The sequence below is a fragment of the Asterias rubens genome, chromosome 9 (genome assembly GCF_902459465.1).
Source record: "Asterias rubens chromosome 9, eAstRub1.3, whole genome shotgun sequence".
Classification (NCBI taxonomy): domain Eukaryota; kingdom Metazoa; phylum Echinodermata; class Asteroidea; order Forcipulatida; family Asteriidae; genus Asterias; species Asterias rubens.
Window position 1 is genome coordinate 13,524,180 of NC_047070.1, and position 244,476 is coordinate 13,768,655.

At 38.9% G+C, this 244,476-nt stretch overlaps 6 protein-coding genes and 1 long non-coding RNA gene across 10 annotated transcripts; 6 read left to right on the forward strand and 1 right to left on the reverse strand.

Annotated features, from left to right (window-relative positions):
• The first annotated feature begins 21,852 nt into the window (after nt 1-21,852).
• Nucleotides 21,853-124,419, forward strand: LOC117294412. 3 transcript variants are annotated; one of them, XM_033776795.1, is made up of 40 exons: nt 21,853-23,349; nt 25,366-25,556; nt 29,897-30,802; nt 34,616-34,871; nt 37,715-37,953; nt 42,300-42,554; nt 44,848-45,342; nt 51,604-52,329; nt 75,352-75,652; nt 82,870-83,138; nt 85,172-85,314; nt 89,152-89,407; nt 92,236-92,375; nt 93,174-93,876; nt 94,830-94,985; nt 95,683-95,908; nt 97,155-97,376; nt 97,857-98,015; nt 98,899-99,110; nt 100,320-100,442; nt 101,343-101,447; nt 101,955-102,062; nt 102,608-102,724; nt 103,263-103,421; nt 105,007-105,142; nt 105,656-105,812; nt 106,753-106,901; nt 107,742-107,879; nt 108,338-108,491; nt 109,406-109,530; nt 111,201-111,364; nt 112,142-112,400; nt 113,406-113,608; nt 115,673-115,798; nt 116,897-117,103; nt 117,806-117,913; nt 120,440-120,586; nt 121,650-121,856; nt 122,493-122,652; nt 123,977-124,419. In XM_033776795.1, the coding sequence occupies exons 1-40, from the start codon at nt 21,855-21,857 to the stop codon at nt 124,153-124,155; spliced, it is 10,581 nt and encodes a 3,526-aa protein (XP_033632686.1). In that variant the 5' UTR covers nt 21,853-21,854; the 3' UTR covers nt 124,156-124,419. The 3 variants fall into 3 exon arrangements, with proteins under 3 accessions (XP_033632686.1, XP_033632688.1, XP_033632689.1); XM_033776797.1 differs by having other exon boundaries at nt 89,173-89,407; nt 123,977-124,155; XM_033776798.1 differs by lacking the exon at nt 117,806-117,913.
• A 4,391-nt stretch (nt 124,420-128,810) lies between these two features.
• Nucleotides 128,811-136,153, forward strand: LOC117294936. 2 transcript variants are annotated; one of them, XR_004519593.1, is made up of 7 exons: nt 128,811-128,893; nt 129,922-130,031; nt 130,991-131,103; nt 132,260-132,357; nt 133,208-133,317; nt 134,543-134,667; nt 135,550-136,153. It is a non-coding gene; the product is annotated as an uncharacterized LOC117294936 (long non-coding RNA). The 2 variants fall into 2 exon arrangements; XR_004519594.1 differs by having other exon boundaries at nt 130,996-131,103.
• A 34,731-nt stretch (nt 136,154-170,884) lies between these two features.
• Nucleotides 170,885-183,934, reverse strand: LOC117294914 (solute carrier family 49 member A3-like). Its single transcript, XM_033777464.1, has 9 exons — nt 183,469-183,934; nt 179,218-179,376; nt 177,985-178,278; nt 177,444-177,578; nt 176,423-176,539; nt 174,501-174,653; nt 173,255-173,412; nt 172,622-172,857; nt 170,885-171,588 (listed from the first exon to the last, which is right to left on the reverse strand). The coding sequence occupies exons 1-9, from the start codon at nt 183,646-183,648 to the stop codon at nt 171,479-171,481; spliced, it is 1,542 nt and encodes a 513-aa protein (XP_033633355.1). The 5' UTR covers nt 183,649-183,934; the 3' UTR covers nt 170,885-171,478.
• An 8,095-nt stretch (nt 183,935-192,029) lies between these two features.
• On the forward strand, nt 192,030-197,515 carry LOC117294877 (aqualysin-1-like). The gene is made up of 7 exons (XM_033777422.1): nt 192,030-192,053; nt 192,799-192,925; nt 193,546-193,655; nt 194,163-194,310; nt 195,183-195,367; nt 196,245-196,416; nt 197,321-197,515. The coding sequence occupies exons 1-7, from the start codon at nt 192,030-192,032 to the stop codon at nt 197,455-197,457; spliced, it is 903 nt and encodes a 300-aa protein (XP_033633313.1). The 3' UTR covers nt 197,458-197,515.
• A 4,181-nt stretch (nt 197,516-201,696) lies between these two features.
• On the forward strand, nt 201,697-212,661 carry LOC117294279 (extracellular serine proteinase-like). Its single transcript, XM_033776640.1, has 11 exons — nt 201,697-201,813; nt 202,258-202,398; nt 203,077-203,206; nt 204,241-204,347; nt 205,245-205,386; nt 206,183-206,367; nt 206,969-207,140; nt 207,851-207,989; nt 209,100-209,103; nt 210,198-210,464; nt 212,551-212,661. The coding sequence occupies exons 1-11, from the start codon at nt 201,697-201,699 to the stop codon at nt 212,659-212,661; spliced, it is 1,515 nt and encodes a 504-aa protein (XP_033632531.1).
• A 568-nt stretch (nt 212,662-213,229) lies between these two features.
• On the forward strand, nt 213,230-220,248 carry LOC117294280 (fibrinogen-like protein 1). Its single transcript, XM_033776641.1, has 8 exons — nt 213,230-213,265; nt 216,058-216,245; nt 216,362-216,441; nt 217,084-217,338; nt 217,449-217,597; nt 218,475-218,662; nt 218,814-218,893; nt 219,580-220,248. Exons 1-8 carry the CDS (start codon nt 213,230-213,232, stop codon nt 219,840-219,842), a joined length of 1,239 nt encoding a protein of 412 aa, XP_033632532.1. The 3' UTR covers nt 219,843-220,248.
• An 11,448-nt stretch (nt 220,249-231,696) lies between these two features.
• Nucleotides 231,697-242,870, forward strand: LOC117294281 (techylectin-5A-like). The gene is made up of 5 exons (XM_033776642.1): nt 231,697-232,009; nt 238,775-238,914; nt 240,827-241,094; nt 242,131-242,382; nt 242,665-242,870. The coding sequence occupies exons 1-5, from the start codon at nt 231,697-231,699 to the stop codon at nt 242,868-242,870; spliced, it is 1,179 nt and encodes a 392-aa protein (XP_033632533.1).
• Nucleotides 242,871-244,476: the final 1,606 nt, after the last annotated feature.

The following is a 244,476-nucleotide window of genomic DNA, read 5'->3' on the forward strand; positions in this document are numbered from 1 at the left end:
CGCGGAAAGTTAATTCTTTCTCGAAGACTACGTCATCAGAGGGAACCGTTTCTCACAATGTTTTATACTTTCAACCTCTCCCCATTTCTCCTTACCGAGTAAGGTTTTATGCAAATAATTATTTTGAGTAATTACCAATAGTGTCCACTGCTTAAAAGTGGTGTCAAAGAGAAGGGCTTTTATCATACGGCTATAGATAGCTTTTGACCCACGTAAGGCTTAAAGTTCTAACCAATGGCCATATTCGCAACCGAGGTTTTTAAACTTAGCCGCGTTGTGTAAGGATATACGCAAGTAGTTTGGTTTTCGATGACCTATTGTTCCATTGCCAGACATTGATATCATGAACGTCTCCCTTTACAATTGAAATGGGTGTTTTCCCGGGTGTTTTCCCGGTTATTTATTGGCAAAGAAACGATTTGGCGGGAGAAGCAAACAGTTTATGAAACGCGCGTGCTTATGTGGCTTTGTTAGGATTCCATTCCAAATGGCTAGAGCCGGCCTCGCACGGCATGAAACATGGATTGAAATATGGGATGAAGTGATGCCTGCAATTACAAATCGAGAAAATGATTGGCTGGATTGGTGTTCAAGATCCTACAGACCAAGTACTTGGGCCTTATGCAATGCATAATGTAAAAAGGTAATAAGCCGGCAAAACACGGCGCTTTCGCCAACTACATCGAGTATACCTCACTTCATTCGAAGAAAAGGATTAACTACGGAGGCCCTGAGGTGCAATTGAATTCATTTCCAGATTGCTACCGAGACGGTTTGAGTAGTAATTCGAGGAGAAAATGTGCTTGATAAATATAAGTGGTTCACGTTGGCATGAGTTCAGGGATGGGATTTATTATACGATAGAAAAGACGATTCGAGGTTTTTTTTTTGTCAGCCAGGGTACCTTATTGTGTATGTCCTAAAATGTCCATGAATAGAAACTAACCTCAAACTATAACCTGTGAACATTTCAACAAAGAGTTGCTCTTATGTATATATTGGGATGTTTTTATTTTTTAGAAAAAGCGTTAGCCTCTAAGATTTGCTGAACAAACATTGTTCGATTTTTTCAATTAATATTTTGACAACAGTTTTAATATACGTTTTTAATAATACTAAACTTTCTTTATGAAGTAACTGACTGTATAGTGATCAGCGAGCTCGGCTCGCGCACACCGACGAGACGTATAGCCCCGTGGTCAGATTTCCCGTCGTCGCCGCAATCATTTTAAGTGTTGTTAATTTAAAAGAGCCTGACTTATTTAGACGCGCTGATTTTGCCTTTGGAGAAAACGAAAGTAAACGAGATCGCGGCATGTTGATAAAGGTCATTACCCTGAGCATAGAGCACCGACTCCTCATATCATACTCTAAGAGTTTCCCCAAACTGCGAAGTCCAAATCATATCAAAGACGAATCAAATCCAATCTGCTTGCTTCCTTTTCCCCCTTGGTGACTTAGTTCTGCGAAGCCAGTCCTTTCTAGATACACTAAATACAAGATACCTAATCAAGATGAATACCAGTCAATGCAAGAACTACGAGTAGCAAACTTTTGTTTCATGACTGCAATCGTTCCTGGTTTGGGTGCATCATCTGTGTGAGGCCGCTAAGCATAGATGCAAACTAAGCGGGCAGAAGCATAATGGACGACTGCAGAGAGTTTTACTTTACTCCTTTCATTTCAAAGTTGGAAACAAACGCAAAGATTGTTAGTATAATATGGTGTGAGAATTGGCTCCCTCTGAAATGACGTAGTTTACGATAAAGAAGTAATTTTCCACGAATTTGATTTCGAGACCTCAGATTTAGAATTTGAGGTCTTGAAAGGGTGTTTTTTCTTTCATTATTATCTCGCAACTTCGACGACCAATTGAGCTAAAGTTTTCACAGGTTTGTTATTTTATGCATATGTTGAGATACACCAAGTGAGGAGACTGGTCTTTGAAAATTACCAACAGTGTCCAGTGTCTTTAACGCGACAGTCCTCTTTACATGAGGAAAAGAGGGCACATGATTATTAATTTTTAGTTTAAGCACCATGTATATAAAAACATAGCCAAATTTTGAGCTGCCTATGCTCAAAGAGCAACTATCGCATCAAACAGAGTAAAGTGACAACTTGGAATGTCTTACGACCCCGTACAGTTTCTGATTTCCTGCATTTTTTTGTTAGACAGAAATTGTTAATCGTTTTTGTCTGCTTCAGAAGCTTAATAAATAGGTCATGTTATGAAATTGGAAGGCTATTTAAAAGTACCTGTTATTCTGTTAATAGGTTTGGTTGTGAAGCCCAAATCTGACAAACAATTCCATGATTCAATGCTTGCGAGGTTCTAGCTTTATGATAAAGTTCAAGTTCAAAATTTTGCATATTGTCCACTTCGTCCGCTGTTTCGTCTGTTACAAGTGGGGATTTTGTCCCTGGATTTTCCCATTAGAAGCTCAAGTTATGCTCAGACAGCGTCGAGTGCTCGATTCTTACTAAAGAAGTGAGCTCGACACGCTGCCGTGGCAATGGGGATGGGGCGAACTCGACTCTACCGCAACGCGAAGCCTATTGATCGTGAAGCAATCAATACCGATAGTCAAATATGTATTAATCAATCAATCCAACTAGCATAGATCATGGTTAGAATCGATCGCTCTTCATATAATCTCACATCCTCGTGTAACACCCCACTCCCTACAATTCACCACTTCGTATAATGAAGCTCTCACATGACAGGTATATGATTTACATCCTGGTATTTTTGTCGATACCCTCTGACGTCATTATCTAGTACAAAACACTTGAGACGCCTTCTTCATGGATGACGTGCGAAGATGTACATCCTCCATTTCAGGCAGGTGATCTTAGCTCGCACACATGCTTCACAATATTCTATGAAGAGAAGCTGAATAAATGATTTGCGATATGTCATAATTTAGTTGTTTTATTTATTGAATGAAGCATTATTAGCCAAAATGATACATTAAAATGATCAATTAAACTTTGACACCTTTATTCCCAGCCTCAAAACTGTTTGACACCATTGATACTGAATATCTGTACATGCCTATCTGACACATTACTGTCAACCCCTAATCTACCAAATCTGTTTGCGAAATAAACATTGAAGTATGAGAACAAATCACAAAACATATTCAACAAACAATTCCTTATTCAAAATAAATGGTTTCAAACTGTCAGCAAGTTTCAAAAAGTGAACATTATCATCAGAACATGTGTTTAAAAATTAACCGCTGTAAAATGTTCACATTGACCAGCTTTCCAATCGTCATCGTTTCAATAACTATATGCTTTCTGCCTTCTGTACCAATACGCCCTTACACACAATAATAAACACTCTTTGCGTTCATACATGTTGCCTTGGTAACCCAAAAGTGCTACATATAGACGAACTTTGCAAAATGTGTAGCTGAATTTGTACGAGTTGTTCTGCCTTGGCCAGAAGGGCATTGGAACTTGGAGTAGTTACATTCTCACTTCGGCTCCATACTTGTTCCCTATTTGCCAGAATGACAACTATGCTGTGATGTATCTTTACACGAGGCGTCTTGTACTTTGTAGCGTAGCAAACCCAGGCGTCTTCTGTCTATTGATTCCGAGGCAGGTGGTTTAAAGTAGCCGGAAATCTATCCCTTCGGACTCCTGCCACGGGGAATAGACGCATCTTTTTTTCATTCACAGGCTCGTGTATCAATCAGCTTTAGTTCAAGACCTACGAACACGGAGTTCAAACTAACACATTAATATCACCCTGGTGTCTTCATATATCTTGTTGGGGTCGAAACATAATGTACAATTGTTTCTCACTATATACCTTTCTTTTGCAACGTCACAACCCAAGTTTTTGCCAACCCAGATTGGAAAGCTATGGAAAGCCGTAAATACAAATTAAAAAAAGATCGCTAATGTTTCTAACAATGTTACAAAATTATTCAAAAAAATGTGTGGTTCTATTTATGAGAGGTGTTTTATTTAACTGAAACTGCTGAATTTGGTTAAAACATCTTTCAATACGATTGAGTGTTTTACTAACATTCGGCCGACCATGCCAACCAAGGCGGTTTGTTTATCAACAAAAGAAAGGTCTATGCTTTCTGTCCACAATTCAGCTGTTTGACTGACATGGTCGGTTGATAGTTCACAGTATCAAATCAAATCAAATCAAACGAAAACAAAGTACATATTTATCAAGTGAAAAGCAGATAACGGATCAGTATGTTCGGAACTCTTTCTGTATTTTGCTATCATTGCAAACGTGATGCATTGATGACGTTTTGGCTCTATATTCTCTTCACCCAGGGGTATAAATGGGTACCTGCGAGGGTAGAGGTTGACATTGTGTATGAAAAAACCTTTGGAGCGCTACGGTTGCCCAAGTTGTACTCCCAAGGGAGCTGAGAAAGATTAAAGTCGCCTCGAATAAGAGAACAATGAGTTGTAAAAAACATGTAGTTATTGTTCTGATTTGTATTGATTTATATGATGTGTTTGTAACTATAGAATTATAACGCTTTTGGTTTCCCTCTCTCTAAAAACAAAAGTCAATTATATATAAACCTATATAGCTATATGCCTCTGATAGGCAGGCCTATACATGAAATTGTTTGCAGACGGATTCCTCCATAGAGCAAATTGCCCGTAGCTTGCGTGTGCAGATTTTACGCACATTATGCTTGACGAGGTAGTCGCCTAGGCAGGAAGAGCGGGAATGTTTATCTTGAAATATTGATGATTTCTGGAATTAAATTTTGTTGCCGTGAACGAAACAACCTTTAGCATGGTCTTCTCGCACGTTGTACACAGGAAATTGCCCCTGAGTACTGAAATGAGTTCCATTCATCGTTATCAGAACAAAGTCATGAGCGTGCATCGACGTCCCGTTGTCGCGTCAACGTAGGCGAATCATTCCTTAACGGTTGCACGTTTGTTCACTGGTTGAAACAGACAGGAAATTGGCTTACGGCCGGGCTACTCTTCTAGCTTGCAACTTTGTCCTGGTCGGTCACGCTTGCGCTGTTATGGAGAGAAGACAAATAGCGTCTCGTTTCTAATATTAGAACGGCATGGAAACTCTAACTGATCATTCCATTTACAGTAAACCTACAACATAACAAATGCTGCCAATATATTTGTTTTTAAGTACCTGGAGTGACGTAAACTATTAATGAATGACCCGATTCACCTAGGGCGCCCTCTGTTCTATATACATTGCCAAGTCACGTATGCTCTATACAGAAACACGTTTTAGCTAAATCAGAACACTACATCTTGTAAACTACTTGTGACTGGTTCCTGTTTTTAGTTTTTGTAAGGCAGATCATTGTAACTTCATGGGCTTGTTAAGCTTATACTTGGGCACGTTATCAGTATGGTCACGTGACAGAATTGGTATATGCGGCTCAAGAACAATGCCTTTCAAACTAAAACCTCATCCATAATCCTATTGAACTTTAACGTATAAATATAATTCAGTATACATGATACAAACGCTGAATGTTTATGAGTGCAATGGTGAGGTTATTTCCATATGGAACGAGATCAGACCATCTTTCAACGAATGAAAATAATGCCCCATTAGGCGAAATTAAAAGCTCTCCATAAAATGCAAGTTCAGATCTTTGACATTTTGGAAGGCTGATCAATTAATAATTGCATCATGGCCTGCTCTGCGAGGGCGTTATTAATGCTTTGTATAACTTGTGGCGTGGTGTGCAATAAATCGAAATGGGATTGGATGTCAATATGGGCTGAATAGAACCAAAGTGCATGGTTTATGACGTACGCAACGTAATAGTTTGAAACCCTAAATGAATGAGGCGTGACCTAGTCCTCAAATCAAACGACAATGATCGGTCTACTTTGATCGGGTGTTCTTGTTATATGTTGTTGAAATCGGTTCACAAAATTGTATCATGCAAATGCTATTAACATATTTGCATAAATGTATCTTTTATAAATATTATCTTTAAAAAACTATGTTTTTTTCAGATGGAAAATCGTCAACTCGTTTTTTTTAACAGACTACAGGTACCACACTCGATATCAATTTTACATTAAACTATTCCTTGTAACGTTAATTTATGCAGGCTTTCTAGAAAAATTAGTCATAAATCAGGACTGGAGCAGTAGTTATAGCCGCTGACAGATCAGATGCGACTTCACTAACGTTTCCCAACCTCCTAACAGCCCACACTAAACATGCCTCGTTTGTATCTCGTCAACTAACCTTTACTGAAAATAATGTGAATGTTCAACCCAATGGGACATCGAATAACAACCCAGCTTTGAACTGAAAGTCACCTTTTTATTTTAAACAAAATCAGCAGCAGCTTTATTGACACTTACTTCAAAAACAACGCCAAGAAACACGACGTCTCTTTCCTCCTTGCGAAAATCTGGCGCGGAAATCTTAACCGATTGGCATTAAACGGACGAAGGAGAGGGATATCAATATAACATAGGAAACGTATCCCACGGCACATGAAGTGACTAGGGAACGACAATGGTGTAGTCAAAGGCGATATATGCGGATTTTATGAATCGTCAGTGGTCAAGGAGAACGGATATCTTGTCAAATATCTTATTTTGGCTTCTCAGTTTATTTAAACATTCCATACAAATAGTAGGACTGCAACGACGCGTCGCGACGACAGAAAATCAATTTTTCAATGTCATCCTTTAGTCGAAATTATTAGAAAGTAACTAATTTCTGAATCATTGACAAGAATGTTACTTTAAGTTACAAAATCACACAATGAATGAAGCAAAGAACACAAACAGGAGCGTTGTTTTACAAAAGCTACACTCAATGTTTTGTGGTTTTGTTTGTTCGTATTTTATTTCTTTTTCTTGTTTTGCTTTTTACACCCACGGGCCCATCCCTACAATAATGTAGCATTAAGTGAACGATACACTGTATCAATATCAGATAAATTTCTATTTGGAAACCAATAATCCGCAAAAGACGAGTTGGCCCCTCAAGGCATCCATGAATATTCATAATGGAGGGCCAATTATCCTAGTTGAGAACACTTGATTCCTCAGGCAAACAGGATAGAATGGCTTCATTTTCAGAAACTTATTCTATTGTGGAGTCTTTCAAACACACAAATAGGGCAGACAAATCTTGTTTAACCAAAAATAATAGGATCCCAAAACAAAATGCCATGCTTTTGCTGCATGGGCCCCGTATAAACTATGTTAAATGGTCAGTCATTGATGGTGGAAGTGGGGCATGTGCACCAAGAACGAGTCCTTCGGGTTGGAAGTAAAGTTGTAAGTGCATCGGTGCAGAACATAAACATTCCACTTTACCATTGCAAGAAAACAATTAATAAGATTAATGGTAATTATTGTTAAAGAGAAACTTTATGGTTTAGAACCTTTCATTTTACATCTTGTATAACTTACCTATTCCTGTCTAGGGCAGCTACCCTTTTTGAAATTCTACAACCGATTATTGGCTTTTAAGATAAACTGGTAACTTTAACGTCTCTTTGGGGAAATATCTGCCATCGTTCTCTTGATTGTGGCCATAATTACTAGTTTGACAATATCCTCATTTAATGGGTTTCGAAAGAGTGCATGGTACTCTCCAAAGGGCTGTATCCAAACTTCCTTTATTGCCTACAATTTTCTGGATGGTCTACGTGATCTTTATGATGGTTCCGTTGAGCGGGGTACAACCAAGAGTCATCAATCTTCATTTGTAATAAATGATTTGTTACTTTTAGAGTCAGCCATGGTTTAAACAATCTGTCGTCAGCGTAGTCGGGAGAGCGAGTCGGTGGTTTTTTATTAATCTTGTATGTGCATTACTAAAGCCCAATGGTGTCACAATTTGTTCTTTCCCTGATGTTTTTTCTTATTAGTTTTGAATTTTATCCATACACCGATGTGTGTTAGCACTGTTTACTCAGTACTTTCCCAAGTCTTGTGAAAAAAATATCACAGGCATGAAACTCGGGTGGGATTCGAACCCTCGACCCTGCAATTCTATAGAGCAGTGTCTTACCAACTAGACTACCGAGGTTGCCCGGTAGCTAGAGGCAGTTCGAATCCTATGTTTTGGCATCGGTGTCGCAACGATATAAGAGATGTTAAATTTGCATTGTTGTTTTTTTATTCTGCATTTATTTATGCATTTGTAAACCCATATACTTGTAAAAACATTGATAGTTTTAATCCTGCTGGGCACAAACGAAGCATCTCCTTAAAACCAAAATTAATCCGCGATGAAAAAAATTCAGTAGCCTCAAAAAATGTGCATGCCCATGATCTGCGCATGCACCGCGTAGCCCACGGACAATCGCCCGAGGGGTTTAAGTTGTCATCACGATGCGGACATGGGAGGTTTGAGTTACCAGGGAGCCCCGATTGCACCACTGTCATCCGTCACGTAAAGCCCCCCAATTATTCGGCGTCACGAACCGCCCACTCGGTGTTTTATGTCCCGTCTCATCCCGGAGGTCGCCTTGGTATCACGAGGCACGTTATAGATGAACACGAGACGGTAAACTACTACCCCCTTGGATGGTTAGATGACCAGTTCGAGCGTTAAGGAGGAATATGTTTACCGGTGTGAATACCGGCTTGCTTCTTATTATTATGCGTGCAATGCACAGAGAGATGTTCCTAGTATTCCGAATTTAGATCAGCAAAGATACTTTGGTAAATAATGCTGTGGATGAGGCCAATTTAAAGAAGCTGTTTGGCTCAAAATGCAGGAATGGTTTGTCAACAAGAGTGTCACATACACACTACTCTATGTGAAATATGTCATGCCAAATCATGTTTGAGAAATCACCTCGCATGCCAGCCTCCTTAATGTGAGGAAGAAAACCAGACCTAATATTTATTAGCAGATATTCTTCTCTCAAATTAATTTAAATCAACGAGGAAATATTTGTTTACATTATCTTTTTAGAGCCTTATGTGGGACAAAGAAAATTAAATGTTTCAAACTTTTATAAAACACGAAGAGATGATGCAAAATTAATTGATTTGTATTTATAAGACGCAGTTATGATAACGTCATTTTATTTTATTTTAAGAATACAGTAGAGCATTTAGCGACCACAATCTTTTTTTGATTACGTTCCCCTTATTTTAGCATAGTAATGTTTGTATCTTTCTCTTTAAAACGATACACGGCAAGAACAACTGAGGTAATGAATTGTATAACTGATTTGCTTTCACCGGCTTTTGAACGTCGAGTTTGACTTCGATTTGGACCCCCCCCGTTTAAAATGAATACAAAATGTAATACAGCGTTTACCAATGCTCCCCCTTCTCCGCATTTGAAGCGCTTCGTACCTCATTTTATGAAATTTCACAACTTAATTAAATTTCGCGCTTATTGAAAACTCGAGGGTTGAAATTACTCTTAAAAAAACCAATGTACCTACCTTTAATGTTATCTTTTCTATGATATGAGGTTCTGGGAGTCTATGGAGCAGCCAGGCAGGTAAGATAGTTTGCGTGGGTGAGGCAGTGTATCCACTTAATAATGCTTCACAACCATAAGCTACCTGCAACTCAATCAAAACTGAAAACCGTCAAAGTGCAGAAGGCACGAATCGCAGTCGATTAAAACATCAACCCTTCAAACAATATTATCACAGTATACTTTTCCACATCCAATATTACTTTTTTCATTTTGTTGTAATAGTCTTGACTTTATACGTGCGGTTGGAATGGGCTACCATTGCAGCCTGATCGTTTGATCTCGGATGCGCTCACAGCCGTGAGTTCCGTTCCCTAAGGCTATTGACTATGGGAGTGCATAAGGCATACATCTCTGTGCAATTTTTTGAAGATATGCGTAAGCTGTAAAACATAAGCAAAGCAACCATCGACTTGTGTTTTTATTTTGAAAAAGTAGTTTCAGTGTTTGAACACGGATGTTCATTTCATCAGAGTGAGTTTAGCTTGTTGAACTTTACAATCCATATTCTGTCGGGGAACTCCACTGATGAGTCCAAAGGGAAACCTAGTCAACACCTGAGACCCAATTGGACCAAGTAGCTGTCCCAGTGACGACAGCTTAGTATCAGGGAGGGACCTTATGGTGAAGTCGGTGACGCAATTTGACGGTGAAACTGTTGTGTGTTTTGTGTTGCCATTTGCAGACAGACATATAATTGTTAGCAAAAAGTCAACACAAATATTTTGTTTAGTGGCGAAATGCAGATCTTTGCGATCCATAGGCACCGTTTTTGTACATTTGTTAGATGCACAAATATTTACGACCAGTTGAGCAGAGTAACTTGGCTATATAGCGTAGGATTACATGGCATTTGGGTAGTCAACAGAGCGATATGTTTTTTAAAGCACATTTCTGAGCTTCACCATTTGTTGAAAAATTCTGGGTCATCTCGGATAAACCACTTATTTTGTGCACAATCCTCTACTTTCATTTCACGGGAACACAAATTTGCCCTTTTTGATTTAAACATTTTAAGTGTAAAATGTTAAGTGTTGTTAGTAAGTATATAAAATAGTACCGCAGGGGACAATATCAGCTAAGATTGGCATTGGAGGATAGTGTATATTCACACCCAGGTTTGTATCACTGTCATTTATAATACAACAATGAATTGTTCAATTTGTGGTCAATAATTGGAAAAGAACTAAACCTCACCTAATGGTTTGATATATATTTTTTCAAAAATCGTCTGAAATTCCCCACCCAGTTCTCATTCAGTTCCTCCTTATTTTAGGGAGAATAAATTGCCATCCAAGAAGTTATAGAATAATAGGTTGTCAAGTAGTTAACAACGAGGAAATTAAGATTGCATGAGCAGTGAGTTCACTGTAGTTGATGATGGTTAAAGCCATTATACACTTTCGGCACAGAAAAGAAGAAAAAAAGTTCACAGATTTACAAATAACTTACAGGGTTTACAGAAGGAAATGGTGAAAGACTTCTCTTTAAATTTTATTCCATGAAATGCTTTACTTTTCGAGAAAACATTAAAACAATTACCAATTCTCGTTGTCGAGAACTACGGATTTAGTTTAAACACACATGACACGGCGAGACGTGCGGAAACAAGGGTGGATTTTCCCTGTTGTTTTCTCCCGACTCCGATGACCAATTGTGCCTAAATGTTCACAGGTTTGTTATTTTATACATAAGTTGTGATACACGAAGTGTGGGCCTTTGGACAATACTGTTTACCGAAAGTGTCCAATGGCTTTAAGTATGGAACTGCGAGTAAACCATGACAACTTGTCAAATTGTGTTGACATTGTCAGTTTATCAGGTTTTAAATTGCTTTTCAATGACAGAGTCAATTCGTTGGGAACATCCATCATGTACAGGGGGAAGCTAAAAAACGATTAAGGCTGTAAAATAACTAGAACATATTTAACTATTTACGTCATCAGAAACGGCCTGCGTAAATCTAAAACTAAGTGACTACTTTGCACTTGAAACTAAACGAACGTATGCGGCAGAGAAAATGCTTCATCTTGTTTCGCTGAGGGATGCGAAATTGCATTACCAAAGTCACACAAATCTTGAAAAAAAAGCCGGCAAGGTTAAACATTAAAGTTTATAGCATCTGCAATCACATTTGATTATGGTAACAATAATTATGGTCATCAGAGCATTAGTTGTTTGCTTACAAATGAGGCCACCATCCTCATTGAACAGGACGAACAATTTGTAACCCATTTTCAATGTTTTCCCTCATACAGTGAAAGTATATAAAAATCACAACTAACCTGTGTCAATTTTACGTTGCACTGTTAACACATCATTTTTTTTTTGGAGGACACTCATGGGGGCAGGAATAGATTAAGGGTGTACAAAGTGATACCTGTGTAAACATAGGCCTACATCGCAAGATTCATTTACGTTTTTGCGATTTTGATATACTGCTCGCCATTAAAAAATCATAATTTCAAAAAGACTTAGTTAGATCTTACAATAGTTTATTTGCATCAAAGAACAAGTTATTAGTCTAGTCACGTCTGGAATTTTGCCCATCGTTTTGGATTGCTCATCCGCGAACGTATAATTTAAGTCGAACATTGTTTTTTTTTCTTTCTTTCTGAAAGATAGTGTCACTCCCTTAATCGCCATATTATAACTTATATCATCAACAGCATTCTCCGATTCAATGCTTTTACGAGCTTCGGTCTATTGGTCTACTTACTAAGTGTTTTTCGGAGCACTGGCTGCTCCCTTAAAGCATAATTGCAGATGTTCCTTAAACACCGCATGTTCTTACCGACCGAGACTTCATGTCCATTTACTCGAGTAAACCACATCTCACATGAGAACACTCTTCCCATTTTACCCGCCCTTGTAAAGCAACATCAAACATAACCAGACAGCAAAAAGAGCACGAGGAAAGAGGAAAAGAGAAAAGGCGGGAAATATTGACATTTTCTGAACCTCTCGTCCGCTACAAGCTCCTGGGATGAGATACGCGGAGGTTTCTGGCCGAGTAATGGGCGCTTGACTAAAGAGCACGTGTGGAAGTCCCTGGGCGGTTTGTCCCTTTCCCCCTATTCTATTCCCTCTGCCCTTCTCTACTCTTCTTAACAAATTCGTCTTCTTATAAAATACCTTCAACCGCTGGAATGATTACGGCCGTCGAATATTTTGGAATAAGAACTGATCACACAATTACTGATACAGTGTGGGGACTTGTGGCGAGTCAAATGGGTTTAAGTTTAATCTAATCTCAAGTGATTTTAGCCGAGTAGATTCGTTGGGGGCAGATTAAATTTGGATTGATTGTTGTGAATGATTAGATTCTGCGTGAGTTACTGGATTTGTGCATTTCCAAATCGCGCTGTACAATTCTGCATATTATACTAGTACCGTGGTGAATACATACGCGAATAGCGACAATACATCTAGCTGTTATCTGTATCATACAAAAACAAACAACAACAACAACAATTGCAAAAACATCAACAATAGCAGAAACAACAACAACAAACCAACAAAACAGCTACTTATAATGGAACACGTACAACTTGACATTATTCTGTGCATCTATATTTATTTATTTATTTATTTATTTTAAATCTTGAGACATATACAATAGTTACAAGTTGTACAGGGGCTGTCAAGGTTAAAACAAATAAAACTGTCATCAAAAGATGTGTAAAACCAGACTCCTGCCAACGATAAAAATATAATTATACAATATAAAAAGGTGATTGCACTGAAACATTTTAAAATCACACAAAATAAATCATTAAAACTCAAGCAAAACCAGACTTTTGAAAACAAAAAACTACACCCACAACAAAACACCGCAGCGATAAGAGGAAGGGACAACAATTAAAAATAAAAAACCCATAGAATGGACTAAAAACCCTAAAAAAAAATTTTTTTTAAATGGCACAGAATGCACCCTCACAGATTCATGCCAAACCCACATTTTAAAACACACAAGCTTAACATTTCGCATATTATTTAGACAAACAAGCCAAACAGTGGATTGTTAACTCCCTGAATGTTTTTTTCAAAAAGGGAGCACAACAAATCAGCTTATTATTTTAAAACAAAACAATCGGGATCCGTAAACTGACATTTTGGGGGACAGTCCTCGGTTTGTTTCGGTATAAAACCAGTGGGGACGTCGCTAAAAAAGGTCATGGTATGTCCTCGGTTTAAACCATTTTCTGACAGTGTGTGTACGGTAGAGGCGGGGAGGGGGGGGGGTTGCCCATGTATAAACCACTCACGTAAATTAACCAGCCGTCTCTTCGCGCTGCACAGTTTGTTTACAAGAATCTTGTGTAAGACTTTTGACTAAAACGCCGTGTCCATGTTTATCTGGCGCTTTGTGCTGATTACACAATCAATGACGTCAGAGCAGGGTGTTGCTATGGCGGCGTAATATTTTGTTCCAATTTGCAGTGTCGTTATTAATTATTGGTGAGCGATTTACTGCCGTGCTGGAAATCTTGCACAAAGATTTGTTGACAATGAGGGATTCGAGGAAGGTTGAACCTGGGAGAAAATTTCAATACATAGTTAGTTGACGACGGGCATGCACGCCTCATTAAATAAAATGAGATTTCATTTTTCAAATGGAGTTTTAGTTCCATTGCTGTTGTCATATTTTCAGTGCAGGGAAATATGTAGAGGTCTATTTGAGCGTAGCCAAGCAATCGGTTTGGGACTGTATTTATAAGTTGGGAAGATATTTTGAAAGATAATATCTGAAATGTCAGTCATTTTGTAACTGCTGAATGTGCTGAGCGTTTGATTTATACCGTGGAAATAATAAGCATCACTGCATCTGACATTGCAATGTATGCGATATCAATCTGTTTATTATTCATAATTCAATATGTTAAGCCCATAGCCAAAGAACAAACAATTTATATAATCAGAGATTAACTAGAGAAACACGAAAACGGATCTTATCTGAAATGTCACTAGAGGGCGCTTTTGGTTTTATAGATACGCAAAAGTCCCGTATTCTGTGTTGAGAAGGCTCGACAGTGTTGTCCACACACTTAGCAATGGGTCTGGGGAGTTGGGCTTACCAGGTGGTATTGACTGACTTTAAATAGCCACTTCCGTTGCTGTGGTATCCTGTTATAATGTGTATGGTGGTGCTTTCGACCACCAAGAAAGGATAAATCAACTTTAAAAAATGCAACAATTAAATATTTTGTCTCATTTTTTTTTCTTGAAAAGCAGCATTGTTGGGATAGAAAAATCGCATTCTGCCCAGCCTGAAACCCTACTGCCATGTACAATGTATTCACTTGATTTTTTTGTCGAAATGACATGCATTTTGAATCGATGGAACTTTTCGTTTTCAAATTAACCAACAACATATGGGCCATTTCCGAATTGGTTGGTTCACGGTCGTTCATGCCATCGCCTAGAGCAACAGATGTAGCCAAAGCCGTCAATTCGGTTACGGCCTATAAGCAAAGTTCTTGCTCGAATAAAAAGGTGTGGGACCCTGCTAAATGTGTCCCCCCATAAACCCATAAAGTTTCTCAAGGAAACTTAAAACGTATAAACATGTATTCACAAGGCCAATAGTGATGACATTTTAAAAATGAATGTAATCATCTTGTTTCACTTAAAGCGGTGGACACTATATTTGGTAATTACTCAAAATAATTATTAGCATAAAAACCTTACTTGGTAACGAGTATGGGGAGAGGTTGGTAGTATAAAACATTGTGGGAAACGGCTCCCTCTAAAGTAAAGTAGTTTTCGAGAAAAAGTAATTTTCCACGAATTTTATTTCGAGAATCTGAGGTCTCGAAATCAAGCATCTGAAAGCACACAGCTTCGTGTGACAAGGTCGTTTTTTCTTTCATTATTATCTCGCAACTTCGATGACTGAGTGAGCTCAAATTGTCACAGGTTTGTTAATTTATGCATATGTTGAGATACAATAAGTGAGAAGACTGGTCTTTGACAATTACCAATAGTGTCCAGTGTTTTTAAAACAATGTACCTCTTATCTGGCTGGTCTCGTCCGTCAGTCTGTCATTGTCTAGTCCTAGTCTTGTCTGTCCCAGGGTAAATTTTAAAAAGCAATATGCTTCAAATGTTCCCTGCATGTTGGTAGTAACTGAACGGAGTATCTTTTGCCATGTTATAATATTGTGTTTCAATTGATGCTTGTATTGCATTTTATGCTTTTGTTTGTTGATACCAAAAAAAGGAAAAAAAGAAAAAGAAATAGTCTACATACAACAAATAATATTATCAAGAAACTAAATAATTCTCAGCTGTCCGCTGCAAAATACCTTCTTCATTCAACACAGAGGGCGCTTTTTCCTTATGCCATAATCTGTCGGCAAACCACGTTTATCATTGTGGAAATATTTAAACTCGTTAATACCGTTTAATAATAAACATTCATCATATAAGTGTGAATGTTAATTATATTCATGGATAAGTTAGTTGATAGAGTGATGCTCTTCTTATTGAGGTACCGCGTGTTTGTTGTGTCACGTTAACCACACCAACAAGAATTTCACGAATGGCGAGAATCTAGAATTAATCGTCTGCTCTGAGGCAGGGGATGACCCCAGTGCAATCTTTACCAATGGCTTAATTGGTAATTTACACACAAGTGTAAAGGAAAATGACAAGTATGTCTTATACCTAATATTTATTTTGCCACTGCCTTAGTTTGCTACGGAATTAAAGACGTTTTATTATTTTATGCAGAGGCGTTTGAGGGATGCAATTCATTTTTTTTGTGGATGATTTGTATGACACTTTCGTAAAACCCATTCATGAAAGCTACAACAGAGACACATTCTCAACTATTTGTTTTTCTCATAATGGCTTGTTGATTGTTCCTGTGTATTACGTCATCACATTGACTTCGTTGCTTTTGAGTACTTTTATTGTGATGTCACTGCGAGGACGTAACTAACCTTCACTTTGTGATATGAAGTGAGATTCTAGTGTCCCGTTTGTAACCATGGCTTGAATGTCTCTCAGTGGGGCACGCGTGCATTCTGAGTTAGACGTGTGGATGAGGTGGATTGGCTCAAGCCGGTCACGTTATAGGAACCATAAATCAAATACCTCTATAACCGCACACACCCGGGCTAGATATAGACTAGGAACATATATAGGCATACTATTATGCTGCAATTATAACGGTCATTATACTAAATACCATTATGTAGTACAGGGTCAATAGCGAAACGGTTTTCCTTAAAAAAGCAAAATAATTGATTCATTCACGTTAGCGATGAGTTTCATATTGGAGGGAAAAAATTACAATACATTCAATAAAGATGGTATGAAATTAAAATTAAAATATGTCGCTTTTAGAAAAAAAACTGGAAGTTGATTGATAAATTCTTGGTGGGTATAAGCTTCGAAACTGTGAGCAGTAGGACCATACGTTTACTTTTAAGGCCTATTGTCTCCTTACTTATAATTTTATAAGCAAAGGTGCATTTTTAGAGACATGGTTGGTACCCTTAGTCCTTTTCACCCACCAGATGTAACCCAATTCAACCCAATATCTAACCCATCACCCAAATTTAACCCACGTTAACCCGAATCCAACATTACACTGTGTACTATATGCACCCAGCCCCTCTGATCAGCAACCCATTGTAACCTAAACTATACCGAGGGGCTGTTTCTCAGACAAACCCTAATGTATTACGACACATATAAGACGAAGTCAGAATTGATATAAACTGCTGAACAGATTGATTACATTCAATCTGAAAGCTCTCTGTAACAGAACCAAGCTTCTTAAAAGAACTAGGCCTACCTGAAATGCTTATAGCACATGAAAAAAACAAAAACGCAAACCCCGTAGTTTATTTTTTAACTGCAATACTAATTAAACCTAAAATGATCAAAGGCAAAAAATCCCCAAAGCATTTTATTATTATTCTCTAACATTAGGCCTAACAAAGTTTGTGATGTAAACAGTGAGGCTGGTTGTCTTTATTGCAAACTAGAGAATGGAAAATAATTATATTTTATTCTCTAACAACTTAGCTTTTCCTTTTAGAAAGGTAAACGTCAAGACCAAATCTATTCTGATGTCAAAACAGATTATTGAAGATTAACATGAAAGTTCACCACCCCAGCAAAATAACATGCCATCCGCTTGACATTACATATACCCACACTATTATAAAAAGTCTGTTGCCAGGAAATCCGATCGTCAAACGTTACAGCAAAAACAAAATTACTTCTATTTAGGAAATTATTTTTGTCGCAAGATCGGTTTCGACTCGGATGCCACGAGACCAAACACAAAAATAAGAAGCAATAATTGAATGGTCTCGATTTATACAGAAAGTAACTACTCCATACTGACTGTATTAAAACAAAAAATCAAATTTTACATAATAATACGTAAAGGTTTTAACATTATTATTGATTCAAAAGCCTGCCAAGTGTTTCACAGTCCCTTTAATTCTATTTTTATACATGAATGAAATTTATTTTCATATTTCCCCACACAATAATAACCTAGCCACGATGACATCATCTTTCCCCCAGCTGTCAACTCCAATCTGTTCTGAAATCTCCCTGAAGTCCCACCGACTGTTCCCGTCTCGGGAATTTCGGTGACAAATAAGCCGCCCAGCGAGAGAGCAAACATTTTTTTTCCTGCCCACTGTATGTACCATAAGACCCAAAATTCCTGCACTCCCCACATCATGTGCGAGCCAATTTGTTGTGTGCATACGTGTATTCTTATGCCCGTGGTTTTCTCTCTGTTGTGTATATGCAATGCCGCTGGTGTTTGGTCAGATAATTAGTTGAGGGCGCTCGTTATTTGACCAAATAGATCGATAGTAGAAGTGGACACGGGTGCGATACTTCATAACCTGGACGAATTATTTACCTTTTGGTTTCTGCGAGGTGATAGTTTCCTTCCGGGGATGGATTGATTGTACAATTTCTACGATGGCCTAGAGACACTACCACCCATTACGTATGTCTTTCACTGGTGCCTTAATCTGGCCGGCCGGTATGTATACTGTGTCTACTACACCCTCATAGCTTTAAGCCCTCTGCCTCCATTGACAAACTTCAGTAGGCACTAGACGTACGGAAAAGTTCTGGTTCGTTCAGGATCAATATTACTCTACGCCATGGGCTCTACATACAACGAAAATGGCAGCACGGTAGTCAGATATCTGGGTTACTGGTCGATCGAACTTTCCTCTTTGACTGACAAGCAGAATGTATCCTTATTTCGGGGTTTTGTCTTATTTCACATTGTCCTGAAGCTACTAACTCTCAGTATATACGTCAAAAACACTCCTTTAAAACACTTCGAAAAGTAGGGTATTAAGAATAAAGTGTTTATCTTCGTCAAAAGTATCTTTACTGATTGTAGAGCCGTGCGATTCCTTCTTTAACTTCCTACTACAGAAGGTAACATTTCAATTAAGATGTGTTGCAGACTAAACCAAAAAATTAATACGCGCATGAAGTAAATCCCGCTACCTTTAAACCTAACAACATGTTGTCGTATGGCTCATGTCGTCTAAACTATACTGCCACCGGTACTGTCTTTGAATCAAGAAAATGTGCAGCATTGGTCATGTTGACAAAACGCTGCTATTGGCAATGAACCGGATAATAAACCTAAACTTTAACAATAAATTGACTAAAATGCCACTATTAATGATAATACTTAATCCCAATGTCATGAGGTAAGGCCTACAACTTTTGTAGTGTTGGACCAAGCTTATAATATGTGAGCCAAGATGAAGTTCAGCATTGGTAAAGTTAACAAAACTATTGCTTTTTTGATTGGCGTATGTTGAATGAAGATAGTGCACGGTTTGACATTTGGAAAACTGTCACTGCTAGTTAACTTTGACTCTGTAAATCAAAACAACATGAGTATAAGCAATTTCTTTAGGAAGGTTGTGTATTTTCCTTCATTCATACATACTGTTTCTGTATTTATAACATTCATTATCAATTTAATGCTCTTGAAAGTAGCAATCCTAGCTTATCTATACGGTGTACAAACACTCTTAATACAACAGTATGATATATCTGCATTGTGTATACATTTGATTACCAAAATCATCCCATCCATCTAAACTTGAAGAGACAGGTCTAAAGGTCCATCTCAATGCATTATTGATGCGGCTAAGGAAACGCTGTTCAAATCAAACACTTTTTTTTGTCTTTTTGTTGTGCGTACACGGCAAATACTTGAGCTATTTGACTGATAAATGAAACCCATGCCCACTCTCTGCCACTTGAAATGCTATCAGTCAAGCCACCGACCCCTCAAGACACAGAGACGGGGTCTCCGTCCATGTATCTACGAAGGGTTGCCCGGAAGATCGTCTCTTGTTGTTGCTCACTGTCCATTATTAAAGGCACTGGACACTTATGCTAATTACTCAAAACAATTGTTAGCATTTGAGAAAGAGGTTTTAATTCCTCACTTAAATTATAAAAGATTCCAGCTGAAGCCATTTCTTGAATGTGCATCTGAAAGCATACAAAGTAATATAACAGGGGTGTTTTTTCTTTCATTATTCTCTTGGAAATTCGAAGACACATTAGTCCCATTAATTTTCACAAAATTGTTATTTATGCACCTGTTGGGATACACCAGTTGAGAATATACTGGTCTTTGACAATTTGCCAAACGTGTCCAGTGCCTTTAAAGACAACTTTTCTTTGATTCGTGATGTACTTCTTGTATATGGAACTAAGGTGTCTACAGAGTGGCCCTATCCTCATCATTATCATCATGTAGGCTGTGTTCATCCAGTGTAAGATGTAGCCCTCCTCATGTTGACTCCATTCGTTTCTATTTCTTGCAAATTATTGTCCATGTTGCTCCTTCGTAAACCCTGATGTCATCTCTCCTTCTTCTTCTCTGTCTACCTCTTTTCCTTATCCCTGGCCTTGTTGCCAATCCATTATTCTGTATGTCCATCTATTGTCATTTATTCGGGCAGTGTTTGCAGCCCATCTCCATTTAGCTAGTCTTAATGTCTTTATGATGTCTCTTACTCCATTCACCTTATAGTGGAAGTCAAATTATTAGTTCCCTTTTCACATGTGAATAAGTAACTCTGCTCTCAATTTTTTTACACAACCTCATAAAGGTCATCTTTGAAGCGAAACTATCACGTGTTTATCGTAAATAGTTGCGACATAAGGCCTTGATTGCAAGAAGACTTCTACGTCTACTGCCCTAATAGTAGGCCTCACACCGTCTTCATGAACCTATAAGGTCATTAGTTAACTTGTATGGGTATCATCAATTGCTTATGTACACTGTGGAGTTCTTAAGTGGGGTTATCAATAATGAGTGGCGAAGAGAAATATTCATCCTCTATTTTAATTTAATTCGACATTTTGGTAGCTACGAACATGAAATTGCAAATAATGACCTTTATAGCAAAAAACAGACGACAGTTATCTCTGATTGGATGGTTGAACTCATACATTAGTCCTCGTTTCCTTTGTAGTTGTGTTTCAGTAGGTCCCGTTATTTATAGTACATGCAATTCAATTACTAGTTCAACATTATGAGTGACAAAAGTCATGCTCAAAATACCCAATACACGATGAAGTCAAGTCGACTTGATCCGTTTGATTACTATGTGCCTATAAATGCCATTGTGTTGTTAGCCATTAGTGCTATCATGTAGCCACCATTCTTGTTTGGCAAAACTACAAATCTGGATCAATTTTGTACACCATGGAATGTTCGATGCATTTTATTGTGACGTCATCATGAAACCGTGCAAATACATGAGGCATTATGGGTAGATCTCTCTCTCGCTCTTTACTATACAACTGTCTATTAAAGGCACTGTACACGTTTGGTAATTGTCAAAGACCAGTGTTCTCACTTGGTGTATCCCATCATAAGCATAAAATAACGAGTCTGTGAAAAGTTGGGCTCAATTGTTCATCGAAGTTGCGAGAAAATGATGACAAAAAAACCACCCTTGTTGGATGAAAGACTTCTAGCTAGAAGTCTTGTATTTTTTTATAGTGAGAAATTATTATTTCTCAAAAACTACGTTACTTCAGAGGGAGTCGTTTCCCACAACGTTTTATACGATCAACAGCTCTTCAATGCTCGTTACAAAGTCAGTTTTCAAATTAATATTTGTTTTGAGTAATTACCAAACGTATACCTTCCCTTTAATAGTGTAGATTCGAGTTTATATAAGAGCCTAAGTTTTCGCAAGGCGCTTTACAAAGTATATTCAATAAACTTCAACTATTATTATTATTATTTAGTTGGCGTTCCATTAACACATGTGTTTCAACTTTTATTTGTCCTTCTGTTGACGTTGTCCTTGTTTCATTTTCTGACCAGGCCAGGCGGATGGTGGATGTCATTACCATGAGAATGGACGGAGTTGACCCACATGCTAAGGATCTACCATGTCGACGTGCCTCCTTACAACCAACCCTACTCAGTCATCGACGCTCAACAACCCTTGCACCAAAAGCTCTGCTCTCGGCAGACGGCAATAGTAGAGTTGAACTCCGAAGCCCACTCCTTAGTTCCAGACATCTCCCTTCTCGACTCCGGAAAGCTTCCTTGTCCAACCTTAGAACTATACCGTGTATCACGGCACTGTCCATTAATATGTCGCTGCTGGTCAGACAGTTTCAGTCTGTGACGGGTAACCCTGAATTTGATGCAGACGTGTTGCGATTGGCAATCCTCTTTAACGATGTGGGTACCGTCTCACGTATACTACACACCCACTTCAGCTTATTCAATGTTAATTATGATGTTGTAGCCGGTCCAAGTACGAAGAATGTCCGACCTCGAAGCGATAGCCTTACTGTTCAGGTGTTGCTCAACCAGAGTACGGCACTCATCAGCAATTGGGAGAGGAGTCTTGAGGATTCACCTGATCACGATAAACCCAAACCCTCTGTGTTTACCAATGCATTACATCTGGCCATTGCCTGTGGCTCTACGGAGGTTGTGCGTCTGCTAGTTAAGTGCGGAGTGGATCCCAACTGCGAAGGAGTGGATCCACCAACGGACCTAGAGCTGTCAGCTAATCAACAGAACAACGGCACTGATCACGACGGCTTCCAGTACTTCGCAAATCAGATCAACCAGGTCCGGGAGTGGTTTTTAAAACCAGCAATTCATCTCGCGACACGGATGGCCAACTGCCTGATTGTCAAGACCTTACTCCGATACGGTGCAGACCCTGAGGCCGAGGACAGTCAAGGATCAACGCCTCTCCACGTTGCCGCCCAAGCACCTCTGGAGAGGTGGGAATGTGCTTCTATTTTCATTGAACACGGTGCAAGGATATTCAAAGAAGATCAGAATGGAGAACGACCTGTTGACATTGCTCCTGGGTTAGAAGTCCTTCAACAGAAAGTTCTACACGAGACTCTGGAAGTGTTTTACCCCGACAAGGGTCCAAATGACCCAGAAGAGGATGTACTGCAGCAGAGAATCAATTCAGTACGTGACAGTCGGAAGGTCTCACTTGGCTTGCTAGCTCTACCGCGCTTTGTAGCCAAAGTAGCCCGTTCCCGTTCTCCAAACTCTAGAGATCGCTGCGCCACAGTGTGCATCCCACAGGAGACCAACTCGGAGAGAGAGTCACCAGATCAGATATCCGTAGATAAACGGAACCGTAAGATGAGTCTTGGTCTGTGGCACTGGTTGGATAGACGCCGTAGATCAAGGGAAGATCCTGTCAAGATCGACACGGAACATTCTGACTCAACCCCGGCTCAAGTCACTCAGCAAGAGAAAGCATCTGAGCCTGCTCCCTTGAGTCTACCGAGCGTATTGCCAGGAAGTGCAGAACCCAGACCCAGTCGATCGAGAACGCACACCATGGAGAATATAGATGAAGGTAAGTCTAGTTTCCTTGTCTATGAAAAAAACTCCTTCAGTTCAAATTGTTGATATACCTATTTTAGATAATTAATAATAATATAATAATAATAAGAAGAAATCAACAAATACAATCCTGTCAGATACGGAACGGTTCACAAACAGAGAATTGTTTTGTACAAGTGCCCTTAATCCTAAACAGGCTAATATTGAATTTCTCGAACTCGCATTTAAATGTTGTATCCCGAGTGTATAGCTATCAGATCTACATATAAACGTGTCAAAGCCTTTTCAGGATCTAGACAAGGTGAGAAGACAATGAAGAAGTTTTCAGTTTAGAACTGGGAGGAAAACTCCAGAGATGTGTTCCTGCGAAAACCCACGAAGTCAAGTAGGGACTGAAAAACCCAATCCACATAGTGCCCCCGGTATAATTCGAACCGGGGTCCCCAGAGTTGGAAGGCGAGGCAAAACACCACTGCGCCAACCTGCGCGCAACCATGAATATGCAGACGTTTACATACGCCAACGCATTCACCATGTAATAATCTTGCATAATGATGAAAACCAACCTGCGCTGATAATTGATTTTTGCTGAGCTGAGAACATTTGAATAATTATTAAATCAAGTTGACCCAAAATAAAGAACCGAAAGAGTACAACCAGCCCTTGCTCTTTCATGTCAGTGAAGATTAATTATTTGTTATGTTTTCTCTATGGAAATGCTACACTTCAAGTGAAAATCTTATAAATAAATTACAAAGTATAAACAATTTTTTTTTTTTTTTTAATATTATTTTTACAAAAAACTGTGATCAGGACTACTGCTCATTCAAATTAAAGGGAAGGTACATGTTTGGTAGTTACTCAAAACAAAAATTAACTTAAAAACTGACTTGGTAACAAGCATTGGAGAGCTGTTGATAGTATAAAACATTGTGGAAAACGACTCCCTCTGAAGTAATGTAGTTAAAAAAAAAAAGAAGTAATTTCTCACCAAAATATTAAAAGACTTCTTGTTAGAAGTCTTGCTAGAAGTCTTTTATTCCTATCTTAAAGCAAACAAATTCGTCCAACAATGGTGTTTTTTCTTTCATCATTTTCTCCCAACTCCGATGACCAATTTTGCAACTTCGATGACCAACTGAGCTCAAATTTTCACAGGTTTGTTATTTTATGCATATGTTGAGATACGCCAAGTGAGACCACTGGTCTTTGACAATTACCAATAGTGTACCTTCCCTTTAAAAGACCCGAAGCTGGTTCCAATGTACCCCAGCACCAAATCCAACACGGCTGATAAAAGCTAAACTCTTTCGCGACTGATGGAGTCCGTATTTGTCAAAATAATTTACCTGTACCATGCATTTATAAATTATCTTGCAGGTGTGGAAGTCTTCATGAATGAAGTCATTGTATCTATTGTAAATTCAAATTACAGCCCGAAATGTAATCGTTATTGTTCAGTTGCTTAGAGTAAAACTGTTTTATGGTTTGCCTCATTTTACTATAATATTTGACCCTGTCCAAAGTGACGTAAGTACGGGTCGAGGCACGTGCCGCACCGGATGGTCACGTCACTTGAAACATTGGAAATCTGTGGACATGTGGCATTTTGAAAATTCCCGGGGAATATAATGCTTATCAGCTGTCATTCGGTGTTACTCAATGTTTAAAGAGTTAATATATTTGTGTTTACATCTACGTCAGATGATCGTCTAAAAACAGTAAACTGCTGCTTTAGGAGTGCGCCATAAAAGTGCATAACATTCTTGTATACCTAAATAAAGATACTTCAAATGTATACTTAATCTTCAGTGTTAATGCTCAGAGTGATCCCCTTTACAAACTGGAACAGCCTCTTGGTCCACTAAATATCTATAAACAAAAATCTCCCCCAAAAATAAACCTTTTTTTTCGTCGCTGCTTGTGTGCATATAGAGTGCTTACATAGCCCCAGCCCAAGTCTAACAAAAGCACCCCTATCATGTTCTACTCGAACCATCCCATGATTTGTCATCTTCCTTGTCTCCAGATATCTGCAGCGAGACGTTTGCAGCGGAGAGGAGCATCCAGGTCCTACAGCGTCTTTCTTCCAACACGGAATGTCTTCCATTACTTCTTGAGCGCCTACCATCGTGCCTTCCTAAACTCCAGCCCCTCACTGCAAGCCTCGGTGGTCAAATAGGCATGGGTGTCGGTAAATTGCTACGAAATATCCTCCAGGTAAGACTCATATCACAAAATATTTGCACTGTCATGTTTTAAGGTATGAAGAGTGACGTAAACTTGACATTCGTCCAAAGTTTCCTTGAATGACGAAAAACCTTGCTTCAAGACTTCTGATAATGACAAACTGCTCAATAGGGTCACTGACCTTGAGTACATTCCCGCCATTTTCAGGGTCCAGGTTAGATACTTAACAAGACATCTTACTTGAAAAATTGTTTTTCTTCTGAATCCGACTCGATCAATTTCCCACAGGGGCTTACTCCCCAAAATCAGCAATAAATTTACTCCTTTATTGTTATGCATGCTATACACCAACCAGGAAAATGTAACAGATATATGAGTAAGGACGTATTATATAGAAAGGTTTCCGGTAACACCATGTAATGACTATCTCTAATGAGTTGGGGTGGTTCTGAAAAGAACCGTTGGTTTCAACTCGACGTTTCGATCAGTATGCTCTGATCGTCTTTTCTCCAGAAGACGATCAGAGCATACTGATCGAAACGTTGAGTTGAAACCAACGGTTCTTTTCAGAAGACGATCAGAGCATACTGATCGAAACGTCGAGTTGAAACCAACGGTTCTTTTCAGAACCCCCCAACTCATTAGAGATAGTCATTACATGGTGTTACCGCAAACCTTTCTATATCGTATTTCCACCATGCAAAGTTTCAAATCCTACTTAAGGACGTATTGTTCTTTATTATAATAACACTTTTTATACTAACCGAGTACGTAACAGAATACGTCATGTGCTTGATTAAAACATGCAGATAAACCACATTAAGCAATTAATCAACTTCTTCTATTAATCAACTTTGGATCTGACTTGAAGTGAGATGTTTTGTTCTTCTATGTGATATAAAACGATGACCCTTTGTTATCGCCATTTGTTGTTTTGGTCTTAACCGAGGTCTTCCTATTTTATTAAAGACAGTGGACACTATTGGTAAATGTCAAAGACCAGCCTTCTTACTTGGTGTATCTCAACATAGGCATAAAATAACTAACCTGTGAAAATTTGAGCTCGATTGGTCGTCGGAGTTGCGAGATAAATATGAAAGAAAAACACCTTTGTCACACGAAGTTGTGTGCTTTCAGATGCTTGATTTCGAGACCTCGAATTCTCAACTTGAGGTCTCGAAATCAAATTCGTGGAAAAATACTTCTCTCTCAAAAAACTACGTCACTTCAGAGGGAGCCGTTTCTCACGATGTTTTATACTATCAACCTCTCCCCATTTTTTGCTAATAATTATTTTGAGTAATTACCAATAGTGTCCACTGCCTTTAAGAGATTCGATTTTAATCGGAAGCTAACTATAAACATCTTCAATGCTCAGATTATTTTCAGGCCACTTAAACCTTCACAAATTTCAAATAAGATTAGACAATAAGACCATAATAGGGACAGTTATGGTTTGGGCTCAACACAACTAGAACCTACTTCCCTTCTATGCCAGACATCTATCTGTAAAAGGTCAGCTATAGAATAGAATAGAAATGCCTTGATCATTTATGTGGGGCTGAGACCTCATTAGTAAAAACAAGGTAATAGCTCTAACGTCATAACCCCCCACTAATTCAATTTCTGCACGGGGTCATGCAATTGAGAACAGTAGCTTATATCGTGTGCATTAAGTTGTGCAAAATGAGCATATGTTACATGTTATTTTAATAATAATGTCCGTATTATGTTTGTAAACAAGTTTTGATGAAAGAATTTGCTTGCCGTCCCAATTTCTTCCTCCCCTCTTTAAACACAAGGTGACAAAGGGAAACACACCGAGTTTGTTTGTTGTCCGCTTCCGTTATGTGCTTTTTATAGAAACTGCAGGTCTTCCTCCATTAACCTTTTCAAATAACAAAATGTATCTGAAAATAAGATAACAATCATTCTAGCAGACCTAATTGATGGAATGTCCTTGGCTGTATTCAAGTTATGGCCAACATTCCCTCAGATAATTACTTCTTATGTTTTCCCAAACCTAGTCAAATTGTTTCTCCAAAGCCTGCCTTCACCACACACTGCAACTTCCACTAACGAGAAGGATGTTTTCCTATTGTCCAAATAAATTTCTTTCAGTCAAAGTGTTTTCCCTTTTGTTTACATCTCTTTGGTCATCGCAATTGCGCAAACACTTTGTTATTAAAATGATTCAGATAAAAATATATAACGTAATAACGTCTTTGGATTGCTTGGACCCTTTAAAGCCGATATAATTAGTCTTATATCCTATCCCTGATGATTTGTTAGATATTATATTCCACAATACATCTCTCGAATGGCGACTGTTCAAATATAGGTTGGTCACCGTGATCTCTCCCAGCCAGTGAAAGTAGTTCTCAAGGACACGATTGCACGCATCAACTATCCCCTAAACTGCTCATGTAATGATAGTGGTTGGAGTGCTGGAATATTAGTACGGTTGCTTGGTGATGGAGCAGTGTAATGGAGGTAATGAAGCGGGTAAAATAGCTGGAGTGGACCATAGGTTAAGTTATATATCACGGCGATTTATTATCCCACAGTGATTTGTAGTTTGATGTTCTTTGATAATGCTAAAGGGCTGAGAAGAGTGGTTACCAACATTTATTGATATTGGAGCGCAGAAATGTTGTATTTATTGGTAACAAAATGTATAATAATATGTTAACAAGAATTGTAATTTGTAATTCAGTTTGTTTACATGACTTCCTTGCGGGTAGATTACCTTGTGAATCACTGTTACAAACATAATTTCTCCTTCTAAACCGAGATGCTAATTGCATGCACCGCACTCGGTTGTTTCCATCTTGCATTTTAAAGGCAGTGGACACTATTGGTAATTACTCAAAATAATTATCAGCATAAAACCTCACTTGGTAACAAGTTATGGGGAGAGGTTGATAGTATAAAACATTGTGAGAAACGGCTCCCTCTGAAGTGGAATGGTTTTTCAAGAAAGAAGTAATTTTCCACGAATTTGATTTCGAGACCTCAAGTTTAGAATTTGAGGTCTCGAAATCAAGCATCTGAAAGCACATAACTTCGTGTGACAAGTGTGTTTTTTCTTTCATTATTATCTCGCAACTTTGACGACCAATTGAGCTCAAATTTGCACATGTTTGTTATTGTATGCATATGATGAGATACACCAAGTGAGAATTACTGGTCTTTGACAATTACCAATAGTGTCCAGTGTATTTAAATCTACCATTACCGCTGATACATTTTGTATTTTATATAAAAACATTGGCTCCAATACGCTAAGATTTCCCGGTATTTAAAAACAATTGAACTTAAATTGTCAATTTAAGGTCGACTCGAGATACAATAAGCAATGTTCAGCCATTAGTATTATTTCAGTCGCAAAACCAGCCATCCAAAATAACTGTTATTGGAGTTAACCGTATTCAATTGCATGGTCGACAATTTGATTCCGTTTTATATCAGAGTCGAGTATTGGAAGTAATGTGATCTTATTACGTCTTGTACGGGACCGTACATTTTGTAGTTTATGTTTTTCAAAAATAAATATATACTGGAAGGACTGACTCTTCGACCCATAAACCCGTTCCTTAAATAAAACATTAAAAATGTAGAACATTTGAGTGAATACTGCCCTAAAAGTAGAAAACTGCAGAATGTAAGCCTTTTCTCTTAATATATGGTCTAACCAAGGGTGAATCAGCCCTTCATAAAAAAACGGAATCAGCTTGTCAGCCCATTTAATATTGTGGCGAGCCTTGTACATGAGAGTCTCGCCTTTAATCATTAAGCAGGTGATGGCGTGTGGTTTCTCATAGTGAAAATCAAACATTGTAGACGTCGGTTGCTCTCTTCCGTTTGACGGAACAAATACCCTTAAATTAAAAGTCACTGCTACGGGAGTTTTTCTTTTTAATAACGCAGAAGATCGACTGAGTTTAGCCATAGTCGGTGCAATGTTTATTTTAGGGGTTATTTATGTGGACGGATATCTTTAACATTGGTGTTTAAACACAATGATTTCTGCACGCGCGCAGTTTGAGCTACCTTTGAGATTGGCAAGGGCAGGCACCTATTCGGTCTGGACGCTATTGTTTAATACGTGTGTGGTGTTGAATGATGATGTGCTTTACTGTGTTATAACAATTGGATCACGCAGTTGCTAAGATATGAACATTGAATGTCTTCATAATTATGCGTACATGGAGTGCGATCAAAACAATGTGTGTCAAATCTTTGTATGGTTCCAAGCAACGATCGATCGATTTTCTTTACAAACTCAATGCTTGATATCTTAGAATTTCTAATTGGAAGAGCTGTTTTTAATAACCAAAACCTCTCCCTATACCCCCTTTGACCGTTAGGCGTGCACGGCGCCATCTGGAACTGACGGGACCATCGAGGGAACGGAGACGGGTGGAAATCACCATGGTGCCGGCGATTTGGAGGGCATCCGAGGCGAGAGGCTCGGCAAACTGTTCCGTATTGCCCTTCATTTCGTCAGGTGTGGGGAGTGCGTCCGTGATGCGGCTCTGGGCGTTGTTAACACGGTGCTAAAGCTTCACTTGAAGATGGAGAATCGGACTTCGTATTGCGCTTGCAGCCCCAAGAAGGTCCGTCCAGGATCAGATATGAACACCTCCCCAAGACGTGCCTTAAGGCAACAAACTGAAAGTACATGCAACAAGACGGGAGCAACACTGGGAGTGGTTTGCAACCATCACCCCAACTCAAAAGGGGGCGAATCTCTTTCGGTCCCCTCAAGTCCAAATATGGAAAACTTTAGGCTTAAGATGGATGCAATTCAACCCAAGACATCTTCTCCTGGATTGTCCAGAAAGCATAGCTTCCGATACAGTTCAAACTCATTCTATGCTAAGAGATTGGTCCTTCGTAAAAGTGTCCATTCCAAGTTGGGTAAGTTTGCCCGGAGTATTGGCCGGGGTGCCAAGACGAAGCAGACCGCCCAGCAGACGGCAACTCCGAGTGCGGTCCGGCTTCTCACTACGGTGGACGTAGAGATGCTTTTAGATTGCCTCCATAGTGTCTCCAAACCAGATTCTTCAAGTGAGGATTCTTCCAGTGATAACGCACCTTCTTCGACCGGATCGAGATCCGAGGAGTCCGGCCCTACACAGGTCAAGCAGGCCCAGCGGCTCGCCGCTAGGGCCCTGTTGACAATCGCTAGCTTACCGTCCACCCGGAGAGCTCTTATGCGACCGGAATACCTGTGGAAACTCTTATCTGTGCTTGAGCCTTCATGTGATCAGGTAAGGATGGGTTTAATTCTAATCTTGAAAAGTTAACAAAATAATAATTGGCTAAGAAATATGTGAATTTACATCTTTGTTCCTAACAAAGATATATTGAAACAAACGCCCAGTCAGCCAGGCCAATCATACATTCAGAACAACCGTATCATTATACGTTTTGCTCGCATTTTATTATAATTTGAAATAATGTTTTCTTTTTTTAATTATGTTACATACCGAAAACCAACAGAGAACAGGCAAACTGGTATCTTTTTTTCATTTTGTAAGTTACGTAATGGAGCAACACGACACAGGCAGTCCAACAGTCCATTGTTTGAAGAACAATGATTAATAATAATAGGAAACAATGGTCGATGTTTAATTTACACCATGTACAAACACACACGGTCTTACCCCGTGTAGATTGTTGGGCCGTTATTGATATTGCTCAGAATTGAAAATAGTAGTTGCTGAAGGAACTGGTATTCCCAATAATGTCCCTTTTACTTAGCAAATCTGTAAGTTTCAATGAAAACAAATTCTGTATTTGTGTGTGTACTGAATTGAATTGCAATGACTAGAGCTTTATTTATGAACTGTCCTCAAAAACTCCTCCTCACAAACCCCAAATCTCCCATGAGATTTCCAGCTCAAGATTCCCGCGATTCAATGTTGTTTCTCTGGACCTTTTCTCTACAAAGGAATTTGAAGCTTGACGTAAACCCCGAATGCGACAGGATAACGAATTGAGCCCTGTGTGTTATGCAAGCATAACATTACTCCGGGGCTGGGTAGGGATAACTTATAACGCGATTACGAGATATCCGAATAATGCCCGTCTCGTGGCTTCGTGTCCGTCAGTAACGTCTCATAGTCCAGGCCTAAGGGTGCGCGCTATTTTTATCAATTGCCTCATGTGTTTGTCTAGCAAGGTTTGTTCGGCCCATGTTGGTACACAAGATTTAGCTTACAGGCACAAGTAAACATTATTTTGCTCAGACTTTGTGAAAACATACCTCGCTATATAGTACTCACTCACCCGGTCGCCCACAGTAGAAGCTTGCAAATCGTTTATCAGTAAGCATTTAATCAAGTTAACTTCCTATCTATCTCCGTCGTAATTTTGATCAAGGGAAATATAGGCTTATTGGAAAATAATTCGCGATCAGGAACATGGATTGATTAATGGGGGAAATGTAGCCTATATCAACACACGGAGTTGAAGGATATGAATTATTTTCAATATGTCTAGGCCCGAAATAAAAATGTCGTGTAATATTCAATTTGTCAGATTGAGAAATATTTATCGCTGATCAGACTTGTGCAATATCAGTTAAAATGAATACTCCTAAATGACATTTTATCGTCAGGTTATAGCAAAATCAAATTGAACGAAAATTGTTGATCCAGTGCAGAATTTAATATGATCACCGGAGCCAAAACGTGATCTATTGAAATGTTGACTGGCTCATAATGGACATCGTAGATTGATTGATTCAAGTCATAAACCATAAATCACAGATGTACAATATTCAGGTGTTTTAGTTGTGTTTGGGGGGTGTAAAATATGCTCCGAGTGTCGAGTTGCAATCCCTGATGTTGAAAATGAAATCAAAATGTAAGAAAAGGCTTTGTTGACAAAAGATACATAAAACAACTCTGTGTAGTCAACATTGTTTAGAGGGTTTCCAATAATGGCAGAGGCGCGGCGAAAACGGCAGGAATTACAGATCAAAGGTCGATCAAATTGACGGGAAGATGTTGTTTGAACTGAGTGTCAAATTGGTGTTTTTAATAGAAGATGCAATCGTGCAAATGTTACACTGCTCCCGGTGAAAGATGCTGTGTTCTTGTGACGTATAAACTCAGCCTAAGAGCCACTTGAAATCTGACAATAAAGGTCATTCATATTGCACATATTTAGCAACATGAAGCAGAAATCTTTAATATTTTGTATGTAAAGTCAAATCCAATAAAGGTTTGAAGTCAAACAAATCTCCCTCCCTCTCAACAGTAGTTCGGGCAAATTGTAGCTTGGACAAGTAAATTTCTTTGAGTCAAACTTGTAACTCCGTATAGTTTGGTGTACACTAAAAAAATTATGTTAGACCAACTTTTTGTTATTAAGGTTTGATAAATATAGCGTGCGGCATATCAACAATTTCACCTAAATGTCTTGCAACATTGGATATTGCGCTTTCATTGCAAGAATGTGAATACGTTATTCCAGGAAAGTTTTAAAGGCAGTGGACACTATTGGTAATTACTCAAAAATAATTATTAGCATGAAAACTAACTTGGTAACGAACAATGGGAGAGGTTGACGGTATAAAACATTGTGAGAAACGGCTCCCTCTGAAGTGACATAGTTTTCGGAAAGAAGTAATTTTCCGCGAATTTGATTTCAAGACCTCAGGTTTAGAATTTGAGATCTCGAAATCAAGCATCTGAAAACACACAACTTCGTGCGACATGGGTGTTTTTTCCTTTTATCATCTCGCAACTTCGACGACCAATTGAGCTCAAATTTTCACAGGTGTGTTATTTTATGCGTATTAAGATACACCAAGTGAGAAGACTGGTATTTGACAATATTACAAATAGTGTCCATGGTCTTTAAGAGGACGATGAGGCCCCTATCCACGGAGACTTCATCCCTCCGCGAGTCTTACAAGAAAGAGGGCACTTTGATCTGTCATCAAAATGCACGTTCTATTATCGGACCCTGTCAGTTCCAAGTGAAAGTTATAAATTCATGTCCCAGTTCTGTCTATTGATTTCTTGACCCAAGTTCCGATTTCAATTCCTCTCCATGCTTTGAACCAAAGTAATCGATTCAATGTGCGCTGCTCATCGAGTTAAAAATCACTTGTCTGCAGTGATACTTCGTCATAATTACCAAAATATTTCGTTTGTGAGGTTGAAATTATTTAGCGATACTTTCGGTTAAACATTTTATGCTAAAGCCATATTAAGAAACGACGCTGACTGAAAACAAACGATACCTGAGTAATAAATAATTAAGTAAGTTAAATAAAACCCCAAATTATGCCTAAACTTAATTGTACCATTACAAATTAATATTCAAAATTGACCCATAAAAAGTTATGCAAGTTTCTCAGACAGCTTAACGAAACGAAATGAACATCACCGCCTCAAAACACAACCATGATTATGATAGCTTGATGGCTTTTATATTTCCTTCCATTTTCACACTGGTATCGTGAGAGAAGTCTTTCCACTAATGCTGTTTCCCAGTTCTACTTTCAAGAGCCATTTATGATATGATCATGCGCATAACGTGTTGATATCCAAAATGGGTTACTTTAACTTAACTCATGTATAATTTCTATTCACTTATCTTGTTTTTGTATTAGATAGCAAATTTTCTTAAAGATGTTTTCAAAATATTAAAAATCACTGTTTTTCTTCACTGAAATTGCTGAAAGAATGAAGAAAAAACAGAGGTATAAACCCAGCCAGCAAAGAGGAGAAAACAGTCCGTTATTATGCGTACGCCTCACAAACCAAGCCGAATAGAAGAGGGGATATAATGTATTTGTTATCAAGTCCTAAAATGACTCGTCTCCTTCTGAAATGTTGCTTGTGCTATTGCTAGAAAAATAACTTCTTATAATTTATTCATACATTTAAACTATCAGCCTTGCAAAATGAGACGTATTTTTGAAATTTGCCGCATTGTTTCCCAACTTGGGGAGAAAATAGTACACGATAAAAAATAATGTGTTGCTTTAAAGTCCTGTTTCTGTAGCAAAATTGGGACTATAATGATAATTTTAATATCGTGTGTTTCTCTTATTTTTGTTAAAGGAGTTTTTGTGCCTCGTCCTGCAAGTCGTTCAAGTGCTCGTGCTCGATCCGACCAATCACGTGGCCTTAGTCGCGGCAGGTCTCGCTCAAAGAATCGACAAGATTTCCCGCCAGTATTTCGATCGACCATGCACAGAGGAGCGATCTACTCAGACGGGATCCCCTCTGGCTCTCCATGTCACAAGAATTCAGGTGTACTTGGGGCTTCTAGACCACAACGACCAAAGGATGTCTCAAAGCCTTCTGAGCAGTGAAGGTGTTTGCCCATTAAAAGTAGTTCATTTCAATTTAGTGTGAATATTTACCTGGGAAATTCAACAGTATATGCACAATTCCTATTTGTCTTGATGAAGATGTCCTCTCTCATAATGCTTTTGACTTTGAACCCAACTTTTTTCATCCGCTTATTTGGGACCGTAATTCAATAAGGCACAACATGCAAACAAACGTCAACGAAACAACAACCATGCATTGTCGCTGTTTAATGACAACGACAATAACAAAAACAACATCAACAACAACAACAACAACAACAACAACAACAACAACAACAACAACAACAACAACAACAACAACAACAACAACAACAACAAATATTTAGCAAACAGCATCAGCAGCAGTAGCAGTAGCATATTTGTTGTTGAATGACAACGACAAGAACAAAAATAACAATTCAAGAGCAAACAGCATATACGCATCAGCAACAGCTGCAGCAGCAGCAACAACAACAACAACACAAATCAAAAACAACATTAACACAAACAACAACAAAGGCATCAACAACAAAAGCTACAAAATGTATAATCCCTAAAACACCCCTAACTATTGAAAATAAATGAAACATCCGCGGGTTGTCTCTGTGTATTGAATCTTGATCCCTTTAAAACTGATGTGCGATGTAGTATTGTTGGGATGAAGCACCATTCTGAAAAGCCATGCCTCCAAGATAACAACAGTCATAATATTACATTCTGTTTTGTTTCTGCTGATTGGATTACTAAGGCTTTCCCATTGTTACTGATATTGATTCTGTCTGTGGTAATTTTAATTATTCCTTACCCTCTCAGCCAAGGCCTTTTCTTGACTTGAGTTTTTTCTATCCACACACCAATTATGTTTCAACAATTACATTGAATGTATAACACGTTGATGTGTTATCGCCATACATGAAGTTATTGGCGTTGACTTTCTAGTTCAATCAATAAAGTTTCTGTATTTTTACAGGGAATGGCAAAAGTCCTATGTCCATAGTGACTGTGTATTCAGGCACATATTTGAGCAATGAGACCCGCAACTAACAATGTATTCGTAACTTACACATAAGATAAATTACCCTGTACGTTCCTAGCGTGTACCTTGACAACCAAATCTCTCATCACGGGAAATGTAATATCGCCTGCAGCACTCTGGTACTTATCGAATTTAAAAATGTTAAAGTGGAATTACTTACAAGCTTGCTGACTCGCTGAAATTTACGTTGGAAGTACCAATCGTCTTGCAAAAAGTATACTTACGGCCTAGATCGGATGGATCTTTTGGAATACTATGTAATCAAATTAGTGTGGATTGTTTTGAACAAAAATTTACCGGGAAATTCCATGGAAACATAAACATTTAAGCCTGCATACTTATCAAACAATTGCTTTTGTCATTTCCTGTCCTAATTTAAGTCTGTCGTTTCAAGCTATCTAAACCTGAGGTCCTTTACCACTATGTTCATTTAACAAATTTATTTTAAAGTTATCTTGACGACAAAACTTATTGTTTAATTTGAGACGGGTTGTGTTTTGTCTGCCCATACTTTTACAGTTTCCTATTAAGAATGGGCTAATCGTCTCTGTTTCGTGTTTACCTGTTCATTTATTATTATTTTTTCCCTGGGGTGGGGGACTTACCAACCAAAAGGACCTGCCTGTGGTATATAGTGCAAAAAAAGTTAACGCCCTAACGTTTCGACCCATAGCCTTCGAGAAAGACTTTGCTAGGGTCGAACCGTCAAGCCCGGAACTATTTTTGTTTTAAATTAATACTAATGTAGAATACCAAATAATGATTCCTATATAGGCCATTCCTGAAACGATAAATAATAATAATTGTGGCTTCTTATAAAGCGCACATGTCCGTCACCCAGTGACACTCCTGGCGCTGTACATTCAGTATTTCCTGCCAGATTGTGGGACTACGTTTGAATTATGAGACCTAATTCTGATGCACCATGTAATGCTTTACAAGATGCTGTGACGCAATTTGCTGCCGATCGGACCAGGAACACCGGGGCGAACCCCTTCTCTTTTCGATAAGTGCACTGGGTTATTTTACATGCGTTACATAACACATGGGACCAATGGCTTAACGTCCCATCCGAAGGACGAAGCAATGGTTAAGTGTCTTGCTTAATGACACAAGTGTCACGGCTGGGGATTCGAACCCACACTCTGCTAATCAGAAACACCAGAGTTTGAACGATGTTATACAGTGGGTGAGGCTTCACGGGTAACCCGAGTTTGAAACTCGTCTTGTGAAAAATTGTGACTGTGAGCACTTCCTCAATCTCCCGACGAAGCAATAAGCAAGACACTTCACCATTGCTTCGTCCTTCGGATGGGACGTAAAGCCATTGGTACCATGTGTTGTGTAACGCATGTAAAATAACCCCGTTCACTTATCGGAAAGAGAAGGGGTTCGCCCTGGTGTTCCTAGTTGTGGCTGCTATATGCGCCGCAGCACCTTGTAAACCCTTAAAATATGGTAAATAATTGGGTCTCAGAATTCATCACTGCAATAACCTGTCTTACTGAAGTTTGTATATATTCAGCGCCTTGAGTACCTTGTTTGGTAGAAACGCGCGCTATTAGACTTCGATGTTATCATATATTACTACGGATGAACTGGGATGAAAGCAATTTACATCGATGGTAAATCCAAACAATGTGTAACAAGTCGGACGGGTCCAGACGTAGGCTAAGTTCAGAACCAATAATGGACTCCTGCTTTCTTTGCTCATATTTTCAACTCCTGCATCACCTGCAAGCTCCAATGCTATCAGCGTTAATCATTAGTTTGTCTAATGGAGTGGTATCTATGTTTTTTATGTCACAGTAGCCGACGCTCATGCTGCTGATCAGGCTTCCGATCAGGCTTCCGATCAGACCACTGAAGACCATTCTTCCAACCCGGGACTGACTACCAGTCGCAGTCGGTATGACGACAGGGATTCACAGATCCATGACGGCTTACTACTCAAGATATCACACGCCACTCTTGAGATGCTTGTCTCTATGGCAATCGGTCATCCAGGGACAGAGGGAGCTAATGGTGCAGCTTGCCAATGCAGTCCGGTGAGTATAATTACACGGACGATTACCACATACAGCCAACAGGCCGTATCATGAAACCAGACTAAAAGGGAACATTGTCTCAAGTAGGGTAGGTTGACCGCTCTCTCACCCTGGTATTGGATCGTATGCAAATTCAAATAGTCTTGCTACTTTTCGAAATTCACATCTTCGTCATAAACTTGTAGTACGGTACCAGATTGAATAGCTTGTTTGTACATTGCTGGTTGCCGGCGGCTGGCTGTACCTTCAACTATGAATATGGAACATATTCTAATAATTGTAAAGTCATTGTCCAATCAGGGTCCAAGTAAGGAGTTTCCATCACAGGGTTTACTATTGTAAACATGGTTAAAAATAAAGTAAACCATGGGGACGAGGTTGGGTCCTTCATGTCAGAAAGAAGAAACGGTCCGTAGCTACGCTGGTACACCCCTTTCATCATCTTACCTGATTAGCTTGTGTTTATTTTTTATATAATTGAGAAAATGTGGAAAATATCAAGTTTTTTGGAAGTGCGGGTTGTCCTAACTACATGTGCGTGCGCAGTGGAATTTAATCCGCGTACAAATTATTGTGCATCGATCCGCCCCAGTTCCCCCATTATTTGGAATGTTACAGCTTGTAGTACCAAAGCAACATACTATGGGCACCAATAGGTATATATTCGGTGCACTGTAAAATGGGGTGTTCAAATTTACACCAGGGTGAACAACGCAAATGTCTACCAACAAAAAAATACATTTGCGGTATTTTAATAGCCTTTGATGTTAATTGATTATTTCCTCTACGATTGTGGGGGCAACACCCAGTTTTTTGCAGTGTTGGAAAGGGCATTAAGATAAGATGAGGACAGTGTATTGCTCATATACGGAGGCCCTCCACCCCATTTTTCGTAAATTTGCAAAGACATTTTGTAACTTTGAGGCACTGTGCACATTATTTGGTAATTAGGCTACTCGAAATTTAAATTAGCATAAAACTATTACTTATTTGGTAGCAACGGAGAGCTGTTGATAGTATAAAACTGTGTGAGAAACGGCTCCCTCTGAGGTGAAGGTAGTTTTCGATAAAGAAGTAATTTTCCACGAATTTGATTTCTAGACCTCAGATTTAGAATTTGAGGTCTCGAAATCAAGCATCTGAAAGCACACAACTTTGGGTGACAAGGGTGTTTTTTCTTTCATTATTATCTCGCAACTTCGTTGACCGAGTGTGCTCAAATTTTCACAGGTTTGTTATTGTATGCCTATGTTGAGATACACCAAGTGAGAAGACATGGTCTTTGACAATTACCAATAGTGTCCAGTGTCCAGTGTCTTTAAAACAATGTACCTATTTACTTATCTGGCTGGTCTCGTCCGTCTGTATGTCCTTGTCTAGTCCTAGTCTTGTTTGTCCCAGTGTAATTTTTTTTTTAAAGTTCTATGCTTCAACATTTCCCTTCATGTTGGTAGTTACTTAACGGAGTATCTTTAGCCATGTTATAATTGTGTTTCAATTGATGCATGGTTGGGATACAACAAGTGAGAATAGTTTGAGCCGCTAGAAGCCTTCTATGCGATAAGTTAATGCCACACCCCACATTTAGGCCCTACATGTCGTTGCAAGCTACTGTGTAAACCATTATCAAATTGTTTCGGGCTATCCCATTTTTCTAAATATCCGGGGATAACAGGAAAAGAAAAGAAACCCCGAAAACAAATCATATTCAGGCATTCCAACCTAGGTAGCTGCATCGATACCAAAACAGTTTGCTTATTTGATGTAATCAGCAGGTACCGACTGATTTATTTTTATCTAAGCAAAGGCAATAGGGGGCGGGCCATAACTTCTTAAAGCCCAAGCACCCCCCCCCTCCCCCCCCCCCACAAATGACACTAGACTGGTGACCAGTGAGGAAGTTCTATCGAAATGCCCCTATACGTTAACGACTGTAAGTACGTACGACGTCAGGGGAACATGCCAGCACATCAAGCCAAGTTTTTGTTGTAAACAAATCCAGTTGGCGCTTCGGTTGAATGTGTTCTCTCTTACTCTTCGCAAACCCGTGAGTTTATTAAAAATGACAAAACATTATGAAATTACAGTTTGCTTATTTGATGTAATCAGCAGGTACCGACTGATTTATTTTTATCTAAGCAAAGGCAATAGGGGGCGGGCCATAACTTCTTAAAGCCCAAGCACCCCCCCCCCCCCCCCCCCCCCACAAATGACACTAGACTGGTGACCAGTGAGGAAGTTCTATCGAAATGCCCCTATACGTTAACGACTGTAAGTACGTACGACGTCAGGGGAACATGCCAGCACATCAAGCCAAGTTTTTGTTGTAAACAAATCCAGTTGGCGCTTCGGTTGAATGTGTTCTCTCTTACTCTTCGCAAACCCGTGAGTTTATTAAAAATGACAAAACATTATGAAATTACAGCTTGGCCCAAGGCTTTTGCAGCGTTCTTTTTTGTTCTCTGTACTTCGGCTTGGGCTGGTCACTGCACAGCGAACTGAATCACTGACACTGTGGGCCACACACTGACTGTGTTGTTTTTGATACCGTTACTGTACACCGGGTATGGATGGTCAAACACACGTGGACTCGCGGCACCTATTCATGTGTGTACAGTCGATGCGAAATGGCACTCAGCATTCTCAGGGAAAAGTTTCCGTATGGCGCCACCATTTTTTCACTCGATATGAAATAATATACTAATTTACCTCAATGACATATCCCTTTTTATAAAAATGAGTGAAAAAGTGGTGGCGCCATACGGAAAGTTATCCAAACTGCCGAATTAAACCTTGACTTTTCAACTTTGCTCACTCACTCACATCACAAAAAATGTTATAATGGTTTATATTGAATGGTAGGATATCTCTCCGTATGGTGCCACCACTTTGTCACTAATTTTTACAAAAAAGGATATCTCATTGAGGTAAATAAGATACTATATTATTATTATTTCATAATCAAATGAAAAAGTGGTGGCGCCATACGGAAACTTTTCCTTTGTTTATTTGCATTCAGCGAGGTAGATATTTGTGATGATGCTGATGCTGCTTACAAAAAAATTTGATTATTTTTCATGGTTTTGATACTTTATATAACAATTATTATTATCATAGGCCTTTTTCGTCAGTTTGAGCGGTAATCTTATTCTTAAGCCTCCCTGTTGATGATAATTGGTTTGAAAGCAAACTTGCCGGTGGCTTGCTTTTACTTCTAGAAACTATATAAGGCTCTCTCATGAACCTTATAAAGGGGTCGAACATTTCGGGCTGCCTTAAAGCCATTGGATACTTTCGGAACAGAAACCAACAAAAGTTCACAGATTTACAAATAACCCACATGGTTTACAGAAGGTATTGGTGAAAGACTTCTCTTAAAATATTATTCCATGAAATGCTTTACTTTTTGAGAAAACATTAAAGCAGATCAATTCTCAATATCAAGAATTACGGATTTATTTTGAACACATGTCATGACATGGCCAAACGTACGGAACCAAGGGTGGGTTTTCCCGTTATTTTCTCCCGACTCCGATGACAGATTGAGCCTAAATTTTCACAGGTTTGTTATTTTACATATAAGTTGTGGTACACGAAGTGTGGGCCTTTGGACAATACTGTTTACCAAAAGTGTCCAATGGCTTTAACGCTATGTTTTCAAAATCATCGTTGATAGGTGAACATGTGTTGATCGTTTTCCATCAATAACTTCAGTTCCTTTCAACCAAAACTTCCAGCACACTCAATATACATGAGATACATTTAGGAGAAGAATGCTCGGAAAAGTTTCCGTATGGCGCCACCACTTTTTCATTCGAAATAAAATAATATAGTATCTAATTTACCTGGTTGATATATCCTTTTTTGTAAAAATGAGTGAAAAAGTGGTGGCGCCATACGGAAAGTTATCCGAATGCTCTATTACCTTTAACTATTTAAGCTGCTGAGTTTGGCAATGTTTAATCTATGTTAAATTTGCATCGGGGATAGAATATTTATTTTAGATTTACCCATATACACCGATGTGTGCTAGCACTGTACACTCTTACTTTCCCGAATTCTGTTCAAAAAAATCACAGGCATATTACTCGGGTGGGATTCGCACCCATGACCTTTGCAATTCCAGAGCAGTGTCATACACTAGAACTAGACTAGACTTTAAAATGTTATTTTAAAAATAAAGCTGAAAATTCGAATTTTACACTTCAATCTCATCACATTTATATCACTCAACATTAACTGCCTTGATATTCTTGCCATGCAGTGGAGATTGCTTTGGTATGTTTATTGAGTTATATCGTTACGAACTTAATGATCTAATTACTGAGGTATGATTCCATCCTTAGATTACTGAGTCTCATCCTCCACACTCAAGACGCTCATTGAAGACGCCAAAATGCAAGCTGACGGACCGTTGTCGATTTTGTTGCTTCCAAGACACACTCCTGGAGACGCTACCAGTAAGCGTACACCCTATCATCCTGCTGAGGTTGTTGGAGCACACACTACTCACCACGCTGCGATGTGTTCAGAATTTGACACGGGCTGATGAAGCAGACTCCAAGGCTGAGTGGGAATCTAACACAAGACTACAGACAAAGGTTTGATCTTCAATCTTCACAATTTTGAAAGCTTAAAGGAAACAATGTCAAACCTGTACAAAATCTACATCTATGATATTTCTTGTCAAAGCCTTTTCAGCATCTAGACAAGATGAGAAGGATGAAGAAATTTCAGTTTTATAAGTGGGAGGAAAACCCCAGAGAATTGTTCCAGGGAAACCCCACACAGTCAAGTAGGGACTGTAAAACCCAATCCACATAGTGCCCCCTGTAGGATTCGAACCGGAGTCCCCAGAGGTGGAAGGCAAGGCTAGACATGACTGCGCCAACCTGACTTTCCTGTATTGAGCCTGTTTCACTCAAGACTGCGCCAACCTGACTTTCCTGTATTGAGCCTGTTTCACTCAAGGTCTCTAAATGGTGGTCGTTGGCAATAAAATTGCATCGGTGTAAAAAAATCACAAATTTGCGCTGAATGAATCCGTGATCGTTTGTGATTCTAGGGTTACTAAAACAATTAGGCCTTAAAGGAACACGTTGCCTTGGATTGTTAAAAAATGCATCGGTTAGAAATATGCTTCTCCAAAGCAGAATACAATGATCCGCACACATTTGCCTCGAAAATGCGTGGTTTTCCTTTTACTTTTCTTTCCTTTTAACTAACATGGTCGGCCATTTATGATTTGTCTCCCATAAATGGCCGACAGTGTTTGTCGAAGAGGTAAAAGGAAAACCACGCGATTTTGAGTGATACTTGTGTGGATCATTATATTCTACTTTAGAGTATCTTTCTAACCATGGATGCATTTTATAAAAAACGGTTACAAACGCTTATCAAAGATCAACTCAACCAATCAAAGGCAGCGTGTTCCTGTAATAATTATAATTAAATGTATATTTGCATCTTTGTGGTTCAATAGTGACACTGTTTCATTTGGAAAAGTGATGAGAAATAGTATTCAGTTTTAGTTTGCAGGGTGTAACGAGCAAGCAGTTCATAACATCCTATAGTTAATGACCTGACTTTTTGACCCTAGCAGAGTGGGTTTTAAGGAACACTACATACTTGGTTTATGTAATCCACATCATTTATAAACTGACACACCTGTAGAAGTTTGGAAACGATCGGCCATCGAGGTCACAAGAGAATAGTGAAAAACCAATTACAAATTTTGCATTGCATCGATGCCTAAACAACAATTAATAAATTGCTCAAAGAGCGATAAACTCCAAATCCGAAATTAGATCATTTATTTCTCATAGGGAAGTTTTCTACTATCATCATCACTGGACCGTGTAAGTTTTATGTAAATCTGTGATCTCCACGATTTTTGTTTCTGACCAATTCTGTAACGTTCCTTTAACAAAGAGATCTGTGGTAAAGCCATTACCTGTCTTTTTCATTTAATTTAATTTCATTTCATTTAAGTGGTCGGGTTTGCGTAGTGATATCTTTCCTTACCTTCCCCCTCTTGAACACTGGTTTAAATTATGCCAAGGGCACAAAGGCGGATTGGGTTTTCAGTCCCTACTTGATTGCGTGGGTTTTTCATGGAATAATTCTCAAGGGTTTTCCTCCAACATCAAAAGCTGAAACTTCCTTCAATTTCTTTTCCTCATTGGGTTCTTGGTGCAGTGATTAATTTTGCTTTTCAAAGAACCCTTGGCTTCTTAACCCCAATAAATAAACTGAAATGAAACATCCATCTTTACAACCCTGACATTCGGAGAATGGGTATCTTGGGTTGAGTATTCACTCGTGATTTCATGGTCCTGGAAGCAATTTATGTGGTCTTAAATTAGTTCTGTGAGGCTTGCTTCATCACTGGGTACAGATAAAAAAAGATGTCATGAATGGATACATTACAATGTAGCACCACCAGACCCAGAAATGGCAAGGGACAGATACCTGATGCCAACATGTACGCTGTTCAAGTTTGCTCATGATTAGGCAACCATTCATAATGATGCCATACATTTACCATTTTAGTGTAATGTATCCTACATGTCCTGCATGTACATGTGTCCTAGTAGAAATATTTTACCCACGAACGAAAAATTAGTTTTAGTTTTCCGACCTCTTTTGGTCGACCCAGCCCCTGCCCTCTAACCCCCTTGCGTTTTCTGTGCGCTTTTAGCCTTTCTCTCACTCTACGGACTGCTTATGTTACACCAGTATACCTGTTTATGTTTTCATTGTGTCATGTGGCATTTGAGAAACACTCGAAATGTCAGTCCTTTTTTGCATTTATACTTTTACACTAAAGGTCCATTTGGTTGGTAAGCAGTTTGCAAAAGCTAATTTAATTTTTTCTTTTATAAACTCCTTTAGATTTGTTTGATGCTGATGAGATGGTTGGATACAATTCCAGAGGATTTCTACTACAATGCCTTCCTACGCCAGGAAGCATCCCTTCTCATCAGACGCCTACCACCCCTCAATGAAAACTTCCAACCTTTGATTAAGAAGATCCAGAATGTCTTGACGACCCCATCAGAGACGACCCTCCTGCAGAAGAAGACACCAGACAGACCCTACCCTCTCCAACACAACCCAAGTATCTCCTCCACAGGGAGCCTTCGCTTTGCATCACCTGACCTGGAGGATGTGGCCTCGGTTGGCTCGTGCTCTTCTAGAACTGGGAGTCGTTCTGCTGCAGTGCCGTCAGGACCCATGAATAAGTTCAAGAGGAATGCCTCATTGATATCACAGGTGTCCAGTAACTCATCCATTAGTGCGTTGCAGAGTATTGCGTGCCTACCGGCGATGATTGTTAAGAAGTCTTGTGTTCTGTACGGAGAGGATCTAGATCAACTGTATCAAAAGGTAAGATAAACATTAACTAAATAATAATAACCAATGATTATCTGTTAAAAATTAACATCCATAACACCACAAAACACAACAATTAGTGATGAAAATTTATAAGAAAAAGAAAAAAGTTTGAAGCAAGTCCTGTATCTTTTTAAGAAACTTTTGAATTCACTGATTGTTGACAATAATACAATGACATCACGATTTATCTGCGGCCATGTCATAATTGGTGTTTTTAAAAACTTGTGTGAGCAATGCAATTTCTTCTTTTGAAGATCAATAAAGTTTTCTTATGTCTTATGTCTTATGTCTAATAATACAAATTGTGAGCTATTGTTGTCGGCTGTGTAATGTTTACAATGTATGGTTGATAACAAGTGCTATGGTACATTTAAGATGTCATATTTATTTGTCTTTTTCAAAACAAATTTGACAGTTGTGCTGTATCGTCTCACACACCATGTATACTTTGTACATATAGCTGACTTGCAGCTTGCAAACAAAACTAAGAGGATTCCATGTAGCTCAATGACTATGAACCAATGTATAATCACATTGAAAATGGAAAATGCAAACCTGGGAATGTGTAGTGAGCATGCATGCGATTCACAACAAGTACCAGGGAGGGGGATTACTCTAACATGGCCAACTCGTGAATAAGTAAAACAGACAACATAAAATACCCTGTTAAAATAGAATCGCATGAAAATTGAGCCTTGTCAACTCGTTGATGAGTTGAAGATGTTGTTGTCTGGATGCTTCATGGATCCACTCAGATCCAGTAATAGTAGTAATTGTACAGTGGCTCCAGCTAACTGTACTTGATACTCAATGAGCCATGGCTCAAGCGTTTACAGTCAACCCATTCATTTGCATAGGTTATATCATGCGTTAAACTTCACTTTGTAATGGAACTCTATGGAGACTGCTCAACAAATCCACCAGCAGCCGATTTCACGAAACTTTACGCAACTGCGTAAGTCCACTTGCGCAACGTTTATGGCGCAAATTAAAGATGGCAGAAGCAACGTATGTGGCGATTATAACCTCGTGCAACGTTTATGGCGCAAATTTCACCATAAATGTTGCCCAAGTGGACTTGCGTAAAAGTTTGTGATGGAGTTTTTGAGCATTTTTGTAAAGGTCTGTTATCTATAGTAACGCTAACCTTTCCATTCCTGTTTTCTTAGCTTTATTCATTAACAATGTCAGACATAAATGATTTTAACATTTTGCTTTGTAAAAGCTGATCGTTCTGTAGGCATTTGGGATAGTCATACAGCCGGGTTATAATCAGTTGAAGAAATAAACAATTTGAAATGATAACAAAACATATTTTTGAAAGATAAATACACAGACAGTTTAATGAATTAGAACATTGGCAAGATAATGTTCATCAATTTGATCATGTTTTGGCTATTTGTCCTAATGATCCATCAAATTTGAGATTAAAGGAACATGTTGCCTTGGATCGGTCGAGCTGGTCTTTTGAAAAGCGTTTGTAACCGGTTTTTTTGTAAAATGCATGGGCAGAAAGATGTTGTAAAAGTAGAATACAATGATCCACACAAACATGCCTCGAAATTTCGTGGTTTTTGTTTTACCTCGTCGACTAACACGGTCGGCCATTTATGGGAGTCAAATTTTTGACTCCCATAAATGGCCGACCGTGTTAGTTCGCAAAGTGAAAGGAAAACCACGCAATTTCGAGGCAAACTTGTGTGGATCATTGTATTATACTTTTAAAACATCTTTCCAACCATATACATTTTGTAAAAAACGGTTACAAACACTTTTTATAGACCAACTCGTCCGATCCAACTCATTACTGTTTGCTCTGATTATTACTTGCAAAGGAGTGAATTATTATTATTTTTTTCATTTATTTTTTATTTATTTTTTTAGGGGGGGGGATATTACAAGTAAGACAGTTTTTTTGGGACCATTGCAATGGGGGCAATGGCTTCAGTTTCCTATGCCAATCCCAGATTTAATTCTTGATGCAAGCCAGTCACAAGAGGGCAGTATTCAGATTTAATGTACTTCAAGTTCAACTCTGTTTCCTACAACCAATAAGATTAGAATGGTACCAGTGCAAGCTGTATTTTTTTCATATTCCTTGTCTTCCATGATGATGGGGGCAACTGTTGGACTAGGTGTATGTCTTTATAATGAGTTGTGTCAAAGTGGTTTACATTATGTGGTTTAAGGCATTCAGAGACTCAAGTTTAGATATTGCCAGAGATGGGCTCAGGTCCTTGAGCAAGACTTTTAAACTATAATTGCTTTGTCCTTTCAAATTTGGGGGAGGGGGATGGGGGTGGGAGCGATGGTGAGGGCATGATCATTGGCAGAATTAAAGGGACCCATGCAGAGGGTAGCATGTTCGTACACTACATACGTAGTAAAGACCTCTGTCACCTGTGTCACAATTTATGTCAACTGTCAAATGCCCCTCTTCTGTGGAAGCAATAATCAAATCATGCAAACAAATAAAAAAATAAAAAATAAACCAAGTTATTTCCCCTTAAGCCTCAGTTTGAACACATTTAAATAAGAAAGACAAAGATGGTTGCACAATGGAAATGATGCAGTAAAGTTGCTGTCAACTGAGACTGCTAGTTGTTTGAGACAAGGCACTCCGGGGTTACTAGAGATATCACGCTCAGCTGGCTGGTCAGGAATCTGGGTCACCTTCCAGTAAGTTAATGAGGTAGGGTATAATAATAATTCCTGGAGTATAAGCCAGAGGGCTGTGGGACTAGGGGCATCTTGTGGACACCATGTTTTTAATTCGGTTGTGCTGCTTTGATTTATTCTAGAAATTAACAAATTTGACAACTTTCATTGGATAGGCCTAAGAAAACAGAAATGACTTGTTTTTATGGGTCCCAAATAAAAATGCATTTTTATGGGATTAAAATGCTAGCTCGTAGTGTGGCTTTTGTTTTGGTTCAGTCTATCATTTGTCTACATGCAGGTGAAAACCCCAGTGACACTCATTGTCTATTATTTAAGTCCATTGCCATCCATCATCACTTACATGTAGTATAATTCCCTTAAGTTGTTAATTCCCAGACGAAATGGTCGGAAGAAAATGTCCATTTGAGAATGTACTCAAATATACATGATAAATGAATTTGTGTAACATGATAAGATGACCTAATTTCGGAACCCAGTCATCTGAGGAAAACGCTATGAATTGGGGGGGGGGGGGGGGGGGGGAGTGAAGGGGAATTACCCCCAGCAACTTGTGGCATTTAAATCAAAGCTGTTTAGTTAGAAGCCATACTCAGATTTCAACAGAAAAGAAAATACATTTTTGATTTAATGGTTTTGGAAATGCTGGCTTGGCAATGTAAGCAGGCGTTGGAAAGGTTACGACGCTTCCTGCGTCAGAAACAACTCTCTAGTAATTCTCTCATTAACCCAAGTGGTGTTGGGTTGCAAAGTGAAGTCAACAGTTTGGCTAGGGGAAATTGTGCGATAGAATGCTGGCTATGAAGTTCACTAATCATTGAAGTTACGCTGAAAGTGATTGCGGGAATATGCGTGTTGTCAGCCAGGCTAGTTTTACAGAGCCTGTTTCACGGGAAGCAGTCGTGTTTAGATAGTATGCTGGATTTGCTCATCGTTGAATGGTGGTTCTTTGTTTTGTGGTGGCCAAGTGAAGAAACAAGTATGTCATATTTTGTTTGATTTAACATTTAAATTGATTGTTTTATTTTATTTTGGTATCCTAATGCAGTTTTAAAACAAACCAAGTTTGAAAAGTCATGATTATTTTTGCGGGAAAACAAATCTCACCCTGTAAAAGTTTGTGACCCTTTAGATGTGATTAATTTTTTTGCAAGTTTTTTGTTTTAGGCAAATGATGTCTGTAATCTTATTTGAATGAAAGATAGTGAGATTCAGTTTTAAAAATGTTGGTCCATGTCTATGTCATGATGAAGGGCCTATAAAAATATATATATTTTTTTTCACAGGAATCAGGAAAGTACTGAGTATACAGTGCTAACACATTGGTGTATGGGTAAAAACCAGAGTTAATAATCTTTATCCGTGATCCAATATTAACATCTATTATATCATTGCGGTACCCGCTGCCAAAACATAGAATTCAAACTGCCTCTAGCCATCGGGCAATCTCGGTAGTCTAGTTGGTAAGACACTGCTCTAGAGTTGCAAGGGTCGTGGGTTCGAATCCCAGCCGAGTTATATGCCTGTGATATTTTTTCACAGGACTCGGGAAAGTACTGAGTATACAGTGCTCACACACATCGGTGTATATTGGTAAAACCAAAATTAATATCATATGGCATATATGATCAATTTAGGAAAGTAAACATTTTATAGATCACAATGGTACAATTAACTTGAACTTAAAAACATGACTTTTGTTGTTTTGGGGGTTCCCACTCATTCATTGACGTTGTTGACACAGGAATCAAAAATAGGTTTTTATTTCTTGATATGTTAATGCTTTGTTCTTGTAGCAAATATTAACATGATCCAGATCAACATCTTTCAGACAATGATAGTTCCAGTTCCTGTAGACTTGACTCAAGTCCCAATCCCGTGCCATGCATCCCCAGGAAACTACTGTTTAGTAATGCTCTGCATTCCAAAACCTGTTAATAATAACAAATTCTTATATAGCGCATTTCACAATAACCGTATCAATGCTCTTTACATTAGTGCCCTGGTCATGGGGCCAATAACATCCCTGTAATGTTTCTCAGCTCCCTAGGGAGTATACAGCCCTGAGCTGCCTGTAAGGCGCTTTTGGCTTTTTCATACACAATAACAATCTCTACCCTCGCAGGTACCCATTTATACCCCTGGGTGAAGAGAAGCAATTATAGTAAAGTGTCTTGCTCAAGGACACAAGTGTCACGACCGGGATTCGAACCCACACTCCGGTGAATCAGCACCAGAACTTGAATTCGATGCTCTTAACCACTCGGCCATGACACTATGCGGGACAGGGACTTGACGATGTCGCAGTTGCCTGATATGTAAATGTATTCACTTATGAATATGTAGAATTGCTGCGTGATACGTGTTTACCAATCAAATGCACTCAAAAAGAAGACTAAAAATATATTTTATAATAATTTTAAATAACCAATTAATTATAAAAAGAAAGCACTAGAATTAATGTTCATTTGAATTTGAGTTGATTCGTTGTAACATACATGTACGTTGGGTCGGTTTTGTTTGAAAAATTTGAATTTTGGGAAGTGCAATTCAACTACTTATAATACCGCCACCCCCTTGCCTGCTGATGAGTTTGCCCGCCCCACGCGCGCGCCATGTCTAGACGCATGCCTTACAATGTCTTGCACTGTGATGTAACAGAGTGTGAATATTTTACCTGCTTCCACGCTCCCATTGGTTTTGTACATCTCCCCATTTGGGGAGATTTTCAAATAACAGCGTGCAGAGTAAGAAACGACTTCATCAAGTCCCATTCTCAGGACCACATTTTGACGGCGAGCGCGCACTGTACTGTATGCTATGGTTTGTTTGATAGTAAGTTGCCGTGTTATGCTTAGAGACCTCTCACACGAGAATGGGACTTGAATCAAGTCTACAGTTCCTGTGGTCAGTGTCTCCATGAGTAATCATGGAATTGCTTTTTTTGACAGAATGAGACTGAAAGTTATGTAATTTGCAGTAGCACCTTAGTTGTCTGTTAGGAGTTGTTGTGGTTAGGGTTTTAAAAAACTCAGTGGTGCCAAAACACTGATCAGTAAGTGGGAACATACGTAAGCATACTGATTAAAATACTTATAGAAAACACAGTGTAAGATTATATTTCATACTACTATCATGACATGACTGTTTCACGAATTATAGTCCGTGGTTAAGTTTCATCTTCAAGCTTCAAACAAACATACAGGGGTTTTGTCAGAGATTGGAAATAGGGTGTCAAACTTGCTATGTGTAAATTGAAGAATACATTGTAGGGCATCCAATTTTTGACTGACAATACTTTGACTGACAATTATGAACTATTTTGAAGGGTGTTCAGACATGTCAGAAGATACACAGAAAAGACACTGGGACATCCTTGCAACAAACATTATTAATCAAAGATCAACTGATGCAACCTGTCTGAAAATGACACGTATGTTGCCCAATTTAACAAATTTTGTCTTCCAACAGCTGTTCAGTGGTGACTAAACCTGTCAAAAGTATTGTGTGGGTTGGTTTTGAAAGCTGTAAACACTCTTTCAAAATTTTGTTTTGTTTTGTTTCTAATCTCAGTTGAACAGAGAGATTATTGAGGAGCATCTCCCATGCAGTCAGGAGGATGCAGTGAAACTAGCTGCTCTGCAGCTGCTCTCTGACTCACCAGGCCAAGCCTCGTCTAGCCAAACCCATCATCAACACCACCAGCAACAGATGATGGCTCTGACTACCCAGCAGACTGTCATGGGTCTCCCGACCGTTACATTGGATCTCCCTGCTGAGGACGTTGAAACACCCATTATTGATGATTTTCTTGAGGATGCAACATTTAGCCGTCAGGGTTCCTCCACCACAGATGGCACGCTTCACCTTGGTCATCATCATCCTCATCCGGGCCTTAGCTCAGATGACAGATATGGAATCTTGAAGACCTCTGGGCCATGTAAAGTCCCCAATACTGAGGACAGTCCATTACGGACCGGAGTTGTCTTATCTGGAGGTGGCCCAACTGCTATCTCCTCACACTCCACAGCCGGCATTCCTGAGGAGACAGCGGAGAAACTCTGCCTGGATAGGGTGAAGAGATGCCTTCCCCGCGGGTATACTAACATCCGGGCTGTACAGAAGTCTGCTAAGAGGTGTTTTCAGTGTTACTCCAGCGCTCTGGTGGATGTACATGATCCCTCGGAGCGGAGTTCAAGGGCAAAGCAGATGTACGTTGAGTTTTGCAAACAGTTGCCTCTCTATGGGAGTGGGATGTTTCATGTGAAGGAACTGGCCGGGAGTCGCCTTCGAAAAAAGGTAATTAATCTTTTATCAGATTTCATTTCCCCATCTCCCTTTACTTCCCCCTCCTGTGACCCATCACAAAAGTTCATTTACTTTAGACACAATAAATTCACAAGTTTTCAAAATGTGTTTCTGGAATCAGAATCAAAGAATTTAGTATATAGGCCTTTATTAGGTCTTTCCTATTTGATTGTAAAGCAGTCACCGCAGATCAGTGTAAAATATTCTGTGAGTGTGTGAGGTTATCGCAAAAATCTACAATTTAACAGTTTTAAAAGGTGCTTATGATGTGGCCAAGGTAAAAATAAATTAAGTTTATGTATGTTTAATTTGACGATTTGGAAGGTAAGATATGTTATACTTTTGATTTACATTTCTGTTTACTCTAATACTGAATCTTACTACTCCACCCCGGATGATACACGCCAATTTTTTTCTGGACTGGCCTGTAGCGGAACATTTTCTACACCTGGAACAACATCAGAGCACCCTAATTGTTTGTATTTACGTCCTTTGGACGACTGTCGTAGGTTCCTCTTTAGCATTCTCCTTAAATGCTATGCTTCGTTCCACTTGCACAAAGAGGCATACATGGTTCTGGAAACTATGCTCTTACTATCCCTTTTTCCTGAGAGTTATTGCATGTACCCAAATGTTAGACCTTTTGTATTAAATGCGGCATACAAGAAGAACAGGCGTACCAGAAAGGACAGGCATCCACCATTGGTATCATTGTATTCAGCTCAATGGGAGGTAAGTCTGAGCATTCCAAGATTCCAGCTTACCATGGAAGATTATCGGCCCATGGCTCATGGCCGAGGTTCTGCGATGCATAGTGATGAGTGCCTACTTATTCTTTATATTTCCTCACAAGACAATAACAAATCTCAGTGTTAATTATGAGACCCTCTGTTGTCTTTCCTTCGGGGTTTTAATGTGGCAACGATATTTTCAGTGGAAAACAAGTATTTCATAAGCTCCAAATCTTACATCAACAAAAATCGATGCAGGGCACTGAAATTTGTCCAGAATACCAACATGAAGTGGTTAGGTATGTAAAAGAGAGCTTGGCTTTAGGATTTAGTGACAACATTAAAACATACTCTCACAGGAAATTCCATTCTGGGCACACTTAACAGAGTTTTATTGTCAGTTTCTTAACTTGGGTTATAAATTTAGCAGTCTTGATATAGACCAGACCATCTGGTTAAACCTGTCAATTTTCCAAGATGAGACTTCCTGCAGTAATTTAACATACATTATGTATTGTGGTGATTAAAGCCATTATACACTTTCGGAACAGAAAAAAAAAAGTTCACAGATTTACAAATAGGGTTTACAGAAGGTAATGGTGAAAGACTTCTCTTGAAATATTATTCCATGAAATGCTTTACTTTTTGAGAAAACATTAAAACAATTATCAATACTCATTGTCGAGAATTTCGAATTTATTTTGAACACATGTCATTACACGGTGAAACGTGCAGAAACAAGGGTGGGTTTTCCCGTTATTTTCTCCTGACTCCGATGACCGATTAAGCCTAAATTTTCACAGGTTTGTTATTTTATATAAGTTGTGATACACGAAGTGTGGGACTTGGACAATACTGTTTACCGAAAGTGTATAATGGCTTTAAACGGTTGATAAAGACACAGCTGAAGCTGTTTAAGACTGGCTGGCTTCGCATGTTGGGCACGCAAGCTAATGTACGCCAATTTAAATTACCCGGAACGCAATTCATAGCTATTAGTAACAGCACGTAATATGTGTGTATAGCGCGTATACACACAGACTGACGCGCACAAAACATTTTTCAAAAGTTTTTTAAAATTCGCAAACTTAAAAAAATTCGCAAAAGAAACAGTGTAACATTGTCTATAACGTGAGATTATTTTGCTTTTAACAAGGGCATTTATGAATGGGAATAAAAGAGTAGAGACTCGTTCTTAAACGGCCGTTTAAAACCTTGCAGGTTAAATGGCCGTTAAATAACTTGTCCCCTTCTCTTTTATTCCCTTAATAGTTAACTTGCTGGTACACCCAAGTGTAAAATTTCTTTTTGGGAGGAGTGTTGGCTCTGATTGAGCTGCTTTTGGTTTACCTGAAATAGTTTACTGCTCGTCTTCCGGAGAATACGTTTTAATCTTTTAATGGAATATCAATGTAAAAGTTGATGAAGTTAACCTACTTTGATGATACATTTGTAGACCAATAACTATACCAAATCATGTAAAACTAAACTGAAAAGTAAATCCTTGTAGAAGTGAGTTTTATGTTTTGGTGGGATTTCTGTTAACAGAACTGTTTAAAGGGGCACCAAGGCTAATAAAGCACATCTGCCATGATCTTGGTCAATGCTTATTTCTAAGCCTGTCTCTGACTATCCTAAATTTGTTTGTAAATGTTTCGTCAAGAACATACATGACAGATGTGAAGACAAACTTTGGGTTGAAATCTTCAACACAAACAAAACGCAGGCGAGACCTGTAAAACTAAACTATTGATGGCACCTGATTCAAAGGCCAATTGGTACTTGCAAGAAATATCTGTCGCCACCAGCAACTAATAATTCCAATAGAGTGTGAATTTGCACACAGATAATGAATAGTAAGTCAGTCAAGCAAGCTTGATGTTAAACCTAATGACAGTTTACAAGAATTACCTGTCGCCTCAAGCAGCACAATATTTGTACAACAGCAACAAACAGTTTGTGGGGAAAGACCACAGCCCTGTGGTCTTGTTGCGGTTAGATTTCCATTTTTGAGTGGGAGATTGTTGAAGGTGACCACAGTGTATTTGATTTGATTATTTTGATTTCATATCCGCCTTTGTCTATCTGGTCTGTGCCTACTTGGTATAACTTGCTGCGAGGTGTGAAGGAAACTGATGACAGAGATGGTCTGATTTGGGTCAACATGTTAATTCATCCTAATTGTCTAGTTTAAACAATGCAATACATGTTAATAATTGTCACACTTGCCATTGGATAAAAGTGCACAATTTAAAACAAATTTTCTAGGCTACTTGGCCCTTAATTATGCCCACTTAATGAATTTAATGAAATGGTGAAAGGAAATAATTTAATCAAAACAGGAAACAATGCAAGTTGCCATATGCTTGCATTACCACCTGATAAATATACACAGACACAAGGATTTGTTGTTGTAGTGAACTCTGCCAAGAGTTAATTTATTCCGTACTCTGAATTCAGTGGTAAAACGCCAATTAATAAAAAGGGATTTCCCTTTATTTAATTCCATCCAGTGATATCCACTCATAAAGAAGTATACCAATTCCAATTATAAATACACTTTGCGGCCAATCCGCAAAGGTTCCCAATTCCTCACTTTGCGAACGGTAAATTTCCAATCCGCAAAGGTTCCCACTTCTCAGCGATTTGCCAAAGAAGGTACCAGACCATTTACAATTATTATAATTATAAATGCACTCATTGACTGGAGAAAACTCCGGGTCAATGAGGTTCCCACTTCCAGCGAGTTGCCAAGAAGGTACCCATTTTAATTTACTTCTTTATATACAATCACATCATTTCATTACCATCATATTTATCCATATCAATTCGCATAAATTAATTTACCACTTTCCTCACAGGCTTCCATACCTATTAGCTTGTTTATAGGAAAAACTTAAACTCACCGCTTTAATTTAGTTAAGTTTAAGTTGTAAGATTATTAGTAAACTCAATCTGTATCACGTATGCCGTCATACCCTGACCCTTCCATTAATCCCACGGGAGGGAGGGAGGGAATTTTGCGAAACTATACAATCTATCTTAACTCCTTGGTGGCAGAATATTCAATGACGGTTCCCAGAAAGACAAGCACCCTTCCCCCGAAATGCCTTGCTTTGGTTGTTTGAAAAGAACAATGGAAACACATCTGAATGCACCCTGACAATCACACTTGCTTAGCTAGGACTGTAACATGACTCTGTATATTTCCCGGTGTTAAATCAGTTTACTGCGTTATGCCATTAAACCCTATTAAGCCCCTTTTCAAGCTTGTTTTATCTTTTGCCAGTGAACACAAATTTCTCAACAACAGATTTTAACATAAACTAAAAGCAGCGAGAGGGTTGATTGGCAGAGTTGCCTAAATCTATAAAATGAAAAAGAAACTAGAGAATAAGTTGAGAAATGAAAACAAATACTTACTGTTTGAATGCATTCTGACAGGAATATTTCCATCCTAAACATTCACCCCATCTAATAAACCTCTTGAGTAGGTCCTGTTTTTATATTTGCAAATTTTGAATTTTGGTTTTACCCATAATACACCGATGTGTGTTAGCACTGTATACTCGGTACTTTCCATAGTTCTGCGAAAAAAAGTCACATGCGTATATTCGGATGGGATTCGAACCCATGACCTTGCAATCTAGAGCAGTGTCATACCAACTAGGTATTAAACATCTATTAAACAATCAGTGAGATTAACCCATGGATGCTTTTTGATATACCAAATTACCAACTGAAGGACGAAATCAAAACAAACAAACAAACCTCAAAACAAACAAACAAACAAACCCCAAAACAAACGAACAAACCCCAAAACAAACAATAATACAGAGTATCATGTATACTTTAACAATGGGTCGTAAAAGTGTTGTTTGATTTTGATGAAAATCTTTCTGATAGATGTTGATTGATCAATGATATACAATGTTGTACATGCTATAACCAATGGTCTAGTCAGGTTTCCTAGCACATAGTATCTCTCAGCAGGGGTTCCACAACTCTCAATCTCAGATCACGTTTTCTGACACAAGGCAGCTCCCTCCACTTTACAGAAGGAATTTGTTTTTCTTCAAGTGGTACCACTATCACTGCTGCATGCTTGTGTCTCCAGAACACAGGTTCACCCCAGGTGAATGCCATGGGATTGGATTAAATAGGTGGCCTTGGCAAGGTCTTCAGCAAGAACCTTCTTGGAAAACAAAAATTACTGTGGAATTCTGAGTGACAAACATGGAGGACTAATAACTTGAAAACTCTTCTGAGTATGGAAGAAGACCTTGAACTTTTAGTGGTTGCATTCCTTAAAGATAGATTGGCAATTCATAAAGTTTTATGGTAGAATTGGAATTTTGAAAATGGCTTCTTAAAATACCTCATGAAGAAGGGTGTTAAATACAAGAGACACCCATATCTCTAGAGTCAAGTTTACTATAAGTAATACGATTGTTTATTTTTTTTTTAGAGTATTGGTAATGAATGACTTGAAGGAGAAGTCAAGACGGATGTTAATGTGACAGGCGCTGTATTTTACCACATATACACTGAAAACATAACTTGGTTCATTGACTGAAAAAAATAGTTTGATTTTACTAATCTTGGTTTGTCATATATACATTATTCTAACGATTAACCAATGCACTGACAATCGAGTGATGTAATTTTCAAACACTTAAAAGTGTTTGAAAATGGTTTATTTTTAATAAGCAAATAACAAGATTAGGAATGCACAAACTAAACTAGTCAATATATAAATAAATTAATTAGTGCTACAGAAGATTAATGAGTCTTAAGTCGTGTTCTTAAGTAATTAATTACTAATTAGGCTTGTTCTTTTCTTCATTAGTCACTCAGACTCATTCAATAAGGAGGAGGCGTTTTTTTTTCTTTTTTTCTTGTGATAGTTCAGTTCAACTTCAGGAAAGATGTCTAAAATAAATTAAATCCCCATAAGATTTTAACAAAAATTTGTGTAATAAGTTTTCAAGAATAGCAATCTAACAGTTTCTTAATGACTCCCAGTTAGAATTTCAGACGTCAATTTTCTCTGAGGCAAAACAGGAACCCCAGGACAGCAACACATGAATTAAACTATTGTAAACTTTGAAACTGTTGAAGCTCTCAATTCTCTTCGAACATTGAGTGAGTCAAAATGTGGTTAAACAGTAAGTTTTTTTTTCTAGAAGTACATGTACAACAACTGTGTTCACTTTCAGAAGTGTGAACCCCAACACCTCTTTCTTGTTGTTTAAAGCTAATACGGTCTACCCCTAACTCTGCTAGCTTGATATACTTCAAGTAGCTTTTAGATTGGCAACTTTAACATCTTGTCAACTTTAACATCTTGTCAACGTTGCATGTTGCTAATAGACCCTTCCCATGAAATATGTAAATTGCACGTAGCGCGTGCGCACTAACATTTTGGTTGGCAAAATGAGGGAACATCGCGCTGTTTTGTACACGGCTAATGGGTGCGTGACGCAGACGCGATTGCGCGTCTGCTTAGTGCACAACTCTATGGCGTTTGCCAACCAACAGGGTCTGTACGCATGCGTGAATGTAATTAGCATATTTGATGGGAAGGGTCCATTGTTCTACCTGTCCATCAATGTTTGTAAAAACTCAACAATTACACATCAGATTGGCTTAGTTGTGACTTCCCTGCCTTTCACTGTGCATAGACCCTGGTTCAAATCCCAGAGCACAGCCTTTGTGTGTATATTAGCTTGCGAGTCCCTACGTGTTTAGTGATTCACCATTTATGTTTTCCTCCCATCATCTAACCATGATCTAACATGTCTAAAGCTAACATGTTTAGAGCTGCAGTTTTTCATCATATTCTCTACTTCAGTACAGGCCTTGGGGTCCCTTTGTTTCATTTCCAGAAAGATAGAATAATATATTAATAAAAAAGCAACATTCATTTGTTTTGTTTTATTAATTGATTATAGGCAGTGGACACTATTGGTAATTACTCAAAATAATTATCAGCATAAAACCTTACTTGGTAACGAGTAATGGGGAGAGGTTGATAGTATAAAACATTGTGAGAAACAGCTCCATCTGAAGTGACATAGTTTTCGGGAAAGGAGTAATTTTCCACGAATTTGATTTTGAGACCTCAAGTTTAGAATTTGAGGTCTCGAAATCAAGCATCTGAAAGCACACAACGTCGTGTGACAAGGTTTTTTTTTCTTTTTTTCATTCATATCTCGCAACTTCGACGACCAATTGGGCTCAAATTTTCACAGGTTTGTTATTTTATGCATATGTTAAGATACACCAAGTGAGAAGATTGGTCTTTGACAATTACCAATAGTGTCCACTGCCTTTAAGCCAGACAGTTAGGTAGTGTAGATTGAATTGGAAATGTATACACTCTTCAAAACCCCACTGATGAATCGTACTAGTTTCTTACATTACAATTGGATGAGTCATTATGAATCCAAGTAACTTTCAACTTGGAAACCCAAGCCACTTTGAAACAAAGCCTCCCCCACAAGGCACAAACTTCTTAAAGTTACCCCAAAACAATGTATGGGATTTTCAACTCAAAAAGCGCTGGTTATAATCTTAACACCCTTACCAATCCACCGTAGAAATACTTCCATCTAAAAGTAAATATGGAAAGGTTTGTGGTAACACCATGTAATGACTTTTTCTAAATGAGTTGGGGTGTAATGGGGTGGTTCTGAAAAGTGAATAGTTTAATTTGTAGATCGCCCTAATGACCATTCGATGTCAGTCAATCAAAGGGTGTAAGGGGGGGGGGGAAAGAAAAGTGAGAATCTTCTTGACAAATGAACTTGTTATTTCATTATAAACAACACTTGGTTCAACCCCCCCCCTCCCCCGTACAAAGATATGGACAAAATAAGGAGACCACCAACATAAGGCTGTATAGTAGATGCTCGGTTGGTAGAGCACCAACATGTGTAGGTTGTTGCTTCAAGTCCTGCTCTAGTCAATATTTCTTTGTTCCATCCCAAATTTTTCATTATTTAGATGAAATGTTCACAGGTTGATTGATTGGTGTGTAAAAACCAGAGGGTTTGGATGAATTTACTCTTCCATAGATAATTGTGAGCTATATCCCTTTAAAGTCCATCATCTTAAAATGCATTTTCTCTAATGATGTGGTAGTATTACAAGTCTCCATCATGACTCAGTTGTTGTAGGAAGCACCCCCTATTGTGTTATCCTAGGGCAAGTTTCTCCAACCTTGGGTTAGTTAACAATTATATTGACACCTGAGGATGTGAGCAGATTCTTAGAGAAACTTTAACCACAGTAGGTTTCCAACCTAGTCCGATGGGATCAGATTGCAAATATTGCGTCTACCCCCTGTTGGTTGGCTTCTGACTGGCTGCTGACTGTAGCCCAGTCTCTCTATAGCGTCCCCAAGTTCATTTGCCTGTACTGATTTCCTTCCCTCGACCATAAACTTGTTCTAGTTGTAGCACTGTTTCTGACACAGTTTTTTGCTCTTTTGATTATTTAGAACCTTAGATACGTTTTAGGTTTGCTAATTAAGTTTTGTTTACCAGAAGATAGATTTCAGAGCACCAAAAAAAGGAATGAAATCACCAAATTCACACAATAATCAAACAATAAATTTACTTTAAGAAATCACCAAGTTCACAACTTTATTTTAACTTATCAATTCTTTTTAACTTTCAAAGAGTGTTGTTTGGTCAGCTACATGTAGTTGTTGTAAGCTTTGATTTAGAAAAGGAAATTTGTAATGAATATTTGCAGCCAGTCTTTTGTTTTCATCAATTTGAAGAACAATTTGTAACATGAGCTGTAAATCAATTATCAGTTATTAGCATCGGTTACATACATTTAACCAGTGAGTCATTTTGTATGCATGCAACCTTTTGGCCTTTGGTAATTCATTGCTGATAGTTTAAATTGTTCACTTCATTCGAGTCATAACCCTTGCCATAACGATATTTTCACTTGTTCACTTTTAAAAAGAATTGTTCCATTAAGTGAACTTGCTTTGGAATGCGGGTCACATTACAAATCCCGCATTATATATACTATTCTTGATAGCAGAAATCTTTCCTTTACTTATTAACTTAACATTTTTTATGAGATGCTGAATCCAATCTTTCATTGAAACGTAGGATAGGCCGGACTTTAGTCCTGTCCTTGAAGTGTTTTTGTTTGATTACAAAAGCCCCTTGACAAGTCTATGATACCAGAATCATATAACACCACTCAGCAATACCTGGTGCCAACCATCACAGCAACCAAGTATCACACACATCATACAATACAAGAGCAACTTTTTTCTATAAAGATTTGAGTTTTGCGTTTGAACAAGCGGGCGTCTATGAATATTAGATAGGATTTGATGTGTACACACTGGGAGGCTACTGGCGGGGGCAATATAACACACTCCTGTTGTTAGGTTGGGGTTTGATTGACTCAAGATGACGGCCGATGATAAACCCACAAAGGTCAGTTAGCCCTGACTGTATTCACCCTGTCCGATAGATAAACACCACCAAGTACATTCCCTACTGCAGTCAAGCTCTTGATCCCTGCACTTGGTACTGAAGACGACACACACCCATTTTGGTATTGTGAAACTTTTGAGCAGTGAAGACATCGCAACCAATGCCATGGAATCATTGAACTAGAGCATCTTTGGAGTGAACTTGGATTGATTTTAACATTCCTGAATGGATAACAACCACCAACTGTATTGATTGAAGGATTTAATATTAGTAATGATCAACAGGTAAGAAAGTTTTCTTTCCACTCAAACACCAAAGCTAGATTTGTGTGTTTGGTAAATTTCTAGTTGATGAGTTTGGCGTGTACAGTGAGTAGGTTAATACAATTGTTAGACTAGGGCCCGCAATATGTACCTCAAGTTGTTGAAGTTACATGTGTGTTGGGGAGTTGTGAACTTGTCCAGGTTTCTTTAAATCTCATCTTATGTGCATGGGGTGGTTTGATATCTTCAACATACATGCTTTGGGTAGAGGAAGAAAACACAAAATTGCAAAGTGTGGACTTTATCCCTGGCTGGTACAGATTGTAAACGTATGAGCCCCCCACTATTGTTTGAACGTAATTCATTTGAGAAGTTGTGTACATTCCCACTCTGATGAGTGTTTGATCTAGTGCTCCAGGCATGCTCCAGGGAAGGATAGTAGTACACATTATCATACTTGTGCAGGTCATAGTCATCCGTAGCGTTTCATGTTAGATATTAAACTAAATTTCATTTTTTAAAGGCAAACCACATGATATAAAATACAGTTTTATAAACAAAGTTTGGGAAAGTATTGCAATATTATTTATTATTTTTACATCAGGGATAAAGAATACATTAGATATATAGTTTTGGATATTGGTGGGCTAAGACAGTGTACATGAATAAACAAGAATACCTTTTTATTTTCATTTTTATTTTTCCTGTGCATCACTTTTGATGCTTGCAAATATTTGACTCAATCTTTAGATTTTTTTGTTTATTGACACTGCAAACATTTTATGTTGATATTTTGTCCTGATTGTAAGGTATTCTTTTGTAACTTTTTTTCCCATTATCATCAAATACTGACATGAAAGTGATTGATTACCGTATTTTTACCCCCTTCAAAAGATAATGGTCTAGTGCACTCACAGTCGATTGATAAAGGCACGCTTTATTGGGTGAAACCTTTTCTTTTCTTGTTGAGATGAGAGTGGTACAGCAGTATTATGTATACCCAAACTTGTAAACCAGTGAGCCTGTATGTATGGCATGTGTTTATACATGTATGATTCTAGAACTTGTATAACATGCCTCTTTTTATCTGAGTATCAATCGCAGAGTTAAGGAAGAGTTCATTCTAATTCTGTGATAGATATAGGATTTGAGGCATTGCATGGTGAGGTATCAATGTATATTTGGTTTGTGGTAACACCATGTGTGTATCTACTTGCCAGGTAGAGTTGTTCTTAGGGAACTGTCTTGCTTTATTCTACTGCCGTGGAGTAGATAATCGGAGGTTCGGGAGACTTCTCAGTTCTGAAAAGAACTGTCCTGTTTTTTAACTATTACCAGGGCGGATGGTATAGAAATTAGACTGGACTACTACTTTAGCTTATAGGATCGTAATTAACTGTACTGCCGCGGAGTCAGTTCTGAAATTGGTCTCAATGTTTCGACTAGCTTGCTCTAGTCATCTTCAGGAGACTGAAGAGGTAAGAGAAGAGTGGGCTTATAGATCTTTGCAAATATTTTGGAAGCTGGACGCATCAAACCAAAAGATGTTTGTTGTCAAAAGCTACATCACGTTTGAGATGGCCGTTTTATGTTGATTATTCTGTGCACATGAAACAGCTGTTGGGAGATTAGCATTCAACATGATTTAAATTGGCTGATTGGTGAGTTGACTTTGTGTAAAAAGTTTGTCTCTAAATATTTTGAGAAATGTTGTGTGCTAGCTGAATTAATCGGTACTGACTAATGGTGTCGCTACATAGAAAACAAATCACTATGCTTGCGGGCGGTATAATACTTTATGAAAATAACAACATTTACCCAGCCTTGGTTTATTATAATGTTAAAATACCTTTGTTTCATATTGTAGTCCTGTTTAGCACCTATCATGTCTTTAACAGAACTAAATTATCCCTTGCTATGTGAATCAGTTATTTGAATTAACTTAAGATACTTTCTTTGGTAAGACTACATACGTATCTAATGGATTTTTTTTCTTCTAAAAGTCAAAAGCTGCTAAGCACTATTATTGGGAATGGATGACCAAATGGTGAAAGTAATTCACATGTGAAGATGGCCCCACAACTTTGCACATGGTAGTTAAAACTCAATAAACCATACCAATTTATTTAATTTGTTTTTTAAAGTGCATATAGGATGAGTCTCCGGGACGGTTTATTCGGCTTATTTTAGCAAATTTCCTGCCTTCTGAGAAATAATATTGTGTGCAAGAAAGTGGACCACCAACCCAATGCTCCTTTCCGATTTCAAACAAATCCTCTTCCGTAGAATATCCACTTCACACTTCAGTAGTTTTCAAATTACAAATCATAACAAAGTCCTAATGAATCTAAATGATGTGGTTAGTAAAGTGGTTTCCACCAGAATTGACTATCAGGAAGGACATATTCCATATGGGCTTCTACATGTACCTCAAGCCTTGAACTCAAAAAGGAACTGGCACCTTACTGCTATGAACTGAATTCATGTACTGCCAGGCAATACGTTTCCTGTTTCCAATCTGATAAGATGTTAACTGGCAAGTGGTACTTAAAACTGTGAAACTTTTCAATATTACAACCCAGCAGGAGGATAATGGAAGACACAATCGATGGGGTATGTCTGATATGTGTAAGTACAGTATAACAATATTAATTCCTACTTAGCAAAATCAAGAAATAGTTGCTTCTTAAAGGCAGTGGACACTATTTGGTAATTACTAAAAATAATTATTAGCATAAAACCTCACTTGGTAACGAGTAATGGGAAGAGGTTGATAGTATTAAACAGTGTGAGAAACGCTCCTTCTGAAGTAACGTAGTTTTCGAGACGGAAGTAATATTCCACAAATTTGATTTCGAGACCTCAGAATTGGATTTTGAGGTCTCAAAATCAAACATCTGAAAGCACACAACTTCGTGTGACAAGGGTGTTTTTTCTTTCATTATTATCTCGCAACTTCGACGACCAATTGAGCTCAAATTATCCCAAGTTTGTTATTTTATGCATATGTTGAGATACGCCGAGTGAGAAGACTGGTCTTTGACAATTACCAATAGTGTCTAGTGTCTTTAAAAAGTGAGCGGGGAGATATCTGAATTGAAAAAATCAGTAGATGATTTTTTTTGCAGTTACTGCTTTGGCATCTTAGGAAACAATATTGTGTATATTGCACTACAGAGAAAATTAGTTGTAAGGTAATTTGGTAAAAACATGATTTCACTCAATACACATGCCTCATGAAGGAAGGCATGTTTAGGCAGATTTGAGTACTTTACAAACTTTGTTTTTTACTATTTGTACACAGCTTGATTGCCATTGGTTTTGTGCTTAAGGAGGTCAAAGGCCATATTCAATCTTTCAAATAAGTTTTTCGAAAGATAAACAAAGTTACACTAAGTGTACTGATCAAGTCTAAGTATGCTGACCAATGTTTTTTTATTCCAATACCAAATATGCCTTTAAAGAGAAGGTACACGTTTAGGAATTGTCAAAGACCAGTCTTCTCACTTGGTGTATCCCATCATAAGCATAAAATAACAAGCCTGTGAAATTTTGGGCTCAATCGGTGATCAAAGTTGCGAGAAAATGATGAAAGAAAAAACACCCTTGTTGGACGAATTTGTGTGCTTTCAGATAGGAATAAAAGACTTCTAGCTGGAATTTTTTATTTTATTTTAGTGAGAAATTACCTCTTTCTCAAAAACTACGTTACTTCAGATGGAGTTGTTTCCCACAATGTGTTATACTACCAACAGCTCTCCAATGCTTGTTACCAAGTCAGTTTTTAAGTTAATATTTGTTTTGAGTAACTACCAACATGTACCTTCCCTTTAAAATGCATCTTTTAGAAGTGTTTTTTTCTCACTGTAGAATTTATCAAATTCTATATTGACAAGTTTCTGTGAATGAGAGGTCCTTACCTACCCAGCTTTAGTTTCATACTCTTTAAAGCCTAAAGTAGGTAAGGTTAATAACCTTCGGGTGCAAATGGAAATAAAAGTATATATCAGGAAAGTACCAAGGAGACAATGATTTAGGAAATAACAGCTTCAAGGAAACTAATTCATTATATGGTAATGTGTCATTGTTAAACAGCCAATAAAGGATGATCTCAAATATATAGATATTACAGTTGTTTAACAGCTGCAGTCTATCCAGGAAACATCAAAATTATAACGAGTCTCTTACCTCACATTAAACATGGTAAAAATGGGTTTTTCTCCAGAACGCTCTAAGCCAAATTTCTGAAAAACGTGGGGTCAAACAAGCTTGCGTGACAAAGGAATTGTGACGTCAGTGGCGGCTATTTGGTGTGGAAATGCCAAAGCTGGAGAACTGTGTTCAAAACCAATAGGGGAAAATCGTCACTGGCGTCCAAAATCATTATAATAGATAAGCCATTTTTGACTCTCGGCTGAAAAAGCCACGCGGCCGGGTGCATTTTTGACTCGAGTTATTTATTACTAAATGCAAATTTTGAGAGTAAAATGGTTATTAACCGGTATGTGCGATGTCTATTTGGCCATAAAAAGGTAATAGTTGACATGTTGAGATCATCCTTTATTGGCTCTTTAATCTGGACATGGAAATACTCAAATTGGTTTACGAACCTCTAACAAAACATAAATGTTACAAACACTCATTCCTGTTTGTTTCCTCTCTGTTTGGATTTGTCTTCAAACCCTCAATCCTACTACATTTATCAGGCTTAGTGTATGGAGACAAATTCTGAACGTGTCACACTCTGTGAAGCCGCCTTCACTGTCACTCTTACCTGAGGAGTAGTCCAGTTAAATGAGGGCAGGGGGACGGGGGCAGCGGAGAAGTGTTGAGGGGGTGGCGGCTGAGAATCAAAAGAGATTGTCATCAGGTAGCTACAAGTGCATGATGAGCCAGATTTGATATGAGGTAACCTTGCCAGCAGTGTTTGTATGTAGGCAATTTGAAACACTCAGCGCACTTGCTTTCCCCATAGCCTGTCATTTTAGCATTAAGGTGTTAAAGACAATCACAAAGAAGGGTATGTCAAAACCGGATATTTGAGAAGGTTGGGGGTAGGGGAGGGATTGACCGGATGTAAAGCGTGCTGGATTGCTTAGTCTGTGTATAATCCTCGGTCATCTCAGCCTGTAGCTGTAATAAGAATGGATGATGAAGAAAATTTGTTTATCACAACTCCTTTGGCTGTTTTAGATTGCATTTATTACTGACTGATGTAGAAATGATTGTTCCTATGCTTTGACAGGTTATGGGGGCCAAAAGCTGTGAATATAGGTCATTCTAAACTAGGTTAGGCCTCTAAAAAGTAGTCGTTACTTTTCAAACTAGTTTAGACCTGGCGACTTAATTAAAAGACCTGCTAAACACAGCTACAATATTGTTTTTATTACATTTTAATAACAACTGATTGAATCCTGCTGAGAAGTCATCTACGGTTAATTTGCCATGCTTTGCGAAGACCTGAGGTGCCTCTTGCTACCTTCTTAAATCCACAAAACCAACTGAATCCTTTCGATAGGGTAGAAGGGCGACCTTAACGCCATCGACCTAAAACACGTTCAGGCTGTTTGAGCTGCCCAGGGTGCCTAGACTAGATGGCACAGACGAAATCCTCACAATGAAAAAACCTGTGGTCAAACGTCTTGCCCCGAGTAGCGCAACTTTATATTACTTACACATGTACATGTAACAAGCCCTTCTTACACTTCCTACCTTTGATCATTGGCAACCCATTCAAAAAGTATTCTACACTGCAGTATCTTACTTAGAGAAAAGTTACCCCGGTGCCATACTAAAAATGAGACTGGTGGGTTGGTTAAATTTTACCCAGATTAAACTGGTTTTGGGTTTGTTAATCCGGATAATTTTTATTCCCAAAAATTGTAGTGTGAACGCTCCCCTTAATCCAGAGAATCCCTTGTTCGGATTAAAGGGTATTGTTAGTTTTTGTCACATAGCATCTGTGAACCTCTATCATAGCAAATGTTAACATTAAATCATCTTTAACACTAAGGATCCTATTAATCATTAAAGTGGATCTGACAAATAAATTTCACTGTCACAATTTATTACATGCATATTTACACTGTAAGCATTATGGAGAAGTGGTTGCAAGTTTATGCATTGTAAATAAAATCACATTGTTAACACAGGTGTGTTGTTGAAGCAGGTAAGATTAGAGCCAACAAACTTTCTGTATCTGGCTGACTCCCTCATACACGTACATACATGCATACAGTTTATACACCATCTCTACTCATCTACATACATAGTCTGAACTCTTGACTTTTTTTTAATCTACATGTACATTTACTTTAATTAAAGCCATTGGACACTTGCGGTAAACAGTATTGTCCAAAGGCCCATACTGTGTATCACAACTGATACCTGTGAAAATTTAGGCTCAATCGGTCATCAGAGTCGGGAGAAAATAACGGGAAAACCCACCCTTGTTTCCGCACGTTTCGCCGTGTCATGACATGTGTTTAAAATAAATCCGTAATTCTCGACAACGAGAATTGATAATTGTTTTAATGTTTTCTCGAAAAGTAAAGCATTTCATGGAATAGTATTTCAAGAGAAGTCTTTCACCATTACCTTCTGTAAACCCTGTAAGTTATTCGTAAATCTGTGAACTTTTATTTTTGTTTCTGTGCCGAAAGTGTATAATGGCTTTAAAAACTTTCACTGCCAAGGTCGTATGTGTTCAATCTTTTTTTTCAATTTTTTTTTTCAATCTATAATAAACTTTGATTAATCGAACCGTGTTAAAACATCCTGAAGTCTAAAAAAATAAGTTTTGGTTACAAAAAAATTAAACAAACTTGGAAGTATAATTTCATAGATAATCAGTTGCAGAAATGAGATCAAGCCTACATGTACATGTACGTTGTGACTGAATATAGTTCATAAATACAAGTAGAAATCAGGCAATGTAGCTTTAATTTTGACTTGGAGATTGCAATTTGTTTTTACCAGGCTGCCCATCACAGTTGACCAGCAGTATGGTGAACCAAAACTAAAATGTTTAGGCTTGGATGAAGAAATTCTTGATAGATTATGAAAGATTTGGGATGGTAATAAATACAAATGAATAAATAACAAACCAACAGCAATCATTGATACCTGGTTTTGTCATCCAGCTTAGAGGATTAAAACACAAGCAATCCCTAAGGCAAACAAAATAATAAAAAATCATGTTGGCGTAATGGGCCCCCAAAAATAGGGTAGGTAGGTAGGGATTTATTATTATTATTATTTTTTGTTTCCCCTCCCAGCAACGAATATGACATATTTTCTAATTGTTTAAGCCGGTAGTATACACAATAACAAAAGAAAACAAATAGTATAATATTTTGAAACTCTTGATGACATTTATTTTATTTTTATGTCTTTAGGAGATTTTAATCAGTAAATTTCTACCCTTGAACAAAATAAAAATATCCAGGGTCAGCCGTATTTTTAGGGTAGGTCAGGTTATGCCAACATAACATTTATTTGTTTATGCCTAATAGTACAAATATTCTCTGCCTAAAAACAAATGGTCATGTCTAGAACTAACTGATGAAAGTCTGTACATCACCCTTGAGTCTGAAGGACTTGGACTTCAGTCAACACCACAGGGGAATGTACAAAATCTACACGGTACACCCATTTTCAACATTAATGCATATACCATAATGAAATATTCCATCAACAATTCAGATTTATTAAAGTCAGGTTTCTTTGTTAAAGGAACACGTTGCCTTGGATCGGACGAGTTGGTCTATAAAAAGCGTTTGTAACCGTTTTTTGTTAAAATGCATATGGTTGGAAAGATGTTTTAAAAGTAGAAAACAATAATCCACACAAGTTTGCTTCGAAATTGCCTGGTTTTCCTTTTACTGTGCGAACTAACACGGTCGGCCATTTATGGGAGTCAAAAATTTGACTCCCATAAATGGCTGACCGTGTTAGTCTACGAGGTAAAAGGAAAACCGTGCAATTTCGAGGCATGTTTGTGTGGATCATTGTATTCTACTTTTACAACATCTTTCTACCCATATGCATTTTATAAAAAACGGTTACAAACGCTTTTTATAGACCAACTCGTCCGATCCAAGGCAACGTGTTCCTTTAATGAAGTACTAAAACAATATCTAGTTGTGGCATTGCCCAGAAATAATTGCATATGCCCAGTTCAGTGTCATTTCGATAGCATATGTGTTGCCAATTCATCATTTGCCATTCTAAAGATAAGGGCACAAACATTAGAAATATTGTTGAAGTGTTATCTGTATTTATAAAAAGTTGATGTTGGAGCTTTTAATTGAATGATAACTTATTATTTTGGTGTTTTCCTCATCAGTACCACCGATTCGTTGGGAATGATATTAATTAAACCCAACTAAATCTGGAGCAGCTATTTCAAAAACTAGGCCAGTATTTTGCAATTGGATCAGAATAAGAGGATGTGATAGCGTGGGAGCTTGCGTGGTAACGATGGATGTTCCCTGAATAGACACAGTGTCTGTCAGTGTTAACTTGACCTCTGGGTCAAGGTCAGGCAGATGACTTGTCAGGCTAAGATGAAAAATAAAAAGCCAATCCATTTTTTGTCAGTGGTTGGCGTGAATACTTTGTCATTTCATAATGGATCTGGGGTACATTCATCCTTCGGATGGGACCTAAAGCCATTGGCCCCATGTGTTGTGTGAATGCGTGTAAAAGAACCCAGTGCACTTATCGTAAAGATAAGGGGTTCGCCCTGGTGTTCCTGGCTAGATTGGCAGCATATTGCGCAACAGCACCTTGTAAACCATTACATGGTGCTAAGGATTAGGTCTTATATCTCAAACTTCGTCCCACTCCTTGCAGTAATAATACCTGGCGCTTTGTATCCTTTGGCAAAAGGCGTGTTATAAATACGGTTCTTATTCTTATTATTTAGCTGAAGTCTAGACCTAGAATGAGTCATCCTCTCTGAGAACCATTCAAATTGAAAATGCCTAGATTAGCTGTGATGGTTTTGTACACACCGGGAAGAGTCGGCTTGCGGTCATCAAACGACACTACCACAGATAAACCACAGATATCTTGCTTCAGCTGCTGACAAATCCTTCTCTTTTGCTGCTCCTAAACTTTGGAATAGTCTCCCCCCCCCCCCATCTCTGCGCTCTGCTGATTCACTTCATATTTTCAAGAAGCATCTGAAATCACACCTGTTCCCACAATGATTGTTTTACTTTTCGGTTTAACTTGCATTTTGTCTCATCGTTTATTTGTTTCTCTGTTTCATCACAAACCGCTGTGGTCTTGATGAAATGGCGGTATATAAAACATTTTTGTATGTATGTACCATGTATGTGTGTGTATGTGAACGACTGGATCATGTTCATGTAGTTAGCTCTGCCCTGGTGGTGAATCTCTTTATATGTGTTACATGTTATCAGAGTTACTTTCAATAGAAGCCGTAGTCATCTACTGTCAGTTTTAGACAACTGTTTCTAAAAAGATGCAATAAGGGCCTGTGTCAATATTTCCCTTCCTCTAGTGAGATGCTACTGACAGAGTACGTTTACATGGTCCTTGCTCTACGGTTTCCATACAAGGAAACTTAAATTGTATCCCCTCATTCCTAAAAGTGAGAAACCAACAATGTTTGCATAACTATAGTGTGGCATTTACTATAGTACCGCATTGCATTTGGCTTTTTTGTTTTTGATGATGCTGTTGTTGTTAGTGTGGTTGGGTTGTGGTTGTTGTTTGTAATATGAGATGTTCCAGTTTGAGTAAAAATCAAGTTGTGATCTCCTAGAGTTGGTGCCTTTTGGCTTGTACAACTGTATATGCCCTATAGTAAAATTACGCTGCAGCCTATTGTCACTGGGATTTGTACATGCTAACATGTGTACCTTCTGTCCTATTTTATGCCGTGAACAATCCAATTTGAGCATGGATAGAAATGACACGTAAGCCAGAACAATCTGGTTTCCCCTGACAGACAGACAGTGATCTCTCTGACCCGGCTTTTACATTTCTCTTCATTTTTGTCCCTTGGTATGTTCACACAACAACACTTTTGTCGGAATGGAAGAGACGATTCTGTGACCACATTGCTGCATTTTGACTGGTACATTAGTTCTATCGTTGTAAAAGGAAAACATCTTTTTGAGTTGATTTCACACTGTTCTGATTTGTCAGCTGGCTTGACTTAACATTCTTCAGAAGATGACGTAAATTGCTGCTTGAAGTTTAAACTGTTATGTGTTATTTTTGTCATATGGTACTGCCACGTCTGAGTTTACATTATAAAAGATGTAGGTGAGTAGTTTAAGGTTTTCTTGCTCTTTCAAAAGGTAAGTTTTGAAGACAACTTAAAACATGTCAGCATGTGCTTTTTTCTTGATGTCACAAGTGCTCATGACCTGCTTTTGACTTTCTTGATGGATTGATATACATGTATGTACAATGTAAGTTAAATAAGAGCTAGAGGAGTGGAACTAGTGTTTAGTTTTTCTGAAACTATACCTTTAATAAGGGAATCAATGTGTGGTGAAGAGGTTTTCAACTAGTGGTTTAATCCCAATGAAGCCTGGTTCTTGATAGTTTTACTAAGACGAAGTCGACATAAATTATCAAGAACCAGGCCTCGGTGGGTTTAAACCACTAGTTGAAAACCGATTCAACACACTTTGATTCCCATTCATAAATACCTTTTTGGTTAAAAAGCGTAATAAAGTAATAAACTCTGTAAAACTTATCCGTTTCCGAGCTGTGTATGTTTCCACCTCCATGGTATGTTCAGTATACATGTACATGCACATGTATGACGTCCTTACGCGTGTGTTTTCTGGTTCCGTTCGTGCCCATGCGCGTATAGTCTTGGTGCATATTCACTGGTTTTCCTTTCACACACAGCGCGGCCAACTAGCCGACAGCGCCTGCATCTCCCGTAACAAGAAACGTCTTGCATCAAGACTAGCGCGGAGTCGCCGCTCACAATCGGTTATTAACACTGGTCATTATCAACGGTTTAAACACCCCCCACGTGACGCGCTCTCCACCAATAGGAATAGCGAAACTGTCTGAGGTATTTATGAATATCTCTTTCAACTAAGTAAAAAGTAACCCTGTGTTCAACAGCATTTGTAATATTTGCTTCTTATAAACCAAAAGGACTAGTTTGCCCATTAAGCCTCACATGTACATTGAAAACAAAAGTGAATTTAGTGGGAAGACATAACAAATATTGGTTGTATCACCTAGTACTAGTAGATACAAATTACACATGACTCACCCACAGACCAACTTTGTAAAGTACTTGTATTTGACAGAGGCATTCAGTGGTGCGGCACAACTCAGCAAAGTCCCCTGCAATTTACTAGCACAAGACCCTCCAATCTGATTATGCACAAAGCGTGGCTTTTAACAAAGATCCAAACAAAACAAGACTAAGTCAAGAACTTGGATCAGATGTCATATTGAATGAGTGTGTGGGATGGAGGGGTCTCCCCCTCTCTCTCGCCAGTGAATAGAACTGTCTGGATGCGATATTGTTTAAACAAATCCAGACACTGCAAAGTACTTTGACAAATTGAGTTGTATTTTGATGGATGGTACTTCTAGGCCATGTCAATGTTTAGTGAGGCTCTGTTGAAAAAAAAGAAGTGGAAAATAACATCAGAATCAGGAATTGCATTTTAGTGGATGTCATGGTGAATGCATGGTTTGAGCAGATTGCTGGCTATAGCAGATCACTTCAAAATGTTGTGAATGATTGGTTATGGGACACTCATTCAGAATAGTCAATGTAAAAAAAAACAAATAGAATTCATTTTTAGATTTCATATATAACATTTATAAACAAAAAAGAAGAAGACAAGCATTTCTTGCTGACCAAGCTGGGAAGATAATTCTCATTGACTAAACTACAACGTCGTTTGTTTTTAAGCCAGGAAAAGCTATTGAAAACAACTGATGTTGGAGACTTTTGATCTAAAATATAATGGATAATGGTTGATTTGAGGCATTACTTTGTTCTTCAGTTTATATATTATATTATGAAGCCATTCAATATTTGGTTTGGGTGGGGTGGGTCCATTTTGTGTTTGTTTTTAGTTGTTGTAAATATTGACTATTCCGAATGGCCCCATACACTCTTAACAATTACATCCTGCAAAATATTTGTGTCTAAAACAATGCCATGTTATAAAAAGTATTTGTTTCCAACCCAAAAACAATATATTTCTGATTATCATAAGCTGTTAATGACCTCTAGTTAAAGGAACATTACAGAATTGGTTTTGCTTGCAAAAAAGTTGCTGGCAGTGTAAGCACTTTATGTAATCCACCCTATACATAAACTGACAAACCTGTAGAAGTTCTAGATCGATCGGCCATCTGGGTCATGAGAGAATAGTGAAAAACCGATTACAAATTTTGCATTGCATCGATGCCAAAACAAAAATGAATAAAACGCTCACTGAGCGATAAACTCAAAATGCGACATTAGATTATTTATTTCTCATCAAATATGCAATTTCAGACAGAAATATTTCAAGGGATGTTTTCTACTATCATCATTATTAGACCGTGTAAGTTTTATGTAAATCTGTGATCTTCACGATTTTTGTTTCTTACCAATTCTGTAACGTTCGTTTAAGATGAAGAATTACTGTTAATGCATTCCCCGGGCCTTAAAAAATTCACTATATAATTTGCTAGAGCTTTAAGAGCTCATTGAAGGTGTAAATTCTGGTTTCTGAAATGGATAACTTGTGTTTAAAAGCCTGATTGAATTATGACAGAATTATATTCACTTTAGACGTAATGGACAGACCTTTTGAAGTAGGACAAAACCTTTCTTTAGGGCATGTAGACAGTTTCTGTATCAGTCAACATTTCATGGTTGAATAGGGCATGATAATCAGTGGTTGGACCTGGGGCCTGCACGGAATGAAATCTTGCCATTACTCGCTGCTTGGTGCAACCTCAAGCGGTTACACCCATTAAACAGCCAATAAAGGATGATCTCAATATGTCAACTATTACCTTTTTAAGGCCATAGACCTCGTAGATACCGGTTAATAACCATTTTACTCTCAAAATTTGCATTTAATAATAATTAACTTGAGTCAAAAACTGCATACCCAACCCCTGAAAAGACTGAAAGAGTGTCTCTGAAAAATACTGGTTAACTAGTATTAAACTGCATACCCAACCCCTGAAAAGACTGAAAGAGTGTCTATGAATTTTTTTTTTTATTACCAGAGCACTTTTGGTATGGTTCCCCTGCTTATCCTGAAACATATGGAGGTGTATTCATTCAAATGATGGAGCTAGACTCCTTCATTTTGTCACTTTGGTCGTGTGCTGTATGGAAGAAAAACATAATGGTTTCAGCGTGGTCGATCTGTAATACTTCAAATGAAATGGAACATTGCAGATGTAATGTAGCACTAGGGAGTAACCATTTTTTTCTCATCATTCAAGCTCTGTTTCGATAGTCATTAAAATAGTCATTTATTTAGAGTGATATTTATCTAAGGGTTTCTTATCCTCCAACAGGCGCCCCGCATCCTGAGCATCGGACCTAAAGAAATCGCTCTTCTCCACCCGTCGTCCAAGTCGGTCCTTCGCTCTCACCGGACAGCTTTCCTTCAGAACTGGCACATTGGGGCTTACAAGCACGGCATCAGCCAACTCGTCTTAGAGTTCCAGGGAAATAATAAGTGGGCAGTTCAGCCGCTGACGTTCCCTGAGCTTAAGGCAATCTGCGCCAACCTGACGTCTGTCATGCAGAAGACACAAGAAAATGGGGATATAGCAGGGGAGGTGAACATGGCAGACGGTTCTGCCTCCACTCTAAGTAAGTCAACTTCTGTTTAATAGATGTTAAATTTGCAACGGGATAAAGAATATTTATTTTGGTTTTACCCATAAACACCAATGTGTGTCAGCACTGTATACTCGGTACTTTCCCCGAGTTCTGTGAACAAATGACAGGCGTATTACTCTGGTGGGATTTGAATGCAAGACCTTTGCAATTCTAGAGCAGTGTCATACCAACTATAAGACTACCGAGATTGCCCAGTAGCTAGAGGCAGTTCGAATCCTATGTTTTAGCAGCGGGTTCTGCATTGTTTTAATAGATTTGCATCGGGATACAGAACGATCATTTTGGTTTTACATATATATACTTCTAGTATGGTGTAATTTCACTTATCACTCAGAACCTCTGATCCTCCATGGTTCCTCTCTTCTGAGGGATAAATCTGGAAAAGCTTCTGACGGGAATCAAACCCCAACTCTCTAAACCATTGTACTTTAATACCCAGTGGCAATGACCAAGCTTCCCTAGTATATAGTGGTAAAGGGAAAGTTCACCCCTTTGGTCATTGGCAAGCTCGCCCATTGGGCAGGGGCAAGTTCACCCAATAGGGAGGGGCAAGTTCACCCAATAGGGAGGGGCAAGCCGTGGGCAAGCTTGCTTAGTGGAGAGGGGCGGCAAGTTAGCCCAGTGACTAGTGGTGAGCTTGAATCCTATGAAGAACTGTCAGACCAACAGTCATTGTAAATGGTATATTCCCGTGCAAATCTTCAACATTTTGAAAGCCCTTGTGAATGCCTCTTACTCTAGTCAAAAGAAAGTTTGTATCTTGTTTGAGTTGTCTAAAATGCAGTATGTAAATTTACAGGCAAGTATGACACAATCCTTATTCCCTCAAAAGCATGCACGAACACGAAGGCATGCAGTAAATGTACGTGCTCATCCCCTCAAATGATCCAATATCACACTGTGCTTGAAATGACATGAATGTTTCATTGCCAAAGAACATAAGGTCTGTCACTTTGCATAAAAGTATGAGGATCAGAAAAATGTTTTCAGACATTCATTTTTAATCAGATTGCAGGTCTTTGCTTATTGGCTAGAATTTTGGATGCCAGTGCTTCTGCCGACAAAAAGTTCCCCTATGAGCTATGGGTGTGGTCTTTAAATTAAAGGGGCATTTCACTATTTAAAGGTCCATTTTTGTCTTTATCATTATCTGTTTCGGACAATGAAATTTCACCATAATAACTTGTTAATCTACATGTACATGTATTTTACCCGTGTCACTAAGGCCTGGGTGGTCAGTGAATTTTATTACTCTACTAGTTGCGCCTCAAATAGTCGCGACTTCGACACTAGTCTTGAGATTTTTTTTATTTCTGAGATGCATTGCGGCATAATGTTTGCCACAGGCGTAATGTAGTACAATTCACACTGAAAGGTTTTAAGGAATGTATCACTGATGTCCATTTGTGTATCGTAAGTAAATAATAACGTCTTGAATAGTCATGAGCGACCACAAAACAAGCTGCAACTGTTTTTAATAGTAGTCCCAACTGTAGCTTAAAAACATTAGACGCGACTCGACTAAAGCAATCAATAGTCGTCACTTTGACACTAGTCGCACTACAGGCTTGTCACTTGAGAGAAATTGATGTTCCAATGTTTTTAGTTTTAATTTCAAAATTAACATGATTAGCTAGAAAGGAAAATTGTTTTTAATAATAGCAGTTGCTGACTGTCTGTGAGAAATGTTTGTGTCGTATTTGATCAGCCCAAGTTGTTACAATTGAAAAAGCGAGCATCTTGTGTTAAGCTACATAATCCATGTCATGCTGGGTTTAATATGACAAACACGTCTCAAGGAAACTTTAGTGTTAAAGGTACTTGACAATTACTCAAAATAATTGTTAGCATAAAAACTTTGTAGGTAATGAGCAGTGGAGAGCTGTAGATACTAGTATAAAACTTTGTGAGAAACGGTCCCCTCTGAAGTAACATAGTTTTTGAAAAAGAGGTAACTTCTCACTCAAATATTAAAAGACGTCAGGCCTGAAGCCTTTTAAACACAACAGATTTGTTATTAGTGGACTTCGGATTTCAAACTTGTTTTCTTTATTTTGTTGTTTGTTTGGGTAATTTAAAGGAAAATGTTGATTTTTGAAAGTGAAGACCAGGGAAAATGTTGTAATTTTGTCTTTAATATAATCACATCTTTGTCAAGTAAAACCAATTAAATTTACAAAACTTTAAGGAGTTAATTGATACATTTTAAGGTTGGTAATTTTTGTAAAACATAAAGATTCTTTAAAGCCATTATATACTTTCGGAACAGAAGAAAAAATAAAAGTTCACAGATTTACAAATAACTTAAAGGGTTTACAGACGGTAATGGTGAAAGACTTCTCTTGAAATATTATTCCATGAAATGCTTTACTTTTTGAGCAAACAGGAAAAAAATTAAAATTCTTGATATCGAGAATTACGGATTTATTTTAAACACATGTCATGACACGGCGAAACGTGCAGAAACAAGGGTGGGTTTTCCCGTTATTTTCTCCCGACTCTGATGACCGATTGAGCCTAAATTTTCACAGGTTTGTTATTTTATTTTTTTATATAGAAGTTGTGATAACGAAGCGTGGGCCTTTGGACTATACTGTTAACCGAAAGTGTCCAATGGCATTAAACAGCTTCTTTGGAAGTTAAAGTACATGTTCCTATACAGTCGTCGGGCATTTCAAGTAGAAGTTCAAGAAATTGTGTTCCCATTGTTGCTAATCTGTCAATACAGGGCATCAGGGGATGTCAAGGTTAACAACTCGGCATGATCTCTAAACCCAGCATAATTTGTCATTATACTGAGCAGACTGTTCACCCAAGATTTGTTTCTCAGTCAAGGTTTTGAGTTTTCAGACACATTAGGCCCACACTCCAATTATGCTTATTAGAGGAAGATTTATAGCAGCATCATCAGATTGTGAAAGTGCGCTTATATCACCTTGTTTTCAAGAACAGTGAATACTTTATTAGGAAGGAGTTCTAAGTAAACTTGAAACATTTATCAGAAAGATTTAGGATTAATTTAGAATTACTTTAGAACTAATTTAGAATATCTTAAGAAGATTTATAGCAGCATCATCAGATTGTGGAAGTGCGCTTATATCCCCTTGTTTTCAAAAACAGTGGATACTCTATTAAGAAGGAGTTCTAAGTGAAACATTTATCAATTTGATTTAGAATGAACCAATAACAAGTTTTTTATTCCCGAGTCTGCCTTTATGCAGTATGAATCGAAAAAGTTGTTAAAATTGCCCCTTTTCAGTTTTTAAAACGGGTTAGATGATGACAGTAGGGTGTACACCATGAGTGCACAGACATTGGTCCAAGATGCCTGTTTGGCTTACACATCATTACAACAGTTTTGTTGTTACTTAATTTTGAATTTTGAAATGAGGTCAACAATTAAACATAATCTCTTTGATGCACCCACATTTCTCACATCAATCCACATGATTTTGTTTCACTCATTGAGGACCCTCATAATTGAATTTCCATCTTTCGCAGAATTCACTTGAAGCCAAAGTTACTGTTGGAATTGTGTGGTGCTGTTGAACATTCTAGGCAGTGGGGTATCTCTGTGTTGAATACCTTTAGAGTATTGCAATCGTTCCATGGTCCTATCCAGAGTGATATGGTCTGACCCCGCCGTGGAGCTCCCTGCGGGGCTGGCATTATAGTTAATGTAGTAGTGTCTTAGGTCTAGGTCAAATAATGGCTACAGTATGGCTTCAGGTATGCAACTTCTTATGCCGTTAACTTCTCTACATCAAACCAAACATTTTTAAATTTATTCATTCATTTTTTACATGTTGGGATGAGGCATCATAACCAATGTTTTGAGACAGTCATCATTAAATATTATATTGCATTGTGATTTCATTTGAATTTTTTTTTATTAGTTGAACTTTTTCTTTTTACTTGTTTACCTTTATTACAGAAAGATTGACCTTGACGATTTCAGGTCGAGTTTTGTTTTCCATTTGGACAAATTTACATTTTGTTCCGTAATTTCCACAGGGAATTCAAACATGTTAAAGTGCAATGATTTTGCTCAACATGTTTGTAGATCAGCCCCATTTCTTTATACTAAAAGCTGATAATGAATCATACATTGAGTGTCATCTGCATCAAAAGTTTCACTTTTTTTTTTATCTACCAAAAAATGTCCAGGCTTTGGGTCTCTTGGTAAAATATAGTGTCAAAAAAGTCATGTGAGCCCAAGTTCATAAAGCTGTTAGATTATAATTCTTGACAAAATTTGAGTGGGGTACCAGCCACAACGATGATAACGAACATGTAATGTAATTTTCACTGATTTGTGGGGTTGAACAAAGAATTGAGTGGAGTGGGATTTGAACCAACGACCTCCGGATTAACGTGCCGGCGCTCTACCAACTGAGCTATCTAGCCCTATATTGGCGGTGTCCCTATTTTGTCAATATCTTTGTGCACTAGTAACCTGTTTCTCCCCAAGCAATACTATTCTGTGCCTAGCAAGTTTTTGTGCTTCGAGGCTTTATAAAATTGGCCCACAGTCTATAAACTGCCCTAAGTACGAAGGTAACAATATGTATTTTAGCTTGTCAGGTTGATCATCGTGGTACTACCTGTGTACTTGATTTGATTTCAATTGCAATCCCTATGGCTGAATGCCTCATGTATGTTTGCCCTCAGGCTTCACTAGTTAAATAACCTTTATCATCCCATTGAACCGTAGGGGTTATTTGTGTTGCATACTCCCTTTTTGTCCAGTTCCTTTTTTTTGTAAGTTAGTTCTTTTTAGCTCTTGTATGCCAACTTAATGCAGCTTGATCTGAAACTCACAAAAACATGTACTGGTAATGTCAAGTTGTAGGATTGAATCAGTGTATTTTTGGTACATCATGTCTTCGGTTCGTGTGAGTTTCTTGAAGCAGGTAAACACACTCAGGAGAAGGCAAACTATAGGTAAAGAGATTTAAGTGTATTTTTTTTCTGGTCATAAAACTAAGAAGGCCTCAAAAGTGAACTTAATTACTGTAGCGCACGCAAGCCTGTTGAAACCTGTCAACTAGGGTGCTTGCTGTACTGTTTGTGAACCAGAAACACCAGGGTTAACCCATACACTTCTGTGATACGTTTTGGGGGTTTCTTTTACATTATGAAAAAAAACGTGACAAAAAAATTGTCTTGCCTCTTTAGTAGACCCTATTATGAATCTCCCCCATGGTCTTGGCATGTCACAATGACAAAATCAAAATAATTTAATGAGGTTTGATGCATGAATGGTACTGATTAAAGAAAATTACAAAATAAACATTTTCATTATCTGAACATTTCCTCTGATAAATGTGAGCCCAATTGTTGTGAGAATGTCTGAAATACTGCAAAGTGAGAGAAGTTGTCTCCCAGCACTACAGTTTATATTTGATGGTCAAACCTAATTTGAAAACCTAATCTTTATACAAACTTCATGACGACTAAGCAATTATCCTTAGCCGCCCCTTAAGGATGTTGCAGGTCTTGATGAAAGGGCACTGCAGTTTTCCTCTGGTAAGAGGCACTTCTATTCGCAAAAGGCATCACAACAAAAAACAGGGCACCACGGCCATTGCTATGGGTGCTGTGGGTTAGTTCAAGGCCTGAACTAATTAAGTTACTTGAAAAAAAACTTTACAAAAACCATAATGTATTGTACCTTTAAGTGAATGATGTATAGGCACAGCTGACCACTGACAGGTATAGGAATCTGTTTGCCTTTCCTATCGTCAAACATATGCATTAAGAAATTATGTACAGATGTGCAATATAGGAATTTATAACACATAATAAATATGTATATTTGGTTTGCGGTAACACCATGTGTGTATCTACTTGCCAGGTAGAGTTGTTCTTAGCGAACTGTCTTGCTTTATTCTACTGCCGTGGAGTAGATAATCGGAGGTTCGGGAGACTTCTCAGTTCTGAAAAGAACTGTCCTGCTTTTTAACTAGTGTTACCGCAAACCAAATATACATTGTTATATAACACCCAAGCAGATCCTTGCCATTTGATTGGAGGATTGTCCGTCACGTGATAGCAAATAAAAGTACCATTGCACGCTGAGTCACTCGCCGTGCTTTTTCGTTCCATCCGAAAAGTACCATTGCACGCTGGCACGCTGCCAGCGTGCAATGGTACTTTTCGGATGGAACGAAAAAGCTGAGTAAAAACATCACTGCGTGCGCGTGTCTTTGGTAACGCAGCAGGTGTTACTGCAAGAAGGCATAGTAAAATTACTAGCATTCGGCTTCTACAGTTGAAATTGTTTGTTTTGAAAGTTGTTTCTTTCAATCAAAATGACAAAGTTCTACTTGGATGTTATATAAAACAAATAATGAATGTTTTTCATTCGTGCAATGGTGCGAATATGTTCATTCGTTGAAAGCTGGAATGTTCCATTCAACTCGGCTCCGCCTCGCTGAATAGAACATTCCATCTTTCAACTCATGAACATATTCGCACCATTGCACTCATAAACATTCATTATGTTTAAATACCTCACCATGCAATGCCTCAAATCCTATATACATAATAAATAGTTGACATGAAATTCTTCAAGTATGACTGTCGACAGTCTGAAAAAATAGTTGCTGGTGTGAGAAATGCTAAAGTACAGGAGCGTTAAAGGCAGTGGACACTATCGGCAATTACCCAAAATAATTATTAGCATAAAACCTTACTTGGGAAAGAGTAGTGGGGAGAGGTTGGTAATATAAAACATTGTGAGAAACGGCTCCCTCTGAAGTGAAGTAGTTTTCGAAAAAGAAGTAATTTTCCACGATTTTGATTGCGAGACCTCAGATTTAGAATTTGAGGTCTCAAAATCAAGCATCTAACGCACACAACTTCGTGTGACAAGGGTGTTATTTTCTTTCATTATCTCGCAACTTCGCCGACTGATTGAGCCCAAATTTTCACAGGCTTGTAATATTTTATGCACATGTTGAGATACAGCAAGTGAGAAGACTGGTCTTTGACAATTACCAATAGTGTCCACTGTCTTTAATGGTTCATAAATGACTGTGCTGCAAATAGACTGTCCATTGAAAAAGTACTATTATGATGATCAACAACATCTTGAACTTAGATGAAGATTTAACAACTGTGCCCATTGGACAAACTTTGTATTTGTTATGAAGTGGATTCCTTTTTGTCTTTATTGCCCACAGATAAAGCCAGTAGTCCAGATGTACCCCATCTTCTCCAAATGCAGACTTCCCTCTATCAGGAGGAATTTGACCGATGTCGAAGACTCCTTCACTTCCCGGAAGAGGTTGCACTAATTCTAACAGAAACAGAGCATGCTCTCTTTATTGAGGTACCCCCAGCGAGTTACGTCAGACAGGTTACCAATAACCGCAGCCAGGGGCCTGAGTTTATAACAGGGGATGAGACGGGGAGCAAGACAGTCAAAGATCTGCATCTCAGGTTTAGAGAGGTGATTGTACTAAATTTGTTTCCCCTTTCTGTAACTTTCTTTAGCAGTTGGGTTCATGTGTTGGTTTCTCTGTAGTTTTGAAAATGGTTCAAGAAACTGTTTATATTTTTATTATATCTTCCTGGAATGAAACCGAGAAATCTTCAAAAGTTACTTACACTGTACATTAACCTTTAGGTTTGAAAATAGCTGTGAAAAGAGGATGTTGTAGAAATATAAGTTTTAGATTTGGGAGGAAAATCCCAAACAGGGAAGACCTACGTAATCAAGAACTGAAAATCCAATTCACATGAGAGGCTCCCGTCTGGAGATTCTGACCATTCAGATTGTTTCTGCAATTTTTTTACTCATTCACCATAGGGTGTATACAAACCAATTAACAAGATTCTCATGTCTCTGAAGGTTTATGTCAAGAGTCAATCCACAAGAGGGCGCTAATTCATGTAATACTGTGTATTGACATCATTCAATTCCGGAAGATAAAAAATCATGATCACTGACAATGAACCAAGTCTTGAAAGAAACCACAATATGCACAAAGGCAACCTGAATGCTCAAAATGATGTAAGGCCGGATTTGAATTGGCGGCTATGGCTACGGCTACGGCCGGATCGCCGCATCATCATGCATTGAAGTATAGGACGCCCTTAGCAACACCCCTGGCAACTGTCGTAGCCGCAGCCGTAGCCATCAATTCGGACGCGGCCTAACACAGCTGCGGCCAGAGATGCGGTTGTCACCTCAGTTAATTTGGATAGATTGAACATTTCTATGAAAATACAGTGTACAGATTTTGTTAAAAAATAATAATAATAGTGGCCCAGGAGAGATGCCGAAGCCAGATTGCAAAGAGTATATAAGCACAAAAATAAGTTTTCAAATGGGTTTTGAAGCTGGAATAGGTAGTGAATTGTCAGAGTTATGTTGCTGTTATCTCAGCAAGTAGACACTGAAATCATTTATATCAATAGTCATTGCCTTCTTTAAAACCATTCTTAACTGAGGGAATCAATGTGTGGTGAAGAGGTTTTCAACTAGTGGTTTAATCCCAACGAGGCCTGGTTCTTGATAATTTTACCGAGACGAAGTCGAGGTAAATTATCAAGACCCAGGCCTTGGCGGGTTTAAACCACTAGTTGAAAACCGATTCAACACACTTTGATTCCCATTCATAAATACCTTTTCGGTAAAAAAACATAAACACTTTTGGTCAAAAAGTAAAATAAATGCAAAATTATAATTGTTCAATGATTTCTTTCAACACAACACCCCTCCAGCTAAGAAATGGTACGGCCCTCCGCCGCCATCGGGTAAACAACTCCTTATAAGGAAATGCTGTACGCGTCACGCGTATTGCGTGATGTGGCACAACTGTCCCGGCCGTGGCTCTCAACCAATAGGAATGAAGAAACTGTCCTATAATCACAGGTGCAAGCTCGCATGTCACGCCCATGTTTTAACACTTTTTACTGGTCATAAACAAAGGTTTATACACACCGACGTGACGTGCTCTCCGCCAATAGGAATAGCGAAACTGTCCGAGGTATTTATGAATGAGGGTCTATTTCACCAGGGAATCTGTGATCGTTTGAAAGCTTTGTTGTCTGCATGGTTTTGCTGTGAGGCAAGTTTATATGTGTAGCCTTTCAGACTCCGTGGCAAATTTCATTTTCCCTATTTGTTGAAACTGGTTCATTACGTCATTCAATCATACATCAGGTGTTGTCATTTTGCAATTGTACTTCTTTTCACATATATCATGTTGTGAATAATATACCTTATGCACATGATGTCGTATCAGTAGAGCACCCTCACCTAGAGGTAAAAAAAGCAACCGTTTATTGGCCAAACTTGTGCGCCACGCGTACAAATCTATGCGTTTTGATTGTTTCTTCATGGTTTACCTTTTAAGATGGTGGCTGGATGACATCAATGTATAAGGTCTTTAGGTACACCGCATCTATGATGGACACAAAAACAGATAGAAGTGTGTTTTTCCCATCTGAATTTCTCATTTTGGTTTTATTATCCAGGTGAGTGACTGGGTGACTGAACTGATCGTTACCGAAGGTGAAGAGAACAAGACCACATTACTCACTAGTCTGGTGCAAGTAGCCAATGCTTGCTGGAATATGGGTAATTTCAATGCAGTGATGGAGATACTAGACGGGCTAAGGTAAATAATAAACAACAACATCATTCTGTACTCACGATCACAATGCTCTGTGAACAATGTGAAGCCTGATTCATACTTCCTGCGAATGCGAATGCGATACGAATGTTGACATCACAAATTTGCACCAAATAATTCGCATCAGTTGACTGTTGTTCACTCCTGCCAAACATTCGCTGCGAAGACAGCTCTGTGCTGTCAAAATTCGTACCGCATTCGCATTCGCAGGAAGCATGAACTGGGCTTCAGTCTTTACTCAATAATTTAGTACCAGTACTCACCGTCCTTGCATCTTGGTCAAAACTCATTTCTGTTGTTTTAATGTGGGTTGTTAATTTTTCATTACTTTTCATTGGTTTGAGAGTTAACATACATCATCAAAATCATCTTTCAAACAACTTGCCTTCTAAAACTCTCTATAAATAAAACATTCTTATAAATAAAACATTATCAGCTGGTGTTGGGTTTCGAAGTGACATTTACATGTGTATGTATTCAACAAGTTCTGATTAATTGTTCGAAAACTTGGTTGTAGCATTTTTAAGATTGCCATCAGTTGATTTCTTGTTAAAATGACTTGTGAAAAGTACTTTTTGAAAGAACAAAACTTTTTAAGTCAGGCTGACTTGAGTTTATAAAAATCAGGAAAGTCACCAAACACCATTTAAATGTGCTCAATGGCCCAATTTCGTAGAGCTGCTTTTAAAAGCAAAACAATTTTACTTACTACAAAATGGTTAGCAGCGGAAACACTATTGTTTCTGTTAGTTACTGGTTTTCCGTTTATTTTAACAGAACAGACATTTATGCAGCAGTATTTTTATCTGCTTCATGAAATTGGACCATGATTTGACCTACTTGGCATTTTCTAGCTTTGTTTATCAGGGGGCCGTCAACACCCATGTGAAGATGTCTATCAGTAGTGGTTATAGAATGCAACATTTTTATTGCAACTGCACTTTTCAATTACTTTCTGCATGCACCACACTACACTGTAACGATCAACATTGCTGTGAGGTTGGTTTGCTGTGTACAAGTAGAGGTACCATTTGAAATTAATTAAAGTCGTCCATGTTTTCATGTGTGTAGTTATAGAGAGGATAACATTTAAAGACAGTGGACACCTTTGGTAATTGTCAAAGATCAGTCTTCTCACTTGGTGTATCTCAACATGTACAATTAACAAACTTGAACTCAATTAGTCGTCGAAGTTGCGAGATAATAATGGAAGAAAAAACACCCTTGTTTACACAAAATTGTGTGCTTTCGGGATTTCGGGACCTCAATTTCTAATTCTGAGGTTTCAAAAACAAATTCAAATACTTTAGTGGAAAGTTACTTCTTTCTCAAAAATGCTGTTACTTCAGAGGGAGCTGTTTCTCACAATGTTTTATACTATCAGCCGCTCTCCATTGCTCGCAACCAAATAGGTTTTTATGCTGACAGTTATTTTGAGTAATTACCGATAGTGTCCATTGCCTTTAAGTGGGTGTAGTGAGACTGCATACAGTTATCTATTATACAAATATCTATTGGGGCTTTGCCTGACATTGATGAGATGCCCAATCACAACGATAATTCTGCAACATAAAGTGCAGCCATATTCCCTCATGGTAGGATTCATGATCTGAGTGATATTTTTTTAAATCGTTCCCAGCCTGCGATTCTTTGTCAATGTTTTAATCTTTTCGGATCAAAGCAGCTGCAACCAGATTGTACTAAAACATGAAAGTGATTATGCCCATAGAAACTGCAAATTGCCTGTGCAGTTAATCCTACAAAATGATTCCATTTCAGCTAAAAAGGACATCATATGTTGGTCAAGTAATAGAAGTGACATTTTGCTTAGTCTTGAAGGTAAAACACCAAGTAATGGTCTGAATAAAAATGTGAAGGAATGTTAACAGTGGTGCGGCATTATTTATCACATCTACATGTAGCAATCTATATCATACATGTAGGTGATGATTGTGCTCAAAAGCAACATTGTTGCAGGGCAATAACAAACCTTAAATCATGTGTCCTAATAGTAAATTATTAGAAGCATTTTGCTGCAAAGTAAAAACAAACAAGGTTGCATGTTTTTTGCCATCATAAATCATGCCATATATACAAACCTGTAGATATAGAGTACATCTCAATCTATGCAGCTTTGGTTTTAAGATGCGGTTTTCTTTCCACTTGAACCTTGGACCTTTATCTTAACATGACTATTTTATTTTAGACATGTGCCTCTCTTGGAAGCTCTTCTTTTTGTCCTATTGATACTAATTTCAAAAAACAGTGAGAGTTTTTTATTTTTTTGGTAATTGGCAATAATAAATACGTAAACATTGTGCCAGCGCATCATTATTAACAAAAGTAACTGTTTTGTAGCGGTCTGCTTGCACTTTACCTCACTCCATAGGAGGAAATTGTTAATAAGGAAATTGTTAATAGAAAGCCTAATGGAATTTAAAGTAGGCCTAGCACTAGGGTTGTCTGGGGTGTCTGCAAATGATAAGAATCAGTGTTTGACAAACACTGGTTTTCCAATTAAGATGATTTTGCATACGTATTAACAATAGTGTGTTGTATTGTTATAGCACGTTTATCTCATAATTGGTTTCTGGGCTAATGGTGAAAGTCAAGGCTTCTTGGTGTGTTTGCGCTTCTTGTTTATACAGCTTCATGTTTAGCTTACCTTCGTAAAGAATAGCCCACTAATTAAATCATCTCCATGATTAGATCAGATCTACAAGACCCGATTTAGCTCTACCTTGTCAATGAACAAAATCTTCATTGTATTTCATGTAGAGTCAGAAGCCCTTTATCTTTGTACAGCCATCTTGTTATACTTCCGTTCTAATCCGATTTGAAGGCAGTGGACACTATTGGTAATTACTCAAAATAATTATTAGCATAAAACCTTACTTGGTGAAGAGTAATGGGGAGAGGTTGATGGTACAAAAGATTGTGAGAAACGGCTCCCTCTGAACTGACATAGTTTTTGAGAAAGAAGTAATTTTCCTCCAATTTGATTTCGAGACCTCAGACTTAGAACTTGAGGTCTCGAAATTAACCATCTAAACACACACAACTTCGTGTGACAAGGGTTTTTTCTTCTTTCATTATTATCTCGCAACTTTGACGACCAATTGAGCTCAAATTTCCACAGGTTTGTTATTGTATGCATATGTTGAGATTGACCAAATGAGAAGACTGGTCTTTGACAATTACCAGTCGTGTCCAGAGTCTTTAAGGCTATGTCTGCATTGGTGACTACTACAGCTATGGCTTGATTTCCACTTCATCATGCATTGAAGTAATAGTACATCTTAGCAGCACCCTTAGCAACAATTGTAGCCGTAGCTGTAGCCACCAATTCTTATACAGCCTTACCAAAACCGAGGCTGAAAGAACAGTCTGATCCCTTTATATAAAACGAAATTAAAGCTAACACTGTCATTATGTATACAAGGAACCTGACCACACAAATGATAAAGTGCTGTCTCATGAGCCGTTTTATTGATCACCAGGGATGAGATTGTTCAGTCTTTTGGCTGAATTCAGACTTTTTATGCCAGCCTGGTGAAGAAAATCAGACAATATTTTTTTCCATAAATAAAGAAATCCTGCTCATTGGTCTATTTCTCTAGTGCTTTGGATACTGTTTTCAAAAGCTCCTTGGAATCTATAACCCCAGGGGTTACCAAACGGTAGAAATTGCATCAGTTCAAAAAACCTTTGAATTTGCATCCAAGTTTCAGACTTTTTCGTTTGTAATGACTCTCACCTCTGGATCAGTCACACTTGAAATAAACTTTCCCCATCTTGGTACCATCTTCGCTGCCCATGCAGGAACTTTTTCGATTGCTCCAGGTCTCTCCTAGTACGTCCACTGTTCCAGGGCTCCGATGAGGGTGATGTCGAGGCCATGATGGCGTTGTATGAGTCCATCAATAGTAACAACATGGAGTACCGAGATGCTGTAGACAGGGCAATCTGCATCCCTGGATGTAAAGTGGTTCCTTACTTTGGAGCATTCCTGAGAGAGCTTCAATTTATCTTTGAAGAGAACTCACCCATCATTGCTGTCCCAGAACCAACAGATAAAGTAAGTAAAGAATGGCTGCTTATTGGATTCATTCTCACAAAATGTAGAATATGTTGCTTAGTAAGAACATTCTCCTGACAATGACAATGACAAGCACAAGCTAGTCAGAACATTTAGACCAATGAAGAACTCACTCAGCAGTAGTCTATACAAATATTGACTGCTTCGAGTGCTATGGTTAAAACTATGACTCCCGAGGTGATCCCCGGAGCGTTCTATTTTCCCGAGGCGAAATAGAACGCTCCGGGGATCACCAAGGGAGTCATAGTTTTTAACCATTGCACGAGTAAAAGCAGTCAATATTTGTTTTATAACACCCCAAACATTTCTAAATACTGTACTATTATTATTAAGTTACAGACCTGAATGCTACAATCCACGGACGACGCGAATACAGATTGCAAACACTTTTACTGTGCTGCATGTAGTGTCGTGCAATCCGAAATGGTTACAGACTATTAATTTATCATCCTCGTACACGCAACGGACGTCTGGGTACTGCACGCCGTGTGCTAGTCTGTCGGACTAGCGCACGGCGCCGTGTGCTAGTCTTCAGACTAGCGCATGGCAAACCGACGCACTATCACACGGCCGTCGTCTAGCGAAACTAAGACATGTCATGTGACGCGCTCTAAACCAATGAGCAGGCAGAATACTTGCAAGGGGTGTTATAAAAGTAAATAACGATCCACTACAAAAGTAGTAGTCTCAGCCGATTTTCCCACCCAGTTAGCAGTTAGAAAGCAGGATAGTTCTTGTCAACTGAGAAGTCTCCTGAATTCTGAAAATCTACTCTGTGGAAGTAGAATATAAAGCACGACAGTTCTCTAAAAAACAAAATCTACTTTGCAAGTAGACACACACATGTTACCCCAAACCAAATATGTAAGAACAGGTTACCTGCCCAAACCCCAATTTGTTTGTTGTATACACTTTTGAGACTGATGCCCTATAGGAAAATGTAGTTTCATTATTAGGCAAAGAAATTTGCTAAGCAGTATTTTTTTTTTTTCAACATGTCCATTATGTAATTTGGCCCTGATGAGCTTTAAAAATGAAATACATGTTTATTACAAGCCCAAATGCAGCGAAAGTTCAATGTGTCTGGTTCCCAACTAATTTTGCTCCAAGCAGTTTTTGTCTAGCAGCTCTATTTACGTTGGCACGCTTCCAAATCTGACACAAAAATATGAGAAAGAGGTTGATGAAAATAAGTGCTTCAAAAGTGAAAGGCAAATCCCCTTTTTCACATATCGCCTCCTATAACAAGTAAATAAATAAATATAGACATAATCCATCCATGATATACCTTTCATTTGATGGATTCTCTTCTAATCTTTACAGGCCTCACACCCTGAGCAAAAATACGAAGTAAAAATTGAACAAAATAATAATATTTACCTAAAGTAATTATTGAAAAAGCAAATTAAAAATGTTCTTGATGTATGAGGAACAGGTTGGAGTGATATTGTCTATTGGTCTAGATGGATTACCTTCAAAACATTACACATGTCGGAATTGTAATTTTAGCTGCACGGAATCATTTCTGCAAACACTGGTGGAGAGAAAAACTAATTAGAGTAGCTCTATCCACTTCTACCTACGTATCTTTTCCAACGGTGTCATGTCTTGATTAATGAAATGTGGGCGCGGGGAAAGATGTTTGTGTTTTAGAAAGAAGCCGCTGTGGATGTTACAAATCAGATTAAGTTTTGTAATTTACCAAACAGTGACATGATTAGAAAGGTGTTTTGATCCAGAGAAGACAGAAACCGGTGTTGTTTTGGTTTGATTGTTTGCTCATGTGTACTGGACATACATGTGAAAACAAGAGATATATGTTAATGTTTAACTTTTATTTGTTTTTGCGCCAAGAAAAAATGGCATAGAAGGGTTTTAAAGGAGCATGGATTTATTTGTGTTCCTTGTTTGAAATAGATTATTGCCACATTCAGTGGTTTTTCTTTTTTTCTGTTAATTTCTTCATAAATTGTTTTCAATGGTTTATGAAGAAAAAAAGTGTAAAAAGAAATTCAAATCTAAACTCAATTGCTTTTAATAAAATACAAATACCATAATGACACTCTCTGAAGAAATGGCAACTTTTGCTGATGGTTTAGTGTGATCAAAGGCACTGGCCACCTTTGGTAATTGTCAAAGGCCAGAGTATTCTTGACTTGGTGTATCCCAACATATGCATACAATAACAAACCTGTGAAAATGTTGGCATAGTTGATCATTGAAGTTCCAAGAAAGTACACCTTTAAGATGCCTAAGAAAAGCTTCAGTCAATTTGTTTCAGATTCAAACATTTGAGTTAGAAATCACCTCTTTCTCAAAAACTATGTTACTTCAGAGCTCTGCATGCTTATTACTAAGTATATCTTAAAGGAACATTACAGAATTGGTTTTTGCTAACAAATCAGTTGCTGGCAGTGTAACCATTTTATGTAATCCACCATATACATAAACTGACAAACCTCTAGAAGTTTGAGATCAATCAGCTATCTGGGTCACGAGAAAAGAGTGAAAAACATATTACACATTTTGCATGACATCGATGCAAAAACTAAAACGAATAAAACGCTCAGTGAGCAATAAACTCCAAACAGGGAATTAGTTTTATTTATTTGTCATCAAGTTTGACATTTCAGACAGAAATATTTCAAGGGATGTTTTCAACTATCATAATCATTAGACCGTGTAAGTTTTAAGTAAGTCTGTGAATTTCACGATTTTTGTTCTTACCAATTCTGTAACGTTCCTTTAAGTTACTGAATGTTTCCAGTTACTTTAACCAGTGTTATTACTATGTGAATCTAATATAGGACTTGGAGAGTGATACACAAACGTCTATGGATTATTCAGGAATTCTACTCAACACTGATAAGATGATGAGGACTAACTGGGTACTGAATGATATCAGGCTGTGCCGGCAATCTGCAGACAGAAACAGAGAAAATGAAAGGTATGAATGACTTACACACACCCAGACAGACAGGGGGAGGATACACAGTTATACTTAAAGGCACTGTACACGTTTGGTAATTGCCAAAGACCAGTCTTCTCACTTTGTGTATCCCATCATAAGCATAAAATAACAAGCCTGTGAAAATTTGGTCTCAATTGGTCATCAAAGTTGCGAGAAAATGAGGAAAGAAAAACACCCTTGGTGGACGAATTTGTGTGCTTTCAGATACAAATAAAAGACTTCTAGCTAGAAGTCTTTATTTATTTTAGAGAGAAATAACCTCTCTCTCAAAAACTGTCACTTCAGAGGGAGTCGTTTCTCACAATGTTTTATACTATCCACAGCTCTCCAATGCTTGTTACAAGTCAGTTTTTAAGTTAATAATTGTTAATAAACGTGTACCTTCCCTTTAAAGTACTTAATGATACTAGGCTGTGCTGCAATCTATAGAGAAATACATTCGTATAGTGGAAATAATTAAAGGTAAGGGTGGCACACAGACACATTGACAAACATGATAATGCTCTGAATGCATTGACAGCAAGCATGCAGTCCTTTTCATGACCTGTGAAGTATCAGATTGTTATTTAAATCCAATATTCACAAATGTCACTATTCACATGTTTTGTCTTTGTGTGATGAGGACAAACCTGTGTTCTCCTTCTAAGCACTGTTAGGTATAAACCAATGTGGTCAGTAAGTAAAGAAAACAAAGTAAACATTGATAACCTGTCAAATAATGTACATAGCGTAAAATGTTGTATAACTTTTTTCTTTTTTTTTACTATTTTTCAGTGAAAACAAGGAGGAGGATACTAAGTCAACAGGTAAAACTTCGTACATTACCTGTGATGATCAGGAATACCCATACGACCCTGTCCACCCAGTACCCAACCCTCATCATATTGAGATTATCCTACACCATCTCCTAGAGAGGGACCTCCACCTTCTACAGTGCATGCACCACGGCACCACGGCCGTCCACTGGGATGAGGATAAGTCCACCATGTGCCAGCTGCGTCTGGACCCCACCAACAGTCTCCTGGTCTGGTCTAAGGTCTCATTCAATGGGGATGATTCAGATAGCTCATTGGAGTCTGTGCTGTGCAATAAGTACAATTCAAACATCATGATTTCTAATGGATTCGAAGAGGGATACCTAGACCTGATGAGTGCTAAGGATGTGTTTCTTGGGGACCAGGAAGTGGATTGTAGCTCCATTGCTAAACGGCATAACCTATCTGGGATCACCCAGGGAGAGAATTCCTTCGCTGTGCTGTATGGTGGCGGGATAGTCGACAATAGACTACTTCATTTTGTCGGACCTAGTAGAACGGTGTCCCTGTGGGCTTATGGTCTTCGTGCTTTGATCAGGGCTATTAGGAAACAACGGTTACTTACAACGGATCGAAGGATTATGTGGTTGCAGCGGGAGTACCTCAACTCATTTTTTGAATTTGGGAAATGTGTGGGACCAACACCTTTGGAAGCAATAAAAGTAAGTACAATTCAAAACCTTGTTATACTGTACAGGGCTTGAGTTTGGAGGAAAATCCACAAAACTGCATGGCTAGTTGCTCAAATGATCTTACAACAGGACCAGATAGAAAATGAGAACAAACTTCCCGACACCTAGACACTATTGTATTTAACGTGTTTAACTGTTTTATATTTTAACAAGCACTTAGGCATGTTTGGAAAGTTTGATCTCATTTGTGTCTTTAATGGTATTTAGTATATACTTCAATTCTCAATATGGAACTGAAAGACATTCATGGGACTCAGAGTCATTTGGACATAATTTGCTTTTATTATCACACAGTAAAGTATTATTACTCATTTGAAAACCACAAGCGAGCCAGACTTTTTAAGTTGCAAGTTTTCTGGCACGACATTACAATCACTTGCCTCAGGCCTACATCCTGTGTAAAATTTGAGCCTTGCTGTATTTGCATTTGCCCTAAACTTTTGCAGTGTCTAGCAAGCAGGACCAGTTAGCTTGTCAAACTTCCCTGGTCAGTCAGCTTTTGCACTTGTCGATAATTTATTGGGAAGGTTTTCAACACTAAACTATCCAGACTGACCATTTGGAGTGTATTCAGATGTTTTAAATGGCATTTGGCCAGCGGACCACTGTTAAGGCCCGGTCCCACTGCAGCGATAACGAGAACATTAACGATAACAACGCAAAGAGAACGCATTCTTTTGGTTGAATTACTCTGCGCAGAAAATGCGCACACTTATTCAATCAATAGAGAGCATTCTCTTTGCGTCGTGATCGTTATTGTTCTCTTTATCGCTGCAGTGGGACCGGGCCTTTATGGTTGAATGCTGCTTGACACTATCCTTGAGAAAAAAAATTGGAAATCAAGTAATCAATCTTGCACAATGACATTGTTGAGTTTTTATTTCGTCTCGGTGTCTGGATAATGTTATCTTGTCTTTGCTCAGGTTTTTGGAGGAAAGAATTTAGCAATGAAGAAGCTGCCAAATGAAAAGAGTCAGAGTGTCGACTCGTTGTCTTCACATAGTAAACCGCTTACTGGATACAGCTCACCGGCCAAGAAGATAGTCATCAAGCAGAAATCACTTATATCAGCTCAGAAGGTCAGAATATAGAACATTCATGGAACCAGCGATAGTTTCATTTCAAAAGGTGGTTGTGTTTTTGAGATATTGCCAAAAATCTGGAGCGGTGTTTTTTGGGTGTATACACACATGTAGCTTTGCACGGCAGGATAATATCTAGTAAGTTGTGGTAATACAGGGGTCATGTACCTCTGTCAAGTTTAGTGGTGGTTCTGAAAGAAACAGGTGTACTGTAAATTGTTGTTTACACATGTACTTCAACATCAATCCCATAAATTCTAATTACAATACCGACTCTTACATGTATATTGCAAAATTCAAAAGAGTGATCATTGCGCTTCAAACATTACCCCTGGTCACTGGGCCATATTTTTCACTCCTTAACCGTTTCACCTCTCTAGGGAGTATACAGCCTGTGCTGCCAAGTATGTAGCGCACTAAGCTACATCAATCACAAGAACCATCTCTGCTCTAACAGGTACCCATTTATACCTTTGGGTGATGAGAAGCAAATATAGTCACGAGTCTTGCTCAAGGACTGTGTCATAACCAGGATTCGAACCCACACCCTGTATGACTCAGAAACCAGAACTTGAGCTTGATGCACAAAACTGTCCAGCTACAACAAGCTACAAAGAGGGAAAGGAAAATGCAAAATATTATTTATATAATAAGAATATCATGATTGACTGTACCCTCCTTGGCCTCCCCGCAGGTTTCTGACGACAGCAAGCTGAAGAACAGAGGTCGAAAGTCTCAGAGTTTCAAGAAGAAAGCTATGAGGAAGATGTACACAAGGTCAATCGCAAGCGACACGTTCCAAGGGTCTGCAGAGGGTGATGATTCTCCATCATCCAGCATGGATATACCTGATGGATCTAGAACTGTTAATGATGACAGTGGGGTTTCAGAACTCAATGGATCAATGACGGAAGGAAAAGGTTATTATAATAAAGGCTTCTTAGATAGCACGCATATCCGTCACTCAGTGACGCTAAAGGCGCTTTAACATGCAGTATTTTCCTGCTAGGTATAGGGGACTACGTTTGAGTTATGAGAACTACTCCTTTCCCATGTACAATGGTTTACAAGTTGCTATGGCACAGCATGCAGCCAATCAAACCAGGAACGTCGGGGCGAACCTCTTCTCTTTTCGATAAGTGCACTGGGTTTTTTTTGCGTACATGTACCTCACACAACACATTATCCTTCAAAGAATTCCATTAAAAAAGTATCATACTAAATGCATTTTTAAATTGACAATTATTAAGTACATGTAATACAGCTCAAAATGTTAAATAAACACTTCAAACCTGTCCTATTTAACAGGAGTTTTCCTAATTTCAAGGTTTTATTTGAAGTTTTCCCTTTTCCTTGGAAGTGGAAGTCATACCATCAAGGCAAGAAAGCCATAGTACTGAAAATGCACAAGCCTCATAGGCTGCCCATTTGTGCTGATCTTGAAAGTGTTTAAACCCTGTGTTTAAACCCTGTGTAGTCATTGTGTTGAGTTCCCCTGTATACACAATGACAAAATTGCTCTTATTAAGATCAATTCAATTCAAGAATACATTTATTTCCATACTCTCATAAAAGAATAACAACAGTTACATGTATTACGGAGTAAAGCAAAACAAGATTGTTTTATTTTTAAAACAGATTATTCTTGTTTAAAGACACTGGACACTATTGGTAAGTGTCAAAGAATAGTGTTCTCATTTGGTGTATCTCAACATGTACATAAAATAACAAACCTGTGAAAGTTTGAGCTCAATTTGTCGTCGAAGTTGCGAGATAATAATGAAAGAAAAACACCCTTCGTCACACGAAGTTGTCTGGTTGTGTGCATTTAGATGGTTGATTTCGAGACCTCAAATTCTAAATCTGAGGTCTAGAAATCAAATTCACGGAAATTACTTCTTTCTCGAAAACTACCTCACTTCAGAGGGAGCCGTTTCTCACAATGTTTTATACCATCAATCTCTCCCCATTACTCATCACCAAGTAAAGTTTTATGCTAATAATTGTTTTGAGTAATTTCCAATAGTGTCCACTGCCTTTAATATGTAAGAGCCAAACTACTTGTTCACCTTTCAGCCTCAGTTTGGTTACATTGGGTTTATAATGGTAGAGAAAGTCAAGATCGTTGCATTTTTAAAATCTATTTTTATTTTCTTCGCCTGACAGATTACGACACAACATCAGTTTCAGCATCCATTCTGACTGATCGAAGTCAAACTGATTCTACCCGAAGTAGGACAGACTCAGCCCGTAGCCATACAGACTCAAGCTATAGTGAAGTAGGGCAGGAATACCCACTCTCCCATCACCCACGAAGGAAGTCACCCAGTTTGGGTAGTGTGGGAAGTCAATCACTGCTTACTATGAACTCACAGCTTTCATTCACAGGTACGCATACATTTATGCAATACTTCTACGATTTTGTAATTTTTTTCTCTCTCCAGATTTTTCATCTCTTTCTTGACTCTCTTTTGACTTCAAATTTATTTAAAGACACGAAGTTACCACTAAGCCCTAGTTGAGACCAAACCATAAGCTTTTTATTTGAGATGATCTAGAGAGCATGTTAACCTCTAGTAACATCCAGTAACCCAGGAAGCTTCATCTTCAGACTTTAGAGAAAACTAATTTCCATTTTTGAGGTTTAAAAAAAAAAAAATTCCACATTTGCGTACATCATGCCATTGAGGTATGATCTAAAACTTTGCATGTTGGCCTTTGTGTAGAGTATCCTGACAATACCAAGCCAGTTGGCAGTTGGAATGGTTGTGGTGTTTTTGTTTACACCATCTGTTTGTGGGTGCAATTTTATCAGGAAACATATAAAAAATGTTTGTACTATACATTCAGTTTGATTTTCTTTCACAGAATTTGTGGAATTATTCAAGTCTTTCAGTCTGCGCTGTAGGAAGGATCTGAAGGATATATTTGACTCTTACTCCAAGCCTTATTCATCCAGCAAAGACTCTCTAGCCGCTGGGTCCAGCAAAGGTGTAGATGGTGACACAGGATACATACAGGGAACAAGTATGTACTCAATTATTATCAATTGTTTAATGGATGTTAAAGGGTCTATGGTGTACATACTTTTTGTAAGACAAAAAACACAATGTCCACAGATTTACACTAAACTTACACCGTTTAAAGGTAATGATGGTAGAAAGCTAACCTGAAAATATTACTTGCTGAGGTGCTGTAGTTTTTGAGAAATGAGTAAAACAATGTCATGAAAGTAATTTTTGTGTCAGTGATCATGGGATGAAAATTATTTTAGCACGTAAAAAATGATTTTCATGATACTGTTTTACTCATTTCTCAAAAACTACAGCACCTCAGCAACTAATTTTTGAAGGTACACTTTCTACTATCATTATCTTCAAACGGTGTAAGTTTAATGTAAATCTGTAGACATTGTGTTTTGTGTTACAAAAAGTACCAAATCCTTTAATTTTGTTTTATTTTGCATCAGGGATCAAAATAATTTGTTTTTACCCTTAACACTATGTGTAAAACCCGAGAGTTCAGGTTTAACGTGCCAGCGCTTTAACATCTGAACTATATAGCCCTTTATTGGCGGTCTCCCCTAATTTTGTTCCAGGGTGCCAGTCACTAGCCATTCAACCTGTAACTGCTGTGTAACCATGGATCACACCAAAGTTTTATGACACAATCTTTTGTTCAGTTCTAAGGTTGGGTAACATTTGCTACATCTCCTGCGGGTCGTTTTGCTGTTTTCCGTGAATGTTCCAAGATTATTTTGTGCACAACACACCCTGGTTTAAAAAATCACTTGTAAAATAACCAATGGGCTGTGGAACGCAGACCAGGGCCAACTCTTGCATAGGTACCTCATTTTGGATTCCTAAATTTGTGTCCAACTTAATTCATTCATTATCTATATTTCCAACAGTGTTCAGCCTTACGAGGAATATGTTTATAGAGCCCCTGAATGATAGCAATCGCCGGGTTGCTGATGCCATCGCAGCCTCCAGTGTGCAAGCCAATAGCACTGGTGTTCAGACAGTGACTACTCATGTAATGGGGGTGGAAGAATTGAAGCAGTTCTTGGGAAGGGAACAAGCGGAGGAAATGGAGGAGAAGGAAGCACTGAGCGTTATCCAGGTTAGTTTGTTATTAATAAGGGAATCAATGTGTGGTGAAGAGGTTTTCAACTAGTGGTTTAATCGCAACGAGGCCTGGTTCTTGATAATTTTACCGAGAAGAAGTTGAGGTAAATTATCAAGAACCAGGCCTCGGCTGGGTTAAACCACTAGTTGAAAACCAATTCAACACACTTTGATTCCCATTCATAAATACCTTTTCGGTCAAAACATCAACACTTTTTGGTCAAAAAGTTAAATGCAAAAATTATAATTGTTCAATGATTTCTTTCAACACAACACCCTCCAGCTATGAAAACTGGAGGGGTAAACTGTTTCAACCTTTGCTCTCGACCAATAGGAATGAAGAAACTGTCTTATAAGAACAGGTGCAATCTCGCGTATCACGCCCATGTTTCAACACTTTTCACTGGTCATAAACAAAGGTTTATACACACCCACGCGACACGCTCTCCACCAATAGGGATAGCGAAACTGTCTGAGGTATTTATGAATACAAAATTAAATAATTTGACTGGGTCTGATTGGTCTGAAGAAATGATTTTAGTCTATGGTGCTGAATGTTGGCTGTTTTTTTAGGGCCACACTCACGGTGAGGTGAGGGCTACACTTAAATGAATTGGGCTGTTGACCCAAATCAAGTGCCACCAGGGGCATGTTGGCACCTAGTGTACGTCTCCTGGGGCTGAAACACTGGTTACCCTCCTTTACAGTCTGTAAGGATGTAGGCATGGGTATCATCCACTAGGAGCCTTCCTGGTAGAGCAGAATGCATTTTTTTTACGAAGCAATGATGGTTAAGAGCCTTAGTCAAGGGCACAAGTGTCATGACATGGATTCAAACCCACACTCTGCTTCTGACAAAACCAGAGCTGGGGTCCCATAAACTAGATCACTCAGCACCTTTGCAGTGCATTTTCCATACCTACTAACAAAGTCACCAACATCAGACGTGGTGTTTGCCTACACTATGCCACTTACTATTTTTTAAGTGTTCACTTCTGAACATAAGTATTAGGCTACTACTGACTCTTGCTAAACCAGTTAGGGGTCCGGCTATTTTGCCAATGGCCCAAATCCTATAGTTTTATTAGAGATTTGAATTGCAGAAAATGAACGAGGCTGCGGCACAAAAAAGAAGTCCTGGCTAACTTTGGCAGACAAAATGGGTTTTCTGACTTTTACAATTCCTTGCTTTTTCATTTCCCAGCGCCATGAGCCTTCATCCTCTGTAAGAGACCAACAGTGTCTTTCATTTGAAGGGTTTGCTCGTTTTATGATGGACAGAGATACATATGCCTTCAATAATGAGGAACAGGTCTATAAACGAGAGGTAAGTGCACACCAGCTTGTATAGATGTACAGTGTATGTAGCATTTATGTTATATCTTTAAGAAATTCTCTGAACAATTGAATGTAGTATAGTTAGAAGGTTTATGAAGAAGATGCTTATATTTTAGTATGTCTGTAGCAACTGGATGTAAAGAACAGTTAAGAAACAAATGGCTATGCATAGAGCAAACACCAGCCATCTGAAAGCTGATTGTGCAACACACAAAATGTGTCACTTCCCAAAATGCGGGAGGATCATCTAAAAAAGTAAACAAATGCACAACACGTCAACTTCAAATAGCAGGGCTCGATTTCACAAAGCGCTAAGATTCATCTTAATATGAGTTGTCAATATCACCCTAGTGATTTGTATTGTGACATCACACTTTGCTTAGCAAATAAGATGGATTCACAGTAAAGATCAATCTTAACTCTTTGTGAAATCGGCCCCTGCATGTTTTATGGTGGAAATGAAACATTTCAGACCTTTGTCAGATTCCTAGGTACTGAATGTGTGTATGAATGGACAATGCTATGAATGGAAAGATGACTATGAAAGAAAAAACACCCTGGTCACGCGAAGTTGTGTGCTTTCAGATGCTTGATTTCGAGACCTAAAATTCTAAATCTGAGGTCTCGAAATCAAATTTGTGGAAAATTCCTTCTTTCTCGAAAACTATGTCACTTCAGAGGGAGCCGTTTCTCAGATTTGTTTTTTCTATCAACCTCTTCCCATTACTTGTTACCAAGTGAGGATTTATGCTAATAATTATTTTGAGTAATTACCAATAGTGTCCACTGCCTTTAAAATATGTTATTTTTGCATCGGGATAAAGCTCTTATCATGGTTTATGATTGTGAATGAAGTATTGAATAACTGTTTTGTTATCGTTGTCTGCAGGAGCTAAACCATCCATTGAGTCATTACTACATAGATTCATCCCATAATACTTACTTGACTGGTCATCAACTACGAGGAGAATCATCCGTTGAAATTTATGCTCAGGTAAATTCTTGATATACCACTGCGCCTTCCAACTGGCCCCTCCCACACCAACCCTCTTATCAATGGTTTTGGCCAGAGGTGAGATCTAATGTATATTTTGGACTGTCTAAATTTTCTGTTCATTTCACTATTTGGTGAGTCTTGTATGACAATCAACTTTGGAGTCATTTGTGCTTTGTTAATCAATAACTTTGTAGTTTCTTGAGTAAATTATAAAAGAAAAAGTCAATAATCCTTAGGTCTTCTGATAACAGTTAGAAACTATGGGAAATGATGAATTTTAGGTTTTCTGATAACAGTTAGAAACCATGGGAAATGATGAATTTTAGGTCTTCTGATAACAGTTAGAAACTATGGGAAATGATGAATTTATCTTAGACCTGCCAATAGGATGAATGTATAGGTCAGTTGTTGCCCTTCACCAATTTCTGAATGATCATGGTAATCGTCATCTTTATGTTAGACCACAGAGCCCACTGTTATAACTTCTTCTTTCTTTCCATGTAGATATTACTGACTGGCTGTAGATGTGTGGAGTTAGATTGCTGGGATGGTGATGATGGTTATCCTTTGATATATCACGGTCATACTCTGACGTCTAAGATCAGCTTTAAGGTCAGTAACTTGTTAATTAAAATTTATAAAAGTCATAATAATAATACTAACTAGTTCTTTTATGGCCTTTTACTTGTAAATGTACTTTTTCGGCCTGCTTGGCTGCCAGTGCAATGAATAAATAAACCAGAATATATACAATAACTTATCAATGTGCTTTACATAAGTGCTCTGGTCAAGGCATTCATTTAATCTTTCTCAGCTTCCTAGAGAGAGCAGCCCTGAGCTTCTGTGTGGTGCTCTAAAGGTTTTTTCCCAGCACAGTATCAACCTCTAGCCTCGCAGTTACCCATTTATTCCCCTGGGTGAAAAGAAGCAATTATAGAAAAGTATCTTGCTCAAGGACACAAGTGTCATGACCGGGATTCAAACCCACACTCTGATGACTAACAAAAACTTGAATTCAATGCTCAAAAGTGCGTGGTCCTGACAACCTATGTCTCGTATTTCCAGTTCTTGGTCTTAATTTTGGACTTGGTATTTTAGATCTAAGCTTCAACATGTAGATGTAGATACTGATCGGTTCTTCTTTTCATTCATTACAGGAAGTGGTAGAGGCAATTAATAGAGCAGCCTTTGTAACATCGGACTATCCCATCATTCTATCTATTGAGAATCACTGCTCTCTACCCCAGCAAGCCAGGATGGCACAAATATTCATCGTAAGCTCATTAAGCATTTATTTCTTAATTCCTTCTGTTTTTAAAAAAGGCAATAGCTCTGACAGTATATACATGTACTACTAGTTTTAGCCTGTGTTATAGTTATGATGTACGCTGATTCAAAGTATACACATCTTCATTTCAAAGTATTACCAAGAAAGCCAATAGTTCTGACAGCGTAGACCTTTTCACAAATACCCATTGTGCAGGCGCAACCAGTTGAATGAATTGCATGCTGGTCTAGCTAGAGACCAAACTTGATCGCTAGCTAGACCAGCATGCACCTCATTCCATGCCTAATATGCGAGTACCGAGTATTGCGGTAAGGTCTATGCAACTATCTTTACCGTGTTTATATAGTTATGATGAACACTGATTCACAGAATATGAATCTTAATTGCAAATGTTCTCAGGAAAGATCGCTTTGACAGCATGCATCTATGTTAAATAATTATCATGAATAATGATTCAAAGTCTATGATAAACGGTTCAGAACTATTGTATAACTGAGCCTGTTTTGCATTTGTTTATTTTCTAGGATGTTTTGGGTGATAAGTTAGTAACCCGCTTTATGTGTGAGTCTGATTTCTCTGATGACCCACATCTACCCAGCCCTGAGCAACTCCGTGGGAAGATTCTAGTCAAGAATAAGAAGATCAAAGCCAACCAGCTTCCACCTGAACTACTGAAACACAGGGTTAGTCTACTCAGGGTTGATTATTATTAACAGCGGTTTAAAGCCATTGGACACTTTCCAAACATAATTTTTTTTTTAAGTTCACAAATTTACAAATAACTTACAGGGTTTACAGAAGGTAATGGTGAAAGACTTCTCTTAAAATATTATTTCATGAAATGCTTTACTTTTTGAGAAAACATTAAAACAATTTCAATATCAATTTTTACAGGTTTGTTATTTTATATAGAAGTTGTAATACGCGAAGTGTGGGCCTTGGACATTACTGATTACCGAAAGTGTCCAATGGCTTTAAGGAGACTTTTTCTAGCAGTTACAAAGTGCCACAAGAAAAGAAATGAAAACCACAGAAGAAACATTTATAGGTGAATTTTATATGCCTTTTGAATTTGGAAGTGGGAAGTCACATTAGCCAATGAACGGGGTATTGAGTTCCAGAGAGTAGGAGCAGGGCATTAGAAAGAACAGTCTCCAGCCTTCTTGTTTGACTTTGGTGAATCTAGGTTAGTCCAGCGTGGTGAGTGCAGGGCTCAATTTCATAGCGCTGCTTAGCGGCCGATTTTGTGCTTACTGTGCAATTTCTATTTCATAGAGCTGCTAACCGTAAGCAAACGAAAAGGCATGCTAACCTTTCAGTGCTTACCGCACAAAAATAAATGACGGTAAACACGCAATATGGCCGCCCAATTTTTCTGCCAACCTGTGAAATAGGCTGAGGCTTAAGCAAATTTTTCTGATACAGTAAGCACGCAAATTTGCTTACCGTTAAGCAGCGCTATGAAATTGGGCCCAGATTTAGGCAGGTTTAGGCAATATGGTGGATATGGAGTGACTCAGTTATTATGGAGCCTCATTGCGAAGAGATTTTAAAATAAGTGTCAGGATTTTGAAAATTTGTATCTTATGTGGGATTTGAGCCAGGGAAGGGGCAGCAATAAGGGGAGAAGTTGGTTTGTGCTTTTAGGTGCCATGTGGATCAGTCTTGCAACCTAATATTGAAGGGATTGTAGGCAATCCAGGTTCTTCTTTGTGAAGCCATTGAGTAAACAGTAGCCCAGGCGAGATGTTATCAAAGCCCTAACTGCTGCATGACACGTATCTTTGTCAATGTACATGTAGCGTCCGATTCTACTTAAATTCAAGTTGTGGTAGATAGATTTACACATATTTGTCACATGAGCATCTATATTATTGAATTTGTCAATATGACGCCAAGATTTCTTACAGATGATATAGTTAGTACCTTGTAAACCCTTATAAGGTGCTACATAATTGGGTCTCAGAATTCATCACTGTAATCCTATCTTTCTGAAAGTTTGTATATAAAAACGTTGAGTACCTTGTTTGGTAGATACATGTACGTGCACTATATAAGACTTTGATATTAATATATTATGTTGGTTTTATTGAAGTGTTGTGATCAATGACAAGTCTAATATCTTTAAGAAGTTGATGTGGAGAAGCAATTAACAAGAAGTTTACTCTGTCTTGGGATGGTGGTATGCTGGATGTTAAGGTGTTGTTGAGGCTGATCCATTCATGAGAAAGACATTAAATAATAAGTTTTGTATTTTTGACCCTGTAGATGATGCAGATGGCAGGAGAACAGAAGAGTCAATGGGGAGCAGAGATAGCAGCAGCCACTGCCTCTATGGGAGACATCTCAGAGGAAGAAGATGATGAATTTGAAGATGCATATGAAGATGTCATACCACCAGAAGGCGAGTAGTTTTATAAATTTGTATAGTTTTTTTTCTGAGTTGCCTGGCTTGGCTTGTTGGTGGGTAATGCATATCCCTCCTGGCTCCTGGCGGAGGGTTCGTTTGGTCCTTTTAGAACCAAACGAAACAAATGATCAGCCCCTTTGAATTTGACTTTCTGTCACTATTGGCTTTCCCTGCCATTGGTAATTTGTTGTTGTTGCTTCTAACCGTTTTAGTGTACCACCCTAATATGAACCTTCCTGCCAAGCCGGGTTCCTCAGTACTTTGCCGTGTGTTTTACATTTCTGTATTCTTCTTAATACTATTGTATTGTTTGTTCTTGTAGATACTTTGATTGGCAAGTTTTTGTTGTTTATAATGTTTGATGGCAAATAAAATGAAATAAAATGGGTTCTATATGTGTGTTATTACATCTCTCTTTCTAAATTTCCAATTTCATTTGTTAATATATGTGATAATAAGTATTGTAGTTAATTGTTCAAATTGTCCATTGGTTTGATCACAATTTAGAACCTAGTAGTGATGTATCAGAAGCAAAACCTCCAACGTTGTCCAGGATGGAGTCTACTACAACGGACATCACTGAAGTATCCGAAGAACCATCAAAAGTCATTTCTGTCAATAACAACAATGTGACAAACATCAAACAGTCCTCCAGCGCACAAAAGTAAGTTGTTTGAACAATAAAATATGGAATCAGTACTGTAGTAGTTTCTATCTCTTTTCTCCTTGTTTTGTGGTTCTCCTTTGTTGGTTTTACTACATACATGTACTTGATCGGATATTCAACCTCATACTCCAGTCATTAATGATTTAATAGAGGAAAAGTTTGAGGTTGGGCCATTTTCTATACAGAATATAAGTTACAAGATCTTGTGGGTTCAGAGGGAGTTTTACAACAAAGGGAGTTTTATAGGCAGTGGCTATATTGGTAAATACTCAAAATAATTATTAGCATAAAACCTTTCTTGGTAATGAGTAATGGGAAGAGATTGATAGTATAAACATTGAGAGAATTGGCTCCCTCTGAAGTAATGTAGTTTTCGTGAAAGAAGTAATTTTCCACAAATTTGATTTTGAGACCTCAGATTTAGAATTTGAGGTCTCAAAACCAAGCATCTGAAAGCACACAACTTCGTGTGACAAGGGTGTTTTTTTCTTTCATTTTTATCTCACAACTTCGACGACTAATAGAGCTCAAATTTTCACAGGTTTGTTATTTTATTCATTGGTTGAGATACACCAACTGTGAAGACAATTCTTTGACAATTACCAATAGTGGCCAGTGTCTTTAAGAGCTTCCACAACTCTTAGTCTGCGTGTAAATAAAGACCTCAGAAGAAATGTGGCACCTCTGTAAACAGCCAGAATGTTAAATCTAGGACAGCAGACTTAGCACTGCTTTCGGAAATGCTTTGCAAAAGGCTTCCTCAAAAGTATCAATCCACTGTATGTAATACTGACAAAGTTGTTTAACGAAAAGTGCAGTGCTTCTATTCTTTTGGCAGCTTAATTTCCAGTCTTAGTCTACATTCAAATGAAATTTTAATTATTCCATACACCATGCATGCTTAGTTACACTGATACCATCTTACTTGTCTTCAAAGGAGGAATGGTAGTCTTGCCTCATCACCAGGCACAGGTGATGATGTTTATAAGATGACTCAGGTTAAACACAAGAAGAAGAAAGAGGGACATCAGATTGCAGCTCAACTCTCTAATATTGTCATCTACACCCAAGCTGTCAAATTTCCAGGTGAGTAGAGACAACAAACAAATTGTTCTTGTTGTTCTGTAATGATGTGAAGGCAGCATAAAATCAATGCTTTCCAAAATCTGCACAGGGTAAAAGTCCTTGGGCAATCTGGATGGGACTTGAACACATGACTTTTCAATATTTTAGAGTAGATCTGCTAGACCACCAAGTTCATACGATGACAAGGGTTGATTTAGTTACCAACAATTTGTGGCGTGTCGTGGCACCAGACCCAAGCTCTGGTGTTGTCAGCAGCAGAGTGCGTGTTTTACAGATACTTGTGCCCTTGAGCAAGGCACTTGACCATTATTGCTTTGAAAAAGTTGGGAAGGTAGTGCATTCTGCTCTACCTGCCAGGCTCCTAGTGGATGATACCCATGCCTACATCCTTAAGGACTGTTGAGGGGGAAACCTTGTTTCAGCCCCAGGAGAAGATAGCAACGTGCGCTTGGTGACAGTTGGTCTGGGTCGACAGCCTCTTCAAAAGATATAAAACAAAACCAATACACTAATGCCATCTTTTAATAGTTAAGATTCTCTATTGGTTAAAGATGAAGGTTTTGTTTGAATCAAAGTTTCAGACAGTGGTTAATAAAAAGTCAAAGTTTTCTGGTTCTGAGGTGTTGATTGGATTAGATGGTTGTCATGTTTCTCTTTTGTTATTTAATTCATTTCCAATATGATGTTTAGGTCGAGTCTTAGATTTTCTAGTCTAGTTTCGGATGGACTAGATTTAATTTTGGCAGATTTCACAGGTAACCATGGTAACTGGGTCTGAATTTGAAAAGTAATGGTTTCATTACATCAATTCTTGTTTTAATTGTATGATTTGTTGCTCAGGTTTTGCCGATTCATCTGTTTCGAGTAAAGACAAGATGAGTAAAAATCGAGATAAGGAGCGTAAGGCCAGCACAAACTCCACTAGTTCTATTCCTGGCAGTCCTGCTTCATCTATTAAGGAACTTAGCCTTAGCAGGAGTAAGTACAAGATAATAAACTGCTGTTGTGTATTTTGGACTATTTTCAGAAGATAAATTGGTTATTTTAAATCAAATTACTGGAATGTAAGTATTTACATGTCCTGAAAAACAAATTATTTAAAACTATCTTGTCTTGCAATACAATAGAACAAAAACAACCTTAATGTTCAGTTGATGATACATTTTATCTTCCTACGAATATGCTCACTGATTTGGATGAAACAATGTTGTTGTTGAAAACAAGTAAGTGAGGGCATTTTTTGGCCTCGGTAAGAGTGCTTTTTGCAAGAGGTCTATTGGCTTTCCTCCATCTTCACTTTTTATAATTCTTTTGTTTTAACCTGTACAATGAGTGAGAGCTTTTAATCCTTGGCCCTAAACAAAAAATAAACAATCAAAATTTATGAATATATCTATATATTAAAATGTGTTTTTTTGACTACACTCCTCCTTCAGGTGAGTCAATTGATACTGATCGTGGACCATCAGATAGTCTACCAATGGACCAGCTAACCAGCCTCACACAAACACCAAAGTGCTACCATTGTTCATCAGTCAATGAAACTAACCTCAAGAGAATGTTCCGCAAGTTTCCATCACATTTCATCAAATATCCTTTTGTATTACCAATTTAATCTTCATCCACCACAACCTTTTAACCATTTTGCTTCGGCCCATTTAAAAAAAAAAATTAAGCTTCCGGATTAAACATTTTTCCTTTTAAATTATTGCCGTCAAAGTGGAACCCTGTCTTGACAAACAAAAGACAACAAAGGTTTTCGTAATAAGCACCAGTATTTGTTGTTCTATTTTGAGAAAAATTGCTGAAACTCTGCCATGGTGTGCTGGAATTTCAGAACACTTGAACTCACCTCCTCTTGAGCCAAATACAATGATAAACAATGGCCGGAGGCGCTCGATTCTTGTAAGCCACATTTGTATAACAAAAGTCTGGAATCGGGATATTACACAACAATGCATGGAAAAAGAGACATTACAAGCATGAATTCCAGTACCTTTTGTCCCTCTTTGTATCATGGGGAAAGGATAGCAGGTTCTGTTGAAGATGGTGTTTTAATAACAGACTGCAAGTCTTGATGAGCGCATTTAAACTTAGGCCCCTGTTTAAATGCATGCTGTTGCTTCCTTTACATGTTAAAGTATTATACACATGGGCAAATTAGAGACTTGCCCAATACATCGATCGATTACGTTTAGCCCACGGTGCACATGTGAGCAAGAACACATGAGCCTCTCCAATGCGATTCTGCACAACTCTGCCACATGCGCCAAGCATACGTGCACGCATGTCGGACTTATAGTGTCAGACTTTTGGTTGTGCAAATGGTTGTGAGCTTAATGGATCGGTCTATTGGTAGAACAGTACCAGACAAGCAGCTTCAGCTGTAAAGTCCACATGTCAAGACTTAACATCTATTATAAGAGAGATGACATCTATACTGTACATGGATATATATATATTTTGGTAGATGTTTAAACTGAATGATCCTTAACACTGGTTACGCATACTGAGTACCAGTTGATGAGGACTTACCCAGCTGGTATGAGGATTGATTCCTCCAACTACAATCCAGTCATATACTGGGCATTTGGAATACAAATGGTAGCTCTCAACTACCAAACAGAAGGTTTGTATTCAATTTGGATTAGAGCTTATTTCAAGGTTTTCAAGAGCAAATGCAAAGGGTAGCCAAAACATCTGACGTCTCATTTCCAGGCTCGTGAATAATGCCACAGACGGGCCTCCAAACCGGCATGTACATTTACCTTTGACCTACATTCATTTCGCGTAGAGATACTTTAGAGACACGCACTCAAATCCTTTACCAACTTTACATGCGAGTACATCCACATGCATGTACTGTAGTACCACCACACATGTGGAAGCAGCATGCAGCAGACGACCGAAAGTAAGCTTTCCATATCTGTGTTTTGATTGGTCATCCTAGGTGACTTCAGACCAATCAAAACAAACTTAACTACGGTAGCTTTCATTCATTACATTTATCAAATGGTATCATTGTATCCAATGGAATCACCGGATCTCAGTAGCAGGTACCTGTCTTGGGGACCAGTCTATGCAAAAGGGAGATATTTGGCACACTAGGTGGCAGCAGACATACCTGGGCCCAATTTCATAGAGCTGCTAAGCACAAACATTTGTTTAGCATGAAATTTCTTCCTTGATAAAAACAGGATTACTAACCGAATTTCCATTTGTTGCATTTTGTTTGTTACTGGTATTCAGCTGTTGTTTGCTTATCCTGAAAATCACGTGGACATTTGGTTGGTAATCCTGTTTTTATCGAGGCAAAAATTTCATGCTAAGCAAATTTTTGTGCTAAATAAGCAGCTCTATGAAATTGGGCCCAGGTGATACAATTTTTTGGGTGAAATAAGCACATGCTCAGAACTAGGTAAACAATCAAAATTAACCTGGTGTGTCTGCTAACCAAGGCTTCCAATGATCTTCCTTGTATTTCTGGTGGCATTTTCGCGTCTGTGTTGCCATGACTTTACAACGTTGGTTCCTTAATCAATTTTGTTGTGGATAACAAATTTGTCTTTTCGCTGATGTGTAAGACACAGATTGTTGTCACTAAGAAAATGTAGGTATTGTTGCTATTTATTACTGTCAAAACAACTACTGGAATAACTGATAATTTAAGTTTTTATATGAAGCATGAAGGCTTTCCTTCCTTTGTTTTTTACTTTGGAAACTGATGGACAACCTTGACTTGAATTCACTTTATACCATAGAAATAGAAACGGGAGAACGCTGAGTGTGTCACTGTGCGTGCGGTTTCGTTGTGAGACCATTTGTAGGGACACGCGTACAACATTTTTGTATGTGTGTATGGCAAAATATTATGCCATACATTGACCAATGAAAACAGTAGAAATGGTCTATGTGGGATGCCATATTGCCATTTTGCCATATAAGCGTGTCACGTGATGCTCGATTACTATCTACCGTATCCCGCAGTATCAATACGCTGCGTCCTGACGACACAGTGGGCAACACGAGCTCAGCGTTCTCCGGGTTCTTTTTCTATGCTGACTGGACAACATTGACTTGAATTCACTTTATAGACTTTTATCATGGTGCGGCCTACTTAAATTTTCTCCCATTCAAATCAATGTAACCAAACTGAGGCTGGAAGGAAAATGAGTCTGGTTCCTTTTTGTACAAAGAATATTAGCATCAATTACTGTTGTTGGATACAGGGAACATGACCAAGATGGTGGCAGCATGATAAAGGTCTATACACATTGTTTATCCCATCTTTGTTTGCAGATACCAATCAGATCACCAATAAGACAATGTTTGAACAGTCGGGAAACTGTGGCTACTTACTCAAACCTTCAAATCTCTTTGACAAGACCAATCCATTATTCCAGCGATTCGATGCATATGATAAAGTCTTTGATGGCCTCAAGGCTAAAGAGCTTACAATATCCGTAAGTAAAACTTTCATTAAAAAGTCAAACTTGTTTGGCAATAGAACTATCATTATTCAACAATTAAAGCTGGAAGCCGGTCTGAGAACTATTTTGAATTTTCGGCTAATCTTAAAAACCCTATTTTATGCGGTCACTTGTTTGGAGCACCTCTATTGGTTTGAGCAGGTTGGAGTTTTATTTTTTATTTTTTTAGAGTCTGCTGTTTGTGTACAAGCTGCATCTGTTAGTATTGCTGGGGTTGATTGAGTAGTTTGGTTCCCTGCTTTAAGGAGACAGGGTACACGGTATTACTAAAGATGAGCACTGTTTATAGGCAGTTTTGTGGGTGTGGTCTGAATGTTTCCACCTTTCCTGTCTGCCTGTCTGTGCGTCTTCATCTACATCAATGTTCAGTAGATTGGCTTCATGGGCTTTCCTCAGGTGTTGTCTATGATCCCTTTTCTTCAAGTCTTTTCTGTTAAGACAATGTTGGGTGCACCACTCAATGTCAAAACCTTAAAGTTTGATGACAATCAGTATTGTACACACGGTACCAAACTGTTATTATTGCTTCATTCTGTTCTATCACTTTTTTTATTTTATTTTATTTTGTCATGGCAACATGTTTATGCTAGACCTAAAAAACAGTTTTCAATAACTGAGCACAGCTTAAATGGGAATATAAGCAACTAACCAATTTTCTTTAACGCTCCCAAAGAAAATAATATACTGCCGAATGTTTCTGTCGCATAGGGGTAGTTTTGGATCTGACCCCTTTCTATCTTTACCTGACAGATTGTATCTGGGCAGTTCCTCTCCACTACCAACCCAACCTCCTCCTACAGCATTGAGATAGAACTACTTGGCATCCCAGCAGACTGCGCTAAGTGGAAGACTAAACCAGTATCTAGGAATTCCATCAATCCCATCTGGGATGAAACCTTTACATTCCAGATCAACTATGAGGAGATTGCATTCCTTCGTCTCAATGTGCTTGACAGCAGTGGAAACTCAGCGGCTCAGAGACAGATCCCTCTAAAATGTCTCAAGTCAGGTGAGTTGGAAGCTGAAAGGAGTGGACAATCCGCATACACACAGCTGTGGGGACTTTTGCACAATAGAACAAAGGCCCCCACAACAATGTTCTTTGTTAAATTTGGTCCCCACAAGGGGATTCTTTAGAAAAGGAATAATAATAATAATGATGGATTCTTTTATAGCGCTGAGGTCTGTCACGCAGGGGCGTTCATGGTTATTATTACCCCTGGTCACTGGGCTTTAAATCGTTCCTTAAATCATCTCAGCTCCCTGGTGGGGAGTATACAGCCTTGTGCCACAAATGCTCTACTCGGCTAAATCAATCACCAGAACCATCTCTGTCCTCACACCCTCTTACCCCTGGTTGGAGAGAAGTAATTATAGTTAAGTGTCTTGCTCAAGGACACAAGTGTCACGACCGGGATTCGAACCCACACTCTGTTGAACAGAATCATCAGAGCTTGAATTCAGTGCTCTTATCAGCTTTGCCACGACACCCCATACAAGCCCCCACAACTCTGCGTACAATAGTATGTGTGGACACTCAACCACTCGGACACTCAGATTGCTACCAACCTCTTATGATCAGACATGTGAGACTTCCTCTTTTTAGCTGATTTCCTCTTTTGGGGTTTTGATTGTCCTTTTTTTCCCCCTTAACTTACTGTGTACAAAAGTAGGGATATTGTCTTTTCCTCTTTTTTGCTTGCCCGGTTTTCTCTTTTCCTCTTTTTCCATGCCTGTATGATTTTTCAGTTTTACACAATCAAATTATTGTCTCCTACATGATAACTTCTTATGGGGCTACTGTCAAAAACACTCTCAAGTTTAAGTGTTCACTCATGTGTCTGTCAGACACAAATTAATTTGCAGTATTATTGCTACTAGAAAAGCAATAAGAAACACACAATGAGTGCGTTAATGATGAAAATGACACAGAAATAGAAGCTTAGTAAGGTCGGCCGCATTTCCCTAAATTTGTGATAGTTTGTGATAATATGCCATATGTTTGCCCCTTTAGGCTTTCGTCACATCAGACTCCGATCACCTCAGAACGTCCCCTTGGAGCTAGCCTCCTTGTTTGTCTTCACTCGTCTTGAAGAGATGAAAGATACATCAGACAAGACCAAACTGCTTGAAGCTCAGAGGAAACGGCAGATGCTCTCTAACATGGTGTACTATCACATCGGCAGAGAACGCAGTACCAAGATGGAGTTCATAGAGGTATGTTATAATAGTAACAGTCATGATACATGTACCATTGAAAAAGTAGAATGTTTTTGTTGTTTCAAAATCTTTAGATGATGCAACAAATCATTGTGTCAAAGCACAGCGTCGTATCTCGCTTAAAAAAGCCCGGATAAACAAACAAAACAAGTATGTCACAGAGGTAGAACTTTTTGCAAGGACCATTTTCGTGTGAGATACATTTTGATATTATAAGATACAATTTTTTCACATACAGGACGAAGTAAAAGTCTAAGCCTACTCAGTCTTGAGCTACTCAGTCGGCTTTACCAAAGATAACCTATAAAAAAACCAAGGAGGCACCCATTTCTACTCATGTCCCTCCTATTGACCCCTTGCGCACGCGTCACACGCGGCGACTGATACCACGCTCACCATTTTTGTAGTCAATAGGTTGTTGTGTAAACGCCGCGTTGCCTAAAATGTGCACTTCTCTGAATAACACACGTTGACATTGACCACCAAAATGGCGCATCCAAGATTATTCTGAGGATGACGTCAGGTGAATTGGGTCAATAATCTTGGCCTAGGGGGTTCTAATCTAGTCTACAATTATTTTTGACTACAGCATGACCAAAGGCAAAGGCACTCTGGCTTAATGTGCCATAACAAAGGTACCGTAAAAATCAGCCACGCTGCCATGTACAGCACGGCTGTATATATCTCGTCACTTACCCCTTGAAGAGAAGTGCTATAAAGCATCGCTGATTGGCAAACCAAAAGTGACCGCTCTGCGCATTTTTGGGGAGTCAATGTCCCAGTGTGTTATATAAATGTGTAGTGCCCATTTAGCTAGGCCATGCAGGGGTTACTCACTCACCATATTTTTAAAGGAAGTTTGACTCCTGTGGCAGACAGTGGCAAGGGTTCATTATATGCTTTGGAGTACTGGTATGGCTTGAAAGTCAACTTATAAGTGCCTGCTAATATTCCAAACTTACACTTTACACTCTGAATGTCAGTGGTGTTTTCATTCAGTTTTCTTTTTAGCTGTACTCCTGAAATGGCTAGCGCGGCAGACAATTGCAAGGGGTCAGTAATCTGCCCCGAATGAAGTACTTTATTGACTTAAAATCATTTTTTTTTGTTAGCACTGGCAAACATTCCAAACTTTCACTTTACACTCTGAATGCCATACACATGTATGCTGGTCTTCCATTTATCTCTGACCACACAGTTGCCGGAACATGTTCACTGGCACTGCTCATTGTGTCACTGGTACCCAGGCTACCTCAACCATCTAAAGGGACTAAGCCCAAGATCATCAAGAAGAAGCAGCAGGGTACCCACGTGTGAATATAACGTGTGGAATTAAGCTAACCCTAAGCATGACTTGCCTTGTTATGGCAAGATTGACCCCATATGTATGACCTCAAATTACTCATTATTGAGTGCATGACAATTTGTTTGTTTAATTTTACTTTGCTTTAAATTTTGTTGGAATATAAATCAAGTTTAACTTTTGTAGTTATGGAACATAAACTCAAAACTGGTTTACCAATTTCTTTTTCTTTTGCCCCCGCCTCCCCACACTTTTGTTTTATTTTGCTGTGCTTACTTAAGCTGATATGGCATGTCTTGGTGTAACAAAACAATCCAGTCAAATATTGTAATCTGAATGAAGTCATATTCTGCTTTTCAAATCCTACTCCCTTTCCCCTTGTCAATTCTTAAACAAAACAAAAGTTTCTGTTTTGATATTTGTTTCCCTTAAATACAAATCAGACAATGTCAGCTAAAAAAGCCCTTTCTTGACACCTGTTGATGACGCAGATTTGCATTGTCTCTAAATGGATGCCAATGTTAGGACATTTTAAACACTCATTGAAGGCAGCAATAGGATTAAAAATAAAAAAAGCTCCTGTGCTTATCATTATAGGATTCTAATATTATGATATATCTATAACGAGGAATTTGCGAGAGCCTTTTCCCGAGGATATAAAACACATACGAGAAAGAAGAAACTTCATTGATTTAGAGTGATTGTATCTCCATGATATTAATTGATTGATTTGTTTGTAATCTTTGTCTTGCTTCTAGGTGGTAGACGGGACGCAGATGAAACGAGTGGCCCACCCTCTGGTTGTTTATGGCATTGTTACTCAGGAGCAGGGCACAACGCTTAAAGTAACTCAAGATACCAAAGTCCATGAAGTTATAGCACAGGTACAACGCACAGCTAGTTATCGGAAGAGGGAGAGGAAATATAAAATAAACAGACATTGATAATAATACTATTAATAAAACCTACTCATAAAATGGATGGTGCATCAATAGTTTGGTAAATCTAAGCATGGGAATTGTTATCAATATAAACCACGAGGGAAACTGACTGGGTAAATTTTGAAATGATTTTTGGGGTTGAACAAAGAATTGACTAGAGTGGGATTCGAACCAACGACCTCCGGCACGTTAATCCGGAGGTCGTTGGTTCGAATCCCACTCTAGTCAATTCTTTGTTCAACCCAAAAAATCAATGGGAACTTTTGGTACAACAAATTGTGAGTCTGCCTAAGTCCCTTCCTCGTGAGGCGGTCGCCAGGTTTCCCACAGAACCCGATGGTGATCGGGCCCCGGCTCTCTCGATGCCGGGGTGGGGGACGCCTGAAGGCGTCCAAACGAGCGAGTGAGTGAGTGACAATGTTAATCTTGAAAAAGTGCATCAGAAAAAGGTTTTGATGTTCTGAAGAGGCATTTTGTTAAACATTCAAATATAATTTCAACTTTTGTTCATCAAAAACACGATAGTGTATTGGATTCAATCTACTTGAAAGTCCCTCAACAGAAGTAAGTTTTGAGATTAAATTATTATTGTCTTCAACGTTCTTGTCTTCAATAAATACTTTGCATCAAAATGAAAAATATGTACAACTTGTTAAAGGCACTGAACACTATTAGTAATATCTCAAAATAATTTTTAGCATAAAAAGCTAACTTACTAACAAGCAATGGGAAGCTGTTGATAGTATAAAACGTTGTGAGAACCGGCTCCCTCTGGAGTAACGTATCTGAAAGCACACAAAGTAGAGCAAAAAAGGTGTTTTTTCTTTTCCTATTCTCTTGCAACCTTGATGATCAATTAAACCCAAAATTTCACAGGTTTGTTATTTTATGCACATGTTGAGATACACCAAGTGAGAATACTGGTCTTTCACAATTACCTAAGGTGTCCAGTGTCTTTACATGTAAGTGATGTTGCAAAGTCGTCCATGAGAAGTGTTTAAAAAAAAATCTTGTAATGACTATTATTCTCTTTCTCTGTAGGCGTTGGGGTGGTCAGAGAAGCCCCTTGATGACATCAGTCTCTATGCTATAATTGAAGATGTTCAAGAAAACTATGAGGAATACCCTGGAGAGTCTAAGACTGAGAGTAGATCAGAGGAACGCACTTTAGAGATGGATGAGAAGATTCTGGAAGTCCAAACGGGTTGGTCTGGGAAAGGCCGCTTCATCCTCAAGCAGATAACGGAGGTAAAAAAAAAACAATAATAATATTTCTCTTCAATTTCAAACTTCTTGTTTCTTTTTTAAATGTGGCCATATTTGTTTCTTTCAATTCTTTGATTTAAGTGATCAATAATTTTTATTTTACAAAGAGGCAGTAGTGGTATCTAGCCTGGCCTTCCACCTCTAGGACCCTGGTTTGAATCCAATCGGGGCACTATGTGGATTGGGTTTTCAGTCCGTATTTGACGTGGGTTTTCCTCTGAAATAATTCTCTGGGATTTTCCTCAAACATCTAAAACTGAAACTTGTTACCTTTTTCTCTCTCTTCTGGGTTCATGGCTGGTGCAGTCATTAAGTTCGCTTTACTGAGAGTCCATGGCTTCACAACCAGCATAAATGAAATGAAATGAAAGTGTGATTACCAAAAAATAAAACATGATGACTCTTCCTTCATGTAGAGCCCTGATGTAGTGAGATAAAAACATGACAAATACTTGCATTGGCAGACTTAGACATGAAACTATAATATGATGATGGTTGTGTCAAAGGCCATTCTCAAGCTTTCTGGAAGTATCAAGTTTGTCAGTAGTTTGAAAGTTTGAAAGTACGTCACACTGGTTTTCAGGATGTTATCTTTTCAAGTGCAGACACATCCCAGCTTCTAGCATGACCTAATCAAAGCACTTCCCCCATTGGGGTTTTTACTTCATTTCCAATTGACTCTAGCTCCAGCAGGATCAAGTGTCCTACTCTCCAAGTCACTACTCCCCAAGTCATCTTAACCACTTGAAGACGCAGAGTCTGCGCTCACCAAGGTTCCCGCGGAATCATAGGGTACCCCTCCTCAGTTTCTTAACAAATTGAGATTGTGTGTGGAGCTGTTTATTAACAACCAACGTCATTCTAATGAGCTTTATAAATCATTTGATTAATAATGTGCTTTCATTCCATTGTTGTCTTAACCATTATTTGTGATGCTGTAAATGTGTTTTAAAAAACATTGCAGAATAAAGAAAAAGCTATGCAGAAACTTTTCAATGATGCGGGAGGATACGATTCTGACCATATCTCGTTGGCCTCCATCTCCTGTTCAATGTTGGCTCTGTGTCAACTGTGCCTCAGTGCCTTGATTTTGGCACTCTACAAATGACCTTTGGTTGGTTGATTGATTGGCTCTCATTGCAAAGTCTGCGCTCCAGCTGGGTTTAACAACATTGAGCAGGGGAGTCGGGCATGGGGGAGGGTATGCTTATTGTCATGTGGCTCAAGCATTTTGGCCGGGGTGCAGCATACTTCTGAAGTTCATCAGTCATGCAGATTTGCGTATGTCCTGAGCTAGGTTTACAATGGAAAGTATGCCAAACAGTATGCCAAAGATATTCCGCTGTGGAGTTAAATGACTCTTGGGAACTTAAAATTAGTATTGATTGAAACTATTAGGTGGCGAGCTCTGTCAGTTTACCCATTGTATGGTGATTTTATGTACTAATCCTATAGTGGTGAAGGGGCCATTGGGCTTTGTGTATCTAACAAACAAACAAACTATAATATACCTGGAGAAAATTGGTATGAAAATGATACTAATATGTATGCGTTCTTTTGGCTGGTATACTACAGTGATGTCCCCCAAAACCAGAGCTTTGAATTAGGATGTCTTCAATTGCTGTAAATTTAACATTATGATTTTCAAATTTGTGCGCTTATTTATACTTGAATTTGTAAATGCAAGATATGGCTGGGTGTGTAAATTAACTGCAGGTTATCTCTGCTAATGTGACTAACACTTTGCCCTGATGGTTTTTTTATCATTGACGTTCACTTGTAGAACTTAAATGCTAAGCCATTATCTAATTCCAGCTGTTAACATTTAGTGTTCAAAACCATGAAAAAGGTTGTGTATATTGGATTTGGATTAATATTATAAGTAGTGATAGGAAATTGTTTGTGAGTACTTTTGTCATTACAGGTAATGCCAACTGGTTGCTGTGTGCTAACAAAAAAATGTGTTCATTGCTTACTTTAATAATTGATATGAGAATGCTCAGAGCACGATTTCAAAAAGAGTTAAGATTGATCTTAAAGGCAGTGGACACTATTGGTAGTTGACAAAGACTAGCCTTCATAGTTGGTGTATCTCAACATATGCAAAAAACAACAAACCTGTGAAAATTTGAGCTCAATTGGTCATCGAACTTGCGAGATACTAATGAAAGATAAATAACCCTTGTCACACGAAGTTGTGTGCGTTTAGATGGTTTCTTTCGAGACCTCAAGTTCTAAATCTGAGGTCTCTAAATCAAATTTTTTGGAAAATTACTTCTTTCTCGAAAACTATGGCACTTCAGAGGGAGCCGTTTCTCACAATGTTTTATACCATCAACCTTTCCCCATTACTCATCACCAAGAAAGTTTTTATGTCAATAATTATTTTGAGTAATTACCAATAGTGTCCACTGCCTTTAAGTGGGACTCGATCTTAATTGCTAAGCAAAGTGTGATATCACAGTACAAATCATTGTCTGACAACTCATCTGAAGATGAATCTTAGTGCTTTCTTAAATCGACCCCAGTTGCATGAGATTGGAACCCAATGTCTTAACTGCAAAAACATCTGGTTCAACAGCAAAGACGGCCAAAGATTATTGAATACTGCTGCATTGCTTTTCATATTCATGTTGATAAAGAGCAAACAATGTATGAAAGGAAACCAATGCTGTAGTTATCAGGGATATGTAGCTAAGCATACAAATAGTGCTAAGCAAGAACAGATCAAGACAATATATGCATTGTTCAAGATCAGTTCCCTTCTTCATGCTTCATAAACAATTGTCATAAGCAATATGTTTTCCTCAATAGTTTGATTAGTCTTGGCCCAAGACGTTAGTGATTGATAGTGGATTGTGTAGTAGGCTAATAGGGCGCTCTATTATAGTACATGATTTAACCAAAAGTAAAGTATCGGGAGTTCTGCAACATTGGGTTAACTTTTTCAACTGAGCCTGACCTAGGGACATAAATTATTATTGTTTTTTAGTAAACACACCCTGTGTGACATAATTATAAATGTCAATTTATTGTTGCGATCATGCATTGATTGGTTCCTGAGGAAAGCCTGAGAACACAAAGTGAACTCAATTCTGTGGGACTCTCAAAACTTTAGAAAGAGCTGGTTAAACGTACACACTCTACTATCGATCACTGACGTCTTGGGCCAGGACAATAGTTTTATGACAGAAAGCTATCCAAAATAATAAAAATATGCTTCACTGTTGATGAATTCCTTAGGTTTGATAACTGGTTTTAGAAAGAGGAATCTTTTTAAACCACCTGACTGATTTAAACTGATTGATTTCCCTACAGAGACATCGATCGGATGAGTGCACCTCGGTGGATGCTGGGACGACTGATAAGACATTCTTGGTCTGGGTCTACAACGTATCCCAAGAGCAACCTTACACAGTATTCAGAGCTTTGGTTAACAGCACAGCACAAGATATTATTGCTCAGGTTAGCCAACTGTCCACCCAAATAGTGGTTCAAAACTTAACTTGGGCAAAGTTGTTTTTTCTTGGAAGAGTAGATACAAACCTTTAAAGTGGAAGTGTTGTGGCCGAGTGGTTAAGAGCACCAAATTCAAACTCAGGTGTTTCTAATCGGCAGAGTGTGGGTTCGAATCCCCAGCCGTGACACTTGTTTGTCCTTAAGCAGAACACTTAACCATTGCAATGGTTAAGTGCATTGCTTCGTCCTTCAGATGGGACGTACATGTAAAGCTGTTGGTCCCATGTGTTGTGTAACGCATGTGCACTTATTGAAAAGAGAAGGGGTTTGCCCGGTGTTCCTGGCTGTGGCTGCTAAATGCGTACCAATCACATAACGTGCAACAAAAACGCATGCACCATGGTTGCACAGCCCTGCAGGTAACATGAGTGATGTTAGCCGGTGTACATAACCTTGATCGTTCCCACCAATGGTCGATTTCCAGCGCTTGGTATGAAACGGCTGCTGAGAGAACAGTGAAAAATGGTTTCTTCTGATTGTCTGTTTTTTTAAACTATGCATACTCGTCGTAATAACTGTCTAAAGATGACAACAGAACTTAGAGAAAGGGAATAATCATATTACCAAGTTATAACAAAACAATTGTTGCTCGCTGTGATTTGGGGTCCATGAATTTTGTACACCCTCGGGGGAAAAATGGCACCCTGGGTTTCGCCTCGGGTGCCATTTTCCCCCCTCGGGTGTACAAAATTCATGGACCCCGTCCCAGCAGCAACAATTGTATAATGTTGTCAAGGTTATTGTTCGGGGGTTGCCTGTAGAAGCCCAGCAACTGCGGTATAGCCAGGGATCATTAAACAGCATTATGCGACACTCCATCCCCCTTACTTTATTCAATGGCAGTAATATAAAAGGGTGTTTTAATGTGCAAAACATAATTTGTTTTTACATTAAAATGTAAATACCTAATTTGATAATTTATTCAAATTTTACTTGTCTGAAACCCTATGCAAAATAACTTCTTAAACGGTTTTGGTGAAGGTAAAATTATTGATGTATTGTTTTTCAGGCAATGGCCAAAGCTCATCGTCTAGACGCTGACCCAAGTAACTTCGTCTTGACAGAGGAGGTTTACAAAGACTGGAAGGGCTCAGAGATAAAGAAGGACATCCAGGAGAAGGTGACAAGTCGAGTCTTAGATGATTCAGATATGGTCTTTGAGATTCAGAATCTGTGGAAGACACCAGGAAGATTTACTCTCAGAGAGCGGGATGAGGTAGGAAAACCATTGATTTTTGTTCTGGATAGAATTTCAACCCAAGGCCTTGTTTAACAAGGCAGTTTTCAGCCACTTTGGAGGCAACTAATTGGATTGCATGCACAGGAAACACTTAGAAATTTGATAACATTATGTCTGTTTTTACCCTTGCACCAATATGTATAAGCACTGTATATTCAGTACTTTCCCGAGTTCTGTGACAAAAATCCCCAGGCAAATCTCTGGGGTGGGATTTGAACCCATGACCTTTGCATTGCTAGAGCAAATGTCCCACCTATACTTTTAGGAGCTGCTACCACAAAATGCCTCTAGCTCCGGGGCTGGCTCAGTGATCTAGTTGTAAGACATCTATCTGCTCTAGCAATGCAAAGGTTTCATGTTCGAATCCCACCTGAGAGATTTGCCAAAAGTGACGTCACACAGTGTAAAGTGACAATTTTTATGGGCACTGACAAATCCTGTTATAAATGCATAAACACCGCATGCAGCCATCAGGAGTTGATCAAATTTCTTGTGTGTGATTGGTAGGTGAACCACTTGGCTGTGTAGAAAATTAGACGGCTTGATTATGCTATAAGCTGAAATTGTTTACACTTGAAAGTGATTTATCTTTGTCTCCATGTATGTTACTAGCCTGCTGTATCTCAGTATCTACCCAATATGAAGGCAGCTATGTATAGTGCGGTGAGTGGTGGAGGCAAAAAGTCTGGCTTCAAACGACTGACTAGCATGAAGAACAAGAAGTCTAACAAAGAAGCCAAAGATAAAGAAGGTTCTCAACAAAGTCTATCAAGTAAGTTTAGAAATGACAAATACACAAACTGAATAACACGTTGACTGCCAAAATGATAGTTCTTAAAAGACATTGGACACTATTGGTATTTGTCTAAGACCAGTCTTCTCACTTGGTGTATCTCAACATATGCATAAAATAACAAACCTGTGAAAATTTGAGCTCAATCTGTTGTCGAAGTTGCGAGATAATATTGAAAAAAAAAACACCCTTGTCACACGAAGTTGTGTGCTTGATTTTGAGACCTCATCAAATTCTAAATCTGAGGTCTCGAAATCAAATTTGTGGAAAATTACTTCTTTCTCGAAAACTACGTCACTTCAGAGGGAGCCGTTTCTCACAATGTTTTATACTATCAACCTCTCCCCATTACTTGTTACCAAGTAAGGTTTATGCTAATATTTATTTTGAGTAATTACCAAGTGTCCACTGCCTTTAAGCGCTGTGGAGAACTAGTTGCACAGTCAGTTGGTGGTATGAGAGAAGAGAAGAATGGACAGACATCTACAATCCCGGCCATATCTCGTTGGGCCCCCCTGCCCCCTTTCAATGTTGGTTCCAATTGCTGATTGTGTTCTGAGTTGTGTTCTGAGTTACAGTCAACATTGAGCGGGGGGCGGGGACAAATGTTTTGAATGTGAATGGGAAGTGCACAGGGAATCGTTGTATACAACGTTAGGAAAGGGTGGCCCAAGCATTTTGGCCGGGATTGTAGTCTCATAAATCGCAAGAGTATCATGTACAGGGAAGTCAACCCCCTAGGGGTGAACACAACAACATTTTTATCAGAGGATATAAGGTTGAAATAAGATACAAGCGTTTAAACTTGTTCAAACTGTGTTAAGTAATGATAATGATGGGTATGAATTTACTCTTCAAACAAAAATCTAATTATTGTAACAAATCTTAAATAACTTTGGATGGGATTTAGGTACTGCTCTTTTTCTTCCGTAAAATCTTGTTTGTATTTTGGTTCAATCAAGCCAACGTCTAATCATTTAAGAATAAATAGTAGACTTGCGATACAACCATGTGTAATATCTCTTTTGAGGGAGTGTTGTATCTGAACAGAGCCGGTTTTGTCTCGATGTTCGAACAGTAAACTCTGGTCGTCTTCAGGAGACGTTTAGAGTATACCGTTCGAAACGTTGAGACCACACCGGCTCTGATCAGAGCCAAAACTCCCTTAAAAAGGGATATTACACATTGTTGTACCTGCAAGTCTACTATTTATATTTATAGTTACTCTTATTCTTCACACCATGCAAAGCTTCAAACACCGTCTAACCGTTTGATTATTCTACTTCTTTTTTTCTAACCCCAGATGCAGCTAAGAAGTCTGCTACTCTTCCCAGAGACTTTAAAGCGGAGGATTTCAAGGCAGAGATTGAGAAGTTGGAAGAGACAGAGAAGACGACCTCCCGCTCCTCAAAAAGCAAACTCCTTTCCTCTAAGAGCAATCTCGTTGGTAAGCTGAAACGATGGAAGACGGAGAGCACATGAGCGGCCATAATGACAGGACATGTTCCCTGTTACAAACATACTCTGTGATGCAGAAGTCAAAAAGAGTCCTGACTATATTCCAGATTCCAGCTTCACTGTAATTGCATGGATTTGATTTTGGAATAGAAGAATCGCCTGTAGTGGGAATGAGAACAAGTTCAGTATCCATTACAGGTTAAATGATCAGAACCCAATATCATGGCTCTGCTAACCGCCGAATTCTTCACTTACGATCACCATTCTCTGTCTGAAGGCAAGCATCAAATTTCTGTGCTAGCTGTGTAAGCTTAGAATGCCTAGTAACATGGAGTAAGCACGCGCAGAAGCCAAAATCACAGCTCACCCGTGACATATGCATGACGTAAATGCAGAATTCCCTGCTTCCGTAAACGCCAAATTTCGTGCTTCCATAAACACTGATTCTTTGCTTACGGTAAGCAGAGCCATGAATTTGGCCCAGAACCCTTCTATTCCCTAAAAAATATTCATACACATAGTTGGAGTGGTATTTCATTGGAGTAGCTGATCGGCAAGCATGGGTCCAAAGTGTGTGAAAATGTTTTGAAAGTTTTTCTTCCTTAAATCCTGTGATTTTTCACTGAGCTTTATTTAAAGTAAGCACATTATGATACTAAAATTCCCGTTCATTTGTGTGACAAAACTAAAGACATTCCCAAATTGGAAGATTTTATTGATATGAAACTCGCACCAAGTTGGATAAAACCAAAAAAGTAGAGGGTTTTCCCCTTTTTTTCATTTTAAATTTTTAATTTTAGTTTGTCAGTGACAAAACTATGAAGTTACTGCAACAGACAAATAAAATAAAATAAGATAAAATTTGATCTTGTTTATCGTTGCAATATATGCAAACTGTTATCTGCACTCAACCTTTTTTTTATATTGATGATACTTTGCAATAAATATGACTGCCTTCTTTTTAGCGGTGGTAATAGTAGTACTTGTTTTCGTTGTTGATGAGATTTTTTGTTAATCCCGTCGTTGTGAAATAAACAACAGTAGTGCAATCAGTAGTTTTTATTTAAGATATAGTTTAAAGATATAGTTTGTTGTAGCATTATGTTTATTTTAACATGTTGAAAAAGGTGGCCACGAGATATTGAGCAAGCTCTGAGGTATTGTCGTTAAGATATCTGCTCTATGTGGGGATGGTGATGGGTTCGAATCCAGTCCTGTGTAGTGCCTGTCACACATGTCTAAGGGTTCATCCCAAATTATTATATCTGCCAACTGGTCACCCAGCTGTGTTTATGGTGCCAATCGAGGACTTCTCTTTGTTTTCCCATTGTTTGGACATTTTTTAGACATCCCTATTGGTTTTGTACACGAAATCAAAGTGAGAATGTCCGCGGTGTGACTTTTCCCGCATCCCTTTTGTAAAAGTCCTTGGTTTGAATGCGTAGACAAACCCAGATTGTGGATATTACAGACTGCAAGAAAACAGATAATTCCTATTTCTGACAAAGAAACAGTAATGAACAAGATCTAAGAGCTCTTGTAAAAGAGGGTGCCGTTTGCTTGTGGCAGTAAAGCATTTCTTGTGGATTATTTGACTTTTGTACACTGTTTTAAATAGTGTGTGTGTACATGTATTCTGAGGTTCCAATTTTGGCAGGTTTGAACCATAGGTTTAGAAATATTCAAACATCAAGCATAAGGTAACCAAAGTCTAACCTTTTTCATTGGAAAATAGGCTTGGCAAAGCCTGTACAATAAGAATAAATATTACAATAAATATTTGTTTCATTTTACAGCACAACAAACCATCTTTTTTTTTACAGACCATTTTCCAAGGGCTCTTTCCAAAACTATTTAGTGTTTCCAAACTCCAAACCATTCACTAAAAATGTTTAACCTGCACTACTTTTTCCCCCCTCCCCTTTTTTTATTTGAATGAGTACAAGCTCATGTGATGTAGTTTTCACATTTTATTTTATTGTTGAGAACTTGAAATGAGTTTTACTTTGCAAAATGTCTTCAACCTCAATTGCAAGATAGAAAGCTTGCTTTGTTAGATTTTTAGAGTATTTTTTCTTCGTGATTAAAAAGATGAGGTGGGATGATGTCGATGGGGGATGAGGGATGATGGTGGGATATGAGAGAGAGAGAGGGAAAGAGGGAGGGAGGGGGAGAGAACAATCGTACTTATTTTCTTATGTTTTCTCAATCGTACTTATTTTCTTATGTTTTCTCAATCGTACTTATTTTCTTATGGTTTTTTTCAACCATGGACTAATATTTTTAAGAAAAACACCATGAAATTTCTCTTTGAACTTGAGCATTTACCAAAACATCTACTCCTGTGCAGTAAATGAGTTTCTTATTATCTTATTTTACATGAAAACCTTCCAATACAATTCAAGGTAGATTTTCTGTTTCTATTGCTTCATTTGGTGTTAGCAATGAGTTAATGATGATGTCACCAATAGTCAAATTACACTATTTTCAAAATGTATTATTTCAAACATGTCCCTCTGAAGGATTTTTTCAAACATGTCCCTCTGAAGGATTACTGATATACTTTCTTTTTTATGTACAGTGGTAACCTGATTTGACCTTGCTTCCTGTGCAAACAAGGAAATTCAAAATGAATACAAATTATAAAGCTTTAATTATGATTTCTTTCAAACGAAAGCAGATCTTACTTTTGTTGTAACATTTGTTTCCGAACACCCAGTGTTCAATCACTGAATTTGTAGCTAACTTTTATACTTTTAAGATTATAAATAGTCCATTGTACATGTAGAAATATTTGTGCACATTTGTTCATTCTTCACGAAAGCAAATACTCTGTTTCTACAATGGCAATCACAGTGCACAATTTGTCTTTAAAGGTTTTTTATGCTGGTGTCATGCTGGAGAACAATTTTGTTTCTATGTTAACAATATTTTACTAGGAATGATGGTCAACAAAACAAGCACCAATGATTTTTATGTGCAGAGCCAATCGGAGGTTCTTAAACCAGGGACAAGAAGAAAGAACACAATATGTCTCCATAGGGATTTAAAAATAGAATGTGTTTTGTGGATTCTTGATGAGTAAAAAGAGTGTACACTTGCCCAAAGGCCTTGAATGAAGACTACCAATGCAATGGATGAAAAACACCCTATAACACCCCCTTATTCAATTCAACTATTGTAAATACATATAAAAAGCCTTATGTAAATTATACAATCAATAAAAAGGTATTTATAAATTGTATATTCACTTTTTAATAAATTTGAGCCACTTAGTTAAAAATTTGAAAAGATCAATGGAAGATGATTACTGCACACTCTAACATTGTAATTGTTTCAAGGGAAAATGATTTCCAAACCTTGCCATGATTATATGTATTTATGAAATATTGAAAATTAATGCAATTGTAAACTAATCAATAGAATTAAGGCAAGAAATGTATGATTGTAAAATAATGAATACGGTTCAACATCATGATTTTCTTTTCTGTATTTTGTTAAATAATGCCCCACTTCTGATCTTCTCAATTCTATAAGAAATAATTTTGACAACTCATCTTGTATTGTTTCTTCTTGTTTTTTGTCAACTATTATTATTGAGTTTTAAAGTTTTATTCAACATACAAAATAACTTATTTTAAGTGATGAAGAATAATAAAATGAAAGTAATTTCATTACATATTAAACCTATCAAAAATGTTGTCTTCATTGTTTTTCTAGTAGTATAATAACTTGGGTGTTCACTGCAGTTGGGTGTAGGGCGTTGGGTTGGGTGCAAGGTTGGGTGTAGGGTTGGGTGCAAGCTTGGGTGTAGGGTTGGGTGTTAGGTTGGGGTAGGGCTGGGTGTTAGGTTGGGTGTATGTGTTGGGTGTTGGGTGTATGGTGGGGGTAGGGCTGGGTGTTGGGTGCAAGGTTGGGTGTATGTGTTGGGTGTAGGGTTGGGGTAGGGCTGTGTGTTAGGTTGGGTGTTGGGGGTTTGGTGTAAGGGAATCAATGTGTGGCAAAGAGGTTTTCAACAAGTGGTTTAAGCCCAACCAGGCCTCGGCGGGTTTAAACCACTAGTCGAAAACCGATTCAACACACTTTGATTCCCATTCTTAAATACCTTTCGGTCAAAAAACATCAACACTTTTTGGTCAAAAAGTAAAATAAATGCAAAAAAATATAATTTTTCAATGATTTCTTTCAACACAACACCCCCTCCAGCTATGAAATGGTAAGGCCCTCGGCCCGATCGGGTAAACAACTCCTTATAAGGGAATGATGTGAGAGTCGTGCGTATCGCGTGATGTCCCGGCCGTTGCTCTCGACCAATAGGAATGAAGAAACTGTCTTATAATCACAGGTGCAAGCTCGCGTGTCACGCCAATGTTTAAATACTTTTTACTGGTCATAAACAAAGGTGTATACACACCCACGTGACGCGCTTTCCACCAATAGGAATAGCGAAACTGTCTGAGGTATTTATGAATGCAAGATGATATCATACTCTAGATCCGACACCCCCCCCCCCCCCGGTCCCTGATAAAAAATCAAAATCCCAAACTGAGGTGACCTCTAATGTGTTGTCCAATGCGAACACCCTTGCTTTGTTATGCAAATTTATTCAGCCCAGCCCCCCCCCCTTGCAAGATCACATGACACAAGGCTAGCCGCCATTTTTAAAGACATGCTGACTGCGTCAGAAGTTGCTGTGGCTTGTTCTCAAACAATTCAAGTTTTTACCGAATTCTGAGGACACAACTTCCACAAAACTGTAATGGTGAGTTGCTTATTTGATTGTGATAATGCTGGTTTGATGTTATAAGTTTCTTTTTTAAAGACTTGAAGATACGTGAGGGGTAACTTTGACCCGGCGATGTCAAATTCCAATTCCGAACTTGTGGAGCGGGTGGCCGGGGAGCACGCTGCCGGGGAAGTGGTCCGAACCCCGGCACTTGGTTGGTAGTAGGACACACAACTTCGTTGCACTGCACTGACGTCCTGGGTATAAAGCGTCTCTACATTGCAAACAGATTTCCAATTATTTCTTGTTAATATTTTTTTTTTTACCCAGTTTAAGAAGCTGAAATTCGGGCATATATTATTCATTGTTCATTTTTCATGTCCATAAAAATTAACAATAAATATTATTAATAAATACCTTGGACGGTTTCAAGTCTCTGATTGGTCAAAACCCGGTGGTAAAAAGACCGGCTTTGGAAAATAGCGAATAAGTGGCCACTAAATCAGCATACATTGTGTAAACCTTGCGCGTTGCACTGTATCGCATGCTTATTTATATCCCTGTAAGTTTCATTGCAACTTCGCGCACTTCGCGCTGAAAGTGTATCAGTTTTGAGTGCGCGCGTGTAACATGTGCGCGCGTATAAACTGACGCCGAGCTCATGCACGCGTTTTAATGCACAAGGAACAGGTATCGTCCAATCATTTGCCTCCTTTGACTCCAGTGAAGGCGCTGAACAGATCATTATTTAAAAGAGTCACTGGTCTCAAAGATCAGTAATGTGATTAACGCACGAAAGAGATGGGAACCATCAAAAGCTCAAATATGGCCCCTGAACATGTCTGGAAGTACCGCCGAGACAAAAGTCACAAAATTTGGAAAATTTTAGCCGTTTAATTCGCTAAAAAAGGTATTTATTAATGGAAATAGAAGTGTTCGTACCCGGTCTTCACTGCGTGGTAATGACCTTGGTTGGTGGCTGGCGCTGTTCACGGACCTCGCTTCCGGCTCAGTCCGTTAGATATTCCCTTTCATATAATTGTTTTTATTTTCTTTACATTTAGGCTAGCTGCAGACAAACTGTCAGATGAAGTCAACCTCTTCAGAAGTAGATGCATGATTGATGGGGATACAGCCCAGCTTCAAGATTCAATGATGACTGCACCAACAGAAGGTAAATTTATGAACAACCATTTTGAGATAAATCAAGATTATTGGACATCAGTCATCCAGTTTAAAGGGAAGGTACATGTTTGGTAATTACTCAAAACAAATATTACCTTAAAAACTTAATTGGTAACGAGCATTGGAGAGCTGTTGATAGTATAAAACATTATGGGAAACGGCTCCCTCTGAAGTAAGGTAGTTTTTGAGAAAGAGGTATATTTCTCACTAAAATAATAAAAGACTTCTAATCTAGCTAGAAAGTGTTTTCTTCAATCTAAAGGCACATAAATTCGTCCACGAGGGTGTTTTTTCTTTCAAAATTTTCTTGCAATTTTGATGACCAATTGAGCCAAAATTTTCACAGGCCTATAGCGCACATATCCATCAAACAAGGTACTCAAGGCACTGAGTATATACAAACTTTCAGAAAGAGAGACCCAATTATTTAGCACCTTATAAGGCTTTACAAGGTGCTACGGCGCATACAGCAGCCACAGCCAGGAACACTGGGGTGACCCCTTCTCTTTTCGATAAGTGCACTGGTTTATTTTTTAAGTTGCTTTGAGGTTTTAGAAAAGTATCACACCCGTGTGACCAGTTTTGGTTAGGTTGATTCTATTCCGAACCAGAAGACCTATATATGCAAACCAATACATTTATAACTAAAGACCCTAGCCTTGGCTAAAATGTAAAATAAATCTGTCACAAACTACTCGCAAACCTATCGGAGGATAATTGAGAATGGGTATAAAGCACTCAGAGCACTCATCGTGAAAGAGATAGGGCCTTGCTCTTGTGTTTCTGGTATAGTTTGGCAGCAAGTTGTGCAATTAGTTCTTTCCAAGTCTTTCATCTTCGTTGTGCCCTTTGTTCAAGCGCCTTGAAGTCCTCATTGGTAGATATTCCCTTTTATATAATTGTTTTTATTTTCGGGTTGAACAAAGAATTTATTTTCTTTACATTTAGGTTAGCTGCAGACCCACGGTAAGATGAAGTCCAACCTCTTCAGAGGTAGATGCATGATGGGGATACAGCCCAGCTTCAACTTGAAGATTCAATGATGACTGCACCAACAGAAGGTAAATTTATGAACAAGCATTTTGAGATACATCAAGAGATTTTGGACATCCAGTCATGACTCATCCAGTTTGGTGATAATATTCTCTGAGGAAAATATATAACATGACCAACTAGGTCCTGGATTTATAAACTTCTTATCGCTGGTAATTCTGCAAAAATTTGAATTAATTTTTGCTATGTTTTAGACTGCTTGTCAAAATGAAACCATGACTTAACATGACTTAACCACGCAAAGACAATAAATGCTTTAGTTATTTGTACCAGAAATTCTTTATCTCTTCTGAGAAATTGTGGAAATTTAATTTCTCTTGAATTTGCTAAACCTTGGCTGTAAGTTTTACCTCCCATGTCGAATAATAATAATATCAAAGTCTCATGTAGCGCACGTATCTACCAAACAAGGTACTCAAGGCGCTGAGTATATACAAACTTTCAGAAAGATAGGTTATTGCAACGATGAATTCTGAAACCATATTATTTAGCACCTTATAAGGGTTTACAAGGTGCTACGGCGCATACAGCAGCCACAGCAACACCGGGGCGAACCCATTCTCTTTTCGATAAGTGCATTGGGTTCTTTTCAGGCGTTACACAACACATGGGACCAACGGCTTTACGTCCCATCCGATGGACGAAGCAATTGTGTCTTGCTTAAGGACACAAGTGTCACAGCTGGGGATTCGAACCCACACTCTGCTGATCAGGTCACCAGAGTTTGAACTCGGTGGTCTTAAACGCTCGGCCACGAAACTATAGTAATAGCTTGTCAATTTCTCATATGAATAAGTTGTGGTACAAAGGTATAAAATTGAGGATCACAAAACAGTTGCCAGGAAATTGGTAGATTTCCTTTTTTCGTCACAAATTGTACATTCAACTTTAATTGTAAAATGTTATAGAAAACCTGCACCAATGTTAAAGTACACAGAGATTCACCCCCAAAGGAGTGGTATCGTCACTGAAACCCCACAAAACAATGTATACACCCTCAGGGGAAAATGATGCCATCTTTGAAACGAGCAAGTTTTTTATAAATTCCCTTTATGGTGCTCTCTTTTGTTCATTTAAGCATTGTTAATCTGTTTCTGCAACTAAAGAAAAACAACAACACACCCCTTTCACAGAATGGTGTTTATATTTTGTTCCCATCGACAGACACTGTATTGACAGATGAAGTCTACCTCTCCAGAAGAAGATACATGATTGGAATGCAGCCCAGCTTCAAGATTCAATGATGTCTTCTTCATCGACAGGTAAATTTATAAACCTTTAAAGACCAAGTATTTGTCAAAGACCAGTCTTCTCACTTGGTGTATCTCAACATATGCATAAAATAAAAAACCTGTAAATGAGCTCAATTGGTCGTCGAAGTTGCGAGAAAATAATGAAAGAAAAAATACCCATGTTACAGGAAGTTGTGTGCTTTCAGATGCGTCATTTCGAGACATCAACTTCTAAATCTAAGGTCTCGAAATCAAATTCGTGGAAAATTACTTCTTTCTAAATTACGTTACTTCAGAGGGTGCCGTTTCTCAAAATGTTTTATACTATCAACCTCCCCCATTACTTGTTACCAAGTGAGGGTTTATGCTAATAATTATTTTGAGTAATTACCAATAGTGTCCACTGCCTTTAACTTGAGAGAATTTTTTAACATTCAATGTTGATTTTAACTATTTACCACTGGGTGTTGTGGCACTTGTGTCCTTTTGAAGAGAAGGACACATCTGTTTCATCCTCTGGAAGGTGCATACAGCTGTAGGTCTTGTTTGTTTGTAACACGTGTAAAAGAACGAAGAACACTCGCAGTGAAAGGGGGGCTTGCATCTGTGTTTCTAAAGGTGATGCTATTGGCCCAATGACCAGGGGACTATTGTAAAGCGCATTGAGACGGTTATTGTAAAATGCGCTTTATATATATATATTATATATTATTATTTCTGGTATGGTTTGCTTCCCCCATCAGTGCTTTGAAAGCTCACATAATGTTTCCCTTTTGAAAAATCCTCAAGCTTCGTTGTTCTCTTTTTTTTCAAACACCTTATGAACCTAATCAGTAGTTTCCCTTTCACAAAATATTGTTTATATTTTATTCCAATTTAGGTTATAGCTACAGACACACCAATGTCATATGAAGTCTACCTCTCCAGAAGTAGATGCTTGATGGGAATACAGCCCAGCTAAGGACTCAACAATGTCTTCCCCATCAACAGGTAAATTTATAAAAAAAGCATCAATTTGAAATGAATAGAGAGATGATTTGGGATATTTTGATAATAACAGGCTTTGGGCATGATTTGAAGTATATACTTTTTCCTGGTATGAAAAATCTCTAATTTGGAACCACCGTGAAATCTCAGTGAAGAGCAGGATTTGGCTTTAATTCAAAGAAATATTTCTCTTTCACGCACGCCTTAAAGGCACTGGACACTATTGCTAATTTTCAATGACATGTCTTCTCACTTGGTGTATCTCAACATATGCATAAAATACAAACCTGCGAAAATTTGAGCTCAATTGGTCGTCGAATTTGCAAGATAATAATAAAAGAAAACACCCTTGTCACATGAAGTTGTGTGCTTTCAAAATCTAATTCTGAGGTCTCAAAATCAAATTCATGGAAAGTTACTTCTTTCTAGAAACTACGTTTCTTCAGAGGGAGCCGTTTCTCACAATGTTTTACACTACCAACAGCTCCCCATTACTCGTTACCAAGTAAGGTTTTATGCCAATAATTATTTTGAGTAATAACCAATTGTGTCCATTGACTTTAAGGGAATTGCAATTCTCTTAAAAGACCTAGATGAAACAGAGTGTCCAGACCAATGACTGGCCTCCATGATTTTCACTCTGATTTCCATTCAAGCCCAGACCTCTTTAATTGGTGAATAATTCTCTGGAATGTCATTTCCCACTTCCCCCACTCCATGGTCTCATGGGGGTTATTAGGCTCTACTCCAAATGTAAACATTGGTTTATATCCACATTGTGCTAAACAGTACACTGCTGACCTGAAACAAGGTGAAACCAAAACCTGACCAATTAACCATCTATTAGGTTGACTTCCCCTCACTAAACAGTAATTTATATTGCTGTGGGCATAAACAATTGGTACAGTGAAATCTTGGTAAAAATACTCCTTGAATTAAATATTCTTTTGTCCCATTTCCCTAGATCAATTTCTTTACATCCAATATATATATTGGATGTAACGAAATTGATCTTGGTTATTTCATGTGATTATTACATCTCAAACAAATCAAATAATTTTTTTTTAACCCTCACACTGATGTGTTCAAAGAAATAATGGTTAGAGTTACCATTGATTTATGAAAGGGAAAAGGATGATCTCAAATTATACCTGTGTTCCATTATTCATTAAATATTCATTAATTAGCGTACTAAAACATGATTGTGTTCTTTGTTTGCACGACACAGTGAGGGTTGTCATCTCCACAGATATCTACTCATCAACAACCAAGGAGGGGTCTGAGACCTGCAGTTGATGAGCTTCCTCATGTACAACAAGTCTGGAAAATGAACTACTCTCTTCTTGATAAAAGGTAAGGCAAACTCCTGAACATTGAAGAAGTTGTTAGTTCCTCATAAATTTATCCTAGTTTCCTTCAGTCAAACAAATTTCTATGTTTCCCCTTGGTAGTTTTAAGACCTGGACACTATTGGTAATTGTCAAGGACCAGTCTTCATAGTTGGTGTATCTTAACATATGCATAAAATAACAAACCTGTGAAAATTTGAGCTCAATTGGTAGTCGATGTTGCGAGATAATAATGAAAGAAAAAACACCCTTGTCACACGAAGTTGTGTGCTTGATTTCGAGACCTCAAATTCTAAATCTGAGGTCTCAAAATCAAATTCGTGGAAAATTACTTCTTTCTCAAAAACTATGGCACTTCAGAGGGAGCCGTTTCTCACAATGTTTTATACCACCAACCTTCCCCCATTACTCGTCACCAAGTAAGGTTTTATGCTAATAATTATTTTGAGTAATTACCAATAGTGGAGACTGCCAACACAGGGCTTCTTCGCTCTTGTCTTTGTTCAACCCAAACTTACATGTATTACAAATTTACCATACTGGAAGTGGCAGTGCAAGACTCAAAGGTTTGGGCTTGGGGAAGGACGACCGAGGGACAATTTCAGAGCGTTTGAATATATGATTTCCATCGTATCAAAAACATCGGCAAGACTGATTAGTACAAACTAAACTGGTAGTCTGGATTGTGAAGACAGCCAATTAGGGCTCGATTGATCAGTTGGTGGAGCACAGGGTTTTGTTAAGTTGGGCTCTAGCAAATTTGTCTTTGTTCAACCCAAAATTATGACAAATTTACTCAGTAAGTTTCCTTTGTGGATTATTACTTGATAGAATAAGATTTTGTTTGATCTAATGTGTTGTTGTTTTATTTGTTTGTATTTTGAAGGTGTGCCATTTGCAGATGATATCTATCTGACGATTCTCGAGACCTGCAACAGTGCCCACTAAGTGTCAAACAACAGAACAGAGGTATATGTAAAATCCCTGTGGGTGTTTTTCACTAACATCAAAAAGTGGTCTGTAATTGCAGCACTTATACAAACAGAAAACCACACATGCCACAACATTGATGGGGATTTTATGCGGACACCAGTCTAACCCATTTTGAGTGGTTCGTCCCTTCAGATTGATTACAGATTTAAAAAATAGGAAACATGTTTTTGATTAACAACACCCTTTATATATATAGATAATTCAACACATTCCTGAAAGCATACCACCTATATGATGAATTATAAAGTTGGTTGTATGGTACAGATATGGATGTGTTGTGTAGTTGAAGATGGAAATGCAAAATAAAACATTATAGTTTTGTGTAACACTAAATATAGTTTGTAATGAATATTTTTGAGATGTAATGCTGAAAAACAAGAGTTTACCGAACTCTCGTCTTTCAAAATTTTTTTTGTAATTAAAACAAACTTTATTTAAGAAGTCAAGTAAACATTTACGGTTCTTGAGTAAATTTATACCACCAGAGGAGGGCCTGGTCAATTTCATGGCGCTGCTTAACGGTAGCAGAAAATGTTGCTATGGTACAAGCGTATTTCACAGGTTAGCAGAAAAATTGGGCGACCATAGTGCGCGTTTACCATGGAGTGCATTCTGACGTCATTTAATTTTGTGCGGTAAGCACCAGAAAGTAAGGACACTTTTTGTGTGCTTATGGTTAGCAGCGCTTTGAAATTGGGCCCAGGTCATTCTGTTTTCAGTAGCTTTTCATAGCACTACAACCTTAAAGGCTTCAGGGTTTTTAGGGGAGCAATCTATACTGGAAACATAAAATATTGTTAAGGCATTTAAAACATCAAGTAATTGTGGATAAACAACTTTTTGACTTTATTTGTAAGATTTAAGACAGTTTAGTTAAAGGAATATTACAGAATTGTTTTTTGCTGACAAAACAGTTGCTGGCAGTTAAAGCAGTTTATGTAATCCACCATATTCATAACTTGACAAACCTGTAGAAGTTTTAAGATCGATCGGCCATCTGGGTCACGAGAGAATAGTAAAAAACTGATTACAAATTTTGCATTGCATCGATGCCGAAATAAAAATGAATAAAATGCTCACTGAGCGATAAACTCTAAATGCAAAGTTAGATTTTATAATTCTCATCAAAATAATAAGACATTTCAGACAGAAATATTTGAAAGGAATATTTTCTACTATCATCATCATTAGACCGTGTAAGTTTTACGTAAATCTGTGATCTTCACAATTTTGTTTTCTTACCAATTCTGTAACGTTCGTTTAAGAAATCAAGTAAACATTTACGGTTCTTGAGTAAATTGATACCACCAATTTGTTTTCAGTCACTTTTAATAGCACTACAATCTTAAAGGCTCCAGAGAGCAATCTAAAGTGGAAACATAAAATATGGTTCAGGCATTAAAAACATCAACTAATCATGAATGAACAACTTTTGACTTTAAGATTTAAAGACACTGGACGCTATTGGTAATTGTCAAAGACCAGTCTTCTCACTTGGTGTGTCAACATATGCATAAAATAACAAGCCTGTGGAAACTTACGCTCAATTGCTCATCGAAGTTGCGAGATAATAATGAAAGAAAAAACACCCTCGTCACATGAAGTTGTGTGCGTTTAGATGGTTGATTTCGAGACCTCAAAGTCTAAATCTGAGGTCTCGAAATCAAATTCATGGAAAATTACTGCTTTCTCGAAAACTATGTCACTTCAGAGGGAGTCATTTCTCACAATGATTTATACTATCAACCTCTCCCCATTACTCGTCACCAAGTAAGGATTTATGCTAAAAATTATTTTGAGTAATTACCAATAGTGTCCACTGCCTTTAAGGCAGTTTAATTGATGTTAAATAAATCCCTGATGCAATCTTACCTCTCAGGAATGTTTATTGTAAAAAGTAAGCTCACCATTTACAAGCAAAGAACGCATTGTGTGTATTTGAAATTGGAGATTATTGATTAAATGAATCTAATTACTAAAACTGCTTGCATAGTGCAAATAATTTTAAAGCCACTGAACACGTCTGTAAAAATTTTGATTTAATTGTTTATTGAAGTTGCAAGAAAATGATGAAAGAAAAAACACCATTGTTGTACAAAATGGTGTGCTTCCAGATAATAAGAAGCTTCTGGCCAGAGGTTTTTATTATTTGAGTGAGAAATTACCTCTTTCTCAAAAACTATGTTACTTCAGAGCAGCCGTTTCTAATGGTATTTTGTACTATCAACAGCTCTTTGTTGCTCGTAACCAAACAAGGTTTTATGCTAAAATAAATTTTGATAAATTACCAACTGTGTACAGTGCCTTTAAAGGGTTCATATACATATTATCAAATAAGACAATTGAAATAAGTCTTAAATAAAACTGAGCAAAATAGTGTAAAAATACACTATCTTAAAGATACAAAGTTATGAAAGTACATATACTAGCAGTAATTGAATATATTAATTGTTTGTATCTTATTATTTGGAGTTGTCAAATAAAATGATTCTATAAATGTAGCAAGAAATCTCTCTTATTTTACGTGCATTATTGTACAAGTAATGTATTGTTACAATTATTCAAGTTATTTGATCCTAGACTTAACGAAACTCCCGCTTAAAATGGACTGGTCCCATTCAGTGATGTAATCCAACAAAAAGGTCTAAACACCTTCTTAATTCTTTTCCAGCAAAGTGGAATAAGATCACTTTAATACAATTAACGGAAATTCGCAATTTGTCACACCTTTAAACCACTCCAAAAGACCATACCTTTAAATCATATCTTAAAACAAACCATTTAAATATAAATAATAAAAAAAGTTCCACACTTTTAAACTCAATTTGACAGAAATTATTACTAAACATCTGTCACACCTTTAAGCCACCCAAAAAGACTTTACCTTTAAATAGTACCTTAAATAAACCATTTCAATATTTAAAAACAATTCCACTCCTTTAAACCCAATTTGAAAGAAATTATTACTAAACCGTTGTCACACCTTTACACCACCCAAAAAAGACCCTACGTTACCTTTAAATTGTACCGTAAAATAAACCATTTCAATATTTAAAACAGCATTCCATCCCTTTAAACTCAAATTGTAAGAAATTATTACTAAACCTTTGTCACACCTTTAAACTACCAAAAAAGACCCTACCTTTATATCATACCTTAAAATGAGCACTTCAAATATATTTAAAAATAAGTTCAACCCCTTTAAACTCAATTTGAAAGAAATTAATACTAAATCTTTGATTCAAAATTACCACCCTTAAAATACCTTAATAAGAAAAAGTAATCGATGGCTTTAAAAAAAAACACCTTTAAAATTAATGTTACTGCCACTTCAACTCCCCCATCTCAACAAGTCAATCCCATCGCCCCAAGCCCTCATCCCAAACCATCCCCCTAAACCCCCATCCCAACGAGTCTATCCCATCGCCCCAAGCCCTCATCCCAAACCATCCCCCTAAGCCCCCATCTCAACGAGTCCATCCCATCGTCCCAAACCCTCATCCCAAACCAACCCCCCATCTCAACGAGTCCATCCCATCGCCCCAAGCCCTCATCCCAAACCATCCCCCTAAGCACCCATCTCAACGAGTACATCCCATCGCCCCAAACCAACCCCCCCCCCCCCCAAGCCCACATCTCAAATAGCCCAGCCCATCACCAAAGTCCTCATCCCAACTCTTCCAGCCTATCACCCAAACCATCACCCTAAGTCCTCATCCCAACCAGCCGAGTCCATCACTTAAACCATCACACTAAGTCCTCATCCCAACCAGCCCAACCCATCACTCAAACCATCACTCTAAGTCCTCATCCCAACCAGCCCAGTCCATCACTCAAACCATCACCCTAAGTCCTCATCCCAACCAGCCCAGTCCATCACTCAAACCATCACCCTAAGTCCTCATCCCTACCAGCCCAGTCCATCACCCAAACCATCACCCTAAGTCCTCATCCCAACCAGCCCAGCCCATCACCCAAACCATCACCCTAAGTCCTCATCCCAACCAGCCCAGTCCATCACTCAAACCATCACCCTAAGTCCTCATCCCAACCAGCCCAGTCCATCACTCAAACCATCACCCTAAGTCCTCATCCCAACCAGCCCAGCCCATCACCCAAACCATCACCCTAAGTCCTCATCCCTACCAGCCCAGCCCATCACCCAAACCATCACCCTAAGTCCTCATCCCAACCAGCCCAGTCCATCACTCAAACCATCACCCTAAGTCCTCATCCCAACCAGCCCAGTCCATCACTCAAACCATCACCCTAAGTCCTCATCCCAACCAGCCCAGTCCATCACTTAAACCATCACCCTAAGTCCTCATCCCAACCAGCCGAGTCCATCACTTAAACCATCACCCTAAGTCCTCATCCCTACCAGCCCAGTCCATCACCCAAACCATCACCCTAAGTCCTCATCCCAACCAGCCCAGTCCATCACTCAAACCATCACCCTAAGTCCTCATCCCAACCAGCCCAGCCCATCACCCAAACCATCACCCTAAGTCCTCATCCCTACCAGCCCAGCCCATCACCCAAACCATCACCCTAAGTCCTCATCCCAACCAGCCCAGTCCATCACTCAAACCATCACCCTAAGTCCTCATCCCAACCAGCCCAGTCCATCACTCAAACCATCACCCTAAGTCCTCATCCCAACCAGCCCAACCCATCACTCAAACCATCACCCCAAGTCCTCATCCCAACCAGCCCAGCCCATCACCCAAACCATCACCCTAAGTCCTCATCCCAACCAGTCCAGCCCATCACCCAAACCATCACCCCAAGTCCTCATCCCAACCAGCCCAGCCCATCACCCAAACCATCACCCTAAGTCCTCATCCCAACCAGCCCAGTCCATCACTCAAACCATCACCCCAAGTCCTCATCCCAACCAGCCCAGCCCATCACTCAAACCATCACCCTAAGTCCTCATCCCAACCAGCCCAGCCCATCACTCAAACCATCACCCCAAGCCCTCATCCCAACCAGCCCAGCCCATCACCCAAACCATCACCCTAAGTCCTCATCCCAACCAGTCCAGCCCATCACTCAAACCATCACCCTAAGTCCTCATCCCAACCAGCCCAGCCCATCACTCAAACCATCACCCTAAGTCCTCATCCCAACCAGCCCAGCCCATCACCCAAACCATCACCCTAAGTCCTTATCCCAACCAGTCCAGCCCATCACTCAAACCATCACCCTAAGTCCTCATCCCAACCAGCCCAGTCCATCACTCAAACCATCACCCTAAGTCCTCATCCCAACCAGCCCAGTCCATCACTCAAACCATCACCCTAAGTCCTCATCCCAACTCTTCCAGCCTATCACCCAAACCATCACCCTAAGTCCTCATCCCAACCAGCCCAGCCCATCACTCAAACCATCACCCTAAGCCCTCATCCCAACCAGCCCAGCCCATCACTCAAACCATCACCCTAAGTCCTCATCCCAACCAGCACAGTCCATCACCCAAACCATCACCCTAAGTCCTCATCCCAACCAGCCCAGCCCATCACTCAAACCATCACCCTAAGTCCTCATCCCAACCAGCCCAGTCCATCACTCAAACCATCACCCCAAGTCCTCATCCCAACCAGCCCAGCCCATCACTCAAACCATCACCCCAAGTCCTCATCCCAACCAGCCCAGCCCATCACCCAAACCATCACCCTAAGTCCTCATCCCAACCAGCCCAGCCCATCACTCAAACCATCACCCTAAGTCCTCATCCCAACCAGCCCAGCCCATCACTTAAACCATCACCCCAAGTCCTCATCCCAACCAGCCCAGTCCATCACTTAAACCATCACCCCAAGTCCTCATCCCAACCAGCCCAGTCCATCACTCAAACCATCACCCTAAGTCCTCATCCCAACCAGCCCAGCCCATCACTCAAACCATCACCCTAAGTCCTCATCCCAACCAGCCCAGCCCATCACTTAAACCATCACCCCAAGTCCTCATCCCAACCAGCCCAGTCCATCACCCAAACCATCACCCTAAGTCCTCATCCCAACCAGCCCAGTCCATCACCCAAACCATCACCCTAAGTCCTCATCCCAACCAGCCCAGCCCATCACTCAAACCATCACCCTAAGTCCTCATCCCAACCAGCCCAGTCCATCACTCAAACCATCACCCCAAGTCCTCATCCCAACCAGCCCAGCCCATCACTCAAACCATCACCCCAAGTCCTCATCCCAACCAGCCCAGCCCATCACCCAAACCATCACCCTAAGTCCTCATCCCAACCAGCCCAGCCCATCACTCAAACCATCACCCTAAGTCCTCATCCCAACCAGCCCAGTCCATCACTCAAACCATCACCCCAAGTCCTCATCCCAACCAGCCCAGCCCATCACCCAAACCATCACCCTAAGTCCTCATCCCTACCAGCCCAGCCCATCACCCAAACCATCACCCTAAGTCCTCATCCCAACCAGCCCAGTCCATCACTTAAACCATCACCCCAAGTCCTCATCCCAATCAGCCCAGCCCATCACTCAAACCATCACCCTAAGTCCTCATCCCAACCAGCCCAGCCCATCACTCAAACCATCACCCTAAGTCCTCATCCCAACCAGCCCAGTCCATCACTTAAACCATCACCCTAAGTCCTCATCCCAACCAGCCCAGTCCATCACTCAAACCATCACCCTAAGTCCTCATCCCAACCAGCCCAGCCCATCACTCAAACCATCACCCTAAGTCCTCATCCCAACCAGCCCAGCCCATCACTCAAACCATCACCCTAAGTCCTCATCCCAACCAGCCCAGCCCATCACTCAAACCATCACCCTAAGTCCTCATCCCAACCAGCCCAGCCCATCACTCAAACCATCACCCTAAGTCCTCATCCCAACCAGCCCAGTCCATCACCCAAACCATCACCCTAAGTCCTCATCCCAACCAGCCCAGTCCATCACCCAAACCATCACCCTAAGTCCTCATCCCAACCAGCCCAGCCCATCACTCAAACCATCACCCTAAGTCCTCATCCCAACCAGCCCAGCCCATCACTCAAACCATCACCCTAAGTCCTCATCCCAACCAGCCCAGTCCATCACTCAAACCATCACCCCAAGTCCTCATCCCAACCAGCCCAGTCCATCACCCAAACCATCACCCTAAGTCCTCATCCCAACCAGCCCAGTCCATCACCCAAACCATCACCCTAAGTCCTCATCCCAACCAGCCCAGCCCATCACCCAAACCATCACCCTAAGTCCTCATCCCAACCAGCCCAGCCCATCACCCAAACCATCACCCCAAGTCCTCATCCCAACCAGCCCAGTCCATCACCCAAACCATCACCCTAAGCCCTCATCCCAACCAGCCCAGTCCATCACTCAAACCATCACCCTAAGTCCTCATCCCAACCAGCCCAGCCCATCACCCAAACCATCACCCTAAGTCCTCATCCCAACCAGCCCAGCCCATCACTCAAACCATCACCCTAAGTCCTCATCCCAACCAGCCCAGCCCATCACTCAAACCATCACCCTAAGTCCTCATCCCAACCAGCCCAGTCCATCACTCAAACCATCACCCCAAGTCCTCATCCCAACCAGCCCAGTCCATCACTCAAACCATCACCCCAAGTCCTCATCCCAACCAGCCCAGCCCATCACCCAAACCATCACCCCAAGTCCTCATCCCAACCAGCCCAGTCCATCACCCAAACCATCACCCTAAGTCCTCATCCCAACCAGCCCAGTCCATCACCCAAACCATCACCCTAAGTCCTCATCCCAACCAGCCTAACCTATCACTTAAACCATCACCCTAAGTCCTCATCCCAACCAGCCCAGCCCATCACTCAAACCATCACCCTAAGTCCTCATCCCAACCAGCCCAGCCCATCACTCAAACCATCACCCTAAGTCCTCATCCCAACCAGCCCAGCCCATCACCCAAACCATCACCCTAAGTCCTCATCCCAACCAGCCCAGCCCATCACCCAAACCATCACCCCAAGTCCTCATCCCAACCAGCCCAGCCCATCACTCAAACCATCACCCTAAGTCCTCATCCCAACCAGCCCAGTCCATCACTTAAACCATCACCCTAAGTCCTCATCCCTACCAGCCCAGCCCATCACTTAAACCATCACCCCAAGTCCTCATCCCAACCAGCCCAGCCCATCACTTAAACCATCACCCTAAGTCCTCATCCCAACCAGCCGAGTCCATCACCCAAACCATCACCCTAAGTCCTCATCCCAACCAGCCCAGTCCATCACTTAAACCATCACCCTAAGTCCTCATCCCAACCAGCCCAGTCCATCACTTAAACCATCACCCTAAGTCCTCATCCCAACCAGCCCAGTCCATCACTCAAACCATCACCCTAAGTCCTCATCCCAACCAGCCCAGTCCATCACTTAAACCATCACCCTAAGTCCTCATCCCAACCAGCCGAGTCCATCACCCAAACCATCACCCTAAGTCCTCATCCCAACCAGCCCAGTCCATCACTCAAACCATCACCCCAAGTCCTCATCCCAACCAGCCCAGTCCATCACTCAAACCATCACCCCAAGTCCTCATCCCAACCAGCCCAGTCCATCACTTAAACCATCACCCTAAGTCCTCATCCCAACCAGCCCAGCCCATCACTCAAACCATCACCCTAAGTCCTCATCCCAACCAGCCCAGTCCATCACTTAAACCATCACCCCAAGTCCTCATCCCAACCAGCCCAGTCCATCACCCAAACCATCACCCTAAGTCCTCATCCCAACCAGCCCAGCCCATCACTCAAACCATCACCCTAAGTCCTCATCCCAACCAGCCCAGCCCATCACCCAAACCATCACCCCAAGTCCTCATCCCAACCAGCCCAGTCCATCACTCAAACCATCACCCTAAGCCCTCATCCCAACCAGCCCAGTCCATCACTTAAACCATCACCCTAAGTCCTCATCCCAACCAGCCCAGTCCATCACTTAAACCATCACCCCAAGTCCTCATCCCAACCAGCCCAGTCCATCACCCAAACCATCACCCTAAGTCCTCATCCCAACCAGCCCAACCCATCACTCAAACCATCACCCTAAGTCCTCATCCCAACCAGCCCAGTCCATCACTCAAACCATCACCCTAAGTCCTCATCCCAACCAGCCCAGTCCATCACTCAAACCATCACCCTAAGTCCTCATCCCAACCAGCCCAGTCCATCACCCAAACCATCACCCTAAGTCCTCATCCCAACCAGCCCAACCCATCACTCAAACCATCACCCTAAGTCCTCATCCCAACCAGCCCAGTCCATCACTCAAACCATCACCCTAAGTCCTCATCCCAACCAGCCCAGCCCATCACTTAAACCATCACCCTAAGTCCTCATCCCAACCAGCCCAACCCATCACTTAAACCATCACCCTAAGTCCTCATCCCAACCAGCCCAGTCCATCACTCAAACCATCACCCCAAGTCCTCATCCCAACCAGCCCAACCCATCACCCTAAGCCCTCATCCCAACCAGCCCAACCCATCACTCAAACCATCACCCTAAGTCCTCATCCCAACCAGCCCAGTCCATCACTCAAACCATCACCCCAAGTCCTCATCCCAACCAGCCCAGTCCATCACTCAAACCATCACCCTAAGCCCTCATCCCAACCAGCCCAGCCCATCACCCAAACCATCACCCTAAGCCCTCATCCCAACCAGCCCAGTCCATCACTCAAACCATCACCCTAAGTCCTCATCCCAACCAGCCCAGTCCATCACTTAAACCATCACCCTAAGTCCTCATCCCAACCAGCCCAGCCCATCACCCAAACCATCACCCTAAGCCCTCATCCCAACCAGCCCAGTCCATCACTCAAACCATCACCCTAAGTCCTCATCCCAACCAGCCCAGTCCATCACTTAAACCATCACCCTAAGTCCTCATCCCAACCAGCCCAGCCCATCACCCAAACCATCACCCTAAGCCCTCATCCCAACCAGCCCAGTCCATCACTCAAACCATCACCCTAAGTCCTCATCCCAACCAGCCCAGTCCATCACTTAAACCATCACCCCAAGTCCTCATCCCAATCAGCCCAGCCCATCACTCAAACCATCACCCTAAGTCCTCATCCCAACCAGCCCAGCCCATCACTCAAACCATCACCCTAAGTCCTCATCCCAACCAGCCCAGCCCATCACTTAAACCATCACCCTAAGTCCTCATCCCAACCAGCCCAGTCCATCACCCAAACCATCACCCTAAGTCCTCATCCCAACCAGCCCAGCCCATCACTCAAACCATCACCCTAAGTCCTCATCCCAACCAGCCCAGCCCATCACCCAAACCATCACCCCAAGTCCTCATCCCAACCAGCCCAGTCCATCACTCAAACCATCACCCTAAGCCCTCATCCCAACCAGCCCAGTCCATCACTTAAACCATCACCCTAAGTCCTCATCCCAACCAGCCCAGTCCATCACTTAAACCATCACCCCAAGTCCTCATCCCAACCAGCCCAGTCCATCACCCAAACCATCACCCTAAGTCCTCATCCCAACCAGCCCAACCCATCACTCAAACCATCACCCTAAGTCCTCATCCCAACCAGCCCAGTCCATCACTCAAACCATCACCCTAAGTCCTCATCCCAACCAGCCCAGTCCATCACTCAAACCATCACCCTAAGTCCTCATCCCAACCAGCCCAGTCCATCACCCAAACCATCACCCTAAGTCCTCATCCCAACCAGCCCAACCCATCACTCAAACCATCACCCTAAGTCCTCATCCCAACCAGCCCAGTCCATCACTCAAACCATCACCCTAAGTCCTCATCCCAACCAGCCCAGTCCATCACTTAAACCATCACCCTAAGTCCTCATCCCAACCAGCCCAACCCATCACTTAAACCATCACCCTAAGTCCTCATCCCAACCAGCCCAGTCCATCACTCAAACCATCACCCCAAGTCCTCATCCCAACCAGCCCAACCCATCACCCTAAGCCCTCATCCCAACCAGCCCAACCCATCACTCAAACCATCACCCTAAGTCCTCATCCCAACCAGCCCAGTCCATCACTCAAACCATCACCCCAAGTCCTCATCCCAACCAGCCCAGTCCATCACTCAAACCATCACCCTAAGCCCTCATCCCAACCAGCCCAGCCCATCACCCAAACCATCACCCTAAGCCCTCATCCCAACCAGCCCAGTCCATCACTCAAACCATCACCCTAAGTCCTCATCCCAACCAGCCCAGTCCATCACTTAAACCATCACCCTAAGTCCTCATCCCAACCAGCCCAGCCCATCACCCAAACCATCACCCTAAGCCCTCATCCCAACCAGCCCAGTCCATCACTCAAACCATCACCCTAAGTCCTCATCCCAACCAGCCCAGTCCATCACTTAAACCATCACCCTAAGTCCTCATCCCAACCAGCCCAGCCCATCACCCAAACCATCACCCTAAGCCCTCATCCCAACCAGCCCAGTCCATCACTCAAACCATCACCCTAAGTCCTCATCCCAACCAGCCCAGTCCATCACTTAAACCATCACCCCAAGTCCTCATCCCAATCAGCCCAGCCCATCACTCAAACCATCACCCTAAGTCCTCATCCCAACCAGCCCAGCCCATCACTCAAACCATCACCCTAAGTCCTCATCCCAACCAGCCCAGCCCATCACTTAAACCATCACCCTAAGTCCTCATCCCAACCAGCCAAGTCCATCACCCAAACCATCACCCCAAGCCCTCATCCCAACCAGCCCAGCCCATCACTCAAACCATCACCCTAAGTCCTCATCCCAACCAGCCCAGCCCATCACCCAAACCATCACCCTAAGTCCTCATCCCAACCAGCCCAGCCCATCACTTAAACCATCACCCCAAGCCCTCATCCCTACCAGCCCAGCCCATCACTCAAACCATCACCCTAAGTCCTCATCCCAACCAGCCCAGCCCATCACTCAAACCATCACCCTAAGTCCTCATCCCAACCAGCCCAGTCCATCACTCAAACCATCACCCTAAGTCCTCATCCCAACCAGCCCAGCCCATCACTCAAACCATCACCCTAAGTCCTCATCCCAACCAGCCCAGCCCATCACTCAAACCATCACCCTAAGTCCTCATCCCAACCAGCCCAGTCCATCACTTAAACCATCACCCCAAGTCCTCATCCCAACCAGCCCAGCCCATCACTTAAACCATCACCCTAAGTCCTCATCCCAACCAGCCCAGTCCATCACTCAAACCATCACCCTAAGTCCTCATCCCAACCAGCCCAGCCCATCACTCAAATCATCACCCTAAGCCCTCATCCCAACCAGCCCAACCCATCACCCAAACCATCACCCTAAGTCCTCATCCCAACCAGCCCAACCCATCACTTAAACCATCAACCTAAGTCCTCATCCCAACCAGCCCATAACCCAAACCTAAGCCCTCATCCCATCCAACCCAACCCAGTGGCCTACTTACTATCCAGCAACCTCCTTGGCCCCTCAGCACTTACAAATTTTACTCCCCAAGCCAAGCTCCAAGGCCCTTGGTCAGCCCTTGCTCAGCCCTCAGATCAGCTAGAAATCCAAGGGTCTAGCCTTGGAGAAAATATTTTGAAAACATTTCTAAGTCAGCCATTTTTAACTTCATCACTCAAAAAACCGTTAGATTTTTATAACAGCTCGGTAGCACAGCAGTGAGAGAGTGGGCTTACAGAGCTGAAGGTCCCCGGTTCAAACCCTACCCATTTTTACTAAAAAATAATTGTTTTCTTATTTAATGGTTAAAAAAGGGTCCCCAGGGGATTTGAACCCACCCTGCTCACAGCTCCAGGATTCCTGGAGCTGTGAGCTAGCCCACTGCGCTACCCGGCTCTTAAAAAAAAAAATCTCGGAACTAATATTTAAACCTTAGAATGGAAAGGTAAAATAAAAAATAAAATAAAATACACCCTATGACCTTCGACCTTTACATGAGCTACGAAAATTAAACTAAAAGTAAACAACTGTGTTGGTGTCCATTAAAAAAGTTAATTTAAATCTAACTAATTTAGTTAAGCTAAATAATAACCCGTAATTACTGATACAGTACATAGCGATACGTTACATAGCGATAAAGTACGATACACCGATAAATAACGCCTAATAATTATGTTACTTAAATCCAACTAATTTAGTTAAGCTAAATAATAACCCGTAATTACTGATACAGTACATAGCGATACGTTACATAGCGATAAAGTACGATACACCGATAAATAACGCCTAATAATTATGTTACTTAAATCCAACTAATTTAGTTAAGTTAAATAATGACCCGTAATTAACGATACGTTACATAGCGATACGTTACATAGCGATAAAGTACGATACACCGATAAGTAACGCCTAATAATTATGTCATTTAAATCCAACTAATTTAGGTAAGTTAAATAATAACCCGTAGTTAATGATACGTTACATAGCGATAAAGTACGATACACCGATAAGTAACGCCTAATAATTATGTCATTTAAATCTAACTAATTTAATTAAGTTAAATAATAACCCGTAATTAATACACTGATAAATAATGCCTAATAGTTATGTTATTTCCCTTAATTGCCACCCCCCCCCCCCATCCACTAGTGAACTTTTAATCACAACACCCTGGAATTATTTTCGCACCTTTAATTTGCAGTCTTCATCAGCAGGACGACTCCGATGCAGCATCAGTGAGATGGCTAACACGTCGATCCCAACACCGCAGAGTTTGTATCGCGAAAAATATTTCGACCCGACGCGACGTTTCGACCCGAGCACGGTCTTTTTCAACAGCAAAAGCTAAACTTTTATTATTTAGAGTGTCCCACCTTTAGCTCTACAACTTGTTTAACGTAAAGTATAAATAATATTAATCAACATTGATAGAGTATGTACAATGATTATAACATTCATAAAGTATAACATTGTATTAATTGTTGTAATCTTAATTAAGAAAGTTTGAAACTAAACTACATGTACAACAAACTTATACCACCCACCCAATAGTGATAACACTTTCTCAAATAATTAGAAAGAAATAACATGTTACTTTTTACTGTAGTTTAAAGTAATAACATTGAGCAGTCTGTATAAGCCTGGAGGTGGACCCCAATTCCCAACTTAATTTATTTTGCCGCATCTGTTACCCCTACAAATGATTTTATTACACTACCTTAATCACATACTTATTGTAATATTCATGAACTACTAAAGACAATCATCACAAACATTTGTTATTAATTAAATCATAGAAAGCTATTTCTTTTCAGATGTTAGTAACAAGTATAGCATACAGTTAATGTAATGAAAATAATTTATCATGTTTAACCATTCCTTTTTAATACGTATTACTAAAATACTCTTGTAATGTGTAAATTGTTTGATAGTAATATAATCATTGCAAGCTATTTCTTATCAGATGTTAGTAGCATGTATAGCTAGCAAGCACTTCGAGCAATTACAATAATCTACATGTTTAATAATGATGTATATATTCAAATACTCTTGTAATGTGTTAATTTTTTGTTAGTCATCAAATAATAGAAAGCTATTTCTTTTTAGATGTTAGTAGCATGTATAGCTAGCAAACACTTGGTGCAATTAAAATAATTTAACATGTTTAATAATTCACTGTTAATATATATTATTTTATTTTTTTAATGTGTCAATTTGTTGTTAGTAATAAAATCATAGAGAGCTATTTCTTTTTAGATCTAAGTAGCGCAACTTAACGGAACTAAAATATAAATATATTTATAAATAAGAAAAAGTTGTTTGTATTAGTCGCAATAACATAAGTTTTTTTGTTAGTTATCATAATCAGTAATTTGTATGTACATAGAATTTACAAAATTGTTAATACCTTGTTTGATTTTGAGGTTAAATTATTTCCCCCCAGTTTAGCTTTCTTCATAATTAATTTTATATGTGATTTAGTATTTGATTAAATTTCATATATTTTACATTTTTATATACACATGTACATGTCGTGTAACCGTTGTAACATATCTGGTAACATATATATACATTATCTGTGAATTATGGAACAATAAAATAACAATATTAATAACATATTCCAGTACATATTTCATGGTCTTATGGCAACAATAATTTACAAGGTGAAAACTTTTATTTGGCAGCAGAAAACTTCCACGCCAGACAGCTTTATTTTCCGCCCGACTCACGCTTCAACCCGTCTGACTCACGCTCGAACCCATCAGCAGCTGCCTCGCTTCAAAAAAAATCGCCTCGTATTTTTTTACCAAAAAAAGAGACACAAGACACTTTAATATAAAGGCCAAAATAAATGGACAAAACTAAACACTCTAACAGCAAACCACACAGGAACATTTTGCATTTCTTTTTAATTTTTTTAAAATTTAATTGTCGTCTTCGTTTATTGTGTTTAAACTTTAAATTTTTCAATATCATTATCATGACAGTCCTGTTAACTTCTTTTGTCCTAATGATTCTGGATTTTGACTGTGCAGAAGCAGCACACACCTCCGCACAAGGCAGAAGTAGCACGCACCTCCGCATCAATGCAGAAGCGGCAAGCACCTCAGCATCAATGCAGAAGCGGCATGCACCGTCGCATGATAAGTGCATTCTCGCAATGTCACCATTATAGGAGCTGACACTCCCATGATAAGAGACAGACTATAATGAGCTACACTGCAAGACATCATACTGGGGTGACATGCCTTCAACACTTGGTCATCTATTAAGGGGGGTTAATTGCATCATCATTTGTTTTCTTTCATGGGGGGATTTCTTCAACATAGTTAATTGATGGGCTATCTTTTACCCGAGTCCAAAGGAGATGACCGTGAAGAAGCAGCACTACTTCCGCACAAGGCAGAAGCGGCACACACCTCCGCATCACTGCAGAAGTGGCCTGCACCTTCGCATGATAAGTGCATTCTCGCAATGTCACCATTATAGGAGCTGACACTCCCATGATAAGAGACAGACTATAATGGGATACACTGCAAGACATCATACTGGGGTGACATGCCTTCAACACTTAGTCATCTATTAAGAGGGGTTAATGCATTATGAATTGTTTTCTTTCATGGGGGGGGGGCTTTCTTCAACATAAATAATTGATGGGCTATATTTTCCTGAGTCCGGGGGAATTTGACCGTGAAGAAGCAGCACGCAGCTCCGCACAAGGCAGAAGCATCCTGAACCTCCGCATCAATGCAGAAGTGGCAATCACCTCAGCATCATTGCAGAAGCAGCACGCACCTTCGCATGATAAGTGCATTCTTGCAATGTCACCATTATAGGAGCTGACACTCCCATGATAGGAGACAGACTATAATGGGATACACTGCAAGACATCATACTGGGGTGACATACCTTCAACACTTTCCCACCATTGACGTAATTTATGTTCAATACATTCTACAAATCATTTATATTTAAAGCACACCATTATACATAAGTACACCATCGCAAGCATTTTTTTGTCATCAGATTTTGCTGATTGTCATCCTGGTTAGCTTAGTTCAATAAGCAGGGCTACCATCGTGCAGGTTCCAGGATACCGGCCCCACGCGCTTTCTGAGATCGTAAGAGCCATTGCACCGCCCCTTAAGGGGACGGGTCCGGTCCACTGTCCCAACTTCGGCGCCAGGACAGCCTCCCTACTCTTAGTAACGCGGTCCCTAGTTGAAAGGACTAGGGACTACTTCCGTTGGTCAACCATACTTGTGATAACACCGGCACCATCCTGACAGATGAGGAGCCTAAATGCACCTTTAAGATCAACCACCCAGTGGCCCGAGCCGGAAGTAGGACCCCACATGCCACGTGCACGTGTCCAGGTCCCTTTAATCGAACCGCCGCACTCCTCCGTCAATTCCTTTCGAACGCCGCACTCCTCTGTCAATTCCTTTCGACCGCCGCACTCCTCCGTCAATTCCTTTCGACCGCCGCACTCCTCCGTCAAATTTCAAACGAACTGCCGCACCACCAAGACTCTAAGATCGCTAATTTAATAGCATAAAAACCGCATATGTGCTTGCTTGCTTATGGTGTACTTATGGTGCTACAAATAAAACAGCCCACTATAGGACGATTACAAACATTATCAATATCAAAATATTTCACCTACAATGTCTCAATATTGATGACAACTAATTGCTGGATTGTTCTTTCATGACCTATAGATGAACTGCTTTAAAGATGTCTTGACGAGTCTGATGTTTTGATTTGCGTACCATGCAGCCTTCAAGATGTCAGTAGAGGAGATTCCCTCTGCACTTGGTTTCAGGGAACTAGGAGCTACATTTCTGACCCTGAAAAGTAACACAAACAAAATACATTTGTAAGTCAACAGTGTGCAAAATATCTTGCAGGGTTGATTAAAAACCTTTTCTGAACTGACAATATTTTAACAAGTTTGAATCGAGTACATTATGTTTGGTTTTCTTCTTAACATGCAGGGTTAATGATTTCCTAATAATTATGAATACATTTATTAGTATCATTTAGGAAAAAAACACAAGATCAAGTATCAGATTGAGTCCAACTTATATAAATTCAACATTTTAAATCATTAATTTTTAATAACATATATAATCAAATACTTTTGTAATAAGTACTTTTTTTGTTAGTCATTAAATCATAGAGAGCTATTTCTTTTTAGATGTTAGTAGCATGAATAGCTACCAAACACTTAGTGCAAATAGAATAATTTAACATGTTTAATTATTAATTTGTTTAATATATATTATTAAAATACCTCTGCATTGTGTACATTTGTTGCTAGTAATAAAATCTTAGAGAGCTATTTCTTTTTAGATGTTAGTAGCAAAACTTAACGGAACTAAAATATATATATATTTCTAATTAAGAAAAAGTTGTTTGTATTGGTCGCTTTATAATAAGTTTTTGTGTTAGTTGTTATGATCAGTAATTTGTATGTACATTAATAAATAGTAAACTTGTAGTAAAAAAATCCCTTTGTTTTTCTTTGATATTCCCATTAGTAAATAAAATGCATTTCTCTTATAAATTGTACAATAGTGTTTTCATTAAGTCAAAAATAAATAAACACTGAAAGCATCGAAAGGTACTCACCAGACATATTATGTTTCAGTCTTTTCACGAAGGATTTTTCCACATTGATGAAAGACAAAAACCTCAAGAAAATCGATTTGAATTTTCACGAAGAGCTAAAAACCTTTTTGCCATGCGCCTGCATTGAAGATACTGCTGCCGGAGCATCAAACATGAGTGCTCTGCCTTTTGCGTTTACACCAAAAGTCTAAATCTTACACCTACAACATTTTACGAAAAGGGAGAAAAAAACAGCCACAACCAAGAATTGCCCAAAAGTGTATTGCTCTAACAAGTGGTTTTATCTACTGGCACAGTACCAAAAGTGTGTGCTCAGGCTTTTGCAATTTCTTCACAAACTTTAAAACATTTTCGCCAAACGTGCTGCACACAGATCACGTCTTGTACAGTTTTCTGCATTTATTTTTTTACTGAATGAAAGGATGTACAACTTAAAGTTAAGGCATTTCATTTGACTGGATTGAGCTTGAAGTATTATTAAAGGACCAAACCATCACAGCATGAAGGGAGAGGCGAAGAGCCAAGATACAGAGAGTAGTGGGGCAAAGGATTCCCAGCTTCACCTGGACCAATGCCAGACAGAAGAGAAAATGAGGACTTGATCAAAGTCCCAGTTTGCTGTAGAAGGATTAAGGGACCCAACCATCATAGCATGGATGGGAGAGGCGCAAAGCCAACATACAGAGGGTAGCGAGACAACGGATACTCACTATCAACTATGCCGGATTGGTCAGACCAATGCCGGACAGAAGATCAAATGTGGACTTGATCAAAGTCCCAGTTTGCTGTAGAAGGGTAAAAAAGACCCAACCATCACATGGAAGGGAGAGGTGCAAAGCCAACATAGGAGGGTAGTGGGACAAAAGATATTCCACTATCAACCATGCTGGATAGGTCAGACCAATGCTGGCCAGAAGAGCAAATGTGGACTTGATCAAAGTCCCAGTTTGCTATAGAAGGATTAAGGGACCCAACCATCATAGCATGGATGGGAGAGGCGCAAAGCCAACATATAGAGGGTAGTTAGACAAAGAATATCCCACAATCACCTGTGCCGGACTGGTCAGACCAGTGTCCGCCAGAATAGCAAATGTGGACTTGATTAACGTTGCAATTTGCTTTAGAAGGATTAAGGGACCCAACCATCATAGCATGGATGGGAGAGGCGCAAAGCCAACATACAGAGGGTAGGGAGACAAAGAATATCTCACTATCAACCATGCCCGGGTGGTCGGACCAATGCCGGACAGAAGAGCAAATGTGGACTTGATCAAAGTCCCAGTTCGCTGTAAAGAGATAAAAAAAGACCCAACCATCACATGGAAGGGAGAGGCTCAAAGCCAACATATAGAGGTCGGACCAATGCCGGCCGGAAGGGCAAATGTGGACTTGATCAAAGCCCAGTTTGCTTTAGAAGGATTAAGGAACCCAACCATCATAGCATGGAAGGGAGAGGCGCAAAGCCAACATATAGAGGGTAGTGGGACAAAGAATATCCCACTATCAACCATGCCGGGGTGGTCGGACCAATGCCGGACAGAAGAGCAAATGAGGACTTGATCAAAGTCCCAGTTTGCTGTAGAAGGATAAAAAAGACCCAACCATCACATGGAAGGGAGAGGTGCAAAGCCAACATAGGAGGGTGGTCGGACAAAAGATATTCCACTATCAACCATGCTGGATAGGTCAGACCAATGCCAGACAGAAGAGCAAATGAGGACTTGATCAATATCCCAGTTTGCTGTAGAAGGATTAAGGAACCCAACCATCATAGCATGTATGGGAGAGGCGCAAAGCCAACATATAGAGGGTAGTTAGACAAAGTGCCAGGTTGGTCAGACCAATGCCGGCCTGAAGAGCAAATGTGGACTTGATCAAAGTCCCAGTTCGCTGTAAAAGGATAAAAAAGACCCAACCATCACGTGGATGGGAGAGGCGCAAAGCCAACATATAGAGGTCAGACCAATAACGGCCAGAAGGGCAAATGTGGACTTGATCAAAGCCCAGTTTGCTGTAAAATGATAAAAAAGACCCAACCATCACATGGAAGGGAGAGGCTCAAAGCCAACATATAGAGGGTAGCGGGACAAAGAATATCCCACTATCACCTGTGCCAGATTGGTCGGACCAATGCCGACCAGAAGAGCAAATGTGGACTTGATCAAAGCCCAAGTTTGCTAGAGAAGGATTTAGGGACCCAACCATCACATGGAAGGGAGAGGTGCAAAGCCAACATAAAGAGGGTAGCGGGACAAAAGATATTCCACTATCACCTGTGCCAGATTGGTTGGACCAATGACAGACAGAAGAGCAAATTGGAACACCACAAAAGTTCCATTTTGCTGGGGGAGGATCCCTGGATCAAACCATTGCCCCTCCATGGAGAGGAGGGGGCACATTGCCCATTCAATTAGGAAGTTTGGGCGAAGGATAACCCACAACTACCAGCACCAGAGGCGATAGTGCAGAATTACCCATAAGAACAACCAATGGATTTACTCACTAGTAAACCATTTTGTGACTATTGGAGCACCATTGCAATCCATGACAGCCATTCGACGGTAGACATTAAATTTTGGAAACATAGCACGGATGGACCACTGGATAAAGAAAAAAAATTCTTTAACCAAGGCAGAAAATGATAAGGACAGTGTAGATACTTCATCTGCTCGTTACCATTGGAAAGATGGAATCAAGATGGCATTAATGACAGATTAACAACTAATGACATACCACCAGAGGGCGTCAATTTTAAGGCATTGATTAAAGAGCAACAAATATAAGATTTCCATTCAGTGTCGGGGGTAAATGATAAGCGTATAATTTTGTGAGTTTACCTTTTGCCATGTTTGCTGGAGGGTGTAGCTCTTTAATCTTAGGCTCGTCTGGACATTTACTTGTCTACAGGTTGATGTCTTTGGAGATGCTAAGCCTGACTGAAACACAAACAAATTGCAAAATTTAGTGTTTAAGAACATCAGTAAAACAATGAAAGAGGTAGCCATGCTAGTATGATCGCTAAAGCAAGAAAAAAGGAAAGGTTACGTGGCACATAAAGACTAGTTACATAACAAACTGCATCAGCTTCGTAGCCATAAATATGATGAAGTAGTTGTTGCAACAAAAGCTCATGAAGTAGTTTTCATGCCGTTATAGTTAATCTTAAAGAGCTTCCACTACCTTCCTTAGCTCATCATTGAAATAGCCGGTTTTTAAATAGTTTGCTTTTCTGTGAATTTATCTTTTGGTGAAACTTAAATGAAGATAACTCATTCATTTCAAAGTAGCAAGAAAATGATTGGAGGAGCTCATGCACCTCATGAATGTTTTGATTGTTGCAATTAAAATAATGAAACTAATGAAATAATTTAAAGGGAAGGTACATGCTTGGTAATTGTCAAAGACCAGTCTTCTCCCTTGGTGTATCCCAACATAAGCATAAAATTAGAAGCCTGTGAAAGTTTTAGCTAAATTGGTCATTGAAGTTGCGAGAAAATGATGAGAGAAAAACACCCTTGTTGGACAATAAGATAGGAATAAACGACTTCTGGCTAGAAGTCTTTTATTATTTTAGTGAGAAATTACCGCTTTCTCAAAATCTATGCTACTACAGAGCCAGCCAATTCTCACAGTGTTTTATACTATCAACAGCTCTCCAATGCTCGTTACCAAGTCAGTTTTAAAATAATATTTGTTTTGAGTAACTACCAAACGTATACCTTTCCTTTAAAAAAATAAACTAATCTAGCAAATGTCAAAAGCAAGAAATTGTACTGATACCAGTGTTTAACATACAAGAACCTTAAGGACTTTTACCAAACTGTTTAAAACACACACCACCAAGCCCATCAACTCAAAAGAAATTGAAGTTACCCTATGGGTAAATCACAGAAATAACAAACATTCTGCACAACTATAACAGAGTTTCATTTGGGACCTGTTTAAATGTTGAACGTATTCTTTTGGGAAATTCACCTATTGCTGGAGAATGCATCTCATTATTTGTGGATTGGTCATGCAGATTAAATAGTTGACAGGTAGATGTCTCCGGAGATGTTAACACACACTCACTCACTCAGTCAGTCGACCCCTTGATGTCCGACACGCCACAGACTCTCGTGGAGGGATGTTGCCAAAGAGCTCCAGAGAAGTTACGCCTGACCACAACACAAACAAATCACAAAGTTTGCAACATGAGAACATTATCCATTATTTAAACAGTTAAAACTTGCTTCCATCTTTGGAATGTGTTTTCAGTGTTGTATAGAGACAAAACATTGAAAGCCACAACAAAATGGTTTATCAATCAGCTCTAAGAATGAAACTAATCCACCAAATGGCATGCACAATTTAAATTAACAACAGCTAAGTATTTTTCTTCAACATGCAGCTTCAAAAAATACCTTCCCAAAATCGTTCAAACCCCACAGGAAAAAAAGGGAGGAAAAAAAAAACATTTTAAATGTTTTGTATGAGAATTCTCTAAAAACTATTGAAAAGTAAACTTTAATGATGACTTCTTACATTTATTACATTTTTATAAAACCTTAAAGAAAAAAATAAGCCCAGCCTGTAATGTCAAACCGTAAATTATTGCCAAACATACAAGCATCTTTGAGTTGGTTGTAATACTTTACCAAGACTTTGCCTCATGCCAGTACTTGAAGATTGTCCACACTTCACCTGCAAAGACAAAAAAGCTCAGTTTATTAATTACAAACACAAAGAATTTCAGAGTGTTTTGGCTAAGCAGTCCATTGGGGCATTGGTCTTGTTTTTGTGTCCAAGTTATCAACATTTGGGTAGCAGACCTTGCATAATTTCGGTCTCCCTAAATTGCCTCCAGTAAAATGTAAATTTTCACAAGCCTGCATAAATTTTGACAAAAAACAGGTACATTAGTGGTTTGGTTACTCAGTAGGGCTACCCAAGAAGCAGGTTTGACTAGCTCTCAGCACCCTTGGATAAAAACACAATGATAAAAAAAAAAACACCCGTTGAGAATTGATACCATGAGAATAGATTGTAACAGCAACAATCCAATTATTTAATCACTGACTAAATTCAGTAAACTGCCTTACCTGTCAAGACTGCTCCTCCAAAAGATGTCTCAGCCAAACCAAAGTTTCAAGTGGAAGTCAGTCATCATGAATGTCTGGAGAAGTCAAGATCCCTGTCCGATGCATCCAGTGATCATTTCCGTTCTCGTACGAAGACATCTCAGCTGTCTACTTCACCTTGCCAGCTACAAGACTTGGTGGATATTCTGGATGGGCAGGCATCTGAAAGAGAAACATTAAGATAGAGCAAGAGTTGATAAAGGTACACTGAACTGTTTGATTGATGCCACACTTGCATCTGTCTGAAGACATGCCAATCTTCTGCAGAAGGAAAGATTTCTCCCAGACCAAAGAACAATCCTGTAATTTGAATTTCAGTGGATGGTACTCTTTTAGTTATTGAAAGAATGCAATAATTCAAACCTTTATAACACTTCTCTATCATGGGATGGTAGGATTAGGGTAGGGGTGCACCTATTGCTGAGACGACAGCTCCAGCGTTGCATTCACCACACCATGACAACATTGAGGCACGACAGCCTGCAAGGTAACTAACAAAACAATGTCGCTTAAAAATTACTGAAAATAAATCAGTTTTTAACCTCATAACACTTGGTATAATATAACAAAATAATATCACTGGGCAAGTTTGTCGGTCTAAGGGTTAAAAAATCTGGAGCCAACCTGATGGCTTTCCTTCAAGTAAATTTATCATCATAAATAAATCCTCTTTCAGGGTAAAAGCCAAATTTCTATGCAAGGTGAATATAAGTGTAGAGTGCCTTAAAACATGATGCATTCAATACGCACAGGCTGAAATAAATTCCTTGTGTGAAACACGCTTACTATGTACATCAAGTGCAGACTTTTCTGGGTTTTTTAAATCGCTGGTTTTTCGCTTTACAGCAGAGCCATGAAACTTAGCCCTTAGCTTGAATGTAGAAGCTCAGTAAACAGTGCATATATCACACAATAGTGTTTGGTAACAATTTAGCATACACTCTACCATAAATCAACAAATTGTGTTTACCAAGTCACTGCTTACCGAAACCTATATGCATGTACCATGTTTACGATATGTGGAGCCTACATTGTAACTCTGGACATCATGAAAAAACAGCCTCAATCTTCCCAAACCAACTAATATCAGTTTAGGCAGGATGCCTTTAGAGCCTTAATCCTAAAAAAGAAAATACCGGATCTGAGTTGTGAAGGATCTGCCCAATTCATGTAATTGCTCCAATACCATCCAAATTGTCTAATTGAGTTTACAGGCCTATACCTTTTTGAGTCACATCTCCTTGCAAATAAAATATCTTACTCAGTATGTAAATCTCAATTTTCTTTTACAAAAATTATCTAACTGTCTTAGTATTATTGTTCAAATGAAAACTCAAACAATGATGATACTGTCAGTAATATCTGTCATTCATTACCTCAGACAGTTTTGCTATTCCTATTGGTGGAGAGCGCGTCACGTGGGTGTGTATAAAGCTTTGTTTATGACCGGTAAAAAGTGTTAATTCATGGGCGTGACACGCGACCTTGCGCCTGTTCTTATAAGACAGTTTCTTCATTCCTATTGGTCGAGAGCAACGGCTGCAACAGTTGTGCCATATCACGCCATACGCGCGACGCGCACAGCATTCCCTTATAAGGAGTTGTTTATCCGAGGGCGGCGGAGGGCTTTACCATTTCATATCTGGAGGGGTGTTGTGTTGAAAGAAATCATTTAACAATTATAATTTTTGCATTTATGTTACTTTTTGACCAAAAAGTGATGATGTTTTTGACCGAAAAGGTATTTATGAATGGGAATCAAAGTGTGTTGATTCGGTCTTCAAGTAGTGGTTTAAACCCGCCGAGGCCTGGTTCTTTATAATTTACATCGACTTCGTCTCGATAAAATTATCAAGAACCAGGCCTCGTTGGGATTAAACCACTAGTTGAATACCTCTTCACCACACATTGATTCCCATATTTAAAGCATAATTTGATTTCAGTTAAATCAATCACAATTTGACAACAACACACACAAGTAATATATGTTAAATTTGCATCAAGGATATAGAATATTAATTTTTGTTTTTTACCCATACACCGATGTGTGTTCGCACAGTATACTCAGTACTTTTCCCGAGTCCTGTGAAAAAATATCACAGGCATGCTACTCGGGTGGCACTCGAACCCACAACCCTTGCAAAGGCATTGTTATGGTCACACATAAAACCTGTACATTGGGCAACTCAACGATAAAACAGTTACTCCATACAACTTTAATTCGTTTGGGTTGGGTGCCGTCGATTTGGTTTTGGCACTGACGGATCCAAGACCTAAATCAAAGGAAATACGTGAAACGTGGTGGTAAAGACATTTTTAATCACTGACTGGTCCAGTTGGTGTTTTTACTTCCCCATTTTTAAGGTGGATTTTCAGAATTGTGTTTATTCTATTGCGTATTTTACTTTGCAATTTCATTGTTTTAGTTCTTAAATCACTTTTATTGTAAGGCGCGTTTGATAATTTATTATTATTATTTACATGTACATGTACAAGCTGTGGAGTTATGATTTTAACATTGGTCGAATCTTGCAAATGACAAACGTACGCTTTTAGCGAACATCATCCTTCCCAGACGATTGAAATAAACCTTTCAAAAAAGAGACAAATAGTACAAAACAATAAGCTTTGCTTATCGTGGGTTATCCAGATTTTCTGTCGGCTCTCCTCCCTCAGACACAAAACTCACCAAAGACATCATTGAGAATGTTCGTTTACGATCAACCCCGTGTTGTTGTTTATCTAAATTTAATGTATACTTGTTAAAATACATGGCAGTTCTAAAAATAACAATAAATAAATATAAGGCCACTGTTGCGAGGTTTGTTATTTACCAAGTCTCTCATTGAAAAAACGGAACCTGTCGGTGACAACTTACCTTATCATGTGATTCCCTCGCGGCTGCCAAGGACAGTGCTCTTTGCAAGAAAAGCAAATCGGAATGATCGTCTATGGGAAAATGGTAGAATTTTTATTAAAAGTTATTTTCATATATACCAATATATATGTGCAATATATTAATATTTGTATTAAAAAAAATATGTGCGCAACCATAGAGCTATACAACCATCCGTTTATGTCTTCTGTTTAATTAGAAATTACAAAATAATTAGGACAACTCATGTCAGTGATGGTTCGGACATGCATTTAATAACAACTGTAAATAGTTAATTTGCTTAAATGGTATGATATTAGCAGTCGTCATTTTAATTAGTTTGTTTTTTGATTCACATATCGTCGTTGTCGTAAAATACAATGTTATCTAAAATATTAAGAACACATTTACTGAAGATTGTGTACATCACTTAGCCGAGAGTCGTACGATCTTACATAACCTCAACTATCTCTCCAGCTTCCAAGCCTGGGCGAACATCCTTAACGAGCTTAGATGGCACAATCGAGGTCTTCTTGTCTTCAAATTGAACGAGTACTTCTCGTTCAATCTTCATCATTTGCCTCCAACTCATTTTGATTAATATCAAGAAAATTTACCTCACTAACTGCAGACGCACCTGTTCAGAAAACATTCACGAAAGCAATGGTCGCTGCGATGGAGTTGTTCAGACGCTCCGTTCAGATCACCTGGTGGGGATGGGGATGGTTTCCGAAACCTCCAAGAGTCTTGCGCAATTGTTCAAAAGGGAAGGACACAAAGTCAATGTGGCCGCTTTGTAAGAAGTGATAATCCTTAATCTCCCGGGGTTGTCTAGGCTCACGCCCAGTCAAAATGCACAGAAACTAAAGGGGCCGCATTGTAAGAAATGCTCATGTCGGTGGCCGTTGGTACATGCATGGATGAAGATGGTACATGTATCACAGTCGAGGGACCCAAAATCCAAGTGTTCGATTTGCTTCCTACCTCCATGCATTGTACCCTATCTTGCAAAAACGCGCAGGATGCATGATGCAGTTGAATATATGATGTTTTCAAAAGGTTACTCAAATAATCAAGGTTGTCGATTTCAAAGAAGCGATGCATGTATCTCCCAAATCAGGGATGGTTTCAATATCCAAGGTGTTGTGGTTTAACACTTGGCGCATTTCAAAGGAGCAGGTACAGATTCTTTTAAAACCCAGAAACAATCAATTTATTCACTTATTTTTCAAAGCCCAATAGAAGCTCATACATTATGTACATGGTCTGTAAATGTTCAAAACCTCCACTCACATAGGCAGATATGTTTATTTATAATAATATGGGAAACTTAAAATGCGCCATGTCTGTCACAGGCTGGTGACACTTGTCGCAGAAACCATAACAAAGCTGACAACTTCTAGGAACTAGTTAAACAAAATAAACAGAATATAACGTTTCCTTTAGATATTATATTTATTTTGACAACATTATCGTTGTCTCAAATTTAAGTAAATGGATGTTTTTTTTCTTTCTGCCTGTTCAACAGGACGACCTGGTTTAGAGGCGACTGTATTGGAGCATAGAGAAAGGACAACACTTTATCATTGGAGCAAGCTTGAGGGTGAATTCAACGACCCAATTGACCAGCCCAAAGCTAGGGGCGGACCCCCCCCCTCGCCAATGTTTTTTTTTACTTGGCACATAGATTGGGAAACGGAGGCTTGATTTTTCACCCCCCCCCCTCCCTCCCACCAAAAAAACAACAACAACAACAATCGGAGAAGGCAAAAAACAAACAGGTTTTGCCGCTTTTTTCCCTTTAATTAAACATTGTGTAAAGAGTAGTATCCTGAAGATATTTAAATTAAATGCTTTTGAAATTTATATATTTTCTTGGAGTTTAATTATTCATTGCTAATTGTATTTTTTTGTATATGTGCATGTTTTCATGGGGTAGGTAACGAGTCGTTTCTAAAAAGGAAAGGAAATTATGGGGCGGGTTCTTAAATTTTTTGGACTTTCAACACTGGTTCAATCTCTCTTTTGATGTTATGTTGGTCCTGACAAGGACCGGTTGGTTTGAACAGGGGCTTAGTACCCAGTTGCTCTTCCTTGCTGTTCTATCACTGTCGGGACGACTTTCTTCAGGTGGCTGATGTACTTTCTACAAGACTCAATTGTAACCTTTGTCTCCCAAAACAGCTTGATGCCCGCGATGAGTTCCTCTTTGTTAGTTGGTTTCACTCGACGACGCAAGAAGTGCTTAAACTCGTGCCACAGGTTTTCAATGGGATTGAGGTCTGGGCTTTCAGCCGGAGTTGGCATCCAGTTGATCTTGGCAGCCTTCATGAACTCCTTGTTGTCGTTTGAGGTGTGTTTAGGATCGTTGTCTTGTTGAAAACGATGACCATCAGGGAATTGGGCTTGCAGGTACAGGATGAGGGTTTTTACAAGGATGTCTTCTCTGTAAAACTGCCCATCCATCATGTCCTGAAACACCACGATGGGGGTTTTCCTGCGTTTGGAAATGCCTGCCCAGACATGAAGCTTGAGTGGGTGCTTCGGTTTTGCCTTGTAATTTCTTGGCCTGTTCTTCTTCCGGAATGTCAACTTGCTGTGCTGGTCGAGTTGAATGCTGCACTCGTCAGAAGATGACATTGTCGAAGGTTTCCCCCCCAGCGTTGAGCATCTAAGCAAAAATCTAGACGTTTTTGCTTGTTGAAATCCCTGATCATTTGGCAATGGGCAGGACCGGTGGCCACCCACCCAAGCTTCAACCGCCGTCGACGAATGGTTGATTCGGACACCCCGAGCCCGAAGATGTTGTTGAGAATCAAGGATATGTCACGGGAACTCAGCTCATTGTCGTTTTCGTACAGATCGTGAATCACGCCGTTGAGATACGAAGGAAACTTGGCGCGCCTCTCGGATCTTGGCTTGTCTGCGAACGACCCTGTTTGTTAATATTTATTCAAAAATAAACGCACAGTTCGTCTCGTTACGGAAATGTCGTCCTTCTGCAGGTCAGCCAAAATATCTTTCTGCCGTGCACCTGACGAATCTAGTATGGCGATGCGGGTTTTCGCGTAAAGAGTGCGTCGCCGTACCATTGTGAAAACAAATCGTGTCTGGCATGTTTCAAACTTAGGTTGCTTTTAAGTAGTGTCCACTCATTAGCATATTCTGATCTGATTGGTCGAGAGTCTGTGATGGTTTAACGCAATAGCATTTATGGTTTCGCCCAAGTCTTGAGCTGATGAACCCTACGTGTTTTGTGGGGCGTGCCATTTTGAAAAAAGGGGGGGAATTGGGGGAAGTGGGATTCTTTGACTACAAATTACTTTTTTTGTGGTATTTGTTACAAACATTGTTTGTAGTGATCATTATTTTGTTTATTTTACAGGTTTCTCCCCTAATGAAATAATTTCCCAGTGTCTCTATCAGCATGCCAGTGGTATGTTTTCGAACCCTCCCCTATTTATACACCTTATTCCTGAATGGAATGGCCCACATGTAGTTTTCACTGACGAACGCAATAGCTAGCCACACACACACATCGTGCTAATCCGCTAATTGCTCCATGGTTTGATTTACACACGGAATGATTTACACCGATTTAAACAGCCAAAGTTTTAGGAACATTGCAGAATTTATTTTATTTTTCTGTTTACTAACAAAACAGTTGCTGGCAGTGTAAGCGCTTAATATAATTCCACCATACATAAACTGACAAACCTGTAAAAGTTGGAGATTGATGGGCAATCTGTCTTTGGACATTCTAATTAAAAGCACCATAACAAGTGTCAAGGGAAGGTCGCAAAGTAAGAGTAAAACCGCGAAAACGCACTCAAATATTTAAAAGACTGAAAAGGCCGCATATGGGTTTGTATAAAATAGTTGTACATTGATGGATGTAGCTATTGCAAATGAAGACATGTGGAAAGACCATAGTTTAGGAATTAGAATTGGAATTAGAAGCAACACTGCTTACAAGGTGATGTATTAAAATCAAAAATTTGCATCAAGTGAAATGAGTTTGTGTGAATATATTGCAATGGACCCGAGTTCAATCGAGATCAAGACCTCCTACAAATGTTGCATTTTGGATAATTAGTTGGTACCTCAAAGTTGCCTTCAAAAAATGCATTGGGTAACTATAATGCATTACTTTCTGCCATCATAGGCCTTGTAAGCAACAATTGACGGTTAACTGAAGTTTTTTTGACTCACCTGAGCAATTTGAGGTTGTAAGACTTGGACTGTAACACGCTGTTCCTTGGCTATGTGCTTGCATAATATTTTTCTTCCTCCAAATGAAATAGCCTAACACTAACACAGTACCCGTAATTCGGATTAATTCACCCTACCTAAGCTAATTGCTAACTAAGGCCTAACTAAAAAATATCCCCATGTATTTCCGTCCATTATATTAACAAATAACATTCAGCTAAACATTTGAAGTGTCTGCTCTTGACTCCGAGTCTTAGGGCTACTCTCTTGATCATTTAATAATACACAAACATCCCATCCTTTGGTACGTGTGTCAGATGCATGGTCGTCGGATACAGCATTGTTGTCATTATGGGCGTGTTTGTATTGTAACACATGTGAAACGTACGGCGGGTAAAATTCGCCATTTTAAAAAGAATTTCCGTTTCTGACCGAAAAATAAACTCGTAATTTGTGGAGGTCTTTTAAGCTTGGCAAGAGTATCAGTTTAATCTTTCAAGCGAGAAATACATGAAGATGTGTTGTGTTCGGCTAAATAAAGGAAAAGTTTTGGTAAATGAAGAAATAATGGCAATTTACCTTGTACATTTTTCTTTGCTGGTCGCCTCGTTGGAAATCACGCACGTAAAGGCAGTACTGTGCGCGCGCAGGTTTAAAGGGCTCCTGGCTATCTCAATGCTGCCGTACGGTGGCGCTCTGTCAAAGATGTAAACAACATTTTAAACAAAAACATAAAAAACTCTGAAGATTTGACAAGTTGTAATGGTTTTTCTTGTGATAGTTTGCTATGGAAATCAGATTCTTCAGAAATACACGTTGTTTATAGGGATTGCATAATTGTGTATACAGAGGGAAACCAGCTAGATATTGATACTTTTGTTGATACTTATTGATACTTTTTGTTAATATTTTTTAATTAACAATTAATTGTTTATTTATTTATTTAATTGCTTGTCTAATTTCTGGTGTTTGTTTTTGGTTTTGTTATTTTAAGTTGTGCTTTGTGTATATACAGATTATTTATATTTACTTTAAATTATTTTTATTTTTCCAAAGAGAGTATATATAGTGAGTTTGCCTCCCTATGTGACTGGATTAACAGGCTTTTAACAGGCAATATTGTTATTAAGAATAAGAATGTTTCTGAAAATAATACACGTTATAAGGATTGCCTAGAATAATCAGTAGGAATGGTTTCCATTCATTTCAATTCAATCCAATTATTTATTTCATCGCAGTTTACAAGTAAAAAGTGAAAATAATTGTTTTCCCTGTGTATAGTATGATTTACATTCGATACTGCTAATACAAATACATTACAAATTAAAAGTATCGTCACTGCTGTAGAATCTTCAGTTTTAGTTCTTTGCCAAAAGCTTGTTTTCCAAAGGTTTTATTTTCGAATTATTTGTTCAAAGACCTCCAACAACTTTCTTCACAAAGCTTAAAGGAGGCTTATTTACATCGTCAACTTGGGAATTGAACGACTGAAGACGTCTTGAAGTCACGCGCGTTAAATGTCTTAGATACAGATGTTCACAAACAACCCATCTCCCAAAACATACCTGCTTGACTAGATGTCTTCTTTCAATATTTGCCATGTTCTAATAGTTTAATTGTTTTAAACAAAATCTTTTCAAAGACAATTCGTTGTGTTTAACTTTTATTTGTCCAATCTGCAAAGGAATAGATGTTTTTTCAGATTTTGTTAACATAAATCTCAAAAGTTATTGTTGAGGTTGTGAAAAAAACATACAAAAAAAGATAAAACACCAACAATAATAACGAAAAACAGGTTTGTTTGTTTGTTTAAAATGCAATGGATGTTTATTAAAAACTGATTAATTAACCAAGTTGCTTGTTTGTTAATGATATTGAGTTTAATTGAGATGACCATACTTGTAAAAAGTACATCTTTCATACATGGACAAGACAAATGCCTGTAGAATTGTTTGTTGACAAATATTGTTTTATGGGACACTGTGGTTATTCTGAGAGATTAATGTAGTTATAATTGCTATGAATAAATGTAGTTTGTTAAATGAACCAATCTATTGAATGCATCTAAACAAAAATTAATAAAAGACTAATTTCATCATTCCAACTTTTGAAAGCACACAAATTCGTTCAACAAGGGTGTTTTTTTCTCTCATCATTTTCTTGCAACTTCGATGACCAATTTAGCTCAAATTTCCACAGGTTTGTTATTTTATGCATATGTTGGGATACACCAAGTGAGAAGACTGGTCTTTGACAATTACCAATAGTGTACCTTCCCTCAAGTTGTTAAGCAGTAGCACAACAAAAATATGCTTACTAAAATTTAGAATAAGGTTCCCAGCCTCAATACCATGTAGGTCTATCAAGTATAATGTTGCCGGATATATCCTTCTCATTTCTGCTTAGCACGCAATACTTAGGCAGGCCCAGGGCTCAATTTCAGGAAGCTGGTAAGCAGAAAATTGTGTGAGCAAATTTGTTGACAAAGCAAGAAATTACCAGACCAGTTGCTGCAATATTTAATGCGTTTGTATTTTTGCTGGAAAGTAAGTTTGCTTACAGGCTTTATGAGATTGTGTCCAGACTGGTGGATGGCCGCTGTTGATTGACCAAGCCAAAGGTAAGGTCACCAACCAAGGTCATTAATACCACACAGTGAAGACCCATTCCCCACGCTGTTATTCCAATTAATAATTAATACCCTGTAACAAGAAAAACTATAATATTCATCAAAATATGCGTTTTTTCATTACTCGTGATCTTTAGAAATACCAGGTTTTCTACTTGATTTTTTTAGAGCTGGGTGTAATGTTGGGTTTTGGTTTGGGTATAGGGTTTGGTTTAGAGTATGGGGTTGGGTTTAGGGCTGGTGTAAAGTCTGGTGTAAGATTAGGTTTTGGTGTTGGGTTGGCTTTAGGGCTGGTGTAAGGGCTGGTGTAAGATTTGGTGTTGGGTTGGGTATAGGGTTTGGTGTAGGGTTGGGTGTTGGGTTGAGGGTTTGGTGTAGAGTTGGGTTTAGGGATGGGTGTACAGTTGGGTTTAGGGCTTGATGTAGCTTTTGGTGTTGGGTATTATGGTTGGGTGTAGTGTTGGGCTTAGGGCCGGGTGTTGGTTTGGGTGCTGGGTTGGGTGTTCGGTTTATGGTCAGGTGTTGGGTTGTGTGGGCTTGGGTATAGGGTTGTTGGGTTGGTTTAGGGTAGGGTGCTGGGTTGGGTGTTGGGTTGGGTGCTGGGTTTGGGTGTTCGGTTTATGGTCAAGTGTTGGGTTGTGTGGGTTTGGGTATAGGGTTGTTGGGTTGGTTTAGGGTAGGGTGCTGGGTTGGGTGTTGGGTTGGGTGCTGGGTTGGGTGTTGGGGTTGGTTTAGGGCTGGGTGTTGGGTTTGGTGCTGGGTTGTGTGCTGGGTTAGGATTCAGGTTTAGGGTTTGAGCTGAGGGTGGAAGACAAGATGAACATGTCCACTTTGAAACACCACTTAGGTTCTTAGTCGTTCCTGATTTTATTTTAAAATATAACTATACAATTCCAAGAAAAATTTTACACTTGATAAAGCACCTTGAGTTATTCCTGTTATAGTCTTGCTGATTGTTTAATTTGTTTACAATATTTAAATATTTTGTGCTATAATGATCATAAAAAACGGACCTCTAACAAGAGGCACTCTATCCTTTTAGCTTATACTAACCAAAAAAATGGGGACACTTAGTAAAAAACACAATATTTTTGTAAATACTTTATGGTTTTAAAACAGATAGGCCTATACAATATTTTAAAACTATTGTGTGTGATAGGCATTAACGTAAACTATAACTGCGATATGACTGGCAATGGGAGACTTTCGGGACGCTTGGTGGCAGCAGACTTACCATGTAAAATTGATTGTTCTCTGTAAAGTGCGCATGCTCAGACAAAGACACTTTTTGTTCATATTGATGAACCAACAAAATTGGCATCTCGATTGCATTGTAAAGTGCATTGTGACGCTATTGTGAATAATGTACTATACACAAATAACTTTGCGATTATACATCCGTTAATTCGCCTATGAGAAACAAACTAAAACTACCATTCTAGGAGAATACTGGTTGTGTACAAACCTAATTGCATAGCATACTATGAATATTAACAGCCTGGCTGCCTGACACAGTTACATTTACAATGTGCATTACAAAACCTACCTAGACAACTATTCAGATTGGAAAATCTGATGTATAACTTAAAAACAAAAAACAAAAACACTTTTTTTTTATACGATTTACAGAATTGCAAACTGAAAACATAAACCAAGTTTGCTTGATATGTTTTTACATTAATCAATTATTACAAAGGTAGATGAGAATGTAGTACGATACATTGTTAGTGCAAAGTAAAATATTATTTTTGTATGATGTGTAATGCCCCATGACGTAACAAAGCTAAATCAAGTCTCTTATTACTGATATACACAATCGTCAAAACAATAAAAACTATAGGCAAAATATACCTTTGGTTTGATGAACCATTCAGTTGTTTTAACCCTAAATGTCGATTTATAATCTGAAGAACAATCCTGATATTCAGAAATGATTTTTGAACTAGAAACAAATATACAAACAAACGCAGAATATTTGTTTCTGTGAAGAATAGTTCGGACTTCCCATAAACAGAGAATAATAAAACAGCTATAGCGAAGAAAGAACTAAAGTTTTAGATGCACCGGGGAGTTATTTAGGTTAATTTAAGTTGAAACAATCAATACTCATTTGCCAAATGGAGATAAAGTTTAGGAATAGACCATATAGTGGCAATAGTAGACTTTCCAACGCTAGGTGGCAGCAGACATACCGGGTAAATTTCCATTGTTTACGTAGTTCTGAACATGCGCATAATTCTGAGAACAATGGATTTACCCGGTAAGTCTGCTGCCCTCTATCGTCCCAGAAAGTCTCCCATTGGAACGGTGGATGGCAAGAGACAAGCAAAGAAAGACACAGTATAGGGGAACATCCTTGATAGCCTCTAGCGCTGCTTACCGTGGTATTTCGTTCCTTCTGCATGACATTGGGCACACTGGCTGCATTTGAACAAACCGACTGAACTGATATGCAGGCGCATGATGTTGCCGTATGGCATCTGTAATGATGACACCTTTGAAGTAACTTAGTAACTTTATCTATTAAATTAAATCACAATCGTTTATACAGATTTTATATAACAACTACAAATCTAATAGATGTAAAGCTTGCATCAGGAATCAAGAATGTTCATTTTGGTTTTTACAAATCTTATACAAAACTTAGATGTTTATTTTACTATATCCAGTCTGGCTGAAGATGGGCAGTGTATGGCAAAAACTATAGATGGATTACAAACAAGTTTTATTATGACAACTAAACCATAACTTCCTCCAAACTCACAGCACCAAAGGGCAAGATACAAGCTGTTGCAGCTTCATTTTAACCTCAATGAGTACAAATGTCTTAATTTTAAAGCTTAGATATTATAAGGGATGCACCGTCCCTTGGAGTGAGGGAATTGATGTGACTGAAAACCTACTCTTTAGCACCCTGCTCAGCTTCTATTCTTCTGTATCTTGTCTTGAAGAAGATGACCAGTAGCAAGCAAGAAACCAGAGCATAGCCACAGAACACATACATGGGTACTGAAAAACAAACGATTTAGAATCAAAGATGCAAAATGCTCTTGTCTGTAATTTTGTTAGCTTTTTGGATGAATTGTTACATAGTCAGCCAAATCCCAACGCGCTTTGTATTTTATCCCTCTGATTGTGTTTGTTTTGGAAGAGAAATATCTTTTGGAAACAAATTGGTCACAACCAAGTGTTTCAAAGCTATCATCTTTATCGCTGTAATTTTGACAATAGATACATAATGATACAAAATGGCTCCCAATATAGCCAGAATACACAAAGGCCTACGCCGGAATGTATGTTTTGTTAGCATGAAGATGCCAGGTTGCAGCAGACTTACTTGCCAGATAAATCCACTGTTACTGGAAATGCAAGCATGATCAGAACTATGTGAACACTTCGGGAAAATAAGCCATGTCTGTTGAGATCTATAGTGGCGGATCCAGATGGTTAAAGGCAGTGACACTTGGTAATTACTCGGCATAAAACATTTCTTGGTAGCTAGTAGGGGAGAGGTTGATAGTATAAAACATTGTTAGAAACGGCTCCCTCTGAAGTGACGTAGTTTTCGAGAAAGAAGTAATTTTCCACGAATTTGATTTCGAGACCTCAAGTTTAGAATTCGAGGTCTCGAAATCAAGCATCTGAAAGCACACAACTTCGTGTGACAAGTGTGTTTTTTTTCTTCATAGTTATCTCGCAACTCCGACGACCAATTGAGTTCAAATTTTCACAGGTTTGTTATTTTATGCATATGTTGAGATACACCAAGTGAGAAGACTGGTCTGTGACAATTACCCTTAGTGTCCAGTGTCTTTACGAGATTCTCCTCATACCCCCAGTAAATAGTAACACATCGCCTGCTTATTTCTTAGCACACTGGATCAGTGATTCACGGGCAACGGAATCTCCTCTCTACCCCACCCATCTACAAATGACACTCCTCCCCTGGCATATTCTCTGGTGGCTATACACAGCAAGTCACAGGACAACATTTGTTAAGATCCTAAAACTATCAGAATAAATGAATCAAACTCTAACATACCTGTCATATGCTGTATATAAATAGGTGTACTTTCTGTTGTCTCGTTTGTTGACATACTTTCTGTCGTCTCCATTGTTGACATGTAGGTGACATTGTCAGCGAATGTCAGTGGTGTCATAGTGACTTCTGACTGTGGTCCGTCAACGGGAATACACTGCTGGGCAGGCACCTCGTCTATGTTGAGAGGCTGGGCAAGATACTGACCAACCAAGATAAGAATGATGCCTTGAAATTGCCTAAAGATTATTAATCAAAGTTTGGACACAACATAAAGTTACAAAAATTTGTAGAAAGGGCTGAACAACATCACGCCACAAAGGCAGTACATTATTATTTCTTTGAACTTTTATATGTTCGCTGATCTTTGAGGTTTTTTTAAAGATATTTTATCAACGCAAATTGTTTGAAGCTGGAAACCTGCTAATTATTCCTTTAATTTTTGATAGGTTAGTGAAGCAATTCCAAAAAGGTTCAATGACCCGTAAAAAAGGTTCCCTTTTTAAAAAATAATATGATTTCTCAATAACTGCAATATTTCGTTTTTATTCTAAAATTACTTGGATATTTTACATTGAACGTTGACAGCAGCAACTTAAAAAAAAAAATAGCTATAAATGTTCATTATGTACTGACCCTGATATCTGAAGTAGACCTGCGCTGGTTCCCTCTGCTACCGGGTATGTGCATTCCACTCCAAGTTCCAAGGCAATAGGAAAGAGCGCGAAACCAAATAACCCAAATCCAATAGCACCCACAGCAACGCCGATACCCATATATGCAAAGTGTGTAAACTGCATTACAAAGGATGGAAATAAACATAAATCGTCAATTAAAACAATGTGTTCCTCATACAAATCTGCAATTTATACTTTCAGACTTTTATCATAAAATTATTCTAAAATGTTGATTTTTTCCCAATAGGATGGCCAGTTCAAGCCAAATGTCAATGACAAAATTTAATTACGTCTTCAGCAAATAACACACACATTTTAAAGTAAAGCACATTATCACTGCGCCATGCATGTTGCAATAGAAGACAAAAATACCTTTTGAATGTTGAAATTTTTCATTGGTATAGCGAGTTCAAGCCAAATGTCAACAAACAAATTTAATTGCAAATTCAAAACAGATATGTATAGCTTTCGAGCTGTTTGTAATTGCTTTTGTGGTTTTATTGTGGTTTGTAATCTTGTAGTTTTTCAAATTATATATGTAAAAATGTTGTTCTATATGTACCAGTTTTACTTGTAATACGTGCTGCCTGACCACCAGTGTTGATTCAAGCTTTTAAATGTGCTTCTGGGTTGTTCTTGCAATTAATTTTAAAATAATTACATGTTTATATATATATATTTATATTTTTGTTAAACGAACTATTTTTACTTGTAAATGTACTTTTTCGGCCTGCTTGGCCGCCAGTGCAGTTAATAAATAAACCATAATAATAATAAATGCTACAGCAAAAACAATCAAGGAACACGTTGCCTTGTATCGGTCGAGTTGGTCTTTCAAAAGCGTTTGTAACCGTTTGTTATAAAATGCATAAGGGTAGAATGATAGTGTAAAAGTAGAATACAATGATCCACACAAACATGCCTCGAAACTGCACGGTTTTCCGTTTACCTCGTCGACTAACACGGTCGGTCATTTATGAGAGGCAAATTAACATTGTATTCTACTTTTAAAACATCTTTCTAACCATATTATGCATTTTATAACAAACGGTTACAATTACACGATTTTTATAGACCAACTCGTCCGCTCCAAGGCAACGTGTTCCTTTAACAGGGTCATGCACGTTGCAAGAGATGGAAAGAAAGAGAGACTGGGGGGGGGGGGTAAAACATAAGTGAGTTATGCTTGATGTTTCGGGACTTACCACTGTCATAACAATACCAAAAAGAACAGCAAATGTGAATGAAATCTTAGTAACTGGAGTGAAGGCTTTGGTTCGATCCACAATCAGCCCAGACGCCACAGCACCAACCAGTCCAAAAGCTATCATAAGACCGCCTACCAAACCAGCGAAATTCTAAAATCAGAATAGAGAACATTATTTTAGTCAGTTTATTTTATTACGCATCTGAAAATTACACAAACAATAGCATGAAGAATGGAAGACAATCAAAGCAAGAACTGAAAACCTACTCTCTTAATGTAAAAGAGTGAAAAACACCACTCTTTACATTTCGAGTTGTCCTCTCATATTGCTCCTTTAATGAGCGGTGGTTGTTTCACTCTTTTAGAGGGGTTTCACTCCAGGACAGAGTGAAAAATCACTCAAAAAGATGCAAACTTCAATCAGTGCCTTTTCACTCTTTTGCATTTAGAGAGACAAGGCTGAGGTGGGATCGCTGGGTTCGGGTGGGATTGGAACCAGGGGTGGATTTCACAAAGAGTTAGGACTAGTCTTATCTCGAGTTAGGACCAGTTACTCGTCCTAACTTAGGACTATCCATGCAATTTGTATATCTCGTAGGACTAGTCCTAAGTTAGGACTAGTCCTAACTCTTTGTGAAATCGACCCCTGAGTCCTAAGGCACTGAGACGAAACCACTCACTTTGATTGAACAAATATCAGTGTGAAAAGCAAAGTAACTGCCCCCCTCCTCCTCCCCCATGATGACTTGATGGGGTTTCCCTATTTTGTTAATGACTTTGTTGGAAGGACATTCAACCTGTTACTTATATAACCAGGGATCACACCCAAGTTTATGATACAACCTGGGAAGCAGCAGGAGACTAGAGAGACAAAATAGAGAGACCACCAACAATAGGGTTAGAAGACTCAGTGGGTAGACCACCGGCAATTTATTCAGACAGGGCAGGTTCAAATCCTGCTCAATGTACGCTCTAGAGTGAAAATTTCACTCTCTTGTCCGAGTGGTGTCTGTTTCACTCATTTCGAGAGTGAAAGTCAGTCTGTTTCACTCATTTTGAGAGTGAAAGTCAGTCTGTTTCACTCATTTTGAGAGTGAAAGTCAGTCTGTTTCACTCATTTTGAGAGTGAAAGTCAGTCTGTTTCACTCATTTTGAGAGTGAAAGTCAGTCTGTTTCACTCATTTTGAGAGTGAAAGTCAGTCTGTTTCACTCATTTTGAGAGTGAAAGTCAGTCTGTTTCACTCATTTTGAGAGTGAAAGTCAGTCTGTTTCACTCATTTTGAGAGTGAAAGTCAGTCTGTTTCACTCATTTTGAGTGAAATTGGAACGAGTTTCACTCCAAATCGAGTTGAAAGTACCCGTCTTTCACTCTAAACAGAGTTGTCCGCCATATGGCTTTTTGCAAGAGTAGTATTGTGGACAAAACGAGTTTGTTTTCACTCGTTAGTAAATTTGTCTTTATCCGACCCCAAATTAAATTAAATTTCCCCAGTCAAATTCCTTTGTGATCTACTTGAATTTTGAAATTAAAGTAAAAGACAGTGGACACTATTGGTAATTACTCAAAATAATTTTTATCATAAAACCTTACTCGGTAACGGGTAATGGAGAGCTGGAAAGTATAAAACATTGTGAGAAACGGCTCCCTCTGAAGTAACGTAGTTTTTGAGAAATAAATAATTTTCCACGAATTTGACCTAAGAATTAGATTTGAGGTCTCAAAATCAAGCATATGAAAGCACACAACTTCGTGTGACAAGGGTGTTTTTTCTTTCATATTATCCCGCAACTTCGACGACCAATTGTGCTCAAATTTTCACAGGTTTGTTATTCTATGTATATGTTGAGATACACCAAGTGAGAAGACTGGTCTTTGACAATTACCAATAGTGTCCAGTGTCTTTAAACAACTTGACTCACATCATTGTAGCCGATTGGACAAACGATCTGTTCTAGGAAGGTACTCAGACCGTTAAACAATCCATATCCACCTCCAAATGTTAGCATGAGTAGCATAAAAGGCAGATTTTCAATGCACTGTAAAAAAAAACATCAACAATATTCAAATACACAGATATACAATGTCATGGGAAAATACAGTTAAACAAACTACTAAAAGGGTCGAATGTTTATAAACATTCGACCGTTTATATATGTGAATCATGCCCTGAGCAGAAAATACAAAATATACAAAAATAAATTAGAACAAGTTACCTGCTGCATAAGAGGTCAAAATTGACTTGCACCCTCCTTCATGCTTTCATAACAAGATATAAAATTTTCTCGGCAAATGTATGTGTATATTAGGTTTGTGAAGTTTTAATTACTGAAACATGTTATGTGGCGTGTCATGGCCGGGCGGTTAAGAGCACCAGACTCAAGCTCTGGTGTTTCTGATCAGCAGTGTTGGTTCAAGTCCCGGTCAGGGTACTGGTATAATTGAGGAAGATACTTAACCATGCTTTGTCCTTCGGATGGTGAATTAAGCCGTAGGTCCCGTGTACTAGGATTGGCATCGCATGTCAAATAACCCAGGGGTCGATTTCACAAAGATACTCCTAACTAGGACTGTAGTCCTATAGGGGTTATTACAAACTTAACTCGAGATGAGACTAGTCTTAATTCTTTGTGAAATCCATCACAGAACACTTATTGTGGGTGAGTTGGCGTTATAACATTGTTGTTTCTGGTTCACGATATAAGCACCTTTAAGGTTGTCTTAGCAGGAATGAGAGGTCAACTTCGTGCAAAGTTACTGGGGTCTTAAAGACTTCTTTAATAAATTGAATTTCACAAAGTTGCACTGTAAACAAAAGAGCCTCGGCCAAGACAATGAAAAGAAAATGGAAAGACAGTGAACAGTGTACTTTCACTAATTTATCCTTTTTAGGGAACACTTAGTCAAATTTTCTGATGTAGGCCTATCTGATGTATACTTTACCTTTTGGAGTCCAGCCAGAAATGTTTCATGATCTCCCGCTGCACTCGCTGAGGGTGGGGTAGGCGGTGCACTCTGACACACACCCAAAGTACACATCGCACATGCTACTGCTGCCGGTATGGTGTACACCCATAGCTTTAACAACAATCGGAAAAGAAACATTGTGTAAGTTCACCCCAAGAGGATCATTCGACGAGAAACAAGTCCTTCATTTAAACGTTAAGGTGCACAAATCATTTTACAATTCAATGTGTTTTTGCTGTAGGTCTTTGAATGGATAAATAATGTTGCTGAAATCTAGCATCTGAAAGCACTCACCTTCGTGTGGCAAGGTTTTTTTTCTTTCATTATTATCTCGCAACTTCGACGACCAATTGAGCAAAAATGTTCACAGATTTGTTATTTTATTTATGTTGAGATACACCAAGTAAGAAGACTGGTCTTTGACAATTATACCAATAGTGTCCATTGTCTCTAAAAAGGTGTGGTATTTTAGTGTATTGAAAGAGAAATAAAAATCGGGAAAAGGGGAAGTGCATACCATTGTTGGTATATCTGCAGGCTTCGACACGATTAAGGAAGACAGTAAAAATGACGCTAGAATGCCTAGCGGGTGGGACATTGAACCCAACGTGTTTGCAAAGGCTCGCTGGTTATCTGGAAACCACACTGCAGCAAGCTTGGTCGGTGTAAACAGGAGAAACGGCTGGGCCAGGGCTGCCAAACCCTGGCCACACATAACCACGGTGAAGCGACTATCCTCTGGAACTGCAGGAAGGGTGCTGAAGAATCTTAAAATGATTCCAAGAAGATTCACCCAAGAACCTATAAGCATCTTGAGAAAACATTAATTGCAAACATGTTAATGAAGCCATTAAAAAAAAACCGATACACCTGGGCCCAATTTCATAAAGCTGCTAAGCACAACAATTTGCTTAGCGTGAAATTTCTTCCCTGATTAAAACAGGATTACCAACCAAATTTCGATTTGTTGCATATTGCTTATTTATACTTGTATTCAGCTGTTGTTTGCTTATCCGTAAAATCACGTGGAAATTTGGTTGGTATTCCTGTTTTTATCAATTTCATGTTAAGCAATTGTTTGTGATTAGCAGCTCTATAAAATTGGGCCCTGGTTGTAGATTCGGAGAGAGAAAACAATAGCAGGTCAACTTTTAATGTGTACATCGTATGTAAGGAACACCACATTTATTGCCTTCTGGGTTGTTGATCATAAAAAGAACTGGTGATTTAAAGAACTCAAGAAATTCAAACAAACGTAGACGACGAGTGATTAAAATATTGAAATGGAAAGTTACTATGTGTTTGGTTATCACTCTAAAAGTTAATTGCAAGAAAAACTTCATTGATTTAAAAGAAAAACAACAGCTTTTATATAATAACACGTTTCACTCCGAGGTTGTGTGGTTGTGGAAAAATGTATGTTTTCGGCCCAACGAATCTTTTCTTCCTAGTGGACACCAGTCTAGATTTTCGGCAATATCTAAAAAACGCTACCCCCATTTTAAATTAAAGTTGTATTTGAGTAACTTTTATTGTATTTATCTACACTGTCTTATAAGATTAAACAAATCGAACTGTTTCGAAAGCCAAATGTATACTTCCCTTCAACATCAACGTTTGACACCCACAAAAATGACTGTGCACTTCCTTGTTGCAATGACTTAAAACCCTCATCCCTAAATGACGTTCTGCTTCAACATAATCGGTATCGGTTTTCATTGGAATTTGAAAGGAGATCTTTAAAACTTACTCCAGTGCGGATGCCGAACGTGTCTAATACCCAACTAGCGAGGAATCCAAAGGGTACTGTAACTATCAGGTATATTAGAGATAACCAGTTAACATCATCTGGGGTTACATTGTAGTACACAGCTGTTATGTTGGTGATTGCTGCAAAACAGATCCATGCCTATAGAAACAAATAAATCATAATAATCAGTTTAAAGGAATGTTACAGAATTGGTAAGAAACAAAAATCGTGAAGATTTACATCAAACTTACACGGCCTAATGATTATGATGGTTGAAAACATCCCTTGAAATATTTCTGTCTGAAATGTCATAATTGATGAGAAATAAATAATCTAACTTCGCGTTTGGAGTTTATCGCTCAGTGAGCGTTTTATTCGTTTTGGCATCAATGCAATGCGAAATTTGTAATCGGTCGATCGATATCAGACTTCTACAGGTTTGTCAGTTTATGTATATCGTGGTTTACATGAAGTGCTTACACTGCAAACAACTGTTTTGGTAGCAAAAAAAAACAATTCTGTAATGCTCCTTTAAGAACTATGTGTATTATAGTAATAATTTGATATTGATAACTAAATAATATTATTGGATGTTCAATTTGCATCGGGGTTTAAGAATAATATTAATTTTTGGTTTTTACCCATATCCACCGATTTTGTGTTAGCACTGTACACTCACTACTAACCCGAATTCTGTTTTTTTTCCACAGAACTCTGGTAGGAACTGAGTATCAGTGCTAACACACATCGGTGTATAATTATGGGTAAAAACCAAAATGAGTATAAATAATGTATGTGTACATGTACACAACCCACCCTCATATATATGATAATAAACAGAGACCATACACCTATTTGTTGACCTTGTAAATCTGTGATTTTTTCTTTGTTCTCAAATTGTTTATACTTTTGGTTAGATTGTTTATGCCTTTTTTATTTTAGTGACTTTTCCTAATGGTTTTGTCCCTAAAAGGGAAACGAGGTTTTCACCCAGCCAAAGCTCCCGGTATACCTCGCGTTTATTTAGGCTAATATGAAGGAAATCACATGACACTGATTATATTAATTCTGAATGAATGCTTTGGTTAAAGCCTACCAGTATATTATTTTGTTAAGTTTTATGGGCAAATTCTTCAACAATAAATTTGCCAACGCCGAACAAAATATAACAAAAAGGGCTGGTAAAATGTGCACTATAGTCTTTTAATTTATTTATGCATGCTATACAGACCTGAATATAAAGCCAATTAATGGCCGCTACAGGATGTGCTACGCAGCATGAATAGGAAACCGGAATATATCGACAGAAACAACTGTTTTGCGTAAATAAGTTTAATATATAAATGTTTATGTTTATCTTGATAGTAAAGGTTTTATTTGGTTGCCACATCTATGATGATCATGTTTTCTTAACCAAAGGACAATTTTAAACCAAATATGTATTATTAGTCCGGAGATTTAAAACAAATTAAGATCACAACAAAACAGTTTTTTACCGATTTTTTAAGAATTGGAAACGAATGATTCTATTTTTCCAAATTGAAAAACATGGCAATTGCACGCCAAACTACTTTATAGACAACCATCACCATTACATGTATTGTTAATTGGTTTAAACTCACTTAATTTGTCCTGCATTGCTTTAAAATGTTAAATGGTTCTATGTTATTGCTGGTTTGCATGTCAGCATATCGGCATAATTGTCACCATACCTTGTCCATTTGATGTCCGGCGAACGTTTCCAAAATAAAAGTAACAATGAAAAATACATCCCTAACGCAGTTTTTTATTGTTTTTTGTTTATAATAGGTTCCGTAATTAGAAATTGTGTTCAATTTGTATTGATTATTCAAAGGTTCAAGATTTACATTATGTGTTGTTTCACATCCCAATCTCGCTTCATTATTACCGACAGACAAGGAAAAAAAGAGAAAAAAACCAACGCATCAAGCATATTGAACACTACATTACAATGACGACAAAACCGAGGAGGCACAGCAATGGTACTCAAAATCAACATTGAAGTCCTAACAAAGGCAAACATAATACATACAGCATCCTGACAAAAGAAATCACAATTAAAAAAATCATAATTAAACTTTACTCTCTGTTTATACAAGCCTGTTGCTATGGTACCAACCGACCACAGCAACACTCCACATGAAATTAAAATAAGAAATCAATTTCAAAAAAAGACGAATTGTAAGTCGTGTTTTATTTATGGAAAGGATGACTAACCATCATCTTGGGTTGTTACAGGTTAATGTATGATCAAAGTCCAATACATTTTAAAGTATATAGGATTTGAGGCATTGCATGGTGAGGTATCAATATATATTTGGTTTGCGGTCACACCATGTGTGTATCTACTTGCCAGGTAGAGTTGTTCTTAGGGAACTGTCTTGCTTTATTATACTAACGTGGAGTAGATAATCGGAGGGTCGGGAGACTTCTCAGTTCTGAAAAGAACTGTCCTGTTTTTTAACTATTACCAGGGCGGATGGAATAGAAATTAGACTGGACTACTACTTTAGCTTGTAGGATCGTAATTAACTGTACTGCCGCGGAGTCAGTTCTGAAATTGGTCTCAACGTTTCGACTAGCTTGCTCTAGTCATCGTCAGGAGACTGTCATACATACATTTTAAAGTATCCTTTTTATTTATTAACCCGATCATGTAGTCTAAGAGGTACACCAGTAATTAAGACCAGATGATTATAAATACATGTACGTGAGTTTGCAGGAATGATTAAGTAATCAGCCTTGGTGCTAAATAAATATGCAATGTAGTTATGTTAAGGTGCGGCAAGGCTGGGATTAGTTATCAATATTTTAGTTATTGTTTCATTTTATTTTTGGCCATCACAGCAAACACACATTGTTTGAATGTACAGTTATCAGTAATCATGTACACATATTTTATAATTGTTTTATATGAATATTGTCATTTCATTGCTGTGGTGACGGAATAAAAAGATTATTTATTTAAATAAAAATGAATGATCAATGAAATAGTATTTGAAACTGCTTGGTGGATATTTATTACAAAGCAAAATGTTTGTTGTAACACCACGATGTTATGTGTACATCAATTATATTATCTCTTCGGGATGCCGTGAAAGAATTAAGAATTACCATTAGATGCCTATATCATGTTTCCAGATAAATATATATACAGATAAATCAATAATTTGGGGTGAGCAACTTCAATATTACTAGAGCGGGAATTTATCTGCGGCACAATTTCGTGCGTGAGTGTTATTTATTTATATACATTGTATTTATCTATATATTTTAGTCCTTAGGACACTGCAATAAAACGAGCAGAGGCCGTCCAGGGAAAGGCAAAGGAAAACATTTCATAACAAACTTAGAGGTTCGAGGTTTAAATCCAACTCTGTAAGGTTTTTTAAACCAAAGTTGACTTTATGTATCCAGAGGTCGATTTCACAAAGAGTCTTATCTAGAGTTAGGACGAGTAACTCGTCTTAACTTAGGATTAATCTGTAAGTCCGCATGCTACAGTGCAGGCTTGGGACTCGTCCTAAGTCATAAGATTAGTCTTAAGTTAGGAAGAGTTTTGTGAAATCGACGGCTGTCCGGGAAAATAATATGAGTGTTGAACGTGTGCATCGCCATTTTTTTTTACCCAAAGTTGATTTATATGTTTATACTTAGTGAGGAAAAATGCCGCGAAAATTTAACGCTGTTTGCGGCCCATGAACAGTCAAATTGCGTCCTGTGATCATGACAATGCTGGTGAGGTCACCACGTCTAACCAACAATTACATTTTCCCCTTCATTTTGAAACTTTTAGAGAGATGGGGGGAGAAAGTCACATCGGGTACCACATGATTGTTCTATATACTTTCCCTTCTGGTTTATGACTAAAAAACAAATAAATAAATAAATAGATAAACGAATAAATGTGATTTTGTTCATATACATGTACTGCCACTACCTTTTACTCAAGTTTACCAAAAGAATATCTCATTTGCCATTTGGGTAAATTAGACATTTTTATTAATTTCATAACTAATGAAAAAGTGGTATAATATCAGATACGGAATATTGCTAGCCTAAGTTGGACCCCTCCGCACTGACGTCCTAACAGGGCTAGTAGAATATTGCAGAGTTGTAATGTTATTAAAAATGACCAAAACATGAATTTGGTTCAAACTGACCAATTAACACCCTCATTAATACTCCAGTACATGTATACTTGAATGACAAATGTATAGGCCTACTCACCATAGCATTGGAAAAGTTGAGAGCAGCGAGTGTTGCAATCACATACCACCGGCTCCTGTACGCTACGTACGGGTGTTTAACACCATCCTCAACACCGTCATCCCCGGTGTGGTAATTCAACACACCCTGTCCGTTCTTCTTGTCAAATGAAGATGCTAGAGGAATGTCGCCGGTCGACATGTCGAATCACTCTGCCTATAACCAACACACAGTTGCCCAAAATATTTCTGGTGTGTTTACGGAAAACACTGGCTTAAAGAACATACAACTCGTTTGTAGACACCGTGAGACAACGTTGTAGACACACTATGTTTTAATGACATGTAAACACAGTAGTATACGAAACCACGTGCAATCGGTATAGCAGTACAATTTATGAATGATCACACAATCAGCCACTCCCAGTTTTATGATCTTTTGACAAACCGTTTCGAATACTCTCTTCTGAAACTTCGACATAAATAAATATGGCCTACTCTAACGTACATGTATTGTACCGTAGTGCCACGCTTTACTGAAGTACCAGAATAACAACTTACAAACGAATTCTTTGTTACTTTATGAATGGAAGCCAAACAGACCCGAGAGTAGGTGTAGCCTTATATCAAGGTCTCAGTCACCACCTGCATGGGTTGCGTGTGTACAACGAGAGAAGACTAGTGTTTACTAATAATATTGACCAAGGCCGTGTCCGAAACGGCGACTTCGGCTACAGCTACGGATAGATCGCGCGCGTCTGCCTATTCTTCAACACTGGTCGACGCGCTGATCTAGACGTAGCTGGAGCCGAAGTCGTCGTTTCGGACACGGCCTAAGGTTTCGGTCGACACCATGTAATGATAATCTCTAAATGAGTTGGGCGGTTCTGAAGAACTGTAGGTTTCAACTCGACGTTTCATGCACCGATGCACCGTTTGGGGTCGATTTGACCCGATTGAATGGTCCAAATCACACAATACAATTTTGCCGCATTGCTAAATGTAAGAACGCGTCCCCAAAGCAACAAGGCTACAACGTAAGGCTACACTGTCAGGCAACAATTCTAAGGCTACGGTCCGAGGCATGCATATCATTTGAATAATATAGTTATTAAGGGTCTATGTACTTGTTGTAGGACAAAAAACACAATGTCCACAGATTTACACTAAACTTACACAGTTTGAAGATATGATCATAGAAAGCTTCCTTGAAAATATTACGTACTGAGGTGCTGTAGTTTTTGAGAATTGAGTAAAACAATGTCATGAAAATAATTTTCGTCTCTGTGATCTTGAGACGAAAATTATTTTAGCATGTCAAAGCTTTTTTTCATGACATTGTTTTACTCATTTCTCAAAATATTTTTAAGGTACACTTTCTACTATCATTATCTTCAAACGGTGTAAGTTTGGTGTAAATCTGTAGACATTGTGTTTTGTGTTACAAAAAGTACCCAAATCCACACTCATCATCAGCGTGAGTTACTATTAATTTTGTGTACTCAGATGTTGTTTACTCCCACTCCATCGAGGAACCACGCACATGTCTGCTTAACTGACAAGAGTGAATTAATGAGTAGTCTATGTAAACAACGCAAACAGTAATATGCTAATTGGACAGCTGTTTTATGCCACGTTTTACTAGAGTCAAATAATTGTAATCACTTTGTAGCAATGAAAATGGCAAACCCCAAACCATGTAATATACAAACAAGCATTAACCCATAGTTAATAAATGGGATAAAAACATAAGGGACAGCCTACAGAGTCTACTCTTGACTCAAGTCCCAATCCCGTGCCATCGGCAGAAAACTATTGTTATGTGATTCTCTACATTCCCAACCTGTTCCGCACACGGGACAGTGACTTAACGATCCCGTATGTTGCCTGAAAAATATTTTCATTCTCGGGACCACAATGGGAAACTTTGGGACGCTAGGTGGCAGCAGACTTATCAGGTAAATTTCCATTGTTTACGTAGTTCTGAGCGTGCGCACATTACCGAGAACAATGGATTTTACCTGGTAAATCTGCTGCCACCAAGTCAACATATGCATAAAATTATAAATCTGTGAAAATTTGAGCTCGATTGGTCGTCGGAGTTGCGAGATAACTATGAAAGAGAAAAAAAAACACCCTTGTCACACGAAGTTGTGTGCTTTCAGATGTTTAGGTCTCGAAATCGAATTCGTGGGAAATTACTCCACTTCAGAGGGAGCCGTTTCTCACAATGTTTCATACTACCAACCTCTCGCATCAACTCGTTACCAAGTTCGGTTTTATGCTAATAATTATTTTGAGTAATTCCCAATATTGTCCACTGCCTTTAACCAATTTTCTCTCAACTCGTCAACAAGGGGTTTATTTGGTTTTGGTTACCACAAAGTCGTTCTCATCAATTCAGTTATTGACGTGTCTTGTTGATCTATCTTGCAAATGTACAACATCAAACAGTTCTTCTTCTGAACATCTCATGAAATAATCTTCCATAATGGACATACTATCTTCAAGTGGTCTAATCACAATCCACGGTCTCAGAAACACGGCTCACTTGATCCTAAGAACAACTTTATTGATCGGTAAAGCCCAACGACACACATCCCTCACCCACACACCAACGTCTTGTAGTGAGTAGAAGCATTGCAAGGTAGCCACAGGGACTTGAAGGCACGGACTGTATTGTACCATGTTGTGTGGCTTCTATGAAGAAGGATGCAAGGAACCTGCTTAACAGAAATAGATAATCGATTAGAGAAGATGTACAAAGAATGCTAGAAGATAGGTCTACGGTTATAAGGCAGTCAGCTTTCGAGTTATGTGACTAAGACTTCTACGAGTCAGCTTTCTCACGTCGCTGTTTAAAAAAACCTCTTGATTGGAATTGATTCGGGCATTTGATGAGGCAATGTATGTGGAATAAGAACGATTTGTTTAAAAGCTACTAGCAGACATCGTGTTAGCAAATAATAAGAACGTGGTCGTCTAAACTTGTCGTGAGATACTTTGCGTTGACATGGATATATAATGGAGAATTCATTCCTCGGGAACACCAAAGACTGATCTAGTCTCACGAAGTAAATTCAGCTTTTGATGTGAACTTATTTCTCTTGGTGTTAGATCCATTGCCTAAACATGTCGTTTAGTAAGAAGACGCCCAATCCAGCGTTGACTCTGAAAAACAGCGGCAGCTACGGGAAACTTCCCAGTGATGCTATCGTTGGTCTAGACCGCCGGGATCTCCCGCCTAGCTTACGGCGTAAAGGGAACGGATTGAACACTAGTCCTGCCCGTCAGGTTCCATCTTACATGCAAGGAACTCAGACATCACAACGGAAGGACTTGGGGATGAATGTGAAGAGATTGACCAAGCCAGCAGAGATCAAGGAAGAGCATGAAGACCTCGAACTGAAGGGATACGGTGCACCAACGAAGCTACCAGCGTTCTACCAGAACTCACAACAACCGAAGCAAGGACCTTCTCAGCCTGGACATGTTTCAAATGTAACACCTCAGAAATCTACAACAGCTTACGTACCGTTAGAGGTCGGCAAATCACGACAGGTCACAGCAAAAGAGTTGACTCAAATCAACAAGTCTTGCCGGTATGTGAGGCGCAAGGGTAGCTTGGTCGATCCACCATCTTTCTACTACAAACGATGAGGAGGAACAAGATGGCTGGATGATGAAGATGTTGGACTTTGATTTGAATAGATTAAGTAGTTTGCTTATTAAAGGAACATTACATAATTGGTAAGAAAGAAAAAGACTCGCCTAAGATCACAGATTTACATCAAACTTATGGTCTAATGATGATGATAATAGAAAACATGCGAAATATTTGTGTCTGAAATTTCATAGTTGATGAGAAACAAATCAAACTAAGTTCCCATTTGGAGTTTATCGCTCAGTGAGCGTTGTATTTATTTTTGTTTGCATCGATGTCATGCAAAATGTGTAATCGGCTTTTCACTATCTTCTTGTGACCCAGATGGCCGATCTCAAACTTCTACAGGTTTGTCAGTCATGGTGGATAACATAAAGTGCTTACGCTTCCAGCAACAGTTTTGTTATACAAAAAACAATTCTGTAATGTTCCATTAAATATTAGAACTTGATATCGTATTGATTGTACTAACGATTTAATTAGGGATGCTTCACTTTTGACCAATTTAAACTTGATGAAGTTTGACTTGATGAAACAAATAGTGTTACCTCGAAGCTCTCTTTGCGATTCTCAAAGCGAAAGGCAAAACTGTGGTTTAGCGTAATATTGTCAAAACTGTGAAAGTTGTTTCTGCAGCTTTAATGTTGTTCGTGCACTGCAAAAAAGGGATGTTCATTTTGTCAACAGGGTGTTGTCACAAAGATACTCACAAGAGAGAATCAAAAGTAACACAATACGGTGTTAAAATGACACAAATTCTGCTGCCAGAGTCATTTAAGTGTTTTTTTAACAACCTTTACACTCTAAAAACTCCCGGGTTAGAATTGACTCGAATTTTGGTCCCAGGTGGCCAAACCCATATCTGGGTCTGTTTGACCCAGAATCCGTGTCATTGTGACCAGAAATTTTGTTAAAAGCAGGGCTTTTTACACGGATTCCGGGAGACATTGACACGGATTCTGAGTCAAACTGACCCAGAAATAGGTCTGGCCCCCTGGGACCAAAATCCGAGTCAATTCTAACCCGGGAGTTTTAGAGTGTATCGTGATAGTTTGATGTCTTTCTTTTAATCTAAGTATGTGAAAACACCCCAGTTTTTGCAGTGTGCGACCGTCTAGTGTAAACATTCAAGCACGTCATTTTTGTTTGTGATGATTATATAACAAGGAAAAGACGATTCAGAATGGGAGACTTTCTGGGACGATAGAGGGCAGCAGACTTACCGGGTAAATCCATTGTTCTCAGAATTATGCGCATGTTCAGAACTACGTAAACAATGGAAATTTACCCGGTATGTCTGCTGCCGCCTAGCGTTGGAAAGTCTCCTATTGGCGTGTAAACAATAATAAACCACGTGGTATTTTGGTTGGTATCCTTTAAGCGTTTCAACTCTACATCACTGCTCTTGTACCCGCTATTTCATAAAGCTGTTAAGCTACAAAAAATACCATGCTTTAAAATATACTAACCCGAAGTTGACTCAGAATGGAATGGTACAATCCGAGTCCCTAAATGGGAAGCACGCGTATTGTAAGGACATCTTCGGCAAGAATAAGACTTTACTCCTTTGTTAAATTACAGTTTATGTATTTTGTGAACTGGTTTTTATTAGGCTTGCAACTGCTTTGCAACATTCATATATTGAGCAGTATTCCAAAATTTGGGTCTTAAGTTAAACATTTTAACTTAATATTGTCAAAGTTATGACGCTAATTGTTTACGTTGGGCACACCATGTGACATGATTGCTTAAGGAAACTGGAAGTGGTATTTTCTAAGTAGATTATTTGAACTAATGCGAAATGCAATGAAACGGGCTTCTAAGGATGGGGGTCAATTCATAATTGTTGCGTTATGAACTAATTAGTGTTTTTGCCGAGACAGCTACGGGTTAACGATATTAATATTGACATAATTAAAAGTCGTATTTTCTGTAGGCACTTAGGCCTAATCATAATTGTGTGTGTGTGTGTGTGTTCAATTTGGTTTGTGTAACAGGATCTTACCTCACCGTTATTCCATCTGCTTGTTATTGACACACTATTATCATACCATCCTAATTGACCATGTTTATCCAAGACTTATAATGACCATACAATGTATCGTACCTTACGAAGTATTAAAATCTTGCTACTGCCACCCGTTGATGTTTAACCTCTCCTTGAACTTGTACGTGTGTATGATTTGGAGCTAGTTCAAGCAGGTTTTCTACTTCAATCCATGGACGTACATATCATTCCATCACTGCTCCTTTATATAGGCCTACTTTCATGCAGACTCGATTTGCGTTGTTGAGATCACCGGCGACTGACTTCAAAATCAACCAGAAATATGTAAAAAAAATGGCTGCACACTTAAGACAAATAAGTATATTATTCACACTCCTATTCTCATATTATACAAATACACATGATTACGTTTTCTCCCATTTCTCGATGTATTGGTGTGCACTTTCAACATTATGCATAAAACAAGAAAGAAACTGATGGCATTTCAAACTTTGGATTAAAGGAAACGTATACATTTGTTTTCTTTTTAAACAGGTCGATTGCTTTAACTTTAAATAGTTGTAGATATGAACAATGCAACAAGCCTGTGAAAATTTCATTTCAAAAGATGGAAGCCTTTTTTTTCCTTTTTTTTCTTTCTCTTTTTAGATATCAACGAAAACCAGGAGCAGATATTCTTATTTCCACACAGGAAGAATAATCAGTAATACGAATAAACAATAATTATGAGAAACGTTTCATGCACAAACGTACCTCATATTTATTCCCTTTCTCTATTCCACATTCCTTTAGGGAATCACCAGCCGTAGTGCTACTTACACTACAGTTAAGTTTGTACGGCCATTGATTTTTAGAGTAATTACCAATTGTACATCCTACAACAGTGATATCATTCAGAAACTTTCGAAATGTTGGCTACTTCCGTTTTACAATGAAAAATATTTGCATTGACATGAAAAATACAGCTCTTTAATGCTTTAATAAGATAAAAGAACTATCTTAACTTCAATCAATTATATAAGACCACATTGGTAGCCATTTTAAAACCGTTCCCGATCGTCTGGTATCCTTGTTGTTCATATGCCATAGATTGTTGTCGAATGAACTGACTATCAAGCCAAACAAAACTTTGCCCTTTTAATTATAAAACAGTAACAGGTTGTGTCAGTCTTTGGGATAAAGAAGATTAATATCCCCGTTATCTTATTAATCTCTAATGGGATTTAAGTCAGTTACGCCCTTGATATGAAAGGCTTGGTTTGTTAGGCAAGTGTATTGACCGTGCAAGTTACTGATGGTAACGGATGTCAAGTAACAGAAGAGCAACACATATAAACATACGGTAAGAATTTCTCCGTTTCTGAGTTGCAGAATTTGAACAAAATATATTGACAAAAAAAAGTCGAACTACTCTACTTTTTGATTTGATTAGTTGAGAAGGGGGATGTGTTTGTTAGCTAGTATGTAACTACACTTTGTGCTTATCAGAGATCAACACAGTTGGTCGTTTACCTTAAACCCTATTCCCAAATGTTTTGATTCTAAATAACAAAATTAATAAATTAAGGATATCCTGATTCGTTCCTGTCTATATTACAGTGAAAAATTAAAGAATGTAAACTTATTCGTGTAAATGAAATATGTTCGTGATAACTTGGACATAAAGATGTGCTCAACCATGATAATGGTAATAATTTAATTTTCCTCTCTCGGAAACCCCATCATAAACCACAATAACTTAAACAGTTGCACATTCTTCGAAGATAGGCCTACATTAAGCGTTTATTTCGTTTTTGCTTTCATGTTGATGATTGTCATCAAACAAAGACATTACATCTTAGGAAGCAATTCCTTCCCCGTTCTTAATCTCTTTGCTTTACTCAACCTTATACAGAACCTGTTCAAAACATGCCCTCTCTTATACTTTAGATAACAAGCCTTCACGATGGAGCGTCTTCAGCAGTTGTTTATGGTTGCTGTGGTAACCGCCACTATTCTCGGACTGACTCTTGCCCGGCCCTCTCTTGCTCCCTTCTATCGTGCCGAAGAGAAGCTGGTAGATGACTACATCGTCGTATTAAACGTGAGGACACAATTATATGATTGTCATATGAATGGTTTATTATTTGAAAATACGAACAAGACATCGCAATCAGAAGATTGATTTGCGTCTAGATGTACATTAAAGACACTGGACACTATTGGTAATTGTTAAAGACTAGTCTTTTCACTTGGTGTATCTCAACATATGCATAAAATAAACCTGTGAAAACTTGAGCTCAATTGGTCACCGAAGTTGCGAGATAATAATGTAAGAAAAAACACCCTTGTCACAGAAGTTGTGTGTTTTAGATGCTTGATTTCGAGACTTCAAATTCTAAACTTGAGGTCTCGAAATCAAATTCGTGGAAAACTACTTCTTTTTCGAAAACTACGTCACTTCAGAGGGAGCCGTTTCTCACAATGTTTTACACAATCAACCTCTCCCATTACTCATTACCAAGTAAGGTTTTATGCTAATAATTATTTTGAGTAATTACCAATATTGTCCACTGCCTTTAAATCAATTAACAACTCATTTGAAAATTACAATAACAAATTTAAACAGTACAAAGCAATAAAGTAAATAGACTTTAAAAATGCACTGGACAGAATATACATTTTGTCAAAAGGGGAGAAGGGACAAAAAAGGTGATTAAAGGGAAAGGCAAGACAAGCGATTTTAGGGTTTGGCTTCTCTAGCGGTATATAACCCCTCCATTTTCCTTCCTACCCCCCCCCCCCCTCTCAACAGGATGGCGTGGACGTGTCCACTATTGCTCAACAGTTGTCAGTGCAGGCCGAGAGGGAAGATGTATCATTCAGGGTCAATCGATTTTTCACCAGGGTACTCAATGGTCTCCATGTATACATGCCAAGCAAAGCTCTCAACTTAGTAAGTATACTCAACCGCAAGAGGGCGATATGCTAGTGAACGTTCATTGGTTTTTTTTTTAGACAACCAAACAATCATGAAGACAACGCACAAACCGTACAGTTTTGAGGACTTAAATTGTGTTGTCTCTTGATAGTAGTTATCAGAGTAATTTAGAAACAAGGAACAACATACTGTTTATAACAGCTAATGCTTCTCCCTAGAGAGTTTTACAACTTATTCGGGCAAACTTTTTGAGGACTATCTTTGCATTAAAATGCATTACATTCCGCGTATTATTCACAAGGTGTGTATGGAATAAGCTCACATTCATAAATACCTCAGACAGTTTCGCTATTCCTATTGGTGGAGAGCGCGTCACGTGGGTGTGTATAAAACCTTTGTTTATGACCGGTAACAAGTGTTAATTCATGGGCGTGACACGCGACCTTGCACCTGTTCTTATAAGACAGTTTCTTCATTCATATTGGTCGAGAGCAACGGCTGAAACAGTTCGGCCATATCATGCGATACGTGCACAGCATTCCCTTATAAGGAGTTGTTTACCCGAGGGCGGCGGAGGGCTTTACCATTTACAAGTTACAATCAAACATTCAGTTTAAACTTTAGCTCTTTTTTTTTGGGGGGGGGGGGAACATCAGCTAACGTGTAAAGGCCCTTTACGAACATGATATAGACATCAGATTAATTTTGTTACCTAAAGCAAAACAGTTTGTACATACAAGTTATTCTCATTATGTTTTAGGTTCGTGCTCATTCTGCTGTCAAGTATGTTGAAGAGAACGGTATGGTGTATGCATCCGAGACCTGGGGGCTAGACCGTGTAGATCAGAGGGAGCTGCCCCTGGATGACTCCTATTTGCCGACCCAGGGTATGTATGGTTTAATATTATTAAACACACTTTGTTATCGGAAGGTTTAACCTGACGTTTGAAAACTGTGTGCAAAAATGAGTTTCTTCTCTTTCACAATAATTGATATGTTATTTTCAGTGAAATACACAAAAGCAGCTTCCCTCGGTGGCCCAACTCGCACATTTTGACGTCAATATTTTGCACTTAGGTACACAAGATTATGTGTCCCTCGGCACCATGGGGTGTTGTAGCTGAGTGATCCAGAGGGGTAGTCTCAAGTTCTGTTACAGAATGTGGGTTCGAGTCCTGGCCCAGTCAGTCGAGAAACTTGATTCCTTATAAAAGGCACTTTCTCATAATTACTTCTCTCCACCCAGGAGTACAAATTAGTACGGGTGAGAGCTGGGGAGGAATGGTATCTTTTCCAGGGGGAAAACAAAATATTATCAACTGGAAACCTGATATAAACACCGGGCTGATGAGCCATATTGGCCCGGGCTAGACGGGCCAGACGAAATGACTTGAAGTCTTGCAATAATACTGACAATGTCAACATTACATACTCTTGATTACATCGGGTTGAAAATGACTGCACCATGATTGCTATGCGTGTTATGATTATGTAATCTACATTACAGGAGACGGCAGTGGGGTGAGCATCTACATCATAGACACTGGTGTCAGGACAACCCATGAGGAATTTGAAGACAGGGCCAAGTTTGTCTACGATGCCGTTGAGGGAGCTGTGGTAAGAAACGCTATGTTGAGTGCAATATTTCTAGTTTGTATAATAAATAAAAAATGTTATTGTTCTCACTCACTGCGAGTCACATGAGCACCGCCAAGACAGGTTTGCTGATGGAGCAACTCAAAAAGATGTTCCGGTATGTTCCAAGACATACACAAAAACGAACAGTTTCTTCCGTTAGCAATTCCCGCACGAATACTATGACACATTTGAGAATATCGCTATGTACGTAATCTGCTTTTCAAAGTAAAGAGTGTACTTTCTTGCTCACACTGTGATGATTTTGACGATTGTCGCCTGATATTTCCTTACCATCTCTATACAGGGTAATGGTACCGACTGCCAAGGTCACGGTACCCATTGTGCTGGCACAGCAGCAGGGCTTGTGTACGGTGTAGCCAAGAAAGCTAACGTGTATGGCATACGTACTCTCGGCTGCCAGGGGTCTGGTACCTGGTCTGCTGTAATAAACGGTAATCCTCATTCTTGTGTTGATATTTCGTATAGGGTAATGGCACTGACTGTCGTGGTCACGGGACTCATTGCGCGGGAACTGCTGCTGGGCTTGTGTACGGCGTGGCCAAGAAAGCCTCCGTTTATGGCGTGCGTGTATTGGGATGCCAGGGGTCCGGGTCATGGTCGTCCGTTATTAATGGTGAGAAACGAAACGAGGTTGACAAGGAATATTACAATGATTGCGATCATCATTAACATCAATTTTTTTGTTTTATTCCCCCTTTTCAAACTTAATTTCTTTAGCCAATTTAGGTTAATAAATGATATAGCTCTTATGCCACGGACACTAACAAACTCCCGGGTGAAAATCGGCCCCGAGAACGCGTCCCAGGGCCCCATACCCATCGGGACAGACTGACCCGCACATTGGTCATAATGGGATTCTATCTCAGATTCTGCGTAATTCTGACAGCTGGGTTATTTTTACACAAATATTGGTTCACATTGACCCGTAAATGGGTCAGGTCACTTTTAGAGTCAGAAGCGGGTCAATCCTGAAAGTATATTATACACTGATGCTATCTACTCATTTCTTCTTGGCCATCGTTTGTTCGTTGTTCTGTATTAAGATCGTGACACATATCTGCCTCTTCTGATTTCCCACATTTTAAAATCTCTACGATGGCCTTTTTCTTTGCTCCATTTCCGTTGTTCGTGTGCCTTATTTCGGCATGCCGGTAGTCGACAACCCGTTTTTATTTTGTTTCAAATTCCAACTCACAAAAATATCATCAGGTTGTAGTCTATTGACAATTTTGTTTGAGGTCTTACCCAAGTTGGACGATGATAGTTTAAAACATTGTGCAACACAACCCAGAAAGGATTGAAATTTTAGTTTATAGTTTTTGTTAACATGTAGGATCGCTAAAACAGACTAAATTATATACGTACGCAATAAACTCTTCTTCAGTTTTGGTTAAAGAAGTTTTATTTCGAATTTTCAATGTCCAATCTTCTCGAATTTCTGAATAAAGATAACGACATATAAGTATACGTTACACTTTTATTTAGGAATGGATTGGGTGGCTAAGAATGGCGACCGGCCTGCCGTAGCATCAATGTCCCTAGGTGGAGGTGGCTCTCGTTCAGTGGATGATGGTGTGGGCGCCTTGCATCGTGCTGGTGTGACGGTCGTTGTAGCTGCTGGCAACAATGGAGATGATGCATGTACAAAGTCACCAGCAAGAGCACCCGAGGTATGGCTCTAAAAAATAATTTACGGAGGTTAAGCTGCAACTTACGCGAGCAAACACGTGAACGTGAACGTGAACGTGAACGTAAACAAACTGTGACGACACCACTTTGGGTCTATTTCATGCTCACGTATGACGTGTGCACGTACATACCTGACGTGACGCGAACAAAGGTTTACTTCACGTAGGCCTATGCTAAAAACGTGAGATTTTAACACAATTTTCTGACGTTCACGGTCACGTATTTGCTCGCGTATCTTGCAGCTTAACATCCCTAATGTGTAACAGTTTGAGAACCTACACATGTCATGCAAATTAGCACTGCTTTAATTTTCTGATAGACAAACAATTTGAAACATGTTTGAAAGTGAAGCGAATTAATTAATTTGATTCTTTTTAAAACAATAAGCACATCTTACTTCAATGGTCTGTTAGTATTGATCCATTCGACACTGTGTATTTCGTCCTTCGGATGGGACGTAAAGCCGCTGGTCCGATGTGTTGTGTAACGCATGTGAAATAACCCAGTGCACTTATCGAAAAGAGAAGGGGTTCGCCCCGGTCTTCCTGGTTGTTGCTGCTATGCGCCGTAGCACCTTGTAAACCCTTATAGTGTGCTAAATAATTGGGTCTCAGAATTCATCACGGCAATATCACCTTTCTTTCTGAAAGTTTGTATACACTCAGCGCCTTGGTGGATACGTGCGCTTTATAGTACTTCAATATTATTATTTGCACCCCCCCCCCCCGCACTTGGATGTTGCTTAACTTACCAGAACGCTCTACCCATTGACCTATTTGCACAGAATGACCGACTTTAGAAACTGTGATTGCTTTATACACTTGTTAGTACTACAACTAATGATGTTTTCCCCTACAGGCCATTACCGTAGGGGCCAGTGAGATCGATGACTCCAGAGCTTACTTCTCAAACTACGGAGGGTGTGTCGACATCTTTGCTCCTGGTCGCTATATTACCAGCGCCTGGCACGAGAGAGACGACCAGTATAACACTATTAGTGGCACCTCAATGGCAACACCACACGTCGCAGGTTAGTCAAAAACACGATAGATTCATTGTCTTGTATTCATGTTAGTAATAGGGAGGTTTAAACGCGAACGGATACGCATACGCATACGTTTTAGCTATCCGTAACCTACTTACGTGTAGCAAGCGGATAGCGAGTAGCGTATGACGTCATAATGATGACGTATCCGTCGCCGCACTAATCGTATCCGTTCGTATGCGAAACCTCCCTAATAACAAAACCGCAACACATACCCTTGGGGATGTTAAAACAGCAACAACATTTTAATCTCACAATAATAACAAAGAATGAGAGTAATAGCATGAACATATAATAAATTATACTCAGTTTTATTTTAACTTAAAAGCAGAGAATACTGTACCTTGCGACACAATTCGCAATGGTTTTTATATTGAGAACACAAAAGGAAAATAAAATTGTCCTTCTTTGATAAGATACTAAAATCTGTGTAACTTTGCTATCATAAAGTTTCTTTCTTAATACAGTAAACATTGGGCAAAAACAAATGAAGTGAATTTCCGTTTCAACATTAATCTACAACAAATACAACCTTTATATCTATAAAGGTTAAAGCAACCAGCTACTGTGCACAACTTTCATTTCAGTTCGAGTCAAACTTACTTACTTACTTGAATCCACCGACGCCATCATACAACAGGGGAGGAGACGGTGGTTCTGGTTACTGGGGCAGACAGCTTAGATAAGCTTATGTAGAGCCTCCTTGAAAGTGTTCACACTTGTTGCTTCAATTGCCTCTCTAGGGAGAATATTCCAGTATTTTACCACTCTGTGGCTAAACCAGAACTTCCTGAGGTTGAAGTTTGATCTTGAGTTGAAGAAACTTTGCAGCTATCAGAAGTGACTGTCATTGTAGCTTATTTCAATTCATGTGTATTTTTGTCACCAGGTGCGGCTGCGCTACTTCTGAGCGTTGACCCATCTTTGACCCCAGCTGAAGTCACCCACAAACTCTTGAACAGCGCCACCAAGGATAAGGTCACGGATGCCCGAGATTCGCCAAATCTTCTCCTGTACACACCTTAGATTCATCAAGGTCAAACTACCAATATAAATGCAATTTTGAATGGATTATAATAATTAATTTAGCTGCACCTTACTAGCATTTGGATCGACCACGAGTTTAGTAAACAAAATTAGAGTAACTGGTATTTAAACAAAAACCTGCTCTCTCCGGAAGACGACCAGAGCATACCGATCGAAACGTCGAGTTGAAACCAATGGTTCTTTTCAGAACCACCCCAACTCATTAGAGACAGTCATTACATGGTGTTACCGCAAACATTTCCATAACAAACTGTTATGTTTTTTGCCCGAACTTTTTTGCAATTTCAGTAAAATATATAAATCTGTCTATGAACGATTGTATTGTGTGCCTTCCGTTTATGCTTGGCTTTTAGAAAAGCAAAAGTTAGAGCGGAAATAGTATTTCCTTAAAGAATAATGTTGTATGCATACTGTGCTTATTCTTCAACCTCCAAAAAAGCTCATTAATAAACTAGAAGCTCATAGACATTGTAGTTGAAATTTATTCCAGTTTGACTTTTTGACGTTTGGTTTCTTATCGCATTAAATGACTTGAGCGGTACAATAAACGAGACTGGTTGACTTAGTTTCGAAAACGCCTGCTGTTGATTATCTTCTACTTACTAATGGAACGAGAATAAACATTTAGATTATAAAATAGAATTTTGTGACGATGAGTTAATTTTGAGTGATTTTGTTAATCAACATAATCGAGTAATAAACTACAAGGAAAACTGATTGGATATTAACCTTAAGTTACTTAAAATGTATGCAGTCAGTGTCCCCTGTATAGTTTTGACTTTTGAACCTTTGATATAACAGTCGCATCCCCTTAAGGCGATCTTCTGGCTGCCGCTCCCAGGTTGTATCGCAACTTGGGTATAATCCCTGGCTGTACGGATGGTTCTGTGACGGTAATGGTGACATTTGGTGTCATCTGCGCATGCGTCGGCTTTGAGGACGGTCGTCCCTCAACTTCTACGACACTACTTGGAATGAATCCGCACTGTGCTAAAAACGGCAAAGTTTGGCTGAAAACTACTTATACTGTCGCAGAACCATCCGTCGTCGCCCACGAAAACTACCTATATAATGACAACACAAAAAAGGATGCCCAATATACGGCAAAATCAGTCGGTAGAGCGGATGTTGGAGGTCGAAGGTTCAAGTTCCGCCCTTGTCACTTTTGTTTAATTAATCTCAAATTATTTCAGATACTGTGCAGTTATTGTCCCTGTAGTTTCAACCTAAAGTATAATTTGAAATATAAAGTCGCATCCCCTGTGGCCCTTACAATTGAATGGCTTCTGAATAGCACACCCAGACAAAGATATTGGCAAAGAAGAGAGACAACCGAATCTACAATCCCGGCCAAAATGCTTTGGCCACCCATTCCTAACGTTATATAAAACAATTCCTTGTCCACTTCCTATTGTCAAAACAAACCCCCCCCGGCCCCTCCCCCGCCCCCGTCCCCCCGCTCAGTGTTGACTTTAACGCAGAAGAAGATTAGGACGCTTGGTGGCAGCAGACCTACCAGGTAAAATCACAGACATAAACAACCTTTATCGGGGTCGACCCAGGGAAGCTAATCAAACGATCACTCGCCCTCTCGTTGTGACGTCATGCACCTCGGGGCACCCCCTTGACCCGTTCCACAAGCAGGGCAGAGCGAATGTGATATTTTCGTCCATGTACAAAACCCTATAAATTAATTTTCCCCATTGTGACTCATTTTCACAGAGCCCATCACTTTACCATTTATAATAAATGGGTGGAAAAAATCTACTAGTTGGGCAATATTTTACCATTTTGTTGTACAGTGTAGTATGCCTACAGTGACTTTTACTAATGTACAAAACCCTTATAAGTTAATTTCCCCCTTGTGACTCATTTTCACAGAGCCCATCACTTTACTATTTATAATAAATGGGTGGAAACAAAATTACTCACTAAAGATATCACCCTGAGTTGGGTAAACAATATTGGGCAATATTTTACCATTTTGTTGTACAGTGTAGTAGACCTACACTGCCTTTAACTAATGATAAACAAGCACTTATTAAATAAGTTAAATAAAATTAGTATTCTCGGTAAAACAATTTTCGCTCAGGTAGCTGTTTACATGCATCGAATATCTTCAAAGTTGTTGGTGTTTGGAGACACCTCTAATAATGTCCCTTTCATAAACACAAAGACATGTAGTTTGTTTACAAACGAACTTTGTTTCAAATTATTTTGTTATTGTAAACCGGTATCGCAAAATAATAGGATTAATAAAGTCTGTAATTATGTTATTAGAGCCAAGATAAAAGCTTTTATGAGATTGATATCAACTTAATAGTAATGTGAGAACAAACTAATACTTACCAACTGACGATGATATTAACCAACTAATTAGTGATAACACACTGATAAAATAGGTCATCGCATTGCCTTAAAATATAGTTGTTGTATCAGTTTTTAAAAAATAGCATGCTACTCTCATACTGAAATATATTTATAATTTACTTTCTAATATTCCTGAAACGGAATAAGGTTTGTGTAAGTCTCGATCGAAGAATAAGATTTGTGAACATTTTGCTGTGAAAATTTTGCTCTGTGCCTCTGTGCTTAAGGAGACTTTGGCAAATTTAGACTTCAAATATGTCTTATTTGGCATCTGGGAAATTGGGAGGCTTTATGAAATTGGAAGTCGGGTTGGGAAGACAAAAATTCGGAAGTACTTTCTAAGGTTACAAGTAAAAATTATATAACGACTGACCTGCTTAAAATTGAAACTATTTTGACATTTTAAGATTCAAACTACAATTTTCAATACTTTAACCCTGAGAGACTACTGAGTGCGACCCTGTGAAGTGAATTTATGCCAAGGTTAGTCGATGTTTTTAGTGTGGTGCACCCCAGTCTGCTGCCATCTTGCGTCCATCCATAAAGATCTTCCATTGTAAGCGTTAAATCATGTTGGTTGACAGGTAGGGGAAAGGTTATAGGAGGGGTGGGGCGGACAAACATGACACCATGTGGTCAGCGGATTTGAGAAGAATTAATCGAATATGCTGCAAAATATTGTGCAGCTGTACTAGGTCTCACACAGTATTACGATTGTTGGGACGAATCCAGATAATTTCAATTTTTAGTATGCAAGTATTATCTTTAAAACTCTTAATTATAAGCGCGGAGATAAAAGTAAATCAACTTTTTAATAGAATACACAAAGAGGGACCGATAATCAGCTTATTGGTTTGAGTAAATCGTTGAGGAAAGTGTTGACGGAAAACCTATAAATATGGGCGATATTCCACTGTATAGTCATTCATCTGTCTGATCACTGCGAAGACTGAACTGAAGGTGAGTAAACTCCCTGTATTGACATTCTATTGTTATGGTATATTGTTTCATTGTATTATTGAACATTGCCGTTTACACGCATGGTGGTTGATGTAGGCCGATAGTTGCAAGTACCATAAGCCATACAGATGACTTTATGAAATATCATTACATACTGATGTATATTAATTGTTGTTGAACAACCTTTTTTACAGATAAGTATTTTATTTTCCATAGTCGGTGTCTATACACTTTTTTTTTTAATATCTAGTTTAGAGAGTTTGTAATTTTTACGTTAAAGGGGATGTATACGTTTGTTTTGGCACTTACTTGGTTAGAAGAAGGCTACATGACTTTTGAGAATCATTATTTTTCCTAGAAGTTGTGTGGTTATGGGGAAAAGTACAACATTTTCATCCAAATTTAAATCTGAGAAACAACACTGCCATAAACGTTGCTCAGATTGTGTATTCCAAGTACGGGTTACTCTTCCACGCGTGCACAAAAAATATCTAACAAAAATCGCTACCACCTTTTAAAAATAATTTTTCAAAGTGTAGCTTTATTGTATATATATCTAGCACTAAAACAATTGAACGGTTCTCACAAACAACGGTATTTGTACCCTTTAACCAAGACTGCAAATTGTATGGCAGTTTACACCGTACTCACGTATACCTTGTTAAAGGCTTTGAAGATACATAGATACATAACTATTCATACATACTAAATTGAGGAAAAACTACGTTATTTTTCGAGATTTTACAACTTACATGGTTTTCGTTGAAACAAATGGCTATGAAAGACTACTGTCAGTTCTTCTTTCATTTTTTTAATTGATTGAATAGTTAAAGAGTGATTGGCCAAAATAATCAACAACTATATAAATGTTGTTTCTTTGCAGCAATTATGCGTGGAATTACCCTGTGCACCCTGGCCGTTCTGGTCGTAGTCGCAAGTGGAGCTTTCGCTCCCCTTCGCCAGGCCAAGGAGAGGATCGCTGGACGTTACATCATCGGATTGAAGGTAGGACATTGATGTTAAACTCTCAAAATCAGTTATTTATAGGGTAATAGTTAACGTATGACTAAAGTTTGTCAAAGACCAGTCTTCTCCCTTGGTGTATCTCAACATATGCATCAAATAACAAACTCGTGTGAAAATTTGGCTCAATTGGTCACCGAAGTTGCAAGAAAATATTGAATAAAAAAATACTCTTGTTGCAAAACTTTGTGTGCTCTAAGAGTGAATTTTTTAAGTGAGAAATTACTTCTATCTCAAAAACTACTTTAGAGGGAGCCGATTCTCCCGATTCTCCCATTTATACTACCAACAGCTCCCAATTGCTTGTTACCAAGTCAGTTTTTATGATTACAATAATGTTTTGAGTTATAACCAATAACGTCCAGTGCCGTTCAAAACAGGTAAATTTGACGATGATTTCCTTATTTTGTTCATTGTTTATTTCAGGATGATGTTGATGTTGATGCTATGGCTGAGAGGCTTCAGGGTCTCTTCCACACCGGACGTTTCCAGGCCCGTATCTTCAAGCGCATCAAGAACGTAATGAAGGCCCTCACCGCTCAGCTGAGCGAGAAGGCCCTCGAGACCGTAAGTATTCTCCCTTGATCCAAGACAAATTATAGCTAACTACTGCTCTAAGTAGGATTTGGAACTATGCATGGAGAGGTTTGCGAGAACAACATAGCTTGGTAGTGAAAAGCTGTCCTTTTCAGAACCAACACTGCTCTCAAAAGATGTATTTTACCTCTCCAATGGCTAACTACGGTGTTATCTTCAATTTGTTAGAACCGCTTAGCTTAGGTATACAGTGGCGAGGCCAGGGCACAAAATAGACTGTTATGTGAATAATAATATCAATCTTACCAATTTTTACTTCAACATCATCTGTCACCTAGCGGTTTTTTTCTTTCTATAAACGAATTTAAGCAAACCATTATTTTGCTTTTTAGCAAACCCACACCGGTTTTGCCTTGGCACCTTTCGCTTTGTTTTACATAAGGCCCAGCACCATGTGTTTATAGTGGTCTCAATGGTCATCAATTTGTTTGGGTGTTGGAATCGAAAAGAAAAAAAAATGAAAAAGGAGAAGAAAACTACTTGGGGGGGGGGGGGGACTTAACAACTCACACAAAAACAAAAACAAGCCCAGAAACAAACCCCTGCCAACACTGATCCTACTTTGTTTTGTTTGAAATTAATTGTACAAATTCAGCAATTCAGCGTAATTTTGAAACCCTGTTCCTGTTTGTTTTGTAATGTATATAGGTACGCACATTGGACTTTGTTGAGTTTGTTGAGGAGGATGGTATTGTCAGGTCCCTGGCTACTGCTACCTGGGGTCTTGACCGTATCAACCAGAGAGATCTTCCCCTCGATGGTGCCTACACCCCAACCGGTAAGATATATAACCATTACTCATAACTCTAAGGCCTTTTTCGAAACCACGGCTTCGGCTTTAGATTCGGTCTTTCAGGCTCCGTCCTCTCGTCTGAAACCCTTGGCGCGTATACGCAAAGCACGCGCCGCTCTCAAAACAACCGCAAGGCCAAGCTAGCCTGAGCCGAATCCAAAGCCAAATCCAGTCGTTTCGAAAAGGGCATATGTAAACCTCACATTATGAATCATATCAAAGAATACAAAAAAGTAATACTTTTCCTCTATAATCTTATCCCATTTTAAATAGGCAGTAAATCAATCTTTATTAAGCACATCAGTATGTAGAAAATATTAGAGGATAAAGACTGGGACAGTGTGGAAATTTCAAATGGTCACACATTGGGTAGTTCTCACTCTAGCTCAACTTTACCATTGTACTAAACGCCTGCCTCAAGCATTCTCTAAAAGACATCCTGGTGGAGCATTCTTTTGTTCTCTCCTTTGTCCCTGCAAGCACCTCACAGTTTTGCAGAGAACGTGTACACACATTTCCTTCTGGAGCATCTCTAACATTCCCCTACATGGAGATCTTTTACCCCCCCCTTTTTTTGTCATTGGTCTCCATGTAATGTACCGAAAAAAAGAGTACACTCAAACTTCCACGCCTAAAAAAAGCATACGGCGTTGAAAAGTACTTCTACTAAGGAAAAGTCTGAAACGGTGGCTACATCAGCTAATGATAATAATCAGCCAATCAGACTACTCGTAAGAGGGAGTTCGGGTCAGGGTTTTTGTAGACTTGCAACCCGACGTCTGAAACGACATATCCGTGTTAAATTCCACAGGGATGCCATACCACTGGACCTTCTAATTTCAATCCAAGATGGCGCGGGTTAGGGAATTAATAATATAGATAGTCCTTAGCAACACCGTTTGCAAGCCGTAGCCGTAGCTGTAAGGGGAAGCGCTAATTGCGATAAAGCCTTATTCTAATTGCAAAGTACTCGTTCTGCACTGAGCTAACCTATTTTTTGTTTGGTTAACTTGTTACAGCCGATGGTACTGGTGTCAGTGTATACGTTATCGATACTGGAGTGGTCCCGACCCACGTTGAGTTCAGCGGACGTGCTGTTGCTGCTTACGATGCTCTAGGTGGAGACGTGAGTATTTAAAATGCCAATAATTATTCGATCAAGCCTTGGTAACAGTTTCAGTCACCGATAACTATTGAATTGATCAGTAGTGTAGTATTCTTTTCAACTGAATTATTGAATCTTATGAAATCAAATAACATTGCGTAACTCCAACCATTCAACGTCACACACCGAAGTTTTGAAAATTACACTGCATGTGTCACTTAAACAGATTACTCTGTGTGCAGTTACTCGACTAGCTGATTGGTAAAAGTATATATTCCTGGCAAATTAATGTAATGGAAAGCTGATTGGTTGAAGTCAACTCACTGTCAAATGTTGTAGAAAACTGATTGGTTATTAACTAACTCAAGTCACTGGCAATGCTATGAAAAGTGGATTGGTTGAAGTCAACTCTTTGGCAAATGTTATCGAAAGCTGATTGGTTGAAGTCAAATCACTGGCAAATGTTTAGGAAAGCTAATTGGTTGAAGTCAAGTCACTGCCAAGTGTTTTTGAAAGCTGATTGGTTAAAGACAAGTTACTGGCAAATGTTATGGAAAGCTGATTGGTTAAAGTCAAGTGACTGCCAAATGTTATGGAAAACTAATTGGTTATAAAGTCACTGTGTTACAGAAAGCTGATTGGTTAAAGTCAAGGTACTGGCAAATGTTTTTGAAAGCTGATTGGTTAAAGTCAACTCATTGGCAAATGTTGTAGAAAGATGATTGGTCAACTACTGGCAGTACTATAAAAAGTTTTTTTGTTAAAATCTACTCACTGTCAAAATGTCATGGAAAGTTGATTGGTTAAAGTTAACTAACCGGCAAATGTTATGGAAAGCTGATTGGTTAAAGTCAAATCACCGTCAAAGTTTTATGAAGTTAGGATCTTAACAGACCAGTTATACATTGTGACTTTCAGGGTGTCGACTGCAACGGACACGGAACTCACTGCGCCGGAACTGTCGGAAGTGACACATGGGGTGTTGCTAAGAATGCTGATCTTATTGGTGTCCGTGTGCTCTCATGCCTCGGATCCGGATCCTTCTCCGGAATCATCGATGGTAAGTAGTCGACATGTTAATGGGAGACTTTGAGGCGCTAGGTGGCAGCAGACTTACCAGGTAAATTTTCCATTGTTTACGTAGTTCTGAGCGTGCGCACATTATAGAGAACAATGGATTTTACCTGGTAGGTCTGCTGCCACCAAGCGTCCTGAAAAACTCCCATTACCTCGCATCGAAATATAACCTATTTAAATATAGAATGACCTAATAGTCTGACAATTAAATTGTTCATAACATTGGTATTCTGCGTTGCCGCTATACACAGGGAACACGACATATTTACTGTTTGGAGTAAAAGCAAATGCACATTAAAAGGCATTATGGACACCTTTGGTAATTGTCACAGACCAGTCTTCTCACCTCATTGTGTATCCCAACAAACGCTAAAAGTATCAAAACTGTGAAAATTTGATTCAATTGGTCATCGATATTGCAAGAGAATAGTGAAAGAAATTTGAAACACCCTTGTCGCACGAATTTGTCTGCTTCCAGATCTCTAATAAAAGGCTTCAGGTCTGAAGTATCTTAATATTTAAGTGATACAATCTCTTTCTCAAAAACTACGTTGCTTCAGAGGGAGCCGGTTCTCACTAGGTTCATAAAATCAACAGCTCTCCATTGGCTTAATTCCTATAGTTTGCCATAAACCCTGGGCTATATCAACTTAGACTTAACACAGTCTCTTTATCCCTTTGTTGAAATTTCCGGACAAGCCTGCCAGTGTGTTTTGCAAGTGTAATAAAATAAACAAAAAACAATAAAACATAAATTGTATTGATTGTTTGAATTGCAGGTATGGATTGGGTTACCGCCAACGCTAAAATGCCCGCCGTTGCTTCCATGTCTCTTGGTGGTGGTTCATCTCTGTCCATTGATCTGGCTGTTAGGAGCATGGTCCAGGCCGGTATCACCGTCTCTGTAGCTTCCGGTAACAGCAATGCTGATGCTTGTGACTTCTCACCTGCCAGAGCTCGTGATGTGAGTATGCCAAAAACCAACACTACTCAAAAGAGATTTCCCCATGGTGTTACCACCAGACCTCACATTTATACTTCCAAAATGCAAAGTTTCAAATCCCTACGTAATCAAGTTGTAGTTTAGAACGCACACTGTCAATACTGTTCCAAAGAGGGCGTTAATTAGTTGCATTCTTGCAAGTTTTAACAACGAAGACTTAGTTTTTTTCATTGGGTAAACATTGTTGTCAAAATGCACGTAGTAAAGTCTAATTGAGGGCGTTGTTCAGTGCGACCAAGCAACCTTACGGTTCCGATTTGTAGGGTCCTTGTTTCGTTCTTCTATTATTTCCTTTTCAAAAAAAATCTTTGTGGGGTCAAGGTTGAAAAACTTATTCCCTTGTGGGGTACAGCGTTCAGTCTAAAATACCCCACAATGACACTCCCGTAAGCACTCGTACACACAAACTAAGGCAAACAAAGAAAAAGAAGGGGAACAAGTAAATAAACACAAGACTTACAGACGTTTTATAAGTTTCCTATTCACAATCAATGACTAAAATCAACGTGTGAAACTCCATGTAGATTATACACATTGATTGAATACTACTTATTATTTCCAGGCTATCTCTGTCGGTGCCACCGACAGCAGTGACGTCAGAGCTTCCTTCTCCAACTACGGACCATGTGTTGACATCTTCGCCCCCGGAGTGGACATCACCTCAGCATGGAGAGGATCCGACACTGCTACCACCACCATCAGCGGTACCTCCATGGCTTGCCCACACGTCTCAGGTAAACATAATAGTAATAGTGGCTTCTTTATAGCGCTCAAATCCGTCACTCAGTGACGCTCAAGGCGCGTTAACATACAATATTTTCATGCAACTCCTTTTACATAGCACCATGTAATGGCTTACAAGGTGCTGTTGCGCAATATGCTGCAAATCAAACCAGGAACACCTGGACAAACCCCTTCTCTTTTGCACTGGGTTCATTTACGTGCGCTAAACAACACACGGGACCGACCAACGGCTTTACGTCACATCCGAAGTACGAAAGGCTCGTACATGGGCCTTTGCGAAGCTGCGTCCTCAGCTTCGGTACCTTTTATTTGAAATCGTTCCTTCTGCAGTGTCTGCAGTTTATGAAGTTATCACAGATGTTTTCTTACCGAAAGCGTCCACATTTTCGATTAGATCATTTAAATCAATTCTAAATCGATACCATTGCTAGTAATTACGAACCTAGAATTAGCTGTTGCAAACTACCTACCAACCAAAAGGACCTATGGTATGAATTCAAACAACAGTTAATGGCATGACTTTTCAACACTATATCAGAGTCTTCCTCGTATGCCAAATGACAACACAACCAACATAGTTGCCTGTTCATGTTTGTTAATTATAGTTGCTACACACATGGCACATAATACTGTGAGAGCCTTAATGTTTATAGTATTATAATTTCATGGAGTAATATTTGAATGCCATGTTCTCTTGAAGGTGTTGCTGCCCTTATCCTGGGCCAGAGCCCCAGCCTGACCCCCAATGAGGTTATGGCCAAGATTCTGGCTGATGCTAGCTCCGGTAGAGTCTCCAACAAGGGAGTCCTCTCACCCAACCTTCTTCTCTTCACCGACATGTAAACATCGTGACCAGTTAATAGTCAATAGCAATGTGAGTATTTAATACATTATACTGTATGCGTTCGATTAGTTTCCCTGAGTCGACCCCCCAGTCTGCCCCGAGTACGTTCGAATAGCTTTGACGTCATTCCAGGGGCTCACCCGGGTCAGCCACAAGTGCCCTGCGTGTAGAACGGGTCACTTGGGGGGGGGGTGTCTGGCCCAAGGTGCATGACGTCACCACGAGAGGGTGAGTGATCGTTCGTTTAGCTCTTGTCAGGGGCTCACCCGAGTGAGCACGGCGAGGTCGACCCAGGGAAGCTAATCGAACGCACCCACTAGCTGTTTTAACTGGACACTAATGGTAATAACTCAAAATAGTTATTAGCATGAAACCTTGACTTGGTAACACACAATGGAGAGCTGTTGATAGTATAAAACACTTTGAGGAACAGCTACATCTGAAGTTACGTAGTTTTTGAGAAAGGAGTAATTTTCGACTAACACATTTGAATTTGATTTCGATACCTTAGAATTAGATTTTGAGGTCTCGAAATCGAGCATCTGAAAGCACACAACTTTTGCGAGGGAGTTTTCTTTCATTATTGTTTCCCAACTTCGACGATCAATTGAGCTCAAATTTTCACAGGTTTGTTATTTTATGCATAGTTGAGATACACCAAATGAGAAGACTGGTCTTTGACAATTACCAATAGTGTCCAGTGCCTTTAAGGGGTTGTGTACCTTTTGTAGATCAATTGTTTTTGACATGACAGGAATTCATACTCCCTGTGCATGTAATCTAATTTATTTGTAGAAAGTTCAGTTTAATTAGTCGTCAAGTTTTTGAGAACAAAAAGTGAAAATCAAAGAGCAATGTTTTCAGGAGAGTCGCGTTAATACGTTGTACATGTAAAATAAGTTTTGTCTCAGCGAGTCGAAAACTATGTACTTGAAAATGCTTCACTCATTTCCCCCAAAATACAGCACATCAACAAGTAATATTGTAAGGGAAGCTTCTACCATCATTATCTTTAAACAGTCAGATCAACCTTTTAGAATTCAGTTTCATTAAAAAACGAAAAATGTATAATTTGTTTTCTTTTTTTCTTCTTCTCTGTTAACAGAACTGTGCGAGTCGAGAAAACATCAATTGGTTACGATTCAATGTAATACTGATCACATTGGTTTGCGAATCGATTAACGACATATTGTATGTAGTCAAATATTTGAGATTAACATCAAATGGTAGTTTTAAGTTCACTTAACATGTGATTGTAAAATACATCTTCACTGTTCGATAAACCAGAAGATATAAATCTGCTATAGTACCAAGAAGAATGTAGTATATCAAACTTTAGCTCTGTTTACTGCAAATTGACACTTTTAAAGGGTTTAATAAACTGATTGTTCACTAAAACCAAGTATTTGTCATGTATATTATTATTATTAGTTGTATTCACTTGTCTATACTCCCTGCATCCACTGATCCTGGGAGACCCACTTGCACAATTTTAAGTCTGTATTAGACACACGAGCAATTAACATGTGGAGTGGTTGCCACTGCCCAGAGGAAAACGTTATCTTCGCCCTTGAGTTTGTAATTGTAAACACGCAGACGAAATAATCGACTGCGGAATATGAACCATTCATTTGTTTTTAATCAACTGCTGAACGTTTTGAGTAAAAATAAGATGTTATGTTTATTGCTCATTGCTAATATTTCTTGCAATGTTAGTATTACTTTAAGGTCTTTATCGGAGTCACTTCTGGCTCAGTTGACTCTGGCTCGACACAGAAAACATTAATATAGATTTTAAAAAAATACTATTTGAATCTCTATTTGTTAAATCTGTTTGAAAAAGATTCTAATACCGAAAGAGAAATATCAACCCTTCAAAACTAGTAACTAGTTTTAATTTGTCGACGTTAGAGTGTGCGCCTTTTAATTGGCTCTGGGATGAAGAAATCAGTTCATATGTAGATATTCAGTGCGCAATTATTTGTTTCATAACTGGTTCAGTTGGTTTTACTTAACGTTGCATTTCAAGGCAGTCGAGAAATTTCGTGACGGAGTCGACGTTTCATTGTTTTTTTGAACTTTTCTTTCGATACGAATTCGTACAATGTCATGAAGCTGATCCAAAATGAATTTCTACCAGACTTCTCAATCGTTTGGGAAGATTTGTTTTCTTGCTGTTCTAAGCTTGTACTTTTTTACCCAGTCTCACGCTGAAGTACTCTCGCGTTCCTTTGGGTTTTCCAAATCCCTTGGATCCAACATTGCTCTTAAAAACCATCTACTTCGGAGTCTAAAACGAGTTAGATCACCTGCAAGATGCTTGGCCAACTGCCTCCGCGAACCGGAATGTTTGGCCGTGAATTACAAGGATGTATCGGGTATATGCGAGCTGATTGATGGTACGAAGACTGAGTACCCCGGAGATGTAAAGGAGGAGTCTGGATGGATGTACTACGAGCTGGAGACCAAGGTAAAATTAAAGGAACACGTTGCCTTGGATCGGTTGAGTTGGTCTTTGAAAAGCGTTTGTAACCGTTTGTGATTAGAAAGATTAAAGTAGAACATAATGATCCACACAAGTATCGATCCATTTTCCTCGTCGACTAACACGGTCGGTCATTTATGGAAGTCAAATTTTTGACTCCCATAAATGGCCGACCGTGTTGGTTCGCACAGTTAAAGAAAAACCACGCAACTTCGAGGCAAATTTGTGTGGATCATTGTATTCTACTCTTAAATCATCTATCTAACCATATGCAGTTTATAACAAACGGTTATAAACGCTTTTCAAAGACCAACTAGACCGATCCAAGGGAACGTGTTCCTTGAATAATTTTTTCAAAGATTGCTTTTTTATATACTAGCCCATTTCCCCTCTCCCTCTCCCTCTCTGTTCCCCTCCCCCCTTCTGGATGTCTCTCTGTGCTGTATCTGTTTTCATCAGTTGTTTACAATGTATATGCGACACATTTATTTTGATTGAGCCTGAACTGATATTCCATAATTAGACCGAAGACAATATAAACCATAAGGTCTACACACACACTTTGAAAACTCCAAGGTAAGTGTCGGTTCACATGGGACATGACCCATTTCAAAGTCAGGCTGAACCAGAATGTGATAATCAAATGTTTAGTAGATTTTAACTTTTTAACATTGATATCGACATTGGTCAGGCCCCACAATATCCAGATCTGGTTCAACATACCCGGTAGTATTACAGTGGAGTCTGTGCAAAACAACTTTAGATAACGTCATCTTACGTCTGGTTTGTGTATAATGGCTACCCATGTGAAACGATTGCAACAACCTACTTTTAATATGTTTAACAAAAAATCATTTCTACAAGAATATAATACAAACCTGTGTATTTGGCTCATTTTCAATACAATATAATTACGATAATTTCCAATTCATAAATGGGTCATTCCATGTCAGACCAACGCACTTTTTTACCTCATGTCTTCCGATTTTGAAAAAAATTGTTGTGATTGTAGGTCCTTATGAGCAATGAATGCACAGCAATGTTTAGCCCGATCGGGGGGGGGGGGGACTTACCCTAAAGTATTTTAGAGCTGAGGGTGGGCGTCTGATGTGTTTTATAGTCAGTGGTATAATGGTCATGTAAACTGATGGCAACAACCTCTATGTTTAATGTGTTATATAGTTAACGTTAAAGTTTGGAACTTGCATGAACGGACAATTAAAAAATATGATCTTAGTCTTTGCTATGTTATCAATTTCGTATAACATCCAGAATTCATAATGTCTAATTAATTGACCTATGTTGATGATTTCGCCCAATAATTTAATGTATTTTCAATTGGCGAGCTGATTCGTACCCATTGGCCTTACACTCGTCTTCTTGCAGACACCCCTCCATGCAAATGGTTTCTTCTAAGGGCTTAACTTTCTTCCGCAACAATCGGTGCTGTTTAGATGCATTTCACGTCCAGGTGTGCCGGTTTCAACTTTCCGCCGTGTTCAGTTTTCCGAATGACCAAAATTAGATAACATTACGTCATGCGACGCCTGCGCACAGCAAGCGAAAGTAGTCGATTTTTAGTGCCGTACTGAGTCCCGGAAAACTGAACACGGCGGAAGACTGAAACCGCCACACTTGTTCCCATTCTCAGATTCATACCGGGTGTCAATTAAAAGTCAGTTTCATTTTATCCAATTTATAAGGCCAAGGACTATTTAATTGTCCACCCCTGTAGAGAAAACCCCATGCATGAATCGTGTGTCAGAATCCTGAGGGCTGGGGTCCGTTCGCGAGTGCTGCAGCCGGAGATGTGGTTGGTACCCGCTGTATCCTTGCTAAAATAGCGAAGGGATTCGACGTTCTTTCGGAAATACCGAGACAGTTTTTAGCTGTGTTCTCAGCAAGTAGACACTGAAACCTTCACATGTGATTTTTGTTCTATCTTTCTTAATAACTATTTCAATAACATAAAGCACTATGCCGACACAAACCAATCTATGGCATTATACCTTTAAAGATAGCTGCCGCCAATGAGGTGGTACATCACATGCTCTGTATTTTTTTCTGACAGACAAAGGCAGCTCCTGTTCTCATGACAACCGAAGCATCAACAACTAGAACTCTGACACAGGAGACACTGCCCTCAACTACTGGTAGGTCTTCGATTATAAACACACAATGATACTTGGAACCTATACGCTAAATGGCGCCTATGCCTATTAAATCGTCGGAAGCAATGATAACTCCGAAAGTTGGGCTTTTAGCTTGCAAATACGTACTAAAATTAAGGAAGGGCGGAGATTTGGAATTCCAAAAACGGCCCAAATCAAACCGAGGCCATTTTTTAAATGAGAGATCTATCATGGAGCTTGGTGGTACAACGATTGCCAAACCTCTAACTTGAACGGGCCCTATCGGAGTTACAGAAACCTGGGTAGCAATGAAAAAGGAGTTACTTGGGAAAGTTGGACTGGAACTGATGAGACATTGAGAGATGTGGACATGAAAATAAGACCTCTGCGTGCTGGTCATTAACACAAAATATTCTTCCTGTCTTTAACGTTCTCTTCCTTCCTTTTTTTCCACATTAAAAAATATATATTTATTTGGAATTTGTGTTTGTTTGCCCCTCAACAGCTCTTCCGAAACCCAAGGATTGCTGGGACCATTTCCAGAATGGGAAAAGATCAAACGGTATCTACACCATCTTTGTCAAAGGCAGGTCGGGGGGACTTGATGTGTACTGTTATATGAACAGTCAATCCCGTAGTGGCGGCGGATGGACGGTACGGGACACACAAAAAACTCATATATATTTTAAACAATAATCTTCTTGCCAAAGGATTTCACACTTCTCTTGAAAACAAAGTCCTGTACTGATGAGCCGAGTTTGTTGTGAACACGAAATGCACAACTTGAACAATATTCTCCGTGTATTATCAATAAATAACGTACATTATTCTCACCCAATCCGGACCGGGACTTGATAATTTTGCATGACGTCATAATGATTACCCAAAATGATTATTAAAATATGGATTTAAGCTCCGTGGGGAGTATACACAGTTCCAAAGCTGCCGTGGTTCATAACCAATATCAACCTCTGCCCTCGCAGGTACCCACTTTGCCCCCGTGTAAAGAGAAGTACATTTAGTAAAGCTTCTAAACAAAATGAATATTTTGCTTCGATCTTGCAGAAACTCCAGAACCGAGATAGCGGCAACGTTGAGTTTTATCGTGACTGGACCGAGTACAAAACTGGATTTGGGAATCTGAACGGGGAGTTTTGGTTGGGATTGGACAATATTCATCTTTTGACGAGCCAAGATGACTATCAGCTTCGAGTAGTGCTTGCGTTCGATAATTTTGACTGGACTTATGCTGAGTAAGACGTAGTGTTTTATTTACTGTAGCTTTTCACTTTCTTTTAAATGAACTAAAAAGTGAAGTCTTAGCAAGATTTAACACTTCATCTGTAAATAAGGTATGCTGTTCAATTGAGATTGTTATGAGTATCAATGTTTCCCTCTCTTTTAGGTACGATAGTTTTCATGTATCTGACGAGAAGGACAATTACACCTTGACGATTGATACATTTACCGGTACCACAAAAGCAGGTATGGGTATATGAATTTCAATTGTTTAATTTAAGGCCAACTTATAAATTATGACAACAAAAACACACACTCGATCGAGTTCGGTGTTCGCAGAAAAACCTCAATTTGATACAAACATGAATTCTGAAGATTGTCAAAATGATTGGGCGCTTTGGGCTACAAAGGCGTTTTTCGTGGAATTGATCCCACGCTTCCCAATGCACACTCACACATCCCCCTTATTATTCACTAACTTTGAGGATAGAGCAAGGGTTTGAGCAAACGTATCTTGCCTGCCAGACTAGCCAAGTAATGTACAAAGTCACACTTTTTGTAAACAAGGTTCACATGGTCTACTTGAAGAGCTTGTGAGCAGCCAAAATCAGTTTGTCACGAAGTTGTCGCTATTTGTCACTGGACGGTCGCGGACCGTACGACAATGCGCTGCCGCATGGAATGTGGCCTATATGCAGCGCAGGGTAAAACTAACAAGTTGTTGTTTATTTGTCTTATTTCCAGGTGACTCGATGATAGAGCACAATGGAATGCCATGGTCAACGTATGACAATGACAACGACAATGCCGAGGGCAACTGCGCAGAGATCTATCATGGAGCTTGGTGGTACAACGATTGCCAAACCTCTAACTTGAACGGGCCCTATTGGTATTACAGAAACCTGGGTAGCAATGAAAAAGGGATAACTTGGGAAAGTTGGACTGGAACTGATGAGTCATTGGGAGATGTGCACATGAAAATAAGACCTCTGCGTGCTGGTAATTAACACAAAATATTCTTCCTGTCTTTAACATTATTTTCCATTCTTATTTGCCACATTAAAAAATATATATTTATTAGGATGTTTTCTTTGTTCGCCCCTCATCAGCTCTTCCGAAACCCAAGGATTGCTGGGACCATTTCCAGAGTGGGCAAAGATCAAACGGTATCTATACCATCTTTGTCCAAGGCAAGACAGTGGGAGTTGACGTGTACTGTCATATGGACAGTCACTCTAGTATTGGCGGAGGATGGACGGTACGTGTCACAAAAAACTCTTATTAACATCATTAAACAATACTATTCTTGCCAAAGGATTTCACACTTTTTAGAAACCAAAGTCCTGTATTTGATGAGCCGAGTTTGTTGTGAAGCGAAATGCACAACTTGAACATTTATATCCGTGTATTATCACTTAATAACGCACATTATTCATCATATCAGGACCGGGGACTGGGCCAGAAACATCTGACGCCCCCCTCCCCCCTCCCCCTCCCCCCGAAAAAAGAAGGGGCGGACAGCTTTGGACTCTGTGCCCCAAAGAAAGACATACAAATGAAAAACAAATCCTTCTTTGGTCTGATTTGGTTTTGACACAAACTTAGAAGAAACTTAGAATAGAAGAGCTGGAATAGCCACAGTTTGGTTGAAGCAAATGATGTCACATTGCACGCCACTTTTGTTGAATTGAATTTATACAATACATTATCACCTTTCTGATTTAATTCACTGAACATAAAAACCATAAAGTTCATAAAGTGCTCAAAACACTACGTTTTTCAACCGATACACATACACAGTGACAATTTTATTAATGATAATTACTTGTTTTCATGGCGCATTTTTATTAACGGTATCAAATTCGCTTTACATATAAATGTCCTGGTCATTAGGCTTTTAAACTGGATTTAATCTTCTTGTGGAGTATACAGCCCAAATGCCGCCGTGGTTCATACCCAATATCAACCTCTGCCCTAGCAGGTACCCACTTTGCCCCTGTGTTAAGAGAAGTAAATTAAGTAAAGCATCTTACTCAAGGACACGGCGCAAAGTGTCATGACAGGGAGTCGAACCCTCACTCCGATGACCTATCCGCCAGAAGTTAAATACGATTCTCTAAACCACCCAGCCACGAAAACACTTCTCTGCACAATACAAAGCCTGTTTTCTTGCTAATAAAAATGAATATTTTGCTTCGATCTTGCAGATACTTCAGAACCGAGATAGCGGCAACGTTGGGTTTTATCGTGACTGGACCGAGTACAAAACTGGATTTGGGAATCTGAACGGGGAGTTTTGGATTGGATTGGAGAATATTCATCTTTTGACGAGCCAAGATGACTATCAGCTTCGAGTAGTGCTTGCGTTCGATAATAGTGACTGGACTTATGCTGTGTAAGACGTAGGGTTTTTATTGACTGTAGTGACTGTAGTGAAGTCTTAGCAAAATTTAACACTAAGGTATGCTGTTCCATTGAGATTGTTATGATTATGTTTTTCCTCTCTTTTAGGTACGATAGTTTTCATGTATCTGACGAGAAGGGCAATTACACTTTGACGATTGGTACATTTACCGGTAGAACAGCAGCAGGTATTGTTATATTTATGGATTTCAACTAGTAAATTGTAACTTAAAGGCCAACTAGACAACAATAACAATCAAATAAGAATTCTATCGAATTTGGTGTTGACGCTACAAGCGCATGACTGTAAACGACCAGCAGAAAAACTGAATTTCTATCCTAAATTTGATACAAGTACGAGTTCTGCACATAATAAAAAAGGGCACGGTTTCTTCTCATTTGGCTCTTTGGGCTACATAGGCGCTCTTGGTTACAAAGGCATTTTTCGTGGAATGAATCCCACGCTTCGCAACGCACACTCAAATAACCCCCTTATTAACCGCTGATGGATAACTTTGTTGCAAAATAATAATGGAAAAAAAAAACACCCTTGCCACACGAAGTTGTGTGCTTTCGGATGCTTGATTTCGAGACCTCAAAATCTAATTATGAGGTCTCGAAATCAAATTCGTAGAAAATTACTTTTTTCTCGAAAACTACGTTATTTCAGAGGGAGCCGTTTCTCACAGTGAATTATACTATCAACAGCTCCACATTACTTGTTACCAAGTAAGGTTTTGTACTAAAAACTATTTTGAGTAATTACCAATAGCGTCCACTGCATTTAAACTAACAAAATTGTGGCTGTTTTTTTTTGGTCATATTTCCAGGTGACTCGATGGTAGAGCACAATGGAATGCCATGGTCAACGTATGACAATGACAACGACAATGCCAATGGCAACTGCGCAGAGATCTATCATGGAGCTTGGTGGTACAACGATTGCCAAACCTCCAACTTAAACGGGCCCTATCGGAGTTACAGAAACCTGGGTAGCAATGAAAAAGGGATAACTTGGGACAGTTGGACTGGAACTGATGAGTCATTGGGAGATGTGGACATGAAAATAAGACCTCTGCGTGCTGGTAATTAACACAAAATATTCTTCCTGTCTTTAACATCATTTTCAGTTCTTATTTGCCACATTAAAAAATATATATTAATTAGGATTTTTTCTTTGTTCGCCCTTCAACAGCTCTTCCGAAACCCAAGGATTGCTGGGACCATTTCCAGAATGGGCAAAGATCAAACGGTATCTACACCATTTATGTCCAAGGCAAGACAGTGGGAGTTGACGTGTACTGTCATATGGACAGTCAATCCTTTAGTGGCGGCGGATGGACGGTACGTGTCACACAAAAAAACTCATATTTTAAACAATAATCTTCGTGCCAAAGGATTTCACAAGTCTCTTGAAAACAAAGTCCTGTACTGCTGAGACGAGTTGGTTTTGAACACGAAATGCACAACTTGAACATTTCTCTCCGTGTATAATAACGCACATTATTCATCAAATAAGGACCGGGGACTGGGCCCGAAACATCTGACACTCCCCCCGAAAAAAAAGGGGCGGGTAGCTTTGGGCTCTGTGCCCCAAAGAAAGACATAAAATAAGAAAAACAAATCCTTCTTTGGTCTGAGTTGATTTTGACACAAACTTTGAATAGAAGAATAGTGAAATTTTGTTTACTTTGCCACTGACAACTGCTATTGAACAAGTAGCTACAGTTTGGTTGAAGCAAATGATGTCACAATGCACGCCACCTTTGTTGAATTGAATTCATACAATACATGATCACCTTTCTGATTTAATTCACTGAACGTACATTTCAAAAAACCATAAAGTTCACAACGTGCTCAAAACACTACGTTTTTCAACCGATACACATACACAGTGACAATTTTATTAATGATAATTACTTGTTTTCATGGCGCATTTTTATTAACGGTATCAAATTCGCTTTACATAAATGTCCTGGTCATTAGGCTTTTAAACTGGATTTAATCTTCTTGTGGAGTATACAGCCCAAATGCCGCCGTGGATCATACCCAATATCAACCTCTGCCCTAGCATGTACCCACTTTGCCCCTGTGTTAAGAGAAGTAAATTAACTAAAGCATCTTACTCAAGGACACGGCGCAAAGTGTCATGACAGGGAGTCGAACCCTCACTCCGATAACCTATCCGCCAAAACATTAAATTCTATTCTCGATCTTGCAGAAAATCCATAACCGAGATAGCGGCAACGTTGAGTTTTATCGTGACTGGACCGAGTACAAAACTGGATTTGGGAATCTGAACGGGGAGTTTTGGCTTGGATTGGAGAATATTCATCTTTTGACGAGCCAAGATGACTATCAGCTTCGAGTAGTGCTTGCGTTCGATAATTTTGACTGGAATTATGCTGTGTAAGACGTAGTGTTTTATTTACTGTAGCTTTTCACTTTTTTTAAATGAACTAAAAAGTGAAGTCTTAGCAAGATTTAACACTTCATCTGTAAATAAGGTATGCTGTTCAATTGAGATTGTTATGAGTATAAATGTTTCCCTCTCTTTTAGGTACGATAGTTTTCATGTATCTGACGAGAAGGACAATTACACCTTGACGATTGATACATTTACCGGTACCACAAAAGCAGGTATGGGTATATGAATTTCAATTGTTTAATTTAAGGCCAACTTATAAATTATGACAACAAAAACACACACTCGATCGAGTTCGGTGTTCGCAGAAAAACCGACTAGCAATCCTTAATTTGAAACAAATGAAAACGTATAAGGTCAATTCATAACAAAAGTATTTACATAAACAATGTACCAATTTGTCAAGTAGAATCTATTCAGGAACTACTGGGTCTTTACCAAACAACTCCTTATCCCTGCGCATTGACATAGTGCGGTCCGTGACCTCATGGTTGTTAGGTATGGGCCGTACGGCCCATAGAATTATATATAATTGACTAGAGCGCTAACTTGCTCGTCAATAGGCCTATTTATAACACCCCTTACCAATATTCTGCCTTTTTATTGGTTTAGAGCGCGTCACATGATATGTCATAGTTTTGCTAGACGACGGCCGTGTGATAGTGCATCGGTTTGCCGTGCGCTAGTCCGAAAGACTATCACACGGCGTGCAGTACCCAGACGTCCGTTGCGTGTACGAGGATGATAAATCAATAGTCTGTAACCAATTCGGATTACATGCAGTCCTTTACGTTTTGTCACTAGACGGTCGCGGACCGTACGACCATGCGCTGCCGCATGGAACCTGGCCAACTGCAGCGCAGGGTAAAACTAACAAGTTGTTTATTTGTCTTGTTTCCAGGTGACTCGATGATAGAGCACAATGGAATGCCATGGTCAACGTATGACAATGACAACGACAATGCCGAGGGCAACTGCGCAGTGATCTACCATGGAGCTTGGTGGTACAACGATTGCCAAACCTCTAACTTGAACGGGCCCTATCGGTATTACAGATACCTGGGTAGCAATGAAAAAGGGATAACTTGGGAAAGTTGGACTGGAGTTTATGAGTCATTGAGAGATGTGGACATGAAAATAAGACCACTGCGTTCGGGTAATTAACAACAGCATACGTTAAAGGACGGTTTACTTCAAAGCGAATTGATATTTCAAAAACACAGGTTCACAGAGAAAACAAACATTGTCAAGTTTGGTCACAATTCAAGTTGTAGAATATTGCGTAGGCTCCTGCGGAAAGTCAAGGAGTCATTATTGTTAAAGAAAAAGTTTTACAAAACTAACTGCATTCAAAGGTTTTTTTCTGGAAATAAAATCCAACGCCAGCAGTGAACAAATATTTAATTAATAAATTAATTGTACTGTTTAAACATAATTATCACATCGTCTCGTTTAAAACACACGTTAGCTAGTTTCAAGCTTATGCAGTTTTAGTTTGAATGCCTATCAGTTTGCTGTGCCGCCTGACTTGTAGTTTCAATAAACCCCACCATTTCTCGTATTACCTCGCGACTGCTACAGTGTAACATTTCATTTCACAAGTTCAACTGTCTGTCTTTCAATTTCGAGATACTGAGTGATGGTGGCCCCGAATGGACATTAAAATAATATTTTAATGTTACGTATAATCACGATTTGTACATTGCACATTGGACCACCCACTGATCTAGTAATCCCCAGCCACCCCTTTCGGTTTAAAGGCAGTGGACACTATTGCTAATTACTTTGTGAGAAACGGCTCCCTCTGAGGTAACGTAGTTTGCGATAAAGAAGTAATTTTCCACGAATTTGATTTCTAGACCTCAGATTTAGAAGTTGAGGTCTCAAAATCAAGCATCTGAAAGCACACAACTTTGTGTGACAATGGTGTTTTTTCTTCCATTGTTATCTCGCAACTCCGACGATCAGTTGAGCTCAAATGTTCACAGGTTTGTTATTTCATGCATATGTTGAGATACGGCAAGCGAGAAGACTGGTCTTTGACAATTACCAAAAGTGCCACTATCTTTAAATTGCGTAGGTGGAAATATTAAACACTTCTGCACATTGCGGGCATTCGCGGTCAAACACGACTCCCAAGTTGCGAGCAGACCGTCCAATCTTGGTCAATGACGGTGAGATGAGGAATCTACTTGTCACACCGGCCTCAGAATTTTTAATTTTCAAGAGGTATGATTTTCCGGTTGTGAACCATTAAACGTTACTTCTTGACCGAATTTAGTTTTTGCATCACATCGTTACAAATATATAATACACATTAGGCCAAACAAAAGTATTGTGTTTTTACTAACATAGAAATAATTTATTATTACTAATATAATAATATCGAAGTCTTATGTAGCGCACGTATCTACCAAACACGTACTCAAGGCGCTGAGTATATACAAACTTTCAGAAAGATAGGTAGTTGCAGTGATACATTTTGCGACCCAATTATTTAGCACCTTGTAGGGCTTTTCTACAAGGCGCTACGGCGCATACAGCCAGGAACACCGGGGCGCGAAAATTTTTGTCCAAGGATGGTAAAGGCCAATAGATTTGCATACACGCTCCCATTGGCTGCCACGCACTTGACGCTGAATTATTCATCAGTGGGAATTCAGCTATTGCCTTAATACACAACCACGAATTGTGTGTGTACCATAGAGCATGTATGCACTGTATATTGCTCTATGGTGGTACATACCATGGAGGAAGATGATTGTACACGTATTATGGCTGCAATTCATATAGCTCTATGCTACAATAACCTAAAAGTAAAATACACAATGTGTGGCCTACACTACGTACGCGAACGAACGCCACTCACGTCATAGCAATTCTCTGAACTTTGCAAAAAAACACTAGATTTGAATTTCAAACTTTAATAATTCACAGTTGACTGCGGCTGTTTTGTTGGCAGTGCATCAACCTTGGCTCCATCATCAGTGTGATATGCCTGCAAACAGCTCTTATTTCGGGAAGGCCCATGATGGGGTTTTCGCTCAAATGGCTCTGCTAGGCCTCCATGCTCCCGTAAGCAAAAACCCAACGCTTGCGGAAGCAGGGAATTATGTGCTTACCTCAAGAGTATTTCACAAGTTGTGGGGGGATTTTGGCCTGTGCGCAAGTGCCTGCTCCACGTCAGCACTGGCAGCCCATAATTTCAACTGCTTTACCACAAGGGTAGAAGTTGACGCTTGGAAGCAGGGAATTCTTTGTTTCTTTCCAGCGTTTTACGGGTTAGCGGGGGATTTTGTTCTCAACTTTAGCATTTTACGCTTACACAGCTAGCGCAGAAATTTGGCACTTGCTTGCATATTAGCGGAGAATAAGGATCCTAAGCGCAGAATTTGGCGGTAAGCAGAGTCATCAAAGAGAAATTGTATCTCGACAGTGTTCTGTGCCAAATTCCATAGCTCTGCTTACCGCCAAATTCTGCGCTTAGGATTGTGAAGTATCACCGATATGTGAGATGGAAATAAGTCACCAATATGAGAGGAATCACCAAAGTGTAGAATAATAGATTTGCCTTAACGATAATTGTTTTATTGCTCAACAACTTTAACTCGTGAACTGCAATAATTGTGTGTCTGCATTACATGTGCATTAAAACAAGAAATTTCTTCACTAGGTTTGTAAGCATATAATTCCTCGTAACATGGAGTAGGCATGCGCACAAGCCAAAATCCCCTGTTAAACCGAGAAATACACTTGACGTAAGCGAAGAAATTTCTTTTTCGCAAGCGTAAATTCTTTGTTTAAGGTAAGCAGAGCCAATAAAATTGAGCCCTATAATTGCACGACAAGCGCAAAATTTCTGTGCTAGCTGTGTAAGCTTAGAATACTTTAGTTGAGTACCAAAATCCCTTGCTAACCCTGTAAAACGCTTGAAAGAAACAAAGAATTCCTTGCGTAAGCTTCGATTCTTTGCCCTTGCGGTAAGCAGCTGAAATTATGGGCTGCCAGTGCTGACGTGGAGCACGCATGCGCACAAGCCAAAATCCCCCCCCCCTGCTATCTTATGAATTACTCTTGACGTAAGCACAGCATTCCCTGCTTCCGCTAGCGTTGATTTTTTGCTTACGGCAAGGCATGGAGGTAGCAGAGCCATTTGAGCGAAAACCCCATCTGGGGACTTCCCGAAATAAGAGCTGTTTGCAGGCATATCACACTGATGATGGAGCCAAGGTTGATGCACTAAAAACAGCCGCAGTCAACTGTGAATTATTAAAGTTTGAAATCTCGTGTCTTTTTGCAAAGTTCAGATAATTGCTGTGACTAATAGTGGCGTTCATTCGCGTACGTAGTGTAGGCTATGCATAGTGTTGGCTACACATTGTGTATTACTATTAGGCTATTGCAGCATAGAGCCATGTTATTATGTATTGCAGCCATAATTAATACGTTACCACCATAGAGCATTATACAGTGCATACATGGTACACACACACTTCGTGGTTGTGGAGCTGAATTCCCACTGATGAATAATTCAGCGTCAAGTGCGTGGCAGCCAATGGGAGCGTGTATGCAAATCTATTGGCCTTTACCATCCTTGAACAAAAAAATTCGCCACCGGGGCGAACCCCTTCTCTTTTCGAAAAGTGCATTGCGTTCTTTTACATGCGTTGCACAACACATGGGCCCAACAGCTTTACGTCCCATCCGAAGCTATTACTGTGTTTAATTAACCATTAATAAGTGGACCAAATTCTCACACTTCGATATTTGAAGTGTCTATGGTATCAGTCTTATGAGATATTTGATATTTGTGTATTTTGCGGCTCATTTTTTGGTAATTATTATATTTTTTTGCTTGAAAATCATTAATAGTTATTAAATTGTTATATAATCATCTAAAAAGTTGTATTTGTGGGCTTATATTTTATAATTCGTTCGATTAAAATAATGGATTCACGTTTAGAATCGAGCAAAATGCGAAACTTTGTCACCTCCCTGTACTGTATGTGTTCTATTTCCGAATACGCGGATGGCTATTTCGGGGCCCATCACCTTTCTTTTTTTGATAAAAAATAATACAAAATTAAACGCCTCGGTTGGCATGGTCGGCCGAATTATAGTAAAACAGAAAAAAAAAACCAAATCGTATTAAAAGACGTGTAAAACTAATTCAACAGTTTCTGCAAACTTTCAATTAAATAAATGTAACCAACTGACTTGGAGCACCCAGTCATTTTTTTTCGTAGCTATTTTAATCCTTGCTCTATGTTTTAATTCACCGAATTCCTTTCCTTATAAGTAACTTCAATTTATAAAGAATACCTGCAGTTCGCTGAGGCGTTAAGGGTGTGGCGCGGAGCTATCCTGCATTGGCAGCGCTTGACTAATCATTCCTGCACAAGAAGCGTCAGCGGCAAGACTTCCTTCTTTCCGTTATTTTTGGTTCACAATTTTGAGTTGAAGTTGTATGATCCGTCAACGAATTAATGACACATATCTCCACGCCACAGCCCGACGAAACCCGCTGGCATTGTTCCATTGAAGTTTCTTGTAAGTTGCAAACTATTATTATTATTATTATTATTATTATTATTATTAAATAATATGTGAATTGCTTTACTTGATATCAGGCCTATATTAGACAACTTGTTGGGCGTGTAGATCTTAAGGTGTCGGTCCGTACGCGAATCAAGTCTCATTCCCTGACCATCAAACTAGTTAAACCCGTACACCCACCTCAAATAACCATACTATGCCATCCATAGTCTGGTCCGATCTAAAAAACATCAAGGATACGGGAATCAAGTGGGCAGGAAGCCATACTATATCCCACAATTCCGTTTTCCACACACTATGGGTGCGTTTGATTAGCTTGCCCGGGTCGACCCCGGTGTGTTGCATTTTTTTCAGGACGAACGTGTGCAGATAATTACCCAGGTTCGTCCTAGAAAAAAAACCGTCACACACCGGGGTCGACCCAGGGAAGCTACACGAACGCACCCATACATCGCACATGTATATTAAATTATCGCATGTATATCACAAAACATTGCATACAAATGATCGCATATAACATTATACTAAAAAATTATCAAAGATATTAAAAAAAACATTAAAAAAAACCATATATATATTACAAATTATAACATGTATATTGCAAAAATTATCGCACACATATTACAAATTGTTGCAGATATTTCACACGAGAAACATCGCACATACAATGTACATTATCAAATATTGCACAGTTTGACACGCCATCCAGTGCCAAAAGTAACGTTGTTGCTCTTTGCCAATATTTATTGTCGTTTAAATCCTTTAAAGGCTGACTGCTGCTCCAAACAGCAACACTCTAGTATATAAAAACAGTAATCTCCGTTACAAAAAAACCAACCCTTTCAAAAGAAAAATGTAACATCCAACGAGAAATAACTACCCTTCAGAACAAGCAACTAGTTTTAAATTCTGACTGGAGTATCAGAGGGTGATAGATAATTGGCTGTAACCAGCCGTAAACACGAAATCAGTTTATTGCGATCTTCAGTGCGTCAGTAGTAACTGTTGGTTTACAACTGGTTCAGTGGGTTTCACCTACACAACGTTGAATTCGGTTTTGTCGAGACATTTCGTGACGGGGGTTGACGCTTCATTGTTTTGTAAACTCTTCTTTTCTTAATGAATTCAAGTTATTACATGGAGTTATTACTAAAATGAATTTCTACCAGATTTCTCAATCGTTTGGGAAGATTTGTTTTCTTGCTGTTGTTCTCAGCTTGTACTTTCTAACTCAGTCTCACGCTGAAGTACTCTCGCGTTCGTTTGGGTTTTCCAAATCTCTTGGATCCAACATTGCTCTTAAAAACCATCTACTTCGGAGTCTAAAACGAGTTAGATCACCTGCAAGATGCTTGACCAACTGCCTCCGCGAACCGCAATGTGTTGCCGTGAATTACAAGGATCTATCGGGTATATGCGAGCTGATTGATGGTACGAAGACCGAGTATCCCGGAGATGTAAAGGAGGAGTCTGGATGGATGTACTACGAGGCGGAGACCAAGGTCAGATTAATAATTTCGTTGTTATTTATTTATTTATTTTAAATCTTGAGACATATACAATAGTTACAAGTTGTACAGGGGCTGTCAAGGTTAAAACAAAAGTATAAAAACTGTCATCATAAGATGTGTAAAACCAGACCCCTGCCAACGATCAAAATATAATTATACAATAAAAAAAGGAGACCCAAGACTCGCTCAAAGTTAACTAATTTATTTCCTCTCTCGCAGTTCCTTTATATGTTCCCTGTCAATGTCTTGCTTACGTTTAATGATCTTACGGGAGCACCATTGTGGGGTATTTTACACAAAAGAAACACAAACTATCACGACAGAAAAATAGTTTTAGGTTCTCGCGCGCAGTTACTCCTTGAGGTTGAAACCACTTTGATCGCTCAATTATTAATTTAACCGCGATTAATTTGTGCACATTAATTTTATGTCGTGCGCTTAAAATATGTTATCATTTTTGTGAGCATCATTTCACGCACTCACTATAAATTATTTCATCCGCTCGAAAGCATTTCGCCGAATGACTTCAAGATCACAAAATGGTCGTACATGTCTGAAATAAAAAAAATTCAAAACATTATATCGAGAAAGTACAAAAACTTGTTTATTTCGCCTAAAGGAATGTGGAGACTTACTCGAAATAATTGTAAGCATAAAACCCTACTTGGTAACGAGTAATGGGGAGAGGTTGATAATATAAAACATTGTGAGAACCGGCTCCCTCTAGTAACCTAGTTTTCGAGAAAGAAGTAATTTTCCACGAATTTGATTTTGAGACTTTAGATTCAGAATTTGAGGTCTCAAATCAAGCATCAACATCAATCACCCGTTTCACTTCGTGTGACAAGGATGTTTTTTCTTTCATAATTATTTCGCAACGTCGACAACCAATTGAGTTCAAATTTCACAAATTTGTTTTTTGAAGCATAATGTTGAGATACACCAAGTGGGAAGACTGGTCTTTGACATTAACCAATAGTGTCCATGTCTTTATCGATATGAATCGGTGAGGACACCAAAATGAGTGTATACCCACAATGATTATCGAGTTGGCAGTTGACAGTTGATGGTTTCATTTTAAGCATTGTTTGTTGTTCACAGGACGTAAAGTGACCTGCCCATAAAACGAAATACCATCCATTATCAACACAACTAGAACTAAGAAATAAGATTGGCACAAGTTTCTCTCTATTCAGTCCGGTGGCGCAAATTGCGCTGTGGTAATCATCTACTCCTGGTCCCAATTTCATAGAGCTGCTAAGCACGACATTTTGCTTAGCTTGAAATTTCTTCCTAGATAAAAACAGGATTACCACATAAATTTCCATTTGTTGCATATTGCTTGTTACTGGTATTCAGCTGTTGTTTGCTTATCCAGAAAATCACATAGAAGTTTGGTCGGGTAATCCTGTTTTTATCAAGGCAAAATTTCATGCTAAGCAAATTGTTGTGCTTAGCAGCTCTATGAAATTGGGCCCTGATCTTTATGCAGCTGCGTGGTGTTCCACTTCTTTATGTCAGTCGTCCGTGATGTTGCTTGGCGACCTCTTCTTCTCTTTCCCTCAACTGGCCCCAGCTTGCATGGATTATTTCTTCGTCGAAACCTCCGCGATAAATGACGTGTGTCCAAAGAAACTCGTCTGCGCATAAACTAGCGTTTGTAACCGTTTGTTATAAAATGCATATGATTAGAAAGATTTTAAAAGTAGAATATAATGATCCACACAAGTATCGATCCATTTTCCTCGTCGACTAACACGGTCGGTCATTTATGGAAGTCAAATTTTTGACTCCCATAAATGGCCGACCGTGTTAGTTCGCAAAGTTAAAGCACAACCACGCAATTTCGAGGCAAATTTGTGTGGATCATTGTATTCTACTCTTAAATCATCTTTCTAAACATATGCATTTTATAACAAACGGTTATAAACGCTTTTCAAAGACCAACTCGACAGATCCAAGGGAACGTGTTCATTTTTTCAAAGATTGCTTTTTTATATACTATCCCATTTCCCCTCTCCCTCTCTGTTCCCCCCCCCCCCCCCCCTTTCTGGATGTCTCTCTGTGCTGTATCTGTTTTCATCAGTTGTTTACAATGTATATGCGACACATTTGATTGAGCCTGAACTGATATTCCATAATTAGACCGAAGACAATATAAACCATAAGGTCTACACACACACTTTGAAAACACCAAGGTAAGTGTCGGGTCACATGGGGCATAACCCATTACAAAATCAGGCTGAACCAGAAAGTTATTATCAAAAATGTTTAGTATATTTTAACTTTTTAACATTGATATACATACATACATACATACATATCAGCATTTATATGAGGCGCCTTTTTCCCAAGGTTACAAAGCGCCTACAGAAGATGCAACTGACATTGGTCAGGCTCACAATATCCAGATCTGGTTCAACATACCCGGTAGTATTACATTGGAGTCTGTGCAAAACAACTTTAGATAACGTCATCTTACGTCTGGTTTTTGTATAATGGCTGCCCATGTGAAATTATCGCACCAACCTACTTTTAATAATATGTTAACAAAAATCATTTCTACAAGAATATTATAAAAATGTATATTTGGCTTGTTTTCATTACGATATAATTACGATAATTTCCAATTCATAAATACCTCAGACAGTTTCGCTATTCCTATTGGTGGAGAGCGCGTCACGTGGGTGTGTATAAACCTTTGTTTATGACCAGTAAAAAGTGTTGAAACATGGGCGTGACACACGAGTTTGCACCTGTGCTTATAAGACAGTTTCTTCATTCCTATTGGTCGAGAGCAACGGCTGAAGCAGTTGTGCTACATCACGCAATACGCACGACGCGCACAGCATTTTCTTATAAGGAGTTGTTTACCCGAGGGCCTTGACTGGGCCTTACCATTTCATAGCAGGAGGGGTGTTGTGTTGAAAGAAATCAATGAACAATTATAATTTTTGCATTTATTTTACTTTTTGACAGTAAGTGTTGATGTTTTTTGACCGAAAAGGTATTTATGAATGGGAATCAAAGTGTGTTGAATCGGTTTTCAACTAGTGGTTTAAACCCGCCGAGGCCTGGTTCTTGATAATTTACCTCGACTTCGTCTCGGTAAAATTATCAAGAACCAGGCCTCGTTGGGATTAAACCACCACACATCGATTCCCTTATTTCACACAACTATTTGTTGTATTTTCAACTTCATACCCATTTTCCTTATACTCGTGTTTGTGCGGACACCCCTTCATGCAAAATGGGTGAATCCAAAGTCTTTCTTTCTTTCTGTCCGCAACAATCGGCGCTGTCTAGATGCATTTCAAATCCAACCCCGTTTCTCATTGTCAAGTTCATCACCGATGTCAATCAACAGTCAGTTTCATTTTATCCAATTTTTACGGTCAAGGATATAGTACTATTTAATTGTTCACCTCTTAAGAGCAAAGATTTGTGAATTTTGTTGTAAGAAACTGCCCTTTTGATGTGAAAAGTTGAGTGTTTCGTAATCATAAATTCAAATTATTCAGCCGTTTGAATTATAGGTACTCTTAAATATGCTCAGAACATGTTCAACAAAAGCCCACTTATAGGGTTATAAATTTAATGATGGTAAATAATTGTCAGTAGCTCCACATTAACTCTTTGTGAAATCGACCCCAACAGCGCATTAGTACGGAATTTACTATATTATATAAATATATTTAAATTTGTACTATGCCGACAAGAACCAATAGACGCCACTATGATAGCGGCCCTGAACGAGGTGGTACTACATCACTTGCTCTTACTATGTTTTTTTTCTGACAGACAAAGGCAGATCCTGTGCTCATGGTAACCGAAGCATCAACAACTAGAACTCAGACACAGGTCAGAACTCAGTCAGGGTGACTCAGGGACGTGGTTATCATAAGTTCAGAAGATTTTGACTTTTAAACATTGATACAGAAAATGGTCAGGCCCCACAATGCCCGGATCCGGTTCAACCCGGTAGTATTACAGTTGAGTCTGGGCATCTAACTAGATAACTTCATCTAACGTCTATTTTTTATATAATTTTCTATAACGGCCGCCCCTGTCAAATGATTGCAACAACCAATGTTTAACATTACAAAAAAATCTTCATTTCTACACAAGAAAATATAATACAATCTGTGTATTTGGCATGTTTCCATGACGATATAATTACGATAATCCCAATGTCATATTGTCTTATGTTTGACTCATGCTTGATGATTTCACACAACAATTTTACGTACCAACAAAAAACACGATAAGGGATTATTGATTATAATAGAGATCAGTGTTTAGTGAGCAGCAAAATCGATCGGCGCATGCGACAAACTGAATAAGTCTCCGTCTTGCAGAGTTTGGAAACGATTTTGGGGTAAAACAAAGTTTGGTCTGTACGCACAACCGAATTGCGTCATTTGTACACGTTGTTATGATTGTTAATCACTGCACTGAACGTGTCACCGTTAGACTTGAATCAAGTGAATATGCAGATATTTGGCAAGCTATTGCTACTACAGAATAAAAACCAACCCGAAGTAAAACGTTCAATCATTCATTATAATAATAACTATATGTATTGTACAACTGTATCGAGCACCACACGCTAAACTATCCCCGAGGCGCTTTACAACATTGAACATTTCCGAAACAATAAAACGAGACTAAAATGTTAAAAGAGGGCATGAAACCTGACCATGTACATAATGTATTCATAGCCTACTTGTCCGTTGAAGTCAAGTGCCTGAGAAATGCCCATGTGTTGGTGTTACATGAGGAAGCTTGACATCGTTAAATCGATGTCTTCAAAGACAAACATCGATTTGGACGATATTGCTACGCAATTGGTGAATACAGCGCTCATCAAAAGAACTCCGATAACAAAAACAAAAACAAAAACAATTAATAATTAAAAATGGAAGACGAGGAGGGTGGGATAAATAATAGTTTAATCCCTTTTGTTTCTTCTTGAACGACACATTTCTGAGCACGTGTTCGTTTGTCATACTAGTAAGCAGTTTATTATCAGTGTCGAGCACAATTGTTACTGTATCATCACTAAAACAACATTTTAATCAGTACAATATTATAAATTCATTGTGTAAATGCAAAATATCAATGGTAGCAAGTTGTCTATGGTATCTAATAGCACAATTTTTTACCCCGGGTGTTTCAAATTAGTTACAAAATTACTTATTAATATACAATTTTCTTAGGAAGTAAGAAGAAATCGATTATAAATATTATTTTAGAACAAATTTTACCGACCTCAAAATACGATCGCAAAAACACGAAATTCGTTTAGGTAAAATAGTTCTGATCTATTTGACCCTTATATTAATAATGGCCAATTTAGCAGCAAAAACAGCCTTCACAGCTTGAAACCAATGCAGAGCATCACTCACACAACACAATGGCTTTTTACCATAATTTATGCATCGAGCGAATGTTTAGCTACTAGTGGTATTTAGTGCTTCGCGCTCTATCAGTAAAACCATGTTTTTATTGTCTGGCGAAACAAAGGTCTCTGGTGCACAGCCGTATGTCTTAACCTGTTGTTTGTTTTGTTAAAATTTATTTTTATTGACGCGAATGACTCCACTTGTCAAGGCAACCATCTTAGTTGATTTTTCGATCCAATTTCCATGGCAAAATTATGAGCATTGATGTGTTTGGCTGGAAAAATAACGTCAGTCACTAACACAAACAAGGCGGAGTTTGCTTTAGAGTTACTGTTTCATGATAAGCTGTTCTTTATTATTGAAACTGACTTGGACTCACGAAGAACCGGTAGATGATGACAGGACGAAAACGCTATGAAAAGTTGAGTCAAATAACTGTTGAAATAGTTGTTTCTGAGATTGGTCCACCATCGTCGTTCTGATGTCAAGATGACTTCAAGTTTGAAAGTATCTGTAAGCGTGATTTTGGTTTTGTCATGCTTTGTGATGACTTTTCAAGCCGTCTCGGCTCAACCGGGAACAGGTCCCCTTGGCCGGTCGGCTCTTGTGCGTCAAGCAACCCACGACCAGGTTCTAACTAACCATGTGATCAAGAATAACACCCAGAGATCCTGGACAAGGTGTTTGGCTGCTTGCCTAAATGAGGACAGGTGTGTCTCCATTAATTACGGGGATACCGGAGGCATCTGTGAACTGAATGCCAGCCACAGAGAGGCCCATCCTGGTGACGTAGTGGATAAAGAGGGGTGGAGGTACGGAACGCAGGAGAGGTCACCAGTGGTTGAACTACATAAAAACAGTAAGTAAGATAACACTGCAAAATAATCTGTAAAAGTTATTATAACAATGCGAGTGGCTTCTTATAGTGCGTTCATACTGCGCCTTGAACACCCAGCAGGGGGGATATGTGCGCATTACAAGTCTTATTAATATTTGTTTAAAATTTTACCATTATTTTATTTTATTATTCATACCCGTCACTCAGTGGCACTCAATGTTCCTCAACGTTCAGTATTTCCCTGCAAGGTATGTGGCACTTCGTTTGAATTATGATACCTACTCCTTTTACATAGCACCATGTAATTGTTTACAATGTGTTGTGACGCAAAATGCAGCCAATCAGACCAGGAACACTTGGGTGAACCCGTTTCTCTTTTCTGGGTTCTTTTGTGTGCGTTACATAACACACGGGACAACGGCTTTGTGTCCCACCCGAAGGACGAAGCATCTTGATAATAGTCTTGCTTAAGGACATTGGTGCTTTAAATTAACAATAAATTAACATTACAAAACAAACCACCTGCGACCATAAAAAAAGGAACATAAACAAAGATACAACAACATACACAAGGACAGTAACAGGTGCCCTTAGACTTAAAATACTGGTCAAGGGGAAAATATTACCACAATGATGTGACCATGTGCACGAATGCACATCCAAGGATACCAGGACATGATATCAACACACTACTCGCACTCTTGCAGTAATTGCGGAAAAATTAAATCAAGAAAGATTAATCCCTCAATAAACATTAACCCAGGAGCATTATTAATGTAGGAGTTAAAGTGTTTAAAGGGTTTGATATCTTTAAATACAGCACAAAATACGATGTCCACAGATTTACATGAAATTAAAAAGGTTCGATGGTAGAAATCTTCCCTTAAAATATTATAGGTTTTCTTGGTCAAATTCGGCAAATGAGCAGCCAATTTAATTTTCATGCGTTCGAATTAAAGCTATTTTGCCTCTCCGATTTTTACTGCGTTTCAAATTCAGAATTCGGTCAATCAATTTCGTTTTGAGGCATTCAAGTTCCTAGCACACTCATTCTTTTTCATGACACACAATCATCACTTAATTTAGCAAAGCTGGTTCGACTAGAGATTTGGCTGATTTAATCATTTCAATTTCGTAAAGAGGCAATCAATTTCGCTCACCGAGGATTCAAATAAGTACGACTAAAGAAATACGAATAAACAGATAAACTGTATAAGGCAAACCGTTTCGTACCTTCAATTTTAAATCGAGCGAACCTTATTTTCTTTATTTTATGTTTCCAGTAGACTTTACCTTTGGCTCAATAAGTGTTGTTTTCTTCTTTATTTTTTCGGGAGACCTTCAATGGTTAACTGACCAAGACCTGACATTTGAATGTGTTTGAATGTTTTTTTTTATTTATTTTTATTTTTAAAATGTTTGTCCAGTTGTTGGTTTTTTGTAAATATTCACCAACCATCTGTTGGCGTGCCAGACATCTTGGCATATTGTGTTCAAGAGTGCCAAACAAAATTAACCGTATGCCTTTAACATTCGTATAAGGAAACAACAAGTTAACCAGGCGTTTTTAAGACTGCACAAATATCAGAATTGACTGCCTCAAAATGAAATTGAATGACTAAACACACGCCTCAAAAACACTCTTGCGAATTTGAATGCAGCTTCGATGAATTGTTAAATTGAATGATTATTTTGTTAAATCGAATGACGTAAAAGTAGATTTGACTAGTCTTAAAATGAAACCGAATGACCTTTTTTTAGTAGCATTCGATTTCGTGCGAAATAGAATAGGCTGGTGGTTAAATTGGCTGCTCATTTTCCGAAATTGACCGAGAAAACCTATACTAGCTGAGGTACACAACTCTCCTGAAAACATTTCTCAGCTGTGATTTTCACTTTTTTTCTCTAAGACGACTATATAATAAAGCTGAAAATTGTGTTACATACATCTAAATTCCCAGTGAAATGGATTCATGTCATGGCCGACAATTTATTCTAAATTTTTTCTTTCAAAATCCTATAACGCCGGGATGGATTTCACAAAGAGTTAAGACATAGTCTTATTTCGAGTTAGGACGAGTAATGCATCCTAACTTTAGGACTAGCCTAAAGATTTGAATATCTCCCAGGACTAGTCCTAAGTTAGGACTAGTCCTAACTTAGGACTAGTCCTAAGTTAGGCCTAGTCCTAATTACTCTTTGTGAAATCGACCCCTGGCTTGCTCAGTCTTCCTTGCCCTACTTTTCACCTCAGACCGGAGCCGTGCATGTGGATTGGATTTTCAGTCTCCGATAGCGTAGTTTTTCTCCATTTGGGTTTTCCTTCAACATCTAATACTGGATATTATTTTCCTCTTTTTTTTCGCATTTATCCTTTTATTGGCGCTATTGTGTTGTTGGATGTGTTAATTAAAAATAAATAAATAAACAAATAAACAAATAAATAGGTTATTTTTAAAGCCATTATACACTTTCGGTACAGCAAAAACAAAAAAGGTTAACATATTTACAAATAACTTACAGGGCTTACAGAAGGTAATGGCGAAAAACTTCTCTTGAAATATTGTTCCATGAAATGCTTTACTTTTTGAGAAAACATTAAAACAATATCAATTCTCGATAGCGAGAATTACGGATTTATGTCATGACACGGCGAAACGTGCGGAAACAAGAGTGTTTTTTCCGTTATTTTCTCCCGACTCCGATGACCGATTGAGCCCAAATTTTTACAGGTTTGTTATTTTATATATAAGTTGTGATACACGAAGTGTGGGCCTTGGACCATACTGTTTATCGAAAGTGTAATGGCTGTAAGTAAATATTTAAACATTTCAAGAATCCTGCATATTGTTTGGAGTTCATGCCAAGGTACATCGTCGAGTTATTCACAGTTTGTCTGTCTCTGGAATCGAACCAGAATACATACAACGCCCGATCCAAATATAAAAAACACTGACTATATTCTGTAAGTGTGCCCCTTCCCCGCATGCTAACTAGACAAGGCCACCAATGAAAAGTAGTGTGCCCCTTCCCCGCATGCTAACTAGACAAGGCCACCAATGAAAAGTGCTAACGAATTACAATAGTTCGACTGTATTTTTAAAGATGTCAATAAGGTATTTAAAGACAGTGGTAATTGTCAAAGACCAATCTTCTCACTTGGTGTATCTCAACAAATGCATGAAATAACAAACCTGTGAAAATTTGAGCTCAATTGGTCGTTGAAGTTGCGAGATATTAATGAAAGAAAAAAACACCCTTGTTAAATGAAGTTGTATGCTTTTAGATGGTTGATTTCGAGACCTCAAGTTCTAAACCTGAGGTCTCGAAATCAAATTCGTAGAAAATTACTTCTTTCTCGAAAACTACTCCACTTCAGATGGAGCCTTTTATCACAATGTTTTATACTACCAACCTCTCCCCATTACTCATTACCTAGTAAGGTTTTATGCGAATAACTATTTTGAGTAACTACCGATAGTGTCCACTGTATTTAAAGGGAAAGTATACGTTTTGGTAAACACTCTGAGAAACAATGGGATAACAAGAACTATTGGTTAGAAGTTTAGGCCTACATCAGCTTTCGAAGGTAATTCAATAAAGCATTAACGAAATTAGAGCATTCAATAATGATTGTAAAACGATCTTAGTTGGTCAGAAGTCAGTAGCTTTCGATAGTAAAAAGCGTTTTGAGGTTAAAAGCGTTTTGAGGTTTTTTTGTTAAAACCTTTATTGATACCCCGCCCCCAATTTGAATTTGAATTTGAGAAACGTCTCAGGAAATGTATTTCGAATACAGAATTATGGTCATGCATGAACCGCTTCTATATTTTCGGCGAAATCTCAAAACCGCTTCCAAATTTTGCTAGAAATTTGCAGGTGATAGTTTGATTGCACTATCTACATTTATGTAGGATCAACAAGACGGCTCCAAAACCATAATACTTTCCCTTCAAAGAGATGCCTGGATTAATGAAAAGTCTTAAACTGAAGCATATCATAATTTATCATGTCGTCTTGTAGTAAAATATTTGATTGCTATTTGACCAGTACGTGCTTTTACAAAGTAGCATTGATGATGATTACTTACACACGTACATTAAACACGAGTATCGACATCTAAAAAGGAAATTAATTTCAAACGAAAAGACTGCCTAAAAGGCATCCTTCCTTCATTAGTATTTGCTAGAAAGTGATTATGTTCGCTTGGTAGACAGTCATTGGCTTCACAACCAGAATACATGGAAAACCCTGTTCATTTACTTCGAGTTAAACAACAACATCAAATCCCAATACGGGAATGAATCGTTGCCATAGCAATAAGCTGTATAGAAATTTCTACGTTTGTTTTTTCTTTGTTTGGGTATAAACAGTCAACTTTAGTGTCAATGTCATGTGGTATTTGGATTATTGAACCAGTATGTTTAATAATGCAGATTGCGATCAAAGAAGCCGCATGTAACTATTGCTTACATGTTCTAACTCAAAGAGGACCAACTGTATGAATGTTTAATGTGGTTCATTGAGGGGTTCAGTAGGAACACCAAGTTAACACCAATATTCAAATTATAATCATTCTTATTCGGGTGATGACTTACTATAAGAGCATCCATTATAGTGGTCTAATTTTCATCTTATGGTCATAAAAAGTGTCTGCAAGAGCCCTTATCATAAAAAATGTAGTTAAAATGAAACCTGTAAGTAGCTGAGAGCACTCTGCACAACAGCCGCAAACGAAAGGGAATTAAATAGCTTACTCATTCTCTTACATAGTTCAAGCTATGATAAATACTAGCTGATTCGAGACTTATTTTGATCAGTAGAACACAGAAACAATAGTTATTTTTAGCCTTGCTAAGGCTCTATAAACAGAGGCAGTGTAGTGAGTATTTAATAAAGCAGTATGTTTAAACTCAACAAATGCGTTTGACCACTGCATATCAACTGTGCGGCCCCCTAATGTAGCCAGGGCCACAACTTTTGTCCTGACCTAAATTTAGCCCAGAATCCGCAAAATGGTTGCCCGACCTAAGTAAATGTAGCCCAAAAGTAGTACCTATATGTCATCCGACCTTACTGTAGCTCCCAAAACGTACCTTATTGTTGCCCGACCTTAATTTCGCCTCAAAGTTTAACCTGAATGTCGTCCAACCTAAATGTAGCCAAAAAGTTGTACCCAAATGCCACCGGACCTAGTTGTAGCCCCATATAGTACCGTTATGTCACCCGACCTTAAGTAGCCACAAAGATGTATCTAAGTGTAGCCCAACAGTAAGTACCCAAATGTCGCCCGATCTAGGTGTATTCCAAAAGTAGTACCTAGATGTCACCGACCTTAATGTAGCCCTCAAAATGTACCTTATTGTTACCCGACCTAAATGTAGCATCAAAGTTTTACCTAAATGTCGCCCAACCTAAATGTAGCCCCAAATTGTACCTAAATGTCACCCGGCCTAAATGCAGCCCCTAAGATGTACCTACATGTAGCCCCAAAGTTGTACCTAATTGTTGCCCGACCATATTGTAGTCCCAAAGTTTTACCTAAATGAAGCCACAAAGGTGTACCTAAATGTCACTGGACCTAGTTGATGTTGATGGTCTCTTTCCTTCTACTTTGCCAAACAAAAAATAAAGACTAGCAATTCTCATTTAAACAATGACCACCTATTCAACCCAGTTTCCAGGGGATAGTTTTTTCAACATTTTCAAATAATGTGTTCGAAATAATGCTTTTAATCACAACACAGATAACGACTACTGCAGCACCGACTACTGCAGCACCGACTACTGGAGCACCGACTACTGCAGCACCGACTACTGCAGCACCGACTACTGCAGCACCGACTACTGCAGCACCGACTACTGCAGCACCGACTACTGCAGCACCGACTACTGCAGCACCGACTACTGCAGAACCGACTACTGCAGCACCGACTACTGCAGCACCGACTACTTCAGCACCGGCTACTGCAGCACCGTCTACTGCAGCACCGACTACTGCAGCACCGACTACTGCAGCACCGACTACTGCAGCACCGACTACTGCAGCACCGACTACTGCAGCACCGACTACTGCAGCACCGACTACTGCAGCACCGACTACAACAGGTAAAAACATTTTTAATTGGTGTGTGTTGGTTCTTGCTAAACAGCTCTCTTGCATTAAGAATAATGAATTGTCACACTTGTTTGCTTCATATGTCATCAGCAGATTGGTCAATATTACGCTTTTTTTCTGGTTCATTACCTCATCTGTTTACATCATCTTGCTAATACTAATAATGAAAATACCTACAAAGTAAACCCATTTTAAATCGCTGAAGTACCCGCTGCTAAACATAGGCTTCGAACTGCCTCTAGCTACGGGGAAAACTCGGTGGTGACACTGCTCTAGAATTGCAAAGGTTGTGGGTTCAAATCCCCCCGTCCAACAGGACGTTTGAGTACTATGCCTGTGGTGTTTTCACCAAACTCGAGAAAACACTGAGTTTACAATTCGGACGCTGTGTTTTTAATTTAATGGTTATTGTTTGTGATCGTGGTTAGTTCATGAGTGTGGCAAGGTACCAATGTTTGTTTCTACTTATAAAGTCTAGTCAATTTATGCAAACGAAATTGCATCATACTTCTTTCCCTGGCAATTGTCTCTTGAAAACCTCCCAAGTAAATGCGCTATAGACTTTGCTTCTGGGATGTGCATTCATTTGTAAGGTTCCATATAGGAAAGTTAAAAGACGTATAACTATAGTGCCTTTATTTTTTTATTTTTTTCCCTTTGACTTTTAGAGTTTCAACCAATCGACTGCTGGGACATTCAAACTAATTCACCCTTTAGCATCAGCGGTGAGCACACTGTGTACCCAGCGAGGCGGACTGGATCTTTGCAAGTCTACTGTGATATGGATTCAGATGAGGGGGGTTGGACGGTAAGTTATGTTTAGACCATAAGCTCCTTCAGCGAATGCTATACTTTGTACTTAAATGTGTTTGTAGGGTTTAAAGGTATTCACTGCGAAAGTATAGCTAAGAGTGGTTTGTGGTACCACCATTGTGTTTAGACATTTATTCCATTATTGGCAACAACAAAAGCATCAAATGCAATTCAACCATTATACAGGCTACAGAATTGAAACATACTATAACATGGCTAAAGATACCCTGTTAAGTTATTACCAACATGCAGTGAAAATTTGAAGCATAGTGCCTTTTTGAAAATTTACCAATGGACAGCAGGACTAGGACTAGACAAGGACATACAGACGGACGAGACCAGCCAGATAAGTAAATAGATACATTGTTTTTAGTGGATATCAATGTGCACACCGGCTCTTTTCAGAGCCAACACTCCCTCAAAAGAGATTTTTATGGTTGTACCCGCTAGTCTACTATTCATACTTATATTTATTCTTTCTTCGCAACATTTCAAACATGTGGATACCTACTTCTCTTGAAGACAATCAGATCATACTGATAGAAACGTTTATTTGCTAACCACGCGGTTCTATTTTTTTGACACTTCAATTCTGTTGTCGTCGGTATATCAATAATTTCGATGTACTCCAGGCTTTATGCCCTGTTTCGTGGTGCGTACATGGACCTTTAACAATAGAGAACAAGAGAGTCCAGGGAAAGTTCCACAGTTGGAAAACGTGTACAAAACCAATGGGAGCTGTTGCACAAAACAAAACTATAGTATAAACAAAAAATAGACAATAGGAGGTCCACGGTTGCAGAAGTCAACGTCACAAAAACCTACATTCAGATAATTAGCAGACTTTGTGCAAAGTATTCCGCTACAATCGCCATTGTGTCAAAGGTTGCAACCAGCATGACGCCAAAAGGTAGCTCTCCAAACAACAGTAGTCATAATTTAAGACCCTAAATTATGCCAACGTTTTGGGGTAAGATTTTCAGAAAATGTTTTTGACCAAATCAACCATACCGCATGCAATAACAACAAAATCAGCTTACATTTCTTTTTGTTTAATTGAGAATAAATTTTTAATTTTCAAAAATAATCCTTTTGTTTTTATTTCCTTTTATAAGATCAGTAATTGATAAAACATGGATAGTTCTAAGTGGCCCCTGACTGAAGCTTGCTCCTAGTCAGAGCTGTGTATTGCGACATGGAGGGACCAGTTTTCTTTGGTCACGTGGTTGCTGAACGCCATGTTGTATCCAACTAAATGGGCAGACTAGTCTGGCACCCCGTGTTCGCCCATGCCGTTTCTTGGGGAAATAAATGGCTTCTAATCGCGAGTTGTCGTAACTCTCTCAATATGGGTTCACCCCACCGAATAGTCTCCCATAGCACACAGTGCAAAATGCTAAAAATAAAAAAATACACAACAAATACTTAAAAGTCTCACAGCTTTTAACTTGAAAGGGAAAATTATTGATTGACTCTTGAACTTTTATTATATGCTCAATTTTATATGGGGAGTCCCTGAGCCCGTCGAGTTATTCTCCCTCCAAGTAAAAACACCCCTTCACAGGTCTAATTTTCAAGACGTCCGAGCATCAATCTTGAAAAATGTCCCTACACCTCTCAGCAAATAGGACCATTTATTTCAGGGCCTATGTCATCCAAAATACCTCAAGCTAGAAGTCAACAACCCCCAGGTCACATTTGAGCAACATTTTTACACTGAAACACTTTCTGGGGCTATTAAATCTGTCTAATATAGAATATTTTATTTTTCAGGGCCTACAAAATATTAATGAGCTCGACGCTCTGTTTTCTCCTATTTGGTGGGGTGCACCCATATACGGCTCTGCTCCTAATATAGAAACAGCGCCATCTAACGGTAACTGTTATTTATTTTGCACAATCACTAGGTCTTTCAGAGGCGTGTGGACAATTCGCAAGACTTCGACTTGATCTGGGCGGAATACAAAGCAGGGTTCGGTGACCTCACAAGAAACTTCTGGTTGGGCAACGACGCCCTCAACGAGCTAACATCAGACCGGGTTTATCAGTTACGGATTGAGATGCAATCGTTTTCACTGGTCAGCATGGCCGTCAAATATGGACACTTCAGAGTGGCCACAGAGAGTAACCTGTATAGGTTGGACATCGGTACATTCTATGGATCATATGATGCAGGTTTGTTCACACTTAGGTCAAAATTTGCAATAGACCCTGCATTGACGTAATACAGCCGCCATCTTAGAGGTAAATCGATGACGAAACCATCAAAACGCACCGATTTGTACGCGCGGCGCACAGGTTTGGCCAATGAACGTTCACTTTTTGACCTCATTATGTGAGGGCGCCCTCATGAAATGACATCGTGTGCAAAAGCCCTCTACGCTATAAACGCAAGCGTTCCACCAATACTAATCAAAACGTTTAGTCTTAAAAACGATAACTGGAGCGGATTGGGGATTACTAGAACAAATGAATACGATACTTGCTATTATTGTGTGAACCTAACTTTGTATGGATAAAAATATAAACATGGTTTATAGACCTTATCGCAAATACCAATGCGCAAGCGCAGACTGTTGAATGAGGTGCATTGTGGGATATATATGGATCAAATTTGGATACCAGCTAGACCACAATGCACCTAATTCCAAGCTTTACGCGCGCGCCCCGGTATTTGCGAAAAGGTCTATGTACACCATGTTATGATAACAATGGTTTAAGAAGTGGTGGATTTTAGAAGAATGGCTTGTTGGTTTGTGTTTATTGTTTTCGCTCATGTGCTATGGATGCATACAACATGATTGGTCTCTCTGACTGCAACCGATCCTGTTCTTATTACAGTCAAGACTGTATGGGTTTGGGTACTTTTTAACAATACAGAACATCGTGGTTACAGATTTAAGATAATGATGGTAGAAAGCTTCCCTTAAAATATTATTACTGAGGTGCTGTACCCTTTGAGAATGAGAAAAACCATCAAAATGAGTAATGTAAAGAAAGTGTTTTCGTTTCAAAAGACGAACATTAATAATGAGCATCTACAACTTATGACGCGACTTTCCTAAAAACAGTTTTCTGCGATTTTCAATGAATATTTTGTCAAAAAATCCTGTATGTCCCAACTTGATTTACAAAAGGTATCAATTCCCTTTAACGTTATTCTGGAAGGAAACCTGCTTGACATCCTATTCACTGTTCATTTGTGTCTTAGGTGACTCCTTGGGCCCAACCAATAGTCAACCTTTCTCCACGAAGGATCGGGACAATGACGATGACTTCAGACACTGTGCCCAGAACTACTTAGGCCCCTGGTGGTACAAAGCATGTATATATGCCTGCTTGAACTGCCCATACATCAACACAGATTATGTACCTAATGTGGGGCAGGGTGTGGTCTGGGGCACGTGGCTAAATCTTTACCATTCAATGAAGTTCGCAGAGATGAAAATCAGACCCGTGGAAGGTAAGAAAGTATAAACAAAACCAACTCATTTATGATTTGAAGCATTGCATGGTGAGGTATCAAAATATATTTGGTTTGCGGTTACACCAAATGTGTTTCTACTTTCCAGGTAGAATTTGTTCTTATAGAGAACTGTCTGACTGGAATTATATTGTCCAAAACCCGCGTTAGCACCATGGCCAATTTAAAATTTAATCTTTGCACTGGTGTTCCATAGGCTTTTCCCCATCGGAAATTTAAATTGTCTAATGTTTCAGACACTTTAATTTCAATATGTTACAGCTATGAAAGGGAAAGACTGCTACGATTTATTAATGATGGGTGAGACAATCAGTGGGGTGTATAACATCAATGTTGAAGGTCGAGATCAACCACTCTCAGTGTACTGTGAAATGGTAAATGCTGGTGGCGGTTGGACGGTAGTGACGCAAGTTCCAGTCGTGTACAGCAGTGATCGATATTGGATAATGTACCGCAGTAGGTTGTAAATCGCATGATTTATCAAACTTGACTGACTAGCGAGCCAGCTGAACATTAGACACGGTTTGTTTTTATCCGCAAGGTTAAAGACAGGTACTTGCTTTTCAGAACCAGCAATTTCATTGGATACACGTGCAGTGACGTGAGTTTTTTATGTGTTTTGATTGGTCCGAGGTGTCGTTTGGCAGCTGCACTTTCGGTTGTCTGCATATAAACCTAGGGTGACAGGTGAAGATGGACGGGGATTGACCAAGGCTTGAGACCACTATCTGGCATTAACGAGCTCGAAGTGTGACGTCAGATGTTCAGGCTAGCTGAACATCTGACGTCACACTTGAATTTACCCCAGAGATTGGACTATAGCCTACGTCAAGATCCTGATGGTCACGTGGTACGGGTGAACCGTTGGTCTCGCATTCATTTCGATGTCAAAATGAGAGCGCTAACAGCCGAGCGCAGTACACTATTACTTACTATCGATCACTGACGTATTGGGCCAAGACGCAGCCCTGGCATTTGGCTGTACATAGTCAGTAGCTTTCCAAACTTTTTACTCAGCCTTTTATGGTTAAAGCACTGAGGTCGATTTTAGAAAGATAGTCCCAACTTAGCCATGTGACTCTTATTAAAAACTTAACGCTAGTGCTAGCTGGAACTCGTCTTATAAAACTCAAGATGAGACAAGTCTTAACTACTTGTGAAATCCACCCCTGGACACCTTTGGTAATTCTTAAAGAACAGTATTCTTACTAAGTGTATCCCAACATATGCATAAATAAATCTTTTAAAAAATGGACTCAATTGGTCATATATAAGTTGCAGAGAATGAGAATAATGATACACTCGTGGCACAACATGTTTGTGTGCTTTCAGATGTCTAGAAAAGGTTTCAGCTGAAGTCTTATTTGAGTGACAAATTACCTCTTCTCAAAAACTACGTTACTTCAGAGCGAGCCGTTTCTCACATGTTTTATGCTATCAACAGCTCTCCGTTGCTTGTTACCAAGTACATTTTTATGCTAACAATGAGTTTTTGTGCAACCTTTTTGAGTGCCTTTAACATCGACGTCTTATGGTTAGGATGTATGTGTTAAATGACGACAATTTGGAAGTGTCGTGGCCGAGCGGTTAAGAGCACCGAATTCAAACTCCTGGTGTTTCTGATCAGCAGAGTGTGGGTTCGAATCCCCAGCCGTGACACTTGTGTCCTTAAGCAAGACACATAACCATTGCTTTGTCCTTCGGATGGGACGTAAAGCCGTTGGTCCCATGTGTTGTGTAAACGCATGTAAAAGAACCCAGTGCACTTATCGAAAAGAGAAGGGGTTCGCCCCGGTGTTCCTGGCTGGATTGGCAGCATATTGCGCCACAGCACCTTAAAAACCATTACATGGTGCTTAAGGATTAGGTCTATATCTCAAAATTCGACCCACTCCTTGCAGTAATAATACCTGGCGCTTTGTATCCTATGGCAAAAGGCGCGTTATAAATACGGTTATTATTATTATTATTATTATTATTATTATTACTATTACTATTATTTAATTTCGCAATCAAAGATTATCAATACACACGCTCCCTCTATACGACGTTTTAAAGAATATTATTATTATT

Excerpts from the sequence above, each read along its gene's own strand:
- LOC117294877 (XM_033777422.1), top strand. The coding sequence starts at position 192,030 with ATGCCAAGCAAAGCTCTCAACTTA. Across the intron at positions 192,054-192,798 it reads CAAGCAAAGCTCTCAACTTA|GTTCGTGCTCATTCTGCTGT; the intron begins GTAAGTATACTC and ends ATTATGTTTTAG. Across the intron at positions 193,656-194,162 it reads ATGCCGTTGAGGGAGCTGTG|GGTAATGGCACTGACTGTCG; the intron begins GTAAGAAACGCT and ends TATTTCGTATAG.
- LOC117294914 (XM_033777464.1), bottom strand. The coding sequence starts at position 183,648 with ATGTCGACCGGCGACATTCCTCTAGCATCTTCATTTGACAAGAAGAAC. Across the intron at positions 177,579-177,984 it reads CTGCAGATATACCAACAATG|CTATGGGTGTACACCATACC; the intron begins GTATGCACTTCC and ends TTGTTGTTAAAG. Across the intron at positions 176,540-177,443 it reads TTCTGGCTGGACTCCAAAAG|TGCATTGAAAATCTGCCTTT; the intron begins GTAAAGTATACA and ends TTTTTTTTACAG.
- LOC117294281 (XM_033776642.1), top strand. The coding sequence starts at position 231,697 with ATGACTTTTCAAGCCGTCTCGGCTCAACCGGGAACAGGTCCCCTTGGC. Across the intron at positions 232,010-238,774 it reads GGTTGAACTACATAAAAACA|AGTTTCAACCAATCGACTGC; the intron begins GTAAGTAAGATA and ends TTTGACTTTTAG. Across the intron at positions 241,095-242,130 it reads CTATGGATCATATGATGCAG|GTGACTCCTTGGGCCCAACC; the intron begins GTTTGTTCACAC and ends TTTGTGTCTTAG.
- LOC117294412 (XM_033776795.1), top strand. The coding sequence starts at position 21,855 with ATGAGAATGGACGGAGTTGACCCACATGCTAAGGATCTACCATGTCGA. Across the intron at positions 83,139-85,171 it reads TGCATCTCAGGTTTAGAGAG|GTGAGTGACTGGGTGACTGA; the intron begins GTGATTGTACTA and ends TTTATTATCCAG. Across the intron at positions 117,104-117,805 it reads TCCTCAAGCAGATAACGGAG|CTCCAGCAGGATCAAGTGTC; the intron begins GTAAAAAAAAAA and ends AATTGACTCTAG.
- LOC117294280 (XM_033776641.1), top strand. The coding sequence starts at position 213,230 with ATGAACAGTCAATCCCGTAGTGGCGGCGGATGGACG. Across the intron at positions 217,598-218,474 it reads TTAGTGGCGGCGGATGGACG|AAAATCCATAACCGAGATAG; the intron begins GTACGTGTCACA and ends TCGATCTTGCAG. Across the intron at positions 218,663-218,813 it reads TTTGACTGGAATTATGCTGT|GTACGATAGTTTTCATGTAT; the intron begins GTAAGACGTAGT and ends CCTCTCTTTTAG.
- LOC117294279 (XM_033776640.1), top strand. The coding sequence starts at position 201,697 with ATGCGTGGAATTACCCTGTGCACCCTGGCCGTTCTGGTCGTAGTCGCA. Across the intron at positions 201,814-202,257 it reads GTTACATCATCGGATTGAAG|GATGATGTTGATGTTGATGC; the intron begins GTAGGACATTGA and ends TGTTTATTTCAG. Across the intron at positions 203,207-204,240 it reads TGGTGCCTACACCCCAACCG|CCGATGGTACTGGTGTCAGT; the intron begins GTAAGATATATA and ends AACTTGTTACAG.